Below are 248,040 nucleotides of genomic sequence, written 5' to 3'. Positions count from 1 at the left end.
ACAATAGAATGCGATAAGGCGAATCGAACAAAGTATAAAATAAGGTCGTTCGGTGTCATGGAAAGTCGTAAATTAAATGGCCCCAATGAACCAGGTCAAGCAACGCATACCACAGGTCTTCGGCTCGTCGGAATTTACTCGATCGTGCCACAGACACAAAACAGCCTACCAAGTGTAACATAATGTCGTTTAATGTCGTGGAATCTCGTAAATTAATTCTATTCACGCTCGTGACTATCTTTCGTTAAAAATAATGAGAATAATTCCAGTGGCTCCTAATTCGGTTTCCCTCAAACACGACCTCCATTGTTCAATATGCAACTTTCTAATCTCCTGAAAAATTCTGTCTCGACATTTTTCAATGCGTTAACCGTTATTATTCACTGCTCCAATTCGTATACGTAATTTGTACTTGAAACTGTTAAGATCAAAACACGAAAATATTTGACAAACGTATAGAAGTCGGTGGTCCGTTTTGACGTTCTAAATTTTAAAACAGCGCTTATAAAATTGTTAACAAACTTTAGTATGAAGTTATGTATCTATTAACATTTACTTATAAATTTGCATGACGTTGCAAACATGTATTTATCTATGCTTTCGTTAAAATGTGTTAATTATTCTATTTGTTTACTAGTCGACTTCATAGATTCTCTATTTAATTTCTAATGTTATAATATCGTGTTAGACTCGTGGTTACTGGCGAAACTATAATGATTCCACTATAACGAAAATTAATTTAAATCCATGTATCGTTTATATTTGATATTTTTTAAAAGTCGATTTTTTTTAATGTTCTAACTCCAGAGTGATCTTCATATGTGTATAATTAACGAAATTAATTCTCGTCTAGGTCCTCTTTCTGTTATTTTTAATTTTACACATCGTTTATAAATGTTTGTATTAGAGATTTAACATTTGTATTAAGATTTAAGAATTTTTAAAACATAGACCTGCGTTAGGTTTGATAAAACATAATTTTATAATTTTTGAAATGTAGACCTGGGTTAGGACTGAGTTAGGTCTGGTAAAAAATAATTTTATAATTTATAAAACGTAGATCTGGGTTAGGTCTGGGTTAGGTCTGATGGAAACTAATTTTATAATTTTTAAAACGTAGACCTGGGTTAGGACTGGGTTAGGTCTGGTAAAAAATACTTTTATAATTTATAAAACGTAGATCTGGGTTAGGTCTGATGAAAAATAATTTTATAATTTTTGAAACGTAGACTTGGGTTAGGACTGGGTTAGGTCTGGTAAAAAATAATTTTATAATTTATAAAACGTAGACCTGGGTTAGGTCTGGGTTAGACCTGATGAAAAATAATTTTTTAAATTTTTGAAACGTAGACCTGGGTTAGGTCTGGTAAAAAATAATTTTATAATTTATAAAATGTAGACCTGGGTTAGGTCTGGGTTAGACCCCATAAAAAATAATTTTATAATTTTTGAAACGTAGACCTGAGTTAGGTCTGATTTAGACCTGATGAAAACTAATTTTATAATTTTTGAGACGTAGATCTGGGTTAGGACTGGGTTAGGTCTGGTAAAAAATAATTTTATAATTTATAAAACGTAGATCTGGGTTAGGTCTGGGTTAGGTCTGATGAAAAATAATTTTATAACTTTTGAAACGTAGACCTGGGTTAGGACTGGGTTAGGTCTGGTAAAAAATAATTTTATAATTTATAAAACGTAGACCTGGGTTAGGTCTGGGTTAGACCTGATGAAAAATAATTTTTTAATTTTTGAAACGTAGACCTGGGTTAGGTCTGGTAAAAAATAATTTTATAATTTATAAAATGTAGACCTGGGTTAGGTCTGGGTTAGACCCCATAAAAAATAATTTTATAATTTTTGAAACGTAGACCTGAGTTAGGTCTGATTTAGACCTGATGAAAACTAATTTTATAATTTTTGAGACGTAGATCTGGGTTAGGACTGGGTTAGGTCTGGTAAAAAATAATTTTATAATTTATAAAACGTAGACCTGGGTTAGGTCTGATGAAAAATAATTTTATAATTTATAAAACGTAGACCTGGGTTAGGTCTGGGTTAGACCTGATGAAAAATAATTTTTTAATTTTTGAAACGTAGACCTGGGTTAGGTCTGGTAAAAAATAATTTTATAATTTATAAAATGTAGACCTGGGTTAGGTCTGGGTTAGACCCTATGAAAAATAATTTTATAATTTTTGAAACATAGACCTGAGTTAGGTCTGATTTAGAACTGATGGAAACTAATTTTATAATTTTTAAAACGTAGACCTGGGTTAGGACTGGGTTAGGTCTGGTAAAAAATAATTTTATAATTTATAAAACGTAGATCTGGGTTAGGTCTGGGTTAGGTCTGATGAAAAATAATTTTATAATTTATAAAACGTAGACCTGGGTTAGGTCTGGGTTAGGTCTGATGAAAAATAATTTTATAATTTATAAAACGTAGACCTGGGTTAGGTCTGGGTTAGACCTGATGAAAAATAATTTTTTAATTTTTGAAATGTAGACCTGGGTTAGGTCTGGTAAAAAATAATTTTATAATTTATAAAATGTAGACCTGGGTTAGGTCTGGGTTAGACCCTATGAAAAATAATTTTATAATTTTTGAAACGTAGACCTGAGTTAGGTCTGATTTAGACCTGATGAAAATTAATTTTATAATTTTTGAGACGTAGATCTGGGTTAGGACTGGGTTAGGTCTGGTAAAAAATAATTTTATATTTTATAAAACGTAGTCCTGGGTTAGGTCTGGGTTAGACCCTATGAAAAATAATTTTATAATTTTTGAAACGTAGACCTGAGTTAGGTCTGATTTAGACCTGATGAAAACTAATTTTATAATTTTTGAGACGTAGATCTGGGTTAGGACTGGGTTAGGTCTGGTAAAAAATAATTTTATATTTTATAAAACGTAGTCCTGGGTTAGGTCTGGGTTAGACCTGATGAAAAATAATTTTTTAATTTTTGAAACGTAGACATTTGTTTTATTTTTTGCCATTGCTGAGGCATGGATGAAGCGAACGAACAACGGTGTGGACGAAGCATTATAATGTACCGAGCACGGATCTGATCCGTGCGCCGTTCACCATAAATCCGGGAAAATCTGGGTTAATTATACTAATGGCGGTATAAGGCGAGCTTTTCTACCGGCGACCTTACCGGAAAAAGGCGAGACCGGGTAACTTCCCCGGCACGAACCCCGTTAAAGCGAATTTTACGGCGCGGAACAAGAACAATGTCCCTAATGGAACGATATTCCTCGATTCCCTGGTCACGACTCGACTCGAGGGGGGTTAAAAGAGGAAAATATCGAACCGAGAAAGTGTGTTTAACGAGAAGATAATAACGGGGCAATTTTTCTCCTTCTCGGCGATCTTTTCGATGATGGACGAAGAAACCGATTTTTCAACGACGATGGAAGAATCTCTAAGCGGATAAATAATTTGACGAGAGACTGTAATTGTTTCCGGTTAGAACTGCCTCGAATATAAACGTCGAGTTTTATTAGAAATTTCCCAGCGAAGCGTTTATCGTGTTACGATTCGATAAAAAATTTAATTTTTCCAACTTTTGGTTTCCCAAATTAGACGTTTATTTTCTATATTTTGTATAAACGTCGAAAGTTTTATTAGAAATTTCCCAGAGAAGCGTTTATCGTGTAACAATCCGATAGAAAATTTAATTTTTCTGGTTCCCCAAATTAGACGTTCATTTTCTATATCTTGTATAGGGGTATACTGTGTTAAAACAATTTTTTTACTAGAAACGAGTATTTAAGTTTTCACGAAAAATTCCTTTTTTAGTGAAAAGCTATAATAAAAATAAATATTTCCAAATGGAATATTGGGACACAAGGATGATACGGAAACAGAGTTTTCTCTAAATTATTTCTACGGTCGAAATTCAAAAAAAAAAATACTAATACATATCCAAACCATCACCAAATTCCATTTGTTTTTTATATATTTTATATACTCTACGTTTACAAAAATTGTATCCAAACATAGAATACAAAATCGCAGAAAAGAGTGGAGCCTCTAAAATGAAGCAACCCAAGATTCGCCATGTACGCAAACAAAATTGACAAATAATTCGTGTCACGTTCCATTGTACCAAACAATCCCCGATTCCATCAATTTTTTAAATATTTTGTATACTCTCTATGTTTACAAAAATTGTATTTATCGATACTACATACAATACAAAATCGCCCAAAAGAGTGGAACCTTTAAAATGGAGAACAAGCAATCCAAGACAAATCCAAATCGTTTTTCACATATTTTGAATAGTCTCTACGTTAACAAAAATTCATCCATATGAGTTGAATTCATTCAAAATTCATCCATATGATAAAAATTATCCATCGATACTATATACAATAAAAAATCGCTCACAAGAGAGGAGTCTTTAAAATGGGGCAACCCAAGATTCGCCATTTACAGAAACAAAATTGACAAATAATTCGTGTCACGTTCCATTGTACCGAACAATCCCCGATTCCATCAATTTTTAAAATATTTTGTATACTCTCTACGTTTACAAAAATTGTATTTATCGATACTACATACAATACAAAATCGCCCAAAAGAGTGGAACCTTTAAAATGGAGAACAAGCAATCCAAGACAAATCCAATTCGTTTTTCACATATTTTGAATAGTCTCTACGTTAACAAAAATTCATCCATATGAATTGAATTCATTCAAAATTCATCCATATGATAAAAATTATCCATCGATACTACATACAATACAAAATCGCTCACAAGAGAGGAGTCTCTAAAATGGAGCAACCCAAGATTCGCCATCTACGCAAACAAAATTGACAAATAATTCGTGTCACGTTATACCGTACCGAACAATCCCCGATTCCATCAATTTTTAAAATATTTTGTATACTCTCTACGTTTACAAAAATTGTATTTATCGATACTACATACAATACAAAATCGCCCAAAAGAGTGGAACCTTTAAAATGGAGAACAAGCAATCCAAGACAAATCCAATTCGTTTTTTACATATTTTGTATACTCTCTACGTTTACAAAAATTCATCCATATGAGTTGAATTCATTCAAAATTCATCCATATGATAAAAATTATCCATCGATACTACATACAATACAAAATCGCTCACAAGAGAGGAGTCTCTAAAATGGAGCAACCCAAGATTCGCTATCTACGCAAACAAAATTGACAAATAATTCGTGTCACGTTCTACCGTACCGAATAATCCCCGATTCAATTAATTTTTAAAATATTTACCCGTACTTTCTACGTTTACAAAAATTGTATCCATCGATACTACATAGAATACAAAATCGCCCAAAAGAGTGGAACCTTTAAAATGGAGAACAAGTAACCCCAGATAAATTCAATTCGTTTTTTACATATTTTGTATACTCTCTACGTTTACAAAAATTGTATTTATCGATACTACATACAATATAAAATCGCCCAAAAGAGTGGAACCTTTAAAATGGAGAATAAGTAACCCAAGATAAATTCAATTCGTTTTTTACATATTTTGTATACTCTCTACGTTTACAAAAATTGTATTTATCGATACTACATACAATACAAAATCACCCAAAAGAGTGGAACCTTTAAAATGGAGAACAAGTAACCCAAGACAAATTCAATTCGTTTTTTACATATTTTGTATAGTCTCTACGTTAACAAAAATTCATCCATATGAATTGAATTCATTCAAAATTTATCCATATGATAAAAATTATCCATCGATACTACATACAATACAAAATCGCCCACAAGAGAGGAGTCTCTAAAATGGAGCAACCCAAGATTCGCCATCTACGCAAACAAAATTGACAAATAATTCGTGTCACGTTCTACCGTACCGAATAATCCCCGATTCAATTAATTTTTAAAATATTTACCCATACTTTCTACGTTTACAAAAATTGTATTTATCGATACTACATACAATATAAAATCGCCCAAAAGAGTGGAACCTTTAAAATGGAGAACAAGTAACCCAAGACAAATTCAATTCGTTTTTTACATATTTTGTATAGTCTCTACGTTAACAAAAATTCATCTGTATGAATTGAATTCATTCAAAATTCATCCATATGATACAAATTATCTATCGATACTACATACAATACAAAATCGCCCACAAGAGAGGAGTCTCTAAAATGAAGCAACCCAAGACTCGTCATCTACGCAAACAAAATTGACAAATAATTCGTGTCACGTTCCATTGTACCAAACAATCCCCGATTCCATCAATTTTTTAAATATTTTGTATACTCTCTACGTTTACAAAAATTGTATTTATCGATACTACATACAATACAAAATCGCCCAAAAGAGTGAAACCTTTAAAATGGAGAACAAGCAATCCAAGACAAATCCAATTCGTTTTTCACATATTTTGTATAGTCTCTACGTTAACAAAAATTCATCTGTATGAATTGAATTCATTCAAAATTCATCCATATGATAAAAATTATGTATCGATACTACATACAATACAAAATCGCCCACAAGAGAGGAGTCTCTAAAATGGAGCAACCCAAGACTCGCCATTTACACAAACAAAATTGACAAATAATTCATGTCACATTTCACCGTACCGAACAATCCCCCATTCCATTAATTTTTCAAATATTTTGTATACTTTTTACGATTACAAAAATTATATTTATCGATACTACATACAATACAAAATCGCCCAAAAGAGTGGAACCTTTAAAATGGAGAACAAGTAACCCAAGACAAATTCGATTCGTTTTTTACATATTTTGTATAGTCTCTACGTTAACAAAAATTCATCTGTATGAATTGAATTCATTCAAAATTCATCCATACGATAAAAATTATGTATCGATACTACATACAATACAAAATCGCCCACAAGAGAGGGGTCTCTAAAATGGAGCAACCCAAGACTCGCCATTTACACAAACAAAATTGACAAATAATTCGTGTCACGTTCTACCGTACCGAACAATCCCCGATTCCATCAATTTTTAAAATATTTTGTATACTCTCTACGTTTACAAAAATTGTATTTATCGATACTACATACAATATAAAATCGCCCAAAAGAGTGGTACCTTTAAAATGGAGAATAAGTAACCCAAGATAAATTCAATTCCTTTTTTAGATATTTTGTATACTCTCTACGTTTACAAAAATTCATCCATATGAATTGAATTCATTCAAAATTTATCCATATGATAAAAATTGAAGCAACCCAAGACTCGCCATCTACACAAACAAAATTGACAAATAATTCGTGTCACGTTCTACCGTACCGAAAAATCCCCGATTCAATTAATTTTTAAAATATTTGCTCATACTTTCTACGTTTATAAAAATTGTATCCATCGATACTACATATAATACAAATTCGCCCACAAGAGAGGAGTCTCTAAAATGGAGCAACCCAAGACTCGTCATCTACACAAACAAAATTGACAAATAATTCGTGTCACGTTCCACCGTACCGAACAATCCCCCATTCCGTTAATTTTTAAAATATTTTGTATACTTTCTACGTTTACAAAAATTATATCCAAACATACAATACAAAATCGCCCACAAAAGAGGAGTCTCTAAAATGGAGCAACCCAAGATTCGCCATCTACGCAAACAAAATTGACAAATAATTCGTGTCACGTTCCACCGTACCGAACAATCCCCCATTCCATTAATTTTTCATTACTTTCCATACACGTCTACAAAAATCGTACATTTTACGGAAGTATCTTTGTTCGATGTTCTTGATGTAAAATTGAGAAAAAAAATATAGAATAAGGGGGGGTAGGAAATGTTCAATTAGGAACGTACACAGTGACGACGTGTTATCCAGTGAAGGGCCCAGTCATCCTTCGGCTCGCGCTCTCTATGCCAGGCGTCGTACTCTATGGTAGCTCACTGCGTCGTTTACAATCGGCGACGACGGCCACGTCCGTGCCGGTTGTGCACGCCGAACAAACTGATCGGTCGCGACGGCCTCGTGGTAAGCCGCGCCACGGCCGCTCGTCTCTCTTTTCTTCTTCGTCGGGGTCTTGCCCGGCGAGGCGGTCTCCTTCGTCGTCGTTGTCCTCCGCGCGACGTGTCCCCGCAGGAGGGGACACCCGGGAGAAGTGGCCCACACTCTTCTTGGCCGCTCTGACTCACGATCCTTGCGTACAGTCGTTCTTGATAACGCCGCGATCTCTTCGACTGCTCGATAACGCGAGATCCTGTTGCTGGGGAGGCAACGAGGACTCGAAACGCCGATGACCACGGGCTACGAATCCTCTTCCTGTTCTTTTCTACAGGGGTTCACGTGTTCGCAACATCGACGTACTTTGGAAATTATTTCTACGTTCCTGCGTAGCGACTGCGGTTAGTCTGAGAAATTGTAATGGTGCCAGCCGCGTTAGGGGATGATGACTCAGCCAAACTCGAGGGTTACAATCCTGGGGAAATGCAACGAGTGGGAGTCGTGATATCAACCATAACACCGTGATAAAAGTATATTATATAGCATACTTTCGTAACACGAATGTATGGAAGAGTCAAAGAGAGTCATCGTTTGAAATCGTACTGGAACTTGAGATTAAAAATTTTTAAATGTTTCAAATTTTTGTAGTTCATAGTTTATTTCCTCAATTTTGGAATAGTAAAAAAATATAATAATAGTGGTAATCATTATCGTTATCATCGTCTTCATCCGAATCGGTACTTTAATTCTTTATTTTGTCTTGAAGTTATTGGGCTGAAAAAAACTGTAATTATAAGATGAGATGCTTCCTCTAATTCCCTGAAAAATTTTATTGTAAAAATGTCATAGTACTATGAAATTATATACAAGAGTCTAAAAGATACGTCTGTGTTATTTTTATAGTTTTTTTTCTGAATATTTTTTATTTGAGAAATAGTAAATTATTTTTGAAATTTATTTTTAAACGCTTTATCGTTGGTCTTCGAAAAGAATAATTCTGCTAAATTATTTTTTCGAATACTTTTAAATGTTACAAAAATATCGATGACCTTGAAATCTGAGAAAATGCGACCTTGACCATTAGCAATGGAGATATTTATTACTAGTATCAATATTAAATATTTTAAAAATTTTAATCACTATGTAGATTCAATAATGATGACCGTACATCTGTAATTATTAATCATAAATGTCTGATATATTGCCGCAAAATGTCCGTGATCACCGTTTAAGTTATAATATCGCGTTAATAAATATTCATAACTATAATATAAATTTTAACTTTTGTTTGCAATTTGCATTCACGTTTTATTCTTTTCGAAATAATTAATATAAATCGTTGCATTCGTAGAACAATTTTTTATAATATTTGTGGATTACACGCTGCGTACAATATTAAATACATCAATCGGAAGTAATTGTACGAATTTTCTACTCTCGAGCGTGCACCGAATCTATCTCCTGCATATGCTTTGCATATACTTTGCATGTTCGCTGAATATCATAACTGCATAAACTTCCGCAGTCTACCGATTACATATATTGGCAAAAAATGTTGCTCTACATCGAGACTGCACCGGTGGTCCAGTTGCTTGGCTATTACGTTCAGTTCGTTTCCTTCATTCGTGGAGTTACAGTTCTATCATGTAGTCTCATTTGTAACTACAATCTTAAAATTAAAGAAAAATCAATACAAAAAATATCAGTAATTTTGGTACAAATTGAGAAACCTATTCAAGGTTTATTTAGAGTTCCTTATTCCTTCTGAAAGATTTGGAGTTACAACTATACTGGCAGAAAATATAAACAAACGCCTCAACTACGAAGCAGATGGAATATACATAGTCTCATTTGTAATTACGATCTTCAAATTAAGAAAAATCCTAAAAAAAGTGTTTCAGTACAAATTGAGAAACCTAATAATTTCAAGTCAGGTTTATTCAGAGTACCTTGTTCCTCTCGAAAGATGTGGAGTTCAACTATACTGGCAGAAAATATAAAGAAACCCCTCAACTACGAAGCAGATGGAATATATATAGTCTCATTTGTAATTACAATTTTCAAATTAAAGAAAAATCATAAAAAAATATCAGTAATTTTGGTACAAGTTGAGAAACTTAATAATTTCAAGTCAGGTTTACTTAGAGTACCTTGTTCCTCCCGAAAGATGTGGAGTTACAACTATACTGGCAGAAAATATAAACAAACGCCTCAACTACGAAGCAGATGGAATATACATAGTGTCACTTGGAATTACAATCTTCAAATTAAAGAAAAATCATAAAAAAATATCAGTAATTTTGGTACAAGTTGAGAAACTTAATAATTTCAAGTCAGGTTTATTTAGAGTACCTTGTTCCTCTCGAAAGATGTGGAGTTACAACTATACTGGTAGAAAATATAAACAAACGCCTCAACTACGAAGCAGATCGAATACATATAGTCTCGTTTGTAATTATAATCTTCAAATTAAAGAAAAATCATAAAAAAAATATCAGTAATTTTGGTACAAGTTGAGGAACTTAATAATTTCAAGTCAGGTTTATTTAGAGTACCTTGTTCCTCCCGAAAGATGTGGAGTTGTAACTATACTGGCAGAAAATATAAACAAACGCCTCAACTACGAAGCAGATGGAATATACATAGTGTCACTTGGAATTACAATCTTCAAATTAAAAAAAAATCATAAAAAAATATCAGTAATTTTGGTACAAGTTTAGAAACTTAATAATTTCAAATCAGGTTTATTTAGAGTTCGTTGTTCCTCCCGTTTGCAGGAATTCACGATTCCAGGGTGAGTTGGAGGTGGAACGATCGTTTGAGGAAAAGCAGAGTGATAGCAAAGCTGACTGTACCGGTGATATGAGGACATTGGCGAAGGAAGGAGAGGGCATGCTGTAGCCCATAGATCGATACGCGTACCCAACTGCGAAATCTAACCTTCGATCGGTAAAAATTCGTCCGGCGAATGGCCGGACCTTGTGCCCCGTATAATTCTTTCGCAACACGCTTGTACACGTGCGCTCGATCGCTCGTGCGAGTGCCTCAAAGATCCGTGTAAAATCGAGCCCCCTGACGATCTGTAGGGTTCGCCGTACCGGATCTGTGCGATCCCCTTTCCTCCAACGCATCTTTTCCCCCGAAAAATTTCCAAAATGGCCACCAGAACTGATCGAATTTGAAATAATTTTTTTCCAGTCACTGTTATCTGAAAATAAAAATAATAGCGATTTTAAAACGAGTTATTTCGTTACTTCTTTATTTAAAATTGACCAAAAGAAATAACCTGTAGAATGGTCACCAGACTTGGGAAAATTTCAAATAATTTTTTTCGTCACCGTTGTCTGAAAATAAAAATAATAATGATTTTAAGTAACGAGTTATTTCGTTACTTCTTTATTTAAAATTGACCGAAAGAAATAACCTGTAGAATGGTCACCAGACCTGGGAAAATTTGAAATAATTTCTTTCCAGTCACCGTTATCTGAAAATAAAAATAATAATGATTTTAAGTAACGAGTTATTTCGTTACTTCTTTATTTAAAATTGACCAAAAGAAATAACCTGTAGAATGGTCACCAGACCTGGGAGAATTTGAAATAATTTCTTTCCAGTCACCGTTGTCTGAAAATAATAATAATAGCGATTTTAAAACGAGTTATTTCGTTACTTCTTTATTTAAAATTGACCGAAAGAAATAACCCGTAGAATGGTCACCAGACTTGGGAAAATTTCAAATAATTTTTTTCGTCACCGTTGTCTGAAAATAAAAATAATAATAATTTTAAGTAACGAGTTATTTCGTTACTTCTTTATTTAAAATTGACCGAAAGAAATAACCCGTAGAATGGTCACCAAACCTCGGAAAATTTGAAATAATTTCTTTCCAGTCACCGTTGTCTGAAAATAAAAATAATAATGATTTTAAGTAACGAGTTATTTCGTTACTTCTTTATTTAAAATTGACCGAAAGAAATAACCCGTAGAATGGTCACCAGACCTGGGTAAATTTGAAATAATTTCTTTCCAGTCACCGTTGTCTGAAAATAAAAATAATAATGATTTTAAGTAACGAGTTATTTCGTTACTTTTTTATTTAAAATTGATCGAAAGAAATAATAATTGACACAAAGATTCATTTTATGAAATCCCAATGCGAATTATTCGATTACAGAATATTGTCTTTATATTAGTTGTAGATCGAGGGGATGTTTTGCTTTTCCCTGACCAAGCGCGCTCCGATTTCTTTCCTTTAAATATTCGATATTAACAAATAATATCGAGAAACGCGGTTGAAGTAATTATTATTCGATTACGGAATAATTGTCTTTATATTAGTTGTAAATCGAGACGATGTTTTTTCCTGACCGAGCATGCTCCGTTTTCCGTTGCTGCGTCGCGAGTAGCAATTAACTCCTATCACGCGCGATGTATTTATGCGAAAGAACATGTTTCTTTTTACGTTATACCTTATCATAGTAATAGTACATAAATATTGCGCTGGAATAATAAATTAAAAGTTATTGCGTCGTTAGGTATAATTTTCGTTATATAACATTTTTCCAGTAATTAAGTATGATTACTGTTGTAATTTGCGCGGAGAATAAATTGAAGATAATATTGAGAAAGCATCTGTCACTGAATGAATAAGAATTGCAATCGTTTGCTTGTAGAGGAAGCCGAATGTGCCGTTTCAGTTTTAGCGAATTTCGCGAACAAATTATTACCTATCCATCCGTTCGATCGAATTACAGTGGACGCGAAGAAACGTCGTCGAGAAGGAACCAGACGGTCCAGTTCCCTGTCGATATCTGGAGCGACAAAGTCGGGTGAATCGATCTCATTGACACCGGATTTGCCAGGAGCCTCTAGCCTCGTTCTAGAAACTGACCTACTGGTTCCCATTAACGTCTGCGGTCCTGTGTTTCAGCATCCACCGATCCAGGAGCGAAACACGCGACGTAATAACAAATTACAATGAAACGCAGAGCGTACCATGTAACACGATCCGTTTAATTCGCTCTACATTGCGACCAGCTTATTATTATCGCTTCAGGACAGACAATTTTCGATAACAGTAACCGACCGATAATGTTACAGGAAGGATAACAAACTTTTATTGTGGGAGTTCGTTCCTCCATTGTTCTTGAATCAAGTTACAAATCATTAATACATAGTATTCGTTAATATATTATTATTCTAAGTAGAGGATATTTTTGGTAACATACTATAGACTCAACCCAAGGCTCCAAGAACTAATTTTAATGAAAGCAACTGGATACTTAAATGCAACTTAGACATTTTAAAGAATACTAAAATTGCACTTTTTCAGAGAAATTTGTAAATATTTGTAATTTAAAATTTTTTTATTTTCTGTTACTACAGATAAATGTTAAATCTAGTTGCTATAGATGTCGATATTTTTGGTAACATACTCTAGACTTTACCCACAGCGCTCTAAGAACTAATTTTAATAAAAGCAACTTAGCCATTTTAAAGTATATTAAAAGTACCCTTTTTCAGAGAAATCTATAAATATTTGTAATTTAATATTTCTTCATTTTCTATTACTACAGATAAATCTCAAATCTCGTTGCGATAGATGGCGATATTTTTGATAACATAATCTAGACTTAAGCCTCTGCGCTCTAAGAACTAATTTTAATAAATGCAACTTAGCCATTTTAAAGAATACTAAAATTGCCCTTTTTCAGAGAAATTTATAAATATTTGTAATTTAAAATTTTTTCATTTTCTATTACTACAGATAAATGTTAAATTTAGTTGCGATAAATGTCGATATTTTTGGTAAGAGACTCTAGAGTTAACCCTCTGTGTTCAAAGAACTAATTTTAATAGAAGCAACTGTCTACTTAAATGCAACTTCGTGACACCATTTTAAAGAATTCTAAAATTGCCCTTTTTCAGAGAAATTTGTAAATATTCGTAATCAAAAATTTCTTCATTTTCTGTTACTACAGATAAATGTTAATTCTAGTTGCTATAGATGTCGATATTTTTGGTAACATACTCTAGACTCAATTCTATGCACTCAAAGAACTAATTTTAATAAAAGCAACTTAGCCATTTTAAAGTATACTAAAAGTACTCTTTTTCAGAGAAATCTATAAATATTCGTAATCTAAAATTTCTTTGTTTTCTATTACTACAGATAAATGTTAAATCTAGTTGCTATAGATGTCGATATTTTTGGTAACATACTCTAGACTCAACTCTATGCACTCAAAGAACTAATTTTAATAAAAGCAACTGGCTACTTAAATGCAACTTTGTAACACCATTTTAAAGAATTCTAAAATTGCCCTTTTTCAGAGATATCTATAAATATTCGTAATCTAAAATTTCTTTGTTTTCTATTACTACAGATAAATGTTAAATCTAGTTGCTATAGATGTCGATATTTTTTGTTTAACTCTCTGTGCTCAAAGAGCCAATTTTAATAGAAGTAACTAGCTAGTTAAATGCAACTTTGCGACACCATTTTAAAGAATACTAAAATTACCCTTTTTAAAGAATTCTAAAATTGCCCTTTTTCAGAGAAATCTATAAATATTCGTAATCTAAAATTTCTTTGTTTTCTATTACTACAGATAAATGTTAAATCTAGTTGCTATAGATGTCGATATTTTTGGTAATATACTCTAGACTCAACTCTATGCACTCAAAGAACTAATTTTAATAAAAGCAACTGGCTACTTAAATGCAACTTAGCCATTTTAAAGAATAGTAAAATTACCCTTTTCCAGAGAAATCTTAAGTCTAGTTGCGATAGATATTGATATTTTTGGTAACATACTCTAGACTCAACTCTATGCACTCAAAGAACTAATTTTAATAAAAGCAACTGGCTACTTAAATGCAACTTTGCGACACCATTTTAAAGAATTCTAAAATTGCCCTTTTTCAGAGAAATCTATAAATATTTGTAATCTAAAGTTTCTTCATTTTCTGTTACTACAGATAAATGTTAAATCTAGTTGCGATAGATATCGATATTTTTGGTAACATACTCGAGACACAACTCTATGCACTCGAAGAACTAATTTTAATAAAAGCAACTGGCTACTTAAATGCAACTTAGCCATTTTAAAGAATACTAAAATTACCCTTTTTCAGAGAAATCTATAAATATTTTTAATCTAAAATTTCTTCATTTTCTGTTAATACAGATAAATCTTAAATCCTAGTTGCGATAGATGTCGATATTTTTAGTAACATACTCTAGACTCAACTCTATGCACTCAAAGAACTAATTTTAATAAAAGCAACTGGCTACTTAAATGAAACTTAGCGACGCCATTTTAAAGAATTCTAAAATTGCCCTTTTTCAGAGAAATCTATAAATATTCGTAATCTAAAATTTCTTTGTTTTCTATTACTACAGATAAATGTTAAATCTAGTTGCTATAGATGTCGATATTTTTGGTAACACACTCTAGACTCAACTCTATGCACTCAAAGAACTAATTTTAATAAAAGCAACTGGCTACTTAAATGCAATTTAGCCATGTTAAAGAATACTAAAATTACCCTTTTTCAGAGAAATCTATAAATATTTTTAATCTAAAATTTCTTCATTTTCTGTTAATACAGATAAATCTTAAATCCTAGTTGCGATAGATGTCGATATTTTTAGTAACATACTCTAGACTTTACCCTCAGCGCTCTAAGAACTAATGTTAATAAAAGCAACTTGCTACTTAAATGCAACTTTGCATTTTAAAGAATTCTAAAATTGCCCTTTTTCAGAGAAATCTATAAATATTCGTAATCTAAAATTTCTTCATTTTCTATTACTACAGATAAATCTCAAATCTAGTTGCGATAGATGGCGATATTTTTGATAACATAATCTAGATTTAAGCCTCTGCGCCCTAAGAACTAATTTTAATAAAAGCAACTGGCTACTTAAATGCAACTTAGCCATTTTAAAGAATACTAAAATTACCCTTTTCCAGAGAAATCTTAAGTCTAGTTGCGATAGATATTGATATTTTTGGTAACATACTCTAGACTCAACTCTATGCACTCAAAGAACTAATTTTAATAAAAGCAACTGGCTACTTAAATGAAACTTAGCGACGCCATTTTAAAGAATTCTAAAATTGCCCTTTTTCAGAGATATCTATAAATATTCGTAATCTAAAATTTCTTTGTTTTCTATTACTACAGATAAATGTTAAATCTAGTTGTGATAGATATCGATGTTTTTGGTAACATACTCTAGACTCTACTCTATGCACTCAAAGAACTAATTCTAATAAAGGCAACTGGCTACTTAAATGCAACTTAGCCATTTTAAAGAATACTAAAATTACCCTTTTTCAGAGGAATCTATAAATATTTTTAATCTAAAATTTCTTCATTTTCTGTTACTACAGATAAATCTTAAATCCTAGTTGCGATAGATGTCGCTGTTGCGACGCCATTGGAGTGCAAAGGGTTAAATATCGTTTTCTCTGTTCCTTCGATTAAAAACAGTATGCTGATTCTCGTTTACCAATCTTCCTTATTTTTGATTCTTTTATTTTTTACCCGTCCTTCCTAAACGATGTCAGCTTCCTGATTTTCTCGATCTTCTACGTTCCCGATTGCTTCAGAGGCGGACACGCGTGACCGGCTTCTCGATCCCAGTCCTTCGAGCGTTTTCTGAGAGAAGGAGAGCAAGTATCAATCAAATTATTACGGCAATCTGGTTCTCGTGACAGGCTCCCGAGCACAATGCAACGTGTCGCAACCGTACGACGCGTGAACATGGATCCCAGATGCGTCGAGTGAGATGCATTTTTGTCAGTGGACGCGTTTATGGCTTCACGACCGACGTTATTAGCGATCGTGGTCGACTATTGAGAAACTAGGCTGTTCGTGCCTCGACGAACATCGAACGCATCGGACAAGTTGTTACTGAAAACCGATTTTTCAGCAGTTCGCCGGGAGGGAGAGAATTGTTTCGAACTATAGTCGAGAGAAGTTTGGATTTTAAGTAGGCTAACGGATGTTTCTAAACTCAATATAGACATTATCGAGAGAGTATATTACAATATTATTCGAACACTAATAATAATACATTATTGCAACAAAACTTTTCTGCCCAACGAGAATCATATTTTCTTTATCGAATTTGTTTCAACGTAAGAATATAGTTTTGTAAATTACAGTATTGTATCTTACGTTTCAAACGTAGAATTTGAAAAATAATTTTTATCCCTCGAGTGGGCTAAACAGGACTAAAGTGATTGGTGATTCCATTTTCCTAGCTTTCTTGGCTATAGACCTCGTGACTTCGTTTATCAATTTCACAATTACAGAGTTGTTAAATTAGATTAGAAGAGAAGTTATTAGATTTACGAACGAACATTTTTAATTATTATTTAAAAATGAAAATTCCTTCAATCTGGTATTTGTAAGCTTCCATTTCTTTAATCTTCTTGGGAGCCATATCGATCCCATGACTTCGTACACTGACTTACTAGAAAATTCACAATCTCTTGGATAGATTTATTCTTATCCAGTATTTGTACCCCTAACGAGTCTGACTGCTTTGAAAAACGATATTTGTCTAATTCAACGGTTTAAGGGATGATAATATTTGTTTTCCCTCAAATTATACGTTAGATACATTGTAATTAACGAAAACTGCATTTTTAGAAACAAATCCAATAAAGAAAACTGATCATTCTTGGTTAATCCGAAAAATATGAGCGTTAAGGGGTTATCACCATCATTGTGACCTTTTTGTCGTGACACGAATTACTGCTTTTACATTTACATTGAGGACTACGAACTTTTAAATAACACGAACGTGTCCACGGCGATTTGAATAAAATATATGACTGCCAAAATTTCCAAGAAAAAGTTTCAAAGTGGACGAGGCGAACGAAAGACCGAGTCGAATCGAGCGTTTCACGGTGTCCCGCTATCGGTATCGTCAGTGGGTCAGTTAACAACGGGGTCAGCCGGGGGCGAATCTGGACTGCGGGTCAACCAATCGCCTCGTGGCGGCTCCGTCCTCTTGACAATGACTATTAACTGTATATGTACCCATAAAACCGAATTTACCGGAGACTGAGGCTACGCAACCAACGGGTTTCTCACCCTCGACGAAACTCCGTTGAAACGATCGCCATTCAACAGATTGCAAATTTAATAATACCTGGACAGTTCGTTTCTTTTACATACTCCTTTACCTATGACCACGACACTTTTATTCATATTTTACTTCATCGTATCGAGTCGTGATATTTATGTCGTTCGATCGAGTTGCAATATATTGCAGTAAAATGGTTCCCTATTCCTACGTCACCTTCTGAAAAGAAATATACTTTGCTTTCATTCAAACTATATATAATCGAGAATGTTTTGCGTGTTACGATAAATTATATTAATTACGTGTAAAATGTGAATACAAAGACTTAAGAGATGACATACCCCTTTTGAGAATATTTCTTCTTTCAGGAAGCTCTACAAAAAAGTTGTAATTTCTTTAAATTGTAATAATAAAGTGAAACTACAGTCGACGTAATATTCAAACGTACGTGTACTATGTCCAACAGAATTATTGATTTTGTCACGATTAATAAATAGGATAGAGTAAAAAGCAATTTTCCGTTTAAAGGAAAATCGTCTGCAATTTTGCATCGAACGAAGTCGAGTTTCATCGGTGTAATTGGAAACGTGGTTCGATTCAACAATGAACTAGACACTGGTGTGCGTATGATACCGCACTTCCAGCTCGACTCGCATAGCGGTTTGCACTTTATCGCAAAACGATTGCGAGCGTGATTAAACCACTCGTAAGCAAATCCCTCGACCTTTTATTCTTTCTGATCTTATCTTATAGAAGGAATTAAGTTGTACAAAATGCACGTCTAAGCGAAACTGATGTCCGTTTGAATAGTTACGTGCACTTGGATCGTTTGGAAACCACAATTTCGGTCATTTCCTATTTTATATAATCGTTCATCTTTCTGGAGCAAAAATTATTTTCTACGCGTTAGAATTATACAATTTCTTTTATATTTGTTTAATGAATACGAAGCAAATAAAATTACTTTTATCATTATTAAAGAAGCAAATGTCTTCCCCTCCTGGAATGTTATTTCACTCCTACCTGTTATTTTATATTATTTCTAATGATATTTTTGTTCAAAATTTTAGAAATATCAGACACTCTGACATATTCATTTACTATCCTAGTTTATTACAGTACTAATACTATTGTCCACCCCTAAAATGCTTAAATAAAGTACACTATAAATAGAGGATGTTCGGCCACCTCTGGAAAAAATTTGAATGGAAGATTCTGGAGGACAAAATAAGACGAAAATAAAGAATACCAATTTGTTTATTGAGGCTTCGTTGGAAAGTTATTAACCTTTAAAGTTTCATACCGACTGGAAAATTTTTCGACGAACAAAAAAAAATTTCAAATTGTTCTGGAAAAAATATTGTTAGTTGCCGGGGTCAATTGCAATCATTTTTGGTGAATAGCCATACCCTCGAAATCCTAACCACTTTCGAGAAAAAAATTCAGTAAGTGGAGAAATTTTTCGACGAAATTAAAAACTTTTAAATCATTCTGAAAAAATTATTGTTAGTTGCAGGGGACAATTGCAATCATTTTTTGTGAACAGACATATCCTCGAATTCCTAACCATTTTCGAGAAAAAAAATTTCTTACCGAAAATGTAATTGGAAGCCAGAATGTCTCTCCAAAATTTCATGCGTATCTTTAAAATGCCATAACTTCTGAACGGATTGGACGATTCTAATGTATAAAAAAGCAAACAACGCGTATTTTAGTGGAGAATATGTAGAAATTGCAAAAATATTCGAAAAGGTGATCCTTGACCCCGCAAAATGAGAAAAACCCCATAAAAATGGTCCAATTTTCAAATGATCATAACTCCTACAATAGTGAATAGATTTCAATGAAACTTTTTTTTGAAGTAGAGCCCATGGGTACCTATAAAAAAGTATTACACAACTTTTCTGTAGAGTGTCAAACAAAATTACTAAAAATGAAAAACGAATTTTTAAGAAAAATCGACTGGGGAGTGGCTGCTGAAATTTTTCGATGAAATTAAACAATCTCAAATCATTCTGAAAAAATTATTTTCGGTTGCAGGGGTCAATTATAAGCATTTTTGGTGAATACATATTCCCCCGAAATCCTACTCACTGTCGAGAAAAAAAATTCGTGTACGGTGGATAAATTTTATTATTAACTTTTTAACGAAGCTTCAATCAACAAATTGGTATTCTTGATTTTCGTCTTATTTTGGCCTCTAGAATCTCTCATCAAAATTTTTCCCAAGGGTGGTCGAGCACCCTGTATATTTGAATATCGTAAATGCTAAAATATTTTTTATTTTGGGAATATCATTGTCCACCCTTGAAATGCTCAAATAAAGTACACTATGATATACTATAAATATATTTGTACATTCTAAATACTGAAATATTTTTTATTTTGGGAATACTATTGTCCACCCTTGAAATGTTCAAATAAAGTACACTATGATATACTATAAATATATTTGTACATTCTAAATACTAAAATATTTTATATTATTTTGCAAATCGCTTTAATTATATCACTGTCTGTGCTACTTAATAAATCACAGTACAGAATAAACGAATATGCCAAAAAAAAAAGATTTTCTTCAGTAGCAATAAGCATTTGCACGTTTGTACATTGTAAATGCTAAAATATTTTTTATTATTTCGTAAATCGCTTTAATTATATCACTGCCTGTGCTACTTAATAAACTACAGTACAGAATAAACGAATATACCAAAAAAAAAAGATTTTCTTCAGTAGCAATAAGCATTTGCACGTTTGTACATTGTAAATGCTAAAATATTTTTTATTATTTCGTAAATCGCTTTAATTATATCACTGCCTGTGCTACTTAATAAACCACAGTACAGAATAAACGAATATGCAAAAAAAAAAGATTTTCTTCAGTAGCAATAAGCATTTGTACGTTTGTACATTGTAAATGCTAAAATATTTTTTATTATTTCGCAAATCCCTATAATTATATCACTGTCTGTGCTACTTAATAAACTACAGTACAGAATAAACGAATATACCAAAAAAAAAAGATTTTCTTCAGTAGCAATAAGCATTTGCACGTTTGTACATTGTAAATGCTAAAATATTTTTTATTATTTCGTAAATCGCTTTAATTATATCACTGCTGTTGTTACTTAATAAACCACAGAACAGAATAAACGAATATGCCAAAAAAAAAAGATTCTCTTCAGTAGCAATAAGCATTTGTACGTTTGTACATTGTAAATGCTAAAATATTTTTTATTATTTCGCAAATCCCTATAATTATATCACTGTCTGTGCTACTTAATAAACCACAGTTCAGAATAAACGAATATACCAAAAAAAAGATTTTCTTCAGTAGCAATAAGCATTTGTACGTTTGCACATGCCGTGCCAATACTTTTCTCCGGTACGTGATCCGGTCAATGTGCGCGAATGTCAACGTTCCTGATCGAAAACTAGGAAATTGCCTGACCCACGAGAGGCACCTTTTCTCAGAGCGTGTGCCCTCGTGGTTTTTCATTACCACGGATTCTTCTCTTGGGAACTAGCCGGAAGACCCAGAGCGCACAATTACGCTGGGTGGGAGATAAATAAGGAGTAGGTGGCTCGACGAGATGAGACGAGAAACAAGTCGGAAGTGGGTCAGCGGGACTGTCGGTCGTGAGGGTCCGGGTTCGTTTCTCCTTTCCTCGAGAGCCGTTTGCCAGCTCTGACCGACGAAACAAGACCTGCAAGTACAAACCAAGGCGACGCGTACATCGATTCTCCTAAAAAGAAAAAGAAAAAACACCAGGAAAAAGGAACGCCACGTTTCGATCGCCGCGTACGTTGAAAATAATCCACTTCCGGTTTTTCGATCATTCTCATTTATATTTTATACATACATAGATTTCTTTGTATATTTACAAGTAGTTCGTTTCCTCGTCAGTTTCTTATTTATTTCTCTTCATTAGTTTTTTTCTGTTTTTTTTTTTTGGGGGGGGAGGGATAGTGGGGAGGAACATCTAGGCTTCTCGCATACTTCGTCGTGTTTTCCTCCCGCGGTAACGCTTAACTGCTAATGATTATTTTACACTCAACATCGATAGACACTCAGATAGAACTAATAAATTTGTCTAACGTTTCGTTAAATTTTTTTTTCTCCCATCATTTTTTCTCTGCTCTCGCATTCTCTCTTTCGTTCTCTCTTCTCACACACTCTCCCTGTCAGTCTCCTCTCTGATGGACATGCAGACCACGTCTGTTTTGCAAAACGCGAGGACGCATACTGATCGCACGTTCGTCACCGATCGGTACGCGCCTCGGCAAAATATAGTATAAATCTCTTACTTATCGCTCGATAAAAAAATATGTGCATCTTCGTTTAAACTTAGGTGGGCCCCTGCACAATGTTACTGTCCAATCGTTGCGTCGAATTTTGGGAGGACGGATCTTCGCGTTAACGCTAAACAAATTCTTCTCGTTAACTTCACCGTCAACGACCTGTCTCGTTTTGAAACTTTAAATTTCTTCAATTTCACATTACGGGTAACAGTTTCAGGGCTGTGAATTCACTTGAAAGCGAAGAATCCAGAAGAACAAAAGCCAATAAGAATCAGACGTACTACGTAAACTTAAACAGAGGATTCCGTTGCTAAAGAGTTATCGTATTCATCGACAATAATTTCAAGGACTCTTTGCAAACTAAATTGTACAGTGCATTCAGGGGTGTATCATGCAATCCACTCGAAACCTCCATCGTCTATGAGTCGCGGATTTTAGTCCTCGAGTGCCACGCGTCATCCTCCCTCAACAGAGAAGAATAAGGTTGGGACGAACGTACGCGATTCTCGTTCCGTAAAAATACAAATGTACAAATGCAACATTTCCAAAAAAAAAAAAAATAATAAAACAAACAACAAAAGTCGAGCCAGGAGAACGCGAAAGAGAGCGAACAATCTCGTGACAAAAATATACCCGGACTCCTCGCGTGTTAATAATGGACGCAAGAAGAACGCGCGAAGACGACCGAGAATAAAAATAATCGTAGTAATACTCTTTCGTTTACTCTACGCAACAGTCTATAAGCCTCTTTCATCTGGATCACATCTGCACGCTTTAGTTTTCTCGCTCTATTCGTCGTAGCTAGTGTCCCCTAAACACCTCGAGTGACTTTGCTTAATATTTAGAACGCTTCTCGATTTTTCGTCGACAATCTTCTAGCGGATCTCCGGTGAAAATAGGACGATCTCGACGGACTATGGAAAAGAACCGCTCGATTCCGGGATGACAATGGAGCCCCAACGAGAACGGAGACTCTTTTAGGTTGGGGTAATCCGCTTCGAGGACCGTGGCCCGTTTTTCTTTCTTTTTCTTTCCCGAGCCTGTCGACGAGACTCGACCGAGAACATCGTCACTGAATCGTTAAATCGAAACATATAAATATAAAATCTTGCTCGAGAATTCCGTTCTTGGTTCGTTCGGCGCTTCGATCCTCGTCGGTCGCGAGTTACGATCCGTAATGGAAGAAAAGGTAATGCGTAACTTAGAAGGGTTCAAGAAATCAATTGAACGCGAACGAGATCTCTGTAACTTTCGATTCACGCTCGAGCAAAAAACACTGAGATCGTTATCTAAAATATAACGGTATACCATGAGTATTATCCATTCCTTCGCTGGTCGTTCAGCAGTTGGCGGATCGAAACTCGGTTTGGAATGTACGGGTCACGTGGATGCAGTAATTCACACTCTCGTGCGACAATGTTGAGGTTGTTACGCAACCAGTGGATAATTACGTTGTTCGAATCCGGTGTGACGATTGTTGCTCGAAAGCGAGAATTACCATGTCCGTGTTCTTTGATCCTCGACGCACGGATCGTTCTTGCATACCTCTATCTAATTACGTGTAATTTACTTAGAGCCTCGACATAGAATTGAAAACTCCTCGCGTAGCTGCTGCAAGCGCTTCCTTTATGTACACGTCAACGCGTTCCGTGTCACGCTAGTGGCAGATACTGTCTATCGTTTCAACAGAAATATCTACGATCTTCCACTCGGCGTACAAACGACCGTGAATAAAGAAAATGCAGAGAACTTCGTCGAAGCTCCAATGAGAAACTCGAACGAAGCCATTGTTTTGGCTGCTATTGCCGGTTACTTACGAGACGGAGAGTTTCTTACGCATTATCGTCGGGACAGTTCCGGTTTCTTCCCCGAGATCGTTTCTACATCATCTTCTGCTTTTTTTTTCTTCTTTTTTTTTTTTTATTGTTGTTTATTTATGCTATAAATATGCGGTGTGCTTGCTGCTGTGCTCGAGAGCCGCAAGCACGTCCTGCTTCTGTCTCACGTAAAGTCTGCCCTTTTTCCAGGGATTCTGTAGCTGCAGTAGCTTGAAGTCGTCCCTGAGGCAACGTTCCCTAGCGCCGATCACGGCTACCAAACAGAAATTCGGCAGCTCGTCGGACGTGTAAATGGGACCCTCCTGGCCCTTGAGGACCATCGCCATGTTCAGCTGCTTCACAACCAGATTGACGACCTCTCTGGCCGTGGTCCTCGGCGTGACGTGTAATTTCAGACTGGTACCAGATGCCAGCCCGGTTTCATAGGCCGCGTAAACCTGCAAAGATTCGTTCGTTAGAGTCGGGTCGTCGAGGACATGTCGGACCAGACAGACAAACTTTCTGTTGTAAAATCAGCATTTGCAGCGACATTCAGCTGGCAGCGACAACGCGTTGCTCGGTGCGTCTGGCTGTTACTTGTGAACGAGAAGTGAAATTAATGGATGTTAGTTGCGAGCAAAGAAATCGATGAAAGAACCACTTATCAAGATGATCGTACAACACTCGAAGAATAACTCTCGATCTCATTGGGATTGACTTGTCGAAGTAACAGTTGAGTAATTCAGACTCTGACATGCTTTGTTAAAGTTTATACCAGGGCTGGAACTATTCGAATATTCAAATTCTAATAAATTCGATTTGCAAGTATCCAGTATTATGCACAAGATATTCGAGTACGTAAAAGTTCGACGAATAGTCCCGAACCCTGATTAATACACAAAAAGCGCGTTTCGGAAAGCGTATCTGAGCGAAATAAGCGCTGAAACGTAGCAGTTAGCGGCTTACTCGTGTGTCTGCTACATCGGTCTGCACTAGAAGACCAAGTGAGCTGTTTTTAACTACAATCGGGTTAGACTTGTGTTCCCTACAAGGAAAAATATTATTTATATTCAATGGGTCGTTCTGGAACATAACAAGCTTTGAAACGAGTGCGTTACCCTAAGAAAGCTTGCGTAATGTAGAACAATTTCCCGTTTAACATAAAGCGACCGAGACAATTTGTGTCAGAGTGAGTCTCAAGATTGGTACCACTATACTTGGTTTACTAATTAAGAACGGTTCCCAAGTTTATGTTTATACCTTTCAAACTAACCTATTAAACGCAACAGACCAATCTCGAGAGTCACGAACTTACTACATTTCTATTAATCTTTCTTCGATACGAATTACATCCTATTGAAATTGACATTTGAAGACACCACCAGAAGTTACCTGGAGAATGCCAGGCGGAGGTGCTGGCATCATCGTAGTCTCGTTCTTCTCCTCCTCCAGCTGGCTCTCCAGCGTTCCGGTCGCCATGGCCGCGACACTGGCGGTAGGCTTGGTCGATTTCCCTTTGGTGTGTACAGCTTTGATGCAGGCGGTCGAATTGGGGGTCGAGTATTCGTCGCTACTCAGAGAGTGTAAACTATCGGAATTGGTGTTACTGACGCTAAGGAGACTCGTCGCGTTCGTCATGCCCGTCGACACGCTCAAAAGCGAGCCGCCATAAATGATGGGCTTTATGCTGAGCAACGGGCTGCTACTGGCCGACGCGGACGTGATCGTTGCTGACCTATTTCGGGGACTGTGTTTGTATTTCGTTAGAATCAATGTGTCCTCGGATTTGGACGGTGGCAGCCTGGTGTTCTGTAAGGGTACCAGATGGTTGTTACTGCTGGCGCTGGTCGTGCTGCTTAGATTGCTGGTGCTGCTTATCGGTATACAGGACTTTGGAGGTTCCGAGCCGGTCGAAACGTTCGAGGTGTTGCTGCCTTTGCGTATGTACTGCCCACTGGGCAACTGTTGCTCGCTTTTGCTGAACTCTGTCGTGAGCAGATTCGAAGAGGAATTGGTCACGTTAGGTCCCGGCCAGCTGCCACGTCCTGGACTGGACTTGACGAGTTTCGGATCGCGCGGCGGCAATTGCAACAAACTCCTCTTTAGGCTGTTGCTGTTATTGTTGCTTTTGTTCCTGTCGAGACTGAGCAGGTACTTCATCGAAATTCCGAGCGCCTGCGACGTACCCTGCAATCACAAATCACAGAATCGTTTAACGTCAGAGTCAGCAATGCTTCGCTTGTACCTACTTCTACAGAAGGGATCAAACTTACGGTTTGTTGCGACGATCCGCGATCCCTCGCGAATGTGATCACATCTATGAGCCATCTGGCGCCTTTCCAGACGGTGTTCACTTGCGACTGAAGATCCTGCAATCTGGCCAGCTTGTCCTTCGCCACGCTCAACTCCAGAGAACTGAATGCTTCACGGTGGCTGTGCTGTGCTTGCGCCGTATCCAATTCCAGGATACAACTTAACCTCGAGTATCTATTAATTACGTCTTTCTGATACGTATTCAAGTGCACCATCTCGAACACTTGAATGGGTAACGATAGAAGATCGCCCCTTTGCAGAAGGATCTCTCTGGTTCCAGGTACGCAACAAGCGGTCTCCGCTGGAGGCACGGCAATCAGGAAGGACACATCGTGCGTCAGATCGATCACTTCAGCGTCGTAGAGTCGATGACACAGGGAATCTTCGGGACTGATCTCCATATAATTGAACAATCGTCTCGCGGTAGCAGCAACGAGATCCACGAATAGCTTTTGTTGCTCTGTACCTTGTGACTCGTTCGTTACGTTCTCCTTCTCTTCGGAGTCCTTGACCGAAACGTCCGAAGCGTGAATACGAGTTATCCTTTTCAGATAATCCCACTCTTCGCTATAACCAAAGTAAAGATAAAGTATTAAATAAACGAGCAGATACTTTATTTTATAACGCAGGGTAAACGATCCCGATACTTACGCGGAGACGTGCGGATTGTCGCGGATCTTGCAATGAGGTAAAACGTTAGGCGATTTTGCGGGTACCACGACCTGAATCAGATCCACGCTACTTTGCATCTTTATGTAACCAAGGTACAGCCCCTTCGATAGTTTAATACTGCTGACTTGGTGATAGGTCATCTGTTCTTGTATACTGGCTATCAAGATGTCCGCCACGTTGCTGTCTTCGTGAGTAATTACTTTTTTCGTCACTTTGCTGAGTGGCAACCATCTGCTGTTCAATACTGAGATCAACTTTGGGGATTTTATGTAATTTACCGTGGAGAATACTAGGGTGCCTTGGATGTCTCTAACAGGTTTATGGTACAGTTGCCCGAGGTCCTGTATGCACAGTGCTGCCTGCAATCGTCAACATCGTTAATATACACTTCTTGGCGATTTTATAAAATATTTCACGAGAAAATATGAAACTACGTGCCTGCATTTGCGCAGCAGCTTGTAACAGCTTTATCCTGAAGTGGTTTGTCGAGCTGCTGTGGCTCTTCTCCATGTCCTGGCGAAGAGTCTTCACGTCGTCCCAAGTGCAGGCCACTTTCATGAGCCAATGGAAATCGTTGTAAATACAGCTAGGGTATGTCTCGTCTACTTCGATCACGGGTAGGAAATCCTCGTTCGTCACGAGCACCTTGTCCTCGTGATAGAGCAGACAGGCGAGGAACACGCCTCGCCTGAGATTCTTTTGAAATTTACTCGTAGCCGTGAACAGCTGCTTTATCGTCGTTTTCTTCTTATGATTACGCCTCTGCACTGCCGGCGTTTCTTGGGTATATTCCGGCCGTCTTATATCCGTGAATAGAGTATTTAATTGTTCCAATCGACCCGCGAACCTTGGCACCCTGCCATCGATGTCCCTCCAACCTAAAACGATGATCGTCCAATCCTCAGACGCTTTAATTCTCAGAGACTCGACAGTAAATTCAACCTGACGCGACTGCTTAAGGCAAATTTAGTCGCGGTGGAAGGTGTAAGTATTGTTTCATTCGTAATTCTTCCACGATGAACAATGATCTTTGACTTCAGCCTATGTACAGTAACGCATGGTTAGCTTCTTACATTTTGGAAACTGCCCCATATTATTTGGATTTATTTTAATTGGAAGAATCCCAGAAATACATTGGTATCATTCTCAAGAATGTAGGATAAAGGATACAGAAAGTAAAAATTCTTTTTATCGTCTTTTTACAGCATCTCTGTACACTGTGTCTTCTTTTTTCTATTGGATCAAGTTTCGAGACGTTAAGGGGAAGGGATCAGAAGGGTTGAAAGTTAACCGTGCGTTACTGTAACCCTTTACAGTCCAACGTCACCAGTACCAATGGAGATACATGGTCATACAAGCGTACAAATTTATTGTCATACATCCGAACACTACTGATTTCTAAGAACTTAAAAAAATGACTTTACTGCTAGGAGTAACGTGAGCAGGCGTCGAGTTCCTGAACCTGCTGTAGCCCTTCAGATTCCCAGCGGCCGCTCGAAAATGGTACTTCTGTCCTTGGATCAGATCGTCGATTCTGCACTCCCTCTGTTTCATGTCCAGGACCTCTCTCTCGCCGCAGATCACCGAGAAGTCGTCCTTGACGCTCCACTGGACCTTGAACTTCGTGCAGATGGGCGAATCGTGAGAATCCGGCTCCTGGAATCTCACCGTCACAGAATTCGTACCCGTAACGTCCACCGCGACCAGGAACGGTATATCGGGCGGTCCTGAGAAAAATACAACGTTCCAACGTTCGCTGGTACGAGCTGCGTCGGGTCCAGGTATCTCCAGAGGACTTACTCGCTTGATCGAACCCGAGCAACATCTTCCTGAGGGCTCTGGCTCTCCTTTCCCAGAGGGCCAGCTGCTTGTCCTCCGCGCTACCGCCGCATCCCGTGAGATTGTTGTGCTGCGACGAGAAACTTGACCTATGACTGGTTGGCGGCTCCAAAAGGGTGGTACCGCCGCTACCGGAAGTACTGCCGCCCAGCTCTTGGACTCTGTGCTCCGCTTCCGACAGCAACGAGGCCAAATGGCTGCCCAGGGATTCCGGAGATTTGACTGGAATCGTTCAGACAATATTCGAAACGCGTTTCTCGTGTTTCCACGCATCCTCAGGAACAAAACTATTAAATTAATGACCGTTTTAATTGTCAAACGTTTCTGTAGGTAGTTGTACTTCCAACTATTATTTTCTTAATTTTTCTTGGTGTACGATTCGACCAAAACTCGTTTATAAAAAAGCTTTTCAAACTATTCGGGGTACGCTTTCGACGAAAGAAACGAGAGATGGGAAATTCAGAACGGAACGTTCGCGAAGAAAACATGTAATCGGCTCGATTGTGCCATAGAAATCAACGTGGTTTGTGGAGCAGAGAAAAACACACGCGACAGGGATCCTGGCTAATTGGGGCGATTCAGTCGTTCCAATGTTTATGAATGCAAAATTCTGCGGCGAATTGCATCCGGGATGGATGGTTACACACCTCAATCATTTCACCCACAATTCTGTCCATGGCAGATATCGACTCTCGCTTTCCATCGACACGCATAATCTCTGGGCGAATTATTTCGATAACTTTTCACGCATCGACGGCGATAGTCAATTCTTTTCTGTAAATTTGATTTGTCACGAAATTATCAATTGAGTTGTTTCTTTTTTTAGACGTTGCGTTTAGAATTCTAAGATGGATAAGATACTAGGAAATCAATTTGATAACGTTAGACGATTATAGATAAAAGAAAAGGAGCATTTTAAATAGTCAAAACAGACAGTCGTGAATGAATTATCAAATGAAATTTTTACCAGAGAATTTAATCGACAGATTAAATTCCAAACGCTTAATGGACCGCCATAAGCTTAAAAGCTTCATCTCGTGGCAAGGATCGTAATTCTAATCGAATTGCACGGGGAATCATCGTAGTGGCGTTTCGTTACGACACGATCACGAACATCGATGATCAATTTTGCAGTGACTCAAAATTTCCAATCGCTCGTATCGCACCGCCATTACACAAATTACTTTCGGTACGTTGCATCAATTAATTACTAGTTTCGTAAATATTTGGAGTCCCATTCACCGATGAGCAATGTACTAATTCCATGATCACTTCTTACTGGACTTAGGTCAAGAAGACTTTTAAGAAATTTCCTCTGTTAAGATCAAATATCTACAATTGGACTTCAACTTGTGAAGGAATACTTTCCAATTTTATTTGATTAATCAGTAATTCAAAATCAATTGTATGGAGAATTTAGAATAATTATATACAGGGTATTCGGCCACGCCTGGGAAAAATTTTAATAGGGGATTCTAGAGGCTAAAATAAGACGAAAATCAAGAATACCAATTTGTTGATGGAGGCTTCGTTAAAAAGTTATTAACGTTTAAAGTTTCGGCCGTACTGAATTTTTTTCTAGAAACTGGGTAGGATTTCGGGGGTATGCCTATCTACCAAAAATGATTGTAATTGACTCCCGTAACCGAAAATAATTTTTTCAGAGCGATTTGAAATTTTTTCATTTTCTCAAAAAATTTCCCACTTTTTCGAATTTTTTTCTAGAAAATGCGTAGGAATTCCGGAGTATGTCTATTTACCAAAAATGTGTGTAATTGACCCCCACAATCAAAAATAATTTTTTCAGAACGATTTGAAATTTTTTTTTTCGTCGAAAAATTTAAGCACCTAATTAGATTTTCAGTAATGAATTTTTTTCTCGAAAATGCGTAGGATTTCGGGGGTATGTCTATTCACAAAAAATGATTGTAATTAACAGCTGCAAACGAAAATAATTTTTTTAGAACGATTTGAAAAATTTTTTTTGCTTCGAAAAATTTTAATACCTACCTGATATTTTTGGCAAAAGTGGATAGAATTTTGGAGGTATGTGTATTCACCAAATATGATTGTAATTGACCCTCGCAACCGAAAATAATTTTTCCAGATCGATTTGAAATTTTTGAATTTAATTGTTAATAACTTTTTAACGAAGTCTCCATCAACAAATTGATATTCTTGATTTTCGTCTTATTTTGGTCTCTAGAATCCATCATTAAAATTTTTCCCAGGGATGGCCGAACACCCTGTATATAGTTATAATCGTTTTATATAATTTTGTAAAATGGTTCACTAATTCTATGTCCAGTTCTTACTTGACTTATCCCAAAAAGATTTTTAAGAAACTTTCTCTGTCAAAATCAAATTTTTACAATTGGACTTCAATTTGTGAAAGAATACTTTCCAATTTTATTTGATTAATCAGTAATTCAAAATCAATTGTATGGAGAATTTAGAATAATTATATACAGGGTATTCGGCCACGCCTGGGAAAAATTTTAATAGGGGATTCTAGAGGTAAAATAAGACGAAAATCAAGAATACCAATTTGTTGACGGAGGCTTTGTTAAAAAGTTATTAACGTTTAAAGTTTCGACCGTACTGAATTTTTTTCTAGAAACTGGGTAGGATTTCGGGGGTATGCCTATCTACCAAAAATGATTGTAATTGACTCCCGTAACCGAAAATAATTTTTTCAGAGCGATTTGAAATTTTCTCATTTTCTCAAAAAATTTCCCACGTTTTCGAATTTTTTTCTAGAAAATGCGTAGGAATTCCAGAGTATGTCTATTTACCAAAAATGTGTGTAATTGACCCCTACAATCGAAAATAATTTTTTCAGAACGATTTGAAATTTTTTTTTTTAGTCGAAAAATTTAAGCACCTAATTAGATTTTCAGTAATGAATTTTTTTTCGAAAATGCGTAGGATTTCGGGGGTATGCCTATTCACAAAATATGATTGTAATTAACCGCTGCAAACGAAAATAATTTTTTTAGAACGATTTGAAAAATTTTTTTTGCTTCGAAAAATTTTAATACCTACCTGATATTTTTGGCAAAAGTGGATAGAATTTTGGAGGTATGTGTATTCACCAAATATGATTGTAATTGACCCTCGCAACCGAAAATAATTTTTCCAGATCGATTTGAAATTTTTGAATTTAATTGTTAATAACTTTTTAACGAAGTCTCCATCAACAAATTGATATTCTTGATTTTCGTCTTATTTTGGTCTCTAGAATTCATCATTAAAATTTTTCCCAGGGATGGCCGAACACCCTGTATATAGTTATAATCGTTTTAAATAATTTTGTAAAATGGTTCACTAATTCTATGTCCAGTTCTTACTTGACTTATCCCAAAAAGATTTTTAAGAAACTTTCTCTGTCAAAATCAAATTTTTACAATTGTACTACAATTTGTGAAAGAATACTTTCCAATTTTATTTGACTAATCAGTAATTCAAAATCAATTGTATGGAGAATTTAGAATATTTATATTTATAATCGTTTTATATAATTTTGTAACATGGTTTACTATTCCTACGTCCATCTCTTACTTGACTTAGCTCAAGAAGATTTTTATGAAATTTTCTCTGTTAAGATCAAATATCTACAATTGGACTTCAACTTGTGAAAGAATACTTTCCAATTTTATTTGATTAATCAGTAATTCAAAATTAATTGTATGAAGAATTTAGAATATTTATATTTATAATCGTTTTATATAATTTTGTAACATGGTTTACTAATTCTATGTCCACTTCTTACTTGACTTAGCTCAAGAAGATTTTTAAGAAATTTTCTCTGTTAAGATCAAATATCTACAATTGGACTTCAACTTGTGAAAGAATACTTTCCAATTTTATTTGATTAATCAGTAATTCAAAATTAATTGTATGAAGAATTTAGAATATTTATTTTTATAATCGTTTTATATAATTTTGTAACATGGTTTACTATTCCTACGTCCACTTCTTACTTGACTTAGCTCAAAAAGATTTTTAAGAAATTTTCTCTGTTAAGATCAAATATCTACAATTGGACTTCAACTTGTGACGGAATACTTTCCAATTTTATTTGATTAATCAGTAATTCAAAATCAATTGTATGGAGAATTTAGAATATTTATATTTATAATCGTTTTATATAATTTTGTAACATGGTTTACAAATCCTACGTCCATCTCTTACTTGATTTATCCCAAAGAGATTTTTGAGAAACTTTCTCTGTTAAAATCAAATATATACAATTGGGCTTCAACTTGTGAAAGAATACTTTCCAATTTTATTTGATTAATTAGTAATTCAAAATTAATTATACGCAGATTTTAAAGTAATTATTTTTATAGTTATAATCGTTTTATAAAATTTTGGTACTGGAGGCACTAAAGGCACTGGAAAATATTAAAAAACGCAAAAGTTCGTATGGGTGACGGTGTAATTGCTATCTATAGCAATACTTTCTCGGTATTGTGTTTAATAACAGCCGTGTAAGGGATTCGTCATTAAAATGGCGGAAAAGAAGATCAGACAGGAAGTTTCGCCACGGTCGAAACGCAATAAAGTCCCGACGGCATTTTTATTATACACTGCGGAATCCTAATTGGAATCCCATCCCGTTCGACTATTCCCTTCTCTTCTTGGCCCGATCGGATCTCGTTTTTTTATCACCGATCCGAAAACCTCGTGTAATTTACTCCGAAAACGCCGCGGCGGAACGAGATCGATCGCGGAGATTGTACATCGAATTTCGACGCGACTTTTTCGCCCACGGAAATTTATTTAAATTTCTCGACCGTAACGCTATCGCTAAATTGTCGACGTTCGAACAATTCGTCTAGTGAAACGTTTTTCTCGAGCCTTTTATAGCCACTGTACAAGCGACGAATTTGCGTGGCTATTGTTTGGCAAAACGGTGGTTGCGACTAGAAAAAAAAAAAGTGGAGAAAACTACGATTTGTTTGATTTTCTGCGTGTCAAAGTTTTCCATTGGCACGCGTAACCATTGTTACGAAACGAACGTTTTCTGATCGTTACTAAAAATTCAAACGAAATACTAAAATATTCTAACGCTCTCCATTTGTAATATTCGACTGATGTTCAGTCTCGATTAATGCAACGAAGTTTTCATTAGAATATCGAACGAACTCGTGTCAAAGGTGAAATGTATAAAATGGAATTCGGGGAATACTTACACTGATTACCCTCTTGTGCACCGAACGCGACCAGCATTTTTGCAAGCGGCCTATTGTTGCTGAGAACCGCGACATCCAGAGCTGAGAGGCCGTCGCTGTTCACGCTGAAAATTTAATTCAGCAATACGTTACTCGAGATCGTGTCCTTTCTATTATTCTTTCGTATTATATGACATATTAATTTCGACAAAAGATTATCTCTTCGTCTCGTTTCTATCGAGAGTTATACAATTTTTACACTAACTTGGTCAATTTGCGACGGTTACTAGTGACTATTATTGCAATTAATGTGTTAACTTTATTATTAAGTATTGTTGGTATTAATATACCATTTAAATATGGAGAAATAAAGAGAGCGTGTTAATACTTTCTTGATCCACTGAACCTAATAACGTCCAATAATTGACGGATATTGAACTCATGTAGACGTGACAGCGGCTGATACCTGATTACTATCGAAGTCACGTATACGACAGCTCTGATCGAGTACGATGTATCGATGTTTTCTGTCGATACATCGATGCTTCTACCATAGACGAGGTATACGAGTAGACCTTACATCCAATGTACTTTTTCAGCACATTTCTCTAGTAAAGAATTTTTTTCTCGAAAGTACGTAGAATTTCAGGGATATGTCTTTTGACCAAAAATGCTTGTAATTGACCCCCGCAACTAAAAGTAATTTTTTCAGAACGATTTGAAATTTTTAAATTTTGTCGAAAAATTTGTCCACCTACTCAAATTTTTTTCTCGAAAATGTGTGAAATTACGAGGGTATGTCTATTGACCAAAAATGACTGTAATCGAGCCCTGCAACTAAAAGTAATTTTTTTAGAACGATTTGAAATCTTTTTTTGTCGAACAATTTTTTCACTTACTGAATTTTTTTCTCGAAAGTGCGTATGATTTCGGGGGTATATGTATTCACCAAAAATGCTTATAATAGACCCCCGCAACTGAAAATATTTTTTCCAGAATGATTTGAGATTTTTTAATTTCACCGAAAAATTTCAGCACCTACCCCCTGTCGATTCTTTCTAAAAATTCGTTTTTCATTTTTAGTAATTTTGTTTGATACTCTACAGAAAAGTTGTGTGATACTTTTTTGTAGGTACCCATGAGCTCTACTTCCGCAATAAATTTCATTGAGATCCATTGACTATTGCAGGAGTTATGGTCGTTTGGAAATTGGACTGTTTTTATGGGGTTTTTCTAACTTTACGGGGTCAAGGAACCACTTTTCGAATATTTTTAGAATTTCTACATAATATTCACCAAAAGACGCGTTGTTTGCTTTTTGAAACATTAAAATCCTCCAATCCGTTCAGAAGTTATGACGTTTTAAAGATATGCAAGAAATTTTAGAGTGACATTTCTGGCCTGAAAATATATTTTTGGTAAGGAATTTTTTTCTCGAAAGTACGTAGAATTTCAGGGGTATGTCTTTTGACCAAAAATGCTTGTAATTGATCCCTCCAACTCAAAATAATTTTTCCAAGACGATTCGAAATACTTTTTTTTCAACCAAAACTTTCAGCACTTACTCGAATTTTTTTCTCGAAACTGCGTAGGATTTCGGGGATATGTCTTTTGACCAAAAATGCTTGTAATTGACCCCTGCAACTGAAAATATTTTTTCCAGAACAGTTTGAAATTTTTTAATTTCACCGAAAAATTTCACCAGCCAGCCCCCTATCGATTTTTCTTAAAAATTAGTTTTTAATTTTTAGTAATTTTGTTTGACGTCCTAGAGAAAAGTTGTCTAATACTTTTTTGTAGGTACTTATGAGCTCTACTTCAGAAAAAAGTTTCATTGAAATATATTCACTATTGTAGAAGTTAGGGCTGTTTGAAAATTGGACCATTTTTATGGGGGTTTTCTCATTTTGCGGGGTCAAGGAACCACGTTTCGAATATTTTTAGAATTTCTACATTATATTCACCAAAAGACGCGTTGTTTGCTTTTTGAAACATTAAAATCGACCGATCCGTTCAGAAGTTATGACATTTTAAAGATACGCATGAAAATTCGGGCAGACATTTCTAGCCCGAAATTATATTTTCGGTGAGGAATTTTTTTCTCGAAAGTGGTTAGGATTTCGGGGGTATGTCCATTCACCAAAAATGATTGCAATTGGCCTCTGCAACTAAAAGTAATTTTTTCATAATGATTTGAAAGTTTTTAATTTCGTCGAAAAATTGCTCCACTTACTGAATTTTTTTCTCGAAAGTGGTTAGGATTTCGGGGATATGTTCATTCACCAAAAATGATCATAATCGACCCCTACAACTAAAAATAATTTTTTCAGAACGATTTGAAATTTTTTTTTTGTCGAAAAATTTTAGCACCTACCCCCTGTCGATTCTTTCTAAAAATTCGGTTTTCATTTTTAATAAATTTGTTTTACACTCTACAGAAATGTTGTCTAATACTTTTCTGTAGGTATCCGAGAGCTCTACTTCAGAAAAAATTTTTATTGAAATATATTCACTACTGTAGGAGTTATGGTCGTTTGAAAATTGGACCATTTTTATGGGGTTTTTCTTATTTTGCGTGGTCAAGGATCAACTTTTCGAATATTTTTGCAATTTCTATATATTCTCCACTAAAATACGCGTTGTTTGCCTTTTGAAACATTAGAATCGTCCAATCCGTTCAGAAGTTATGACGTTTTAAAGATACGCAAGAAATTTTGGATTGACATTTCTGGCCTGTTATATTTTTGATAAGGAATTTTTTTCTCGAAAGTGCGTAAAATTTCGGGGGTATGTCTATTCACCAAAAATGATTATAATCGACCTCTGCAACTAAAAGTAATTTTTTCAGAACGATTTGAAATTTTTTTTTTGTCGAAAAATTTCACACCTACTCGAATTTTTTTCTCGAAAGTGAGTAGAATTTCAGGGGTATGACTATTCACCAAAAATACTTATAATCGACCCCTTGCAACTAAAAATAATTTTAGAAGTGATCTACGTCCGACCAACTTCGCGAGTTACTCTGTAAGCTCGTCATTGTTTAATCCTGCACGTTCAACGTTTCTTACAATTGTCTAGTTACTTCTACAAACATTTAGCTTTTGTCTGCTCTGTTTGATTATTGACACAAGGGTTAGATCGCTGAAATCAGGGAAAACTTCGAACGACTGCGCACCTTCGGACGGAGAAACGAACAATGGCGCTCATTTCCGCGACGTAATCGCGCCAATTTCGCCCTTGGATAAACCCGTGCTTTTGCGAGCTGCCATTAGTTAACCGGGACAAAGAGAGAAGCGGATAAACGGATTATCGCGGCAGCGAATGAACGTTCAGCGACGGTTACGATGCACCGGTTGCGACGGAAACGTCGATTCAGGGATCCACATTCGAGTGGACGTTTGATGTCATCGATACGCCGTTGGACTTTGATCCCGATGTGGTCTGTGGAGACACATTCCGAACTTGTCTCCCTGGAGGCAGATTTCCAGAGATCAAAGGTCGACATTCGTCGACGAAGTTGCTTCGACTATTGGCGCCTCGACACAGTCGGGCCAGAAACTTTCAACGAACGTTTTTTCAGGGTCCACTCGGACTCGTTTTTAAACAACCACGGAACGACAAAGTCCAGGTTACGTAGGCAGGAAGGTTTAAATTTCACGCAGTTCGCGGAAAGAATATTTTTCTTGGAAAGTTATGTCGACGGTGAACGACAAAAGTTGTTCGAACTTTCCCCCTTCGATGCAGCAGGAAGTTGGAAAGAAACTTTCGACTTCAATATTTCATTCGTTTGGTTCTTTTGGAGAAGTATTATGGCAGAACGTCTATCATTGCACCGAAAGTGGTGTTGACAATTCAAGGCAATCCATTCATTGAGCGACCCTCCACTTGTCGACACTACTGTGTCATAATACTAAACAGCCATGAGCATCGAAGCATCTTTTTACTGAATCTTAACAAATTTAAGTGTACGCTTTCGGCAATGCAAAAGTAAATTTGACGCTATTCAAAATCTAAGCTCTACTGTCTACCACATATTTTAAAATTATTAATTTTTTAAGCAACATAACGTACACAGTCTTTGTGTGCATTGAATTACGAGGAACATAATTTATAATTAAATACAAAGGAAATATACAGTGGGTAGTACAGTAAAATTTTTATAGGAAGCATAAGACAAGAAATTTCTGATAGAGAAATGTGGATCAAGATGGGATATAATAATAGATATTTATTCACTCGATCTAGTTCAAGTTCAACCGAGCTTCCAAAATACATATTTAGTGTTTTGAAAAATATAGAAAACATGACACTGACTTTTGTGGAGTAAGAAAAATGTTCAAAAATCTCACCTGTTCACGTCTACGTCCGTCGACTCCAAAATGGATCTAGCTTTGTCCAGGTGGCCATGTTCCACGGCCGCGAAGAGGGCTAAAAAACAAAAAAACAGAAATACTATAGAAAGCTGTAAAGATTAAAAAGTACTTCTTGCTGGGGCATCGACTGTCGCTGAATCTGTAAGACATAAATATTCCAAGCTTCTCATTTGATAAAACGTTTTAATACGTATACAGAAAGTTATAATAATAACAATATCGTAATAGGTTGGCGAAGAGAATAAATGAGAATTCAAGAAATCATTGTAAACCTACAGCAAACATAATAGTGCCTTTTGTGCTAAGGATATACAGGGTATTCGGTCACCCCTGGAAAAAATTTTAATGGGAGATTCTAGAGGCCAAAATAAGACGAAAATCAAGAATATCAAATTCTTGATTGAGGCTTCGTTAAAAAGTTATTAACAACTAAATTAAAAAATTTCAAATCGTTCTAAAAAAATTATTTTCGGTCGCAGGGGTCAATTCCAATCATTTTTTATCATTACACATACCCCCGAAATCCTACGCACTTTCGAGAAAAAAATTCCTTGCCGAAAATCTAATTAGGTGCCTTTTTTCGACGAAAAAAAAAATTTCAAATCGTTCTGGAAAAATTATTTTCGGTTGTGGGGGTCAATTGCAATCATTTTTGGTGAATAGACATACCCCCGAAATCCTGCGCATTTTCAAGAAAAAAATTCCTTGCCGAAAATCTAATTAAATGCCTTTTTTCGACGAAAAAAAAAATTTCAAATCGTTCTGGAAAAATTATTTTCGGTCGCAGGGGTCAATTCCAATTATTTTTGGTCATTACACATAACCCCGAAATCCTACGCACTTTCGAGAAAAAAAATTTCTTACCGAAAATCTAATTAGGTGCCTAAATTTTTCGACGAAAAAAAATTTCAAATCGTTCTGGAAAAATTATTTTCGGTCGCAGGGGTCAATTCCAATTATTTTTGGTCATTACACATAACCCCGAAATCCTACGCACTTTCGAGAAAAAAAATTTCTTACCGAAAATCTAATTAGGTGCCTAAATTTTTCGACGAAAAAAAATTTCAAATCGTTCTGGAAAAATTATTTTCGGTTGCGGGGGTCAATTGCAATCATTTTTGGTGAATAGACATACCCCCGAAATCCTGCGCATTTTCAAGAAAAAAATTCCTTGCCGAAAATCTAATGTGAGGCCAGAATGCTTCCCTGAAATTTCATGCGAATCTTTAAAATGTCATAACTCCTGAACGGATTGGACGATTTCAATGTTTGAAAAAGCAAACAACGCGTATTTTAGTGAAGAATATGTAGAAATTGCAAAAATATTCGAAAAATTGATCCTTGACCCCGCAAAATGAGAAAAACCACATAAAAATGGTCCAATTTTCAAACAGCCATAACTCCTATAGTAGTGCATATATTTCAATGAAATTTTAAGGAAAAGTAGAACTCATGGTTACCTACAAAAAAGTATTAGACAACTTTTATGAGGAGCGTCAAACAAAATTACTAAAAATGAAAAACAAATTTTTAAGCAAAATCGACAAGGGGTGCCTAAATTTTTCGACGAAAAAAAAATTTTTCAAATCGTTCTAAAAAAATTATTTTCAGTTGCAGGGGTCAATTACAATAATTTTTGGTGAATAGACCTACCCCCGAAATCCTACCCACTTTCTAGAAAAAAATTCGGTACTGGCGGAACTTTAAACGTTAATAACTTTTTAACGAAGCCTCCATCAACAAATTGGTATTCTTGATTTTCGTTTTATTTTCACCTCTAGAATCCCCCATTAAAATTTTTCCAGGGGTGGCCGAACACCCTGTATAAGAAATTGTACAGGATGTTCGGCCATCTCTGGGAAAAATTTTAATGGGAGATTCTAGAGGCCAAAATAATACGAAAATCAAGAATATCAATTTCTTGACTGAGGCTTCGTTAAAAAGTTATTAAAAAATTAAATTAAAAAATTTCAAATCGTTCTAAAAAAATTATTTTCGGTTGCGAGGATCAATTACAATCATTTTTGGTGAATAGACATACCCCTGAAATCCTACCCATTTTCTAGAAAAAAATTCGAGAAGGTGTGATATTTTTCGACAAAATTAAAAAATTTCGAATCGTTCTAAAAAAATTATTTTCGATTGCGGGGATCAATTATAATCATTTTTGGTCAATACACATACCCTCGAAATCCTATTCAGTTTCGAGAAAAAAATTCCTTACCGAAAATATCATTTCTGGCCAGAAATGCTTCCTTGAAATTTCATGCGAATCTTTAAAACGTCATAACTTCTGAACGGATTGGACGATTTTAATGTTTAAAAAAGCAAACTACGCGTATTTTGATGGAGAATATGTGCAAATCGCAGAAATATTCGAAAAGTTGGTCCTTGACCCCGCAAAATGAGAAAAACCCCATAAAAATGGTCCAATTTTCAAACAGCCATAACTTCTGCAATATTGAATATATTTCAATGAAACTTTTTTCTGAAGTAGAGCTCATGGGTAGCTACAAAAAAGTATTAGACAACTTTTCTGTAGGACGTCAAACAAAATTACTAAAAATGAAAAACGAATTTTTAAGAAAAATCGACGGGGGGTAAGGTGCCTAAATTTTTCGGCGAAAAAAAATTTTTTCAAATCGTTCTGAAAAAATTATTTTCGGTTGCGGGGGTCAATTACAATTATTTTTGGTGAATAGACATACCCCCGAAATCTTACACACTTTCGAGAAAAAAATTTCGAGGTGTGAAATTTTCGACAAAATTAAAAAATTTAAAATCATTCTGGAAAAATTATTTTCGGTTTTGGGGATTAATTACAGTCATTTTTGGTGAATAGACATATCCCCGAAATCCTGCGCATTTTCGAGAAAAAAAAATTCAGTACGGGCGGAACTTTAAACGTTAATAACTTTTTAACGAAGCCTCTATCAACAAATTGGTATTCTTGATTTTCGTTCTATTTTGATCTCCAGAGTCCCCCATTAAAATTTTTCCCAGGGGTGGCCGAACACCCTGTATAATACAACAGATTGCTGAGGTAATCATTGCAACAGCGATCGATTAATAAAAAAATAAAGACGTTGAAAGTACCAGTTTAGAAACGTGAAAATAAAATGAAGTAACAATTGGAAAATGTTTAAAATACCTGCAAGAACAAATAGCAATTTTGTGGTTATTAAACACAAAGCGATCTGCATTGATCTTTATTTATACGATATCAGAACCAAACGTAGGAGGATGAGTAAAGAAAATAAATATTAAATAAATAAAATACCATGCAGATGTATGTTGAGGGACTGTGCTGACAGAGGATTTATATGCACCGACGCTATGTTGTTCGCTTGTTGATGTGGCTGCTGCTTTTTCTTCCCGAATCCTTCCAGGAACTCCATCCCTTGCAAAGAGTACAACTCTGTGCGAACATAAACAAAACGAACTGAATAACGGGTAAACAAAAGGAGTAACCCTGCGGCGAGAGTCTCGCGGAAAATAAATAAAAAGGAAGCGAAATGATTCAAGAAATACTATAGCTCTTGCCACCGATCCTGCAATATTAAATTCATTATGAAAATAGATTTCATCGAAATATATTTTTCACGATTCTCACAATCAAACGCAATTAGAAGTGTACAATGTGTGGAAACGTACATGGTACGATCGAAAAAATGGGATCTCGACATGGAAATGAATTGAAAATTTGTTCGCGCAAAGCTTCGTTTCAGAGAAAATTTTAAAAACGTTTTTATATCTTTATGATCATAGATAACACTGCTATGTTTTAAATAATTCAAATTGGTTTGATAATATCATACAGCCATAAATGTTTAGAGACTCCAACGCAATCTTTCGTTAAATTGGCACAAGTTTGACAATACGAGTCGAGAACAAACATACACTCATATTTAAATTTAATTTTCTCGAGAACGAAGCCTCCCACGCAATTTCGTTATTATTCGCTCCCGTCTCGTTTCTACCCAATTTGCACCATGAATTATAAAATACCCAGTACAACGGTTCGAAACATTTTCGAGCCTGGATAATTATTGCGGAAATGAAAATAACGTAGCAGTTGGGAAAAATTGGTTTTCGTTCGCCATATTGGAAACATGGTATCCGAACGTTTCTCGACGGACTAAAAATCCAAAATGTATTTCTCTCGCCGTACTTGAACCGGAAGTGGTCGTCACCAGGACCCTGTTCCGTCCAACGGATTCGTTGTCCCTCGAGTCCTTGATGGACTTCTTTCTTCCGACAGACGCCTTGCTTCGGAAGCTCCCACCGCGCGCGTTCGCCCACAAGCTCGCGATATTGTTCACCGTCCTGATCCTGCAGGACTTGGACGAGCAAACGGACGTTTTCCTGATCAAATCCGGGGACTTTCCTTCCTTGGACAGCTTCTCGTCCCTGCAGCTTCGACGATCGAAAACGGTCCCGTCGTCGACGATAGAGTCCAAGCTCGCCGCCCTCTCTTCGTCCTGCAGGACCACGTCGTTCACGGACAAGCTTCTCGCCTTGGTGGCGACGATCAACGAGCAAGAAGCGTTTCTGTCGCACGGGGACTCCGTTTCGAAGACCTCGCTGCTACGAACGCAACGACAGTTCCGCTCGCAGGACCCTCGAGAATCCACCACCAGAGTCAATCCAGGATCCTGGGACGATTTCTCTACGGGCGATTCGTTTCTCGCGTCCTTCGTGCCGCGATCGCAGTCCTCGAACAGGAAACTCGACATGGAAGAGTCCAGGGAGCTGTCCAGAGAGAAAGTGGGATTCTCGTAGAACAGACTAGGCGTGGGATCCTTTTTCTCGTAGGACTCCGACGCGTTGTTCCTCCAACGAAAAACGTTCGTCGACGTTGGAGGATCGTCGCTCTTCTTGGGTTTCTCCGTGTCCTTGCGGTTCTTTCTCATGATCCTGTCGGTGAGGCACAGCTTGCTCTTCAGCTCTTTGCTGATTCCTCGAGACTCCATCTCGTTCAACGACAGCATGTCCTTGTCGTCGATCGTTTCGCGTTTCTCGTCCCTTTGCAAGGGACTCGAGGACTCGTCGAGCTGCGGCAATTTCGTCGCGCGTTTCGCGACTCGTTGGTCACGAACGGACGTCGGTGACAAATCGAAACCGGCGTTCAAACGCAGGGTGGCGCGACTACGCAGCTTCGACATGAGCTTCAACGACGCCCGGAAGGATCTCGATCTCTTCAGCGTCGACATCCGGTCGCCCGACGACCGCCTCGAGAGCAATTCCATCTTTGGACTGGACCTGGACGTTTTGCGAAATTTCATCGGGAGCAGCCTTTTGGTTTCCAAGCTAACTCTGTTTCGTGTTTCGAACTTTTGACCAACGACGCGGAGAACTCAATTTAAAACGCCGATTAAATTGTCGCGGCGCGCTGCAAAGTCCAGCCCGGAATTTCGGAATTTTCGCGACGTAATTTTTTAATCAATAAAATTTATCTATATTGTACAAATATATTATCTTCTTATCTCTTTGGCAAAGACTTTAGTCCCTCGAGACCCTCCAGGCACTTCTTTGGCTCCATAAAGCTGAAAAATGACGGATCACTTTTGTAGACAAATAAGGATCAAGAACGATCCTATCGTCGAATTATCGACGGTCCTTCCTTCGGGAAAACACGACGAGCCTATTCGAGATGATCGACGGTGCTGCGAGAGGTAACGCAACGCGTTAAGTTTTATGTTGGCTCTTGGAGTCAGGGGTCGAACGATACCTTTTATAAATAAGAGTTATCTGGCTAGCTTCCAGCGTTTAAATTATTTCTCTTATGGTGTTAGTTCAGTTTGCGCGTAAACATTTTGATTCTGGTATAGAAATTCAATTTTTATGGTTATTTTATGGTCTGGAGAGGCTCTGGAATTTTCAAGTCTCTATAATCTGGTAAAAAAATAACTCTGTTAACAAAAGTCGAGGTCACTTTTAATTTGACGAGTGACTATTGTAGTTCATTGTTATTGTTATATTAAAATCTATAAGTTTCGTTCGACTTTTGGTTGGAGCATATAACGATCGAGACCTTGATAAATTCCCTTTGAGAACTGACATAACCGTCCGCTCGGATTAGAAGAAGGCATAAACGATATCCTTCGCTTGCTATCAAGGTTAATAGTCTTCTTTACGACGTAGTTAGAAAGAAGCGACACGGATAATTTTACACTTTCATAAATCCGAACGAAAAACGATCAGAAACGAGAACTCCAAAAATAAAAGAACGTGTGAAATTGCATGGACTCTTGAATATTAACTGCAATAAATCCGAATGAATCGAACCCCTAGGATCTAATATCCTTCTCTAATTCCACTTTCAGCAAAGGCAACCCTCTCGAAACGATCAATATAATTCATCAGGGGGAAAAACGACGCCATCTTTCTTATGCTTCCAATTGCAATTCATGACTTTGAAGAATGGCAGACGGGATCAACTAATTGGATTTTAATGAATGGTGTACGAGAGTTAGGACAATATGGGCATAGTTAAGTTCATTAAAAAAAAAATTACTCAGCTCGTATTAAGCAACATCTCTGATAATTAACTGAAATTCTTATAAATAATGGAGGGCTTATGTGTCGCTAAGCTACAACTTCACAAGCTTCACTTTCATTACTCTAACAGCAGCATATACAATTTTAAAGTGGCCATATAGTCATGACACGTAGTCCCACTCGAAACAGTTTATATGCAAACCTAGTTCCTGCTCTACAAACCAGCGCAAACACCGATTTGAAAGTGTACGACTCAGATTGACTGGGTTTCTCGTGTCGTTAATCTCCGAGAGTGGGAAACTCGTAAGAGTTTCGTCGATGACGAATCGAGCACCGAGCATGATCGCGTAGAAACGAAATCTTCGAATTGATAGCAGGGGGGGGGGGCTGGTAGCCCGAGTAAAACGATTTTATTATTTACTTAGGACGCACGACGCTCCGGTGATTTCAGCGCGCCAGCCACAATTACCCATTACGAAGAAGTGGTCTGAACGTCGCCTCTTCCTCCTCGAGACGAGCGTGACAATTTGTTAGCCCAATCAAATTTATTGCCGGCGTCCGTAGTCGGTTCTCGCCGGATCGCCCAAGATCGACGGCGCGCGGTATTTGCACCAAAATGGCCGCCAATGCGTCGATTTTTAAAATTTCCCGCCAACCAACGAACTTTTATCACAGACGTTTCTTTATGTATTTTTTCACTCACGAGACACGAGTGTTTCGTCCGAAGTTAACGGATTTCATTGTAATTGAGATTAGGTCTGGATTAAGAACTGTACCAGCTTTTAAAAAAGTTGATATGTGATAAATAATTGAACAATTTTCGCCACTTTTTTCTTTATATCGAGAAACATTCTATGCAACTCGGGACTTTTATTCCAAGTATTCATTTTTCCATCGAATTTGGTATGTTTCGTCCGTGCACGATAAGTAATTTTGTTTTTACTTGACGAATTATTATAAAAAAAGAAGTTTATAATGGAACTGATGGCACACTATTATGTTTGTTCTGATTTCTGAGAAACTAAAAGTTGTACAAAGCTTCTGTTTTTGGGACATCGAGTTCAATTTAGTAGATTGATAAATATTTGTGTTTTCAGTAGCAAACCTTTCGTATCCACGTTCTGGAAACCTTTCTTCGTTTAAAAAATGTCGAAGTGCTTTTAGAATACTGTACTTGAAAAGGATCAAAAGGATCAAAGGACGTATGTAGTTGCAAAGTTTGAACGCTCGAGGAAGTCTGACGGTTCCGCGGCGAATGCAATAAAGAGGGAAGAAAGCGGCGTAAAAGATTTCGTGGACGAGGAAAAGAGGCACTGAATGTTGCGGGAAAGTGACTTTTCGAAACGTTCTTACCAATACTGCGTCAGGTTTTGGAAGAAGCCAGCGAGTTCCACCGTTGGCGATCATTTAAGAAAATTCGATGTTGGCGAAGGTTGCTCTAAACGAATCGTCAATGTGTATTGCTGTACGAAAAGCTCTTTTGAGAAGTTGGGCTTTCTTGGCAATGTAAACGCTGGAGAATTTATTAATCGAACGGTATACGTTATCGCGTCAAACAAAGGTGTGAATGCGAAACGCGGGAACACATATGAGTAATTGGAACGATACGTCAATGTGTCGTATGGTTGGATAATTACAGAAACGAGTAAAAGCGAGAGCAAGTTCAACATGGCCAAGATAAATGATATTATAAATACATCAACGATTAGATAGTCGGACAGGTTCGAGGGCTGGGCAAACACGAACGTGCTAGCACAGATGGTCAAATTGCATAAAAAATATCAATATATAATTTTATTAAACGGTAGAGAATACGGAAGTGACAGCTTTATTAAAAAATACAACTACCGAGTGTCATTCTTTTTAGCTACTTAAACAATTCGTGTCTATCTATATTTTTAATATCTGCGTAATGTACATTTACATTGTTCTTTCAAAAATTAACTCGACTATTTTATGAAAGATTTTGTTTAATATTTTTGCTCGATGAATATATTTTGATTTTTGAGGTATGAACTAAAAGTTCGTTGAACGTTGGCCAGTATTGCTTTTAAAAAGGGCATCCGCCCTTTTCTCCCTACGCTCTAGTTTATTAGTCTATCAACCCTTAATAACGCGTAATCGTTTCTGAGCTACGACTAATGCGACTCCATTATTACTTAAATAGCCGGAGGACCAAGGAATCGTCTACTTCCTCCGTCTATTAATAATATTCTACCTACGGTGTTTTCATAATAAACGATCAAACTGTAGGAATGTTTTTTCTACGCGGAAATAGGAAAAAATGTTTCGTAAACACAATTTTTAAAAATCATAATGAATGTATTAAACGTTAAGAAAGTAAAAACAGGCTTGCTATGCATTACGATGTTAAAAAGAAAACTTGTGTTTACTAACTACCCCTTTTAAATTGCTGACAATTGAAAAGACACGCGAAAAAATATTTCTTTATATTTCTGTAGCATGACGAATAATTTATAAAAATAATTTGACATTCTGAAAACGTTTAAGGACTTTACAATTTTGTTTTTAGTATAAATATACAGGGTGTTCGGCTACCCCCGAGGGAAAAATTTTAATGGGAGATTCTGGAGGCCAAAATAAGACGACAATTAAGAATATCAATTTCTTGATTGAGGCTTCGTTAAAAAGTTATTAACCTTTAAAGTTCCATAACAACTGGACCATTTTTCGGTGAACAAAAAAAAATTTCAAATCGTTCTGAAAAAATTATTTTTAGTTGCAGGGGTCAATTGCAATCATTTTTAGTCGTTACACATACCTTCGAAATCTTAACCACTTTCCAGAAAAAAATTTAGTAAGTGGAAAAATTTTTCGACGAAATTAAAAAATTTCAAATCATACTAACAAAAATTATTTTCGGTTGCGAGGGTCAATTACAATCATTTTTGGTAAATATACGTACCCCCAAAATCCTACCCACTTTCGAGAAAAAAATTCCTTACCGAAAATATAATTTCTGGCCAGAAATGTCTTTCCAAAATTTCATGCGTATCTTTAAAATGCCATAACTTCTGAACGGATCGGTCGATTTTAATGTTTCAAAAAGCAAACAACGCGTATTTTGGTGAAGAATATGTAGAAATTCTAACAATATTGAAAAAGTTGTTCCTTGACCCCGTAAAATGAGAAAAACCTCATAAAAATGGTCTAATTTTCAAACAGCTATAATTCGTACGATAGTGAATATATTTCAATGAAACTTTTTTCTAAATTAGAGCTCATGGGTACATACAAAAAGGTATTACACAACTTTTCTGTAGAATGTCAAACAAATTTATTAAAAATGAAAAACGAATTTTTAATAAGAATTAACAGGGGGTAGGTGCCTAAATTTTTCGACAAAAAGAAAATTTCAAATCGTTCTGAAAAAATTATTTTTAGATGCAGGGGTCGATTATGATCATTTTTGGTGAATGAACATATCCCCGAAATCCTAACCACTTTCGAGAAAAAAATTCAGTAAGCGGAGAAATTTTTCGACGAAATTAAAAACTTTCAAATCATTATGAAAATTTACTTTTAGTTGCAGGGGCCAATTGCAATCATTTTTGGTGAACGGACATACCCCCGAAATTCTAACCATTTTCGAGAAAAAAATTCCTTACCGAAAATATATTTTCGGGCTAGAAATGTCTGCCCGAATTTTCATGCGTATCTTTAAAATGCCATAACTTCTGAACGAATCGATCGATTTTAATGTTTCAAAAAGCAAACAACGCATATTTTGGTGAAGAATATGTAGAAATTGCAAAAATATTCGAAAAGTTGTTCCTTGACCCCGTAAAATGTGAAAAACCTCATAAAAATGGTCTAATTTTCAAACAGCTATAATTCGTAGGATAGTGAATATATTTCAATGAAACTTTTTTCTAAAGTAGAGCTCATGGGTACATACAAAAAAGTGTTAGACAACTTTTCTATAGGGCGTCAAACAAAATTACTAAAAATTAAAAACTAATTTTTAAGAAAAATCGACAGGGGCTGGGCTGGTGAAATTTTTCGGTGAAATTAAAAAATTTCAAACTGTTCTGAAAAAAATATTTTCAGTTGCACGGGTCAATTACAAGCATTTTTGGTCAAAAGACATATCCCCGAAATCCTACGCAGTTTTGAGAAAAAAATTCGAGTATGAGTTGAAATTTTTTGACGAACAAAAGAAAATTTCAAATCGTTCTGGAAAAAATATTTTCAATTGCAGGTGTTAATTACAAGCATTTTTGGTGAATAGACATACCCCCGAAATTCTGCACATTTTCGAGAAAAAAATTCAGTACGGGCAGAACTTTAAACGTTAATAACTTTTTAAAGAAGCCTCCATCAACAAATTGGTATTCTTGATTTTCGTCTTATTTTGGCCTCTAGAATCTCTCATTAAAATTTTTCCCAGTGGTGGCCGAACATCCTGTATATGTGATAATTTGCAATGCACAGTTCTTATACAAAATGAGATTCGTTTGTCTTTAGCTTGCAATCTACCTGAAATATTTTAAGGATGTTCGTTTTTTAAACTTGAATAGGTATCCCAAGTTCATCTAAAGCATGATCGTTCAAACTATTACACAGAATAAAATTTAAGGCGCTCGAGATGTCTGAACATATATCGTACGGAGGTGTCACAACATAATGATTCGGTGATTCAGTAATTTACAGTAATTTCCGCTTTAAAGTGACAAAATAGGGACCGGTTCACTTGAAATCAGAGTACGTAGCGATTCTTGGAGCAAACAGCGAGCGAGTCATTTCATCGTTCTTCAAAACAGAAGCTCCTATCTGAATTTTATTAATCAAATGGTACAAATATATGTATAATCTAATTTAAAAAATATCGTATTTTAATATAACAGTCAACACGAAGGGTTTCGATAAAAATACGCGAAATAAATGTTTATGAATCTAGCGTTAACAATATTTGAATGATTTTGATGTCTCTGTAGATTTTAAAAGTATAAACGATAAATGTTTTCAGTCCGGGATATTAAAATTAATTAATCGTTGGTAGAACACGTGTGCAATGGCGTGGAAATTATTTCGATTAAATACACCATATTTCAAAAACCGCTGCGCGCGGTTAAAGTTTCATTCGCGAAACCAACATTTCATCGGAGAACAACTCGATGCTAACGCTTTTATCCTCAAACGTACAGCTTTCGATTATTAATATCATCCTTTCAAATCTTTCCCCTCTCACTTTATCGTCAGCGTTAATAACCTGCCAGCAATTTCTCGCTCGATGAAAAGAAGGCGAACGCGAGAAACAAAAGAAAAGTAAAGGATGCACGCGACCGCATCCTGCTTTAACGCCCATTGTGCTAATAACCGCTAACAAAGCTTCCGTTTCCCCATTCCCATCCGCGATTAGCGTCTCAGGATTGTTGCCCCGCTAGAGATCGTATCGACGCCGAATGCGTGGCTGGATTTTTTAACGTTATGAACAGAAACCGTACGGGTCATTATTCCTTGCACCTGCCTTTTCCAAACCGGAGTCCATTAAAACAGAAAAAAAATAACAAAAATTATACAGGGTGTTCGGCCATCCCTGGGAATTCTAGAGGCCAAAATAAGACGAAAATCAAGAATATCAATTTCTTGACTGAGGCTTCGTTAAAGAGTTATTAACAATTAAATTAAAAAATTTCAAATCATTTTGGAAAAATTATTTTCGATCGCGGGGGTCAATTACAATCATTTTTGATCATTACACATACCCCCGAAATCCTACCTATTTTCGAGAAAAAAAATTTCTTACCGAATATCTAATTAAGTGCCTAAATTTTTCAACGGAAAAAAAAATTTCAAATCGTTTTGGAAAAATTGTTTTCGGTTGCGGGGGTCAATTACAATGATTTTTGGTGAATAGACATATCTCCGAAATCCTACCCACTTTCTAGAAAAAAATTCAAAAAAGTGTGAAAGTTTTCAACGGAAGAAAAAAATTTCAAATCGTTTTGGAAAAATTATTTTCGATCGCGGGGGTCAATTACAATCATTTTTTATCATTACACATACCCCCGAAATCCTACGTACTTTCGAGAAAAAAAATTTCTTACCGAAAATCTAATTAGGTGCCTGAATTTTTCAACGGAAGAACAAAATTTCAAATCGTTTTGGAAAAATTGTTTTCGGTTGCGCGGGTAAATTACAATGATTTTTGGTGAATCGACATATCTTCGAAATCCTACCCACTTTCTAGAAAAAAATTCAAGAAAGTGTGAAATTTTTCGACGAAAAAAAAATTTTTCAAATCGTTCTAAAAAAATTATTTTCGGTCGCAGGAGTTAATTCTAATCATTTTTTATCATTACACATACCCCCGAAATCCTATCTATTTTCGAGAAAAAAAAATTTTTTACCGAAAATCTAATTAAGTGCCTAAATTTTTCAACGGAAGAAAAAAATTTCAAATCGTTTTGGAAAAATTGTTCTCGGTTGCGGGGGTCAATTACAATGATTTTTGGTGAATAGACATACCCCCGAAATCCTATCCACTTTCTAGAAAAAAATTCAAGAAAGTGTGAAATTTTTCAACGGAAGAAAAAAATTTCAAATCGTTTTGGAAAAATTATTTTCGCTCGCGGGGGTTAATTACAATCATTTTTGATCATTATATATACCCTCGAAATCCTACCCACTTTCGAGAAAAAAAATCGGGTAGGTGCTGAAATTTTTCGACGAAAAAAAAATTTGTCAAATCGTTCTAAAAAAATTATTTTCGGTCGCAGGAGTTAATTCTAATCATTTTTGATCATTACACAAACCCCCGAAATCCTACCTATTTTCGAGAAAAAAAATTTCTTACCGAAAATCTAATTAGGTGCCTGAATTTTTCAACGGAAGAAAAAAATTTCAAATCGTTTTGGAAAAATTGTTTTCGGTTGCGGGGGTCAATTACAATGATTTTTGGTGAATAGACATATCTCCGAAATCCTACCCACTTTCTAGAAAAAAATTCAAGAAAGTGTGAAATTTTTCAACGGTAGAAAAAAATTTCAAATCGTTTTGGAAAAATTATTTTCGGTTGCGGGAGTCAATTACAATGATTTGTTGGTGAATAGACATACCATCGAAATCCTACCCACTTTCGAGAAAAAAAATCGGGTAGGTGCTGAAATTTTTCGACGAAAAAAAAATTTTTCAAATCGTTCTAAAAAAATTATTTTCGGTCGCAGGAGTTAATTCTAATCATTTTGTATCATTACACATACCCCCGAAATCCTACGTACTTTCGAGAAAAAAAATTTCTTACCGAAAATCTAATTAGGTGCCTGAATTTTTCAACGGAAGAAAAAAAATTTCAAATCGTTTTGGAAAAATTGTTTTCGGTTGCGGGGATAAATGACAATGAATTTTGGTGAATAGACATATCTCCGAAATCCTACCCAATTTCTAGAAAAAAATTCAAGAAAGTGTGAAATTTTCCAACGGTAGAAAAAAATTTCAAATCGTTTTGGAAAAATTGTTTTCGGTTGCGGGGGTCAATTACAATGAATTTTGGTGAATATACATATCTCCGAAATCCTACCCACTTTCTAGAAAAAAATTCGAGAAGGTGTAAAATTTTTCGGCGGAAAAAAAAAATTTCAAATCGTTTTGGAAAAATTATTTTCGGTTGCGGGAGTTAATTACAATCATTTTTGGTGAATAGACATACCCCCGAAATCCTGTGCATTTTCGAGAAAAAAATTCAGTACGGGCGGAACTTTAAACGTTAATAACTTTTTAACGAAGCCTCCATCAACAAATTGGTATTCTTGATTTTCGTTTTATTTTGGCCTCTATAATCTCTCATTAAAATTTTTCTCACGGGTGGCCGAACACCCAGTATCTTGTAGTAATTTAATTTTAGTAAGCCTACCTTTCAACCCATAACACCGAAATATCGACGCAAATTACAAACTAATAATTTCACTTGATCCTGTTTTGCTCTATTAATTTCATATTTCAAAGATCCTTTAACGATTCCTATTTTTAATTTAATTACTTTCAATTACTAATTTTGTAGTTCCGCAGAGTTCCTGGAGCCCATTATACGTCAATTAAAGTAATCGTATCGATTTATTTGCAACGATTAACCCATTACCGACGGGAAACGAGTATTCTCGTTTTACGACAAATGTGTTTTTCTAGTAATTCCTCCGATAACACAAGAAAAAAATTCTATTATCCACTTATCATATTTTTAGTATACACATGTTGGAGGAATTCTATGTTATTAAAATCATCCTATAGTAAAGTTTTAATAAAAATGCCCCGTCGTTAATGCGTTAACAAATACAACAAACGCGTGTAAACACGTTGAAACGCGTAATTGAAGTCCAATAAAGCTCGATAAATGTAACAGAATGAAATTGCAACTCTGTTCCGTTGATCGATTATAAACGGCGCGCAGATTTTTAACGAAGAAAGTTGAAGCGTAAGTTGGAACATGCCACGGGCAAATAGCAATTACAGTGTCCCTGCCTTCTGTCGTCGATCGTTATTTGTTTCCTTTTTATGACGTTGGCGCCGTTATCTCTTCGACAAACAAAAATCCGTTTTCTACTGTCCGACGATACCGTTCTCCGGTATTGTTAATGTATCATTGTTCCGTGACGAGCGCGTCTCTGCCGCGATCCGTGAGTTAATAAATTGCCGAGGGAAAATAGTGGAACGCGCACGAAGTGGAAAACTATTTGATCGCTGCAAGATTTCCCATTACGAAACTGTTGGAAAAATGTAGCAATTTACGGTCACGGAAAGGGAATTCTTTAACAAACAAAATCGCTGCGCGTTGAATATTAATTCGATTGAAAAAATGTAGATATTGTACATACTAGATTTTCATTGCATCTAAAATTGGTAAAAAAAAATTATGACTCGTGATGACAGACAACAAGCGAGGATGCTCGAATAACGGAGGAATTATTTACGCGCCTGTAAATACTGAATACTATTAAAAATGGCACATTGGATTTAAAAACAATATATAAACAAGGATGATACAGAACTTCCTCGAAGAGGTATTATTACAGCACAGACAATTATTCCATGAATATAAACACTGGATATTACTCCACATAAAAATGGCACGTTAGATTTAAAAGTAATAAGTAAATATGATGCACAACTTCCTTGACCGGCGGAGGCATTATTACGGCACAGAGAATTATTCCGCGACTGTAAATACTGAACGCTAAATAAAAATGGCATATTAGATGTACGTTGGATAAAAATATGGTAAATAAATGTAACGCGTAACAGAGGCAATAAATAAGGACGATGAAGAGTACCCCAATTAACAGAAGCGTTATTTAATACAGAAAATACACGACGACGAATACTTAATATTAATCCAACTGAGAATGGTACTTTAGATTTTCATTAGATTTTAAAATTGTACATAAATGTTAACACGTAATAGAGGCAATAAATTAGGATGGTGGAGAACTTCCTCGACCAATGGAGGCATTATTTAACACAGAAGATTGTTACACAACTCTGAATACTAAATATTAATTTAATTGCAAAATCGCGTATTCGTTTTTCATCGAGTTTTGAATCGACGAAAGAAATTGGTAACTCGCGATGGAGACGATAAGTTAAGACGACGAAGAACTTCCTCAACTACTGGCTAATGCAATTACACGATCTGTTAAAGTGATATAACCAATAGTTCGAAGCTTATGGTATACACTTTACGCAGGGCGACCTGTTCGAAATAAATCACCCAGTTATCTCCTCCATTTTTGATAAATCGAATAAATGTTTCGGCACACCTGAAGGAAGTAATTATCTAACTAAATTTAAAACCACGGAGCGACAAAAATCTTATATTTATTCATAGAATTCAATTATATGTATAATTTAAAACGAGTGCTCCAAACGAAAGAGTTCACTTAATTGTCTGTTTTAGTTACGACGATACAAACAACTGTTTCTTTTCAATTAATTAATTACGCATTAATTACATGGATGCTCAAATGGTACTCTCAAATTAAACGTACATATGTTTATATTAGGTATCGATTATACAGGGTGCTCCACGTAATACTTTTCACGATTTTTCAAGTACTTAAAAATTCGTTTTTTACTTTTAATAAATTTGTTTTACACTGTACGGAAATGTTGTCTAATACTATTTTGTAGGTACTCATGAGCTCTACACCAGGAATAAATTTCAATTAAATCCATTCACTATTGTAGGAGTTATGGCTCTTTGAAAATTGAACCATTTTTATTGGAGTTTTCTCATTTTGCGGAGTAAAGGAATAACTTTTTGAATACTTTTGGAATTTCCACATATTCTTCGCTGGAATATGCGTTGTTTGCATCTTGAAACATTAAAATCGGCCAATCCGTTCAGGAGTTATGACGTTTCAAAGATTTGCATGAAATTTCGGGGAACCATTTCAAGTCTCAGATTATATTTTGGGTAAGGAATTTTTTTTCTCGAAAGTGGGTAGGATTTCGGGGGTATGTCTAACGACCAAAAATGATTATAAATGACCCCCGCAACCGAAAATAATTTTTCCAAAATGACTTGAAGTTTTTTAATTATGTCGAAAAATTTCACACCTATTCGAATTTTTTTCTCGAAAGTGGGTACGACTTCGAGAGTATGTCTAACGACCAAAAATGATTGTAATTGACCCCCGCAACCGAAAATAATTTTTCCAGAATGATTTGAAATTTTTTTTTTTCAACCAAATTTTTCAGCACTTACTCGAATTTTTTTCTCGAAACTACGTAGGATTTCGGAGGTATGTCTTTTGACCAAAAATGCTTGTAATTGATCCCTGCAACTAAAAATAATTTTTTCGGAATGATTTGAAATTTTTTTGTTTCAACCAAAACTTTCAGCACTTACTCGAATTTTTTTCTCGAAACTGCGCAGGATTTCGGGGATACGTCTAACGACCAAAAATGATTGTAATTGACCCCCGAAACCGAAAATAATTTTACCAAAACGATTTCAAATTCCTTTTTTTTCGCCGAAAAAAGGTACCTAATTAGATTTTCGGTAAGGAATTTTTTTCTCGAAAGTGCGTAGGATTTCAAGGGTATGTATAATGACCAAAAATGATAGTAATTGACCCCTGCAATCGAAAATAATTTTGTTAGTATGATTTGAAATTTCTTAATTTCGTCTAAAAGTTACAGTACTTTCTCAAATTTTTTTCTCGAAAGTGGATAGGATTTTGGGGGTATGTCTATTCACCAAAAATGATTGTAATTGAGCCCCACATTCTTTTACCGAGAATAATTCGCACTAAAAGACGTTATAATAAATAATAAATGACTAGTGGCTTACAAGCACGTATCTTTAAACAATCATGTGGCCTATTACTATGAAAACGTCCTGCACGTTCTTTTTGATAGACGTGGGATTCTGCAATTGTATTTTGCAGTATCTCCATCGACTATTTTCGTAATTACCTTAAAATGCTCACTGGGATAGCTTCATTACCAGAGACTATAATGGGGTAATTAGGGTCTGAGGGAGCCTGGAGCCGACTATAATGTACGCCTTTGAGGTATTGTCCTTATCAGCGCTCTGTCAACGATAAACTACAATCTACTTCCATCCCGGGTCTCTGACACTGCCTAACGCCTTCTTCCGCTGCGAAGTGCTTCGAACCTGCTCAAAAACCATACTAAACGAAGATCGTTTGCAAGGAAAATTACTTCCAGTCAACGATTCCGAGCGAAGACTTTGTGAAATCAGACTAAAGACCTGGAATGAAGGGGGAAGTACCAAAAGACTATTATTTGTTTCAGAGAAATGAAAATATATCATACTAATTTACTCTTGAAACATTTAACTATTTTTATTTACGAACCAGTACATTATCGTACGGTTGTATTTGTTGCATTTTGTTCCTTCGAGACAAAGAAAAAAGAAACGAGACAGCACCGTACAAGGGAGGTGCAAAGGAGGAAGAAGCGTTGTTCTCGATAGAACGAAATGCCGATATTCTTGGCGAAAGAAAATGACTGCAACTCGCAAGGAAAGCGTCCATGAACGATCTACTTATGGTTATGCAACCTTCCATGCATGGAGGTTTACCTCGCAAGGACGCACGTGCGTCCGTTCACTACCGTTCGAATACCATCGAGAGCAAGTCGACCGTTGGAAGTCGAGATAGTGCTCATCGTGTTTTCCTAGAAGGAGAAGGAGCTGTTCATGTCTGGAAACAGCCATATCTGCCATAACGCGATTGCGAAGTCTGAACAAGCTTGCAAAACTAGCTTTGCAACAATTGAGTTCCAAGAGAAATTGCCTGAGACGCTATTAGCATGAAGAACACGACAAAATGGTATTACGTCGAATCTAACTTTTCCAATGTTTAAAATTCCAGTTGAATTTCAATTAAATTAATATCGCTATAAATATAAAATTTACAATATACAAAAATTCGAGTCGAATTCGAATAACTTTAAATTTGTTTAATTTTAGAACCTACGTTGTTATTCAATTTTTAAGTTTTTAACAGTTGTCTTTGACTGAAAATTGGTAAATGTGATGAATATTGTGATAAATATGAAATTTCCAATATCAAAATACTCGAGTCGAATTTGAATAACTTTACGTTTGCTTCCTTTTAGAATCCACGTTGATATCCAATTTTTAAGTTTTTAATAGTTGTCTTTGACTGTTTGACAATTGGCAAAAATGTGATTAATGTTGTGATAAGTATCCAATTTTCAATATACAAAAATTCGAATCAAATTCGAATAACTTTAAATTTGTTTAATTTTAGAACCTACGTTGTTATTCAATTTTTAAGTTTTTAACAGTTGTCTTTGACTGAAAATTGGTAAATGTGATTAATGTTGTGATAAGTATCACATTTTCAATATACAAAAATTCGAATCAAATTCGAATAACTTTAAATTTGTTTAATGTTAGAACCTACGTTGTTATTCAATTTTTAAGTTTTTAACAGTTGTCTTTGATTGAAAATTGGTAAATGTGATTAATATTGTGATAAATATGAAATTTCCAATATCAAAATACTCGAGTCGAATTGGAATAACTTTACGTTTGCTTCCTTTTAGAACCCACGTTGGTATCCAATTTTTAAGTTTTTAATAGTTGTCTTTGACTGTTTGACAATTGGCAAAAATGTGATTGATGTTGTGATAAGTATCCAATTTTCAATATACAAAAATTCGAATCAAATTCGAATAACTTTAAATTTGTTTAATGTTAGAACCTACGTTGTTATTCAATTTTTAAGCTTTTAACAGTTGTCTTTGACTGAAAATTGGTAAATGTGATTAATGTTGTGATAAGTATCACATTTTCAATATACAAAAATTCGAATCAAATTCGAATAACTTTAAATTTGTTTAATTTTAGAACCTACGTTGTTATTCAATTTTTAAGTTTTTAACAGTTGTCTTTGACTGAAAATTGGTAAATGTGATTAATGTTGTGATAAGTATCACATTTTCAATATACAAAAATTCGAATCAAATTCGAATAACTTTAAATTTGTTTAATTTTAGAACCTACGTTGTTATTCAATTTTTAAGTTTTTAACAGTTGTCTTTGACTGAAAATTGGTAAATGTGATTAATGTTGTGATAAGTATCACATTTTCAATATACAAAAATTCGAATCAAATTCGAATAACTTTAAATTTGTTTAATTTTAGAACCTACGTTGTTATTCAATTTTTAAGCTTTTAACAGTTGTCTTTGACTGAAAATTGATAAATGTGATTAATATTGTGATAAGTATCAAATTTCCAATATCCAAAAACTCGAGTTTAATTTGAATAATTTTAAATTTACTTCCTTTTAGAATCCACGTTGTTATCCAATTTTTAAGTTTTTAACAGTTGTCTTTGACTGTTTGAAAATTGGCAAAAATATGATTAATATTGTGATAAGTATCAAATTTCCAATATCCAAAAACTCGAGTTTAATTTGAATAATTTTAAATTTACTTCCTTTTAGAATCCACGTTGTTATCCAATTTTTAAGTTTTTAACAGTTGTCTTTGACTGTTTGAAAATTGGCAAAAATATGATTAATATTGTGATAAGTATCAAATTTCCAATATCCAAAAACTCGAGTTTAATTTGAATAATTTTAAATTTACTTCCTTTTAGAATCCACGTTGTTATCCAATTTTTAAGTTTTTAACAGTTGTCTTTGACTGTTTGAAAATTGGCAAAAATATGATTAATATTGTGATAAGTATCAAATTTCCAATATCCAAAAACTCGAGTTTAATTTGAATAATTTTAAATTTACTTCCTTTTAGAATCCACGTTGTTATCCAATTTTTAAGTTTTTAACAGTTGACTGTGACTGTTTGAAAATTGGTAAATGTGATTAATATTCTAATAAATATCAAATTTCAAATATCAAAATACTCGAGTCGAATTTAAATAACTTTAAATTTACTTCCTTTTAAAATTCACGTTGGTATCCAATTTTTAAGTTTTTAACAGTTGTTTTTGACTGTTTGAAAATTGGCAAAAATGTGATAAATATAAAATTTCCAATATCCAAAAATTCGAATAACTTAAAATTTGCTTCCTTTTAGAATCCACGTTGTTATCCAATTTTTAAGTTTTTAACAGTTGTCTTTGATTGTTTGAAAATTGGCAAAAATGTGATAAATATAAAATTTCCAATATCCAAAAATTCGAATAACTTAAAATTTGCTTCCTTTTAGAATCCACGTTGTTATCCAATTTTTAAGTTTTTAACAGTTGTCCTTGCCTGTTTGAAATATACCGAGCATTCTAGAAATTAAGAATATACAGATGTATACAGTTGAAATATTTCTGACTAGACTAAAAGCGTTACGGACGAAATGGAATTGAAGTCGATCGTTGTTGCAAATTTTGAAATAAAAATAAGTATAATGGCAGAAATGGCTGTTCCAGGGTGAGAAATACCTAGGATCGAAGATTACCTGTATGTCGAATGTTCCATTTACGACTCTCGACGTTTATCGACTTTCTGACAAAACGACGATTCCCCCCATCTATATTTACATCGACGTTATTCATTTCCTTGGCTTCGTTAATGCATTTCAACTCCCTCATAATCTTTAACCGATATCAGTTCGTGATATTTATATTGTATCGATGATTCTTGAATTACCTTCGGAGTTCGAACTTTTCCCAACGAATATTAAAAAGCGTATCATTCGTTGAACTTGGTCAAATACATTTCGACGAACGTATGATCACAGTTTGCTCGGTGGGAAACAGTTCACCGTTTCTTGTTGTTCTCATTAGTTAAAAAGATTCTTTTAAATCACACGGTCGACGAGTCGAAAAAAAACCCGCGAAACTCGCGCCCTTTGCAAACGATCGATTTCCCGCGCGTTATCGACCGAGGAGTGTTGTTTGGAGGCAAGCGTCCCCTGTTCGAAACTTAACCTGTCACTTTCGTCGCACATTTCTCGCACTCGCGACTTTACGATCCCTCGCCGTTCAACGAGATCCTTTTTACGACCTGTCGACGAGCGTGTCTTGTACACACGATCGATTCTCGCAACGCGAGTCGACACTCTTTTGCTCGAACCTCTCCATGCCTCTCTGTTTCCTTGCAGTTTGCGTCGACCGATTTTCGTTCTTTCCACCGCCACGTTTCTCCTCCGCGCCGTTTCTCACAGTGTCCGGTCACGGAACAACGTACTCTCATGACACACGAACGTCACGTAATTTTTCACAGGCGTCAGCGACGAAGATTTGTCGGTGGAAACGCGATTTCGTGCGGAGAGCGACAACAGCGATGTGGCATTGCTGGCGGATACACATGGAACGCGACCCTCGGCGGTGCGTCCGAACAAACAGCTGCCGTCTATCCCCTCCATCTGGACGCCCCCATCGTTCCAGCTAGCGATAGGTTCGATCGCGTTGCGAGTAAACAAACGAGAAACTCATTGTTTGCCACAGGGTTTCACAAATTTCGTTTTCTCACGTATTCTGAGTAAATAACAATCTTTGGAACACCCCTTATATAAATTAATGTAATTGCTGTCTCTTATTTTACAATTGTACAATGTTAATTTTTGTAAACCACAATTGCAGGAATTATTTAGTTTGATCTGTTTTATAATTGTTTAATAAGACTGACCATGACAATTATAATTTATTATCGTTCAATGATAGATTATATTTTATTTTACTGAAAATTATAATATTTGAATTGGTTAACAGGTAATTGTAAACGATAGGACGTTTATATTATACAGGGAGTTCGGCCACCACGAGGGAAAATTTTAATGGGTGATTCTGGAGGCCAAAATAAACCGCAAATCAAGAATATCAATTTGTTGATTGAGGCTTCATTGAAAAGTTATTAACGTTTAAAGTTTCATCCGTACTGAATTTTTTTCTGGAAAATGCGCAAGATTTCGGGAATATGTCTATTGACCAAATATGATTGTAATTGACCCCCACATCCGAAAATAATTTTTCCAAAACGATTTCAAATTCCTTTTTTTTCGCCGAAAAAGGTACCTAATTAGATTTTCGGTAAGGAATTTTTTTCTCGAAAGTGCGTAGGATTTCAAGGGTATGTATAATGACCAAAAATGATAGTAATTGACCCCTGCAATCGAAAATAATTTTGTTAGTATGATTTGAAATTTCTTAATTTCGTCTAAAAGTTTCAGTACTTTCTCAAATTTTTTTCTCGAAAGTGGATAGGATTTTGGGGGTATGTCTATTCACCAAAAATGATTGTAATTGAGCCCCATAACCAAAAATAATATTTCCAGAACGATTTAAAATTTTAAAATTTAATTTTTAGTAACTTTTTAACGAAGCCTCCATCAACAAATTGGTGTTCTTGATTTTCGTCTTATTTTGGCCACTAGAATCCCCCATTAAAATTTTTCCCAAGGGTGTTCGAACCCCCTGTATAATGTTAATTTTTGTAAACTACAATTTTAGGAATTATTTAGTTTGATCTGTTTTTATAATTCTTTAACAAAAGTAATCATGTCAATTATAATTTATAATGGTTCATTGATATATTATGTTTTATTTTACTGAAAATTATAATATTTGAACTGGTTAACAGCTAATTGTAATCGATAGGACGTTTATATTATACAATGTTAATTTTTGTAAACCACAATTTGATGAATTATTTAATTTGATCTGTTTTTATAATTGTTTAATAAAAGTGATCATGGGAATTATAATTTATAATCGTTCATTGATAGATTATATTTTATTTTACTGAAAATTATAATATTTGAACTGGTTAACAGCTAATTGTAATCGATAGGACGTTTATATTATACAATGTTAATTTTTGTAAACCACAATTTGAGGAATTATTTAATTTAATCTGTTTTTATAATTGTTTAATAAAAGTGATCATGGGAATTATAATTTATAATCGTTCATTGATAGATTATATTTTATTTTACTGAAATTTATAATATTTGAACTGGCTAATAGCTAATTGTAATCGATAGGACGTTTATATTATCCAATGTTAATTTTTGTAAACCACAATTTGAGAAATTATTTAGTTTGATCTATTTTTTATAATTGTTAACAAAAGTAATCATGACAATTATAATTTATAATCGTTCATTGATAGATTATATTTTATTTTACTGAAAATTATAATATTTGAACTGGTTAACAGCTAATTGTAATCGATAGGACGTTTATATTATACAATGTTAATTTTTGTAAACCACAATTTGAGGAATTATTTAATTTAATCTGTTTTTATAATTGTTTAATAAAAGTGATCATGGCAATTATAATTTATAATCGTTCAATGATTATATTTTATTTTACTGAAAATTATAATATTTGAACTGGTTAACAGGTAATTGTACCCTAATCGATAGGACGTTTTTCTAACCCAGATAACATAAAGAGATATCGACTGTTATCACTCTAATTAAATATTATCAATGATCTAGAATTAAATCTAACCCCCTTGTTCCGAAGATAACGTCGAATGTAAAATCGAAAGTTACTAAATGAATAATTGATTTCAAACGACGAGGGAAAAAATAATTTATACAAAATTTTGTAAACGTTTACGATAATTTCAAATTTTTTAATTGGTCGATATTTCTGAGCTTGTATTCGGCTCGACGCCATCACTAGTTCCGGTATTCGCGGTTTGAAGGTAGCTAACCTTCTCCAGGACTACTTTTTATCAATGAATGGAGTTCCGATTGATAATCGAACGATTTTTACTCGGCGAAATGTAAATTTTGAAATTTTACAACGAGCACGAAAATGTTAAAATTTTCGTAAGACCACATCGTTCGATTTGTATTCATGAAAGTTATAAATAGAGCTTTCGAAGTGGCACTTTATCAAATCGTGATTACTGTATTTGCATTGTTATCTACAGATTTGTTTACCGCTAGAAAATTGGAAATCCAAATGGCGAGTCGCGGAAACTAAACTATTACATCATACGATTTTCTTTTACTCGTGTTTTCATATATATAACGCGAGCGAAAGGTCTTGTTGCTATTTCCATCGTATTAAATAATCAAAGATTTCAATGTTCGATTATTTGCTAGAGTTTAGTATTTCCTATCGTTACATTAAATATTATTTCTTTTACTTTAAACTACTAACTACGATATGAAAACATTTCTCCCACCTCGTATGCTCAATCATAATTAATATTTACATAAATGGCCAGGTATCGATATTTTCAAAGCGTGAATATATTTCTAACATTTCAGTATTTTCGATATCACCGAACGTAAACAATCATCTACATAATACTGTTTAACATGCGCCAACTACTTATTGGCGAGTTATTTTGAAAGATCGACATCTATGAAAATTAATTTTATGCATAGAAATTAAACGTTTCGTATTTCCATGCAAATAAAACCTGTTTTGCACGCGTTGTTTCCGTCGATGTTTTCTTTACGTTTTTCCAATACTTTTAATAGACTCGATTGCCGTTAAAACATTTTTCACTCGGCAATACTCGCTCGGTGCAATCATCTTTCCAGCAAGATTCTGCCTACGACAAGTACTGTTACTTTTGCTTGCGCAATAACGACACCCAGCAGTTTTCACGAGTGCATCCATTAACGTCCTACGAGTCACGCCAAGAAGGTAACTTTTCCTACGGACGGAAAATGAGGGTTCGAAAGGCCAGCAACCATGATTTCTGCACGCCTCGCGAAGTATACCTGATCGTGGGCAGGTATCCTCCGATGCACAAAGCTGAGCCTCGAGAGGCACGTTTCCGGTGACTCGAGGAACATGTGGCGCGACCGTTCGCAGACTTTTTAAAGAAGCCACTCCACATGTCAATAGTTGTCCATTGTATCCAAGCAACCTCGCGCGGAATGTTGACACCGGTTTTCAAAGAAAGCGCGAACTCTGAAAAGTCCACCTGAACGAATTACGTCGTAAATACGATCGTGTTACACCGTTGTCTGAACATTCCGGTCGACCAAACACGAAACAACGACACGGAATGGTATTTTTATTTTTATTTTGTGACAAAAATGTAATACGAATTCCCTCGAATAAATGGAGTTTAAAACATTCCGAGTTTTAAGGGAGAAATACAATTATTCGATTTATTTTTTATTCGTTAAATGTTTTTAAGGTTATTTGAAGGTCAACTTTGTTTCCCTAAAATGGTAACGTATATTTTTGTTAGTAGATTTGTTATACAGGGTGTTCGACCGACCCTGGGAAAAATTTAAAGGTCAAAATAAGACAAAAATCAAGGATACTAATTTGTTGATTGAGGCTTTGTCAGAAAGTTATTAAAAAATTTCAATCATTCTGAAAAAATTACTTTTGGTTACGGAGGTCAATTACAGTAATTTTTGGTCATTATAAATACCCCTGAAATCCTACGCATTTTCGGGGAAAAAATTCCTAACCGAAAATCTAATGTGAGGTCAGAAAAGCTTCCTTGAAATTTCATGCGAATCTTTAAAACGTCATAACTTCTGAACGGATTGGTCGATTTTAATGTTTAAAAAAGCAAACAACGCGTATTTTGATGGAGAATATGTGGAAATTCCAAAAAGATTCGAAAAGTTGTTCCTTGCCCCGCAAAATGAGAAAAACCCTATAAAAATGGTCCAATTTCCACGATCATAACTCCTCCCATAGTGAACATATTCCAATGAAACTTTTTTCTAAAGTAGAGCTCACGGGTACATACAAAAAAGTATTAGACAACTTTTCTGTAGAGCGTCAAACATAATTACTAAAAATTAAAAACTAATTTTTAAGAAAAATCGACAGGGGCTGGGCTGGTGAAATTTTTCGGTGAAATTAAAAAGTTTCAAATCATTCTGAAAAAAATACTTTAAGTTGCAGGGGTCAATTACAAGCATTTTTGGTCAAAAGATATACCCTCGAAATCTTACCCACTTTCGAGAAAAAAATTCGAGTAAGTGCTGAAAGTTTTGGGTGAAAAAAAAGAATTTCGAATCGTCTTGGAAAAATTATTTTTAGTTGCAGGAGTCAATTGCAAGCATTTTTGGTCAACAGACATAACACCGAAATCCTACTCAGTTTCGAGAAAAAAATTCTTTACCGAAAATATAATTTCTGGCCAGAAATTTTCATGCGTATCTTTAAAATACCATAACTTCTGAACGGATTGGTCGATTTTAATGTTTAAAACAGCAAACTACGCGTATTTTGGTGGAGAATATGTATAAATCGTAAAAATATTCGAAAAGTTGGTCCTTGACCCTGAAAAATGAGAAAAACCCCATAAAAATGGTCCAATTTTCAAACAGCCATAACTCCTCCCATAGTGAACATATTCCAATGAAACTTTTTTCTAAAGTAGAGCTCATGGGTACATACAAAAAAGTATTAGACAACTTTTCTATAGAGCGTCAAACATAACTACTAAAAATTAAAAACTAATTTTTAAGAAAAATCGACAGGGGCTGGCTGGTGAAATTTTTCGGTGAAATTAAAAAATTTAAAATCATTCTGAAAAAAATATTTTCAGTTGCAGTGGTCAATTACAAGCAATTTTGGTCAAAAGACATACCCCCGAAATCCTACCCACTTTCGAGAAAAAAATTCGAGTAGATGTGAAGTTTTTCGACAAAATTGAAACATATCAAATCGTTTTAAAAAAATAATTTTTTTTGCAGGGGTCAATTTTAATCATTTTTGGTCAAAAGACATACCCTCAAAATCCTGCGCACTTTCGAGAAAAAAATTCGAGTAGATGTGAAACTTTTCGACAAAATTGAAACATATCAAATCGTTCTAAAAAAATTATTTTTGTTTGCAGGGGTCAATTTTAATCATTTTTGGTCAAAAGACATACCCCTGAAATCCTACGCAGTTTCGAGAAAAAAATTCCTCACCGAAAATATAATTTCTGGCCAGAAGTATCTGCCTGAATTTTCATCCGAATTTTTATTTTCAATTAGAAACAATTCTAAGAAAACTAATATTTTATTGTGTATATCTGTATGTAAAATTTTGCTTTTCGAAAATCTCGATTTACGAAGGAATGAATATGATTTGTAAAAAGTTGAGTTTCTGTAAATATTCCGACGCGATAAACGAGGAGACCAGAATCAGGGAAAGTTGCTCGCCTCGTTAGGTGAAACTTCGCGAGAAAAGCTGTTCATTGTTCGATGAGGATTTCATTTCCACTCTTTTGGATGCATAAAGAACAATGCACGGTTCTGTTCTCGTGTGAGAGAATGCGTCCCTGTGAATCAATTTCCACGATGATTCTAATCGAAAAGTAAACTTCCACTCGTTGCAAACCTTTACTCGCGTTTGAATAACAGAATTTTGAAAAAATGCAAAACCCTCGGCAGAACTTGTCATCTATTCGTTAAACGTTGAATAAAAATTAAAATTTATAAATAATATTGGTGTCGATCGATCACCAACGAGTTTTTAATTAAACTTTTCATTTTACTTATATAACTTCTGCATGGTTGTGTAAAAATCGATATCGTGTATTGGATGTCGCGTTCCTCGTCTCTGTTGGTTAATTGTGAGAAAATGCTGCAATTACGGTCCTTCGAACGAAAGATTCCAAAAGTATGGCGGAACGCGAGACAATATGGGAGCACACAGGCGCGATTTACGAAATATATTTCCCAGTGGTGCGCTGGAAAATGCACACCGCTGCCAGGAAATTGCAAGTTCGTCGACGTGGACATCCTGTAACGTATTTACGCGATAAAGGCGGCCACGCCCGTGGATCTAAATCTTCACAATAAAAAAAAAAAAAACTCGCGTTACGTAACCGTCCATGCGACCAATAACCAGCCACACACGTGATTTTATCGAAAATCTTTAGAAATTTTTCGTTTCTCTGCGAACCTGAGACCTAGATACTTTTGAAACTATTTTCGACACGAATAATATTATAATTTAATTTTAAAAAAATAAGGTTACCCTTCGAGTAACTTTAAAAGCGTTCAACAAATAAAAAATAAATACGAAACTAAGAATCTTTTATATTTGATGTGTTGTCCTCGAGATACTTGGGTTTAAAGTTTTCAAATGGACACGATTTATCAAGCATTTTCCAGATATTTGACGAACTACGAATTTTCGTTTGAAATCCGGTTTTAATATTTAAAAAGCTCGTTTAACAATTCGAGGTCCGTTGTAGCGAAGGGCCGAAACGTAATATTTGATATTACAAAGACTACGATAATTGAAAACGGTACACGGTAAATTCGAAATAATTCACGTCGGTTGTTTCTCATCGGCAAATTTAATTAAAATTTCTTATTCCGCGTTCGTGATGTTTTCTGCAGTTCGCCGAGCAACCTGATCGCGTTATCGCGGAAGAAGACGTAACCCGCGCGCCTCGGCATATTAATTGCCGTGAGATCTAATTATGTTAAGTATTGTTCATTAAACGAGAGATTTAAGCGTGAAAATTTTAACTTCAACGAGAATTTTTTTTCCGCCTCTTTACGGACAGTAATTAATTTCCCGATAGAAAGTAAACTTTCCAAGCGGGGAAGTTTACGTTGAATCTATAAGATAACAAAATATATTATCTCCTAAGTAAACCTACTAGCTGCCGTGAGCTTAATATTACATCGAGCCAGTTGTTCGAGCAAAATTTTATTTAATTCGCGAAAGTGATGAAAAAAATGTTAAACGGACGAAAAGTTTCCTGGTCTCCGACTCGTCTCGTCCGCCATTTCGTATCCGCGAGGAATTCCGTCGGACATTATGCAGTCACCGGATAAATATGGAATCGCGGACGATTCTGGAAAAATCAAGGCGTAGAAATAAGTGGAAGGTGGTCGATGAAAGGGAAAGAGAGAGGGATGGAGAGTGCAAGGGAGGATAATGCGTTTTCCTCAACTAGAAAGGTAACTTATGCGCGAGTAGCTCGTGTCTGCATTATGCGCTTCCATTCAACACTTCTTGGAAGCGTTAATACTTCCAGCGTGAAATATGCATAGACATTGTTCAAGTACGAACAAAATATAATGTATAATTAATCAAATAGTAGCTTCTGATATGCTCGAATATATAAAATATATTAAAAAGTGTTAAAAATGTGACGACCACTGACTTAGATCAATAGCTATAACACGGAATAATTTGTAAATTTTATTTCCCCAGATTCTTTAATAAAGTAGGCTTCATTGAAATATTACACGATAAAAAAACTAATAACGTTTCTCCCAACGCGTGACATTTAATAAATGACTAATTTTATATTAATTCAAAACCTTCTATTAAAATTAAATCAGTCTTTTAAAGGGCACTCAGGCATATTTTCGAAGTACAATAATGACTGTGCTTTCATTCTGCAAAATTGCCTAAATTATATATGGGCGAAATTGAACGATATTGCAAAACTGTCTACTTTTCAAATCACGCGAGTGGACAGATGGATCCGTTCGTGGAACGGGAATAATTTGGTCTCCATACGTTGTAAAATATAATTCCCTTTGTCCGCGGAACGTTGGCCAATATTTTTGCCTACCGTTTCGAGTGGCAAAATATCGCGAATAATCGCCTCTCGGACGTATTTCACGATTTTTGTAACAAAAATGGTAACGAAGGTTCGATTATAGCGAGTCGAGAACACGCTCGACGAGGCAAACTTTCAAGGAGCAACGGTACTAAAAAAAAAAACTTCAGACATGGAATTTGCATTAGTTGGTAAACATATTTCCATTCGTTTCGTGGATTGTCGCGAAAACAAAAAGTACCGCAGCTCGAATAATTTCCCGTCGAATGAAATTGGGACGCAACTTGTCCGTAATAATATTATTACGGTTTGCAATTTACAGGGTTTATACGTGTTTGTAATTGCTTTCGAAACAATGAGAAACTATGGGGATTCGTACGACGAAAACTTTTGGCATTGTTAAAGTTGTTCTGTTACAAACAAATTATAGTAATACCTCTGTGCCATTTCGAATGATCGAATACGTGTTTCATAGGAAACTTGTAGTTCAGAATGATACAAATGTCAAGACTCTTATATTATGTAGACGTTCTTTAATAAATTTATTAACCAGTTTTTTGTTTAAAGAAAATTAAAACAACTGAAAGTTATCTAGAAATATTCAGAATATAAGAAATTAATATGCAAAGTCAAAAGTAATCCTCACAAGACTGAAGGGAATCGACTACATGCTTATTTCAAACTTGCTCAAGATAGAAGATGTGCACTAATTATAATACTAATTAATTATAATGGACCATCACATCAATACCAACGAGAACGGAACTAAAGATCCTTAAGAATGGAGCGAACATGACTTGTTCTAATACAATAAATTTGTTGAACCATATTATATTATATATCTACTAGATTATATTTGGTAAAGTGATTTATATTACAGTTACTCGTATTCGTACACTATAATGGTGATCCACTATAGATTGAAAGAAACTTGTGTGTGTGTTTTTTCTTATGAATTCTTCGAATTTATGTTTACCGAATGTTGTTTATTAGCACTGTGTTATTTCTACTTACGGAATAGTTTTTTTTAAACATTAACCAGTGTACAATTTATTATTATTTTTAATGATATTAACAGTATGAAATTTATTATTATTTTAAATAATATAAACACAGTATAGAGATCAATAATACGTGTTTTTTTTTCCGCAAACGGTAACCCCCATCCTGTACTGCACGCAGCCCAATGATGCTGCACTTCGATGATCGGACGAGAGTTGGTATTTTCAACATGTTACCATCGTTGACAAGTATTGTTGTTAATATTAACCCTTAAATATCTCAATGTATGAAAATTTATACCAGTTTCGGAAGCTCAATTCATAAGAAACAAGCTTTCTTTCATTTCTAGTAAATTATCGTTATAAAGCACGAATACCATTGGGAGGATACTTAATAAAAATCAAAGAAAACAAAATGGCGACAGTTTCTTTACTAGAATCGGAATGTTCACCACTGGTCGTTTTAAATCGTGCTTTTTTCGTCCTGTGTTAGATGAAATCGACTGGCAGGATAATTTCCACGCTCCTAGGTGATCCTAAACTCGAGGCTGTCCGGATCGTCCGCATGACAAGCTTGATCTTAAAATACGCGTGGCACGTATATTTTCGCGATCTCGCGTCGAGTCGTTCGTTGCTCCTGACAGTTGAACCGACGTCAATTCGTACGTGGAATCTAATGGACGATGTTTCGATAAACGAACGTTGCGATGACGTACGAAATCGATTGGACCGAAATCAAGCTGCAAAGGCTCGTCAAACGCGCATTTCTTAGAAACCTAATGCACGATTCAACAATCATTTCGTAGAATCTTTCATATTTCCAGAGAACGTTAACCCTGAAGCTGCCACTGAAATCTTTCAAATTTGGCGCCATTCGCGCTCACCCGGTAACCGAATAATAAAAAAAAAACTTTCGACGTGTACAAAATTCTACGAATATAAATATTTATGTAACCAACGTACGTGCCAACAAATTACTTTTTTACAGGAAAAGAGCTGTCCAAAAGAGAGAAATAGATTATAAGTTGGAATGGAAAACTCATTATTATACCGGGTGTTCGGCCACCACTGGGGAAATTTTTAATAGGAGATTTTAGAGGACAAAATAAGACGAAAATTATGAATACCAATTGGTTGATGAAGGCTTCGTTAAACAGTTACTAACGTTTAAAGTTCCGATTGTACTGAATTTTTTTCTCGAAAATGCGCAAGATTTCAGGGTTACGTTTATTCACCGAAAATTATTGTAATTGACCCCCGCAACCGAAAATAATTTTTCCAAAACGATTTGAAATTTTTTTTTCCGTTGAAAAATTTCACACCTTCTCGAATTTTTTTCTAAAAAGTGGGTCAGATTTTAGGGGTATGTCTGTTGACTAAAAATGATTGTAATCGACCTCTGCGAACAAAAATAATTTTTCTAGATCAATTTGAAATTTTTTTTTTCGCCGAATAATTTAGGCAGCTATCCCCTGTCGATTTTTTTTTAAAATTCCTTTTTCATTTTTAGCAATTTTGTTTGACGCCCTATAGAAAAGTTGTCTAATACTTTTGTGTATGTACCCATGAGCTCTACTGTAGAAAAAAGTTTCATTGAAATATATTCTCTATTGTAGGAGTTATGATCGTTTGAAAATTGGACCATTTTTATTGGGTTTTTCTCATATTTCGGAGTCAAGGATCAACTTTTCGAATATTTTTATGATTTGCACATATTCTCCACCAAAATACGCGTAGTTTGCTTTTTTAAACATTAAAATCGTCCAATTTGTTCACAAGTTATGACGTTTTAAAGATTCGCATGAAAATTCGAGCAGACATTTCTGGCTAGAAATTATATTTTCGGTAAGGAATTTTTTTCTCGAAAGTGAGTAGGATTTCGGTGTTATGTCTGTTGACCATAAATGCTTGCAATTGACCCCTGCAACTAAAAATAATTTTTTCAAGACGATTCGAAAGTCTTTTTTTCACCCAAAACTTTTACCTGCCTCTGTCGATTTTTCTTAAAAATTAGTTTTTAATTTTTAGCAATTTTGTTTGACGCCCTATAGAAAAGTTGTCTAATACTTTTTCGTATGTACCCATGAGCTCTACTTTAGAAAAAAGTTTCATTGAAATATATTCTCTATTGTAGGAGTTATGATCGTTTGAAAATTGGACCATTTTTATTGGGTTTTTCTCATTTTTCGGGGTCAAGGATCAACTTTTCGAATATTTTTACGATTTGCACATATTCTCCACCAAAATACGCGTAGTTTGCTTTTTTAAACATTAAAATCGTCCAATCTGTTCAGAAGTTATGACGTTTTAAAGATTCGCATGAAAATTCGGGCTGACATTTCTGGCCAGAAATTACATTTTCGGTAAGGAATTTTTTTCTCGAAACTGAGTAGGATTTCGGTGTTATGTCTGTTGACCAAAAATGCTTGCAATTGACCCCTGCAACTAAAAATAATTTTTCCAAGACGATTCGAAAGTCTTTTTTTCACCCAAAACTTTTACCTGCCCCTGTCGATTTTTCTTAAAAATTAGTTTTTAATTTTTAGCAATTTTGTTTGACGCCCTATAGAAAAGTTGTCTAATACTTTTTTGTATGTACCCATGAGCTCTACTTTAGAAAAAAGTTTCATTGAAATATATTCTCTATTGTAGGAGTTATGATCGTTTGAAAATTGGACCATTTTTATAGGGTTTTTCTCATTTTGCTGGGTCAAAGAACAATTTTTGAACTTGAAGAACAAGGATTTGAAATTTTTTAATTTTATCGTAAAATTTCGCACCTTCTCGAATTTTTTTCTCGAAAATGGGTAGGATTTCAAGGATATGTCTATTCACCAAAAATGCTTATAATTGACCCCTGCAACCAAAAATAATTTTTCCAGAACGATTTGAAATTTTTGAATTTAATTGGTAATAACTTTTTAACGGAGCCTCCATCAACAAATTGGTATCCTTGATTTTAGTCTTATTTTGGCCTCTAGAATCCCCCATTAAAATTTTTCCCAGGGGTGGCCGAACACCCTGTATAGATACTTTCCACAATAAAAAATTATTTTCCATTTGAACGTTAAGAGCCGCAGGTAACTTTTTGGCCAATCTAGCATTTATAGAGAGACTTTTGTTACGTTTCAAAACGACGTGATTCCGTTACCAGTGTTATGCTTTGTAATTTGTCCGTTTCGCGTGATATCGTCAATTTTTTTTACGATGTCGATCTTTCGACGGTAATGGTTTTTCCAGCTTTTACACTGATGTGTACTCGTCATTAAACGTAGGTGTGTCCACGACATACGGCCTGGTCGATAAAGCTTCCACGCGGCTATTCGTTTCCGCGTTGTCGATTATAAAATGCACTGTACATCAGACGAATTTAGCGCATGCGAACTTGTAGGCGCAATTGTTACGCGATATTTTCTGTTAAAAGCTACCGCGATCTATTACGATATTCCGTGACAACGAGTCCATCGATATTATACAATTTCTACGCAAATACGTGGATAATAACTGTTTATTCTCGTTAGTTAATCAAGCTAATATTTACCTTTTAATTGCAATCGAAGGCTTCCCCTCGCCGCGTCGACGTTTCGAATCCTCGATATTACGAACTATAACGTCACAATGCTTCTCACATAGTCCAACATAATCGCTGATGCATTCACTTGTTCGTGGAATCAACCGATTTGAAACCGTATCGCGAACAACGACTAATAGTCTTTAAAATAAATATTAATCTTCAAGTCTAAACTCTGCTGGAATACTAATCACCGGTTCATCAGTTCCACGAAGGTATCACGCTCGTGATGACGCAGCGAACAGCCACGTACATAATGCATTTTTTATGCGACTGCTGTCTTGATTCACTCTCGTTATGCAGTAATTATCATGCCTCTGCTATGCCAATCACAATTGTCTTCTGCGTGAACAAAATGGAGTTTCTTTATCGTTTAGCCGATCGTTGATGTTCCTTAATCAACTGAAAAGGCGCTAAATATTGTTAAGATAATCTCAAAAGTTTGTATCAATTATATTCCTGCTTATACAATTTATAAGTATAGCTTATACACGAATAAGTTTCTTTTTATATTTTAATTATTACATTTATGTATGTTTTATTTCAAATATGTATTTAATAAAATTGTTAAACGAAATATATCTTATATGAATATACGTTTATGTAATTGTTTCTTTCCTTCTATTTTCGCAGCTAAATTACGATTCACTTATTACTATTTTTATAGTACTTTCATACCTACTTAAGATAAATATTTATTCTTTCATGGCACTTTTATTTATACGTTAAACAAAAATGGCGACAGTTACTAAGCTCAGAATCGGTAATTTAAGAGATTTAAATATTATACCGTGACAAAAATGATGCAAAGAGTATGCTATACAGGGTGTTCGGCCACCCCTGGGAAAAATTTTAATAGGTGATTTTAGAGGCCAAAATAAGACAAAAATCAAGAATACCAATTTCTTGATTGAGGCTTCGTTAAAAAGTTATTAACCTTTAAAGTTCCATACTAACTGGAACATTTTTCGGCGACCAAAAAAGAACTTCAAATCGTTCTGAAAAAAATATTTTCAATTGCAGAGGTGAATTACAAGCATTTTTGGTCAAAAGACATACCCCCGAAATCCTAACTATTTTCGAGAAAAAAATTCAGTAAGTGGAGCAATTTTTCGACGAAATGAAAAACTTTCAAATCATTCTGAAAAAATTATTTTTAGTTGCAGGGGTCAATTGCAATCATTTTTGGTGAAAGGACATACCCTCGAAATCCTAACCATTCTCTAGAAAGAAATTCCTTAACGAAAAAATAATTACGAGCTAGAAATGTCTCCCAAAAATTTCATGCGTATCTTTAAAATGCCATAACTTCTGAACGGATCGATCGATTTTAATGTTTCAAAAAGCAGACAACGCGTATTTTGATGGAGAATATGTAGAAATTCTAACATTATTGAAAAAGTTGATCCCTGACCCCAAAAAATAAGAAAAACCACATAAAAATGGTCCAATTTTCAAACAGCCATAACTCCAACAATAGTGAATATATTTAAATGAAACTTTTTTCTGAAGTAGAGCCCATGGGTACCTACAAAAAAGTATTACACAACTTTTCTGTAGCGTGTCAAACAAAATTACTAAAAATGAAAAACGAATTTTTAAGAAAAATCGACGGGGAGTGGCTGCTGAAATTTTTCGGTGAAATTAAATAATTTCGGATCGTCTTGAAAAAATTATTTTTAGTTGTAGGGATCAATTACAAGCAGTTTTGGTCAAAAGACATACCCCCGAAATCCTATGCAGTTTTGAGAAAAAAATTCGTGTAAGAGCTGAAATTTTTGGTTGGAAAAAAAGAATTTCGAATCATCTTGGAAAAATTATTTTTAGTTGCAGGGTTCAATTGCAATCATTTTTGGTCATTACACATATATTCGAAATCCTAACTACTTTCGAGAAAAAAATTCAGTAATTGGAGCAATTTTTCGACGAAATGAAAAACTTTCAAATCATTCTGAAAAAATTATTTTTAGTTGCAGGGGCCAATTGCAATCATTTTTGGTGAAAGGACATACCCTCGAAATCCTAACTATTCTCGAGACAGAAATTTCTTAACGAAAAAATAATTACGAGCCAGAAATATCTCCCAAAAATTTCATGTGTATCTTTAAAATGCCATAACTTCTGAACAGATCGATCGATTTTAATGTTTCAAAAAGCAAACAACATGTATTTTGATGGAGAAAATGTAAAAATTGCAAAAATATTTGAAAAGTTGATCCCTGACCCCGCAAAATGAGAAAAACCACATAAAAATGGTCCAATTTTCAAACAGCCATAACTCCTACAATTGTGAATATATTTCAATGAAACTTTTTTCTGAAGTAGAGCTCATGTGTACCTACAAAAAAGTATTACACAACTTTTCTGTACAATGTCAAACAAAATTACTAAAAGTGAAAAACGAATTTTTAAGAAAAATCGACGGGGAGTGGTGGCTGCTGAAATTTTTCGGTGAAATTAAAAAATTTCAAATCTTTTTGGAAAAATTATTTTTAGTTGCAGGGATCAATTACAAGCATTTTTGGTCAAAAGACATAACCCCGAAATCCTACGCAGTTTTGAGAAAAAAATTCGTGTAAGAGCTGATATTTTTCGACGAACAAAAAAAAATTTCAGATCGTTCTGAAAAAATTATTTTTAATTGCAGGGGCCAATTGCAATCATTTTTGGTGAAAAGACATACCGTCGAAATCCTAACCATTCTCGAGAAAAAAATTCCTTAACGAAAAAATAATTACGAGCCAGAAATGTCTCCCAAAAATTTCATGCGTATCTTTAAAATGCCATAACTTCTGAACGGATCGATCGATTTTAATGTTTAAAAAAGCAAACAACGCGTATTTTGGTGAAGAATATGTAGAAATTCTAACAATATTGAAAAAGATGTTCCTTAACCCTGCAAAATGAGAAAAGCCCCATAAAAATGGTCCAATTTTCAAACAGCCATAACTCCAACAATAGTGAATATATTTAAATGAAACTTTTTTCTGAAGTAGAGCTCATGGGTACCTACAAAAAAGTATTAGACAACTTTTCTGTATGGCGTCAAACAAACTTACTAAAAATTAAAAACGAATTTTCAAGATAAATCGACGGGGAGTGGCTGCTGAAAGTTTTGGTTGGAAAAAAAGAATTTCGAATCGTCTTGGAAAAATTATTTTTAGTTGCAGGGATCAATTACAAGCAGTTTTGGTCAAAAGACATACCCTCGAAATCCTACGCAGTTTCGAGAAAAAAATTCGTGTAAGAACTGAAATTTTTCGACGAACAAAAAAAAATTTTTAATCGTTCTGAAAAAAATATTTTCAATTGCAGAGGTGAATTACAAGCATTTTTGGTCAAAAGACATACCCCCGAAATTCTGCGCATTTTCGAGAAAAAAATTCAGTACGGTCGAAACTTTAATTGTTAATAACTTTTTAAGGAAACCTCAAACGAAAAATTTATATTCTTGATTTTCGTCTTATGTTGGCCTCTAGAATCCTCCATTAAAATTTTTCCCAGGGGTGGCCGAACACCCTGTATAGATTAAAATTCTGAAAATTTGACAATTTTCCCTAACATCGACATGTTTGAACGCGCAGTGCTTACGGTTTGAAATTATCTTAATTACATTTTAACGGTTTCGCCTGGTCGATGAAAAAATTACCACGTTCGACCAAACAGTTTTAAATGGTTGACGTAACGATTATCATTTTCCCAACCTTAAAATACATTTCTGTAGGCTGTTATTGAAAAACAGTTCCCAGAACGTATCCTTCGACGTTCGCACGTGTTTGGGCCGCGAGGTTTTGGCGCGCCGCGAAATTTTCGGACACAGCTTCTATTATTTGGCCGATCTATCAACGTCAATTCCGGGCGCAGCATTTATTAGCGATGTTATTTCGAACAATCGCGCGTTCCCACGAAAACGAACCGATCGATCGATGAAAGTCACTGCGCGTGGGATTACTTCCGCGAATGAAAATTCAACAAACTCTGGCCGATGGAGCGACGACGACCAATATTATCGCGGGAAATCCATCGAAAGATCAATCTGCCGTGTACCAAGGATCAATCCTATCAACGAAATTCAGCCGTCGTAATTCGTGTTCGATTTTTAATTGGCACCGATATCGTTCGATTTCATTAAAATTTTCGCCTCTCGTTGACGGTTAATCCCAATTATCTTGTTTAACGTTTTTTTTTTCTAAAATTTTTCGTCTCTCCTCGATTCAACCTTATTCGATTTCGAACATGAACTCTCAACTTTGGATTGTTATTAAAACGTTAGTTGGAATATCAACTTTTTTATTTATTGCTTGATCCTTTGTATCTTTTGATATTTTTCCATATACGTGTCATCGTTATATTTTTTGTTTCGTTTTGCGTTTGTCGCGTAGCTTTAAAATTAATTCCTCTTGTATACGGGGTCGAAGATCACCGGTGACAGTTCGACATATTCACTTGATCGCGAAGAGAGCAACGCGAGAGCTTCGAATGGGTCCTTACGACAGCGAGGAAGGACACCGACTGAAAGGAAGGCTTGCAACAGATGCATAGTACTGTTGGGCATCGGGCCATGACATCGGGGCAGGTGAGTTCGAATTTCGCTAAGCTCAGGGCCGTACGATGCCTTCGAAGGACAAAGGGCGACTAAGGACAACCGTACAACGAACGCGTAATTCTGTAAAAATTAAATCCTCAAATGGGAATAGAATGAAAACAACAATGGCAAATCTATCGAAGAATGTGCTATACAAATTAGACATTAAAATGGAAACTGTGACGTTAAAGTGGAAACATAAATGGTAAACGAATCGAAAAATTCGTTTGAAGATAAAGTGCAAATTAAACGTTAAAATAGAAAATCCATAGAAAAGTCTAATTAATATGGAAACCATGTTAACAGATTTTTAGTTAAAATTTTAATTTTCTCCAGTGTGATATATTTCTGATCAATAGGATTGCCATTAACAGCTGTAATTTAATATAATTTTGTTTAATTTCCTCGCGATTAATTATTTATCACTAAAAAGGAGGAATTCGTTAATAAGTGAGCGAAATTGCATCCTCGATGCGTTCAATTCAATTTAATACTCGAATGTAAATTTAATTTATTCTACAAATTATCATTTCTATTAATTTAAATTGTTAATTGTAGAGAACTTATGTATTTATTCAGTTATAATTGATAACATCAATTTGTAGTAATTAGTAATTTACAAGTGGCTAATTATATATGTATTTTATTATATTCAAAACAATAGTATGATTTCACGATCACTGAATATAAACTATAAGTAATTTTACGAAGTGTTTTTTATTCCATCGTATAATTTGATCTCTAAGGAGTCATTATAGTTTGAGAAATACTCTTGCAAATTATGCTTCTGTTAACCAATTGTAAGAACAATTCGTTTGCGTTTGTTATTACATCGAAGAAGATTTAAACCAAAAGGTCGACATAAAAATTACCTGCCGAAGACCGTGTTTCTTTTAAAACTCACTGACAGTAAAATTTGCACAGTAGGCGACGTTCGACAAAAGATTAACAAAAATTGGCACAAATTTGTATGGCACGTTGTTACCACGACAAAATGGATTATCGAAAAGCGGATAAAAGAATCGTGAAGGCCACCTGCTTCTTACTTTACTACGTACCGGGTGACCAAAACGAACTTCTCAACTGTTGAACCAACTTATCGTACTCCAATTTATTTCGATTACTACGTATCTCCGGATAACAGCGGTCGAAGTTTGTTAAAAAGTTCCTGTCCCCTCCCTTGAGTGCCATATAATCGACGCTGGGAAGATTTACAAGCGATCGAGGACTGCGAAGAAACGAGAAAATAAAGTTCCCATCGCGTGTGCCAATTCTCTACGTGTTTTGCCAACCTAGTTTACAGCTATCGAAAGGTAAAACGTTGGAAATTTTTCAATGCGGACAATTTTTGTCATCAGAGCTAACCACATACTGATTTTACACAGAAAATACCGAATTAGAATATCAATGATCCAAACAGATTATAAATTAAAAACGTGAAACGTAAACTGTCTTATTTTAATTCTTTTTCGAGTTAAGTGTTTCGTAAATGCACGCGTATCGTCATCACGAATTTTGGAGTTCCTCCGGGACACCCGGTACATCGATACCTGTAGTACAGGTGCCGCCCTTTTCCGGACTGTTTTTCTCCTAGTCTGTCACAGGAAGAAGGGTGGACAAGACCCTCGTAACGGAAAGTTTCAGGCTGCTCGCGTAATTGAATGCAGAATTTGAAAAGAACGGAAGTCGAAAGATTATGGGAATGTCCAGTCGGATCACCGTGATTTACAAACATATTTGAGACACTTATAGCTACGATATCCCGCGAATGGTGAAAACAGTGAAATTTTGAAAAAATCGAAATTTTTGTCTGTTTAACCCCTTCGAAAAGTATATTCAGATTTTCATATAATATTATCATTTTCTATAAAATATAATTATAGTGAAACATAGCTTTTTAGAGTATTTGAATACCTAGTTACGAAACGGAGGATGAATTTCAATATTTGTCACAGTAAAGAAAGGAAAAAAACAAGCTTGGATATTAGGGATTTAGTGATTACTTACAGGAAGGATGGAAAACCTTATAAAGAGATTGGAAAGATTATTCTATAGAAGGTTGGAAATATTATTAAAAGATATGAAGATGGAGGAGGAATAAAAAATAAATTGGGTCGCTGTAAGAAGAAGTTATTAATCTCGCCGGAAGAGCGTTTTATAGTTCGTAAAGTTAAGGAAAATTCTGAAAAAGGTCTTCCAGAACGAATGGACTTTTTAAAAATTCATGTTTGAAACTACCTTTTTAAACTATCTCTAATTTTTATGTTCGTATACAGTGTGTTAAGCCATCCCCTGGGAAAAATTTTAATAGGGGATTCTAGAGGCCAAAATAAGACGAAAATCAAGAATACCAATTTGTTGATGGAGGCTTCGTTAAAAGGTTATTAACAATTAAATTCAAAAATTTCAAATCGATCTGGAAAAATTATTTTCGGTTGCTGGGGTCAATTATAATCACTTTTGGTGAATAGACATACCCCCAAAATCCTACCCACTTTCTAGAAAAAAATTCGAGAAGGTGTGAAATTTTTCGACGAAAAAAAAAAATTTCAAATCGTTCTGGAAAAATTATTTTCGTTTGCGGAGGTCAATTATAATCATTTTTGGTGAATAGAGATACCCCGAAATCTTGCGCATTTTCGAGAAAAAAATTCCTTATCGAAAATCTAATTAGGTGCCTAAATTTTTCGACGACAAAACAAAATTTCAAAACTGTTGAATTTAGCGGTAATTAGCGAGTCCGGGTATTGACTGCAAACGTTTTGTTTTATTGATTGCCTGTGGTGTGGGTTGTTTAATTCTGTTCAGCTGACGGGCATCCATGTTTTTCTGTTACAAACTATTATTAACTATTTTTCTATTTCGTCCACAATAAATAAATTCTAACAAAAACGTACTAAAAAAAATTATTTTTGGTTGCGGGGGTCAATTATAATCACTTTTGGTGAATAGACATACCCACGAAATCCTACCCACTTTCTAGAAAACAATTCGAGAAGGTGTGAAATTTTTCGACGGAAAAAAAAATTTCAAATCATTCTGGAAAAATTATTTTCGATTGTCGGGGTCAATTTCAATAATTTTTGGTGAATAGACATACCCCCGAAATCTTGCGCATTTTCGAGAAAAAAATTCCTTACCGAAAATCTAATTAGGTGCCCAAATTTTTCGACGACAAAACAAAATTTCAAAACCTACTAAAAAAAATTATTTTCGGTTGCGGGGGTCAATTATAATCACTTTTGGTGAATAGACATACCCCCGAAATCCCACCCACTTTCTAGAAAAAAATTCGAGAAGGTGCCTAAATTTTTCGACGACAAAAAAAATTTCAAAACGTACTAAAAAAAATTATTTTCGGTTGCGGGGGTCAATTATAATCACTTTTGGTGAATAGACATACCCATGAAATCCCACCCACTTTCTAGAAAAAAATTCGAAAAGGTGTGAAATTTTTCGACGAAAAAAAAAACATTTCAAATCGTTCTGGAAAAATTATTTTCGTTTGCGGGGGTCAATTATAATCATTTTTGGTGAATAGACAAACCCCCGAAATCTTGTACATTTTCGAGAAAAAAATTCCTTACCGAAAATCTAATTAGGTGCCTAAATTTTTCGACGACAAAAAAAATTTCAAAACGTACTAAAAAAAATTATTTTTGGTTGCGGGGGTCAATTATAATCATTTTTGGTGAATAGACATACCCCCAAAATCCTACCCACTTTCTAGAAGAAAATTCGAGAAGGTGTGAAATTTTTCGACGAAAAAAAAAAAATTTCAAATTGTTCTGGAAAAATTATTTTCGTTTGCGGGGGTCAATTATAATCATTTTTGGTGAATAGACATACCCCCGAAATCTTGCGCATTTTCGAGAAAAAAATTCCTTACCGAAAATCTAATTAGGTGCCTAAATTTTTCGACGACAAAAAAAATTTCAAAACGTACTAAAAAAAATTATTTTCGGTTGCGGGGGTCAATTATAATCACTTATGGTGAATAGACATACCCCCGAAATCCCACCCACTTTCCAGAAAAAAATTCGAGGTGTGAAATTTTTCGACGAAAAAAAAAAAATTTCAAATCGTTCTGGAAAAATTATTTTCGTTTGCGAGGGTCAATTATAATCATTTTTGGTGAATAGACAAACCCCCGAAATCTTGTGCATTTTCGAGAAAAAAATTCCTTACCGAAAATCTAATTAGGTGCCTAAATTTTTCGACGACAAAAAAAATTTCAAAACGTTCTAAAAAAAATTACGTTCAGTTGCGAGGGTCGGTTACAATCATTTTTTATGAATAAACATACCCCCGAAATTTTGCGCATTTTTGAGAAAAAAATTCATTTAACAGAGCGTCTATCAACAAATTGATATTCTTGATTTTCGTCTTATTTTGGCCTCTAGAATCCCCCATTAAAATTTTTCCCAGGGGTGGTTGGACACCCTGTATATTTTAATATTTTTCCGATGAAATATTATTTTAAAACGCTTCGATGCGGCTAGTTTCAAACAGAAACTTTAACGTACGAAAGTTAACAGTCTAGAAAGAAAATTCGAAAGTCATCGCGTTCGTTTTATCGTGCAGATAAGCCTTTAACGATGATAATTTGGACCACGATCTTAGAAGTATACCTATATTTTTATAGAGTTTTTAACAGATCCTACGACCCATAAAAACACCAATTTACATAAATCTCGGTTTCAATGGCCGAACGTAACGTTTCTTTATACTTTAGACTCTTGACGTAGAAATATCGCACTTCGTATAATTCCGCAGGATAACATCGATTTCTTGTTGCATGCAACCAAACGCAACGATGAGACCATAAATTATAATTTAATAAAGGATCGGTACACGGGGTATATTTATAAAGAAAATTTGCTAAGTTTACGGGCACCGTTGTTAGTTAACAACGTCTTCAAAATGCAATTTGAAACGTTCGCGCGTTAATTTTTCGACGATGCAGCTAGCTGAGATATAACTCTGCCTCCAGTAGCGTAGTTTATATATTCTCCGTTGTTTATAGCGCGTTAAAACGTCGCAATTCGTTTCGGAATGAACAACCATTTTCCATTTCATAATATCTCGCGAAAAGAATTACGAGGAAAAGCAGCCGTAAACAGCAATCGTAAAGCGCAGTTACGCCGTGCTATTTCACGGGTAACGATTAAAAATTGAACAAAAACATATTTTCATATCGTCGATGCGAACTATGTCTTCAAACGGTTTGATAAACTTTGGAATGTTTCCATGTTTCACGCTACGATGCGAACAAATCTCGAGGACGTTAAACTATTTCAAATAATGTCTTCAAACAACTTCAAACTCGTCGAAATGTACAATTATAAGAAACTAATAAGGAATAAAATAAGAGATGATAGTACAATCGATCTAAGAGTGAAGAATATAAATGGTAAAATAATTTTGTACGATTTTATTCCGGGTCTTCAAACACTTTCAAACTTATTGAGACACGAGATTTGTCCTTTAGTATAGTTACCGTGATTTCTAAATTATTGAGTATTTTTGTATGGAAAAAATTGTGGATGTTCCTCGAATATGGATCTAAAGATACGCGTTGATATTTGATACGAAGATATTATACCGTTTCTCCCAAAAAATTCCAAAGAACCGCTGAAAACATTGCACTCGAAATGTACCGTGTTTAAAATAAATGTAAAAGATACAAGCGAAAAAATAACTTTACCGAACGAACGAAGATGACTATGATGTTTCCTTCGCTTCTCGCGATTCGCTAGCGAGAATATGTTCCCACAGACTATCGCGTGCGTTAGAGAATAAGATTGTGCTCCTCGGGACAGCGTGGCTGCTTCCGGCGCAGATAATACCGTGTGTAGGAAGATATAAACACTTTTCACGATAACAGTCTACATTCTACGCGTTCTTTTCACCTCTTCAGGCCTACTCTACATTTTAATGCGGATAAAAAATTAACCCTAAAACGACTCCATACTATTTTTCAATGTAATCAAGGGGTTGCAGGCGACTTAAGGGAGTATTGCTGTCTAGGCTGTCATTTATTCGGTCTTATTTTGTGATTTTTTTTTTAACGACAGGTAGATTGTTTTGTAGTGACATTTTGCAGATATACAAGGTGTTCGGCCACTCCTGGGAAAAATTTTAATGGGAGATTCTAGAGGCCAAAATAAGATGAAAATCAAGAATACTAATTTCTTGATGGAGGCTTCGTTAAAAAGTTATTAATATTTAAAGTTCCGCCAGTACTGAATTTTTTTCTAGAAACTGGGTAGGATTTCGGGGGTATGTCTATTCACAAAAAATGATTGTAATTGACCCCCGCAACAGAAAATAATTTTTTCAGAATTAATTAAAAATTTTTTTTTCGTCGAAAAACCTACCCCAGTCGATTTTTCTTAAAAATTCTTCTTTCATTTTTAGTAATTTTGTTTGACGCCCTACAGAAAAGTTGTCTAATACTTTTCTGTAGGTACACATGAGCTCTACTTCAGAAAAAAGTTTCATTGAAATATATTCACAATTGTAGGAGTTATGGCTGTTTGAAAATTGGACCATTTTTATGGGGTTTTTCTCATTTTGCGGGGTCAATGATCAACTTTTCGAATATTTTTATAATTGCTACATATTCTACACTAAAATACGCGGCGTTTGGCTTTTTGAACATTAAAATCGTCCAATCCGTTCAGAAGTTATGGCATTTTAAAGATACGCATGAAATTTTTGGGAGACATTTCTGGCTCGTAATTATTTTTTCGTTAAGGAATTTCTTTCTCGAGAATGGTTAGGATTTCGAGGGTATGTCCTTTCACTAAAAATGATTGCAATTGGCCCCTGCAACTAAAAATAATTTTTCCAGAATGATTTGAAAGTTTTTCATTTCGTCGAAAAATTGCTCCACTTACTGAAATTTTTTCTCGAAAGTAGTTAGGATTTCGAATGTATGTGTAATGACCAAAAATGATTGCAATTGACCCCTGCAAACGAAAATAATTTTTCTAAAACGATTTGAAATTTTTAAATTTAATTGTTAATAACTTTTTAACGAAGCTTCAATCAACAAATTAGTATTCTTGATTTTCGTCTTATTTTGACTTCTAGAATCCCCCATTAAAATTTTTCCCAGGGGTGGCCGAACATCCTGTATTTATTCGTCTTATAGGTATGTACAGTATTTTTTTCATCAAAAAATATTAAAAATTGCAAGAGTTATAGCTTCTTGTTTAAAAAAACGCATTTAAAATGGCTTACATGATATTTCAAGATCTAGTAGACCGATTGACTTCAAATTTGGAGAGAATATTCAGCAGACACGCCTTTATAGCTGGAACTAGAGATTTAAAAAGATATTGAGTTTTACTATTTTTTTTTTTGATGCGCTAAAGACAATTGAACGATTAACAAATAGAAATTCGAAACTTGAAGCGTCGCCATTTCTTTATTTATCAGTGTTTTGACTTCTCTTTAGTTCCTACTATAACTACAACCTTCCTTTTGAAGATACTTTAACCCCCTCTGTTTCAAATTATCTGAAATCCTGGAAGCCATTGGAGCACCTTTTCCAAAAGAGCCATTAAATAAGAAGTTATAATTCCCACGATTTTTAATATTTTTCCATGAAAAAAATATTGTACGTGCTTATAAGATGAATAAATATATCTACAAAGTCTCAGTACAAAACAGCCTACCTATCGTTAGAAAAAAAATTACAAAAAGGGCCGTGAAATTGACAGTCTAGACAGCAATACATCCTTAAAACGTTATTTGCTACTCTCGAAACAATCTTTTTCTATTCTTCTTTGGATAAATATCATCGATAACTTTAAAATTTTATTATACTTATCGAATCTCAAACGACTCGAGATACGCCAAGAATATTTATTTTAATCAAAAGGAAAGATCCAGATCAAAGGGGGTTAAATTTCAATGGAACGAATGAAATGCATGTAACGAGGTACTTCTCGATGGTGTTTTCGCATGCTTTGACGTTCGTACAATTTACATGTTTTCCAACTAAATCTTTTCAAATCCTGCTTTAATGGCTGTCGATATCTCTATCAACTTCGTTTGACATCTCATTTCATTCGACTCTCTTTGTAACGCAACTTTTTCACAAGACTCTCCAAGCTCGATTATTATTCTTCATTTCCAACAAGTAAGACTTATAATAATTTAAATGGTACTCGTGCGATCAAATTTTATTTTCTGCCCCCTTCTAAATAACGAAACATCAAATTAATTTTTAATTCGTTCGATTATTATGTGTTTCATGTAAAATTGCAGATCAGGCTCTCGAATGTAAAACGTAATCATTGACAAAAATGGCCCCTGTTAAATACTACTTTTAATCTCTGTATCAGAGAAAATAGAACAAATATTTAATTTTCTTTCTAAACTAGAATCGATTACTTCGATGAACAATAGATATTTGCTGTTGATAAGACGTATCAGATTGCTTGCTAGGAAAATGTTCTACGACTAGGATTTTCAAACCTTGGAGCGAAGAGCGAAACGAGACTCGAGCTGAGTAATTACGGAGGAGCTGGAAAGTGGAGAGCTTAATTGAACGCGTGTGATTTCGAGGGACTGCAAACGGGTAATAAAGATAGAGAGAAAGAAAAGAAACGAGGGTAAAGAAACCAGCGCTGAATCCTCCGAAAATTTTCCTTTAATCTCAATTTGATCTTTAATCGACGCGGTGAGAGACGTCGGTGCCTTAAATCTAGTGTGTATTTTTACTCAAGAGAGGATGAAACCTAATTTTCTGGAAAATCTGAGCAAAATTTCACCGCCCTTCTTCGCGATCGATCGACACACGCTGCATAACTCAGGCGCGTAGAAAAATATCAATTTTAAGAGAAAAATGTTTCGTGTTCTCTTTAAGTAACGAAATAATTGTTATATTAGAACTAATAGAAAATTTTAATAGCTTCGTTTGAGCCCTGATTACGGCTAATGTGGAACAAATTTAATTACATTCGTCACGATAAACTACTTTGAAATTCATATTATACTTCGAATTCTTTTATTTCTTACTCAGTTTGCATTTGTAGCGAAATTGGAAGAATACACGCGATGAATTTAATCACTGTTGTAATCATGATTTGTATTCAATCTCGAATACACTTTCACTGGACGCTCAGCGATTCAACGACTAACGACACTGTAAAACCGCATCGCGAATCACTTTCTTCGGGTCTATGTACAGTTCATAGAATTTCTTTTGCCTTTAAACGTGCCAAGATAGCGAAACATCAATTTACAGATGCCATAAAATTGTTGCAAAGACTTTTTGCTATTGCGTTCCTGCGTATAATAGTTCCGGGATTTTATGCACGCTTCTTGGACGAAAATCGGTGGATCCGGTCGATATTTAAACGGTGGTTTATGAAAGTATTTTACAAAATCTTCCATATATTATACTTCCGATATTTGAAGCAAGGATAATACGAAATCGTCGTTATTTCTTAAAAGTCATTTTAAAGCTTGTAATTTAAGAATTGTTATGAAAAACATTTTCGATGCTAAATTTTGCAATTTTTTTGTTTTAACGATTCGAACTATAAATATTTGTAAAAATTGAATGGAAACGTGATGAATCTTGTAGAATTATCCACGAAAGCTAAAACTTTTACGCAGCTGTTGAAAGGTTAAACACGAGGTCGATTATTCGAAATATTAATTGTAAGGAATGTATTATGTATTAGTATTTATTATTCGATTATCGGAAGAAATTTATTAATCGTATGTAATATAATGAGTTTCGAATCACACACTTGCGCGTGTATTATGAATAATGTATCGTCAATAACGTGTACTATATGTTTCAAGATAAAACTATGCTCACTCTACTGACGATCGAGCCAGAGTTAAACCGCGAAACGAATGAAATTTTTATTTGATCGTTCCAATAAAGATCTACGCGAATTAAAATTAAAGTAAAATAAATTTTATTCGCCTGAACTTTCCAAGATATTGAATAAACTGGATATCACTCTTAAATATCATTCTGGGCATACCTTTCAACAAAGTTTTTACATTCCTTAACATAATTCAATTCTTTTTCCACATGTTACTAGAAACGTTAACTTTCATTCGTTTTTACAAGAAATTGTACTAGAATGATTCTGTGTGAGAAGTAGAATATTTCTGTATATAACGATTTCATGTTTATACAAAATATCCAATAAACAAAACTAGGAAAAAGACTGTGCTAGACGATTTTCACTATATATAAAATTTGTCAAAATTGAAAGTAAAAATATGTAAAAGATACTATTAAAATTCTTGCGAGCATTACAAAGTGTTGGGTTTTCCAAAACGAGCGATAGAACTTTTAATTCAAATAAAATAAAATCTACAAAATATAATTTGAAATACGATATTATTTAAATTACAATCACGATTGTGTTTAGTGGAGTAAATATAATAATTAATCAATTTTCGATGATTGACATATACAGGGTGTTCGGCACCCCTGGGAAAAATTTTAATGGGAGATTCTAGAGGCCAAAATAAGACGAAAATCAAGAATACAAATTTGTTGACTGAGACCTCGTTAAAAAGTTATTAACAATTAAATTCAAAAATTTCAAATCGTTCTGGAAAAATTATTTTCGGTTGTGGGGGTCAATTACAATAATTTTTTGTCATTACACATACCCCCGAAATCCTACGCACTTTCGAGAAAAAAATTCCTTACCAAAAATCTAATTAGGTGCCTTTTTTCGACGAAAAAAAAAAATTTCGAATCGTTCTGGAAAAAATATTTTCGATTGCTGGGGTCAATTACAATAATTTTTGGTGAATAGACATATCCCCGAAATTCTACCCGCTTTCTAGAAAAAAATTCGAGAAGGTGTGAAATTTTATGACGAAAAAAAAAATTTCAAATCGTTCTGGAAAAATTATTTTCGATTGCCGGGGTCAATTACAATAATTTTTGGTAAATAGACGTACCTCCGAAATCCTACCCGCTTTCTAGAAAAAAATTCGAGAAGGTGTGAAACTTTAACTAATAACACGAATGATGTTTGTTTCGAAATCGTCGACAGTTTGTGGTTTGCTAGAACAAACAAGACTCAACATGGTCCCACAAGAAAAAGTCTAGTGATGCCAAATTGCAAGATCTTGAGGATCAGTTGGCCTATAAATACTATAAACCCAATTTTTGTATCCCACCTGAATGTTTGTTTTAAGATTTTGACAGTTTATGGTTCGTTGGAACAAAGTTCAACATGATCCCACAAGAAAAATTCTTGGGAGCATTGTACAATCGACCAATTTGGAATCTCTGTAACAGTTTTTCTTACAATAGCAATATTCTTTAATTCTCTTGCACTGGATTGACACGTTGAAGCGTGTTTGTCGACTAAACCAAAGAAAGGCCAGAATCGTGAGTTCTGTTTCTTCTAATAACTTTGCTAATAAATTTGAATAATTTCAACGCGTTGAGCGACCGCGTATCTTTCCATAATGATTTGAAACGATCCAGCGAGCAACAAGTATGGCAGCCATGACAATTGAAAGTTCTAGCGCTCTTGTTGGAAAACTCGATAGAAAATGATGCAAAGTACACGATGTATAAGTCGAAGTGAGAGAAAGAGAGAGAAGAAGAAGAAGAAGATGAAGGATAATAAAAAGAAAATAAACGTACCCTCTACAAATACATCCAGGCTGGACTAAAGCGCCCAAGGGCGTTTCCATGAAGAGCGAAAGCCGATCTTGCACGCTTTCCGACGGGCGAATTAGAGGAAGTAACGGAGCCTTGGCGCGTGAAAATTTCTTCCTGAAAACACGCCGGTAAAACGCAGAAGGCGCGTCGTTGCACCAAATGTAGAAACCGGTTTACCACTCTCTCTCTTTCTCTTTCTTTGAGATGCACCAAGGTCCTCTACCTTTGCACCGTGTGTCCCTCAAACCTCTCCGTCCATTTTCGTCGTGTCTCGTCCTTCCACTGGCCGCTCTCGATATCTCGCGAAACGATACTGTTTTTTTTTCTCGACCGCATCCCTGCGGCGCACCGGCTTTTTCACGGCTGAAAACTTCACCCTCCGCTGTCAGGCATCCTCGCGCGTCGCCGAAGCTCGCGATTCACGCGATTTCATTCTTAAAGGCGATCGTTTTACGCGACGATATCTCTGTAATCGATCGATCACGGTAGAATTTCATTCCCCATCGAAACATATCGCAAGTTCCGTTTAAAAAATTGAAATAAGCCAATATAGCTATGGGAGGATTTGGAACGATTCGAATCTGTAAAACGGCTTAAAGTTTCGAAGGATTAACAATGCTTTATTCCACGTGAATATTAGTGAGCGATCTATAGCCTATATGTTCATTTTTTTTATTACAATTGAAATACAATTGTTACTTGCCATTACAATTTGCAACGATGCAAAATTGAGTCACAAATAAAATAATGTGAATAGAATGATATAAAGAATTTGCAAATTATTATTTTCTAGGAAAGTATTACTACGTAAATTTCTTTGTGCTTTTGTTTTTAAGAAACATCACGAACACCCTGTTATTATCGCCTCAAATATGCTCGACACTCGTTTGACGATTTCTTATCACTTATTTCCGAAGGGATCGCCAAAATGGCGAATCGAAATGGTTAAAACTCGCGTGGAGGATCTATTCTGTCATTAAATAGGGAACTACGTTTTTTATTCGTGAGTTTTACGCCCGAGGGAATGTACTCGATGTCGCTAGAGCGACACCTGTTTCCTATGAATGTATCTCTTTGTGACGCAAAGTTATGGCAACGGTTAGGTCGTAACGTCCTACGCGGTTCCGGTGACCGAGCTGACTGAACAATTTCCGTAACGTCCCTGAAGTGATTCTCGAAGTGACTGCACTCTTTGCGACTCTTTTCGCCATTTAAACTTTCCGGTGGTCCCTCGAGTGGTGGAATAGCTCGCGTTATACGCGGTGAATATTTTACGCGAACGTCGAACAAATGACTACGTTTAGTCGATGGTTGACTAATAAACCCAGTTATCGTTGCGACTCTACAATTTCTATTTCATCGATGGTTTCTGAGGCATAAATTACAGGAAATTGCATAATTAATGATTATCGATTTGAATTCGAGACCCACCGAACTGTTAACACTGCTATACTCTAGATAGTAAGACACGAAGGACCAAGGTTCAGAATTAAGTAGTTTACACAAGATATAATGTTTATTTCTCACGAATACACAACATGATTAGTGAAAAGCCGTGTGTATGTTATTACGAAAATTATTCGCGCCGCGTGCTTGCACTTTCACTCGTCACTGTTTATCGTTACTCAATTTCGAGTAATCCCGTTTCATAAACAAATGTCACGAACAACGAATACAAATTTTATCTACGTTATTTAATTTATTAGTAAATTCGTTTGTAAATTAACTTACTGGTAGTTTACAAACGCATCCAAAGTTCTAATTCGATATTCGTGAATAAAATTTGCCCAACCTTTTTACCCTTTTTCAAACATATATTTACGTTTATCGCTTCTAAATATTCTATGCGCTATCCTGACTCCCCAACGTAGTTAAAATTCCTCAAAGTCGTAAAAGATTCCAAGGAACACGAAACACCGCCCTTCGTTATTTTGAAATATTAGAATACTTAATAACAGTGACAAATATTCGAATGATTTCATCTCTGGAAGATGGAAACTGTCCACCTAGCCACAATTCCGATCGTTCCAAGATTATCAGGGTTCTAAACGCTGCGTCTAGGAGATGGTAAAGCGATTAACCTGCGAAATCCTGGGACAAGGAACGCGTCGATCGATCGAGAAGCCAACGCACTCTCGAGGATTCGCGACGATCCACGCGGTCCTGTTATCGCATTTACGATGATTCGATTCGTCGATCGAGTTAACAATGTACCACCGAGTTACCAGAAATCCTGGCCAGCGGAGGGCGATGGTTCAATCGTGCACCGTTGTCGATCGATTCGACCGGCGTTTCAATTTTTCCGCCAATCTTCCCGAACGCTCCGACGCCATGACGTTCTCGCGATCCGCACGGAAAAAACGTCGTTCAAGGATCTGTTTATCCCAACGTTCATCGAGACCACGACGACGCGCACCATTTGACACCTTAACCACGCGTAACCGATAAGTAAACGCACAAATCCTCCGACGATTCACCTGCGTGCACCGATCCACGCTCGCCGGGCACTGTCGATGGATCGCGATCTTCGACGAGAGCGAAGATCCTCGCGGCGGAGAAACAACCGAACACGCGAACGATCGTGGACTGAAAGGCTCCTTAGACAAGCGACTCGGTGTAGCCAACCGCGTGATCGGACACGAGGACGTAAACAAAGCGTGGAAGACGATTGGCTGAGACCCTACCTGACCATTCAGGTATGTCAGATTCACCGCGAAGGCACCGTGACTATCGTTCGAATCCCGGGAACCTTCGTGGCTTGTTATTATTGACGGTTCGAATCTCAACGATCAAGTTTTTTTTTCTGAGGTCCACGAAGAACCACTTTGAACACGATTCGCAGAACGAAACCTTTGAAATTTTGATGTATTTTGTGACTATTGAAAATCTTGGATATCTTGAAAAGTAGTCTTAACTTCCCATTCTGTTTTTTAAAATTTTGTATACTTGTTTCAAAGAAAGTACGATTGATACATCCTAGGATTTATCAGTATGAATTTTGTACGACTACTAATTATAAAATTGTTACATTTCTTCTAATGAAATGAAGTCATCCAAGCAAACTTTAAATAGAATATTGATAGTAAAGTGATGAAACACCTTGAATGAAGGATAATGGTACAAAAAAATTTGCATGGCAGATTCTACAGGCCAAAATAAGACGAGAATCAAGAATAACAATTTGTTGATTGAGGCTTCGTTAAAAAGTTATTCACACTTAAAATTCCATACCGATCGGAAGATTTTTCGACGAAATTAAAAAACTTCAGATCGTTCTGGAAAAATTATTTTTGGTTGCAAGGGTAAATTTCAATAATTTTTGGTCAATAGACATAACTCCGAATTCCTGCGCACTTTTGAGAAAAAAATTCGAGTAGGTGTGAAATTTTTCAACAAAATTAAAAGATTTCAAACCGTTCTAAAAAAATTATCTTTGTTTGCAGGTGTCAATTTCAATCATTTTTGGTCAATAGACATAACCCCGAATTCCTGCGCACTTTTGAGAAAAAAATTCGAGTAGGTGTGAAATTTTTCGACAAAATTAAAAGATTTCAAACCGTTCTAAAAAAATTATCTTTGTTTGCAGGGGTCAATTTCAATCATTTTTGGTCAATCGACATAACTTCGAATTCCTGCGCATTTTTGAGAAAAAAATTCGAGTAGGTGTGAAATTTATCGACAAAATTAAAAGATTTCAAATCGTCCTAAAAAAATTATTTTCAGTTGCAGGGGTCAATTGCAATCATTTTTGGTGAATAGACGTATCCTCGAAATCCTACTCACTTTCTAGAAAAAAATTCGAGAAGTGAAATTTTTCTACAAAATTAAAAGATTTCAAAACGTTCTAAAAAAATTATCTTTGGTTGGAGGAGTCAATTTCAATTACTTTTGGTCAATCGACATAACTCCGAATTCCTGCGCATTTTTGAGAAAAAAATTCGAGTAGGTGTGAAATTTTTCGACAAAATTAAAAGATTTCAAATCGTTCTAAAAAAATTATTTTCAGTTGCAAGGGTCAATTACAATCATTTTTGGTGAATAGACATATCCTCGAAATCCTACTCACTTTCTACAAAAAAATTCGAGAAGGTGTGAAATTTTTCGACAAAATTAAAAGACTTCAAATCGTCCTAAAAAAATTATTTTCAGTTGCAAGGGTCAATTTCAATCATTTTCGGTCAATAGACATAACCCCGATATCCTCCGCACTTTTGAGAAAAAAAATTGCGTTACGAAAATTTAATTTCGGGCCAGAATGTTTGCCAGAAATTTCATGCGAATCTTTAAAACGTCATAACTTTTGAACGAATCGGACGATTTTAATTTTTCAAAATGCAAACTACGCGTATTTTGGTGAAGAATATGTGGAAATCGCAAAAATATTCGAAAAGTTGTTCCTGAACCCGGTAAAATGAGAAAAACCCCATAAAAATGGTTCAATTTTCAAACAGCCATAACTCCTAAAATAGTGAATAAATTTCAATGAAACTTTTTTTTTGAAGTAGAGCTCATGGGTACCTACAAAAAAGTATTAGACAACATTTCCGTACAGTGTGAAATAAATTTAGTAAAAATAAAATACGAATATTTAAGCAAAATCGTCAGGAGGTAGGTGCCTAAATTCGACAAAAATAAAAAATTTCAAACCGTTCTAAAAAAATTATTTTCAATTGCAGGGGTCAATTATAATATTTTTTGGTGAATAGACATATCCCCGAAATCTTACTCACTTTCTAGAAAAAAATTCGCGAAAATGTGAAATTTTTCGACAAAATTAAAAAATTTTAAATCGTTCTAAAAAAATTATTTTCAATTGCAGGGGTCAATTACAATCATTTTTGGTGAATAGACATACCCTCGAAATCCTATGCACTTTCGAAAAAAAAAATCCTTATCGAAAATATCATTTCTGGCCAGAAATATCTGCCTCTCGTGTAGGTGGACAAATATTAATCATTTTTAACAACAATTTTGTTAATAACTTTTTAACGAAACCTCAATCAACAAATTGGTATTCTTGATATCTGTCTTATTTCAAAACCAAGTTCCGACAATAATGTTTCAACATGCAAAACAATTGCCTTGCTAAACTCGAGGATACACAATGTATAATTCTCAGAACAGTAACAAATGCACGTTTGAAACGAAGAAATCCGGAAGAATCTCAAAGTTAACTCAGTCCTCGATGAAATCACTAGTTGTTGCAACAGTTATAAGAGAATGGACAATCGCGTCAAAGACTTGGCAAAAAAACAACTTGTGTATGAAACCAGTCTGTCTCGAAGATTGCACAGGAAGCATCCCAAGGACTTTCTATCTTAACGAGACACCAAGTTTCAACGGATCTCCACGGGTAAATATCTTTTTCGTACCCTAACAAATGTGGATCGATACCTTCTGTTCTATTACAGTGACAAACAACTTTCATCGGAACATGGAAGAAGAAACATCATGCTAGAAAGCAGGTGCAATTATCGCAGAACAGTAGGAAATTGTGTCGTTAAGTTTCTTCGGAACTTGGAGTACCCAGAGTTGCTTGTTTCCAAACCATGAAATATACCGAACTGATACTCGTAAAGTTAAACAACTAACAACAGACGTGAGAACTCAGTGGATGCCAGCAGCAGAGTGATTTAGTATCATCGTGTTTGGATAAAACAGTAATCGAACAAGTTTGTAACGGTACGTTTGAATATGATCTCCAGTTCCGATACTTTCGTAGTCAACTGCCTATCTAAAACGATCCAATATCAAACATTCGTACACTTATTCCTACGATAATGTTTCTCTGAACCAAATCGTGTTTGGATAAAATAACAATCGATCGAACAAGTTTGTTTCGGTATGTTTGAATATGATCTGCAATTCCAATACTATATTTTCCCCCACGATAATGATTCTCTGAACTGAATCGCGTTTGGATAAAATAATAAGCGATCCAACAAGTTTGTATCGGTATGTTTGAATACGGCCTCCATTTCCAATACAATATTTCTTCCCAACGATGTTTCTCAGAACCGAATCGTGAACACGTGTACACAGGTACGTGAACGATGTAAATCGGATTTTAAGCGTTTGACAGTCGGAGCTTCCGCGTCGACTGACAACGATTCACGCGTCGAATCGCGATGACCGTCGATCCGTCCAAGAGAGGAAGCTTATATAGCTTCTGTTACTTTCACCTCATTGTTCGAGAGCTGGATATCCAGTCACGTACTCGGAACACGTCGCGAAGACGGGCCCCACGGGACTTACTCCTTCATAGTCTCTGCGGTGTCACGTGCTCGGCGGAAAATTCGCGGTTTCGACGCCACGATCGGCGAAGGTACGGCGATTCGAGCACCGTCGGGTAGTCGTGGACGCGCGGGGGACGTCGCGATCTCGCGTTTTACGCGCACACAATAGCCGGGACCACGTGAAAGGCCCCGAACGTCACGAAATTCACGAGGCCCCGCGTACCTTTCTTCGCCGGAGCGTTGCTCCGTTCTTGCCGCGAAAGCGGGCCCAACCGGTTTACCTGTCCACGAACCTCGACTCGTGTCTAAACGAGCCACGCGATTGGCCGACACCTGGCCGGGGTCAGGACCGTGTCTACGACCGTCGAGCTTCGTCCAACTACACGGTGATCCGCGTCGAATTTAATTACATTTTGCTAAAACGCTTATTTTCTATATAATTTATACTAATCATATTGCCAGTAGTCTTGGCGTAAATGGTCAAGTAGATGTTAATACAGGGTGTTCGGCCAACCCTGGGAAAATTTTTAATGGGGGATTCTCGAAGCTAAAATAAGACGAAAATCAAGAATACTAATTCGTTGATGGAGGCTTTGTTAAAAAGTTATTGAAAAATTAAATTAAAAAATTTCAAATTATTCTGAAAAAATTATTTTTTGTTGCGGGCCTGAATTACAATCATTTTTGGTGAATACTTATACCCCTGAAATCCTACCCACTTTCGAGAAAAAAATTCGTGCAGGTACTGAAATTTTTAGACGAAATTAAAAAATTTCAAATCATATTACAAAAATTATATTTAGTACAGGGGTCAAATACAATCATTTTTGGTCAATACACATACACTTGAAATTCTACTCACTTTCGAGAAAAAAATTCGTGTAGGTACTGAAATTTTGAGACGAAATTAAAAAATTTCAAATCATATTACAAAAATTATATTTAGTACAGGGGTCAAATACAATCATTTTTGGTCAATACACATACACTTGAAATTCTACTCACTTTCGAGAAAAAAATTCGTGTAGGTACTGAAATTTTTAGACGAAATTATAAAATTTCAAATCATATTACAAAAATTATATTTAGTTACAGGGGTCAAATACAATCATTTTTGGTCATTATACATACCCCCGAAATCCTACGCATTTTCGCGAAAAAAATTCCTTACCGAAAATATAATGTCTGACCATAACTGTCTGGTTACCCTGACAAAAAAAAATTTCAAATCCTTCTGGAAAAATTATCTTCGATTGCAGGGGTCAATTGCAATCATTTTTGGTCAATAGACATACCTTCGAATTCCTACGCACTTTTGAGAAAAAAATTCCTCACCGAAAATATAATTTCTGGCCAGGTATGCTTCCCCGAAATTTCATGCAGATCTTTAAAACATCATAACTTCTGAAAGAATTGGACGATTTCAATGTTTAAAAAAGCAAACTACGCGTATTTTAGTGTAGAATATGTAGAAATTCTAAAAATATTCGAAAAGTTGTTCCTTGACCGCCTAACATGCGAAAAACCCCATAAAGATAGTCCAATTTTCAAACAACCATAACTTCTACATTAGTGGATATATTTTCATGAAACTTCTTTCTGAAGTAGTGCTCATGGGTACCTACAAAAAAGTAGTAGACAACTTTTCTGTAAGGCATCAGACAAAATTATTAAAAATGAAAAACGAATCTTTAAGAAAAACCGACAAGGGGTTGGTGCCTAAAGTCAGCGAAAAAAAAGAATTTCAAATCGTTCTGGAAAAATTATATTCGGTTGCGGGGGTCAATTAGTATCATTTTTGGTTATTAGACATACCGTCGAAATCCTACCTACTTTCGAGAAAAAAATTCGAGTAAGTACTGAAATTTTTAGCCGAAATTAAAAAATTTCAAATCATATTACAAAAATTATATTTAGTACAGGGGTCAAATACAATCATTTTTGGTCAAAACACATATACTTGAAATCCTACTTACTTTCGAGAAAAAAATTCGAGTAGGTACTGAAATTTTTAGACGAAATTAAAAAATTTCAAATCATATTACAAAAATTATATTTAGTTACAGGGGTCAAATACAATCATTTTTGGTCATTATACATACCCCCGAATTCCTACGCATTTTCGCGAACAAAATTCCTTACCGAAAATATAATGTCTGACTATAACTGTCTGGTTACCCTGACAAAAAAAAATTTCAAATCCTTCTGGAAAAATTATCTTCGATTGCAGGGGTCAATTGCAATCATTTTTGGTCAATAGATATACCTTCGAATTCCTACGTACTTTTTGAGAAAAAAATTCCTCACCGAAAATATAATTTCTGGCCAGGTATGCTTCCCCGAAATTTCATGCAGATATTTAAAACATCATAACTCCTGAACGGATTGGTCGATTTCAATGTTTAAAAAAGCAAACTACGCGTATTTTAGTGTAGAATATGTAGAAATTCTAAAAATATTTGAAAAGTTGTTCCTTGACCGCCTAACATGCGAAAAACCCCATAAAGATGGTCCAATTTTCAAACAACCATAACTTCTACATTGGTGGATATATTTTCATGAAACTTCTTTCTGAAGTAGTGCTCATGGGTACTGTTAAGATTCCACATCGGGGGGCGACCCGAATCGAGTCATACGCCCCTGTCGTTGCCTCGTCAGGACCGACGCGCGACTGTTTGGCGACGACGAGTTTGCAGTTGTTTCTTCTACGTTATAACGACATGTTTTACCTTTCCGCGACTACGACGTTTATTCATGTTATGTATAATTAATAAATCTTGTTTGTGAGTTAACACCATTTCATTTCCGAGTCTTCTAACCGGGAGCTGCCCTCCAAACAGGTTATGGGCCTAGATAGGAAATCGAAAGAAGTGTAACATCGGCAAATAACGTGTGTCGTGATTGTGTGTCTCCTGAGTTCGTGCGACATTTTTTTTCCAAGATGACGACGACGTCGGTTAAAATCGAGTCTTTGACGAAAGATAATTACGATACTTGGAAGATCCATATGGAATCGTTATTAATAAAGAACGAAATGTGGGATTATGTCAACGGCGAAACGAAAAAGCCGGAACTTGTAGAGGGGAACGCGGCATCAATCGAAGCGGTAAAGAAATGGGAGAAGGAAGATCGCAAGGCAAAGTCCGACATCATCCTTGGAATCAGCCCGAGAGAATTAAAGCAGGTGAAGGAATGCGTCACTTCCCAAGATGTTTGGCTACGTTTACAAAAGACGTATCAATCAAAAGGTCCGGCTCGGAAAGCCACGCTGCTGAAACGTCTTATGCTGCATCGCATGGAGGAAAATGATGACATTCGAGATCACCTCAGGGATTTTTTCGACACGTTGGATAAATTGACCGATATGGGGGTAATCCTGGATCAAGACCAACTGTCGATAATGTTGCTCTATAGTTTACCAATGAGCTTCGAAAATTTCCGATGCGCAATTGAATCGAGAGACAACTTACCGCCACCAGAGGACCTTCGAGTAAAAATCGTGGAAGAGAGCGACGCTCGAAAAAAGGACGAGCGCAGTGTCGAAACGAACGCACTCTTTGCGAAAAGGACAAATAGATATACAGGCGCGAACGCAAGAGGAAACAGTGAATCGAAAAGCGATCATAAGAGAAAAGTTAAGTGCTTTCGATGTCACAAATTCGGACACAAAGTGAGCGAGTGTAAACAGCTACCGAAGAACGTCGAACAGGCGAAAACCGGCTTCTTTGTCTCATTGAAGACCCAAGAGGCGTACAGTGTGGAAGAAAATAGAAGTGATACTTGGTGCCTGGACAGTGGGTGCACGGCACACATGTGCAAAAATCGAGAGAAATTCGCGAATGGGGTTAAAATGTTTCCCGGAAAACTAAATCTCGCGAATAGTGCATCGACGGAAGTTGCAGCGCGCGGAACTGTTTCTATGAACACAGTGGTAAATGGAAAAACAGACTTAGTTACTTTGAATGATACGCTACATGTCCCGGACTTACGTAGCAATTTATTATCAGTAAGTAAAATTACGGATAAAGGTTACAGTGTCGTGTTTGAAAAACACGTGGCGACGGTGGTAGACGGCAACCGAAAAACTGTTCTACGGGCACCTCGCGTAAACGGTCTTTACATTGTAAGGGAATCGGCACCTCAGTGTCGTACGGCCACTCGCACCAGCCCGATTTATCGATCGTTCGTGGCATCAGCTGAGGTATGGCATCGGAAGATGGGACATTTAAACTTTAAAGATCTTGAAAAGTGTGCTAGAGACGGTAAAGTACACGGAATAGACATTAAAAGATCTGGTAATTTAAAGTGCGATATATGCATTCGCGGAAAAATGTCTCGGTTACCTTTTACAAAGTCATCAGAACGGAGTTCTAGTTTATTAGAGATCGTTCATTCTGACGTATGCGGCCCTTTTCGCGTGAGATCGAATGGCGGTGCCGCGTATTTTGTGACTTTTATTGACGACTTTTCTCGATGGTGTGAGATCCGTATGATCAAGTCGAAAGATCAAGTTTTCGATAGTTTTAAAGATTTTAAAACGTATGCCGAGAATGTAACCGGAAAAAGGATTAAGTATTTGCAATCCGATAATGGACGCGAATACGTGAATACCGCGTTTGACAAGTTCTTGAACGAAGCCGGTATTAAGCGACGACTCAGCGTCACTTACACCCCCGAACAGAATGGGCTAGCCGAAAGGAAGAATAGGACGATTTTGGACATGACGCGATGTCTGTTGTTGCAATCGTCGTTACCAGATGGTTTTTGGGGGGAAGCCGCAAACACGGCAAATTATATACGCAACCGATGCCCGTCTGCCAGCCTCGGAGGTACAACACCATTTGAAAAGTGGACAGGGCGAGTTCCAGACGTACGTCATCTACGGATTTTTGGTTGCGACGTGTATTCTCGTGACAGGACACCGAACCAGGGGAAGCTCAGACCCCGTTCAAGAAGAGGAATATTCGTCGGATATTCGGAGACCTCAAAAGCTTATCGTGTGTGGGTTCCAGAAGAAAGAAGAATCGACATCACACGTGATGTTATTTTCATGGACGAAAACTCCATTGTAGAGAGGAAAGTCGATATACAAGAGAAGTCGACAACATCCGGAGAAGTAGGAAAATCTGAACCTACTGGACTTCTCGAGGTAGTATTATTCCCGAATGACGATTCAAACGAGGAAAGAGGACAGATTCGTCAGCAAGAACCAGACGAGATCGTCGACGTTGAATCGGGGGAAGTGAGTGCTAGCGATTCAGGCGACGACGTAGCTGACGAGCAAGAGGAAACACCTAGACGAGCGCGTGGACGTCCGCGGATCATAAGGACGGGTTTGAGGGGAAGACCCCGAAAATTGTTCCATACGGCTACCAAAGCCGAGGTATGTGATACCGAAGAAGTTTTTCTGATGGAAGTACCATTGAAGAAAGCGCTAAACGGACCCGATATGAGCGAATGGATTCGTGCTATGGCTTCGGAACTCATCTCCATGTTGAAGAACGACACCTGGAAGCTCGTACAACGACCTAAGGATCGGAAAGTGATTGGCAGCCGCACCGTCCTGACGAACAAGTATCATCCGGACGGCACTCTGGCCAGGAGGAAGGCCCGAATCGTTGCTCGTGGTTTTTCACAAAGACCCGGCATCGATTTCTCGGAAACCTTTGCCCCAGTCGCGCGCGTGGGCTCCATTCGACTAATAACATCTCTCGCTGCTCAGTATGATTTGGACATTTTTCAGTTCGACGTAGAGACTGCCTACCTGAATGGCGAATTGGAAGAAGATGTCCTGATGGAGGTTCCAGACTTCACAGAAGACGTCTTGGAAGAAATAATCCGAACCAACAGCGGAAACAGAGACATCCTGAGGAAAGCGAAGCAGATGTTGAGCGATCTGGCGAGCGGAGACAAGGTGTGCTTGCTTAAGAAGTCCATCTATGGCTTGAAACAAGCGGGACGTCGATGGCACATAAAGCTGAGCGAAAAATTAAAGCATTATGGGCTTTCTCAGTCATCAGCAGATTCCTGCGTGTTTTACTCAGGAAAAGGAGAGGACATTTTTATCGTTGTCGTTTATGTGGACGATATTTTAGTCGTTACACGAAATCAAAAGAAGGTAAACGACCTTGAAACTTATCTGTCAAAGTGTTTTCAGATGAAGAAACTAGGGAAAGTCAAGTATTTCCTAGGGATGGAATTCAGCAAGGACCAGGATGGGATAAGTATCAATCAGAAGGGATACGTCAACGACTTGTTATCCAGATTTGGTATGGTTGACTGCAATCCTGTAAAAACTCCCATCGACCTGGGCACCAAATTGAAGAAGATCAAGGGGGAACTTTCACCTGTACCGTCAAAACACCCATATCGAGAGCTAGTGGGCTCGTTGATGTATCTGGCCGTTTGTTCAAGGCCCGACATCGCTTATGCTGCGAGTTATCTCAGCCAGTTTAATTCTGGACACGACGAGAGTCATTGGAACGCCGGAAAACGCGTGCTGCGGTACCTGAAGGGTACGTCCGACGTGGGACTTCGATATTATAGGAAGCTCGAACCTTTGACTGGTTTCGTCGATGCAGATTGGGCCAACGACTCACAGGATAGGAGATCTTACTCCGGATTTGCTTTTGTATTAGGCGGATCACCAATATCCTGGGAATCGAAGAAACAGAGGACGGTGGCTCTTTCGACAACTGAGGCAGAGTACATGGCGTTAGCTGAGGCAACCAAGGAGGCCATCCACCTTCGACGTTTCATGTTCGAGTTGGGGTTCGACGAACTTGCATCTGTGCAAATGTTTGATGATAATTGTGGGACCATCAAATTGGCAGAAAATCCTGTGTTTCACAACAGGAGCAAGCACATAGATGTCAAACATCATTTTGTGCGAGAAGTCCTGGCAGAAGGATGGATGAAACTTCAGCATCTGCCATCTCAAGACATGGCCGCTGACGTATTCACTAAAGGGATCTCAGGATCAAAACATTGGGCTTGTTTGAAAAAGCTCGGATTAAATTTTTGTTGTCCATAGGAGCACGGCCGACGAATGTTCCGGGGAAGCATGGGATTCTATTTCAAAGGAGCCCGCGCTTTGGACATCATACGACTATGCACTTATGCCTAGTGCACGTCGAGGGGAAGTGTTAAGATTCCACATCGGGGGGCGACCCGAATCGAGTCATACGCCCCTGTCGTTGCCTCGTCAGGACCGACGCGCGACTGTTTGGCGACGACGAGTTTGCAGTTGTTTCTTCTACGTTATAACGACATGTTTTACCTTTCCGCGACTACGACGTTTATTCATGTTATGTATAATTAATAAATCTTGTTTGTGAGTTAACACCATTTCATTTCCGAGTCTTCTAACCGGGAGCTGCCCTCCAAACAGGTACCTACAAAAAAGTAGTAGACAACTTTTCTGTAAGGCATCAGACAAAATTATTAAAAATGAAAAACGAATCTTTAAGAAAGATTGACAAGGGGTTGGTGCCTAAAGTCAGCGAAAAAAAAGAATTTCAAATCGTTCTGGAAAAATTATATTCGGTTGCGGGGGTCAATTAGTATCATTTTTGGTCATTAGACATACCGTCGAAATCCTACCTACTTTCGAGAAAAAAATTCGAGTAAGTACTGAAATTTTTAGACGAAATTAAAAAACCTCAAATTGTTCTAAAAAAATTAGTTTTAGTTGCAGAGATCAATTACAAGCATTTTTGGTGAATAGACATACCCTCGAAATCTTAACCATTTAAAAAAAAAATTTCTTACCGAAAATATAATTTCTAGCCAGAAATGCTACCCTGAAATTTCATGCGAATTTTTAAAATGTCATACCTCCTGAACGGATTGGACGATTTTGATGTTTAAAAAAGTAAACTACGCGTATTTTGATGGAGAATATGTAAAAATTGCAAAAATATTTGAAAAGTTGATCTCTGACCCCGAAAAATGAGAAAAACCACATAAAAATGGTCCAATTTTCAAACAATCATAATTCCTACAATAGCGAATATATTTTAATGAAACTTTTTCTTGAAGTAGAACTCGTGGGTACCTACAAAAAAGTATTAGACAACTTTTTTGTAGGGCGTCAAACAAAATTATTAAAAATCAAAAACGAATTTTAAGAAAAATCAACAGAGGGTAGCTGCCTAAATTTTTCGACGAAATTGAAAAATTTTAAATCGTTCTGGAAAAATTATTTTCGGTTGTATTGGTCTATTACAATCATTTTTTATCATTAAATATACTCCCGAAATTTTACCCACTTTCGAGAAAAAAATTCGAGGTGTGAAATTTTTCGTCGGGGAAAAAAAATTTCAAATCGTTTTGGAAAAATTATTTTCGGTTGCGGGAGTCAATTACAATCATTTTTGGTGAATAGTCATACCACCGAAATCTTGCGTATTTTCGAGAAAAAAATTCAGTACGGACGGAACTTGAAACGTTAATAACTTTTTAACGAATCCACCATTAACAAATTGGTATTCTTGATTTTCGTTTTTTTTTTGGTCTGTAGAATCCCCCATTAAAATTTTTCCCAGTGATAGCCGAATACCCTGTGTAGTGTTTCAGTCTGTAAAAGCAAATCTACAAGGTGTTCCACAGAAAATGGGTTTTACATTGTTAGTTTGTCAGTTTCACGAAATGAAAAATAGCCAAACCTATCCTAATATCTCGAAAACTATTGAATTCCCTTCCCTCCATCCCCCATAAATTTCTGAGAGGTGTTTCTTTTCTAAGTACGGCCAAAAACCCAAAACTTCGCGACTCTGAAAGAAATAACTCGCATGGGTCTAAATAGAGTTCGCTGGCCGAGAGTTAATAATATTGTTTGAGATATTAATTTATTAATTCTTGCATTTCTAACATTTACCCGTAAATGTTTGATTAAATACGGACAGTTCTTCGAGCTAACCATCGTGTTACTATGTTCCGTGGAAAAAGAACCCTCGGTGTGTAGTAGGAGTAAGGAAATATTACTTCGAAGCCGCCTGAGGGTCGAATTCCGACAGTGCAAACACAGCCATTCGCTGGCTCGACTCGTATAATGCCTGTGTACTCTCGTTCGTTTAATTTTTAAAGAAAAATAACACAAAACACAGAAATTAATAATCTCTTCTCGCCGTAAGGAATTAAAGTATGCATTTCTATTTTATCACCTACGACCCTTAAATTTGGGGAACCGTGTTTATGTACTCGAGGGAGTTGCAAGGAAACAATTCGCTACCCCTGTTACGTATTACCATTTTTTAACAATTCAAATTTCGTAATGCGTAAAGCAAGAAAACACCTCCGACAGAAATATCTTCTCCGCAGTGTTTAACAGCTGGTAATAAAATGTTTCACGTTGGAAAAATATTTCTGTACTTTATTTGCCCCATCCGAACGAAAGATATTAAATTTATATTCATCTGTGAAAACAACGTTGTTCTAGCATTATATCCCTTCCCACAAATAAAATTCTTTAGAAAAGAAATTCCTAAATACAAAGAGCTCGATTAAAATGTTATTTCAAGCCGCTATCTACGTGCATTCGTTTTATGTTTCTCGACGCATTTCGAAATGTCAATATAAAAAAAAAAAATATATGAAAGGTTACATTTTGACTGACAGAAACGCACTCCGTTCTGTTTAATCACCGTCGACGTTCAAGTTTCTTTTGCAAAACCATCGCACGGGAGTTTTTCCGTCAAAGGTGTCCCGGCAACTTGAACTTCCACTTTCGTCACGATAAATAGATTCATTAATGCGCGTAAAATGATTACGTCGCGGCACAGAATCCTCGAATATACCTCTGTCCCAGAGCGCAATAATAGCGTTGCGTTTCTGCAATTTAACTTCGAGCTACCGGCGTTCCCATTGGCTGGAAACTTCTCATCGTGAAATTGCTCCTCGAGGACACGCGAGAATCAGATTGAACTGGCGCGAAATAAACCAATGTCGATTCACCGCGTTCCATCGATTAAAAAGCCCCCGAAAATGCCAATATTTAATTCCTTCTTTCCGTATAATACGATCTTTGTCAATTGAAATCTGGGACGGTATTTCGCCCCGGCGTTGCTCCGTTCCTCGAGACCGCGGGAACGTTCCGTGTAGCCTGAGGGATAAATCTTCAAAGAGCATAAGTCAAACTAGAATTTCAATCGTTTCCATTGCGGAGGTATGATCGATTGGCACCCGAGGTGGATCTATTTCGGTGGAAAACCCGTTGGATTCGCGCCAAGGAAGAAAGGGAACTGCTCTTACCGAGAACTGCTCTGTGCCCCTTCACCCTTCTGCCGATGTTGGGCGAGACCAGGCTCAGTCTGTCGCTTCTGGCGCCTAACAGAGGGCTGGGGCTCCTTCTTGGCGGTGGCTGATCGACGAAAATCCCGTAGCTGCTGCCGGCGTGCACGTTATTGCTGCCACCGACGGTTCCTACGCCTCCTGCGATACCCCATTCCGCCACGCTGTCGATCGAGCTGCTCCTTGGCAGACAGGAGCTGGTCGTGCTGCACTCTCGTCTGTCAATCAGTAACATCGTCTCACAGATATTTGGTCCAAGACTGGCGCGCGACTGCTTGCGTAAATTTCGTGGACGTCGTAACTGTCGCGAGATCTCAGGGGAAATGAGGGGAAGTTATCGTCATACGTTTCGTAATGGAGGGTGAATCATTTGGCTCTTTCACCCTAATTGTTCTTGCAAACTACGTGTTGCATAAGAACATGTTTCGAACGAAAATTGTTTGGCAGAAATTTTTTCCTATTTTCCTTTATCATCAAATTCCTCTGAATACGAACGTTTCGCTCTGACAGAGTTTTCCTCGGAGGCACCGTAAGCGAGGATCGTATCCTTTTAATATTATTAAATAACGACGATATACGTATTATAATGAATGCCAATTTAACCCCTTGACGTCCATGCCCGAGTCTGACTACTTTGAAAAACGATATTTGTTTAATCCAACGGTTTAAGGGATGATAATATTTGTTTTCCTTCAAATTATACGTCAGATGCAACATTGTAATTAACAAAAACTGCATTTTTAGGAACAAATCCAATAAAGAAAACTGATCATTCTTGGTTAACCCGAAAAATATGAGCGTTAAGGGGTTAATAAATTTTAATTTTTAGAAATTTGAATCATACTTGATTCCTGGGGGAAAATGATAATATAATAGTTTACATGTTTACTTCTTCTACTTTTATCAATTTCTAATTGGCAATGATTTATTAATCTTTATTACTAATCATTATTTATTGTATATTCTGTAATCTAGTAACTTTATGAATCACATTTGGCTGCTGGAGCAAAATGATAATATAGTAGTTTACATGTTTACTTTTTCTATTTTTATCAATTTCTATTTATATCTAGTAACTTTATGAATCACATTTGGCTGCTGGAGCAAAATGATAATATAGAAGTTTACATGTTTACTTTTTCTATTTTTATCAATTTCTATTTATATCTAGTAACTTTATGAATCACATTTAGCTGCTGGAGCAAAATGATAATATAGTAGTTTAGATGCTTACTTTTTCTATTTTTATCAATTTCTAATTGGCAATGATTTGTTAACCCTAACCATTATTTATCGTATATTCTATAATCTAGCAACTTTATGAATCACATTTTGGCTGCTGGGACAAAATGATAATATAGAAGTTTACATGTTTACTTTATCTATTTTTATCAATTTCTAATTGGCAATGATTTGTTAACCCTAACCATTATTTATCGTATATTCTATAATCTAGTAACTTTATGAATCACATTTGGCTGCTGGGACAAAATGATAATATAGTAGTTTACATGTTTACTTTTTCTATTTTTATCAATTTCTAATTGGCAATGATTTGTTAACACTAATCATTATTTATTGTATATTCTATAATCTAGTTAACATTAATTATATATTCATATATAGATTAAATATTTATTAATCTATAGATATTAAATCAATTGTTATTAAATTGTGGATTATATTTTAATATATAAATTGTATATTCGATAAACCCATAGATAATTGTATATAATTAGACTCTTAGTATATATAAATAGATGTATTATAGAATATACGATAAATAATGGTTAGGGTTAACAAATCATTGCCAATTAGTTAATTAACTTTATGAATCACATTTGGCTGCTGGGGCAAAATGATAATATAGTAGTTTACATGTTTACTTTTTCTATTTTTAGCAATTTCTAATTGGCAATGATTTGTTAACCCTAACCATTATTTATTGTATATTCTATAATCTAGTAAATTTATGGTTTTGTTAAAAATTTGTATTACTTGTTTGGTATAAAAAGGAAATGGAACATGTCTATTAAATTTTAATTTTTATAAATTTCTACAATGTCAGAATCAATGATACTTTTAGTAGAAAGGGTTCAGCCTTATAATTTGAATTATATTTGGTTGGTGGTGAAAAATGATAACCTAGTAAACTGTAATTTATATTGTTGTCTCTATTCAGGGGAAACAATTCTTCTATTTCTTGTATTTGTCACGTTCGCGTCCGCTGATGAATTATTACTGCGGAATTAGAAGATTCTACATGTTTGTGAACATTGGAACCGAAGCAAGCGTTAATAATTTGTTATTCTATAATCAATAGACTTTCAAATAGCGCGATTAAATGTTGTACATTATAGTTAATAAACTCAAGGTGTTCTTCATGTTTTAATAAAAAAGAAAAACAGCAAATAATGAATTGTTGCCGTGTATGCTCCTCTTTGTACCACTTAATAATTTTTTATTCTATATTCAATAGACTTTCGAATAGCACGATTAAATGTTGTACATTATAGTTAATAAACTCACGGTGTTCTTCATGTTTTGATAAAAAAGAAAAACAGCAAATAATTAATTGTTGCCGTGTATGCTTCTCTTTGTGCCACTTAATGATTTTTTATTCTATATTCAATAGACTCTTGAATAGCATGATTGAATGTTATACATTATAGTTAATAAACTCAAGGTGTTCTTCATGTTTTAATAAAAAAGAAAAACAGTAAATAATTAATTGTTGCCGTGTATGGTTCTCATTGTGCCATTTAATGATTTTTTATTCTATATTCAATAGACTCTCGAATAACACGATTAAATGTTGTACATTATAGTTAATAAACTCAAGGTGTTCTTCATGTTTTAATAAAAAAGAAAAACAGCAAATAATTAATTGTTGCCGTGTATGGTTCTCATTGTGCCACTCAATAATTTTTTATTCTATATTCAATAGACTCTCGAATAGCATGATTGAACGTTGTACATTATAGTTAATAAACTCAACGTGTTCTTCATGTTTTAATAAAAAAGAAAAACAACAAATAATTAATTGTTGCCGTGTATGCTTCTTTTTCTACCACTTAATAATTTTTTATTCTATATTCAATAGACTCTCGAATACCATGATTGAACGTTGTACATTATAGTCAATAAACTCAAGGTGTTCTTCATGTTTTGATAAAAAAGAAAAACAGCAAATAATTAATTGTTGCCGCGTATGCTTCTTTTTCTACCACTTAATAATTTTTTATTCTATATTCAATAGACTCTCGAATACCATGATTGAATGTTGTACATTATACTCATAAACTCAAGGTGTTCTTCATGTTTTGATAAAAAAGAAAAACAGCAAATAATTAATTGTTGCTGTGTATGCTTCTCTTTGTACCACTTAATAATTTTTTATTCTATATTCAATAGACTCTTGAATACCATGATTGAATGTTGTACTTTATAGTTAATAAACTCAACGTGTTCTTCATGTTTTGATAGAAAAGAAAAACAGCAAATAATTAATTGTTGCCGCGTATGCTTCTTTTTCTACCACCTAATAATTTTTTATTCTATATTCAATAGACTCTCGAATAGCATGATTGAATGTTGTACATTATAGTCAATAAACTCAAGGTGTTCTTCATGTTTTGATAAAAAAGAAAAACAGCAAATAATTAATTGTTGCTGTGTATGCTTCTCTTTGAACCACTTAATAATTTTTTATTCTATATTCAATAGACTCTCGAATAGCATGATTGAATGTTGTACATTATAGTCAATAAACTCAAGGTGTTCTTCATGTTTTGATAAAAAAGAAAAACAGCAAATAATTAATTGTTGCCGTGTATGGTTCTCATTGTGCCACTCAATAATTTTTTATTCTATATTCAATAGACTCTCGAATAGCATGATTGAACGTTGTACATTATAGTCAATAAACTCGAGGTGTTCTTCATGTTTTGATAAAAAAGAAAAACAGCAAATAATTAATTGTTGCCGCGTATGCTTCTTTTTCTACCACCTAATAATTTTTTATTCTATATTCAATAGACTCTCGAATAGCATGATTGAATGTTGTACATTATAGTCAATAAACTCAAGGTGTTCTTCATGTTTTAATAAAAAAGAAAAACAGCAAATAATTAATTGTTGCCGCGTATGCTTCTTTTTCTACCACCTAATAATTTTTTATTCTATATTCAATAGACTCTCGAATAACACGATTAAATGTTGTACATTATAGTTAATAAACTCAACGTGTTCTTCATGTTTTGATAAAAATGGAAAACAGCAAATAATTAATCGTATGTTCTTCTTTATACCAAACAACTTTCGTTCGGAAATATTTTTTTATACAACATGTAGTTTACAAGAAAAATTAAGGTAAAATTGTTAAATGGCTCACTCTGTATACACGGATCATTATTTTGTCTCAAACAGGTAACCTGGAACAGAAACGTGACCGAAATTAATACTTCTGTTATTGATACGTATTTCGTCACAGATTGATTTTGGGGGTACAGAATCTGTATCTGACATTATCCTCCTTTCACTGAACCGAATTTTCGAATCTCTATTACGTATAAAATATACATTCTCGTTTGTTTAATATAGAAAATTCAAAGTAAAATGTGTACTGTAGCGAACGTCGGAAAACTTTTTCTATATTTTGCTCGATCAGTCATGGAACGTGAGAGGAACATGAAATGTTACTCGTAGCGTCGAACCGGTGATTTCCGGTCGCTATTTCCGTACCGACAAAAGAATATTAACTGGCGTTTAATACCGCGTACGGGAGGAACCTCGTAGGCAAACGATACTATTAACAACGCAAACGGGACATTTTACGCGCTACAATTGTGATTCTTTCCCATTTCGAGGACGCTCGTTTCATGCAAATATATACCTGTTTCTTATTCTACGACTGAACAACTTTCGTTTCGCTCTTTTATTCGTCCCCGGCGCAACGGCGAAACGAGGAACGGTGAGTAATGTTAATAATTTAAAGAAACTGATTTGAATCCCCGGCGCCAGCAAATTACCCCTCAACAGCGTCACCGTTGCTTCTGCTCGCGTTTTTGTTCCCTCGAGGGATCTTTCTCGGAGCAGGGAACCTTTAGTGCCAGGTCATCCCGTAAGTTCCTGTCATTCGACATTTTCAGATTGACGAGGGTGACGCTCGTAACGCATAGTGAAAACAAAATTTCTCTGTTCGGAAGATTTCTGAAATTTTAAACACGCCGATATAAAAAATTCATAGACTTTCATAGGTTTGCAGAAACTGTCTCGATCGTATGGCTGAATGAATATTTTCCTAAAGCGTCTGATAACTGCAGATGAGAAATGAATTTTATACAACCTGTCGTATAAATAAAAATTACTAGAAAAATTCACAGATTTTCATAGGTTTGCAGAAACATTCTCGATCGTATGGCTGCGTAAATATTTTCCTAAGGCATCGAATAACTGGAGGTGAGAAATGAATTTTATACAACCTGCCATATAAAAAAAAATTACTGCACTACTCCGTGTGTTAGAAAAATATATTGTTGACAAAGAGAACCAAATATCTGCCTTGCTGTCACGCACACATACAGGGTGTTCGGCCAGCCCTGGGAAAGATTTTAATGGGAGATTCTAGAGGTTAAAATAAGATGAAAATCGAGAATATGAATTTCTTGACTTAGGCTTTGTTAAAAAGTTATTAACCTTTAAAGTTCCATAACAACTGGACCATTTTTCGGTGAACAAAACAAAATTTCAAATCGTTCTGAAAAAATTATTTTTAGTTGCAGGGGTCGATTATGATCATTTTTGGTGAATAAACATATCCCCGAAATCCTAACCACTTTCGAGAAAAAAATTCAGTAAGTGGAGAAATTTTTCGACGAAATTAAAAACTTTCAAATCATTATGAAAAAATTACTTTTAGTTGCAGGGGCCAATTGCAATCGCTCAGCGATTCAACGACTAACGACACTGTAAAACCGCATCGCGAATCACTTTCTTCGGGTCTACGTACAGTTCATAGAATTTCTTTTGCCTTTAAACGTGCCAAGATAGCAAAACATGAATTTACGAATGCCATAAAATTGTTGCAAAGACTTTTTGCTATTGCGTTCCTGCATATAATAGTTCCGGGATTTTATGCACGGTTCTTGGACGAAAATCGGTGGATCGGGTCGATATTTAAACGGTGGTTTATGAAAGTATTTTATAAAATCTTCCATATATTATACTTCCGATATTTGAAGCAAGGATAATACAAAATCGTCGTTGTTTCTTAAAAGTCATTTTAAAGTTTGTAATTTAAGAATTGTTATGAAAAACATTTTCGATGCTAAATTTCGCAATTTTTTTGTTTTAACGATTCGAACTATAAATATTTGTAAAAATTGAATGGAATCGTGATGAATCTTGTAGAATTATCCACGAAAGCTAAAACTTTTACGCAGCTGTTGAAAGGTTAAACACGAGGTCGATTATTCGAAATATTAATTGTAAGGAATGTATTATGTATTAGTATTTATTATTCGATTATCGGAAGAAATTTATTAATCGTATGTAATATAATGAGTTTCGAATCACACACTTGCGCGTGTATTATGAATAATGTATCGTCAATAACGTGTACTATATGTTTCAAGATAAAACTATGCTCACTCTACTGACGATCGAGCCAGAGTTAAACCGCGAAACGAATGAATTTTTTATTTGATCGTTCCAATAAAGATCTACGCGAATTAAAATTAAAGTAAAATAAATTTTATTCGCCTGAACTTTCCAAGATATTGAATAAACTGGATATCACTCTTAAATATCATTCTGGACATAACTTTCAACAAAGTTTTTACATTCCTTAACATAATTCAATTCTTCTTCCACATGTTACTAGAAACGTTAACTTTCATTCGTTTTTACAAGAAATTGTACTAGAATGATTCTATGTGAGAAGTAGAATATTTCTGTATATAACGATTTCATGTTTATACAAAATATCCAATAAACAAAACTAGGGAAAAGACGGTGCAGGACGATTTTCACTGTATATAAAATTTGTCAAAATTGAAAGTAAAAATATGTAAAAGATACTATTAAAATTCTTGCGACCATTACAAAGTGTTGGGTTTTCCAAAAAGAGCGATAGAACTTTTAATTCAAATAAAATAAAATCTACAAAATATAATTTGAAATACGATATTATTTAAATTACAATCACGATTGTGTTTAGTGGAGTAAATATAATAATTAATCAATTTTCGATGACTGACATATACAGGGTGTTCGGCACCCCTGGGAAAAATTTTAATGGGAGATTCTAGAGGCCAAAATAAGACGAAAATCAAGAATACAAATTTATTGACTGAGACCTCGTTAAAAAGTTATTAACAATTAAATTCAAAAATTTCAAATCATTCTGAAAAAATTATGTTTGGTTGCAGGGCACAATTACAATCATTTTTTATCATTACACATACCTTCGAAATCCTACCCACTTTCGAGAAAAAAATTCGAGTTCATCTCAACTAAAGTGTGAAGTTGAAATTAAAAAATATCAAAACGTTCTAAAAAAATTATTTTTAGTTGTAGGGGTCTATTACAATCATTTTTGGCCAATAAATATACCCTCGAAATTCCACGCATTTTCGAAAAAAAAATTTAATAAATGGATAAATTTTTCGACAGAATTAAAAGATTTCAAATCATACTAAAAAAATTATATTTAGTTGCAGTGATCAATTATAAGCATTTTTGGTCAATAGACATATACCCGAAATCTTGCGCACTTTTGAGAAAAGAATTCCTTACCGAAAATATAATGTCTGGCCATAACTGTCTAGTTACTCTGAGAAAAAAAAATTTCAAATCTTTCTGGAAAAATTATTTTCGATTGCAGGTGTCAATTGCAATCATTTTTGGTTATTACACATACCCCCGAAATCCTACTGAGTTTCGAGAAAAAAATTAATTACTGAAAACATAATGTGAGGCCTGAAATGGTTCCCCGAAATTTCATGCAAATCTTTAAAACATCATAACTCCTGAATGGATTGGACGATTTTAATGTTTGGACAGACAAACAACGCGTATTTTGGTATAGACTATGTATAAATTCTAAAAATATTTGAAAAGTTATTCCTTGATTCCGCAAAATGAGAAAAACCCCATAAAAATTGTCCAATTTTTAAATATCCATAACTCCTACAATAGTGAATATATTTCATTGAAATTTTTTTCTGAAGTAGAGCCCATGGGTACCTACATAAAAGTATTAAACAACTTTTCTGTAGAGCGTCAAACAAATTTATGAAAATTCAGAAACGAATTTTTAAGAAAAATCGACAGGGGGCATTTTTCGGCGAAATTGAAAATCTTCAAGTCGTTCTGGAAAAATTATTTTTGGCTGCAGGTGTCAATTACAATAATTTTTGATGAATAGACGTACCCTCGAAATCCTACCCACTTTCTAGAAAAAAATTCAGTACAGGCGGAACTTTAAACGTTAATAACTTCTTAACGAAGCCTTCATCAACAATTTAGTATTCTTGATTTTCGTCTTATTTTGGCCTCTAGAATCTCCCATTAAATTTTCCCCCAGGTGTGGCCGAACGCCCTAAAATATAACGTAAAAGAAATAAACGTATAATGCTTTTTCACAGCACAATAATTATTCAAACTATTTAAATAGAATGAAGTATATTTAAAATTTCGTGCTTCGAATCCTTCCTCTTATTTTTCTGTTTATTATATCTCGAATGTTAATTTTGTTTGTCCAGTAAATTTGGCATTAACTTGTATTTGACTCTGTCTCCATGAGGAATTTCTGTCCGAAAGAAAGAAATACACCGAACGGAAGTCGAGGCACGTTAGCGTTCCCGACATTCAAATCGGTCCACAAAAGCCCAGGAACTTTTAATACTCTCCCCCTCCCCAACCCTCGCGATGAATGAGAGAAAGATTAAAAGGAAGCTTTGAGCTGCTCGCGACAACTAGTATGTACTAATTAATTCGGATGCTTTTGACTCTGGGAAGGCACAGATGAACACTCTATTTCCAATCTTGGCCCTTTCAGAATAAAAAACGACCACCTTTGCATACGATAGACGACCAGATTGGGCTTCCAGATTACATGATTCTGCTCCCTCTCACCCTCTGCGCGCGTTCATTTTGATTTTTCGGATGTCAAAGTCACCGGAAGGAACTAACCGCGAAGGCTGACGCGTTGTTTCTTTGTGGACTTCGGAGCTTTCATTTCACGTTGTCGAGTTGCTATTTTTCGCGAACGCGAACGAGACAAAGCCCTCACGTTCGATCGAATTATTTATTTACACGAGAATGTCACAATAACGTAAATATGTATTCGCGAATGTAATTACACGATTCAACCAACAATAACAAGCTTTGTAGAGCCCTTTTTTGTAAGGAGTATATAGAACTGTTAATATTTTAGAACATTTAGAAACTTTACCTCTTCGTTTCTACAGTTTAATGCTAAAATTAATTTTGCAATTTTTATTTTTTCGTTTATAGGTCGTTCTAAAGGTGATTCGAAATAGATGAGATTGCATAATTGTCTTTCTTAATTGATCTGTTTGCCAATGGAAACTCTTAAAGACAAAGGGTAGAGAAAATTGATGCAGTAAATACTGTTACAACACTATTCCTTGGAATTTAATTAAAACTGAGAAATTTACTAAAAGCGAAGTTAATCGATATGGCCCCAATGTTACTAATCTCTTGGTCTTCGTCAGAAGAGATTATTTACGTCAATAGAATTACTTATCAATAAAATTACTTTGTTATATTATATTCATATAAAAAGGGGGCTAAATACACTGTGCAGAATGCCAAGAAAGAAATAAACAAAGTTTCTAATTCCGTAAACAAAATTAAAAAGAAATTACATGTATCGCCAGCATTTCAACCATATCTCATCTATGATCATGATCTATACCAGGAAGTTATTTTTCACCGGTGTGTGTGGTAGTAATATATGTTTTGACACAGCTTCGACGCGGTTCGTTGCGCATCGTTGTACCAGGAAAACGCGTGAACTATAAATAATTTTTAACGCCAGCCAAGGGGAGATAATTGCTTCTCCTCTTGGCAGGGGGATAAGGTTTCAGAGTTGATGGCCAAGGAAAGGTCAGACACACGAGAAGATAACGGTAACTACGATAAAAAAAAAAAAACCACCTACTCAGCCAAGCTAAATTCGACTATACATTTCCTTCGCGCTGCTCGATGTTACCATGAGATTGAATCAGCTGTTTTTTTGCTAATCGAACAGAAGTTCTATGTCAGGAATAATAATTAGAAAGCACTGTGTCTCGAAAATGTCTAATTGTTTCTCTGTTCACCATAAAACCACTTCAAAAAAAAGAAAAAGAAACTGATTTGGGTATTCATAAAATTGTTATTTAAATTATTTGTTGAAAATATTATAAAATTAACAATGGACAAAGTCTTCTCTGAAGATGACTTTTAATGTTCGGTTTCGAAAATCAGATGCATTTTAACGATGTTAGAAATTTGTTAAGACAAAAAAAGCTTATATTTGTAATATTTATTAAGGAATATTCGATATTTAACTGAATACTTCTTTTTAGTATTGCTTTAAAATATAGTACAGAGAAGCGAACCTTAAAGAGCACACGAAGAGAGAAAGACGAAGTGGAAGTAGTATAGGTCGTATATTGGTCAGACGCGATTACAAGAGTAATTCCAAACAACAGTACTATTTCTTTTAAATTAGTATTTTTATATTGGAATTCTGGCTCACGCGTCCTTCAGTAAATATCAGTATTGCAATTTACTGTTCATAATGTTAGATTATTTTCTACTTTGAAATGAATTTATTTCTCTTTGGTCAAAAACTTAAAATCCTGCCACGCTCAGAAGTAATAATAAAATCTTGCTTAGGATGATTATACTCTCACTATATTATTCTTTTTTCGTAACAAAATATGAACAATTTATGATACTATCATAATGCCTAAGAAACAGAAATCCTTGGTATATAGAGTTTCAAGTAGAAAGAGTAAATAAGAGTCAGACGCGGCGAGGTAATCTAAAATAAATAAATTTTCAAATTTAATTTGATCTCAAACACGTAGCATTTATACAAACAAATATTATTCTTCGGGTTTGACTTGTTTTCCACGTAGAATCACCCTCGTTCCACCCTGCTTTATATAATTGGGAAAAGTATTATTATGTTTATTCAGTTACTTTTATATTACAATATTTAAAATAACTTAAACACTCGACCAAATAAATCTGTATATTTTTCTACGTAAGTACTATTAATCATCCTGACAAAATCGAGCCAAAGGAAGCTGAAAGTTTCGTGAAATACGACGAAACTTCGAGCCGAGATCGCGTATTACTAACTCATACCATTCATGCTGGACAAAGTACCATTGCATTTGTTGAATCGTTACTCGGTATCAGAGAACCAGGTAAACTTGGTAACAAATGTTTGCAGCAATAAAACTTCTCACAATTACCTCTGCATTCTTGCATTTTTCCTTTTTACCAGTTAACATTCATTTACGCTCTTCAAGCGCAGTAGTAAAATTGAAATTAGCAATTTAGGCAGAAGTTTTCTTACTCTTATATAGAGTAATTAATACATTCGAGAAATTTCTCATTAACTGCATTCAACGTTGCAATTTCATAGATAAAAATTTTGTCAAGTATATAGCCATCAATATATATAGGCTGGGAAAAATTTTAATACAGGATTCTAGAGGCCAAAATAAGACGAAAATCAAGAATACCAATTTCTTGATGGAAGCTTTATTGAAAAGTTATTAACGTTTAAAGTTTCACCCAGAACAATGTGAAATATTTTAATTTTGTCGAAAAATTTCACACCTTCTCGAATTTTTTTCTAGAAAGTGGGTAGAATTTCGGGGGTATGTCTATTCACCAAAAATGATTCTAATTTACCCCCACAACTAACAATATTTTTTTCTGAACGAAGTGAAATATTTTAATTTCGTCGAAAAATTTCACACCTTCTCGAATTTTTTTCTAGAAAGTGGGTAGAATTTCGAGGGTATGTCTATTCACCAAAAATGATTGTAATTGACCCCCGCAACTGAAAATAATTTTTTCAGAACTATTTGAAATTCTTTTTTTTCGTCGAATTTAAGCACCTAATTAGATTTTCGGTGAGGAATTTTTTTCTCGAAAATGCGTAGGATTTCGGGGGTATGTATATTCACAAAAAATGATTGTAATTAACCCCTGCAAACGAAAATAATTTTTTTAGAATGATTTGAAATTTTTCAATTCAATTTTTTAATAACTTTTTAACGAAGCCTCAATCAACAAATTAGTATCCTTGATTTTCGTCTTATTTTGGCCTCCAGAATCCCTCACAAAAATTTTTTCCAGGGGTGGCCGAACACCCTGTATACAGGGTGGGGCAGTAACTATTAGCACCTCAGATATCTTGGAAACTATAAGTTTCACAGAAATATTTGTTAAAGTAAATTGCACAGTACGAAGGGCGCTATTGGCTGGCGATAATAGTTTTTTTGCAGGTGGAGGTACTTCGGACATTTCAAGGTCACATCCATTTTTTTAAATGGATCGGTATGTTTTTGCTTCCGTATCACGATAGAGGATCTTAAAACGAGTTCAACGACCTATTACACAAGGTCATTGAAGGTCATAGAAAGTAGAGAAAGGCGATAATACTTACGGTTTTGGTAGTAAATGAAACATGTTTATAGTAGGTGTTCGAAATGATGACCATCACTGTCAATGCACCGTTGGATTCTTTTTACGATTGATTGACTTGCAAGTCTTACAGCGTCAGAACTTATTGATGCACAGGCTGCAATAATTCGCTGTTGCATATCGTGAGATGTAGTTGGTACTTCTTTGTACACTTTCTCTTTCAGTGTTCCCCACAGAAAGAAATCTAAAGGTGTTATGTCTGGTGAACGAGCTGCCCACGATATTGGACCGCCGCGTCCAATCCAACGATTTCGAAATTTTTCATCAAGTTCCCCTCGCGCAATCGATGAATAATGTGCTGGGCATCCATCATGTTGATACCACATGGTTTGTCGTGTAAATAAAGGTAACTCTTCTAGCAAAAGATCCAATGTTTCCTTAATAAAATTAGCATAGACGTTGCCATTCAAATTTCCATTGATAAAATAAGGTCCAATAATTTGATCACCTATGATACCGCACCATACATTCACAGACCATTGTTTTTGATGTTCAACCTGTCGCAGCCAATGTGGATTTTCCGCTGCCCATAAATGCATGTTATGCAAATTAACATTCCCGTGATTTGTGAATGTTGCTTCATCAGTAAATAAGACGGTATTAAAAAAAAGCTCATTGTTTTGAATCTGACGTATAGCCCATCGACAAAACTCAACGCGATTCGTGAAGTCGTTCCCATGCAATTCTTGGTGAAGACTAACATGATACGGATGAAATTTGTGACGGTGCAAAATGCGAAGTACGCTCCTCCTACTAATGCCAGATTCGCGTTCAATTTGTCGCGAACTAATATGAGAATTTCTAGACACACTAGCGAGCACACCGATTTCCATTTCTTCGTTAATTACTCGTTTCTGGCGTTCACTTTTACGAACACTTAAACTACCGGTTTGCCTAAGTTTATCATACACATTTTTAAATGTTTGACGCGAAGGCTGAGACCGATGTGGATATCGTTCAGCATACAAGTTTTTCGCCCTTACAGAATTTTGTTGGCATTCGCCATAAATAAGAAGCATATCAACCTGCTCTTCAAACGGATACATCGTGCCGGATTGACCGATTTATCGATACTAATTTTATGATGTTTATCTTACTCTGCAAACTATTAAAGTGTCCTTCAAGCAGTGTTTATTCTCAGTGAAGTAAACGGTAAGCATTACGCACTCCTCTACTGTTGACAATACGTATGTTTCATTTACTACCAAAACCGTAAGTATTATCGCCTTTCTCTACTTTCTATGACCTTCAATGACCTTGTGTAATAGGTCGTCGAACTCGTTTTAAGATCCTCTATCGTGATACGGAAGCAAAATCATACCGATCCATTTAAAAAAATGGATGTGACCTTCAAATGTCCGAAGTACCTCCACCTGCAAAAAGCTATTATCGCCAGCCAATAGCGCCCTTCGTACTGTGCAATTTACTTTAGCAAACATTTCTGTGAAACTTATAGTTTCCAAGATATTTGAGGTGCTAATAGTTACTGCCCCACCCTGTATATAAATAAAAGAAACTCAAGGCAAAGGTATCTCGTTTAGAAAGCGCAATTTAGTTCTCCAAATGTTAGCTGGAATTTAGTTAACGTTACGAAAATGAATCTTGTTCCAGGAACTCTTTTGCTGGGCTACCATGATGGCTGGTGGCTATGTGTTCGTAGAACTAACGGGACAACAAACCTAACAAAGAGTTTACTAGTGGCACCATCGGGGTAAATATGTACATCCTGGTCTAGAAAACGGCAATATTTTCGGGCCTCCCTGTAATATCCGGCGGCTCGGTCTTCGCTGGAGCCTGCCATCTCCGTTCATCGAAACCGGGTCGTATCCATTTGCAAATTGAACTTCTACGTCCGACGAATCGTTTCGCGCGAATAAAGCACACACACGACGTTCGCTGGCCTCCCCCTCCTTGTTCCTATATATATCCGGCTCGCAACCTCTATGTTTTCCCGCCGTCTGTCACGCAATAGATCTTTGTTCCCGTTTCAACGGCGCGCGCTGACGGGATGGATGTACGGATTTTAAAATAATGCCTATCGATCCATCGCAGACGGGCGTATTTCTTGTTTCTTGACGATATAATACCAATTTTCAACGGGGAACCAGCGTCGATAGTCGGCTTAAAATTTGTAAAACGGAAGCCTCAATTTGTCTTTCGAACGACTGCGCTGTGCACGGCGACCTCTCGATTTAAATAATTTCTAGAACCTCCGGAGCCCCAATAATACTATACTAGGCAAGAAAATAAATATTGGATTCGTATCTGTCGCTTCTTGACTAGAGTATTTCAATAGTTTGATATCAATAGGGGGGAACCACGAATTTAGTGTCCAGCGCCATCTGGTGTACGCCATCTTGTGGACCAAGATGGCGCCTCTTAGGTTAGACTTATTTTTCGTTTCCGAGAAAATCTCGTTTGAACTTTTCAGCCATTTTGGATGGATCTTCTCTCGAATCAATTACTTTAAAAGTATCAGAGATGTCTGCACGACTGCTTTGAGTCAACTTCTCGTGTTCTCATTGTGGTGCTCATCTCTGTTTCTGTTCACTTTCAAGTTGTCGGAAACACTTCAATTTGTCTTTTTTTTTCTTTTATATTGTAATATTTTCCAGCAACTTGAAAGCCAGTTGCATGAAAATCCACACCCTCGAATGAGATATAGAAGTGCAAGAAATCGAGAAAGAGAAGTTGATTACTTAGTGTGAGAGTTACACTTCGTAACGAAAGTGTTAATCTCTTAACGTCTTTACTGGATTAAAATTGTAATCGTCGATTACCCAAAATGGCTAAGGGAGGGCCCAACATTTCGTATCCCCGTGAAAAGGCGCGTGTTTTACGGGGGAGACGGTAACCGTGACATACCTTTCCCATGAGAGCCTTCGTGGTATCTCGTCGCTCGGCGTGAAGCTCGGCCTCTGGTTCAAAAGTCTCGCCAGTCTGGTCAAAGGTTGAGAACCACCGATGCTAGAGGTACTCAGTCTACCGCTTCTCGTCGAATGTTCCTTCGAGGATTCTCTGTTTGCCGGCCCGGAGTCCGAGACGCGACGTTCTAGAAGGGTAAAAGAAGAAATAAACCAGGAAAAACGAGAATCAACGCGCGAACGGATTTCTCCTCCAATTTCACAGTCACGCATTTCGGTCTGAAGCCACAAAAACGTGGCAAAAAGCAAAGGATACACTGAAACTTACAAATTACAAAATATAAAAATGATAGATGGATTAAAAAATATTACCAAGCCAATATAAATCGACTGATAAATAACAAAACAAAATTCGTAGACTTTTTGTTTGAAATCTTCGACCAAAGTTTGAATTTTAACCGATGTACTTTCTTTTTACTACAATGTTCAAAGTGATATATTTCTGTCAGGAGATGGATTACAAAATATAACCAGGCTGGTCTCTCGGCTAATAAATAATAAAATAAATAATTACTGCTATAAGAAATGGAATTTGTATATATGTTAAGATATAAACATTCTTAGACTCTTTTGATATCGTCAGTTTTGTTTCACAACACGAACCACCGTCTTTTTCTTTTCCAGACCGGATGTTTAACGAAGATCCATGTTTATACAGAGAATACAGACTCCGAGAATCGAAGACGTATGACTTCGAAACGAATGTTACCGGATAAACCTCTGTCTTACCTATCGTGTCATCGGTGAAGGATATCCTTGGTGCGAGTAGCTTGGTGCAATGGGAAGCTGTACTCCCACGCTTTCCGGAACCTGCACTTTCTGCGGGCGATGGAACGGATAGACCGGTTGACACTGCTGAAACCATCCAAAGAATATCCTGTGGCTTTAGAAAAACATTACAGTCGAACGAAAATTAACCCATGAACTTTCCACCATTCGATTGCACACTTGGTCGTTGGTGAAATATGTTTGGGACTCATAAAAATTATAATTATAAATAATAATAATCCAGACAGTTGTAACTACTTGCAATGTTATTAATGACTCAGAAACAATCTTTGAATAAGTATGTAAATAAAGGTAGAACACTATGTTTATGTTTTGCATATAAAATGAATAATTTCTTTTTTTTTCGTTACTCTTAGTCTTGAGAGTCTACTCTTAACATCTGAAAATAGTTTATAGATGGTACTAATGTTGTAATAATTTCTTCAGTATGTAAGTACTTATTATAATATTTATTGTATCGTACGCATGACTGATATTTTAAAATAATAGCTTACTTTATCGTATAACTTTTGTGTTGTAGTTGCTGAATTAATAAAGACACAATTTAATCACATCAGAACAAGTATAGAGTACTGTGTTTGCCAAACAAGCATAGTTCATTCATTTAATAAATGTATTTGACTTTTGAATTAAGTTTGCTTCGATATAAATTTAGCAACAAGAACGACATGTTATCAAATAAATATATAAATTTAAGATACTTGCAATACGATAAACTATTTATTTACTTTCATAGTGTTATCGTTGCGGGGGGATACATAGTATGTATCCATCATAACTCGATTCAAAGGTTAATATACGGTAATAAAAACTAAATTAACGGAACCAATGAATAAATGATAAATTATTCTCACTATTACGATAAAGAAAGACACATAAGATATAGGTTATACAGGGTGTTCGGCCACCCAAGGAAAGAATTTTAATGGCAGATTCTAGAGGCCAAAATAAGATGAAAATCAAGAATACTAATTTGTTGATGGAGAATTCGTTAAAAAGTTATTAACGTTTAAAGTTCCGCCCATACTGAATTTTTTTTCTCGAAAGTGGTTAGGATTTCGAGGGTATGTCTATTCACCAAAAATGATTGTAATTGACCCCTGCGACTGAAAATAATTTTTTTAGAACGATTTGAAATTTTTGAATTTTGTCGAAAAATTTAGGCATCTGCCCCCCTGTCGATTTTGCTTAAAAATTTGTTTTTGTAATTTTTAGTAATTTTGATAGACGCGCTACAGAAAAGTTGTCTAATACTTTTTTGTAGGTACCCATGAGCTCTACTTCAGAAAAAAGTTTCATTGAAATATATTCACTATTGTAGGAGTTATGGTTGTTTGAAAATTGGACCATTTTTATTGGGTTTTTCTCAATGTGCGGAATCAAGACACACTTCTCAAATATTTTTAGAATTTATACATAGTCTATACCAAAATACGCGTTGTTTGTCTGTCCAAACATTAAAATCGTCCAATCCGTTCAGGAGTTATGATGTTTTAAAGATTTGCATGAAATTTCGGGGAACCATTTCAGGCCTCACATTATGTTTTCAGTAATTAATTTTTTTCTCGAAAATGCGTAGGATTTCGGGGGTATGTGTAATGACCAAAAATGGTTGTAATCGACTCCTGCAACCAAAAATAATTTTTCCAGAACGACTTGAAAATTTTTAATTTTGTCGAAAAAATTCACACCTTCTTGAATTTTTTTCTGGAAAGTGGATACGATTTCGGGGGCATGTCTATTGACAAAAAATGATTGTAATTGATCCCTGCAACCAAAACTGATTTTTTTAGAACGGTTTGAAATTTTTTTTGTTGAAAAATTTAGACACCTACCCCCTTCTCGATTTTTCTTAAAAATTCATTTTTCCTTTTTCGTAATTTTGCTTGACGCCCTACGGAAAAATTGTCTAATACTTTTGTATAGGTACCAATGAGCTTTACTTCAAAAAAAAGTTTCATTGAAATATATTCACTATTGTAGGAGTTATGGTTGTTTGAAAATTGGACCATTGTTATTGGGTTTTTCTCAGTTTACGGGGTCAAGGATCAACTTTTCGAATATTTTTGCAATTTCTACATATTCTTTAGAAAAATATGCGTTGTTTGCTTTTTTAAACATTGAAATCGTCCAAACCGTTCAGGAGTTATGACGTTTTAAAGATTCGCATGAAAATTCGGGCAGACATTTTTGGCCAGAAATTATATTTTCGGTAAGGTATTTTTTTCTCGAAACTGAGTAGGATTTTGGAGTTATGTTTGTTGACAAAAAATGATTGTTATCAACCTGTGAAATCGAAAATAATTTTTTTAGAACGATTTGAAATTTTTCAATTTCATCTAAAAATTTCAATACCTTCTCGAATTTTTTTCTCGAAAGTAGGTAGGATTTTAGGAGTATGTCTAATGATAAAAAATGATTGTAATAGACCAATACAACCGAAAATAATTTTCCACAAGGATTTGAAATTTTTGAATTTCGTCGAAAAATTTAGACAGCAACCCGCTGTCGATTTTTCTTAAAAATTCGTGTTTGATTTTTAGTAATTTTGATAGACACCCTACAGAAAAGTTGTCTAATACTTTTGTATAGGTACCAATGAGCTTTACTTCAGAAAAAAGTTTCATTGAAATATATTCACTATTGTAGGAGTTATGGTTGTTTGAAAATTGGACCATTGTTATTGGGTTTTTCTCAGTTTACGGGGTCAAGGATCAACTTTTCGAATATTTTTGAAATTTCTACATATTCTTTAGTAAAATATGCGTTGTTTGCTTTTTTAAACATTGAAATCGTCCAATCCGTTCAGGAGTTATGACGTTTTAAAGATTTGCATAAAATTTCAGTGAAACATGTCAATGGTATGGTCGGACATGAAATTTTCGATGATGATTTTTTTTCTCGAAAATGCGTAGGATTTCGGGGGTATGTGTAATGACCAAAAATGGTTGTAATTGACTCCTGCAACTAAAAATATTTTTTTCAAAATGATTTGAAATTTTTCAATTCAATTTTTTAATAACTTTTTAACGAAGCCTCAATCAACAAATTAGTATCCTTGATTTTCGTCTTATTTTGGCCTGTAAAATCTCCCATTAAAATTTTTCCCAGGGGTGGTCGAACACCCTGTATATAAAATTGCAAAAAACAGCAAATAAAATTTCCTCGTTTAAAAACCAGACCTACAAGTTATAATTAAATTATTTACATCTCAACTGAAGAAATATCTTTTATATCGTATACGAATATTTACTTTTTCCTCTGTATAATAACAAATGAGGGCATAGATTAAAATAAAAGATTATGTTTAATTTAACAAAGAGTTTAAGTAACTGACCATTGTAGCGAGCATCGATCTGTGCCTGAAGGATGCTCAAACCAGGTGCAACGATGGCTGGCAGAGTCCTGGAACGTAAGAGAGGCGCAGGACGTCCGCCAGGACCTCGCGCTGATCTCGTTTCCGGTTTGCATTCTACCGCGGGGATACTGAAACACACGTAAAATTTATTATTACGAGTTTTTCAAACGCATCGCCAGTCGTTTGGACATTTAAAATCAACTTGTTCACGAATATTTTCTGGCAGAAAAATTGCTCGGGGAAGAAAAATCAATGTCAACGACCCAAAGTAACCCATCGTACGAACGAACCACTGACACGAGATCGGAATTACGGGATCCCGTCTATCAGCAGGAAGTTCATCTATTCCTCGAGCACTTTGTCTCCGTAGCAAAAGCAACTACTTCCTTTTATCCACCTTCGATAATTACAACGGCGCGCAGAGAAGCAACGAACGACGCCATGACACGCCGAATTCCTCGTGCTTCTCGATCGAATAAAGCTCCATCGAGGATTTGTCCAGCCATAAAGTCAAATAGAAGTATTCGTATTTTCTGAGATTTTTCTAGCATTAAATACATATTTTTCACTGCCATTTATTTTATTTGACGTCTAATTAAAATTTCCAGAATACAAATAAAAGTATTGGACTACAATTAGGAGTTGTTCAATATTTAAAAACTAAATGTCTAATTATAAAGCCACGTTTTCTCTTTGTTTTAAATTTGTTTTCCAGAAAAAAAGTGAATTTGCACGCATAAACAGAACCTCAAAGAAAAAGCTGTATTCCAGGGAACATTTAAACTCTTGAATATTCCTTCGCTTTTACAGTCTGTTCTTGAATGTAAATGCAAGACAGACAAGAGAATAGTGTCTGATATAATTCTCTCGCTCGCTGAAAAGACGCTTCTTTGCGTGTTTTAGAGTACGTTCCTTCGATCAAAAGTTAGTTACTTTCGCGACATTTTATTCGTTCGTTCATGGAATCAACCGGTAGCTGGATGGGATCGTTCTTTTTATATTCTTATCGATTTTAACGAGATCGATACTTTGTATAAATTTTCGACGAGAGAACGTACCTCGTTCGGGAAAAACTTTTCCTCGGCTATCGAGTTTCCCCACAGCGTCGGTGAGAACTAGAAGATTTACGCAAAGTCCGTGACACGTGTAGAATCCTTTCGCATAATTCATCATTCCGACCATGGAAATCAAGTTTTGCATGAAATATTCATTTTCGTATATCGCAAATGCAGGGAAGCCAGTGGGATATAAAAATATGTATAAATCACGAATGAATTATGTAGGGCGTGGCGAAAGTTCTTGGTACCACCCGATACATGGGGGAAAGTGTGGATTACAATTTTTTGCGTACGAGCATTTGTTTCTGCGAAAATCGATATAACGATCACCGCCAGTATAGTTATCAGTTATGATCTAGTAGAGTTTACATGCGACAACGCAAGTAGAAGACACGAATAATGGTCGGACACGTTGTGCAACAGGACAACGGCGTTTAATTTGATCAAATATTTGCATGAACCATTGATTTTTAAACACTTGAACAACATAAACGCTTTGGTGATTAACCATTAGATCCAGAATATTAACGCCTATGTTAGGAATCATTGACATAAATGTTTGGAAATAATAACACAAGTAGAAAATACGAGAAATGGTCAGACACGTTGAGTGACAGGACAGCAGTGTTTAAAAATTAATTCGTGCAAATATTTGATCAAATTAAACTTAAACGCTCAGATGATTAACCATTCGATCTAGAATATTAACGCCTATGTTAGGAATCATTGATATAAACGTTTGGAAATAATAACGCAAGTAGAAAATACGAGGAATGTCAGACACGTTGAGTGACAGGACAACAGTGTTTAAAAATTAATTCGTGCAAATATTTGATCAAATTAAACTTAAACGCTCCGATGATTAACCATTCGATCCAGAATATTAACGCCTACGTTAGGAATCATTGACATAAACGTTTGGAAATAATAACGCAAGTAGAAAATACGAGGAATGTCAGACACGTTGAGTGACAGGACAACAGTGTTTAAACATTAATTCGTGCAAATATTTGATCAAATTAAACTTAAACGCTCCGATGATTAACCATTCGATCCAGAATATTAACGCCTACATTAGGAATCATTGACATAAACGTTTGGAAATAATAACGCAAGTAGAAAATACGAGGAATGTCAGACACGTTGAGTGACAGGACAATAGTGTTTAAACATTAATTCGTGTAAATATTTGATCAAATTAAACTTAAACGCTCCGATGATTAACCATTCGATCCAGAATATTAACGCCTACGTTAGGAATGATTGACATAAACGTTTGGAAATAATAACGCAAGTAGAAAATACGAGGAATGTCAGACACGTTGAGTGACAGGACAATAGTGTTTAAACATTAATTCGTGTAAATATTTGATCAAATTAAACTTAAACGCTCCGATGATTAACCATTCGATCCAGAATATTAACGCCTACGTTAGGAATGATTGACATAAACGTTTGGAAATAATAACGTAAGTAGAAAACACGAGTAATGGTCAGACGCTTGAATAAAATCACAGTGATTCATACATGTACTCGAATAAATCAATTTTTTTGTAAATGAAGGCTCGTATCAAAGATTGTTTCACATTTTTTATTTATTTTTACACGAAAAATCACACTTTTCAACACGTGTTACGAATCTTCTCGTACTTTGTACGTTAATGTAGATTTTCAGAAACTCATTCTGATATTAACTATCTTTGATGTTTCAGTTGTATTTTATAGAATATTGTATCGTATTGTTTAACACGTATTTCACATACTTTACTGTAACAATAATAACAATATCGTCTCTATATGAGACTTGCCTTATGCAATTGTCTTCACTTTATGCAATTAGTTACAAAAAATAATAGAGGACGATAATTAAATTTTTTACAAATTCTATCGTACAACCCCGCTTTATTTAATCCATCGATGACCCATTTAAGTCGAATCCTGGGTCTGCAACTGTTACGTTCACCTCTATCTCGTACAGGGTGTCTCGAGAAAAAAATTTGAAACGTCTGTCCCACGAAACGAAAATAGAATCGTATCGACTAAAATGTCGCTTCGGCGAACATGAGAAATTGACATGAAAGAGATGTATACACTCCGGTTCGGCTCGGAAATTTCCACAGTAGTGGAAACGGTCGCAAAAGAAGCGTACGGTACCTTTGAAAATTGACGAAGCGACAGACAAGTATTGTTCGAGACTCTGTTTGTTGTTTTTTCGAGGTACGACGCAAGCAGCTGGAAACCATCTTGAGGAAGACATACGAGCATCTCAGGAGTTGTATCGATCCGTGGAACTTGCTGAAGGATTAAAACTGCACCCGGTACGACGATCATCCGTCTCGTGTAAGAAACAGAATCTCCTTCGGACGTGTTCCAACGTAATAACTCCTGATCGAATTTTCCGCGGGTCTGCGACACCCGCAGCTAACTTGGAATTGTTTAATGGACAGAAAACCTGTCCCGCGAGGCTCTGCCCTTCGAACTTCGCTAACTCTTCACCGAAGGAAGTTGGATCCTCCTCCTCCTCCGGGGGGGAACGTGTTTTCGACCGTTACGCCGAAAAAATCCACTTCTAGTCTTCGATGTTGTAAAATGTATTTGAAACTTCTTGGAACTCCCGTGCGCTTTAAATCCTATTAAACGCTACGGGTCCTCTATATTAGGTCCCTCGCTCGAGCACAATGGGAATCAAGCGCCGAGAACCGCAGTTCCGAAACGCACGTTTCCGTTCAGAATGAAATTCTGATCCAATATCGAGTATTCCTCGACCCAAAATGCTGATGAAAGTAATTCAGTATTCGAACCGGTTCTTCGTCGTTGCAATTTATCGGGCACCATGTGGTGGAAATTTTATTCCGAGCGATCGGTTCGGCTTGCGTCACGAACGAAGCGTGGTAACTTTGTTACATGACACTCGTTAATTTCGAATTGAATTGCAAGCCTTCCAAGCCACGTTGTATTAAATATTTTCTCACGTTGAAATTACCTTCGAATTGAAAATGTTGGACGCGAATCTCGAAAAGCGTGTCTGGTCACGTAGTTCGTGAAAGTGCGAGATTCGTTTGTTCGAGGCGTATCAGCCCCCCACAGTAATCTGGCCAAATTGAAACAGTCAAACGTTAGGAAGAACGTCGAAGGACTAGAGGAGCGAAAAAAAGTCGTGGAACAACGAGAGCCGTGTATCCCGTTTCGCGTTTGTTTCGTCGAACGAGTCTTCCGCATCGACGCGTTTCGATTCAGCCCCCATTTTACCGCTTCGAGTCTCGTCGCTTTAACGTCGACGTTGGAAACTGGACGTGGGACCGACGCTACTCGCAATCATAATTGTTCCTTAAACCACGTTTACAGCGAAACAACATCAAGCGCCATTTGGCCCGCCAAAACGTTTTCAGTATGGCGTCTCATACGACATTCTGTCCACACTAAAGCAATATTATTCGAACATTTTAGGTATCGTTTTAATTTCGTGAGTACATTTGTTACTGCTAATGAGTCGTCTACATTCGAGTCACTTTGAAATGAGTGAGGAAAACTTGCTCCTCGCAGCTGCAATTGCAATTAACTTGATCAATTTGTCTCAGGTGTCTCGCTTACTGGTTATTCCAGTCTTGCTACAACACGATGCTTGATATTTCCTATATGTATCGATGATTATGTTACTTGCTTGGTCCCATCGACGATCCCAAAAGCTCGTTCAGAAAAGCTGCGTCTACACTGAAGCAACATTTTCAATATGGCGTCTCATACGAATATTCTGTCCACACTAAAGCAATATCATTCGAACATTTTAGGTATCGTTTTAATTTCGTGAATACATTTGTTACTGCTAATGAGTCGTCCACTCTCGAGTCACTTTGAAATGCGGGAGGATAACTTGCTCCTCGCAGCTGCAATTGTAATTAATTTGATCAATTTGTCTCAGGTGTCTTGCTTACTGGTTATTCCAGTCTTGCTACAACACGATGCTTGATATTTCCTGTATGTATCGATGCTTATGTAACTTTCTTGGTCCCATCAACGATCCCAAAATCTCGTTCAGAAAAACTACGTCTACACTGAAGCAACATTTTCAATATGGTGTCTCATACGAATATTCTGTCCACACTAAAGCAATATAATTCGAACATTTTAGGTATCGTTTTAATTTCGTGAATACATTTGTTACTGCTAATAAATCGTCCACATTCGAGTCACTTTGAAATGCGTGAGGAAAACTTGCTCCTCGCAGCTGCAGTTGCAATTAACTTGATCAATTTGTCTCAGGTGTCTTGCTTATTGGTTATTCCAGTCTTGCTACAACACGATGCTTGATATTTCCTATATGTGTCGATGATTACGTTACTTTCTTGGTCCCATCGACGATCCCAAAATCTCGTTCAGAAAAGCTACGTCTACACTGAAGCAACATTTTCAATATGGCGTCTCATACGAACATTCTGTCCACGCTAAAGCAATATAATTCGAACATTTTAGGTATCGTTTTAATTTCGTGAGTACATTTGTTACTGCTAATGACTCGTCCACACTCAAGTCACCTTGAAATGCGTGAGGAAAACTTGCTCCTCGCAGCTGCAATTGCAATTAACTTGATCAATTTGTTTCAGGTGTCTTGCTTATTGGTTATTCCAGTCTTGCTACAACACGATGCTTGATATTTCCTATATGTGTCGATGCTTATGTAACTTTGTTGGTCCCATAGTGGTTTCGAATATCTCGTTCAGAAAAACTACGTCTACACTGAAGCAACATTTTCAATATGGCGTCTCATACGAACATTCTGTCCACGCTAAAGCAATATAATTCGAACATTTTAGGTATCGTTTTAATTTCGTGAGTACATTTGTTACTGCTAATGAGTCGTCCACACTCGAGTCACTTTAAAATAAGTGAGAAAAACTTGCTCCTCGCAGCTGCAATTGCAATTAACTTGATCAATTTGTCTCAGGTGTCTCGCTTATTGGTTATTCCAGTCTTGCTACAACACGATGCTTGATATTTCCTATATGTGTCGATGATTATGTAACTTTCTTGGTCCCATCAACGATCCCAAAATCTCGTTTAGAAAAACTACGTCTACACTGAAGCAACATTTTCAATATGGCGTCTCATACGAACATTCTGTTCACGTTAAAGCAATATAATTCGAACATTTTAGGTATCGTTTTAATTTCGTGAGTACATTTGTTACTGCTAATGAGTCGTCCACACTCAAGTCACTTTAAAATAAGTGAGAAAAACTTGCTCCTCGCAGCTGCAATTGCAATTAACTTGATCAATTTGTCTCAGGTGTCTCGCTTATTGGTTATTCCAGTCTTGCTACAACACGATGCTTGATATTTCCTATATGTGTCGATGATTACGTTACTTTCTTGGTCCCATCGACGATCCCAAAATCTCGTTCAGAAAAGCTACGTCTACACTGAAGCAACATTTTCAATATGGCGTCTCATACGACATTCTGTCCACACTAAAGCAATATCATTCGAACATTTTAGGTATCGTTTTAATTTCGTGAATACATTTGTTACTGCTAATGAGTCGTCCACTCTCGAGTCACTTTGAAATGCGGGAGGATAACTTGCTCCTCGCAGCTGCAATTGTAATTAATTTGATCAATTTGTCTCAGGTGTCTTGCTTACTGGTTATTCCAGTCTTGCTACAACACGATGCTTGATATTTCCTGTATGTATCGATGCTTATGTAACTTTCTTGGTCCCATCAACGATCCCAAAATCTCGTTCAGAAAAACTACGTCTACACTGAAGCAACATTTTCAATATGGTGTCTCATACGAATATTCTGTCCACACTAAAGCAATATAATTCGAACATTTTAGGTATCGTTTTAATTTCGTGAATACATTTGTTACTGCTAATAAATCGTCCACATTCGAGTCACTTTGAAATGCGTGAGGAAAACTTGCTCCTCGCAGCTGCAGTTGCAATTAACTTGATCAATTTGTCTCAGGTGTCTTGCTTATTGGTTATTCCAGTCTTGCTACAACACGATGCTTGATATTTCCTATATGTGTCGATGATTACGTTACTTTCTTGGTCCCATCGACGATCCCAAAATCTCGTTCAGAAAAGCTACGTCTACACTGAAGCAACATTTTCAATATGGCGTCTCATACGAACATTCTGTCCACGCTAAAGCAATATAATTCGAACATTTTAGGTATCGTTTTAATTTCGTGAGTACATTTGTTACTGCTAATGACTCGTCCACACTCAAGTCACCTTGAAATGCGTGAGGAAAACTTGCTCCTCGCAGCTGCAATTGCAATTAACTTGATCAATTTGTTTCAGGTGTCTTGCTTATTGGTTATTCCAGTCTTGCTACAACACGATGCTTGATATTTCCTATATGTGTCGATGCTTATGTAACTTTGTTGGTCCCATAGTGGTTTCGAATATCTCGTTAGCAGCGAAAACTGAGGAGAAGAGAATTCTTCCGCTTCGTTCTCAGCTTCTCCGCGTGGTGCGTCGTTCCAGGAAATTGTTGGACGCGTAAATTTTCACGCCACGGAGATGATCCAGCTCGTATTTCATCGCACACATGATTTCCCGGCGAGAAAAATCTCCGTTCTACGTGCTCCGGGGCCGAGCCTCGCCGGTAACAAAACTGATCGCCGCTGACGAAGGATTCGATTTGTACAGTTTCGTGTTCGATTCCGAATTCAAAACCTCGTTCGGATATATCGGATGGATTTATGAGTATCTTTCGCCGCCAGAACACTCGTTCGATCGTTGAAAGGCAGAGACGTGTGAAAAGGTCGGAGCGGCAATGCACTGGAGAAACACGAAAACTCTATTTCCTCGAAATAACGGGACGTTTCTTCAACGTCACTATGGTCTCTTTATTTCGACCTTTTGAACACGTGGGCAGCATAAGGAAACGTAAAGAAGCTATGAAATTTGATTTCCACGAAGCTCGTGGCAAAAATAACATTTATTGGAAAATGGAAAAGGTTAATTCGATGATTAACATTCTCAATTCGGAGGTAAAGTATCGAAATATTTTATTCACAAAATGACTCTAAGGAGATGTCAATGTAATTTGTATCGTCAAATATGGAATATATAACTGTAGAAAATACAGCAACTTTTGAGTTTCATATTTGAGAAATAAAAAACTTAATTCGACTTATAATAAATTTCATAGTTTTTCGCGATCGTAACCAGAATTTATCAGGATCCATAAAATTGCAAGAATATAAGAATGAATTTATGGTAGAAGGCTTTGCAGGTTTTCAGTAAAAAGGGACGAAGGATAAATTATTCCCTCCCTTCGAGAATTTCTGAACAGTTTCAAGTATCTTTTAAAATTATATTATTAATACCGGTCAAAGGGAAATTAGCTTCTTAAATGGATAGATCGTATAATAAAAGTTATTTTAATTCCTCAAGATGAGTTGAGAATATTAATTTCGTAATCAGGGACGTATTTTAACCCCACTATACCCCAAAGAGTTTAACGCTTATTTTCTGCTATTTAATCTCGACGATTGCGTAAGTAAACATTTCTTTAACCGCCTCCAAAACAGACCACGCGGTGTAATCCGTTTGATTTGGGTCACGCGAATAGAATGGCGACACTTCGTTGTTGATGAACTGTGGGAAACTAATCCGACACCATTGCTGGATCGAATCCACCTTACGGGCAGAGTCCTGTTGGATTGTTCAATCCTGCTTTCTAGGATGTTGTTCAAAGCAAAGGACAACAGCTTGCCAAACATCGCGTAGGTTCGTGTTTTGGTTGATCCTTCTTGATCAATGTAAAGTAGAGTAGTTTCCCCACTGACAAAGGATCCTAATTATGGGATCAGAGATCCTCAACCCACACAGAAGGAATCGCTAACATCGTCGAAAACAACGACCAAGTTTGCGTAGAAATTGTAGAACTTGTTAATTATTAAGTGATTCGCGTTTCTATCGGGGCATCTGTGGGTTTTGTTCATTTAATAACAGTTAAAAGACAATCGAACGTGTCGAGATATAAGCATTTACTCGGTATTGCACGCTCGCGAATCAAAGGAAACCTGGTCTCCTTTGACTAATTAAGTAAAGAGAAACACTCGAGCAGCGTGTGCCCGAAAGTTCATGTCTTTTTCCGCTGTCTGATGTAATTAACACGAATTTCGTAGTCTAATTGCGTCATTAGTAGTCGTTATACGAGTAACCCGCGCCACATTTTAATGAGAACAAGCAAGAAACAAACGTTCCAACAGCGTTCGCAAGTACCCTTCGTTTTCGGTGCTCGCGGGTTTTGGTAAAAATTCATTTCACCAATCCCGAAAGAAGCATTTCCGTGTACGAGACACGCCATTTTGACGATCAACGAATGGAACGATTGGTCAACGAGCTAAATAATAGTTCTCTAGCTATTTAATTTATATCGAAGGTATTAATCTTTGAGTTGCATTACATTTAGAAGTGTGAAATAAATACGACTTATGTTTGCTACGTTAAAATGTCCTATCCCACATTTTTATTAAGTTAAATTATTCTTTAAAGTGTTTGATTATTTGCTAGGTTAATAATGAATTGGAGTAAACGAAGAAAAATAGAATGGCAGTCCGGTTGATACTTCTGAAACCATCCAAAGAATATCCTGTAGCTTTAGAAAAGCATTATATTTTCGAACGAAAATTAACCCATGAACATTCCACCATTTTACTGCACATTTAGTTCTTAATGAAATTTGTTTGGGACTCTTATAAAAATTATAATTATAAATAATAATAATCCAGAGAGTTATAACTACTTACAATGTTAATAATGACCCAGAAACAATCTTTGAATAACTATGTAAACAAAGGCAGAATACTATACAGTGTTACTTGGCACCAATCCCGAAAGAAGCATTTCCGCGTACGAGACGCGCCATTTTGACGATCAGCGAATGGAACGATTGGTCAACGAGCTAAATAATAGTTCTCTAGCTATTTAATTTATATCGAAGGTATTAATCTTTGAGTTGCATTACATTTAGAAGTGTGAAATAAATACGACTTATGTTTGCTACGTTAAAATGTCCTATCCCACATTTTTATTAAATTAAAATATTCTTTAAAGTGTTTGATATATTTACCAGGTTAATAATGATTTAGATTGACCTAAGAAAGATAAAATGGCAGACCAGTTGGTACTGCTAAAACCATCCAAAGAATATGTGGCTTTAGAAAAGCATTATAGTCGAACGAAAATTAACCCATGAACTTTCCACCATTTTACTGCACATTTAGTTCTTCATGAAATTTGTTTGGGACTCTTATAAAAATTATAATTATAAATAATAATAATCCAGAGAGTTATAACTACTTACAATGTTAATAATGACCCAGAAACAATTTTTGAATAACTATGTAAACAAAGGCAGAATACTATACAGTGTTACTTGGCACCAATCCTGAAAGAAGCATTTCCGCGTACAAGACGCGCCATTTTGACGATCAGCGAATGGAACGATTGGTCAACGAGCTAAGTAATAGTACTCTAGCTATTTAATTTATATCGAAGGTATTAATCTTTGAGTTGCATTACATTTAGAAGTGTGAAATAAATACGACTTATGTTTGCTACGTTAAAATGTCCTATCCCACATTTTTATTAAATTAAAATATTCTTTAAAGTGTTTGATTATTTGCTAGGTTAATAATGATTTGGAGTAAACGAAGAAAAATAGAATGGCAGACCAGTTGGTACTGCTGAAACCATCCAAAGAATATGTGGCTTTAGAAAAGCATTATAGTCGAACGAAAATTAACCCATGAACTTTCCACCATTTTACTGCACACTTAGTTCTTAATGAAATTTATTTGGGACTGTTATAAATATTATAATTATAAATAATAATAATTCAGAGAGTTATAACTACTTACAACGTTAATAAAGACCCAGAAACAATCTTTGAATAACTATGTAAACAAAGGCAGAATACTATACAGTGTTACTTGGCACCAATCCTGAAAGAAGCATTTCCGCGTACGAGACACGCCATTTTGACGATCAGCAAATGGAACGATTGGTCAACGAGCTAAGTAATAGTACTCTAGCTATTTAGTTTATATCGAAGGTATTAATCTTTGAGTTGCATTACATTTAGAAGTGTGAAATAAATACGACTTATGTTTGCTACGTTAAAATGTCCTATCCCACATTTTTATTAAGTTAAATTATTCTTTAAAGTGTTTGATTATTTGCTAGGTTAATAATGATTTGGAGTAAACGAAGAAAAATAGAATGGCAGACCAGTTGGTACTGCTGAAACCATCCAAAGAATATGTGGCTTTAGAAAAGCATTATAGTCGAACGAAAATTAACCCATGAACTTTCCTCCATTTTACTGCACATTTAGTTCTTAATGAAATTTGTTTGGAACTCTTATAAAAATTATAATTATAAATAATAATAATCCAGAGAGTTATAACTACTTACAATGTTAATAATAACCCAGAAACAATCTTTGAATAAGTATGTAAATAAAGGCAGAACACTATGTTTATATTTTGCATATAAAATAAATAATTTCTTTTTTTTTTCGTTGCTCTTAGCCTTAAGATTTTGTCTACCTTTAACATCTGAAAACAGTTTACAGATGGTACTAATGTCGTAATAATTTCTTCAGTATGTAAGTACTTATTGTAATATTTATTGTATCGTACGCATGACTGATATTTTAAAACAATAGCTTACTTTATCGTATTACTTTTGTGTTGTAGTTGCTGAATTAATAAAGACACAATTTAATCACATCAGAACAAGTATAGAGTACTGTGTTTGCCAAACAAGCATAGTTCATTCATTTAATAAATGTATTTGACTTTTGAATTAAGTTTGCTTCGATATAAATTTAGCAACAAGAACGACATGTTATCAAATAAATATACAAGTTTAAGATACTTGCAATACGATAAACTATTTATTTACTTTCATAGTGTTATCGTTGCGGGGGGATACATAGTATGTATCCATCATAACTCGATTCAAAGGTTAATATACGGTAATAAAAACTAAATTAACGGAACCAATGAATAAATGATAAATTATTCTCACTATTACGATAAAGAAAGACACATAAGATATAGGTTATACAGGGTGTTTGGCCACCCATGGGAAAAATTTTAATGGGAGATTCTAGAGGCCAAAATAAGATGAAAATCAAGAATACTAATTTGTTGATGGAGATTTCGTTAAAAAGTTATTAACGTTTAAAGTTCCGCCCGTACTGAATTTTTTTCTAGAAAGTGGGTAAAATTTCGGGGATAGGTCTATACATCAAAAATTATTGAAATTGACCCTCGCAACCGAAAATAATTTTTCCAGAACGATTTGAAATTTTTGAATTTTGTCGAAAAATTCGACACCTTCTCGAATTTTTTTCTAGGAAATGAGTAGGATTTCGGGGATATGACTCTTCACCAAAAATAATTGTAATTGACCCCTGCAGCCTAAAATATTTTTTTTAGAATGATTTGAAATTTTTCAATTTCGTCGAAAAATTTAGGCACCTACCCCCTCTCGATTTTTCTTAAAAATTCGTTTTTGATTTTTAGTAATTTTATTTGACGCTCTACAGAAAAGTTGTCTAATACTTATCTGTAGATATCCATGAGCTCTACTTCAGAAAAAAGTTTCATTGAAATATATTCACTCTTGTAGCAGTTATGGTTGTTTGAAAATTGGAACGTTTTTATTGGGTTTTTCTCAGTTTACGAGGTCAAGGATCAACTTTTCGAATATTTTTGCAATTTCTACATATTCTTTAGTAAAATACGCGTTGTTTACTTTTTTAAACATTGAAATCGTCCAATCCGTTCAAGAGTTATGACATTTTAAAGATTCGCATGAAATTTCAGGGTAGCATTTTTGGCCTCACATTAAACGAGCTAAATAATAGTTCTCTAGCTATTTAGTTCATATCGAAGGTATTAATCTTTGAGTTGCATTACATTTAGAAGTGTGAAATAAATACAACTTATGTTTGCTACATTAAAATGTCCTATCCCACGTTTTTATTAAGTTAAATTATTCTTTACGGTGTTTGATTATTTGCTAGGTTAATAATGATTTAAATTGAACGAAGAAAAATAGAATGGCACGAACGAAAGAATAAAATCTTAGTTTTTTTTTGGATCGATCAGATTAGCTAGAATATTTTAGCCGAGGAGAGTCGTTGAAATGGAAACAGATTCTAAAGCAAGATACTATGGAATTGTCGATCGCAAGAAGAATTACTATGGAATTGTCAATCGACTTTCCTTCCCGTGAATCGTTTCGAGGATAAGAAACTTGGATTACATAAGAAAAGTTTGGAAATGAGCCAATTAAGGAACTCCGATAAATGTAGAAAACTTGGAAAATCTGGGAAATATTCTGAGATTTGTGTCAACTTATCGATCAAAATAATAAAGGCATTCGGGGCGATATATATTTCTTTAGAATTTTCAAAATTTTCAGCGTTCAAAATTATCGTGCTTTCTAATTAAAAACACATTCTTGGAACCCTCTAATAACGGAAAGAAATTCTAATCTATGCCCCACTTTTATATCTATTTTCTGCAAAAATATGCATTTGCACGAACATCGGCAGTTCACACGCTACATCGTCGTGTTGACGCCAGGGTGTCAATATTTGCATGTAACCGGCAGTGGTTGAAAGTTATATTCCTTGTTTTTTATTTTGTATAAACTTTTTAAAAGATCTATAATTTCGTTTACGTAAGTATACATAAATAGACTGATAAATTGTTTTATAGGGAAAACACGTTTTCAATATAAAAGAGAAAGATAAGATTAGATTATTTTCTTTAATTAAATTAGTATCGAATAGTATTAGTATCTCTGTTAATTTCATCAGATATTCTTTGGTGAAAAAATTCGATCTTGGTGTTTCCCTCGAATTAAAGCAAAAAAAGAATACGCTCAAGAACGCCATGGAAATATTAAAGGAATTTAAATAGAAGGGATGGAAGTACAAGAGGGCATAGGCCCTGTTCTCTTCCCGCAACAGAGTGCACCGTCAATCGAATCTTTTTTCCTCTACAGAGGATCCTTCGAGGAATCGCCCTCGTCAAAGAGCAACCATAGCGTCTCTGAAGTTTCGCTTCGTTCATTACTTCCTCGTTAGAGTGGGCTTGATCTAATTCCAACAATTTCTCGAGTATAGCTTCCCTCTTCCACGTTGGTCTGCTTGACGGAAGGTCACCGGTGTCGAATCAAGAGAAGCGAGATGCCACCGTCTGGCGACGTCGCGACGTCGAAACTGCAATAGCCTCCGTCCGAATGTGGTTTAAGGGCGTCGTACGACGTTCCAAGGCGTCGAAAAGCTGGCCAAAATTGCATTTATCGAAGCAACCAATATGGTTCGAACGAGTTACATCGTTAAATAACCTTTCGAAATATAGGAAGCAATAAAAATGGACAAAAAAAAAAAGCTTTCAAATGGACACTTCCGTCTGAACGATTTTTTATTGATTTTTTTAGAAATTCTTGTCAAAGGAGGATATTTTTTTTTTTCGTTCACTTTGAATCCATACTAGTATTTACAATTTTTTTCGTAGAAAAATATTAAAAATTGTAGTAACTTAAATATTTAAGTGCAACGTACATAATTCTCCGAGTAAAAGTCTCTTTGTGAAATGATTAAATTCTTTTAAAATATTAGATAAGTAAATGTCGCGTTAAAGGCGCTTCAGATTGGATGTTTCTGGGAGCTAGGTCGGTGACAATTTTTTGCCTCGAATCTATGACCGTCAAAGGCGAAATTTAGTGATATTGCGACATGTTACACGCTTCGTAGCCCACCCTATAACAGGCGCAGAGTTCAAACTCGTTCAGGTGCCGCAAGAGTACTTGGCAATGAACCTGACCTCGAGAACAAGATCAATCGAAGCAATCTTGTCTCACTCTTGTCGCAAGCTTATTGCCAGTGTCCTTTCTTTCCTCCTAATTTTATCACGTGACGTAAAACCGATAAAATACTCGATTAATTTAACATTGGAATATTCAAGCATTAAAATATCGTGATTCTTATTTTTCCTTACTAACAAGCATTTTAAATGTAAATCCTCATTGGTTTAATGAGATTAATGGAAATTTATTTATTCCCATTCTTCGTCATAATATTTTACACATTTAAAACTGTCCATATACAGGGTGGGGCAGTAACTATTAGCACCTCAGATATCTTGGAAACTATAAGTATCACAGAAATATTTGTTAAAGTAAATTGCACAGTACGAAGGGCGCTATTGGCTGGCGATAATAGCTTTTTGCAGGTGGAGGTACTTCGGACATTTGAAGGTCACATCCATTTTTTTAAATGGATCGGTATGATTTTGCTTCCGTATCACGATAGAGGATCTTAAAACGAGTTCGACGACCTATTACACAAGGTCATTGAAGGTCATAGAAAGTAGAGAAAGGCGATAATACTTACGGTTTTGGTAGTAAATGAAACATACGTATTGTCAACAGTAGAGGAATGCGTAATGCTTACCGTTTATTTCACTGAGAATAAACACTGCTTGAAGGACACTTTAATAGTTTGCAGAGTAAGATAAACATCATAAGATTAGTATCGATAAATCGGTCAATCCGGCACGATGTATCCGTTTGAAGAGCAGGTTGATATGCTTCTTATTTATGGCGAATGCCAACAAAATTCTGTAAGGGCGAAAAACTTGTATGCTGAACGATATCCACATCGGTCTCAGCCTTCGCGTCAAACATTTAAAAATGTGTATGATAAACTTAGGCAAACTGGTAGTTTAAGTGTTCGTAAAAGTGAACGCCAGAAACGAGTAATTAACGAAGAAATGGAAATCGGTGTGCTCGCTAGTGTGTCTAGAAATTCTCATATTAGTTCGCGACAAATTGAACGCGAATCTGGCATTAGTAGGAGGAGCGTACTTCGCATTTTGCACCGTCACAAATTTCATCCGTATCACGTTAGTCTTCACCAAGAATTGCATGGGAACGACTTCATGAATCGCGTTGAGTTTTGTCGATGGGCTATACGTCAGATTCAAAACAATGAGCTTTTTTTTAATACCGTCTTATTTACTGATGAAGCAACATTCACAAATCACGGGAATGTTAATTTGCATAACATGCATTTATGGGCAGCGGAAAATCCACATTGGCTGCGACAGGTTGAACATCAAAAACAATGGTCGGTGAATGTATGGTGCGGTATCATAGGTGATCAAATTATTGGACCTTATTTTATCAATGGAAATTTGAATGGCAACGTCTATGCTAATTTTATTAAGGATACATTGGGTCTTCTGCTAGAAGAGTTACCTTTATTTACACGACAAACCATGTGGTATCAACATGATGGATGCCCAGCACATTATTCATCGATTGCGCGAAGGGAACTCGATGAAAAATTTCGAAATCGTTGGATTGGACGCGGCGGTCCAATATCGTGGGCAGCTCGTTCACCAGACATAACACCTTTAGATTTCTTTCTGTGGGGAACACTGAAAGAGAAAGTGTACAAAGAAGTACCAACTACATCTCACGATATGCAACAGCGAATTATTGCGGCCTGTGCATCAATAAGTTCTGACACTGTAAGACTTGCAAGTCAATCAATCGTAAAAAGAATCCAACGGTGCATTGACAGTGATGGTCATCATTTCGAACATCTACTATAAACATGTTTCATTTACTACCAAAACCGTAAGTATTATCGCCTTTCTCTACTTTCTATGACCTTCAATGACCTTGTGTAATAGGTCGTTGAACTCGTTTTAAGATCCTCTATCGTGATACGGAAGCAAAATCATAACGATCCATTTAAAAAAATGGATGTGACCTTCAAATGTCCGAAGTACCTCCACCTGCAAAAAAACTATTATCGCCACCCAATAGCGCCCTTCGTACTGTGCAATTCACTTTGGCAACCATTTCTGTGAAACTTATAGTTTCCAAGATATCTGTGGTGCTAATAGTTACTGCCCCACCCTGTATACAGGGTGTTCGGCCACCCCTGGAAAAAATTTTTGTGAGGGATTCTGGAGGCCAAAATAAAACGAAAATCAAGAATACCAATTCGTTGATGGAGGCTTCATTAAAAAGTTATTAACGTTTAAAGTTCCGCCCGTACTGAATTTTTTTCTCGAAAATGCGCAAGATTTCGGGGGTATGTCTATTCACCAAAAATGATTGTAATTGACCCCCGCAACCGAAAATAATTTTTCCAAAACGATTTGAAATTTTTTTTTTTCCGTAGAAAAATTTCACACCTTCTCGAATTTTTTTCTAGAAAGTGGGTAGGATTTCGGGGGTATGTCTATTCACCAAAAATGATTGTAATTGACCCCCGCAACCGAAAATAATTTTTTCAGAACGATTTGAAATTTTTTCTTTTTCGTCGAAAAATTTAGGCACCTACCCCCTCTCGATTTTTCTTAAAAATTCGTTTTTCATTTTTAGTAATTTTGGTTGACGCCCTACAGAAAAGTTGTCTAATACTTTTTTGTAGGTATCCATGAGCTCTATTTCAGAAAAAAGTTTCATTGAAATATATTCAAAATTGTAGGAGTTATGGCTGTTTGAAAATTGGACCATTTTTATGGGGTTTTTCCCAATTTACGGAGTCAAGGACCAACTTTTCGAACATTTTTGCGATTTATACATATTCTCTATCAAAATACGCGTAGTTTGCTTTTTTAAACATTAAAATCGTCCAATCCGTTCAGAAGTTATGACGTTTTAAAGATTCGCATGAAAATTCGAGCAGACATTTCTGGCCAGAAATTATATTTTCGGTAAGGAATTTTTTTCTCGAAACTGAGTAGGATTTGGGGGTTATGTCTGTTGACAAGAAATGATTGTTATCGACCTGTGAAACTGAAAATAATTTTTTTAGAACGATTTGAAATTTTTGAATTTAATGGTTATTAACTTTTTAACGGAGCCTCCATCAACAAATTGGTATTCTTGATTTTCGTGTTATTTTGGCCTCTAGAATTCTGTATTAAAATTTTCCCCATGGGTGGCCGAACATCCTGTATATTGCATATCCTCCATTGTTCGTACATTACTATAAATATTCAAGCATTTTAATGGAATTCTTATTACAATCTCCGAATATATGAATATTGAAAAACATAGACTCATTCGACTACTAATTACCAACCCTCGATTCGAAAAGATGACGAAGAACAGTTTTACGAGCCATAATTTATACTATGCGCGATCAGAGACTGTATTATTATGCTTATCGTCCGCCGACAGGTTAATTTATGGAATAGATTAACAAACGCGTTGAATTATTTCTACGTTTCGCGCCACCAGAAACAGCGTTCGTACTGCAATATTCTGCACTAAAACACGATTTCTGCTCCCGTCGATTATCGTCAAAGTCTCTGGTTAATAGCGTTCGACAGTTGATCGGATTTAGTGGCATAATTGAGAAGTCAAGCGGGGACCGTGGCTCGGTCACCGTTATTGCTAAAATTATATAGCAGAAATTGATAGAGCAGCGAGACGTCGACAAAATCCAAGAAACTTTCATGAAATATTTCCCATGTACACGTGTGTTTCGTGGCAGGTTTAATTCCCTTAAATGTTTGGAAAATATGCGCGGTGTGATTTTCGTAACTGATACATAATAAAAGATATAACTATTTTTCTTCTGACGCCATTATATTCCTATTTTCAAAGGACGTTAGGAAAAGAAGAGAAAATTACGGTCGAATACTATATTAGAAATCATAATGTAAATAAATATACACTGTGTTCGGCCAATCAAGGATACTAATTTGTTGATTGAGGCTTCGTTAAAAAGTTATTAAAAAATTGAATTGAAAGATTTCAAATCATTCTGAAAAAAATATTTTCGCCTCCAGGGATCAATTACAATCATTTGTTGTGAATAGACATACCCCCGAAATCCTACGCACTTTCGAGAAAAAAAATCATTATCGAAAATTTCATGTCCGACCATACCATTAACATGTTACACTGACATTTGATGCAAATTTTTAAAACGTCATAACTCTTGAACGGATTGACGGATTTTAATGTTTAAAAAAGCAAACGACGCGTATTTTGCTAGAGAATATATAGAAATTGCAAAAATATTCGAAAAGTTGATTCTTGACTCCGAAAAATGAGAAAAACCCCATAAACATGGTCCAATTTTCAAACAATCATAACTCCTAAAATAGCGAATATATTTCAATGAAACTTTTTCTTGAAGTAGAACTCATGGGTACCTACAAAAAAGTATTAGGCGACTTTTCTGTAGGGCGTCAAACAAAATTATTAAAAATCAAAATCAAATTTTTAAACAAAATCGACAGCGGGTGGGTGCCTAAATTTTTCGACGAAATTGAAAAATTTCAAATCGTCTGGAAAAATTATTTTCGGTTGTATTGGTCTATTACAATCATTTTTTATCATTAGACATACTCCCAAAATCCTACCTACTTCCGAGAAAAAAATTCGAGAAGGTATTGAAATTTTTAGATGAAATTGGAAAATTTTAAATTGTTCTAAAAAAATTATTTTCGGTTTCAGAGGTCAATAACAATCATTTTTTGTCAACAGACATAACCCCGAAATCCTACTTAATTTCGAGCAAAAAATTCCTTACCGAAAATGTAATTTCTGGCCAGAAATGTCTGCCCGAATTTTCATGCGAATCTTTAAAATGTCATAACTCCAGAACGGATTGACGGATTTTAATGTTTAAAAAAGCAAACGACGCGTATTTTACTGAAGAATATGTAGATATTGCAAAAATATTGGAGAAGTTGGTTCTTGACTCCAAAAAATGAGAAGACCCCCATAAAAATGGTCCAGTTTTCACACAGCCATAACTCTTACAATAGCGAATATATTTCAATGAAACTTTTTCCTGAAGTAGAGCCTATGGGTATCTACAAAAAAGTATTAGACAACTTTTCTGTATGGCGTCAAACAAACTTACTAAAAATCAAAAACAAATTTTTAAGCAAAATCGACAGGGAGCAGGTGCCTAAATTTTTCGACAAAAATAAAAAGTTTCAAATCGTTCTAAAAAAATTATTTTCAGTCGCAGAGGTCAATTACAATCATTTTTGGTGAGTAGACATACCCTCGAAATCCTACGCACTTTCGAGAAAAAAATTCGAGAAGATGTGAAATTTGTCGACAAAATAAAAAAATTTCAAATCGATCTGGAAAAATTATTTTTGGTTGCGGGGGTCAATTACAATAATTTTTGGTGAATAGACCTACCCCCGATATCCTACCCACTTTCGAGAAAAAAAATCAGTACGGGCGGAACTTTAAACGTTAATAACTTTTTAACGAAGCTTCAAAGAACAAATTGGTATTCGTGATTTTCGTCTTATTTTGGCCTGTATAATCTCCTATTAAAATTTTCCCCTATGTATATGTATACTTATAGTTCAGAAACTATCGATGTTTCGACTCATGTTTATTGAAACCTTTTTGCTTGTTTTGGTGGACAATATATCCCCGTCACTGAAGTTTTACAACTATTCGAAATACAAAACCTGGTGCCAAATTCGTATGTATACAGAGTGACCCATTTAAATCGACCTACTTGAATAACTTCGGAACTGTTGGCGATACCGAAAAATCTTTCAAAGAATAGTTGGACGGTTTTAGGGGACACGTGATCTGAAACGAGATAGATTTTTCTATATATTGTTTATATTTTTTGATACGTCATTTGCAAGCATCTAAAATATCTCGCTTTCTTACGACCGAAAAAACTGATTAAAAATAATATTTATCAAAGTGCAGAAATATGAAACTTAAAAATACTTGAAAAGAACACCACAGACCCCCGATACAAATATTACTGAAGAAATATAGAACTACTTAAAATCATAATAAAATCAAAAGGAAATCTCACAAAATATTAAGATACTTACAAATTCAATATTTTAATATATTTTATACATCAAATGGAAGTTCCAGGAAGTTGGAATATTCTGACTAATTTCTGAATATTAACAATTTCCTGTTCATGAAAATTATTCTGGAGATATCTAAGACTCGATATCTAGGCTGTACGCGTGCTTAATTGCGAAATAATAGGCATTATTCCGTCCGTGTCTATAACAAGGATCGATTCAATGGGGAGGAGAGTAGAATTACTCGAAAGTTTAACGAGCGAAAATTATCGTCTATGTACGCGTCGAACAATACGTAGCCGCGGAGATAGGAAATGAAATACTCGTCCGGACGCGGAGGAAATTTATGAACGGTGGCCGAACGCCATCCGCGTCAGCGTTTTTCGTGGATGAAAAAATCCCCGTCGGTACTTGGGCGTTGTCGCGTTTTCAACATGGCATTATTTTTCTCCCGATACAGCAGCCTTCTCAATTACGATCCGCTCGAATTGCCGAATAAAGAGGCCACCGGAAACGCGAGAGCTTTTCGCCTCCGGGGAATTTTTCACGCGTGGAATCGCATTGTTATCGATCACGGTTTGGCTCGCGATTCCACGCCACCGACGCGACGCCGGCATTTCGAGCTCGTTCGAGCTTATGAAACACGCCGAATTACCGAATCACGTTGCGACGACGGGGGCTACCTGCTGCCCGACGAGTTTCCATCGTTTTCGTCTCGTCGCGCCGGAAAATGCGCGTTTACAGCGCCCCGATTCTCTCTCCTCACGATGCCCGGACTGGGTCACGGTTCTTTTTACTTTGTTCTTGTATCGATCACGTTGTCTCGTTAAAGGGGTTACAAGGATCCGTAATTATTAATGAAAAGAAACTTGTTTCTTATTAATTCCTTCCATTTATATTCTCTCAAATTGTTGTTTATTATTTATTACTCCGATTCAACGAAATAGTTTTGTTTTTTCTGATTTTCATTTATTTTTTATTTAATGCTGTTTAATTACACTGGTGTTTGTTCTAACTAATTAACTTGTTTCTTATTAATTCCTTCCATTTCATTTATATTCTTATCAAATTGTTGTTTATTATTTTTTACTCCTATTCAACGAAATAGTTTTGTTTTTTCTGATTTTCATTTACTTTTTATTTAATGTTGTTTAATTACACTTGTGTTTGTTCTAATTAATTAACTTGTTTCTTATTAATTCCTTCCGTTTATATTCTTATTAAATAGTTGTTTATTATTTTTTACTCCTATTCAACGAAATAGTTTTGTTTTTTCTGATTTTCATTTACTTTTTATTTTATGCTGTTTAATTACACTGGTGTTTGTTGTAATTAATTAACTTGTTCCTTCTTAATTCCTTCCATTTCATTTATATTCTTATCAAATTGTTGTTTATTATTTTTTACTCTTATTCAACGAAATAGTTTTGTTTTTTCTGATTTTCATTTACTTTTTATTTAATGTTGTTTAATTACACTGGTGTTCGCTCTAATTGTTTAAGTAGTGTTCAAGAGTCGATAGAGAGTGATAAATAATATAAACAGTATGAAAATCAACACAATACGTGTTTTTTCCCCCCAAGAGGTAACCCATCCTGTACTGCACGCGGCCTAACGATGCTGCACTTCGATGACCACACGAAGATCAACGTTTTCAACGTGGTACGACCGTCCACAAGTTTTACTATTAATTTAAATCCTTAAGTATCTCGACATATGAAAAAATGATATACGGTTTCAATTTATAAGAAACAAGCTTCTCCTCTTTTATAGTGAATCATCGCTATAGCGTACTAATACGAGTGGGAGTAACTAATTAATGCTCGGCCATTCCTAAGAAAAATTTTAATGAGAGATTTTAAAGGCTAAAATAAGACGAAAATCAAGGATACCAATTTATTGATTGAGGCTTCGTTAAAAAGTTATTAAAAAATTGAATTGAAAGATTTCAAATCATTCTGAAAAAAATATTTTCGCCTCCAGGGGTCAATTACAATCATTTGTTGTGAATAGACATACCTCCGAAATCCTACGCACTTTCGAGAAAAAAAATCATTATCGAAAATTTCATGTCCGACCATACCATTGACATGTTTCACTGAAATTTGATGCAAATTTTTAAAACGTCATAACTCCTGAACGGATTGACGGATTTTAATGTTTAAAAAAGCAAACAACGCGTATTTTACTAAAGAATATGTAGAAATTGCAAAAATATTCGAAAAGTTGATTCTTGTCTCCGAAAAATGAGAAAAACCCCATAAACATGGTCCAATTTTCAAACAATCATAACTCCTACAATAGCGAATATATTTCAATGAAACTTTTTCTTGAAGTAGAACTCATGGGTACCTACAAAAAAATATTACACAACTTTTCTGTAGGGCGTCAAACAAAATTACTAAAAATCAAAAACAAATGTTTAAGCAAAATCGACAAGGAGTGCCTAAATTTCTCGACAAAAAAAATTTCAAATCGTTCCAAAAAATTTATTTTTAGCTAAGGAGGTCAATTACAATAATTTTTGGTTAATAGACATACCCCCGAAATCCTTCTCATTTTCGAGAAAAAAATTCTTTACCGTAAATATACTGTAATAGTTTCGATTGGACTCGTTTACCCATAATATCCTTGATTTTGAGAAATTATGGAAAACTTTTACGAATTTTATAGAGAAATACTCAAATTTTACATTTAACTAACAATTGAAATTGATCGATCTAAATAACATACAAACAAAAACTTTCTTTTGTAACAACATGAATTCTACGAATTAATTTACACAAAATGTAATCCATATTAATGTTCAGCCTACTTGAAATTTCGTAGTTGAAGGTTTAAATTGCTGTTTTTTAATCGCCTCGTAGATCGAGCTTCGCGAAAGAGGGGTCTGACTTATCAGTGGAATTAGTAGTTCGCGTAAGTAGTGGTAGCGCGTCTGTGATCAGCCACAACGATCCCAGATAAGGGATGGATCGTTTGGTTGTCTTACAACCACGATCAATAATCTTAACGGCTGTATAAATAGCGACTATTGATTTCCCAGCCTGCAGACGAAGTCTTCTCTGATGGTATTCTGTCATGATGTCAATATTTCAGAATCTCGCGAAAATAACTATGTCTCGGAACACTAGATTTGCAGAATTCGTCAATTCGACAGGTTTCACATTCCATATTCATGCTTAGAGAACTCGTAAATATTACGTCCTAATAATTTATGTAAAATTTGATCGATGCAATAATATAAATTCATAATAGTGACCCACGAAATTGATCTCAATTTAATATCGTTACATTCTTACGAATAGTGTGTTTCTTGTACTACGTATGTCTCTCTTTGTAATTAATTTGCATATAGACATATTGTACGTAATAAAGATATTAAATGAAGTAAAAAGTTAGCATTAGGTTGTAAACAAACCACCATAGCAAAGTAAGTCTGTTATTTACTTGTTCCTTTTTTCCATTTTTATGTAACACGTTACGTTACGATAAAGTAAAGGCATTAAATAAATAAATTCAATATTTATGGTCACTCGACAAATATTCTCGATGATTTGTTAATCAACAACTCACGTGAAAACCAAAAGTAATGCTTGATTTTTTTCCACCGTTATCGGATTTTCGAAATTGCCAATCAGAAATCGGATTTAATAATTTAACGTCCGTTCTCGAAGCAGACACATCGATCCACTGAAAATAGTGAAAAAATTCACTGTAATTTCAAACAATTCTGCAAAGATTTTTTGAAATCCGGCGAACATGAATTAACTGCAAAATGGTGTCTGGCTAATTAGCAAACACAATGGCGGATTAACTTTTAAAGAGAAATTCAGACAATAATATTTCTCGTTTCGACATTATTTTTATATAAAATCTTGTATTTGGATTTGTAAAAATTTTTAAAATTAAAAATATAAATACAGCAAATCCTCGATTATCCAACTATTGGATTTTCTTTTCTTAAATTCTTTTAAAAAATCTTCGAAATGGTTCATAATGCCAATGTTCAAAACAAAAGTTGAACGGTTTCGAACATTTTATTTCACAGCACGAACAAACGTAGCTTTTATTTTCCTTTTTAAACTTTTCATTCGTTGCGAAATAATCGATCATCCTGAACAATCAACCGCAGGACACGAGACTAGCCAGATACTGAAACTCGTTTGAAACTGTACAATTTTCGAGCAGAAGGATTTTCTGATTGGCAAAATTCGTGTTTCGAATTTCCACAATGGGCTAGGATACAGAATGGCAAAAAAGTCTCGAACGAACAGATCAATTCGAGCTCCCTTGATGCTATCCGCAGCGTGTCAGCAATCGATTCGATCATTTTCTTCTTTTTCTCCTTTTCCTCGCTTGCTAACGATACCCTGTATACTTTTCCCAAAGACGATTTTCCGTTTCTCTTCTATTTTCTCCCACAGGCTCGCTTTTCTCCTCGTTTCTTCGTTATTTACGATCCCCTGCGCTCGCCATTTTATTTTCATCCCCAATTGAAACAGTAAAACACTAGAAATTGGTGAACACACTATTTTTTCATTTCGTTGTCACACACATGTTTTCTGATTTCTGACGATGTATTGGATAAGAAATTATCTTCGACTACTGATATAATATCGCTGGAATTAAACTATTTTCCGACGCCACTTTCAGAAAATTATTCATGCGATTGTTTGGCAATTGCTTTAAAATCCAACGTTGATATTAGCAATTTTAAATTTAGAATCGAAACGATCCAAACAAGCGTAACAAATGTGATTATACAGGTGATTATTATTCGGCCACCTATGGGAAAAATTTTAATGGGGGAATTCTAGAGGCAAAAATAAGACGAAAATCAAAAATATCAATTTCTTGACTGAGGCTTCATTAAAAAGTTATTAAAAAATTTCAAATCATTCTGAAAAAATTATTTTCGGTTCCGGGGCTCAAGTACAATAATTTTTGGTGAATACACGTACCCCTGAATTCTTACGCAATTTGGAGAAAAAAATTCGACTAGGTACTGAAATTTTTAGATGAAATTAAAAAATTTCAAATCATACTAAAAAAATTATATTTAATTACAGGGGTCAATTACAAGCATTTTTGGTGAATAGACATACCATCGAATTCCTACGCACTTTCGAGAAAAAAATTCCTTACCGAAAATATGTCTGACCATAACTGTCTGTAACCCTGAAAATTGATAAGTTTCAAATCATTCTGGAAAAATTATTTTCTGTTGCAGGGGTGAATTATAATCATTTTTGGTCATTAGACATATCCTCGAAATTCTACCCACTTTCGAGAAAAAAATTTGAGAACGTGTGAAATTTTTAAACGAAATTAAAAAATTTCAAATCATACTAGAAAAATTATATTTAGTTACAGGGGTCAATTACAAGCATTTTTGGTGAATAGACATACCATCGAATTCCTACGCACTTTCGAGAAAAAAATTCCTTACCGAAAATATAATGTCTGACCATAACTGTTTGTAACCCTGAAAATTGATAAGTTTCAAATCATTCTGGAAAAATTATTTTCTGTTGCAGGGGTGAATTATAATCATTTTTGGTCATTAGACATATCCTCGAAATTCTACCCACTTTCGAGAAAAAAATTTGAGAACGTGTGAAATTTTTAGACGAAATTAAAAAATTTAAAATCATACTAGAAAAATTATATTTAGTTACAGGGGTCAATTACAAGCATTTTTGGTGAATAGACCTACCCCCGAAATCCTACCCACTTTCTAGAAATAATTCAGTACTCCATCAATAAATTAGTATTTTTGATTTTCGTCTTATTCTGGCCTCTAGAATCTCCCATTAAAATTTTTCCCAGGGGTGGCCGAACACACTGTATACCTTATTTGGTAAAAAATAATAAAATAATAATTTTATGATTTACTTAAATCAAACTCCAATAAAATTATAGATTAAGGAATTGTATTAACTTCAATCGGGTCATATGCTCCAACATGATAGGAAGATTGATCTGGATTATCTCAGGATAACCAAATATTCCCATTAATCGATGTTTGGATAATCGATCGTTAGGTTCTCAGTGTTCCGATAATCGAGATTTTCGCATACAACGAAAATGTGTCGTTTCTAAAGCCCAAGAGAGTATTTTTTATAGAATTCTAGAGCCTTCGTAAAACCTTTCTATTTTTTCCTTCGCTTTGAAAGCTGATCTCGTTCGTGCGCTTCTGAAAGCTTATCCAGCATCTGTTTGCCTCTTGATTTTCGACGTCCTTCGAGGATGCTCAGCGAAATGGCAGAATCGATAACGCGGATTATCTGATAAGGATGCTACATCCATATACTAGAGGCTTTAGGATTCGTCGTGTAACCGTTACTTTCCACAATATTGGTACAAATGGTTCCTCGAGGCAACATATTACGAAAAATACCCTTTGTGCGGTTTAATGATTCAATAATTTGCGAAAAATTGAACACCGAACGTATCGACTTGTCCCAGTTTGCAAATTATCAGGATCCGAGATCACGAAAGATTGAGTTTCAGGATCCTCTGAAAATTGCTCGTAGAAATAAACTTGGCAAAGGCTCTATCGTCTAACGAATGCACCATTCGTATTTGAATTCCCACAAAGATCGTTCGCGCGATATGCAAATCACCTGGAGGCACGAAATGTAAAACCTTGTAGGTCGGATGAGCTCCGACTACGTTTTTAAGGTGTTACATCGGTGCACTTTCCTCGTTTTATAAGCTACTGCGGATCATAGTACTCGAGCTATTCTAGCTGTAACGAGTGTATTGACGAAAGTTCCTCCTCATGAGACGCGCACCTTGCTCTATTTTCCATGATCTCGTACGAGGCACGCGAAGAGTGAACACGACTTAGTTTCCTTCTTTGGCGGTAGGAACGATGTTTTCGTTTTACGCGTCGACTATAAAACCTGTGCAAGGTTTATGGTTTCGAGTGCTCGAGACACTGTGTTCTATACTAGATAAAAACACACACTGATAACGGAAGTTAGGAAATCCATAAATTTCGAGTAAAAAAGCTTGCTTGCAAAGCAAAATCGTCCTTCGTTGGTGTTTACACTTTAAGGAAGATGAAGTCACTCCTCGATCAAATTTAAGGGAGCGTTCTCACCCTCAAAATTGATTTATCGCCAGAACAAAAGATTGCTTCCGTAACTGGGTCGTTTAAGCTACGTTTGCGCGTAATTAAAAATCTTTTCTGCAATTTTTTCGTAGACAATCGTCACGATTTCGCGTGGGTGCCGTAATGAAAGTGACCGACTCGTTTATGCTTGGACGATGAGCGTGAAAAGAAAAAGTTCTTTCCGACGCAATTTATTTTTATTACTGGAGGAGTCGTGTACCCCGTCCACGGCACGTTCCAAGCCCCGCAACGTGACGCGGAAACTTTTCAAAGGAATTTTCCCGCGCCACGAAAAACTCACTTCTCATTACTCCCCGCGGTGGTTGATTTCCGTTTTCATTCATCTTTTTAAGCGACTTCCGGCCTCGTTCCCACGCTCTTTGTCCTAATTTCTATGGATTTTCTTTCGCCAATTTTCTGCTGCCCCCCCCCCCCTAATACTAGGTCAGTGAAATCGCTTCTTAAGAGGCCCGTAAACGTCGGCGAGACGCTTTAACGTTATTCCCATTGAACGCGCACATCGCTTACCATGCAATTTTCCGACGAAATAAAATTTACAGACTCACAGTGGCGAGAAAACAATAGGGACAATAAAAAAAAATATTCCTTTATTACGATTATAACGCTCCCCGCAGAATGTAGCGCATACTAACAGACGGGGTTTTATTCTTCGCGAAAAAATGCATTGAAAGTGTGGAATAAAATTTTTTTATATTCACCTTCGTTCTCGAGAAAATCGACTTTGAACATTTTTGGGGCACGTCGTCGTTTGCTCTACCTATTCGATATTTGCAAACGCTGATGGCTGTATAATATTATCTACTTTCTGTTTACATTACTACATGGTAATTCATTAAACTTAGTTAAACGAGACTACCGCCAATGTTTATCAAAATCATCCTTGAATGGAATTACAAATTTCATTCTTTGCAAAAAAATGTATTGAAAGTGTGGAATAAAATTTTTCGATATTCACCTTCGTTCTCGAGAAAATCGACTTTGAACATTTTTGGGGCACGTCGTCGTTTGCTCTACCTATTCGATATTTGCAAACGCTGATGGCTGTATAATATTATCTACTTTCTGTTTACATTACTACATGGTAATTCATTAAACTTAGTTAAACGAGACTACCGCCAATGTTTATCAAAATCATCCTTGAATGGAATTACAAATTTCATTCTTTGCAAAAAAATGTATTGAAAGTGTGGAATAAAATTTTTCGATATTCACCTTCGTTCTCGAGAAAATCGACTTTGAACATTTTTGGGGCACGTCGTCATTTGCTCTACCTATTCGATATTTGCAAACGCTGATGGCTGTATAATATTATCTACTTTCTGTTTACGTTACTATATGGTAATTCATTAAATCTAATTAAACGAAACTATCGCCAATGTTTATCGAAATCATCCTTGAATAGAATTACAAATTTCATTCTTTGCGAAAAAATGTATTGAAAGTGTGGCATAAAATTTTTCGATATTCACCTTCGTTCTCGAGAAAATCGACTTTGAACATTTTTGGGGCACGTCGTCATTTGCTCTACCTATTCGATATTTGCAAACGCTGATGGCTGTATAATATTATCTACTTTCTGTTTACATTACTACATGGTAATACATTAAAATTAGTTAAACGAGACTACCGCCAATGTTTATCAAAATCATCCTTGAATAGAATTACAAATTTCATTCTTTGCGAAAAAATGTATTGAAAGTGTGGAATAAAATTTTTTTATATCAACCTTCGTTCTCGAGAAAATCGACTTTGAACATTTTTGGGGCACTTCGTCATTTGCTCTACCTATTCGATATTTGCAAACGCTGATGGCTGTATAATATTATCTACTTTCTGTTTACATTACTACATGGTAATTCATTAAACTTAGTTAAACGAGACTATCGCCAATGTTTATCAAAATCATCCTTGAATAGAATTACAAATTTCATTCTTCGCGAAAAAATGTATTGAAAGTGTGGAATGAAATTTTTCGATATTCACCTTCGTTCTCGAGAAAATCGACTTTGAATATTTTTGGGGCACGTCGTCATTTCCTCTACCAGTCGATATTTGCAAACGCTGATGGCTGTATAATATTATCTACTTTCTGTTTACATTACTACATGGTAATTCATTAAACTTAGTTAAACGAGACTATCGCCAATGTTTATCAAAATCAAGCTTGAATATGGCTATACATTTTTATTCTTCACGAAAAAATGTACTGAAAGTGTGGAATGAAATTTTTTGATATTCACCTTCGTTCTCGAGAAAATCGACTTTGAACATTTTTGGGGCACGTCGTCATTTGCTCTACCTATTCGATATTTGCAAACGCTGATGGCTGTATAATATTATCTACTTTCTTTTTTCATTACTACATGGTAATTCATTAAACTTAGTTAAACGAGACTATCGCCAATGTTTATCAAAATCAAGCTTGAATATGGCTATACATTTTTATTCTTCACGAAAAAATGTATTGAAAGTGTGGAAAGAAATTTTTTGATATTCACCTTCGTTCTCGAGAAAATTAACTTTAAAAATTTTTGGGGGCACGTCGTCACTTGATCTACTTTCTTTTTACATTACTATATGGTAATTCATTAAATTTAGTTAAACGAGACTATCATCAATGTTTATCAAAATCATCCTTGAATGGAATTACAAATTGCAAATTATTTTTGTCATAACTAACTAGCCATCTGAAAGATGTAATTAAAATCAGCTAAGCTCGAGTCTGAAATTTTTCTTGCAATGGGCGAACTCCGAAGAATAACGTGACTGTATCTCGAAGGACTATTTTTCGTACCACCGTAAATAACGAAGGATTTCGGTGATCCCCGCCTTGTATAATCGCAAGATCGTCTAGCCAGCCCGAAGGATCAAACTTACGATGGCTTTTTGAGTCCCAGAAATGCTCCGGGCTGGGTCGCGTGAACTTTGACCGGCTCGGTCGACGACCATAATTGCAACCCCTGTCGCGATCACGCCACGAAGTTGCTCCTAATTTCAAGGATGCTAATAATTTCGTCCGCGAGTTGCCGCCTCGACCAAGTTTCTCGCGGAATTTCGGAGATAAGGGTGTTAAAGGGAATTAACGCCCCGTTGAGAAATGTTGCTACGGACTATAGAATTTGCTGGACAGACGGAGAATTCTGTAGCCACGATTCGAAAGGATCCACAATCGTCGACGACGGTTATGTTAATTACGATACAACGGAAATTCGGAACAGCTGTTAATCAGGAAACGGTGGAACCTACGTCGTGTAAACTAATTGGGGGGACAAAGAACTAAGATTTAAGAAAATATAATTCGGTTCGAAATTTACTTAATTTTTAGAATTATATTTTCTTTCGTTTGGGAAAACAGCGCGATCTCGAGCCCCGTTGTTGCTAATATTTTACAACACGGCTAACGATCGATCCCGGAACTAATCCTCCCTTGGAAGAAAAAATCCCCGGATTTCGCGAGGATTTACGGTCACCCTTTGCTCAGAAAAACTCGTTTCCGTTATTTTCGCGTTTTACTCTGCGCTTTTCCGCGGTCGAATTAAATTTGTCGGCGAAAGAGAAATTTCGAAAGATTGAAAGGGGACGTAGGAATGGAGGAAAGCAAAAGGAGAGAAAAAAAAAATGGAAACCCAAAGTCGTCGACGGTGGTTGATGGAAACTCATGCGAGCGTGCTTTTTTAACGTAGCTGCGCTCGATGGGAGTTAATCAAAAACAGCCAGACTCCGAATTAAATTCTACTCTATCGATCGACCTATCTAATTCGCGTTGCCATAGGTTCTATGCGCTTAAGAGGAGGTAAAAATATTTTTTCGTTACATTTGTCACGGGGAAATTTACAACAGAGTTAGGGAGACTAAAATGTTTTCACGATCAGAGAGATTAAATGGCGTAAAATACGTTAGTTGCACCGGTAATGAGGCAATGTTAAATTTATATCTCTATGCAAATGCGGTGGCCGCAAGAAGTTATTCAAATGCCCTAATATACGATGCTTCTTTTATGGAGATTAACCAGCACGATACGGGAAGCTGACATAAAGGAACAAAAACGCGTCGTTTGCATATGGAAACGGCCATTTTAAACGATAAAAATTTTTTGCATACTTCGTCGAAGTTCATGAATCTCCGATAAATACGCTTTATTATATGGATTAATTTTTTTTTTTTTTTTTTAGCTCAGTATCAAAAAGCTATATCGCCAGCATACGAGTGACGTGCAGCTATTGTGTTAACGACGTCCCACGCTCGGCCATAACTTTATTATTAAAACGGTTATCGCCAACACGAATCGTTAAAAGCATAATTGCCCCTCTTTAGAAGGACCCCTTTGCGCAAAGAGGGGCGTACCAAGTTGCGTGGAAAAGAGAGGGACGCATCGAATCATCGTTCCCTGCCTGATAAAAAAAAAAAAAAAAAAGAAAGAAAAAAACGGAAGAATCTCGCGACGTACATACAATTAACACGTCTCTTAAGAACAATCCGTCCCCTCCGTTCGTACTCGAGCCTGCTTCGTGTCAACTAGTTCCTTAATTGATCCTTCGATTCCCATCTCCGATTCCGACCTGTTCTCCAGACAATAGGGTCGCGTCGACTTGCTGAAGCGAGAGACTTTATTAACGACGGCAAGCCGAGGCGCGTGGATAAACTTTTACAAAAGCGAGGCCGGAACCGGGTCACCAGTTGGATATACAGAGGGTGGATGAAGACAGGTGGAGTGTAGGGAGTCTATTCGTGCAAGTAGAAAAGCTATATAGTTTTCTGGAGCAGTGGCGCGAGAGGGGAATACACCAGGCTCGAGAATCATCCAAAATAAATTATTTAAAAACTAATGGCGAAGTAATATTAGACATCCTCTAATTCGTGGGACCTACTTCAGAGGTTCTATGAACAATAACAAAAGTTATGATAAATTTTCACATAGTCAATTTAAAATTGCTTGAGAATGTAAAAACAGCACTGTTCTCTCATTTTTCTACTCCAAATTGTTTTCCGTGCGCCTAGGTATTTTAAAATCGTTAAAGAGAATGTTTTTTTAAACTGTGGCGAGTAGAAACTTGGAAGAATTCGTAGGAAGACAGAAAAGGAAAGGAGGATCTACTAGTGGGCTCATCAGTAAGGCTTTCTAGCAGGCCCTGCCTTAGACGACTGAGATATTGGGAAGTCGGTCGAGGAATGTATATACAGGGTGTTCGGCCACCCTTGGGAAAAATTTTAATGGAAGATTCTAGAGGCCAAAATAAGTCGAAAATCAAGAATATCAATTTCTTGACTGACGCTTCATTATAAAGTTATTAACGTTTGAAGTTCCGCCCGTACTGAATTTTTTTCTAGGAAGTGGGTAGGATTTCGGGGGTAGGTCTGTTCATTAAAAATTATTGTAATTGACCCCCGCAACCAAAAATAATTTTTCCAGAACGATTTGAAATTTTTTAAATTTATTGAAAAATTTCACACGTTTTCGAATTTTTTTCTAGAAAGTGGATAGGATTTCGGAGGTATGTCTATTGAGCAAAAATGATTGTAATTGACCCCTCTAGGTAAAAATAATTTCTCTAGAACGATTTGAAATTTTTATCTTTGTCGAAAAATTTAGGCACCTACCCCCTATCGATTTTTCTTAAAAATTCGTTTTTGATTTTTAGTAATTTTATTTGACGCCCTACAGAAAAGTTGTGTAATACTTTTTTGTAGGTACTCATGAGCTCTACTTCAGAAAAAAGTTTCATTGAAATATATTCACTATTGTAGGAATTATGGCTGTTTGAAAATTGGACCATTTTTATGAGGTTTTTCACATTTTACGGGGTCAAGGAACAACTTTTTCAATATTGTTAGAATTTCTACATATTCTTCACCAAAATACGCGTAGTTTGCTTTTTCAAACATTAAAATCGTCCAATCCGTTCAGAAGTTATGACGTTTTAAAGATTCGCATGAAATTTCGAGGAACAATTTCTGGCCTGAAATTAGATTTTCGGTAAGAAATTTTTTTCTCGAAAATGCGTAGGATTTCGGGTGTATGTGTAATGATCAAAAATGATTGCGATCGACTCTTGCAACCGAAAATAATTTTTTTTAAACGATTTGAAATATTTTTTTTTGTGCTAAAAAATTTCAACACCTACCTGATTTTTTTGCTCGAAAGTGGGTAGGATTTCAGGGATATGTCTATTCACCAAAAATGCTTATAATTGACCCCCGCAACCAAAAATAATTTTTCCAGAACGATTAGAAATTTTTGAATTTAATTGTTAATGACTTGTTAACGGAGCCTCCATCAACAAATTGGTATCCTTGATTTTCGTCTTATTTTGGCCTCTAGAATCCCCCATTAAAATTTTTCCCAGGGGTGGCCGAACACCCTGTATAGCAACCGAGGGGCCGGTCGAGCGCTTGTGAGAACACGAGCCCTCTGGTGGCGAGCATGGGAGGCAACGCCAAAAAACTGAAATCATTTGCATTTGGTACTTCTATGTTTGCACTGTAAGCACCGCAGAAGCTTTCTCATCGACAATTATAATTTATCGAAGAAACAAAGTTAGTACTATGTTTCAAGTATCTTTGAGATTAACAATTTTTTAAATTGTTTAAAAATTCTTAGAGATATGTTTAAACAACGGACTAGCATTTGTCCATGTTTTGATCTAATTCCAAGCGTTGCTTCAAAACGTGTCCGATTTCGTGCGGAATGACCTTATTCGAAACAACTCGACAAACATTTTCGAAACACGTACCAACGTGGTTAAGGACACGCTCGAATAATTCTGGAACGTGGTTAGATACACGTTCAAATGGTGTTCCAATGCGCTGAAAATTTGATTTATTCGGAAAGTGTACACCTAACGATGTTGGAACATCTGTCGATATGTTTACAAAACCACACGAATATCTTTTAACGCTTTGACTGCCGTGTTGGTCGCTGGTGACCAACGTACAGTGGTACAAATTGGCCAAATCAGCGTTAAGAAGTTCTTGATTAAGTTCTCTAGTTCAATTTCTTCTAGTCGATATCGTTGAATTTCTATTTTAATTTCTTCATTGGTGATTTTCTCTCTAGAAAAACTTGTGTTCATTAATGTTGGGTTTATTGTGTTTTCGGTTGCTGTCGTTACGTTAAAGTGTGTAGAAGGTTCAATAAACACAATTCATTAAGTTCAATCCACTTCTGGATTTGTCTGTTTCTTGTTAGATCTAGATGATCCCCACATATGATTGCGACCATTGAAATCCTCTAAGATGACATGTAATCAGGGTAACTGGCCAAATCATGTAATTCTTGAGTGGAAACATGTTTAGAATTTAGAATTTAACTACTGTTTCTAAATCAGTGCTGAGATAGATTTATTCCATTTTCAACAAATGTGAAACTCTGAACACTTTTAGCTTTGAGAATGTTGGTTTTTAAAATTGGTTTCTTGCAAACATATAATATTTGATGATTCTTCTACAACGAGGATGTCAAGATTTTATCTATGAGAATAAATTCCATTTATTTCCATAAATAAATTTTCATTGTATGGTATCTGTTGTGTATTCACCAAGGTATTTGGTAATATATAAAACTTTATTGTAGTATTAAGCTACTTAAAACTAATTTTGCCCAATGACGTTCCATTACACGGTTGCACATCTACAATTTTTTTGCACACACACACACAGTACATTTGGTTAACAAACTCCCTGATACATTGCATCCCTCCATTTTAATTCACACGAATAAACCTTGTTACCTTCGTAACTTAAAATTAAAGTGTCTAAATACTTCAGGGAATTCTTCAGAAACTTCAACTATTTCTGGGTCTAATTTAAAAACTGACTCTGTATGGACTTTACCTAAATTCAATCTTTTATCCAGTCATGCCTGACTAGTTCCATTTGCATTTATCGCTAGCAAGTCACGCATCTCACTTTACCATACCTAACAGCTACTTCAAATGTGCCTAAATGTACCATTCTTTTGCCAGAATAGCTCTTCGAAACAACTTTGCTATCAAAGTTCTAGAATTAGAATAGTCTAATTCCTATTCTACATTTTTACTTTCAACTAACTTAATGGTACTTGGCTCCATGCTCCTATCGCTTAGACAATTTTCTATTACCAAACTCGTCGGCTTCTCGAACAAAATGGCGAGACTGATTCTTTGTGAAAATCTTGGCTAAATGCTTTAACTTGTTACAATTTTTATATTTATATTGCTTATACTTACAAGCTTTAAAATCATCAGCAAAACCAGCACATGCAGACCATTTCTTAGAGTCTCTACCGATGCCTGCATCCACTGCTTTTGCTGCTTTTGGTACAATACTGGAACGCCAATTTAGCCATTGTCCTCTTAAAATTCAATCTTTATTGTGCTCGAACCTTGACAATTCGACTTGCAAAGCCATTCTCGACACTCTACTTGCACAAAATTACGCGCAATATGAAACACCGCCACGTGATCACATAACCTCAACCGAACGCTTTCTAAAAATCACGTTTCTATTCGTCGTCAATTTCTGTCGTTTGTTACGTCGTCGTAATTTATGTCAATTATATTCACCAATAGATTCGGTAGTATAAAAAAACTTTATTATAGTATTAAAATACTTAAAAATTAACTTTCTACGATAACGATCTGCTACGCAGTTGCTGTACATCCCTACGGTCAACGGTCTATCTGCGCACGCACCCACGCACGGTATAATCGATCGATAAACGTATCGATACATCGCAGTGTCGTAAATTCAAATTGAATTCTATACTTTTAAATATCAGTACGTTCCTTTTAAGAAGATAGTCTTTGGAAAATAAAGGAAATGATGTGTCAATATGTCCAAACTTTGAAGTTTGGCATAGAATTGTATGATTAAGAATTCCATGGATCACATTCTTTCTATTGTTCCCTTATTCTATAACATGTTAGTTTTGATTTAAACAAAAGATTGTCTCTTTATGTGTCGAATGTGATATTATGTTATTCCTTAGTAAAAAATTTTACGCCCCAAAAATGTCCCTAAAATCGTGTTATTCATAACGATTAAAACATAGTTGAATTCCAGATTTTCGATTTACTTTCGTACAGTAAATTACTCTCTGCTCACTCGTAATACCCAATCCCATTCACACTGTGTATAACACAGTTACGAGTTCTGCGTATATATACATACATACTTCAATGTGACAACACTCGCGAGGCGTAGAAACGGAATGAAACGAGCGCTGACACGGATTTCCCGATTTTCATTATACCACGAACCGATTGGTTCAAGCGTGATCCGGTTTCGTGTTTGCAAGACAGCTGCGTGTATCAGTCCACTGATAGCCACCATTCTGTCGGTTCGGTGATTTTTATTCACGCTTCACGAATATATTCAAACAATTCGATTGTTTGTCCGTTAAATCGTTCAAGGCTACCGTTTACGTTTCGCCAATCGTTTTTTCGTTAAATACGAATATTTTAAGTTCGATTACAAAACAAACGAAGCGTTTAATCACATCGTCTCGTTGGATGTACAGTAGCGGACAAAAATATAAGACACTTTGCATATTTCGGTACGACGTATTCAAATGAAACGAAAATTGAAATCAATTCGTAGAATAGTTTTTCTCGAATAATTTTTTGAAACAGCGATCGAGGTATATATGTAGGTCCCTTAAAATTGCGTGGCTTCGATCACCACAATCCGGATAAGGGTTGAAAGAGCAAAAGCCAACGCAGGAGGGGGAAGGGGGAGAAATAAGGGTCTATCGAGCCAAATTGCCCGGAATTGCATATTTAAAACGACCATCTCTCCTAACGACGTCGTGTTTTAATTCTAACGATAACTTTCGAATAATACGAGGCGTCGCGACGTCGCCGTGGAACGTTGACAAAATGGCTTCATAATCGCGCCGTGGAACAGCGTCGCAATTAATCGAGACGTTATCTGGATCTTGCACAAACAGTGCTACTTCTTCCAAGCTTCGAAGGATTATTTTAGAGGCCGTTCGGTTTTTATCTTCTACGTTTTAGCGTGGTTCTCGAGGCTCTTTAGTCCTGGAGCGACCCACAGACCACGACAAAAAAATATTATGGACGATAAAAAAGGAAAGTAATGGCTGTGCTGTGTCTATCAACGGATCGACTCCAAATTCGTGGTGAAAAATTAACTTGTTAATGGGTGTTATAAACCACGGCGAGAATGCGTCGTTAAATCCGCAGAAATCACGTTTCACGGTCTTTTCGGTCGCGTAAAACGACAGAATCTTGATTTTCGGAGGCGCGCTGCTGGCGCCTCAAGAATAGCACCAAGGTAATCTCCGATCAGATTCGTAATGGTTTCCAAGTGCACTCCGAAAAACCTGTGATCGCCTTAAAAATGTGAATGAGTCGAATGTAGGCCAGCTGAATCACAGGACCAGAGAGGGATTGGCTCGGTGCTTCCTTTATTCGCGAAGGAAGTCTTCGAATGAACCGAACGTGGGCCTTCTTATCTCTATCTGTGTCTCGACATTAAAGTAAAAGTTGTTTAGTTTCGTTTTTCATCTAAAATCGACAGCCTCGTCGAGTCTTTCGTTAATTCGGACGAGCAGTTTGTTATATGAAATTCACAATTTTGACACTCGTTCGCGCCACGCTGTCATGGTTTTTCGACACGCAATCCTTCAACCTTTGAACGATGGAATTAAATTGTCCAAGGTTTCTCGCGTTCCGTCGCGACTCATCTGCTCGTTATTTACCTACATTACGTAATAATTTCATCTGTTTGTAACGAGCGGTCTTCAGCGTGGCGTAACAATAATTCACCATTAATAAAATCAAGGTTGTTTGCATACTTCGCCATGTGTAATTTTCGTAATTGCAGCGTTGCGCGATTGTAACGATCAGCATTTCAATTCGTCGTTGATTCTACGCGAAATCGTTAAATTAATATTGCGCGCCGGCGCTCATTGTTCGCGCGCGGAGAAAAGAAAAAAGAAAAAACATATTTTTATCGTGCATCGGGAATTTAATTTTAATTCGAAACGTTCGAAAGCTCGGTTATTTCACTGTTAACGAGTTCCACCTAGGTTTAAGGCTGTAAGAACCGTGTTTCTTATTTTTTAAAGTTGCGGTACACAATTTTCGAAATAGAATCCAGGATAATTATAAATAATAGCAAGATTAAGAGATTCGAGATGTTTTTCCTTGCAGAAATGAAAATCTCTGACGTTCATTAATATCGTATACGCGTGTTACGGTTCAGAAATACTCTCTTATTCTTACTTGTCACGTTTCCGTTGAAACTTCCCTTCTTAATAAGAAAAGTCGAACATCGCTCGTTTCGTTTTTATCCGCGATGAGAAATTACTTTGTATTCGTTTCTGTGTTCACTTCCGCGCGGATATTTTCATTAGCTAACTAAATTTGCAGCCGCCTCGGAACCATTCGTCGTTCCCCTGCTAATTGCGATAATAACATTTCATAAAAATATACTTTGTTACAAATCCTACTTTGCAATACAGTCGAATCAGAGAACGATCGACACTAGAACTTAAATAAACCAAAGTGCTCAAAATGACGTAATTGCTGATGAAAATAGTAAAAAATGTACTCGACTGAATTTTGTCAAGTGTCTATCGTTTTAATTACTTTGGTAGAAATAAATACACCATAATTGGATGGCAAACTGCAAATGCGAATGAATGAATAAGGAATAGAAATAATAAGGTCACAGACGAAGGAAGCTTAGAATTTGGTAGTACGACAGAATAAAATTTAAATAAAGGCTCACAGGTCTTTGTAAAATGCATAGAAAGTGGATTACGTAAATAAGAGTCTCGGAGCAGAGGTAACGAAAGAGCAACTAGAATATTGAAACGGTATTACACGATCAGACCGACGAAAAGTATAGGAAAAGCCAAGACTTGAATTGTAGTTAAGAATATCTTTGATCATTCAAAAGAAGCCTGTCCATCGGGTGTGTAATATTCAAACGCATTAAATGTCGCGAGGCAGAGTATCAGCTTGTCCATTCAGTCGGCAGGGTAAATGGAACTGTCATTTTCTCCATTTCCTGGTGTCGTCCGACATTCTTTAATCTGCTCGAAAAGGGAGAACGCATTTAAGGGAGACGACAAGATGAATCATTTCTTTCTCGCGTGGAAATTACACGAACGTCCCTTTTGGTCCCCCGGGTATAATACTATCCTCCAGAATTTCTTCGATAACAGTATGTTTCGCAATATTCAATTCCAAATTCTGACAATTTTTATTTCGCTCGAAACGATACTTTCAACCCCAATCGTCTGTATGAAAACACATATTTCAATTATCTCTTTCAATAATTTTATCGTAATCAAGTAACCTATATTTGAATGAAAACGGTAGAAGACACCGTATGTAAATCACAAACACACAGATTCCGAATGTTATATTAATTACTCCAAATATGGACGATAAATCAATGATCGAAAATATGATACAGCTAATATCGTGTAATTATAACTTAACTCATACAAAAGAGGCAATTAAATATTATCGTACACACTTTGGAAGCGAAGAATATCTGATCTGTTTATTTTCCGTGTCAAACTATTAATTATAAGAAAACGACGATCGATGGTGTTCGCCAAAGGGGAATAATGGAAACGTCGGCCGTCTTTAATTCTTACTACTTTCGCGAAGTCACTGCTTAAAGCGAGATAAATTCTTTTTCTTCGTCCGGGAGGAAATCCGCTCGGGAGGAAAGAATTCAATCGAGTCGTTCCGAGCGGGTTTACTTAACTGAAAGCGCGATTAGATTCGAGATCAATGGTGACTCGAATGATGGTTCCTTCTCCTTGAAGAAAATGGCGTGAAGGTCTTCGAGAATGTTTATCCTAACGATACGCCATCTTCGAACGGCTTACGAGTGCCAGATTAAACAGGGTGTTCGGCGACACCTGGCAAAAATTTGAATGGGAGATTCTAGATGGCAAAATAAAACGAAAATCAAGAACATCAATTTCTTGACTGAGACTTCGTTAAAAAGTTATTAAAAAATTAAATTAAAAACTTCCAAATCATTCTAGAAAAATTATTTTTGGTTGCGGGGGTCAATTATAATCATTTTTTGTGAATAGAGATACCCCTGAAATCCTAACCATTTTCGAGAAAAAAATTCATTATTGGAAATATAATGTCTGACCATAACTGTCTGTTACCCTGAAAATTAAAAAGTTTCAAATCCTTCTGGAAAAAATATTTTCGGTTGTAGGGGCAAATTACAATCAGTTTTGGTGAAGAGACATACCCCAAAAATACTACGCATTTTCGAGAAAAAAATTCAGAAATGTGGACAAATTTTTCAACGAAAATGAAAAGTTTTAAATCGTTCTGGAAAAATTATTTTCGGTTGCAGGGGTCAATTACAATCGTTTCTGGTGAATAGACATACCTCCGAAATCCTGCGCATTTTCGAGAAAAAAATTTAGTACAGGCGAAATTTTAAACGTTAATAACTTTTTAACGAGGCCTCCATCGACAAATTGGTATTCTTGACTTTCGTCCTATTTTGGCCTTTAGAATCTCCCATTAGAATTTTTCCCAGGGATGGCCGAACACTCTGGATACTTGAAACAACAAAAGAAAGAAAAATAGCCATTTGAGACCGTTGATGACTCGAAACCAAGGCCACAAAACGTTAAAAAGAACGTTTATTCATTCTCAAAACAACGAGAATACCATGTCGAGTATTCTCTATAAATCAAGTTTTAGTCCACCGTTTTTGTCTCTTCGTAGACAACATTTTGACTACCCTAGGACCCGCTTGGAAATCAACGACCTCACAGTGTCGTTCCGTGATTTTACAGACCGGATATTTCCCTGGGCAGAGAAGCGAAACGGACAGCTTTTCGAATATCAAAGAAAATTAACAGGACGAAGTTTGTCAGGGACCCGGTTGGGTCTTTCTCTCTGAAATATTTACGTTCCGCGAGAAAACACGCGAAATATAGGATATTTCAAGCGGATGTCAGTCATTGTACACGTTTCGCCAGATTTACGAACGCTTCTACGCGACCCTACGAGCTCAACTCGACCGTGACAAGATCTTTACCGACGTAGCAAATTCGACTTTCGCGTAGCAAACTTACGCGTACGACGCCATGTTAGCGTGGCGACCTTATAAATAAAAGATTCGAAAAACAAATCGCCCCGTGGGCAAATTTTCGCTAAGCGTCGACGGGCGCGTTTAAAGAGTCGAACTCGCCGCTATAGCGATTCCCAAGGCCTCCTTGATCCGTGACTGTACTCAATCTTCTTCCCAAGGTGGCTCCCTTCAGGGTCGAAACGTACAATCGTAACTACTTCCACGAAGTCTGAGAATAACCCCTGGTCGTCGGGAATAATCGATTAACGGGAAGGGAAGTTTCAAGTTCAATATTACGGGAACTTAAAGTTCCACGTTATTTATAGACCCTCGTGATCAGATTAATCTGTCCGCGAGGTAGGGCGAAAAAAAAAAAAAATAAAATTGCTTTGACCACCATGTGCACACATACGTATCGTACGCGCCGACAAACTTTTTGCCACTTTCGAACACAATGGCGAATAATGTGCTCCTTTCTCCGCGGAACAAAGAGATTTGATTTTCTAGAGGCTATTCGGGCGCTTGGCCGCGTGTCCATTTTTCATAAATACGTTGTTTTGATACCCTTTCGACGACCAACTACGACGACGGTAATCTCGTGAATGCAGTCGCGGTGATTCTCGTGTCTCCGTCGAATGGAAATTTCGCTCCAGGAAAGAAAATACTATCCCGTTGCTCAAGAACTCGATTACTATGCACCATCGAACGGGGAAAATTTGTTTTCTGTCACGAACGAAAATTGCTTCTTAGGAATAATTCGATTATTAATTCATGATCTTCGTCACTTACGACACGAAAGAAGAGAATTTCGATTTTCTGGCAGGGTAGATCTCTTTTACGTTCTTTTTGCTGTTGATCCTGATGGGGATGGTTTGAGAATTGATTACTATCGTTCACCAGAGTTTACAAAGTGTTTCATAAGGACAGAAATCTCAGGAAACATTTTTAATTTTTAATTTCATTTTTTGAATGAATTCTTCGGGAAAGAGATTATTAATCAAATTAATTAGTGGTTATTAAAATGTAAATAATAAACAAAATTCGTATAAATACAATTTGACTTGATATTTAGAAATATAGTTGCAAAGAAGCGTCATCGTTCGCGAGCATCAACGAATCAAGTAGTAATAACGAATAATAGTCAGACGTCGAATAAATCGTCTACAATTTTGAAATTTTACTTTATCAGATACCTAGCTTTGTATGAAAATATAGTGTTCCACATTTTATACTCGTCTTTGATCAAAGAAGATTGCAATAGAACACATTGTGCATAAGCATCAACGAACCAAGTAGTAATGACGAATAATGGTCAGCCGCCGAACAAATCGTCTACAATTTTCAAATGTCACTTTCTCAAGTACGTAGCTTTGTATGAAAATATAGTAATCTACATTTCATACCTGTTTTTGATCGAAGAAAGTTGCAAAAGAACAGCATTGTGCATAAGCATCGAGAAATCAAGTAGTAATGACGAATCATGGTCAGACGTCGAACAAATTGTCTACAATTTTAAAATCATACTTTCTCAAGTACGTAGCTTTGTATGAAAATATAGTAATCTACATTTTATACTCGTCTTTAATCCAAGAAAGTTGCAATAGAACACATTGTGCATAAACATCAACGAACCAAGTAGTAATGACGAATAATGGTCAGTCGTCGAACAAATCGTCTACAATTTTGAAATTTTACTTTATCAGATACCTAGCTTTGTATGAAAATATAGTGTTCCACATTTTATACTCGTCTTTGATCAAAGAAGATTGCAATAGAACACATTGTGCATAAACATCAACGAACCAAGTAGTAATGACGAATAATGGTCAGACGTCGAACAAATCGTCTACAATTTTCAAATGTCACTTTCTCAAGTACGTAGCTTTGTATGAAAATATAGTAATCTACATTTCATACCTGTTTTTGATCGAAGAAAGTTGCAAAAGAACAGCATTGTGCATAAGCATCGAGAAATCAAGTAGTAATGACGAATCATGGTCAGACGTCGAACAAATTGTCTACAATTTTAAAATCATACTTTCTCAAGTACGTAGCTTTGTATGAAAATATAGTAATCTACATTTTATACTCGTCTTTAATCCAAGAAAGTTGCAATAGAACACATTGTGCATAAACATCAACGAACCAAGTAGTAATGACGAATAATGGTCAGTCGTCGAACAAATCGTCTACAATTTTGAAATTTTACTTTATCAGATACCTAGCTTTGTATGAAAATATAGTGTTCCACATTTTATACTCGTCTTTGATCAAAGAAGATTGCAATAGAACACATTGTGCATAAACATCAACGAACCAAGTAGTAATGACGAATAATGGTCAGACGTCGAACAAATCGTCTACAATTTTCAAATGTCACTTTCTCAAGTACGTAGCTTTGTATGAAAATATAGTAATCTACATTTCATACCTGTTTTTGATCGAAGAAAGTTGCAAAAGAACAGCATTGTGCATAAGCATCGAGAAATCAAGTAGTAATGACGAATCATGGTCAGACGTCGAACAAATTGTCTACAATTTTAAAATCATACTTTCTCAAGTACGTAGCTTTGTATGAAAATATAGTAATCTACATTTTATACTCGTCTTTAATCCAAGAAAGTTGCAATAGAACACATTGTGCATAAACATCAACGAACCAAGTAGTAATGACGAATAATGGTCAGTCGTCGAACAAATCGTCTACAATTTTGAAATTTTACTTTATCAGATACCTAGCTTTGTATGAAAATATAGTGTTCCACATTTTATACTCGTCTTTGATCAAAGAAGATTGCAATAGAACACATTGTGCATAAACATCAACGAACCAAGTAGTAATGACGAATAATGGTCAGAAGTCGAACAAATCGTCTACAATTTTCAAATGTCACTTTCTCAAGTACGTAGCTTTGTATGAAAATATAGTAATCTACATTTTATACTCGTCTTTAATCCAAGAAAGTTGCAAAAGAACAGCATTGTGCATAAGCATCGAGGAATCAAGTAGTAATGACGAATAATGGTCAGTCGTCGAACAAATCGTCTACAATTTTGAAATTTTACTTTATCAGATACCTAGCTTTGTATGAAAATATAGTGTTCCACATTTTATACTCGTCTTTGATTAAAGAAGATTGCAATAGAACACATTGTGCATAAGCATCAACGAACGAAGTAGTAATGACGAATAATGGTCAGAAGTCGAACAAATCGTCTACAATTTTCAAATGTCACTTTCTCAAGTACGTAGCTTTGTATGAAAATATAATAATCTACATTTTATACTCGTCTTTAATCCAAGAAAGTTGCAATAGAACAGCATTGTATATAAGCACCAAAGAATCAACTGGAAATAATGAATAATGGTTAGACGTCGAACAAATTGTCTACAATTTTAAAATCATACTTTCTCAAGTACGTAGCTTTGTATGAAAATATAGTAATCTACATTTTATACTCGTCTTTGATCAAAGAAGATTGCAATAGAACACATTGTGCATAAGCATCAACGAACCAAGTAGTAATGACGAATAATGGTCAGTCGTCGAACAAATCGTCTACAATTTTGAAATTTTACTTTATCATATACCTAGCTTTGTATGAAAATATAGTGTTCCACATTTTATACTCGTCTTTGATCAAAGAAGATTGCAATAGAACACATTGTGCATAAGCATCAACGAACCAAGTAGTAATGACGAATAATGGTCAGACGTCGAACAAATCGTCTACAATTTTCAAATGTCACTTTCTCAAGTACGTAGCTTTGTATGAAAATATAGTAATCTACATTTTATACTCGTCTTTAATCCAAGAAAGTTGCAAAAGAACAGCATTGTGCATAAGCATCGAGGAATCAAGTAGTAATGACGAATAATGGTCAGATGTCGAACAAATCGTCTACAATTTTCACATATCACTTTCTCAAACACGAAGCTTTGTATGAAAATATAGTAATCTACATTTTATACTCGTCTTTGATCAAAGAAGATTGCAATAGAACACATTGTGCATAAGCATCAACGAACCAAGTAGTAATGACGAATAATGGTCGGACGTCGAACAAATCGTCTACAATTTTGAAATTTTACTTTCTCAGATACCTAGCTCTATATGAAAACATAGTATTCTACATTTTATACTTGTTTTTAATCGAAGAATAATCCTATATTAAACGAGTGTTTAAAAAAAACACATTTAATGGTTCATATATTTGTCAAGACTCTTTGTAATAAGTAATTCAGGAAGTAATGGAGGATCTTTAAATTAAATTTGAGGAGCTCATAACATACTAACTAATTCTATAATGGAGGATACATTTTCTATACGGAAACGTTTGGAAATTGTAAAAACATCGCCCTTTAATTGATATAAATTTTCAGTTATAGTTGCAGTTATTCGAAACAAAGTATATTCTGACCATTCGATGAATTTTGACTCGTCCACTAGTATATTTTTAAATGTACATTGAAATTTCCATAAAAAGGCCGGAAAACGAATTTATAAGCCTAATGTAACAGTTTGTACATAGCAGAGTCGATTAGGGAAACGGCGAACGTGACTGTGTAATCATCGTTGTTCGTGGAAAGGGCCAGAGGTGTTTGCAGCTAAATTACGCGAGTCCTTGGGTGGACAGAAAAGACTGGGAAAACGGATTTAACGACACGTCGGGTAGCGACAATTTCAAGGGAGGGGGCTCAACCGAGCGTGACAGTTTGCAGGTTTACGTACATCGACGGGTGACAAAACGGAGCACGGACGGTCACGCAGACGTGTGGACGCGTAATGTTTGCCTGTTTAGAGGGACGTGTACACACCGACAACGATTTCACTGTGTAAAATAGCCTCGGGCTGTGTTTCGCAAAACGGATGGCGTTCATTAAACGACGCACCTCGCCCCGATGTCTTGTATCCGATCTCTACGTGTTCTCGCAAATGAACCCAAGACAAACAACGCTCCTTCGAAACGTTTTTGCCGGCTGTTGATTCATTTCCTCGCGACGGAACGTTCGTTATCCGAGTCCCTAATCTCCGAACACAATGGAACGCGAATGGATTCACGGCACGGAAACAAGACAGGGGAATTATTCGTTAATTACACGGGGAGAATCCTGACCGTAGCATTTCGATTTCAACGATCTTTCGCGATACAAACTATAAATAATACAGTATGCACACGTTCCTCCCAAACCACGGATACCACTAATTTATTCAATAAATAATCCCCGGCGCTCTCGTTAATGACATACGCCTTCGCATATTCGCATAATTAATTCACAAAACGAGGACGCCACGTGTAAACGTTACGCGATAACGTTCACCTCCATTGCGCTCCCCTTATTCTTCGTTCCTCGCCTGTATTTGTTTGCTATTCTCGCTACGTTCCGGTAAACCATGAAAATCTACCAAGGAACATGGATGTACGATAACCGTAAAAGATAAAAATAAATAGAAACCGTAATACCAATAATGGTTTTTTTAACTTTATTATAGATATTAACCTTCAACTGGTATCGTTGGGTACTCGAAATATTTATTTGTAACCAGTATTATGAATTTTATTCCGTGTAACGATTTACGTAAAGTAAGAACAATTGTGCATGGAAGTTAACTGCTTTTTATTTTTTAAAGAAACAATAAAGTCGAAGTTTAGAAAATGGCCGTTCTGCTCCACATATTTCTAACGATACTATAAATTGCCTATTTTTATTTACGACGATACTCGAATGAATCGTTTTCTTAAACATAAGAGTTGTTTATTAAATTCAAATTACTTTAATTACTGATTTGATATACCGTATATTTTGAGGATGTACGAGTATAATAAAATTTAAGTTTCAATCAATAGCACTGTATCGATTGGGCTTGAAAAATCGAAGTTTAGAAAATGGCCGTTCTGTTCCACATACTCCTAACGATGTTATAAATTGCATATTCTTATTTACGACGATATTTACATTAATCACTGATTTGATGTATTGTATATTTTGAGGATATACGAGTATAATAAATTTTAAGTTTCAACAAATAGCATTGTATCGATTGTGTTTGAAAAATCGAAGTTTAGAAAATGGCCGTTCTGCTCCATATATTCCTAACGATACTATAAATTGCATATTTCTATTTACGACGATACTCGAATGAATTGTTTTCGTAAATGTAAGAGTTGTTTATTAAATTCAATTTACATTAATCACTGATTTGATATACCGTATATTTTGAGGATGTACAAGTATAATAAATTTTAAGTTACAACCAATAGCACTGTATCGATTGGGCTTGAAAAGTTGAAGTTTAGAAAATGGCCGTTCTGCTCCATATATTCCTAACGATACTATAAATTGCATATTTTTATTTACGACGACACTCGAATGAATTGTTTTCTTAAATGTAAGAGTTGTTTATTAAATTCAATTTACTTTAATCACTGATTTGATGTACCGTATATTTTGAGGATATACGAGTATAATAAAATTTAAGTAACAACCAATAGCACTGTATCAATTGTGCTTGAAAAATCGAAGTTTAGAAAATGGCCGTTCTGCTCCATATATTCCGAACGATACTATAAATTGCATATTTCTATTTACGACGATACTCGAATGAATTGTTTTCGTAAATGTAAGAGTTGTTTATTAAATTCAATTTACATTAATCACTAATTTGATATACCGTATATTTTGAGGATATACGAGTATAATAAAATTTAAGTAACAACCAATAGCACTGTATCAATTGTGCTTGAAAAATCAAAGTTTAAAAAATGGCCGTTCTGCTCCATATATTCCGAACGATACTATAAATTGCATATTTTTATTTACGACGATACTCGAATGAATTGTTTCCGTAAATGTAAGAGTTGTTTATTAAATTCAATTTACATTAATCATAAATTTGATATACCGTATATTTTGAGGATGTACGCGTATAATAAATTTTAAGTTTCAACAAATAGCACTGTATCGATTGGGCTTGAAAAGTAACCATTTCCACCCCGTGTCCACTCAACTTCGTCCCAACTATACTTGCATCGTTTGTAAATTATAGTCTCAAGAGCCGTTTGCTTCATTTAATTAAAATTGTACATTGGGTATTCTTAGAAAGTTCTCCTCGATCCATTGTTTTATTTTATTCTTTTGTTGGCGTGGAAACAGAACGTGAGAGGAAAAAGCGTAAACTACCGGTCGTTCATGAATTTCTAAGAAGATTATGACAAAACGAACTATACAAGAATGGTTTACATTCTCTTAACCTCTTTTCTACTATTTTTAGAATTATTTCTAGAATATTTTCTCAAAAATTAGCGACCTCATTGAAAATTGTTCCAATTAATCTAATTAATTGCATACGTGACCCAAGAGCCGACGGAACCTGTCCAAATTCGTTTGACTCTATAATTCTACTAATTAATAATTACTTTAATTGAAAACATCTAGCGGCGTACTCTTTTCTTTTTTTATCTTATTCTCTATTTAGAAAACAAATCTCTTCGACGAGGGAAAAGATTTCTTTGTTCGTCGCGTGTTTTTATCGCCCCCTAGAAGAGACATAAAACGCCGTGACATAATTCAGCCTGATGACGTAATTTATTATGTCGAAACGATAAATATTCATCGAAATTACAATCGACCCAGTCTTTCTTTATTATTTACGCTGTCATCGTGATCGCCATTACAAGCCAACCGGAAAATAGATTACGTCAAATAATTTAAATCTTTCGAATCGAACGCGCTCCTTTGCGACTTAGGCGAACGAATGGGCGCAAAAACCACGCTTCGCAGCCAGCGACGAAAAGTTTCATTATCGTCGTAAAATGTCGCGCGTTGATTTATCATCGACCAAACGACGTATTTTCAATTTTTTCCTATTGCTCGCTCTGCGAGTCGTTTCTTGCATTTCAGCTGGAACGAAGGAAAAGAGGAACGAAATTAAAGTAACAATCAGCGAAATTTAATTTATGCGTTACCCTTTGATCCATTCACGGAATTAACGAAGACAACGTGAATTACACAGAATGCAAATAAAAATTTAATAAAACAATTTCACCATAAATTTAAGTACCACGAAGATAACGACAATAGACATTTTTGTAATTCGCCCATATTTACGAACAATTTCAAAACCATGGTATCGTATTTAAGAGCGAAAATTAACGAAATGTATTTCTGAAAGTAAAAATTAATGAAGAGTTTTATGAGTCTATTTTAATCTGTAATTATTCCTTTATATATGATGTTTGAGTCTCATTAAAAGTTTCAAGATCCGCGAAGACGTCAAGAGTAATTAAGACTTTCAAGACCAATCGAAACTTGAAAATCAATCAGGACTGTTAGGTCAAATAAGATCTACCAATATCTGCATCGACTTATCGAGACTTTCAACAACTTCTGCTTGAAGCGATTCGAATCTACACTCCAAAGTTCTCAATCTGTTTCAAGGAACAAATACGAACGTACATTACTAGCACTCGACACTTGAAATCAATTAATGCCAACAGAACATCTAAGAGCACTTTTATCACAATGTTCTCCATAAAATGCAGAATATTTCAGCAATGGGTTCTACGCAAGAAAACAATAAGAAAAACAGTTCGTGGAAATAGTCTGTTTGACTTCATCTTCGAGTTATAGCAAGTTTTAAGTTTACTGTAAATATACAGACTATTTACGAATTTATCTCGCGGATTCTGGCACGGTTAAGGCAGATTCAACGGTGAATAGAATATACGACTGAGACGACGGAATTTCTCACAAAATATGCATAATCTTGCTGGGCAGAAACCTTCCTGATTGCTTATTTCTTGAGTAAATAGCTGGCCAATTTGCATAACACGCCGGGAGCCAGCGGCAGCAAAGTTGACGTAACTTCTCGGGCCTCATAATTACGTGCGCCAGATTATGTGTAATCGAACCTGCAAACTTCAGTTCGAAGTATACACGCCGCCAAACTTCGCTTGAATTCATTCCACCGAGACTGAAGTTAAGAAGAGAACGAACACGAATTCAATTCGAACCATCGCACAGGTGAATCAAAAACATGGGAAAAATAATCAAAAGTTTTTCGCTAGAGTTTTTTTAGAATATTTAAAACATACTCTAATGGATATAATAATGGAATACTCTAATCCATTTCTCGTTCGATAACTGCCAATCGTTTTTCCAAGCCATTGTACCGTCTTTCGTTTTCTAATAAAACGTTATTTGATACTGTTTCCACTACATTGACATTTTCCAATTCGTTACCCGCTAAAAAAAGTTATTGCAATATACGTAACAAATGATAATATAATTTATAAAAATAACTATTAAATTTTTCTTATTTTTATAACGTTTCTTAATTTTAAGTTTGTTTCAAATGTGTCTAGTTAGAAATGGTAACTATGGTCGCTGATGGAATGGAAAACACGATTACATGGCTTGTAATATGAATAAACTCTTGTTTGCTGTTAACTGTTAAGCACAGCGTGTTATTTGCAAAGCCCCATAAATCCTACAGGTGATAATGCATAAATTTTTAGTTAACCTTCTAACCAACTGCATTTTCAGAACAGTATTTTCTACTGTTTTAGTACGTCACAATATGGCGGCACTTTACTGCTCGCCATGGTAATTAACAAAGCGAAGCGTACATGTTTAACACTAGATTTACGAAAGCCGCCAATTTAACGGATGTCAGATTCCATATTTAAAATTGCAGAACACGTAAATATTATTTTTTAACAACTTACGTTGAATTTGATTCATGCAATGACATGAATACATATTCTAATTAAAAGAAAAATCGTATTTTAAGGTAATCGTCAACATGAGAGGTATCAATAAATATACGTGCTATCAATGCCCGAATAATCTTTCTATATTATCGTAATCTCTAATTGGCATTATCTCAAAATGGATATTAACACGTTCCCTGCCAGACCGTTTTTTGAAGACTTCCCGTTCAGGCCGCGTGGGGCGTATGCGCCCCACGCTTTACAAGTGTATTATTTTGTTTCTGGCGTATGCCTTACAATAATTAAAATAGTGCAAAAATCATAATTATCAAGGAAAGGTTGTATAGTTTAACATGCATAACACAACAAACCAATAAATTTATTTTTCTAGGTATTAGTTCAACAAATACCTGGCTGAACATTACTATGCCAAGCGAGTTGCATTCTCATATATAATTTTTTTTATCATGCCTATATCAGTTTAAAATATAACATTTTAGTTGAATTCAAGTTTGTATGCAATTACAAAGGGATGTTACGATGAACTTTGTTAAAACATGGCAAACATAAGTGTGGTTTACCCACACAACTATCGCAGAATGTTGCAACTTTTACAGTACAGTTTCTTGCCGATTGGGAACCTAAATTTTTAACATTTCTTTCGTAACAAATTTTGCAGCGCCTTCTTATCGAATTAAAGTGGCCTTCCTTCTTTTTAATTTCGTGTCGATTACTTCTTGGTACAATTCGTGAATTATTATTATTATTATTGTTATTATTATTGTTATTATTGTTATTGTTACACGACATCAGATTCATTGCTAATTTTGTTCGGAATTCGATGCTTGTTATTTTTCGGTTTGTAAGACTGTTATATATAATCCATGAATTCACTACAGCTGTGTTCAGACAAAGTTCAAATACAATTTTTTTATACCACTTTACTGTTTTTCGTAGAGGACTGCAATATGAAGCCATTTGATCGGAGATATCTACATAAGACTTCCCTTCATTATAATCCACAATAACCTTCGGTTTTATAACAATATTCCCCCTTTTCTGCATTGCCACAGTTTCGTTAGAGTGTTTCGTTGATAATAGAAGGACATCACGCTTGTCCTTCCATTTCAGTATTGTCAAACCATCATTGCTTTCCTTAGCGATATATTCATATCGCTGTAATTTTTTTGAAAGTAGGTCTTTTGGAATTCCACGGCGATTTGATCGTATTGTTCCAACCAGATGTGTCTTTTGAGCAACTAACTTTTTGGCTAATTCGATACTTGTGTACCAATTATCGGTACATATTGTATGACCTTTACCCAATATACTTTTGCACAATGATAGAACAACATTGGTAGGCGTTGTTTTCTCTATATCCGTTTTTTTTCCACAATAAATTTTGAAGGCGAGCGTGTATCCCGGTGCTGAACATAATTTGAATATTTTGATACCGTACTTATGTCTTTTTTGTTTTATATATTGTTTGAAGACAATGCGACCTCGAAAAGGAATCAGAGATTCGTCTACACAAACAATTTCGCCTGGGTCAAAATACTTTTCAAAATTTTCATTCAACATATCTATGACTGTTTTAATTTTATACAAGCGGTCGTTTACACTTTCCTTGTCATTGTCGTTAAAATGCAACATTCGTAACAAAATTTCAAACCGATTTCTTGACATTATTGAAGATGGAAGAGTCAACGAATATGCCGGATCTTTAGACCAATACAAACTTATTTCTGGAAGCTTTACAATTCCCATCCACATAATAAGTCCAAAAAAACGTTTTATCTCGTTTTTGTCTGTTGCTTTCCATTCATCTAATCGAGATGATGTTTGTTTAGATAGACATTGCTGCGCATACCGATTCGTTTCTATAACGACCAGATCGAAGAATTCATCACTCATAAACAAAAAATAAATATCTTCCGGTTTTTCATAAGTTTGATTAAATATTTTGAAACCCGGTGTACCAACGAAAGGCGTAAGGCGCGGTTGGTTTCCGATGGGATCAGCCCAATCTATATGCGAAGTAGTTATATTGTTTGTTCAGTATCTTCGACTTCACTACTGGATAAAATGCGAGTGCCGCGTGTGGAAAGGCGATGAAAAGGTATGATTTCCTCTGAACTGTCTGAAGAATCTTCAAAAAGGTTTCCTCGTGTAATCCTACGGCGTTTTGTTAGAACTTCTGCGAGTGGCACGTCAGAATCATCATTAGAAAAACTGTTGCTGCGTGATGCCATATCTGCTTATAAGGAGTAATTATTGTAAAATTTGGAAAAAGACTGAGAAAGAAAAGGCGGGAAAAATTGCAAACATTTTTAAATGCAAAATATTCGAATTTATAACACTGAAATAATATGTACGTACCGTATTTCCTTTGTTTAACACACTGAACTATAACAATCCCAGCTTCAGTGAAGCAGTAAGTATTGTTACAACGACACGCGAATAAATGACTGATCGAAATACAAGAAATGCAGTAAAAACAAGTTATGGTGAAAAAAATTGCCCATCACGCCGCGTGGGGCGTATACGCCCCACGATTAAATGAAGGCGTCAACAATAGTATTAAGATGCCCATAATTGACTGCATAATGAATTTTTAAAAAATTCTTCATTTTACAGTGATAATACCGAATGGCTTGAACGGAAAGTTCAGCGTGGGGCGCATACGCCCCACGCGGCAGGGAACGTGTTAACGAGTCACTGTATCTTACTCACCAGAAAGAGCCATGTTTACGTTTTAAATAATGCACGTAAGATAAATTAGATTACAATCTGCAGTTTTTTAGAACGACTGTATCGATTTTTGTACAAACGGACAGTAAAATACAAGGAATATAGAAAACGTAGAAATATGCTAAGTTTCTTGTCCAGCATTAGTCTCGTGGAAAATTCCTCGACGCGGTTTGGTCGTCGCGAAGTAATGTTTACGAGCCACGTGGGAGCCAACCTACTGTCGAGAAATGAAACGCTTTCGAATCGTTTCTAACAGAGTGTCATCTTCGTTTCATTCCCACGATTATCCCCAGGGTACCGGGAAACGAAAGAGTTGTCGTTTCTGTTTAGAATTTATCGCCTCTCGAAGGCTACGTGGCGGACCTCTTTCGTCCAAGCACGATCGCGTATTCGCCGCGATAATATTTCCAGCGAAAATGCACGTGCTCCGTTACATTTTTCGAGAACTCCTTGATATCGGGGCACGGAAAGGAAGGAAATAATCTGCGGAAACGGAACGTTCAGCTTCGTGGATCCGGGCTCTCTGTATTTCCGTAGCTCGTTTATATCGACGTCACTCAACGCGAAAATATTTTCAACGCGCTGGCAATTCGAGGGCTGAAAATAACCCGGGTGAAAATAAATTTAACGCCTGCTGGCGTCCTGGGAGAGAGGAGGGGGAGGGGGGAAAAAAGTGCCAGTTCGAGCGAGACACTCGGACTACCGAAATCATCAATCAGAGTCTTTATCTCGATAGGTAACAGCTGTTGTGTTGCTCCGAGAAGAAAGGAACCGCTAAAGAATTTTTCGACGAGGGTTGCATATCAAACCTGTCGTCCATCAACTATATTGTTTATTACGTCCAGCTTGGACGAAGTTGGATCTTTAAAACGTGAAGCTTCATCGAAGGGTTAACTTTACTTCGGTGACAATTCCTTCATCGATAATCGGTTTACCATTTAACTTGAAAAAAATAATTAAACGAATATGAAACCATTTAATTTATCTATATAAATAAATTGGGTCGAAGGATAAAATATACAGGGTGTTCGGCCACCCCTGGGAAAAATTTTAATGGGGGATTCTAGAAGCCAAAATAACACGAAAATCGAGCATATCAATTTTTCGATTGAGGCTTCGTTAAAAAATTATTAAAATATTAAATTAAAAAATTTCAAACCATTCCGAAAAAAATTATTTTTGGTTGCAGGGGTCGATTACAATTATTTTTGGTGAATAAACATACCCCCGAAATCCTACGCATTTCCGAGAAAAAATATTTAATACTGAAAATATAATGTCTGACCATAACTGTCTGTTACACTGAAAATTGAATATTGGGTACAGTATTATCAAATGTAAACTATTCTAACACCTCGAAGTTTTATATTTTCATACAATTAAATATAATATATTATTTTCCTTGTGATATCCTTCATTTTTTAAGTAGCTCTAATAATTCGAAAATGTATACAGGGTGTTCGGCCACCCATGGGAAAAATTATAACGGGGGATTCTAGAGCCCAAAATAAGACGAAAATCAAGAATACCAATTTGTTGATGAAGGCTTCGTTAAAAAGTTATTAACAATTGAATTCAAAAATTTCAAATCGTTCTGGAAAAATTATTTCCGGTTGCGGGGCGAAATTACAATTATTTTTGGTCGATAGACATACCCCTGAAATCCTACCTATTTTCGAGAAAAAAATTCGAGTAGGTACTCAAATTTTTAGACAAAATTAAAAAATTTCAAATGGTATTAAAAAAATTATATTTAGTTACAGGAGTCAATTACAAGCTTTTTTTGTGAATAGGCATACCCTCGAAATCCTACGCACTTTCGAGAAAAAAAATTCTTTACCGAAAATCTAATATGAGGCCAGAAAATACTTCCCTGAAATTTCATGCGTATCTTTAAAATGTCATAACTTCTAAACGGATTGGACGATTTTAATGTTTAAGAAAGCAAACGCCGCGTGTTTTAGTGTAGAATATGCAGAAATTCTAAAAATATTCGAAAAGTTGTTCCCTGACCGCCTAAAATGAGAAAAACCCGATAAAAATGGTCCAATTTTCAAACAACCATAACTCCTACATTAGTCGATATATTTTAATGAAACTTTTTTCTGGAGTAGTGCTCATGGGTACCTACAAAAAAGTATTAGACAACATTTGCGTACAGTGTAAGACAAATTTATTAAAAATAAAAAACGAATTTTTAAGAAAAATCGACAGGTGGTGCCTAAATTTTTCAGCGAAAAAAAAAAATTTCAAATCGTTCTCGAAAAATTATATTCGGTTGCGGGGGTCAATTAGAATCATTTTTGGTCATTAGACATACCATCGAAATCCTACCTACTTTCGAGAAAAAAATTCGAGTAAGTACTGAAATTTTTAGACGAAATTAAAAAATTTCAAATTGTTCTAAAAAAATTATTTTTAGTTGCAGAGATCAATTACAAGCATTTTTGGTCAATAGACATTCGCTCGAAATCTTAACCATTTTCAAAAAAAAAATTCCTTACCGAAAATATAATTTCTGGCTAGAAATGCTACCCTGAAATTTCATGCGAATCTTTAAAATGTCATAATTCCTGAACGGATTGGACGATTTTAATGTTTAAAAAAGCAAACGCCGCCTGTTTTAGTGTAGAATATGCAGAAATTCTAAAAATATTCGAAAAGTTGTTCCCTGACCGCCTAAAATGAGAAAAACCCGATAAAAATGGTCCAATTTTCAAACAACCATAACTCCTACATTAGTCGATATATTTTAATGAAACTTTTTTCTGGAGTAGTGCTCATGGGTACCTACAAAAAAGTATTAGACAATTTTTCTGTAGGATGTCAGACAAAATTATTAAAAATCAAAAATTAATTTTTAAGAAAAATCGACAGGGGGTGCCTAAATTTTTCAGCGAAAAAAAAAAATTTCAAATCGTACTAAAAAAATTATATTCGGTTGCGGGGGTCAATTAGAATCATTTTTGGTCATTAGACATACCGTCGAAATCCTACCTATTTTCGAGAAAAAAGTTCGAGAAAGTGTGAAATTTTTCGACAAAATTCAAAAATTCCAAATCATTGTGGGAAAATTATTTTCAGTTGCGGGGGTCAATTACAATAAATTTTGGTGAATAGACCTACCCTTGAAATCCTACTCCCTTTCTAGAAAAAAATTCAGTACGGGCGGAACTTTAAACGTTAATAACTTTTTAACGAAGCCTCCATCAACAAGTTAGTATTCTTGATTTCCGTCTTATTTTGACCTCTAGAATCTCCCATTAAAAGTTTTCCCTGGAACACCCTGTATTTTTACAAGTCGATTTCCCGAGTCATTTTTGCAATAATAAATTTTCCACATTTCCAAGTGGACATTGCAATTTCGACGATAGCAGGCCTTTGAAAAGATCCATATCTGTGTACTGTTCTTGTGATCGTGACATTACTGCGACAATGGCAATCACGGTTAACCGGCTTTGACGATAATCTTGAGAAAAAGCGTGGAAGTCAAAGAGCAGCAATTCATCTCTCGGAACGCCAGAGGCGTACTACGTTTCTCAAAGAAAGAAACTTCTAGAATTACGGAACGTCAAGAATAATTGGGTTAACTATATACATTAGAAGACGTGCCATTGTGAAATAAAATACTATAGAAGGAATAGGAGAACCTCGGAGGAGTCTCCAATTACTCTAGTTAGTCGATAGAAAACTCAACATACAGAATATTGGTTATCTTTTGCAGTTATAATATATTCGGTATTTATGAACATTCTAAAAAATATTTTACACAGATCTCAGAAATAAATTTTACACGACAAAATTAAATAAATATTTCCTCTATCTTGTCTAACGAAAATAAAAATTGCATACTTAATAGCAAATACTAATTATGAAAATACTGTTTCGTTTACGTAATGACTATCCTCGATGGAAATAATATATTCGGTATTTGTGAACATTTTAAAAAATATTTTACACAGATCTCAGAAATAAATTTTACACGACAAAATTAAATAAATATTTCCTCTATCTTGTCTAACGAAAATAAAAATTGCATACTTAATAGCAAATACTAATTATGAAAATACTGTTTCGTTTACGTAATGATTATCCTCGATGGAAATAATATATTCGGGATTTGTGAACATTTTAAAAAATGTTTTACACGGATCTCAGAAGTAAATTTTACACGACAAAATTAAATAAATATTTTCTCTATCTTGTCTAACGAAAATAAAAATTGCATACTTAATAGCAAATACTAATTATGAAAATACTGTTTCGTTTACGTAATGATTATCCTGGATGGAAATAATATATTCGGTATTTATGAACATTCTAAAAAATGTTTTACACGGATCTCAGAAATAAATTTTACACGACAAAATTAAATAAATATTTTCTCTATCTTCTCTAACGAAAATAAAAATTGCATACTTAATAGCAAATACTAATTATGAAAATACTGCTTCGTTTACGTAATGATTATCCTCGATGGAAATAATATATTCGGTATTTGTGAACATTTTAAAAAATGTTTTACACAGATCTCAGAAATAAATTTTACACGACAAAATTAAATAAATATTTTCTCTATCTTCTCTAACGAAAATAAAAATTGCATACTTAATAGCAAATACTAATTATGAAAATACTGCTTCGTTTACGTAATGATTATCCTCGATGGAAATAATATATTCGGTATTTGTGAACATTCTAAAAAATGTTTTATACGGATTTCAGAAGTAAATTTTACACGACAAAATTAAATAAATATTTTCTCTATCTTGTCTAACGAAAATAAAAATTGCATACTTAATAGCAAATACTAATTATGAAAATACTTTTTCGTTTACGTAATGATTATCCTCGATGGAAATAGAATTGAGGTGAATTTTAGAAACCGCAGTTCCCATAAATCATCGTGGATTTACGAATTGCTGGATTTAACGATAAAAAGACGCTAACTTGATCGTCGAATCTTGGAAGAAATTATTTCATCGATTCCCTTCCTCGAAGTTCGCTGTATTCATAGAATCGTTACAAGAAACTGCGTTATTTCCTTCGAGAATTGAATCGTTCGCGTATTATCTCTGGCGTCTGCCGCAGTTTTACCCTTTCGAGAAATATGGCGAAGCTCTGATAGAAGCAAAAGGGCACGAACCAATTCAACGAACTATTTGTTCTTGCCACATTCACTCCCTGCGAGTACAGGGTACGACAAAATTTGTACCACGACCGAAAAGACAGTGATTTCTCTCGTAAAAGTGATTTAAAAATCGTGAAATGAAATTCCTTTCCGCGACGCGTCGCTTTTAAATAAATCGACCGCGAAAACCCATGGGATAAACGTGCAATGGAATACAATTTGGTTAGAATGAATGATTATTCTACTCGTTATTTCTATTCGCGTAAAAATTCGCAGACATTAAGAGCGATTAGCGCAATAATCAACCAAGTTCTGAAAAAGTATAATACTAGGGAAAAGTATAATACACCCATGGGAAAAATTATAATGGGAGCTTCTAGAAGCCAAAATAAGACGAAAATCAAGAATATCAATTTTTCGATTGAGGCTTCGTTAAAATTTTATTAAAACATTAAATTAAAAAATTTTAAATCATTCTGAAAAAAATTATTTTTGGTTGCAGGGGTCGATTACAATTATTTTTAGTGAATAGACATACCCCCGAAATCCTAAGCATTTCCGAGAAAAAAATTCATTACTGAAAATATTATGTCTGACCATAACTCTATTACCCTGAAAATTGAAAAGTTTCAAATCCTTCTGGAAAAATTATTTTCGGTTGCAGGGGCCAATTACAATCAGTTTTGGTGAATAGACATACCCCCAAAATTCTACGCATTTTCGAGAAAAAAATTCGAGAATGTGTGAAATTTGTTGTCAAAATTAAAAAATTTCAAATTGTTCTGGAAAAATTATTTTCGATTACAGGGGTTGATTACAAACGTTTTTAGTGAATAGACATACCCCCGAAATCCTACGCATTTCCGAGAAAAAAATTCATTAGTGAAAATATAATGTCTGACCATAACTGTCTGTTACCCTGAAAATTGAAAAGTTTCAAATCATTTTGGAAAAATTATATTCGTCTGCGAAAGTCAATTACAATAATTTTTGGTGAATAGACATACCCTCAAAATCCTACGCACTTTCGAGAAAAAAATTCGAGAAGGTGTGAAATTTGTCGACAAAATTAAAAAATTTCAAATCGTTCTGGAAAAATTATTTTTGGTTGCAGGGGTCGATTACAATCGTTTTTGGTGAATAGACATGCCCTCGAAATCCTGCGCATTTTCGAGAAAAAAATTCAGTACAGGCGGAATTTTAAACATTAATAACTTTTTAACGAAGCCTCTATCAACAAATTAGTATTCTTAATTTTCGTCTTATTTTGGCCTCTAGAATCTCCCATTAAAATTTTTCCCATGGATGGTCGAACACCCTGTATACATTTTCGAATTATTAGAGCTACTTAAAAAATGAAGGATATTAGAAGGAAAATAATATATTATATTTAAATGTATGAAAATATAAAACTTCGAGGTGTTAGAACTGTTTACATTAGATAATACTGTACCTAATATTCATAAATTCTGTAACAAGTAGAAATGTCGAGAAATGGTCAGCCATCCTCTAAAAAAATTCTATTCCACGTTTTCGATTTATACGGGGTATCAATTCCACCCTGGTTGTGCCACGAATTTCACTTCGCCCCGGGCAACGTCAAAAATAAAACATTAGATTGGAAAGCAAATCGTTCGCTGCAATTCTATCGACACTTTGTCAACTGCACAATATTCGTCGAACGCAATAGAAGGATTAATGTTGATACTGCTTGTAAATTAAATTCTATTCCCTCGCTTTTATTTGGCAAAGGGAAATTTGCAGTCAAAATTTTGCTAGCTCGAACAAGAAGCACTTTGCATTTAATTTATTTAAATCGTTGAAATTGAATAATCGCGCAGTGGAACAATTGGAAAATTTACCGTTTTCGTTCCGAGCGAATAAAGAAATAAATTAAATTAACCAGCTTTCGAACGATCCATTTACGCGTTCAAATAATATAAAAATTATAATATTATAAAATTTTTTAGTCCAACTTTCCACTTATCGTTTAATTATTTTATCAATAAATATTCTTTTCAGCGTGTTCTTTATTTTCTTTAATGTAACGATTCGTGCCAGCAATTAAAGTTTGATCAAACGAAAAATATAGTAAAGGAGAATATTTGATCAATACCGTGAGTTTGTATGCGATCGTATACAACGTATTTTCAAGCGTTACGTAAAATTTTCTGGTAAGAATTCCAGATTATCTGATTACGATATGTGGGACTTTGTGGTATCTGTCTTGTAACAGTCAGCTTGGAATGGCCCGAAAGGAACGTAAGTTTTCGTTTCCATGCATGGCTGCGAAAAAGCACCGCATTTCCGTGCCCTCTATATGCAACGAGCATTTCCTGCATGCAACAGTCTTCTAGAAACGGTTATTTTCTTCTCGGTTTCTCTTTTTCGATTACCGCGTCCGAGTTTCAGTACGAAACATATGAAACATTATGTGAATTCAGAATCGAGTACGGAAGTGGTGTTCTCAAAAGTTATTAAATCTTTAAAAAGTTTAGTATTTATTTTACGATTTGAAATTTGCTAATTTCTTTGCTGTCGACTTTTCTTTAAAATTTGTTTTTCATTTTTATTAAAATGCCTCCTTTGTAATATTGCAACTGCTGATTCCTTTTACGATAAAATCTAATTTCAAATAGTTTGATGCGATATTAAAACCACGTATGTAGATTATAAATTTATACTCTAAAGGTAATATATTATAGTTATTCATATAATAGGTTCACAACGTAAAAGGTAATATAATTTAGTATTTTATATAAAAGACTTCCAATCTAAAGGTAATATAGGGCTTTACACATTTATAGCATAATATGGTAATTTTCTAACATAATGACGAAAAAATCTTCGAGTTTTATACAAAGATGACTCGTGCACACACGTGATGAATATTAGAGAACGCTCAAATTACTTTATTTTAACTCTTTCGCTACTAATAATGTTCTCGCGAAATTGCAATATGCATTTGGTACAGGAATTATTATACTGGACATTTTTTACACAGACCTAGATGAAATTCATTTGAAATAGTAATTTAAAAATAATCATTTCATAATTGGTATTTCATGAATAATGTATTTCAGTTGATCTTAGGCTCTTTATTTGATAAATTAATATTATAAAAAATTGAATTGCTGTTTTTTTTAGAAAATAACATTTATTTCTCAATAAAATAATTCTAATCGTAACAAGTGTGAAATAGTATTATTATTATTAATATTCATTACTCTAATATTCACTTTCTAAGTAAATTGGCATATTTTTCGAATTTTTTGGTCCATTTCACCCCAATTTGGTTTCGATAGAAATCAGGTCGAGAAATTATGGAAATATACGTATATATATATATGTACACAAAATTTGAGATAATGAAATAATGATATTGGATAAATGAAGCACTGCTGGTTTCAATAATGAAATACACGCTGGAACGAAATAGAAGCTTCGCGTTAAATTAAATTCCAATTGGTTGTTCAAATTACACTTATTCGATACAAACGTTACTTCACGTTTCGATTTCAATGCGATTGTGCGTTTTATACGTTACAAATGCGAAAGAAAACATTTAAAAACAAAGAATTAATGCTATTAATTGACCAAACATTGTTCGAAATAAATTTCGTTCGGTATAAATTTTAACTCCATCAGTTATAATTGCGATCAGGTGGCACGATCGACCAAAGCTTAATCGGAGATTCATTTCGTTCTCTGGCGATACTTCTAAAATTAGATCGGTATTCCGATCTTCGAACAGTTGTTTAGAATCCAATACCAAGTTTCCTTTTCTTCGTCGATTAAGCGCGTTAGTAACAGTCGTCGAATCGCGTGGAAGTTACTGCGAAGACGACCCATACATTAACTCACTTAACACCCTCTTTTTCCCAGAACGAAGTGCTCGTAGAAGGCGATCGCTATTCGGGTTAATTAATAATCGGGGTCATGACATCGTTTACAAGGGATGGAAATAAAGTAGCGGCGTAGGATATACAAGGTATTCGGCCAAACCTGGGAAAAATTTTAATGGGAGATTCTAGAAGCCAAAATAAGACGACAATCAAGAATATCAATTTCCTGACTGAGGCTTCATTAAAAAGTTATTAAAAAATTAAATTGAAAAATTTCAAATCGTTCTGGAAAAATTATTTTCGGTTTCAGAGGTTGATAACAATTATTTTTGGTCATTAGACATACCCTCAATATCCTACCCACTTTCTAGAAAAAAACTCGAGAAGGTACTGAAATTTTTAGACGAGATTAAAAAATTTCAAATCATACTAAAAAAATTATATTTAGTTACAGGGGTTAATTACAAGCATTTTTGGTGAATAAACATACCTTGAAATACTACGCACTTTCGAGAAAAAAATTCTTCACCGAAAATCTAATGTGAAGCCAGAATGTTTCCCTGAAATTTCATGCGAATCTTTAAAAGATCATAACTCCTGAACGGATTGGAGGATTTTCATTTTCAAAAATGCAAACAACGCGTATTTTAGTGGAGAAAATGTAGAAATTCTAATAATACTGAAAAAATTGTTCTGTGATACCGTAAAGTGAGAAAAACCACATAAAAATGGTCCAATTTTCAAACGGCCATAACTTCTACAATAGCGAATATATTTCAATGAAAATTTTTTCTAGAGTAGTGCTCATGGGTACCTACAAAAAAGTATTAGATAACTTTTCTATAGGGTGTCAAACAAAATGACTAAAAATCAAACACGAATTTTTAAGCAAAATCGACAGGGGGTAGGTGCTAAAATTTTTCGGCGAAAAAAAGAAATTTCAAATCGTTTTGGATAAATTATTTTCGATTGCAGGGGTTAATTACAATTATTTTTGGTCATCAGACATACCCCCGAATTCCTACCCACTTTCTAGAAAAAAATTCGAATAGGTGCCTAAATTTTTCGACGAAAAAAAGAAATTTGAAATCGTTCTGGAAAAATTAGTTTCGATTACAGGGGTTAATTACAATTATTTTTGGTCATCAAACATACCCCCGAATTCCTACCCACTTTCTAGAAAAAAACTCGAGAAGGTACTGAAATTTTTAGACAAAATTAAAAAATTTCAAATCATACTAAAAAAATTATATTTAGTTACAGGGGTTAATTACAAGCATTTTTGGTGAATAAACATACCTTGAAATCTTACGCACTTTCGAGAAAAAAATTCTTCACCGAAAATCTAATGTGAAGCCAGAATGCTTCCCTGAAATTTCATGCAAATCTTTAAAAGATCATAACTCCTGAAGGGATTGGAGGATTCTCATTTTCAAAAATGCAAACAACGCGTATTTTAGTGGAGAAAATGTAGACATTCTAATAATACTGAAAAAATTGTTCCGTGATACCGTAAAGTAAGAAAAACCACGTAAAAATGGTCCAATTTTCAAACGGCCATAACTTCTACAATAGTGAATATATTTCAATGAAAATTTTTTCTGGAGTAGTGCTCATGGGTATCTACAAAAAAGTATTAGATAACTTTTCTATAGGGTGTCAAACAAAATTACTAAAAATCAAACACGAATTTTTAAGCAAAATCGACAGGGGGCAGGTGCTAAAATTTTTCGGCGAAAAAAAGAAATTTCAAATCGTTTTGGAAAAATTATTTTCGATTGCAGAGGTTAATTACAATTATTTTTGGTCATCAGACATACCCCCGAAATCCTACCCACTTTCTAGAAAAAAATTCGAATAGGTGCCTAAATTTTTCGACGAAAAAAAGAAATTTGAAATCGTTCTGGAAAAATTAGTTTCGATTACAGGGGTTAATTACAATTATTTTTGGTCATCAAACATTCCCCCGAAATCCTACCCACTTTCTAGAAAAAAATTCGAATAGATACTGAAACTTTTAAACAAAAAAAAAATTTCAAATCGTTTTGGAAAAATTATTTTCGGTTGTGGGGGTCAATTACAATCATTTTTGGTGAACAGACATACCCCCGAAATCCTGCGCATTTTCAAGAAAAAAATTGTTTACCGAAAATCTAATGTGAAGCCAGAAATGGTTCCCTGAAATTTCATGCGAATCTTTAAAATGTCATAACTCCTGAACGGATTGGACGATTTCAATGTTTAAAAAAGCAAACAACGCGTATTTTAGTGAAGAATATGTGGAAATTGCAAAAATATTCGAAAAGTTGATCCTTGACCCCGCAAAATGAGAAAAACCACATAAAAATGGTCCAATTTTCAAACAGCCATAACTCCTATAGTAGTGCATATATCTCAATGAAATTTTGGGGAAAAGTAGAACTCATGGTTACCTACAAAAAAGTATTAGACAACTTTTATGAGGAGCGTCAAAAAAAAATACTAAAAATGAAAAACAAATTTTTAAGCAAAATCGGCAAGGGGTAGGTGCCTAAATTTTTCGACGAAAAAAAAATTTTTCAAATCGTTCTAAAAAAATTATTTTCAGTTGCAGGGGTCAATTACAATAATTGTTGGTGAATAGACCTACCCCCGAAATCCTACCCACTTGCTAGAAAAAAATTCAGTACGGGCGGAACTTTAAACGTTAATAAGTTTTTAACGAAGCCTCCATCAACAAATTAATATTCTTGATTTTGGTCTTATTTTGGCCTCTAGAATCTCCCATTAAAATTTTTCCCATGGGTGGCCGAACGCCCTGTATACGCGTCACGGAATTTCCGTGTTTCCTTTCGCGACGCGACGGTCTAATCTGCCAGATATCCGACCATTCTGAACAAAACCAACGTGATCTAAAGCTTCTATTACAGAGAATTATATTACAGTCACACACGCATGGAACGTCGAATGTCGCGCGTGCAGCCACATGGTCTGAGTTTCCAATCTGCCACGGTAATTTCCCCCTAAACTGGTCTTCCATTTTGTTCATTCAAAAATACAAAGCCGTCTCCGTTAGTTTCCGAACGTAGTTCGAATGGAAATAAACGAGATCGATCGTTAACTTTCGTCCATCGCGTGTATAAACACTTTAATCCGAGCGTTTACATCGCGTTTACCCCAAAATTAATAATTCATTACGGTTATGCCGAATGAACGCACTCGAGCGTCGCGTTTGTAAATATACCGTCGTGTTTAACGTTTTTGGGCCAAAATGTGAACAAACGTGCCTGTATATTTATGTAAATATAGTGGTTCTTAGGGACAATATACGATTCTGCCCGGTTATCTGAACTGTTTGTCACCCGTTCGATTCGTACAGAGTTCCGGTATCGATCTAAATATTCTTCCGATCGACTGTATGTCTGCTTCGATTTTTATTCAAGTTCCTTGACAAGGAAAATTCGCGACCCGGTTCATAAAAATTCGTGACAGACGCCCGCGGGAAAAGCGAACGTCTGTCAACGAGTTTTCGGATCGACTTGGGAAAGCAACGCTTTTCAGGAGTCGGCTAGAAATCGTTCGCCCGTTTCCCAGCGTTGATTAGATTTTCAAGTTTAGATTAACGTGTGTGCGTGCGCCCCGTTGACGTACGTTTCGCGCAACAGAAATTTCCATGTTTGATCGAGAGAAACGCGTAGTGCGAGCGACACTTCCGCGCTACTCCAATTACAGAACGAAGCTCGCCCGCTTGATTAGTGGAATGAAAATTCTCGCTCGACGATTACGCAATTCATCCGCGATGGATAATTAATGCAACTGATTAATAATATTCGTAATGGTATAATGCCAGTGTCGTGCGCCGGGCTGACGGTATTTGCAAAAGCTTATTAACGTCTAAATTGCTTGACATATTTATGGAGGGGTTGTTTTACTTCGATCGTCGCGTCGCACAGTGTTTTGCGTGCGTATGTTTGAATTCGAAACAGAAATCATTTAAACTAATCAATTTTTTAAAGGGAATACAAACAACTAATACGACGTAGTTGAACTAATAATACGTAGTTGAACAAAAAGAAATAAGTTTACTAATTCCTGACAAAAATTGTGTTTTAAACGATTACTGTTCTTCTCTGAGAAAAATTTAATTCTCTAACAAATTAGTATATTATTATCTTTTCTTTTTACAAATTATAATACTTATAAATATACCACTTTACGAGTCTTACTCCATATTGCAATTTTGAATTTCCCGCGATGCATTGTGGAGTCCCGTGGGAAAAATTTTAATGGGAGATTCTAGAGTCCAAAATAAGACAAAAATTAAGGATACTAATTTGTTGATTGAGGGTTCGTTAAAGAGTTATAGAAACATTTCTGGCCACACAGTATATTTTCGGTAAAGAATTTTTTTCTCGAAAGTATGTAGGATTTCGGGGGTATGTGTATTCAACAAAAATTATTGTAATTGACCCCCGCAATTGAAAATAATTTTTCCAGAACGATTTGAAATTTTTAAATTTTATCGACAAAGTCCACCTACTCGAATTTTTTTCTCAAAAGTACGTAGGATTTCGGAGGTATGTCTATTCACCAAAAATGATTGTAATTGACCCCCGCAACCGAAAATAATTTTTCCAAAATGATTTGAAACTTTTCAGTCTTTAGAGTAACAGACAGTTATGATCAGACATTATATTTTCAGTAAAGAATTTTTTTCTCGAAAATGCGTAGGATTTCGAGGATATGAGTATTCAACAAAAATTATTGTAATTGATCCCCACAACTGAAAATAATTTTTCCAGAACGATTTGAAATTTTTTAATTTTGTCAACTTTCACACCTTCTCGAATTTTTTTCTTGAAAGTACGTAGGATTTCGGGGGTATGTCTATTCATCAAAAATAATTATAATTATCCCCCGCAGCCGAAAATAATTTTCCCAGAATGATTTGAAACTTTTCAGTTTTTAGAGTAACAGACAGTTCTGATCAGACATTATATTTTCAGTAAAGAATTTTTTTCTCGAAAATGCGTAGGATTTCGAGGGTATGTGTATTCAACAAAAATTATTGTAATTGACCCCTGCAATCGAAAATAATTTTTCCAGAACGATTTGAAATTTTTTAATTTTGTCGACAAAGTCCACCTACTCGAATTTTTTTCTCAAAAGTACGTAAGATTTCGGAGGTATGTCTATTCACCAAAAATGATTGTAATTGACCCCCGCAGCCGAAAATAATTTTTCCAAAATGATTTGAAACTTTTCAATTTTCAGGGTAACAGACAGTTATGGTCAGACATTACATTTTCAGTAATGAATTTTTTTCTCGAAAATGCGTAGGATTTCGAGGGTATGTCTATTCATCAAAAATAATTATAATTACCCCCCGCAGCCGAAAATAATTTTCCCAGAATGATTTGAAACTTTTCAATTTTTAGGGTAACAGACAGTTATGATCAGACATTATATTTTCAGTAATGAATTTTTTTCTCGAAAATGCGTCGGATTTCGGGGGTATGTCTATTCACCAAAAATGATTGTAATCGACCCCTGCAACCAAAAATAATTTTTTTCAGAATAATTTGAAATTTTTTAATCTAATGTTTCAATAACTTTTTAACGATGCCTCAATCGAAAAATTGATATTTTTGTTTTTAGTCTTATTTTGGCCTCCAGAATCTCTCATTAACATTTTTCCCAGGGCTGGCCAAACACCCTGTCTATCGAAAGTGGTATAATTTAGTAAATATTTTTTTAAAATTGCAATAAAACAAATTAATGATTACAGTGTGTTTTTGTGTTCACTTTACGAATGGTATTCATTTGTGGCAGCCATCGATAATAGCCAATTCTTCTATATCGAAAGCGGTACAATTTAGTAAATATTTTTTCAAAGCTTGCGGCGAAACGAAAGAAGGGTGTGTTTCTGTTTCTTCCCGTCTGTTTTCAGGCGAATTCATTTCATTAAGCTCCGCTGCGGCCGTCGAATTAGAGAATGTACGTGGAAGTTAGTCGAGCCCTTCCGCGTACGAGTTCATGAATAATTCAAGATGCTCGTGTCAGAAATTATTAATATTACCAGTGAACGACAAATATCGGCCAGCAGCGTTGTTTGTTACGTTTACAATAATGAATGCATGGTAGACGGGTATCTGGATCCTTTGTCGAAAGATAATTCTCCATTTTCTTTATGGATTTCACCCTCTACGAGCGAATCGTGGACGAAAAATGGTTGCGCAAAATGCTTGTATACGAAGTTTCAGGATGTTTGGAATTTCCGGATTCCCAAGCTTCCCTTACAAGTTTCTATTCACCGAATGTACCCGAGCAACAGGGTAAACATAACATCTTGGCTTTTCCAGATGTCTCCATGGAGTCGGGCAACACAGAGCCATAAATGCAAACAAGCAAGGACGCGCGTATATAGTAATACTCAGACATTGCATACGAGAAATTCTACGCCCACGCACTCGTTGTCGCCCACGCGCGTATCGCACGAAACCATAACCGCGTACGGCGTCGAAACTGGCGTTTGTCAGGAATTTTCCGGCATCCGTGAATTTCAGCGCCATTTTCAACGCCCCACGGCGCTACGTTTGTATATCGAGATTCAGAAAATGAAACACCAGTTAGAAACAGTTCGGTAGAACCGAGCCAGGAGTTTACAGTCTCGTTAGGGTTTCAGAGCGAACTCCGAAGTTGGTTTACGACTCAAGAAACAAGATGGCTGAAACGTACGTTAGTCGTCGTCGTTGGTACACTACAATGACCCCAATAATAATGGTAAACCGAAAACGATCGAAACTTACGCTACACGAAAAGTAAATACAAACGTAATCCCAAAGTTCCACACAATTTTCAAACTGTTAAAATAATTTCTATAGTACGCACACAAAGCAACAGAATTATTCGTGAGCTTTCTACGAGATGGATATAAAGAAAAAGGCTAGAAACAATTTTTAGTAAAGTAAAAAAATAACTGTTAAAACAGAAGTAATTGAAACTTTTTAACTATTTTATTATTTGTAACCTGCTTAAAGTAGCTTTCGCGGATGTTTCCATCGAAAAATTGCCACTTTCACGAGAGAATCCAGAGAAACTATTTTCGAGAATCATTTCCCCGTTCCATCGAACAGAATTTTCTTACAAAAGGGCACCGTGTTAAATTTCCACCGGCTACTTCTTCAACGAGACGCTAGTTTGCCGCGAAAGTTTCTTTGTTGGAAAGAAAGCGACTTTGTTTTCTACTCTTCCACGACCTGATAGCTTCGCCGAATGGACTTGATTGAGCTCCCCTAACTTCTCCGACGAGCTCGAGTCAAAGCAACGCTGCGACGTGGAAATCAGTCGTCTCGTAAATAATTTCCAAAGAAACGTTCTCCGGAAAGGACCTCGCGGTTGGACGAAATTTTCATTTCGCGGGGAAAATTTCTCGACGATGCGGAGCACATTAATACGACAACGTGTTAACTTTCGTCCTCCAGCAGAAGAGGAAAGAAAAAATAATTTTTTGTTTTACCGTTTTAAAAATAATATCGATTTGCGGGATTCTTCCGATTCAAACAAGTCGAAACGCCACGCAAATCAGAAGATTGTTCTTGTTTGTACCAACGTGGAGCGAACTTACGAAGATTTCGTGTTAAGTAAAATCTTTCTGTTTATTTTAGTATCGTTGAATATTAGTAAAATAATATTTGACACCTCGTTATTTTTACTTTGAAACGAATCCATCGTTCGTCGTCCAAGTTGTACAGATCCATTGTTTCCTGTAGTGTACGTCGCTAAACGGTGGAAAGGAGAACACAGAAATTAGTGGGAGGTACTCACTTTTTCTCTTTTCGTTGTTGCTTCTTTTTCTTAAAGGCTTTCTTCACCCTCAGAAGCAAAAAAGCGGCGCGATCGATGGTAAGGCTAGGTGAAGCCTTGTCGCCGCTCGACATCCTGCGACCTAGTACTCCCAACACCTGCAACAAACAAGGAAAAACCTTTTATTGACCCTTTTGGCTCCATTACAAGATTTCGTTCTTTTGAAAAACCATGAAAACGAAAAAGAAAGCTATTATTTAGAGAGTTCAGTTGTACAGAGTGTCCGGCCACCTCTGGGAAAAATTTTAATGGGAGATTCTAGGGACCAAAATAACACGAAAATCAAGAATAATTTGTTGATGGAGGCCTCGTTAAAAAGTTATTAACATTTAAATTTCCGCCCGTACTGAATTCTTTTCTAGAAAGTGGGTGGGATTTCGGGGATAGGTCTAATCACCAAAAATGATTGTAATTGACCCCTGCAACCGAAAATAATTTTTCCAGAACGATTTGAAATTTTTTAATTTTGTCGATAAATTTCACATTTTCTCGAATTTTTTTCTCGAAAGTGGATAAGATTTTGGGGGTATGTCTATTCACCAAAAATGATTGTAATTGACCCCTGCAACTGAAAATATTTTTTCCAGAACAGTTTGAAATTTTTTAATTTCACCGAAAAATTTCACCAGCCAGCCCCTGTCGATTTTTCTTAAAAATTCATTTTTGATTTTTAATAATTTTGTCTGATGCCCTAAAGAAAAATTGTCTAATACTTTTTTGTAGGTACCCTTGAGCTCTACTTCAGAAAAAAGTTTCAATAAAATACACTCACTATTATTGCAGTTATGGTCGTTTGAATATTGGACCATTTTTATGTGGTTTTTCTAATTTTTCGAGGTCAGGGATCAACTTTTCAAATATTTTTGCGATTTCTACATATTCTCCATCAAAATACGCGTAGTTTACTTTTTTAAACATCAAAATCGTCCAATCCGTTCAGGAGTTATGACATTTTAAAGATTCACATGAAATTTCTGGGTAGCATTTCTAGCCAGAAATTATATTTTCGGTAAGGAATTTTTTTTTTGAAAATGGTTAAGATTTCGAGGGTATGTCTATTCACCAAAAATGCTTGTAATTAATTTCTGCAACTAAAAATAATTTTTTTAGAACATTTTGAAATTTTTTAATTTCGTCTAAAAATTTCAGTACCTACTCGAATTTTTTTCTCGAAAGTAGGTAGGATTTCGATGGTATGTCTAATGACCAAAAATGATTCTAATTGACCCCTGCAGCCGAAAATAATTTTTCCAGAACGATTTGAAACTTTTCAATTTTCAGGGTAACAGAAAGTTATGGTCAGACATAATATTTTCAGTAAAGAATTTTTTTTCTCGAAAATGCGTAAGATTTCGGGGGTATGTTTATTCACCGAAAATGCTTGTAATTAACCCCTGTAACTAAATATAAGTTTTTTAGTATGATTTGAAATTTTTTAATTTCGTCTAAAAATTTCAATACCTTCTCGAATTTTTTTCTCGGAAGTGGGTAGGATTTCAGAAGTATGTGTATTCACCAAAAATGCTTGTAATTTACCCCTGTAACTAAATATAATTTTTTCAGAATGATTTGAAGTTTTTTAATAACTTTTGAATGAAGCCTCAATCATGAAATTGATATTTTTGGTTTTCGTCTTATTTTGACTTCTAAAATCTCCCATTAAAATTTTTAACGCTCTGTATATTTCACGAAACCAGAATTTCACCGAAAGACATCGACATAAAGTTGAACCGAAAGTTTTCGATGAAATTTATTTGTGTATTGATGAGACTAGAGGATTCTCTTTTACATAAGATTAATACATCAAAATGGCTGCCTCGAGCGGTAACTTTCCACTAATTTCTTTGTAACGTCTTGATGCAATTTTCATTAGAAACTACGGAGAGCTTTCAAAGTGTAACAACTTTTGTCAAACGCGGAGATCTAAAACCAGCGAGAGGATGCTAGGTTTACAGCGAAGATTAGTTCGGAATTATCAACGTGAAAGGCAAAGGGGGCTGTAATAAAGCCTCCTATCTCGATGAAAGGAAACTTTTTCTGGATTAAAACGAATACAAAGTAAACGTAGTCATGAAATTCATTTTGTTAATTATGTTGCCCTTAAACAACTCGTCGCGAAACGGCGATTGTGTTTTCATTCCAGTCATGCCCCCGTAGCTACCAACTTCCTGCCACCTAGAATTTTGTTCGGTTAAATTTGCCTCGGGCTATGCGACGATTCGCCATTCGTGCACAACCATAATCTCGTTATTCCGTAGAATTCGACGAATTTTCGAAAGCAGGAACACCTTTTGTAAACGAAACTCACATTTATTTCTATACAAAATTTTATTTAATAGTCTTCATCAAGTAAAAACTACAACCTCGCTCACTCTCGTGAAAATTAATTTTATCTCAACCTAAATTCTATGCAATTACTTATACGCAAGGAGAACTGTTTCTACTTTCAAAAATAATTACCACCGGATACCAAACGTTTTTCGAGACCGAAAAATAAATGAAATAAATAAAACGATCGTTTAACGTTTGCTCCGAAGGGCTTGTTTAGCGAGTCGATTAATAGAATTTCTTTTAATTACTTGGTTCTGAAGAGATCGAGCTTATTTGAAACGAAACCTAGCGTATTTATTAAAACTTCCAACGAATTAAAACGTCGTAGAATAAACGGTAAAACTGAAGGGTGGCCGAATAAATAAATTGAAAAGAGCCGTTTCCGGTGGCGGATGTAACCGTTTGCGGAGGAGAAAAATAATAACGCGACCTCGACCGAGGGGATCATTGTTGTTATTTCCAATTCGTTACGTCGTTAATGCGTTTTCTCAGCCTCGTTTTCGTCACGATTTACACGTTCGACGTCAAGTGGATCGCATGCTTGGCAATGTTCATGGCATTTTCGCGAAACGCTGAATCCTGGAACAATTTCCACGTTCGCTGGCGTTTACTGACGTTTCATCAGTCTGTCTGTTAATTAGCGTGGATTTACCAGGAAGCGAAATATATTGTTAGCACGCCAGCACGGGGATTATTGTCAGTCACAGGTTAAAGTAATCTCGTTTCTGCGCTTCGAATTCCGACTGGCACTTTAAACCGTCCCCAGACGCAATCATTAATTTCACCGTCAACGCGTGCACTGACAATATTTGCAAATCTGAACGTTTCCTGCAAGGACGAAGAATCGAGTCACGCGTGACAAAGCACCGCCGTTAATTCGTGAAATTTGCATCCATAGTTCATTAGTTCCTGTTAAAATTAACCATCCGTATGGAGGCGAATTCAATTCCGACAAAGAACCACCGAATTACAGGAATTTCCACACGGACACAATATTGAAAGTCTTTTGCAGGGAAAAGGAAGAAGTTACTGTAACATTTACCATAGTTTTTTTTATGTTCTTGTTTTTTATTTGGACGAGATTATATAGGGTGTTCGGCCACCCCAAGGAAAAATTGTAATGGGAGATTCTAGGGGGCAAAATAAGGCGAAAATCAAGAAAACTAATTTGTTGATGGAGGCTTCGTTAAAAAATTATTAACGTTTAAAGTCCCGTCCGTACTGAATTTTTTTCTAAAAAGTGGGTAGGATTTCGGGGATAGGTCTATTCACCATAAATTATTGTAATAGACCACCGTAACTAAATATAATTTTTTTAGTATGATTTCAAATTTTTTAATTTTGTCGAAAAATGTCACACGTTCTCGAATTTTTTTCTCGAAAGTGTGCAGGAATTCGGGATTATGTCTATTCACCAAAAATGATTGTAATTGATCCCTATAACGAAATATAATTTTTTTAGTATGATTTGAAATTTTTTAACTTTGTCGAAAAATTTTACACATTCTCGAATTTTTTTCTCGAAAATGGGTAGGATTTCGGAGGTAAGTCTATTCACCAAAAATTAATGTAATAGACCACTGTAACTAAATATAATTTTTTTAGTATAATTTCAAATTTTTTAATTTTGTCGAAAAATTTCACACCTCGAATTTTTTTCTTGAAAATGGGTAGGATTTCGGGGGTAAGTCTATTCACCAAAAATTATTGTAATAGACCACCGTAACTAAATATAATTTTTTTAGTATGATTTGAAATTTTTTAATTTTGTCGAAAAATTTCACATCTACTCGAATTTTTTTCTCGAAAGTGCGCAGGAATTCGGGATTATGTCTACTCACCAAAAATGATTGTAATTGATCCCTATAACTAAATACAATTTTTGTAGTATAATTTGAAATTTTTTAATTTTGTCGAAAAATTTCACACCATCTCGAATTTTTTTCTCGAAAATGGGTAGGATTTCGGGGGTAAGTCTATTCGCCAAAAATTATTGTAATAGACCACCGTAACTAAATATAATTTTTTCAGAATTATTTGGAACTTTTCAATTTTCAAGGTAACAAACAGTTACGGTCAGACATTATATATTCAGTAATGAATTTTTTACTCGAAAATGCATCAGATTTCGGGGGTATGTCTATTCATAAAAAATAATTATAATTACCCCCCGCAGCCGAAAATAATTTTTCCAGAATGATTTGAAACTTTTTAATTTAATTTTTTAATAACTTTTTAATGAAGCCTAAGTCAAGAAATTGATATTCTTGATTTTCGTCTTATTTTGGCCTCTAGAATCTCTCATTAAAATTTTTCTCAGTGGTGGCCGAACACCCTGTACTTCTTTTCCTTTTACTTTATGTGTTTAATTGGAACTAAACTCGTTTATTACGCCTAAGGGAATAACTAGGAATAAGACTGAGCGATAAAAGCGACACAGACTCGTATTTCAATATGTCTCAAACGTCTTTCTCTAACAGAACTTGTACATTTACAGAGTGTAACGTTCCATGATGATTTGTTTAGTCCTAGCAACGATATGTGTTAAATTTCAATATAACGAAGAGTTAAATTGATTAAAATATGCGACACTGGACCTAGACAATGCTTTAAAAACCTGAATAAAAACGTAAGATCAACTACTACTTTACGACCTCGAAATTGATCGATCTAGTGTACGTTGATCATCCAGTCGATCAAACCTGACGCACTGTCTCCATGATTCGCGTCTGTTTGATGGAATTAATGCGCTTGTCTATGCCAAGCTTCGTTCCATTAACGTAGAACGAAGAGATTCTACGAAATTTTCAGCCAGATTGCAACACCGTCGCTGATGCGATTAAGGAAATCCTCCGCTGTCAGAACAGGGTGAACATTACCTGTGTAAACTGACCAATCGATTCGAAATTAATCCGATTACACCAAGCAGAATGGTACGGAGTGATCACGTCTTTCGTTTCGCTGTAAGCCTCTTGCGACGCATCTTGCCTGCTATAATTCAAAGATAAGAATTTGAATGCCTCGTTTTGTAAATTAAAACTCTCGTCACGCAATCGAAACTACCATAAATTTAAAAATCGAAACCGCTCTTTTACAAAGACTCCCTTAAATCTCTTTGTAAGTAAACAGATTGCAAACTGAAATATTATTTATCGTAGCGTAGAAAGACGTCTCGAAAACTTTTATATTTTTTTTTTCTGTTCGTTATATCGTATTCATCGAACAACGATCGCGGATTAAACTATTCGTGGCATTATTTAAGGCTGTATCCTTGATAACGTATGTCAACGTTAAATTGGAAGGTGGTCTGTCATCCCACGCAATTACCTTAATTTTGTGTGTTCGATAACCAGATTGACCTTCCAAACTAATTGCCACGAAGGGTAGAAAAACCTCGATGTAAACATGTCGCGAGAGCCCCACCGTTCGTCGCGGGATGCAAGCAACGAAGAAGCCCCATTTTCTCGTAATGGAAATTGTACTCGAGTTATTTCTGTTTACCTTGGCCCGTTTGAATTATCCGGCACGCGACCGGCCGCGTCGACGAGGCGACTTGGCTTATTCCTAAGAAATCCTATTTGTAAACACGACGAGGTTAACAATTCATTTTCTTAAAAGGACAATGCGCTCGATCCTTCGTTCGCCGGTTCTATTCGCAAGAGACATCGCGCTAAGTGCGCGCCATTTTCCCTTCTACCTGGCGACCTTGAACAGACCTTGCCGCGCACGCTTTCTTCCACGAATTAATTAGGAACGATCTCGTTGACCTCAGTTCGTGGAAAACATTTTCAACGGAAACGTTTAAAATCAATTTTCTTAAATTTGTTTCCCCTTATACCGTAACTATAAACACCGACAACGTAAACATTTTATACAGGGTGTTCGACCAACCCTGGCAAAAGTTTTAATGGAAGATTCTGGAGGCCAAAATAAGACGAAAATCAAGAATACCAATTTGTTGATTGAGGCTTCGTTAAAAAGTTATTAATAAAATTTGCCCACCTAGACGAAGTACGTAGGATTTTGGGGGTATGTCTACTTACCAAGAATGCTTGTAATTGACCCCTGCAACTAAAAATAATTTTTCCAAGACGATTCGAAATTCTTTTTTTTTCACCCAAAATCTTCAGCATTTACTCGAATTTTTTTCTCGAAACTGCGTAGGATTTCGGGGGTATGTCTATTCACCAAAAATGATCGTAATTATCCCCCGCAGCTGAAAATAATTTTTCCAGAATGATTAGAAACTTTTCAATTTTCAGGGTAACAGACAGTTACGGTCAGACATTATATTTTCAGTTATGAATATTTTTCTCAAAAATGCATAGGATTTCGGAGGTATGTGTAATGACCAAAAATGGTTGTAATTGACTCCTGCAACTAAAACTAATTTTTTCAGAATGATTTGAAATTTTTTAATTTAATTTTTTAATAACTTTTTAATGAAGCCTCAGTCAAGAAATTGATATTCTTGATTTGGTCTTATTTTGGCCTCTCATTCAAATTTTTCCCAGGGGTGGCCGAACACTCTATACAGGGTGGGGCAGTAACTATTAGCACCTCAGATATCTTGGAAACTATAAGTTTCACAGAAATGTTTGCTAAAGTAAATTGCACAGTACGAAAGGCGCTATTGGGTGGCGATAATAGTTTTTTTGCAGGTGGAGGTACTTCGGACATTTGAAGGTCACATCCATTTTTTTAAATGGATCGGTATGATTTTACTCCCGTATCACGATAGAGGATCTGAAAACGAGTTCAACGACCTATTACACAAGGTCATTGAAGGTCATAGAAAGTAGAGAAAGGCGATAATACTTACGGTTTTGGTAGTAAATGAAACATACGTATTGTCAACAGTAGAGGAATGCGTAATGCTTACCGTTTACTTCACTCAGAATAAACACTGCTTGAAGGACACTTTAATAGTTTGCAGAGTAAGATAAACATCATAAGATTAGTATCGATAAATCGGTGTATCCGGCGCGATGTATCCGTTTGAAGAGCAGGTTGATATGCTTCTTATTTATGGCGAATGCCAACAAAATTCTGCAAGGGCGAAAAACTTGTATGCTGAACGATATCCACATCGGTCTCAACCTTCGCGTCAAACATTTAAAAATGTGTATGATAAACTTAGGCAAACCGGTAGTTTAAGTGTTCGTAAAAGTGAACGCCAGAAACGAGTAATTAACGAAGAAATGGAAATCGGTGTGCTCGCTAGTGTGTCTAGAAATTCTCATATTAGTTCGCGACAAATTGAACGCGAATCTGGCATTAGTAGGAGGAGCGTACTTCGCATTTTGCACCGTCACAAATTTCATCCGTATCACGTTAGTCTTCACCAAGAATTGCATGGGAACGACTTCATGAATCGCGTTGAGTTTCGTCGATGGGCTATACGTCAGATTCAAAACAATGAGCTTTTTTTTAATACCGTCTTATTTACTGATGAAGCAACATTCACAAATCACGGGAATGTTAATTTGCATAACATGCATTTATGGGCAGCGGAAAATCCACATTGGCTGCGACAGGTTGGACATCAAAAACAATGGTCTGTGAATGTATGGTGCGGTATCATAGGTGATCAAATTATTGGACCTTATTTTATCAATGGAAATTTGAATGGCAACGTCTATGCTAATTTTATTAAGGATACATTGGGTCTTTTGCTAGAAGAGTTACCTTTATTTACACGACAAACCATGTGGTATCAACATGATGGATGCCCAGCACATTATTCATCGATTGCGCGAAGGGAACTCGATGAAAAATTTCGAAATCGTTGGATTGGACGCGGCGGTCCAATATCGTGGGCAGCTCGTTCACCAGACATAACACCTTTAGATTTCTTTCTGTGGGGAACACTGAAAGAGAAAGTGTACAAAGAAGTACCAACTACATCTCACGATATGCAACAGCGAATTATTGCAGCCTGTGCATCAATAAGTTCTGACGCTGTAAGACTTGCAAGCCAATTAATCGTAAAAAGAATCCAACGGTGCATTGACAGTGATGGTCATCATTTCGAACACCTACTATAAACATGTTTCATTTACTACCAAAACCGTAAGTATTATCGCCTTTCTCTACTTTCTATGACCTTCAATGACCTTGTGTAATAGGTCGTTGAACTCGTTTTAAGATCCTCTATCGTGATACGGAAGCAAAATCATAACGATCCATTTAAAAAAATGGATGTGACCTTGAAATGTCCGAAGTACCTCCACCTGCAAAAAAACTATTATCGCCACCCAATAGCGCCCTTCGTACTGTGCAATTTACTTTAGCAAACATTTCTGTGAAACTTATAGTTTCCAAGATATCTGAGGTGCTAATAGTTACTGCCCCACCCTGTATACAGGTGCAATATTTTTATGCAAACTTTTCTAAAATAAAGTTTATGTTCAAAATTGTATCAAAGTGGACGTTTAGTTATAGAATAAACAATACTCGTTTGTTTGGCTTCGAAACAATTTGACTACCGTGAATTTCCATATAACAGACCGGAGCATGGACTTTGTTTGATTAGTATAGCCTCGTAAATAAGTTACTTGCTCTCCGGTTAATTCCATTAGGGCGATTGCCCCAAAATACTGCTGCGTTGTTCCACGCAGAATCGAAGAGCTCGAATTACACGTGCGTATGCATGTTCGACGGATTTTCAAAATTGCTTTCCTTCGACAACGGAAGGTCGTGAAAAATATTTTATTCCACGTTTTTCCGTTTTCGATTCTCCAACGAAGACTCATCCCCGTTTGCAGTTGTATCATGATTGCGGTATCGTTACGTACATATCCATACATATGTATAGAGCGATATCATGCACTGGGGGTTTCCACAGCACAAACTCAAATTGAAAATCAGCACTCCAATCATGTTATTGCGTAATTTGAATTCGTTCCGTTCGCGATACCGGGTTACAGATCAAGGTAATGCGCGACATAGTTAAAATCACCACCAGAAAACCTAACCCCGAAACCGACGTTGAGCGAAATGTAATTTGATTAGACTTGCAACAATTGCTTCTGAAAAGTAATTACAGGGTAATTAAGTTGCAATTACACGATTAAACCGTATTATTAGAATATAATTACACCGTAATTGCAACCTATTTGCATTGTAGAAATAATCGTGGCAAATGTAATCAAATTTGCCCGACGCTGGCGAATAAGCATGTTTATACAGGGTGTTCAAAAATACCAATCAATATTTATATGGTATACAGGGTGTTCGGTCACCCCTGGGAAAAACTTTAATGGGGGATTCCAAACGCCAAAATAAGACGAAAATCAAGAATACCAATATGTTGATGGTCGCTTCGTTAAAAAGTTATTAACAATTAAATTTAAAAATGTCAAATCGTTCTGGAAAAATTATTTTTGGTTGCAGGGGTCAATTACAATCATTTTTGGTAAGTAGACATACCCCCAAAATCTTACCCACTTTCGAGAAAAAAAATCGGGTAGGATGCTGAAATTTTTCGGCAAAAAACAATTTTTTCAAATCGTTCTAAAAAAATTATTTTCGGTTGCGACGGTCAATTATAATCATTTTTGGTCAATAGACACACACCTGAAATCCTACGCACTTTCGAGAAAAAAATTCCTTACCGAAAATGTTATGTCTGACCATACTATTGATATGTTTCCCTGAAATTTTTCGGAAATTTTTTCAAATCGTTCTAAAAAAATATTTTTAGCTGCAGGGGTCAATTACAATCATTTTTGGTGAAGAGTCATATTCCCGAAAACCTACTCATTTCCTAGAAAAAAATTCGAGAAGGTGTGAAATTTTTCGACAAAACTAAAAAATTTCAAATCGTTCTGGAAAAATTATTTTCGGTTGCGGGGACCAATTACAATAATTTTTGGTGAATAGACCTACCCCCGAAATCCTACCCACTTTCGAGAAAAAAATTCAGTACGGGCGGAATTTTAAACGTTAATAACTTTTTAACGAAATCTCCATCAACAAATTAGTATTCTTGATTTCCGTCTTATTTTAGCCGCCAGAATCTCCCATTAAAATTTTTCCCAGGGGTGGCCGAACACCCTGTATAAGATACACTATACTGAGTAAAAAAAGCGTTAGTAAAGATAGGCCGAAAGATTGACCGTTTCTAAGATATAAACACTTTTATTTGCTAGTATCATGATTCACTTAGTTGCTTGTTTCAACTTCTTGGTGAATACATTATCTCAGTACTTGGATGATATGCCTTTGGCAGAAAGATTATCGATGTGGTACGTGCATGATGGGGCACCACCTCATTTCGTGCGTAATCTGAGAGACCATTTAAACATGGTTAGAACATAAGTTAAACAGACCTATGTTTACTAAAGCTTTTTTACTCAGTACAATGTATCCTATGTATACAGGGTATTCGATCACTCCTCGAAAAAATTTTAATGGGATATACTAGAGACCAAAATAAGACGAAAATCAAGAATATCAATTTTTTGATTGAGGCTTCGTTAAAAAGTTATTAACAATTAAATTCAAAAATTTCAAATCGCTCTGGAAAAATTATTTTCGTTTGCGGGAATCGATTACAATCATTTTTGGTAAATAGACATACTTCCGAAATCCTACCCATTTTTTAGAAAAAAATTCGAGTAGCTGCTGAAATTTTTAGGCGAAAAAAAAAATTTCAAATAATTCTAAAAAAATTATTATCGGTTGCGTGGGTCAATTACAATCATTTTTTATCATTACACATACCCCCAAAATCCTACGCACTTTCGAAAAAAAAATTCCTTACCCAAAATCTAAATAGGTACCCAAATTTTTCGACGAAAAAAAAAAAAATTTCAAATCGTTTTGGAAAAATTATTTTCGTTTGTGGAAGTCGATTACAATCATTTTTGGTAAATAGACATACTTCCGAAATCCTACCCCTTTTTTAGAAAAAAATTCGAGTAACTGCTGAAATTTTTAGGCGAAAAAAAAAATTTCAAATAATTCTAAAAAAATTATTATCGGTTGCGTGAGTCAATTACAATCATTTTTTATCATTACACATACCCCCGAAATCCTACGCACTTTCGAGAAAATATTCCTTACCCAAAATCTAAATAGGTGCCTAAATTTTTCGACGATAAAAAAAAAATTTCAAATCGTTCTGGAAAAATTATTTTCGTTTGCGGGGGTCAATTACAATCATTTTTGGTAAATAGACATACCTCCGAAATCCTACTCATTTTTTAAACAAAAATTCGAGTAGCTGCTGAAATTTTTAGGCGAAAAAAAAAATTTCAAATAATTCTAAAAAAATTATTTTCGGTTGCGTGGGTCAATTACAATCATTTTTTATCAGTACACATACCCCCAAAATCCTACGCACTTTCGAGAAAAAAATTCCTTACCCAAAATCTAAATAGGTGACTAAATTTTTCGACGAAAAAAAAAAAAATTTTAAATCGTTCTGGAAAAATTATTTTCATTTGCGGGGGTCAATTACAATCATTTTTGGTGAATAGGCATACCTCCGAAATCTTACTCATTTTTTAGAAAAAAATTCGAGTAGCTGCTGAAATTTTTAGGCGAAAAAAAAAATTTCAAATAATTCTAAAAAAATTATTTTCGGTTGCGTGGGTCAATTACAATCATTTTTTATCAGTACACATACCCCCAAAATCCTACGCACTTTCGAGAAAAAAATTCCTTACCCAAAATCTAAATAGGTACCCAAATTTTTCGACGAAAAAAAAAAAAATTTCAAATCGTTCTGGAAAAATTATTTTCGTTTGTGGAAGTCGATTACAATCATTTTTGGTAAATAGACATATCTCCGAAATCCTACCCATTTTTTAGAAAAAAATTCGAGTAGCTGCTGAAATTTTTAGGCGAAAAAAAAAATTTCAAATAATTCTAAAAAAATTATTTTCGGTTGCGTAGGTCAATTACAATCATTTTTTATCAGTACACATACCCCCAAAATCCTACGCACTTTCGAGAAAAAAATTCCTTACCCAAAATCTAAATAGGTGCCTAAATTTTTCAACGAAAAAAAAAAAAATTTCAAATCGTTCTGGAAAAATTATTTTCGTTTGCGGAAGTCGATTACAATCATTTTTGGTGAATAGGCATACCTCCGAAATCTTACTCATTTTTTAGAAAAAAATTCGAATAGCTGCTGAAATTTTTAGGCGAAAAAAAAAAATTTCAAATAATTCTAAAAAAATTATTTTCGGTTGCGTGGGTCAATTACAATCATTTTTTATCAGTACACATACCTCCAAAATTCTACGCACTTTCGAAAAAAAAATTCCTTACCCAAAATCTAAATAGGTACCCAAATTTTTCGACGAAAAAAAAAAAATTTCAAATCGTTCTGGAAAAATTATTTTCGTTTGTGGAAGTCGATTACAATCATTTTTGGTAAATAGACATACCTCCGAAATCCTACCCATTTTTTAGAAAAAAATTCGAGAAGGTGTGAAATTTCTCAACGGGGGAAAAAAATTTCAAATTGTTTCAGAAAAATTGTTTCCGGTTGCGGGAGCCGATTACAATCATTTTTGGTGGATAGACCTAACCCCGAAATCTTGCACATTTTCGAGAAAAAAATTCAGTACGGGCGGAACTTTAAACGTTAATAACTTTTTAATGAAGCCTACATCAACAAGTTAGTATTCTTGATTTTCGTCTTATTTTGTCCTCTAGAATCCCCCATTAAAATTTTTCCCAGGGATGGCCGAACACCCTGTATACCTTACAAATATTGAATGGTTTTTTTTGAACACCCTGTATATTCATACTAGTAGTGTCATTGAATAAACTATTACACAGATTATTGGGATAATCGTGTGCGATCAATGTCTGTAAATATTACACGAAACGTAGATGGATATTCACGAGGGTAAAAATGGCGGCCAATTTATTGGGATAATTTCTTAAATAACTTCATTTTTCTGTCGCTCTGGTGTTAAAATCTCGAAGAAAATAGGGTAAAAATTGAATTCGTTAGACACGGAGCAACTCCCACGACAAGCAATCAAGATAGGAAAATACCGAAACGAGCTCTTGTCGCGATTCGAGCCTGAATGAAACTGGCGGTTAATTGTGGCGAACTTTCTAGAGGGGCGGATACGAAACCGAAGGAAACACGCGCTAACAGCAGTTTCTACACACCGTATCTCACCGAACCGTCTATTAGCATACGTGTTCCTGTATTAAATTACCAAATATTATCTTTAAGTACAGTCGATGGTTTCCGTTTTCCCGTGCTCGCCAAGGAGTTCATCCTGGCGGTCGCTGGGTGGACTCGCGCTTCAGATCGATAAGAGATAATGATTAATGCCGCCCGATATTGTACGCCGTGGCGTTTAATTAACCTCGCTATCAAAGCTGTCGCTATATAACATTAACCGATCGACTGAGAGACACCACGTTTGTAAAAGCCTGACGGGGCGACTGTAACGCGACTCCGATAAAGCCTAATTGCACCGATATTTTGACCCATGGAAATTTGGACATTGACAGCCTTTACCTGTAAGCGCTGTTAACAGAGTGCTCGTGAAAATGGAAGCATTCGTCGCGGAATCGAAAAGGGTTTGATCTTTAAAAACAACCGATCTTACGGCAACTCGACGAATTGCAGAGTCAAATTGCAGTCAGAGAAAATTGATACCTGGAAACAATCTCGGTTAACCATAGTCAACATTTAAATATAATATGTACATCGAGAGTTACCGTTAATCGAAAGTACGGATTTTCAAAGTTCCAAATTACACAACTAACATCTGTCTCGAATTCTACGACTGTAACAGTAAATCCTCGATCCTCTTCAATGATCCCATTTGTCGTGATCGGTCGATACTTCGAATGGAGAAATACGTCCACGGTATGCAACTTGAATCTCGAGCATCCTCAAACCTCTTTAAACGAATGGAATGACGCACGACGGATGATAATATTAAAAATTATGAAGGAGACTAAAGATATTTCCAGAACATCAGAAGTAATAATAATGAATAAGACATTGTTAGAACAACTTCTTCGCGTTGCTTCTACAGAAAATTTCGCAACTATAATGTTGTTTTCTTTGTAGGGGAGTTCATTGAATTAAACAACTTGTCCCCCTGGGCGAACACGAAAACCGCAGAAGTGAAAATCCAATACCGGTCGTCTGTAATACAATTTTCCACGCGTATTGTTCTCGCCCTAGAAATACGACAGTAAATAACGAATTATTAACGCGACAAAAAAATTCCATATTTAAACGTTTAAACGTGGATCGTTTCGTTCAACAATTTTACCAGCTCGTAATCCTCAATTTTCATCGCGACGATTAAACCCCCCTGCAATTTTGTAATATTTTTCCTACGCGGTTAATCGAATTAAACCGAGCCTGAAAATTAACTTTGAAGACTTAAACTATCGTCGTAGTTGTTGTCGAACAGAGAATATTGTAAAAAATTTCCAAACTCGGGCAATTTTTGTTAATCGACGTAGAACCGTAATAAAATTCTGCCAGGAATTTCATTTTGGTTACACGTAACCATTATCGATGGCGAAAACAAAATTATAGAACTTTTGCATGCATTTTAATAACTAAAAAAAAATGTATGAAAATAAAATAAATATCTACTCTTTAATTACAGATGCTAATCTTTATATTATAATTTTTCAAATATATTTTCCACGAGTTATGATGTCTGTGCATTTTACTTCCAAACGACTCCCGTTGCACGGTGCCGTAATCATACGAATGGCTCATTAAACGAAACAGAACGTAACGTACAAAAGAAACGGAAAATATTAATTAAAATATTCTTTTCTAGGAATTAATATTTCGCTGAATATACATTTCCCGGGGTTCAAGCGTCGTGTGCAGTTTTACGAGCCGCGCGAAATTGATATCCAGCCAAAATGAATAAATAATATTCCATTTTCTATTGAATTTGTGCACGCGGTGCCTCTGAAAGTCACTGGAAGAAAGTGGTTCTCGTTGGATTGCAGCTTTCAAAGGGAACTTCTTTTTAAGCTCTTATTAATCCACCGTCTTCGAAGTTATGAAGCGAGTCCCGGCATAGTTTCATTTTCCGCGAGGGACTTTACGCTCGGCCCTTCTCGCTAATTCGTTTAGCAGCGAGCAGGAAAACTCGCGCGAAGGTAGGCGCAAAAAAGCACGGCGACGCCAAAGGAAATTGCAGCTCGAGCGATAAAGCACCGACTGAAATTTCTATTTCTACCCTGGGACTCCCGGATTCGATACGAATTTAGTGTTAAAGAAATGAAGCAAATGAAACACTTTTCAATAACGATTCAGACATTTAAAATTCTGTGTGAAATTTAATATGATATAAATGAAACAAATGAAGCAAATGAAACACCGTTCAATAACGAATCAGACATTTAAAATTCTGTGTAAAATTTCGTATGACACAAATGAAACAAATGAAGCTAATGAAGCAAATGAAACACCGTTCAATAACGATTCAGACCTTTAAGATTCTGTGTGAAATTTAGTATGACATAAATGAAAGAAATGAAGCAAATGAAGCAAATAAAACACCATTCAATAACGATTCAGACATTTAAAATTCTGTGTGAAATTTAGTATGACATAAATGAAAGAAATGAAGCAAATGAAGCTAATGAAACACCGTTCAATAACGATTCAGACCTTTAAGATTCTGTGTGAAATTTAGTATGACATAAATGAAGCAAATGAAGCAAATGATACACCATTCAATAACGATTCAGACATTTAAAATTCTGTGTAAAATTTCGTATGACACAAATGAAACAAATGAAGCTAATGAAACACCGTTCAATAACGATTCAGACATTTAAAATTCTGTATAAAATTTCGTATGACATAAATGAAGCAAGTGAAGCAAAGGAAACACGGTTCAATAACGATTCAGACATTTAAAATTCTGTGTAAAATTTCGTATGACACAAATGAAACATATGAAACAAACGAAGCAAATGAAACACCTTTCAATAACGATTCAGACATTTAAAATTCTGTGTGAAATTTAGTATGACATAAATGAAAGAAATGAAGCAAATGAAGCAAATAAAACACCATTCAATAACGATTCAGACATTTAAAATTCTGTGTGAAATTTAGTATGACATAAATGAAAGAAATGAAGCAAATGAAGCTAATGAAACACCGTTCAATAACGATTCAGACCTTTAAGATTCTGTGTGAAATTTAGTATGACATAAATGAAGCAAATGAAGCAAATGATACACCATTCAATAACGATTCAGACATTTAAAATTCTGTGTAAAATTTCGTATGACACAAATGAAACAAATGAAGCTAATGAAACACCGTTCAATAACGATTCAGACATTTAAAATTCTGTATAAAATTTCGTATGACATAAATGAAGCAAGTGAAGCAAAGGAAACACGGTTCAATAACGATTCAGACATTTAAAATTCTGTGTAAAATTTCGTATGACACAAATGAAAAATATGAAACAAACGAAGCAAATGAAACACCTTTCAATAACGATTCAGACATTTAAAATTCTGTATGAAATTTAGTATGACACAAATGAAACAAATGAAGCAAATGAAACACCGTTCAATAACGATTCAGACATTTAAAATTCTATGTGAAATTTAGTATGACATAAATGAAAGAAATGAAGCAAATGAAGCAAATGAAACACCGTTCAATAACGATTCAGACATTTAAAATTCTGTATGAAATTTAGTATGACACAAATGAAACAAATGAAGCAAATGAAACACCGTTCAATAACGATTCAGACATTTAAAATTCTATGTGAAATTTAGTATGACATAAATGAAACAAATGAAGCTAATAAAGCAAATGAAACACCGTTCAATAACGATTCAGACATTTAAAATTCTGTGTGAAATTTAGTATGACATAAATGAAAGAAATGAAGCAAATGAAGCAAATGAAACACTATTCAATAACGATTCAGACATTTAAAATTCTGTGTAAAATTTCGTATGACACAAATGAAACATATGAAACAAACGAAGCAAATGAAACACCATTCAATAACGATTTAGTATGACATAAATGAAAGAATTGAAGCAAATGAAGCAAATGAAACACCGTTCAATAACGATTCAGACATTTAAAATTCTGTGTGAAATTTAGTATGACATAAATGAAAGAAATGAAGCTAATGAAACACCGTTCAATAACGATTCAGACATTTAAAATTCTGTGTAAAATTTCGTATGACACAAATGAAACATATGAAACAAACGAAGCAAATGAAACACCATTCAATAACGATTCAGACATTTAAAATTCTGTGTAAAATTTCGTATGACACAAATGAAACATATGAAACAAACGAAGCAAATGAAACACCATTCAATAACGATTCAGACATTTAAAATTCTGTGTAAAATTTCGTATGACACAAATGAAACAAATGAAGCTAATGAAACACCGTTCAATAACGATTCAGACATTTAAAATTCTATGTGAAATTTAGTATGACATAAATGAAACAAATGAAGCTAATAAAGCAAATGAAACACCGTTCAATAACGATTCAGACATTTAAAATTCTGTGTGAAATTTAGTATGACATAAATGAAAGAAATGAAGCAAATGAAGCAAATGAAACACCATTCAATAACGATTCAGACATTTAAAATTCTGTGTAAAATTTCGTATGACACAAATGAAACATATGAAACAAACGAAGCAAATGAAACACCATTCAATAACGATTCAGACATTTAAAATTCTGTGTAAAATTTCGTATGACACAAATGAAACAAATGAAGCTAATGAAACACCGTTCAATAACGATTCAGACATTTAAAATTCTGTGTAAAATTTCGTATGACACAAATGAAACAAATGAAGCTAATGAAACACCGTTCAATAACGATTCAGACATTTAAAATTCTGTGTAAAATTTCGTATGACACAAATGAAGCAAGTGAAGCAAATGAAACACCGTTCAATAACGATTCAGATATTTAAAATTCTGTGTAAAATTTAGTACGACACAAATGAAGCAAACGAAGCAAATGAAACACCTTCCAATAACGATTCTGACATTTAAAATTCTGTGTGAAATTTCGTATGACACAAATGAAGCAAATGAAGCAAATGAAACACCGTTCAATAACGATTCAGACAATTAAAATTCTGTGTGAAATTTCATATGACACAAATGAAGCAAATGAAGCAAATGAAACCGTTCAATAACGATTCAGACAATTAAAATTCTATGTGAAATTTAGTATGAAACAAGTGACAAATGCATCATTTCCATGACATTGAGCGTGGAATTTGAAACTCATGACACTTGATTAATGGTTTAAGTAAAAGTTGAGTAAGTTTTTAATTGTGATCGCATTAAAAGGCGTTAGTTTTAATTGTGTGAATCTTATAAAGGATGGATCGTTTAGAAAAATTTTTCCTTAAAACGATCGCCATTTTGCCTATCTGCTCTTCCACCGGGGGAACAATTAAATTACACCCGGTTGACTTAAACTCTTTTCGGGCCGTGAACCGATGCAGCAAAGTGCATCCATTATTGAAAAGTGATCCTGGCTGAATACAATGATTGCAAGAACACCGTCAAGTTTACCCTGATTCAGGGATCAATAGGTACCACGCCTATTCTGCGGGTACACAATAGCAAAGGTCACGGTTTATCTCGGCCATGCTAATTAACGAATCGAACTTCTGCGCCCGATGTAGCCACGCTGATCGTTCAAAAAGATAATTCTTTCGCGAACTTTCCAACTACCGCCGGGAACTTCTCCGTTCGTTTCGTCACGAGATCCCCGAATAAATCGGAGAAAACGAAACTTCGTAGCCATTCGTAATCCTGCTCAAACGGCCATACTTTGATATAACGCTAATTCAGGAAAATAGAAATCGGATTACTTTAGGGACATACATTAGGGACACCTGTCCTTTCAATAGAAGGCTTCCTTCGGTCTTCGATTATTCCGATCGAATATTTAGTTCCGTTCGACGCGAAGAATCGAGGACGACGTGAATTTCTTATCGCAAGAATAGAGTCTTATCCTCGGGAGGATTTATTTTTCAGAGAAAACTTCTTTGTCAGAAGACATCTTTATTCCTATGAAACGTTTCAGTTCTTGTTAGGCGCGGGGAAAAATGTTACGCATAAAAATTCCATAATTAACAAAAGTTTCTAAACGATTTCGACCATTAACAGTTTTTAAAAACACTATGATTTAGATAAACATTTTCTCTGTCGTTTCTAATAAAGAAAAAATTAAAACTTTTATTGATTTTTATCATCACGATTCCAATTTTCCAAACATTTTATTTTGATTGTTTTCGTTTAAAAAAATTTGTAAATAATTACTTTCTTCGATTTAAATATTATTAAAGCGTATTGTGAGGTGGCCGTCTACATTTTAAGTGCTTTATCTTTAGTGTGATAGTCGCCATTTTACCAAACTAAAATAGAAGTTTGCTCAAGGTTACGGTAGGTCATAGAAAATAATAGAGTAACATTTCCTACGTTATAGCAGATGCTTGAAACGACGACCATAATCACCAATGGAATATTGCAATCTATTATATAATCCACTGCGTCACGTGCACGTCTTATAATTTCTAGATTTATTTCAGCACATGATGCAACGATCCTCTGCCTCGTATTATCCGATGTTATTGGTCCTTCTTTGGAAACGAAAGAATCGACCGATCTAAAATCCGTTAAAGGAGCACCATATTGGCCACCCACGTCCTATTCATCGACTCGAAACAGTATTGTCAAATACAGTTCTTGCACTCGATGCATAATGCACAAGACATCCTCCATATTGACGACAGGACAATCCAGATATATCGACGATCTGGACCACTCGGAAACCACAAATTATTCATTATGGAAAACCACAAAACGTCTCGAAAGGCCAATCATTCATTTGCACTTGAAAAGACACTGAAATTACTGCAGAGTAACAATCATCATCCAACGACAACAAAAGAGTAGAAAAAGAAGAAATCGTTAAAGGACTTAATAAAGCAACGAGGTACGACAAACGCCATTGTAATATTTCCCTCGAGCTTGCAAAACCCCCAAAAAATTCAAATCAACCTAGAACATATAATCTAATGGAAGAAATAAATAAATTCAGGAAAAGTCACAAACACAGAACCATAAAAAGCATAATTTACTCCATGGAGGAAGACAAATCTGTCCGAGTTTGAACTTTAACATATAAATTATTCGAATTCCTTTTCCGTAATAAATGGAACTAATCTGTAATCACACATACTCCGTGACATTAACAGAACGATGCACATTTATTTACGCGCGAGACGTGAACTTTTCAAATATATCGAACGTCGCGCCATTCATAAAATGAATGTTAAAATGGCGGGGAATTTGAATCGCGATGAATATAATGTAGATCTGGAACAACTTAATATTTCTTATCGTTTCATTGTCGGGGAAGTTGCCAGACGAAATCGAATCGAAAACGAACAGCTTTCGAAGCACCGTATAAGTCGAGTTCCGTTTTATCGCCGCAAAGCAGCCGACATTTGATCATTCCTTTAAACCCGGAGTAGGCGAATCTGTTGGCTCGCACATTGTCGCGGTTCCTTTGAAGCGAAACAAACGTTCTTTCGGACGCAACGCGCTCGTCCCGAAGCCACGGATATTCGTCGAGAAAAACGGAGACTCAAATTTTCATTTTCTGATAAAAAGACCGTAACTTTCTAACGTAGCTTATTCGTTTTAAAATGTCTCTTTGAAGTTACTATTATCTAGATAATAATTGCTACATCTACATTACTACGAACAATAAAGCTCCTTGATCTTAAGCGTTCTCGATAAGTATTAACACGACACTCAGCGGACGAAGAGGATTTTCATCGCTGCCGGACATCACTTCGCTAATTGGATATCGTAAAAGGTAGACCTGTAAAACGATCGTTCCGCAAAGAACGTGGACATCGCAAGAATATGAGTACTAAAGAAAAGCTTATATACGCCATCAATTAGGAATTGCAAATACAGGGTGGGGCAGTAACTATTAGCACCTCAGATATCTTCGAAACTATAAGTTTCACAGAAATATTTGCTAAAGTAAATTGCACAGTGCGAAGGGCGCTATTGGCTGGCGATAATAGTTTTTTTGCAGGTGGAGGTACTTCGGACATTTCAAGGTCACATCCATTTTTTTTAATGGATCGGTATGTTTTTGCTTCCGTATCACGATAGAGGATCTTAAAACGAGTTCAACGACCTATTACACAAGGTCATTGAAGGTCATAGAAAGTAGAGAAAGGCGATAATACTTACGGTTTTGGTAGTAAATGAAACATGTTTATAGTAGGTGTTCGAAATAATGACCATCACTGTCAATGCACCGTTGGATTCTTTTTACGATTGATTGACTTGCAAGTCTTACAGCGTCAGAACTTATTGATGCAAAGGCTGCAATAATTCGCTGTTGCATATCGTGAGATGTAGTTGGTACTTCTTTGTACACTTTCTCTTTCAGTGTTCCCCACAGAAAGAAATCTAAAGGTGTTATGTCTGGTGAACGAGCTGCCCACGATATTGGACCGCCGCGTCCAATCCAACGATTTCGAAATTTTTCATCGAGTTCCCTTCGCGCAATCGATGAATAATGTGCTGGGCATCCATCATGTTGATACCACATGGTTTGTCGTGTAAATAAAGGTAACTCTTCTAGCAAAAGACCCAATGTATCCTTAATAAAATTAGCATAGACGTTGCCATTCAAATTTCCATTGATAAAATAAGGTCCAATAATTTGATCACCTATGATACCGCACCATACATTCACAGACCATTGTTTTTGATGTTCAACCTGTCGCAGCCAATGTGGATTTTCCGCTGCCCATAAATGCATGTTATGCAAATTAACATTCCCGTGATTTGTGAATGTTGCTTCATCAGTAAATAAGACGGTATTAAAAAAAAGCTCATTGTTTTGAATATTGACGTATAGCCCATCGACAAAACTCAACGCGATTCATGAAGTCGTTCCCATGCAATTCTTGATGAAGACTAACGTGATACGGATGAAATTTGTGACGGTGCAAAATGCGAAGTACGCTCCTCCTACTAATGCCAGATTCGCGTTCAATTTGTCGCGAACTAATATGAGAATTTCTAGACACACTAGCGAGCACACCGATTTCCATTTCTTCGTTAATTACTCGTTTCTGGCGTTCACTTTTACGAACACTTAAACTACCGGTTTGCCTAAGTTTATCATACACATTTTTAAATGTTTGACGCGAAGGCTGAGACCGATGTGGATATCGTTCAGCATACAAGTTTTTCGCCCTTACAGAATTTTGTTGGCATTCGCCATAAATAAGAAGCATATCAACCTGCTCTTCAAACGGATACATCGTGCCGGATTGACCGATTTATCGATACTAATCTTATGATGTTTATCTTACTCTGCAAACTATTAAAGTGTCCTTCAAGCGGTGTTTATTCTCAGTCAAGTAAACGGTAAGCATTACGCATTCCTCTACTGTTGACAATACGTATGTTTCATTTACTACCAAAACCGTAAGTATTATCGCCTTTCTCTACTTTCTATGACCTTCAATGACCTTGTATAATAGGTCGTTGAACTCGTTTTAAGATCCTCTATCGTGATACGGTAGCAAAAACATACCGATCCATTTAAAAAAATGGATGTGACCTTGAAATGTCCGAAGTACCTCCACCTGCAAAAAAACTATTATCGCCACCCAATAGCGCCCTTCGTACTGTGCAATTTACTTTAACAAATATTTATGTGAAACTTATAGTTTCCAAGATTTCTGAGGTGCTAATAGTTACTGCCCCACCCTGTATGTGACTCGTACGAAGAAAGTGCCATAGGCGACGTATTTCCATACATGTTTGGTCGATAGACGACCAAGGCACAAGAAATGTTCTCTGGCGTTTAAACAAGGGGAACACGTACAAACTATCGTACTCGTACTAAGAATGTACTTACAAACTGAAGTCACTGTCCTTTGCGTTATTCTCGCCTTCCAAAATGCAATTCTATTCACGATCTTCAATTTCCAAATCCACCTTTTATTTGCCTCGAATTCGGATTGGTCAACCTTATCCTCCGCCTCCGAGGACCAAACCTTACATTTATGTCATGAATAATAGATCTTCTGTCGCGAACTTCTTCAAACTTTCGCAGTGTATGCTCGCCGATAAACGTATATTTTATCCGCATCTGTTACACCTTTTTTTACGATCGTTTCCCACCTGCACGGGACCGCTACACGCGCCATTTTTCGTTTCTCCAATACGAAATTGTCTTTCTTGTAACCTCGACTTCTCCATCTCTGTTTTTAACGATGCATTCTGCAGGTTCTATGTTTTCTCCTTCTTTTGAATATTTGTTACAACAAATAGGCTTTACTACCCAGGACATTTCAAGTATTTTCTTCGAACGATAGGCAATGTTGTTCGTTAACGTCCATCGTTTCGAAAGAAAATGTCAGGGCGCTGACACGGGACTAAAAACGGAACCAGAGAAGCTCGACCCCTTGGATCGCCATTTCCAAGCGGTGAGCTTTCATCGATCCAACGATATACCGTCCCCTTCATATTTAATAGTTTATTGCGTGCTCGTTCGACATTTCCAGCAACAGTTTACGGGGGAGACATTAATATTTCAACAACGGGGAACAATAAAGGCCTTGATGCCTCGGTTAATGGGCTTTCAAAACGAGACACTTAGGTCGTCCGGCTACAAACGGGACACCGTAATGTCTTCTCTGTTTTAAATAATAGGAGTGTTGTTTATGAAAGCCGTATGACTTCCGGACAGACGCAATATGGCGGTCATTATTCATCATGGCGGAAGGCGTAAAGAGATCTGTAATCGAAGTTCGATAGTCGTTTCTGGCCTTCGTAAATGAAACACAAGTTAGTTTAGAAGTTAATTAGAAACTTTTATTCGTTATTCGTGAATAAAATTTCCCCAGCTCCGAGTGTAAATACAGGATGTTCGGCCACCCCTGGGAAAAATTTTAATGGAAGATTCTGGGGGCCAAAATAAGACGAAAATCAAGAATAGCAATTTGTTGATCGAGGCTTCGTTAAAAAATTATTAAAGTTTAAAATTCCGCCTGTAGAACAGCAATCTGCGTACAGCTGCGCACGCGCGACAGTGGCTCTCACTCAGCATGAGAAACTCTATTTACTGACGTATCGACAGCCATACAGTTTTCTGAGTGAGAGCCACTATCGCGCGTGCGCAGCTGTTCGCAGATAGCCGTTCTACAAACGGAATTTTAAACGTTAATAACTTTTTAACGAAGCCTCGATCAACAAATTGGTATTCTTGATTTTCGTCTTATTTTAGCTCCTAAAATCTCCCATTAAAATTTTTCCCAGGACTGGTCAAACACTCTGTATATTAATTCTTTAAAATACATATTCGCCATATTGGTCTCAATTTCGTACGCAGCGACCACGAATAAAAATCTTTTGTTCAAACAAATCCATATCGATGCTGTCGTATTTGTCTCCGATTGTGTCAATCTTAAACCACCAAGGCTGTAATTTAGCCAGGAATATTGAAACCTCGATGCAGAGAAACTGCAGTTTTCTATACGATTGCTGCAACGTACTAGTAAATACATTGAACCGTGTCGTTAAAAGGCTCTCGAGTAGGAAAATCCGGGTCGAGTTGAATTTTTATAAAAGCTGCGTCAGGACTACATCCGACAGTCGTGAAATTATCGCGAGTTAACGCTTTCGCAAAGCTCGTTGTATTGCTTAACAAAGTAACCCGCAACATTTTTTTACAGAGAAATTATATCGAACGCGACTGGCTCAAAAACGGATTTCCTCCGCAAATATCGAAGTCGGTCTTTCCCCTTGTCGGGGTAAATTATAGTGCAACATGGCGGTCGAAGGTGTTAAAATTTGTCCTTCGTTAACGAGATTTCGAACCGGCAACCGCTAAATAATAAGCTCCGTTACGGTGTATTAAATAGAGAAACTCGCGCGACAATCGATCGATCCAAATCAAAAGTCAGTAACAAGAAAATAAATTAAATGAAAATTATTGTAGTACGGATAATACTCTGATGATTCAATTTTTCCCAGAAGCCAAAATATAATCTGGGTTGGGTCTGGGTTATGGTAACAAGAATATGGCGTACGATGAAGTTGGTTATTCTAATATCGAAAGTCAGCAAGAAAAAAATAAATTAAATGAAAATTATTTTAGTACGGATAACGTTCTGATTAAATTTTTTCCAAAAGCCAAAATATAATCTGAGTTGGATCTAGGTTATGGTAACAAGACTATGGCGTACGATGAAGTTGGTTATTCTAATATCGAAAGTCAGCAAGAAGAAAATAAATTAAATAAAAATTATTTTAGTACGGATAACGCCCTGATTAAATTTTTTCCAAAAGCCAAAATATAATCTGAGATGGATCTAGGTTATGGTAACAAGAATATGGCGTACGATGAAGTTGGTTATTCCAGTATCGAAAGTCAGTAACAAGAAAATAAATTAAATGAAAATTATTGTAGTACGGATAATACTCTGATGATTCAATTTTTCCCAGAAGCCAAAATATAATCTGGGTTGGGTCTGAGTTATGGTAACAAGAATATGGCGTACGATGAAGTTGGTTATTCTAATATCGAAAGTCAGCAAGAAAAAAATAAATTAAATGAAAATTATTTTAGTACGGATAACGCTCTGATTAAATTTTTTCCAAAAGCCAAAATATAATCTGAGATGGATCTAGGTTATGGTAACAAGAATATGGCGTACGATGAAGTTAGTTATTCTAGTATCGAAAATCAGTAACAAGAAAATAAATTAAATGAAAATTATTGTAGTACGGATAATACTCTGATGATTAAATTTCTCCCAGAAACCAAAATATAATCTGAGTAGGATCTGGGTTATGGTAAGAATATGGCGTACGATGAAGTTGGTTATTCTAGTATCAAAAGTCGGTAACAAGAAAATAAATTAAATGAAAATTATTTTAGTACGGATAACGCTCTAATTAAATTTTTTTCAGAAGCCAAAATATAATCTGGGTTAGGTTATGGGTTAGGTCTGCGTTATGGTAAAAATATGGTGTATGATGAAGTTGGTTATTCCAGTATCGAAAGTCAGCTAAAAGAAAATAAATTAAATGAAAATTATTTTAGTACGGATAATACTCTGATGATTAACACTAGATTTATGGTCATTGATAGCACGTATATTTATTGATACCTCTCATGTTGACGATTACCTTAAAATACGATTTTTCTTTTAATTAGAATATGTATTCATGCCATTGCATCAATCAAATTCAACATAAGTTGTTAAAAAATAATATTTACGTGTTCTGCAATTTTAAATATGGAATCTGACATTCGTCAAATTGATGGCTTCCGTAAATCTAGTGTTAAATTTTTCCCAGAGGCCAAAATATAATCTGGGTTGGGTCTGGATTATGGTAACAAGAATATGGCGTATGTTGAAGTTAGTTATTCTAGTATGGAAGCGTCTTAAGTGTCAGTTCACGACGGAATCCATGAATCGAGAGCCCGGAGAAGGTCCTTGGAGTAGTTTGGTCAACATTCATCATGGCGACCTTACCTCGACTTGGTTTCCGACGAAGTGAGGATTAAGGGTGAGCGACTGGCGTAAACAGAGGCTGATTTACGAGGATTTGCTAGCCACGACGCTGCGAATCTTACTCGCGCGGCTTTCCGCCTTCGTGGAACAGCCATCTTGCGAGTAAACAATTAGAAGGATGGACGTGCCGGATCGTCGGAAGAATGTGGATTATTCCGAAGGAGAAACTCGATGAGATTCTTCTCACCCACCCGTACAATTTCTTTATAACCTTATAAAAAAAAAAAAAAAAATTGAACCTGAATCCCTGCGTCTCGATTCGAAGTCTAGAAACCGTGCCGGAGATCATTATTTATACATTAGAGAGGAAGATTCGAGAAGAGACGTATTTTACTCGGTAAAGTTCCAACGATTATTGAGGCATTTATGAACAGGATCCGTGGCAAATGGAAATGGGGAATTCAACGTTAAGAGACCTTCGAATTGATCGAGCCGGTTCCGGCAGATCACGGAAATTACCCGACTCTGATCGTTCTTCCCGCGCAGAGTAAACCTCGCCCGGCGATGTAACAAATGGCCAACAATCGTTCGAGATAAAGTGGACTCTCGCGCGCTCCACGGATCGGTAAGAAACAAAACGATGTTACGATCCTTCTCGAAAAAGCGTTAAACGCGTCGGGAACAACGATCGTGAATTTTTCAACGAAGAACGAATTTTTAAAAGGTAACAAGTACTCCGTTGCAGTATCGATTTGTCGATCTTACGACAGAACAATGTTCCTTAACGCATTTACTGCCACTTGTGGCAAAAAAAAATGGATTCTGAAGATTAGATGTTAAAATAAATCTAGAAGGGACTAACGGTTTGTTCAAAGCAAAGTTTCGTTTTCCGCGGACGATTCGAGGTGTGTGGTACACCAGTGGACGCGTTAAGTGTAATTTGACGAGATTGTCGATATAATTATGAGAGAATCGAGGACGCGCAGGAACAATATCGAGTAACGTTAATCTACGGTTGCTTAAATGGCGCGAGGCTCGTCCGACGGTTTCGCAATCCGATTAATAAGTGCTCGCGGATTGGCCAAAATCACGACGGCGGGGATGGAAGTGGACGCGAAGCTCGAATTACTTAAATAATCGAATTGTTTCACGGGAAGCCGTTTAATCGGCGGCGAATCATTCAGGGAATTTCGCGTTCCGGTCGAAGCCCTGCCGCGTCCTCGAACATTGTGGACCGCGGAAACTATTCAGGACGAGTTTCGCCGGCAACCATATCGAACCACGATGGAAATTAACGGAATACTTGCCAGGACAGAGCACCCAGACGCAAGGAGCTGACATACGCGAAGACATTCCTTCTTGGATCGCAAACATCAACTTATTCCGAAAGGAACGAACTCGATCAACGAATAAATGAATCCGAAAAAAAAAATATCGATCTTTTCGTGATAAACAACGGTAATAATAGTGTATCTTTATTTTACTAAACTTCTAAACGTTAAGAAACTATTAAAAAAGGTATATATTTGGGTACAAAGTTCCATCTAGAGTGGCTTCAAAATGACTCTGTCTGCCATTTCGAAAGGAACAAACTCGATCAACGGATAAACGAATCCGAAAAAAAAAATATCGATCTTTTCGTGATAAACAACGGTAATAATAGTGTATCTTTATTGTACTAAACTTCTGAACGTTAAGAAACTATTAAAAAAAGTATATATTTGGGTACAAAGTTGCATCTAGAGTGGCTTCAAAATGACTCCGTCTGCCATTTCGAAAGGAACAAACTCGATCAACGGATAAACGAATCCGAAAAAAAAAATATCGATCTTTTCGTGATAAACAACGGTAATAATAGTGTATCTTTATTTTACTAAACTTCTAAACGTTAAGAAACTATTAAAAAAGGTATATATTTGGGTACAAAGTTCCATCTAGAGTGGCTTCAAAATGACTCTGTCTGCCATTTCGAAAGGAACAAACTCGATCAACGGATAAACGAATCCGAAAAAAAAAATATCGATCTTTTCGTGATAAACAACGGTAATAATAGTGTATCTTTATTTTACTAAACTTCTAAACGTTAAGAAACTATTAAAAAAAGTATATATTTGGGTACAAAGTTGCATCTAGAGTGGCTTCAAAATGACTCCGTCTGCCATTTCGAAAGGAACAAACTCGATCAACGGATAAACAAATACGAAAAAAAAAATATCGATCTTTTCGTGATAATCAACGATAATAATAGTGTATCTTTATTTTACTAAACTTCTAAACGTTAAGAAACTATTAAAAAAGGTATATATTTGAGTACAAAGTTTCATCTAGAGTGGCTTCAAAATGGCTCCGTCTGCCATTTCAAAAGGAACGAACTTGATCAACGGATAAACGAATCCGAAAAAAAAAATATCGATCTTTTCGTGATAAACAACGATAATAATAGTGTATCTTTATTTTACTAAACTTCTAAACGTTAAGAAACTATTAAAACAGGTATATATTTGAGTACAAAGCTAGATCTAGAGTGGCTTCAAAATGGCTCCGTCTGCCATATTTACTTCTTCTTCTCACAATCAGTCTCTTTCGTCGCTGTTATTCTAATAATTAATGCTAGGTTTTACTATTGTGTTTGTCAGACTGAATATCGCTCGAGTTGTTCGTGTTTTAATATAATTTCACAGAAATAATTCAATTTTGTCAAACGTGCTTTCTATGAAAATTAATTACGCAAAAGGTGAAAAAAATAAAATAAAGCATCGCGAAATAAAGTTCAGAGAGAACAATTCCAAAAAGGGAACAGAAGTAGCAAACACAATAGCGAGGAATTGTCATTGGTAATGCTCAGCGACGAAAGCGGTAGCGTTTGAAGAAGTTGAAAGTTGATAAGAAGCGAATTCCAAAGAAGGGGGAGAATGAATTATAGCAGTGAGAAGAGGCTGTAGGAGAAAGAACCATGATATTTGAATGTATGATAAATGAGACAAGATAAATCATTGTCGTGTCTGGTGGAAAAGAATTCATCGCCACGATGATCGCGGTTTGTAAGAAGAAGCGTAAATAAAAAGGCGTCGTTGTAGAGAGAATTTTATACAAATTAAAATGTTTCAGACGAAAGATAAATGATTTCGTGGATCACGTGATTTAATGCAAGTTTTTCCTATCGATGATTATTGCAAATTACTTGAAATAAAAATTGGATTATTAAGCTCCTAGATAGAAATTATAGGTTTCGATTGTTGGTCCTTTAATAAATTATTTTTATTCGCCTATCCGTCAGAGGACGTGACTAACGAAGGTTTCTGTAATAGGTTACTCTATAATCCGCGATCACGCTATAACGATGCATATTTCATGAGTTAAATTCGCTCACCGACAGAACGAAAATAGATTTCAATATTCCGAGTTAAGCACTTTCAACGAGTCCGTTAATAAGAACCTTAGTTAAAAGAGGCTCGAGCACCGAAGCACGTGCTAATTAATTATTAATCAATCGACGTTGCTGAAACGATGACCTACACATGCTTCACCTGTAATTTGGTGCTGATAATTAACGTAATGCGTCACACGTCTGTAAATAGCAACATAAAATAGTTTTGCTTTAAAAATTTTACTAAAACAGTAATTATTCTTGAATAACTTTTCCATAATTTCAACAATTCGCTACTAATTCTTTGGATCTGCTATTCCTGTATCCTGTTATACATCTGCCTATATTTATAATCGATACATTACGAGTTTCATCGACGACCAACTGCAACGTCCAACATGGCGTCCCTTCCCCTAAATGAAATTTTCTATAATTTAAATTTATTCTATAATTCCAGTAATCCACTATTAATTCTTTGGATCTGCTATTCGTATATCCTGTCATCCATACGTCTTCTCATATTTATAATCGACACATTACGAGTTTCGTCGACGACCAACTGCAACGTCCAACATGGCGTCCCTTCCCATAAATGAAATTTTCTATAATTTAAATTTATTCTATAATTCCAGTAATCCACTATTAATTCTTTGGATCTGCTATTCGTATATCCTGTCGTCCATACGTCTTCTCATATTTATAATCGACACATTACGAGTTTCGTCGACGACCAACTGCAACGTCCAACATGGCGTCCACTCCCATAAATGAAATTTTCTATAATTTAAATTGATTCTATAATTCCAGTAATCCACTATTAATTATTTGGATCTGCTATTCGTATATCCTGTCATCTATACGTCCGCTTATATTTAGAACCGAAACATTACGAATTTCGTCAACGACCAACTGCAACGTCCAACATAGCGTCCCTTCCCATAAATGAAATTTTCTATAATTTAAATTTATTCTATAATTCCAGTAATCCACTATTAATTATTTGGATCTGCTATTCGTATATCCTGTCATCTATACGTCCGCTTATATTTAGAACCGAAACATTACGAATTTCGTCAACGACCAACTGCAACGTCCAACATAGCGTCCCTTCCCATAAATGAAATTTTCTATAATTTAAATTTATTCTATAATTCCAGTAATCCACTATTAATTCTTTGGATCTGCTATTCGTATATCCTGTCATCCATACGTCTTCTCATATTTATAATCGACACATTACGAGTTTCGTCGACGACCAACTGCAACGTCCAACATGGCGTCCCTTCCCATAAATGAAATTTTCTATAATTTAAATTTATTCTATAATTCCAGTAATCCACTATTAATTCTTTGGATCTGCTATTCGTATATCCTGTCGTCCATACGTCTTCTCATATTTATAATCGACACATTACGAGTTTCATCGACGACCAACTGCAACGTCCAACATGGCGTCCCTTCCCATAAATGAAATTTTCTATAATTTAAATTTATTCTATAATTCCAGTAATCCACTATTAATTCTTTGGATCTGCTATTCTTATATCCTGTCATCTATACGTTCGCTTATATATAGAGCCATTACGAGACACATTACGAGTTTCGTCAACGACCAACTGCAACGCCCAACATGGCGTCCCTTTCCATAAATGAATAAATCAAATCACGATACGCGACAGGTGCAAAATAAAGTTTCCGATCTACCAGAGCCTGTAATTTCCCATGCTTTGTGTGTAATTTCAGCCAACGTGGCTCGTCGGTCGTCAGACGGTGGTTATTACACCCAAACTTCGTCGAATAAAGTTCTTGGGCGAAAATATGGTTCTTTCCTTCAGCCATCGTCTCTAACGTCGGAGCAGCTGTTAGCGAGCAAAGCAGAGGCTCGTTCGGCGTATTTAACTCCCGAGTACGTGTTCAAGCGTTCGCAGCCGGCCAAGCAATCTCAGAAATTTCACTTTTCGCTCTTCCCTCTTCTCTCCGGCGGCCGTTAACAATCCGTGGAATCAAAATTACACGCGGTCCGCCTTTCGAAAGCACTCCGACGTTTGAGAGACGACGGCGCGGGGGATCAAAGGCAGCTGTCGATGCTAAAAATTGCAGAAGCAGACCTGTCCGAATCGTTGACCGAGAATTCTTTATTTGTTGTCTATTTTTGGCAGAGCAATCTCTTCGCCGGGACGTAAATATGACGCGTATCAACCCTTGGACGACGGATCCAGTTAACCCCTCGAGTCAACGAGCTCGTATTTCTAACAGAAATCTCGATTACGCGTTTGAATTCGTGTAATTTGATTCAATTTATTGTTGTTCGGCAATCGGTCATTGGCATTCCGTAACTGGATAATTATTTTCCTTTTTGAAAGTCATGCAAAATAATAATGAATGCAAATGCCATTGTAACACGTTCCTGAGCATCGTAAATGTTTTCTTTTAAATTAAATGGTGTAAAGGGACCAATCTTTTGGTAACTGTTGAAGAGAAAAGGGGTCTCCAATATTTTTTTAAACGAACATTTTAGCTCTCCTCAAACTGAATAACATTTGCTCGAATCATGTTTTTTCTTATTCTGCATAGTAGCTGCAGCGAATAATTGTAATTTACGTTTCAGATATGTGATTTTAAACTTTGTTTATATCTAGGCGGATGCCTGTGGAATGCAAAAGGTTTCCTCGAACATTTCGTCGACAATGTTACCACTATTTACACTTTCAAACGAGACGAAGAGATTATTTCAGCAGTTGCCAGCCTTCGTTGTGAATGTGACGTTTAAAACGTCTAACTTTAGCGAGAACTTCGATATATATTTCTAATCTTAGGCTAATGCCATGGCAGTTATCGAAGGTCTTTAAAAGATACTTGAAAATTAATCACAATAAATTTTCTAATTGTCTATGAAATATTCAAAGTTACCCCTCCGATGTCTATGAAGTAAACAATAATATTCATTTTTCTGAAAAAAGCTCGTTATATATTTCCCCAAAAGTTCTCCATCTTTTCCTTCCACGTTTATTCAAAACTTTCTCATTCGTTTAAGACTTTTTCGTAATTGATCGATTCTGCTCAACTACCATTGCGAACAGTTATAACTTCTACGCAATAAAAGTCTCTTCAAAACGGGGCAAGTTTCTCGAAGAGGAAAGATCGTTTAATGTTTCTAATTTCATCGATGCTCGTTAAATTTCCAAGACCGCCGGAGGATCAACCAATCGGAAAAGCAACGCGGACAATTCCATTTTCCATGGTTAACTACTTTTCTCTATTCTTAGACGAGCCATAAAGTTTCACGAGTCGAACGTACATACACGATTCGCGTACGAAGACGGAACCAGGAGACATTCGCTAAGTCGATTGCTTTTCTTAGAAAGAATAATGTTTGGCCGTTGCCTTCGTTCCTTGATCGAAACACTGTTCTCACGAAAAGAAGACATACACAGAAGAACCTCTCGATAGGACAAATTCTCAAAAAGCTAAATCTATAACTGTTGATAAATTAATATTCGAAGAGGAAGATGATAAACCGTGTTGTGTTGTAATTTAAAATGAGTCCACACTGTGGCTCAACACGAGATTAACTTTAATAGAAACTATGTGCATAACAAGACTATTCGAGTGTTCTGGATGAATATTTTCACTGGGTTCTTAAAATCCTTCGATCCGTTCAGATGTTATGTTCTAAAGTTTTGCAAAAAATTTCGGGCAAACATTTCTGGTCAGAAATTATACATATTTTCGATATGGAATTTTTTTACCAAAAACGCGTAGGAATTCGGGGGTGTGTCTATTCACAAAAAATGATTGTAATAGCCCCCCGCAACTAAAAATAATTTTTTTAGAACGATTTGAAATTTTTTAATTTTGACGAAAAATTTATCCATTTATTGAATTTTTTTCTCGAAAATGCGTGAAATTTCGAGGGTATGTTTATTGACCAAAAATGATTGTAATAGACCCCTGCAAATAAAAATAATTTTTTTAGAACGATTTGAAATGTTTTAATATTGTCGAAAAATTAAACCATTTATTGAATTTTTTTCTCGAAAATGGTTAGGAATTCGAGGGTGTGTCTATTGACCAAAAATGATTGTAATAGACCCCCGCAACTAAAAATAATTTTTCCAAAACGATTTGAAATTTGTTAATTTTGTCGACAAATTCGTCCACCTACTCGAATTTTTTTCTCGAACATGCGTGGAATTTCGAGGTTATGTTTATTGACCAAAAATAATTGTAATCGACACCTGCACCTAAAAATAATTTTGTTAGAACGATTTGAAATGTTTTAATTTTGTCGAAAAATGTATCCATTTAATGAATTTTTTTTCAAAAATGCGTGGAATTTCGAGGGTATGTTTATTGACCAAAAATAATTATAATCAACTCCTGCAACTAAAAATAATTTTTTTAGAACGATTTGAAATGTTTTAATTTTGTTGAAAAATGTATCCATTTAATGAATTTCTTTCTCGAAAATGCGTGGAATTTCGAGAGTATGTTTATTGACCAAAAATAATTGTAATCAACTCCTGCAACTAAAAATAATTTTTTTAGAACGATTTGAAATGTTTTAATTTTGTCGAAAAATGTATCCATTTAATGAATTTTTTTCTCGCAAGTGGGTAGGATTTCGAGATTATGTCTATTGACAAAAAATAATTGTAATCGACTCCTGCAACTAAAAATAATTTTTTTAGAACGATTTGAAATGTTTTAATTTTGTCGAAAAATGTATCCATTTAATGAATTTTTTTCTCGCAAGTGAGTAGGATTTCGAGGGTATGTTTATTGACCAAAAATAATTGTAATCAACTTCTGCAACTAAAAATAATTTTTTTAGAACGATTTGAAATGTTTTAATTTTGTCGAAAAATGTATCCATTTAATGAATTTTTTTTTCAAAAATGCGTGGAATTTCGAGGGTATGTTTATTGACCAAAAATAATTATAATCAACTCCTGCAACTAAAAATAATTTTTTTAGAACGATTTGAAATGTTTTAATTTTGTTGAAAAATGTATCCATTTAATGAATTTTTTTCTCGCAAGTGGGTAGGATTTCGAGGTTATGTCTATTGACAAAAAATAATTGTAATCGACTCCTGCAACTAAAAATAATTTTTTTAGAACGATTTGAAATGTTTTAATTTTGTCGAAAAATTAAACCATTTATTGAATTTTTTTCTCGAAAATGCGTGGAATTTCGAGGGTATGTTTATTGACCAAAAATAATTGTAATCAACTTCTGCAACTAAAAATAATTTTTTTAGAACGATTTGAAATGTTTTAATTTTGTCGAAAAATTTATCCATTTAATGAATTTTTTTTTCGAAAATGCGTGGAATTTCGAGGGTATGTTTATTGACCAAAAATGATTATAATAGACCCCTACAACTAAAAATAATTTTTTTAGAACGATTTGATATTTTTTAATTTCAACTTCACACTTTAGCAGAGATGAAAAATTTCAGACAATTGTGTAATTAATATATTACCAGCATTTCCATTATATGCCAATTATACGGAACTTTTATAACAAATAATAATAATATTGAGTTATTGAATTTTACGACAAGTATAAAAACTTGTAACAAATATAAGAATTTTAATATTCGATCAATGAAATTGAATCTTTTGAAATTTGAGCAATTATAATCAATGGCACGACTGGATTTTCTCGATAAGGATTTAGGATATTCGCGTCGACCCGAATCAGTTTCGATCCACGCACACCGGGTATTTGGAAAGCACACCGATCTCCCTGGTATTCCATTGGGAAAGAGCAAAGCGGTTTGTCCTCCGCTTTTAAAGCTATCCGAACGAGTTTCGGAACGCCTTTGATCGGCGTTAAAATTTCAAGTGGACTTAGCCCGCAGTCGTCTTTATCGTCAGTATTTGATCCTCCGTTGTTTCCTCGATAGAGAAATAGAAACTTTCGTCGAAAAATATTAAGGAATCGCGAACTCGACGCTTTCGACCTTTCGCTCGGAAATTCATTGCGATTGTTCGACAATCCCCCTCCGGAAATGCAAGTTTCTAGTTTATAGAGAAAAAATTGTGCTTATTCGACAGATTTGTTTCACGGAGAGACTCTCTTTGTCCCTGTCTCAATGACTGTTTTCGCGTTCGAAGTTGCAGACAAAGTGGAACATGCTAAATTCGATGGTCGTTTGGCTCAATCAACGCGGAATTCTTGGCAATCTGGGTTAGCTTAAAAAGCTCCACAGTTTCACTTTGAAATAAAGTGGACGCTGTTCGAACGCGGGTCCGAAAATCGCGAGAATAGCGCTTTGAAGCGACATTAAATAAACGTCTGATACTCTCCCGGTGAGAGTAACTCGGCGAACACGAAAGGATTCGAACGAAGGATTGCAAAAATATTCCGTGAAATCCACGACGCATTCTAATTTCGTACGCGAGAGTGGCGGTGGTCGTTGAATCGATGCTGTTCGAGAATTTACAATTTCAATTCGTTGTCTTTCCATCAAACGCGTCGTAGAACTCACTTTCCAACGTTTGGAAAGAAGATAACAGCGATCGATTTAGTAAAAGGAGAAACGTAAAATCCTCTAAATCCGAGTGACGTTCGGATTTCTTCGACAATCGTTTGCAATTCTTTTGTGAAAACTCTTTAAAATACTTTTTTGCAGTGTCTAGCGTTAAGAGAAATGTTACTTTTTCAAACTACTGTAAAAAAATTAAAAAGAAATTAATTAGGAGAATTAATTACCAGTGAAACAGACTAGTGTCAAGTAAATTTTGGCCCAGATTGCAGTGCACGAAACCGGAAGGAAACTGAAATTTCCATTGCCCGAGGGTGCTCGAGAAAATCTTGGTAACCTTCGCGACTCTCTTTTCCAGAGAATTTTTACGCCGATGGCAATGAAAGCGGATGCGTTTTCCGTCCGTCCTCGCTTCATTTTCCCAGACGCAAAAGCGTGCAAGCGAGGGCAAGGAAACTAGCTTTCCAGCGAGCTGCTGGCGCGTTGCCAAACGAAGGGGACGATGTTCTTTGTTTGACAGACGGTTTCATTTTCCGCTGACAGGTGGCTATTGAAGAATTCACGGCAACAGACCGTGACATAGAAAGAACAAAGACTCGGGGGAGGGAACCTTGAACATAATGACATAACGCGTTGCACTTCTGCATAATTGAAAATCACGGGGGACCGGAAACTCGGTACGCTCGTGACATTCGATCGTTTGGATACTTTACAACGGTGGTATCTGGAGATCCACGAACCGATAGAAAATTTAATTTTATTTATTTTTGTAGCACACGACGCACAATGCTCGGAAATCGGAATCTAGCGGTTCATTTGCTAAAAAATCACTATCCTCATATCGATGTTTAATGAATATACAGGCTGTTCGGCCATCCCTGGGAAAAATTTTAATGGGAGATTCTAGAGGCCAAAATAAGATGAAAATCTAAAATATCAATTTCTTGATTGAGGCTTCATTCAAAAGTTATTAAAAAATGTCAAATCATTCTGAAAAAATTATATTTAGTTACAGGGGTCAATTACAAGCATTTTTGGTGAATACACATACTCCTGAAATCCTACCCACTTTCGAGAAAAAAATTCGAGTAGATATTGAAATTTTTAGACGAAATTAAAAAATTTCAAATCATCCTGAAATATTATATATAATTACAGGAGTCAATTACAAGCATTTTTGGTGAACACACATACTCCTGAAACCCTACCCACTTTCGAGAAAAAAATTTGAGTAGATATTGAAATTAATAGCCAAAAAGTAGTATCCAAAATATGTAAAATCCATGATGGAGACCTAACTACATGAAAAATTACAAGCTCTAAATCAGCTAAATTATTGATAGAATTTACATTCCTAAAATGGGAATGAAAACACCTATGAACACTACATAAGTTTTGTAATTATTTTCATCTCGATAACGTTAAAATTAAACGTGGATCCAAAATATGCCAAATCTATGATGGAGACTTAATTACATGAAAAATTACAATCTTTAAATTAACTAAATTATTGATAGAATTTACATTCCTAAAATGGGGATGAAAACACCTATGAACGCTATAGAAGTTTTGTAATTATTTTCACCTCGATGACGTTAAAATTAAACGTGGATCCAAAATATGTAAAATCCATGATGGAGACCTAACTACATGAAAAATTACAAGCTCTAAATCAGCTAAATTATTGATAGAATTTACATTCCTAAAATGGGGATGAAAACACCTATGAACACTACATAAGTTTTGTAATTATTTTCATCTCGATAACGTTAAAATTAAACGTGGTTCCAAAATATGTAAAATCCATGATGGAGACTTAACTACGTGAAAAATTACAAGTTTTAAATTAACTAAATTATTGATACAATTTACATTCCTAAAATGGGGATGAAAACACCTATGAACGCTATAGAAGTTTTGTAATTATTTTCATATCGATAACGTTAAAATTAAACGTGGTTCCAAAATATGTAAAATCCATGATGGAGACTTAACTACATGAAAAATTACAAGCTTTAAATTAACTAAATTATTGATAGAATTTACATTCCTAAAATGGGGATGAAAACACCTATGAACGCTATAGAAGTTTTGTAATTATTTTCACCTCGATAACGTTAAAATTAAACGTGGATCCAAAATATGTAAAATCCATGATGGAGACTTAACTACGTGAAAAATTGCAAGCTTTAAATTAGCTAAATTATTGATAGAATTTACATTCCTAAAATGGGGATGAAAACAACTATGAACGCTATAGAAGTTTTGTAATTATTTTCACCTCGATAACGTTAAAATTAAACGTGGATCCTAAATATGCCAAATCTATGATGGAGACTTAATTACGTGAAAAATTACAAGTTTTAAATTAACTAAATTATTGATAGAATTTACATTCCTAAAATGGGGATGAAAACACCTATGAACGCTATAGAAGTTTTGTAATTATTTTCACCTCGATAACGTTAAAATTAAACGTGGATCAAGACACATTTCCCAATTTAAAGAGTTTGGCGTTTGAATATTATCTCGAAAAGTTAGGAAATACTGTTGACTCGATCATTGAATCATTTTCGCCAATCTCTCAGTTACAATCGGTGGTGTTCGTTTCCTTGTAACGTAAGGAAATAAATTTTCCTAAAGTGCGTCAGAGAAATAAAGTTTCACCAGAACCTTCTGCATTCTTCGTCGGTCCACCCAACGAAATTGTCACCGCTGAGGAGCTTTGAAGCCCGCTCGTGCGAGGCTCCAATTAATCGCGAGAGTAGAACCCTTAATCGATCCTACTTTGCATTATCCGTCCCTCTCTTGCGAAACATTCACCCCCCGAGCGTTTCATCGCGAAACCGCTGATACGAATAAAATTTCCTTGGACGCGAGAAAAGCCTCGCTCCAGGGTTTTAAACAGGGGGTTGAAAACAGTCGTAACATCGATCTCATCGATTCGAGAAAGTTTCTGTAATTAAACACTTCCTCGATGGTGTCGCTACGATTCTATAGCGTTATTTCGCTTCATTCGCGGGATAAATAAGAAATGTCGTAACGAAATGATCGTTTCCAACCCCTCTAAACGTTATGGACTTCCAAGGCTCCTCCTGGCATTATCTGTAACGAGGATGGGGGGAATTTCTTTTCCGCCTGGAGAAAACAGCCGTCACAGTTAATAAAAAAATTACTTAGTTCCGAACTTTCTTACGATTCTTGTCAATGGTTTCGTCGAAACAATAACAAACGAATAAAGTAAAGTGGAAGGCACGGAGGGGACCGTTCTCCGTGTCTGGGCGAGATATGACGTTAGGAATATCAACCCTCCGTTTATGACGTTAGTACAGACGATTTATTTTACAATCTGAATTCGTTCTGGAATAAGATTTCTAATAAAAACGAGGCACTCTTTAAGGACGATTCTCGAACTTGGAAAGGTTTTGTACCTTAGAACTGAGTCACTTCTAAAGGAATACGTGTCCAACGGTGTATTAAAAGGAGAAAAATATCGGCGCCATGGATCTTGATGGGCATCCCTTGTGAGCAAATTAGAGTGATCTCAAGCTATCCGTAACCGAAACGTTTTCCGCAAGATCGAAGACGTCTTCGGGGACGGAACGGAAGTCAAGAGACGCGGCAGAACGATAAATTACGAGCGATTGTTGCAACGTCTCGACCTTGGACCAAGATTATTACTCCCACGGAAGAAAACCCCTCCGGTTCGGCTGTTGTGACGAAATTCGCGTCGCGGCGGAAACCAGAGGCTCGATATCGAACGATATTTTCCACTCGAGCGTCTCGGGGAAACGAACATTTTTCCGGAGGACTCGAGAGCAATCCTGGGAACGATTCCAACGAATTCGCGACCGCGTTCGTCGCAAGAAAATGTACGTCAAATACCAGGCGAAATTGCGAAATAAAATAATGCGCGGTTAACTTTTCACTAGTCGTTCTAAAAAGAAATAAGAAAATGCACGTCGAATCCTATGCAAAATTATGGAATAAAATAATGCACGGTTAACTTTTCACTAGGTGTTCTAAAAAGAAATGATAGCTGGTTTGCGTCAACTTGAATAGCGCGCGATAGAAGTTTCGCGAGCATTCTAGAAGAATGCAACTTCCTGCGTTTATCTTATTGTTTCGGCGACAATACGTTCGACCATGCTCTTACCTCGTGGCCGCCTTACGAGACGGACGCATCGCGCGAGTACAATGTTAATCTTGTTATATGTATATTATATCTATATGTATATTTATATGTGATTATACTATATTAAAGTAAGTTTTCGCTCACAAGAAATAAGAAAATGTACGTCGAATCCTATACAAAATTGTCGAATAAAATAATACAGGGTTAACTTTTCACTAGGCGTTCTAAAAAGAAATAAGAAAATGTACGTCGAATCCTATACAAAATTATCGAATAAAATAATGCACGGTTAACTTTTCACTAGGCGTTCTAAAAAGAAATAAGAAAATGCACGTCGAATTCTATGCAAAATTATGGAATAAAATAATACACAGTTAACTTTCCACGAGTCGTTCTAAAAAGAAATAAGAAAATATACGTCGCATTCTATGCCAAATTATGGAATAAAATAATACACGATTAACTTTTCACTAGGCGTTCTAAAAAGAAATAAGAAAATGCACGTCGAATTCTATGCAAAATTATCGAATAAAATAATGCACGATTAACATTTCACTAGGCGTTCTAAAAAGAAATAAGAAAATGCACGTCGAATCGTAGGCAAAATTATGAAATAAAATAATACAGGGTCAACTTTTCACTAGGCGTCCTAAAAAGAAATAAGAAAATGCACGTCGACTCCTAGGCAAAATTATGGAATAAAATAATACACGATTAACATTTCACTAGGCGTTCTAAAAAGAAATAAGAAAATGCACGTCGAATCCTATGCAAAATTATGGAATAAAATAATGCACGGTTAACTTTCCACGAGTCGTTCTAAAAAGAAATAAGAAAATATACGTCGAATTCTATGCAAAATTATCGAATAAAATAATGCACGGTTAACTTTCCACGAGTCGTTCTAAAAAGAAATAAGAAAATGTACGTCGACTCCTAGGCAAAATTATGGAATAAAATAATACACGATTAATATTTCACTAGGCGTTCTAAAAAGAAATAAGAAAATGCACGTCGAATTCTATGCAAAATTATGGAATAAAATAATACACAGTTAACTTTCCACGAGTCGTTCTAAAAAGAAATAAGAAAATGCACGTCGAATTCTAGGCAAAATTATGGAATAAAATAATGCACGGTTAACTTTTCACTAGGCGTTCTAAAAAGAAATAAGAAAATGCACGTCGAATCCTATGCAAAATTATGGAATAAAATAATGCACGGTTAACTTTCCACGAGTCGTTCTAAAAAGAAATAAGAAAATATACGTCTAATTCTATGCAAAATTATCGAATAAAATAATGCACGGTTAACTTTCCACGAGTCGTTCTAAAAAGAAATAAGAAAATGTACGTCGAATCCTATACAAAATTATGGAATAAAATAATGCACGGTTAACTTTTCACTAGGCGTTCTGAAAAGGAATAAGAAAATGTACGTCAAATACCAGGCGAAATTGCGAAATAAAATAATGCGCGGTTAACTTTTCACTGGGCGTTCTAAAAAGAAATAAGAAAATGTACGTCGAATCCTATGCAAATTTATCGAATAAAATAATGCACGGTTAACTTTGCACGAGTCGTTCTCGAGCTCAAGGAAACCTCATCGAAAACGAAAGAAAGCGAGACAAATAAATGATTTCTTTTGTTTAAATGAAACCTAACACGTTGTAGAATAAATTAGAATGAATATCCATCTTTAATCTTTTAAAAAATTATTTTCATTGATCTCGATCGGAAGCACTGTTCTACGTAACGATCTTACGTCACTGTCGAAATCTGATCGTTAACATCGGACCCGAACAACCGTATTTGCCTCGTTATCAGCGGTAAGATGGGGAAATCAATTAACGGTGCAATTAAGACGATGAGCAGAGCCGGAGTTACATTAGACGCGACGTAAGTCGCGAATTTCGTAATTCGACCAAGAGATATAAAGTCGTTCTGCCATCGGGAAGATCAAATGCGACGATAACGGCACCAGTTATACGCGCACCGTTTCAAATAGTGCACGTTGTTCGATAACAGTGTCGTTTCATCACGATAACAGTCCATTACCTTTAATCAGATCGTCAATTATCGCGTATAGTGTTTGCATAACGTGCATTAACGATACTAATCGGGGCTCCGTCGAACGTACTGTTAAATTTCTTTACTCTTTTTCGCCCATTGGCGACGCTATTACGCGGAGTGGTAACAAAAAAAAGGAGTGTTAAAGAGAGGAAGCGTTGTCCTTTTTATCTGCATATTTGCAGCGATTACGGATCACTTCGAAAGAAGAACGACGGTTTTTGCACTAACGACTGGATCATTCATCTTCGTTCGAAATATTTGCATTTTGTCCAGAGAAAGAACATGTCGATAAATACTTGCGAATATTTTTCTACTTTTCTCTACTTTTGAATTTGTGCAAAAAGAAACGACTTGGATCATTTAATGACGAGGTATTTGTGCTTCACGGGAACAGTGATCTACGGAAAGTAACGTTTTAATGAGAAAAGAGCGAAGAAAAAAGCTATACGTCAGAATGAAAATAGAGTCGCGGTTTGAGTAAAAAGAAAACTTGGTAAAAAGTTTCCCCAAGGCGAACAAGCAACCGCCTTTCCTGCTCTGGCACTTTCACATTTTTAAGAATTTATTTCTCGAAAACAGAGGAGTAGCGTTCCTTGCTACATTTTAAATCAGCTACGTTTCGCTTTGATACTATTTTGAATCGAAACTAATCTTTTTGCGATTACGTAAACACTGGCCAAACTTTATTTTAAAGCAGAAATTTAATAAAACTTGTAGAACTGTAAATAAAAATCGTCGAATTTCTAAGCGAGATTAATTGTTCGATTAACCGCGGGTAGCTACGGTCCAAATTGCACAACTTTTCATCAAGATTCGCCACTTTGCGAATCGGTACGTCGAAACTCGTGGAATCTCGACGAAACAAGCGTTCCAATTTGCTTCGTAATTTACATGTCGCCCAATTTTTCGCACGAAGGAGCTCGTCGAAGGATCCTCGCGAGCTCGAGCCCTCGAAGAAACGAGGTCACACGTTCGGTTTCGAGGACTCCATTAGCTCCAGAATACGATTCCTGGTTATATCGAGAGCAATAAAATCGACGGTTCCGCAGATTATCGCAGAGGCGTGGCCAGAAGAAGCTCGAGTGGATAATAAGGTGCACCCAACGAACCGTCGATTCTCACAATTTAAGCACTCGAGACTTGGATGCATCGAGGATCGTTCCAACGATGAAACAGAAACACACACAATGATACACGCCGATAACTCGACTGATTGGTTTCATCGAACTGGGCTAGACAAATCGAGAATATCAACCTTTCGTTTGCAAAGCAAATATCTAAAATTTATTGCAAATTAAACGGTCGAATGTTTACTGGAAAATTCCGACGGCTGCAGTCCGACATATTTCGAGATAAATACAGTTACTGCCACTTCGTATTGGGTATAAATCAAAAGAAATATTTTTAGCCCCTCCTACTGTTTTTTCTAACGAAACTGTAAAACTTTTAAATTAGTCACTCTTCAATATAATGTCATCTGCACTCGTGCACTATCATGGTAATTCACTATAAATGGAAAGAAACTTGTTTTTTATGGGAATCTTTTCAAACCATTTCTACAAAATATTGTTTTTATTACACCGTGTGTTACTTCTATTTTCGAAGTAATTTTTTTTTTTAATATTTTCATTAATGTTCAGTTACAAAATCGACAGAAAGTTAAACAGTTCAACAAGAAATAATGCCAACAATACGCGATGGTCGTACACTATAATGATGGTTCACTATAAATGGAAAGAAACTTGTCTTTTATGAGAATCTTTTCAAACCATTTCAACCAAATATTGTTTTTATTATACCGTGTGTTACTTCTATTTACGAACTAATTTTTTTTTTTAATATTCTCATTAATGTTCAGTTACAAAATCGACAGAAAGTTAAACAGTTCAACAAGAAATAATGCCAACAATACGCCGTGGTCGTACACTATAATGGTGATTCACTATAAATGGAAAGAAACTTGTCTTTTATGAGAATCTTTTCAAACCATTTCAACCAAATATTGTTTTTATTATACCGCGTGTTACTTCTATTTACGAACTAATTTTTTTTTTTAATATTCTCATTAATGTTCAGTTACAAAATCGACAGAGAGTTAAACAGTTCAACAAGAAATAATGCCAACAATACGCGGTGGTCGTACACTATAATGGTGATTCACTATAAATGGATAGAAACTTGTTTTTTATGGGAATCTTTTCAAATCATTTCTACCAAATATTATGTTTATTACACCGTGTGTTACTTCTATTTACGAAGTAATTTTCTTTCTTAATATTCTCATTAATGCCCGGTTACAAAATCAACGAAGAGTTAAACAGTTCAACAAGAAATAATGCCAACAATACGCGATGGTCGTACACTATAATGATGGTTCACTATAAATGGAAAGAAACTTGTCTTTTATGAGAATCTTTTCAAACCATTTCAACCAAATATTGTTTTTATTATACCGTGTGTTACTTCTATTTATGAACTAATTTTTTTTTTTAATATTTTCATTAATGTTCAGTTACAAAATCGACAGAAAGTTAAACAGTTCAACAAGAAATAATGCCAACAATAGGCCGTGGTCGTACACTATAATGGTGATTCACTATAAATGGATAGAAACTTGTTTTTTATGGGAATCTTTTCAAATCATTTCTACCAAATATTATGTTTATTACACCGTGTGTTACTTCTATTTACGAAGTAATTTTCTTTCTTAATATTCTCATTAATGCCCGGTTACAAAATCAACGAAGAGTTAAACAGTTCAACAAGAAATAATGCCAACAATACGCGATGGTCGTACACTATAATGGTGATTCACTATAAATGGAAAGAAACTTGTTTTTTATGAGAATCTTTCCAAATCATTTCTACCAAATATTATTTTTATTATATCGTGTGTTACTTCTATTTTCGAAGTAATTTTCTTTCTTAATATTCTCATTAATGCCCGGTTACAAAATCAACGAAGAGTTAAACAGTTCAACAAGAAATAATGCCAACAATACGCGATGGTCGTACACTATAATGGTGATTCACTATAAATGGAAAGAAACTTGTTTTTTATGGGAATCTTTTCAAATCATTTCTACCAAATATTATTTTTATTACACCGTGTGTTACTTCCATTTACGAAGTAATTTTTTTTTTTTAATTTCTCATTAATGTCCAGTTACAAAATCGACAGAAAGTTATACAGTTGAACAAGAAATAATGCCAACAATACGCCGTGGTCGTACACTATAATGGTGATTCACTATAAATGGAAAGAAACTTGTCTTTTATGGGAATCTTTTCAAATCATTTCTACCAAATATTATTTTTATTACACCGTGTGTTACTTCCATTTACGAAGTAATTTTTTTTTTTAATATTCTCATTAATGTTCAGTTACAAAATCGACAGAAAGTTATACAGTTCAACAAGAAATAATGCCAACAATACGCGGTGGTTCCAAGCGGTCGTCCATCTTGGTACCAACCGCGCCCAACGTTGCTTAACTTCGGTGATCGGACGAGAACCGGTGCTTTCAACGTGGCTGCATCGTTGGCAAATTTTCTATTTAATTTATTACGTACCAGTTTGAGAAACATCAACTCGATTCATGAAAAAACAAGTTTTTTTATTCCAGTGTACGAGTAGAAGCGACTGTAGATGTTTACCAATAAGATAGAGGGATGTGAAAAGAATAAATTGGAATTAAAGAGATTTGTACAATTACTGGGGGACACAGAGAGGACACGCTTTGATGATTGAAAGGAATCGAAGAACCCGGATAAAAAGAATGGATGAAAATAGCGTGAGTCAGCGTGAAGTTTAAACGAAACCGATAAGAGTCGTCGTTGAGCAATTCGCTCGAAACGAATGCATTAAAAAGATCTGAAGAACACTCGCGAATAAAACGGGACCCGTTCTCGAGTTGGCTACCGACGGAAATATAAAACAAAATGCAGTTGGTCACGCTAAAAGACCAATTGAAAGAAAATTGAATTCTAAGATAAATCATGCCTTGATTCGACGAGAAAGATAAGTCTCGGAAAGGGGACTCGTTCGAGAAAAATACTGTCCTGCACGATCTAGAGGGTGCACGTTAAAATAATCGATGAATTTTATACGAACGCTAGCGTAAAAATGTTGGGGAACTCAAACAAAATTCACTGCAGTTATTTTTGGTTCTATGGCGTCCTTTAGATAGTGTGTAAATAGAAAAAAACTGTTTACATTATGTCTCATCGTCAAAAAATGCCCAAGCGACAGTCAGAGCTAGAAAAAAATATTAAATACTATTGTGTTCAAATATTAAAAACGAGAATTTCACCGAATAAAATGAGATATTTTTATTTGATGACTTAAAGTATGACACGAAATGCTTTAATCTTTCAACCTTAAGTATACACGTAATAGACACGACTAAATAAAAAGCGGGAAATAACAGTGTCCAGAATGATACGAGAAAAATAACTCGAAGACCAGAGGAAACGATTAGAAACGACCGGAAAGATTCGACTGGGCTTGGCTCGAGTAACGAGGTAAAAGCCGATGAAACGGAAACAGAGAAAGGAGATAAAAACGGGGTTGCGGCCGACAAATCTTGAGAAATGGCGCCGACTATAAAGATACGAATAGTTGCGCGAAGGGGCAAAGAGCACGCGTAACGAAACGCGACAAGACAAATCGACTTAAACGAGAAAGGTATCCGGGGAAACCTGAAAAGCCTCGAGATACGAATTTATCGTTCCCGAGTAGCAATCGAGAGCTTGCATCTGCTTATTTTTAATATCGGGGAAAAAAACAAACGACGAGAACGCGGCTGAATAATTCATGGGTAAAAACTTGTCTCTGATTTGTCGAAGTGAAACTACTCTTCGAAGGAGCCTCGAAATAAGAGGAAGCACGACTGAAACGAAGTAGCAGAACTGGATGACTTCCGGTTACCGTCGGAGCACCGGGCATTCGCTGGAAATTATTCAACGAACTGGCAAGAATTAAACAAAGAAAAAAAACACGCCACGGTTAAAATCGTAATATTATCGTTGCTGTTATACAACTATGATATTACTAAAAGAGCGAGTAAAATATGATCTTCCAAGCCAGGATCGCGTTAAATGCTAAATATTATTCAGAATAGTCAGTTCGTTTACCACATTTTATTTATATAAAAATAAAAATACACGCTATATTAAATAGAATCGCTACAAGTAACTAACTGAATGATCGAACGCGTAAAAAACCACATCCTTTTGATGGATCTCTTTCGGGAATAGTTGTTAAAAAAATATGGAATATCATAAATTAGAAAAATTACAATATAATGAAAGTATATGTGCAAACGTTTTCCAAATTTTTTGATATCTATTCTTGTACGTATTAATTAGAAAGAATAAATATACGATTCGTGATATTTTAATATAAAACGTCAGAAAATCCTTTAAAAATATTAATTTATAATTGATGTGAATAACGATTAAAAATTCTGTTATCGTATGAATAATTAATCACTGTCGTTACTTTTTAAGCACACAATGTTACTTCCTTGGTAAGACGATTATATTTTACGAACACCCACGATACATTTTTGTCACTTTATCACCCATTTACGTTATTAGTTGGCTGCTAAATACTAAATCTTTTGTGTAAGTTGTCCAAGTTACCATCATACGACTCTAGACATTTTATCAGCTTGCGCAATAAGTCTTTACTATAAACTTTTACTGATTAATAGCGAACTGGATAAATAAAAATCGACCATACGGAAGAAACATTCATCACTCGTTCTCAGAGAAAAAGTTGTTTTCCTATCGCGATAATGCCACGACAGTTAATTGTTTAACAACAGGACAAAAATAATTGGTTGTTTTGCCTCAATCATTATATTCGCTAAGTCTCGTCCAATTTCTACTGAAAAATCGCTTAAAAACAATATATAGTTACGAACGTATCTGAATTGTTTAAATAAATAAAGCGACGAGCTTCGTTGTAAAGGAATAAAATGGCACATTATCGATCAACTAAGTTCTATTGCAATTAGCAATATTTAATCGTACGAAGAAACGCGACTTATTACACAAACACTGCAATCAAATAATCCATACGACAAAATGTACTTTCCGAGCTATCATCTTCCTTGACGGAATCTTCAGTTTTTTTATTATACGATCGAAGGGTGAACTGACAAGAAAATCTTCCCCGGAACTCCGCGGCTGGATAAAACGCGAGAACTTCCGGCAACGAGGCGAAGAAATTTATCATCGACCAACGTCGGATCGACAGGGATTTACAGTCTCGAGGACGATGGAACAGAAGTGCCTCGAAAACGACTGAATCTGTGAAACGTCAGAAACGTCCGACGATGTTACTGCAACGTATGCAACATCGAAACCTACGATAACATACCGTTTCCTCGAGCTTAGGATGATCGAGACGAATGCAGAGAGCAACCCTAGATCAAAGACGCGGTCTAACGTATGTTGCCTCTAAAGACGAATCGTTTACAGATATCAAAGCAATTTTGTGACGTGAAGTAATTTCGTCCGCGACCTGGAAACATCGACGGAAGTGATGCGCGGCCCCTTAAATCATCTTTTTCCGGAAACTACTCGACCCCCGACGCCGCTACATTTCAACTCTGTTTACTCGAAACGATTCGACGCAGTCACGGACCACTCTGGATCGAATTTAAAAAGAAGAAATCAGTAACTTTCGAGAACAGAGCAATTTCATTAAGACAAACGTTTCCATCGAGTTTGTGTCTGTTAATAACAGGGAACAGTTAGAGATTCAGCGTATCCTCTACTGTTATTTTAACTGATGTACCTCTGGATGGGGGTATGGAAAAATTTTAATCGGTCTTAATAAATTCGAATCGATTCTCGCGTGTTTTCGATACAGACCATCAGTGTCGTCCGCGTGAAAAACAGCAGCTCTTGTGCATTTTCCGCGGCTTCGACGAACGGTTAAGTGTTCAGTGTCCCTTCGTCCACGGTAGAGTTCACGGTCGGTTACGGTCGGTGTTGCGAATAAACGAATAAACGTGACTGGAACGCGATGGCGTCGTCACGAAACTTAGCGTTTTCTTTCGACGAGCATCCCTTATCGTGCAAAGGAGATACGACCGTCGCGTGTTTGGTAATCAAAGGTATAACCCGCGTGGCGCGCGCGTATACGATGCGCGCGTCGCGATGCTCGGCCACCGACTGTCGACTGCGTCGCGACGACCGAACGTCGCGACGCCCGAACACGACCGAGGACGACCGAGGTCGCCGAAACGACGCCCGGTGTCGTCGACGAAGACACGTAAACGCGACCAACCATTCTTGCGGTTCACCCTTACCGAATTTATTTATTTTTATGCAAGATTACCCTTTCATGAACAAACGAAGAATGTCGTGAAATTAGACGCGATAAAGAACGAGAAAAAAATTATATCGAATGGGATAGTGAACCCAAATTGGTGTGACTGGCT

General features: G+C 35.5%; 1 protein-coding gene and 1 pseudogene across 8 annotated transcripts; both read right to left on the bottom strand.

Annotated features, from left to right (window-relative positions):
- Positions 1-21,896: 21,896 nt before the first annotated feature.
- Positions 21,897-247,758, bottom strand: Wake (ankyrin repeat and fibronectin type III domain containing protein wide awake). 8 transcript variants are annotated; one of them, XM_076769202.1, is made up of 16 exons: positions 247,469-247,758; positions 197,577-197,713; positions 126,151-126,299; positions 122,754-122,879; positions 121,966-122,152; positions 106,321-106,577; positions 41,842-41,979; positions 38,538-38,616; positions 34,210-34,313; positions 28,973-29,233; positions 28,597-28,899; positions 27,607-28,050; positions 27,152-27,527; positions 26,461-27,067; positions 25,580-26,374; positions 21,897-24,645 (listed from the first exon to the last, which is right to left on the bottom strand). In XM_076769202.1, exons 1-16 carry the CDS (start codon positions 247,469-247,471, stop codon positions 24,310-24,312), a joined length of 4,302 nt encoding a protein of 1,433 aa, XP_076625317.1. In that variant the 5' UTR covers positions 247,472-247,758; the 3' UTR covers positions 21,897-24,309. The 8 variants fall into 8 exon arrangements, 7 of the variants coding, with proteins under 7 accessions (XP_076625317.1, XP_076625318.1, XP_076625320.1 ...); XM_076769203.1 differs by having other exon boundaries at positions 122,754-122,876; XM_076769205.1 differs by lacking the exon at positions 41,842-41,979.
- LOC143344225 (5S ribosomal RNA) lies at positions 244,011-244,129 on the bottom strand (annotated as a pseudogene).
- Positions 247,759-248,040: the final 282 nt, after the last annotated feature.

The sequence above is a fragment of the Colletes latitarsis genome, chromosome 7 (genome assembly GCF_051014445.1).
Source record: "Colletes latitarsis isolate SP2378_abdomen chromosome 7, iyColLati1, whole genome shotgun sequence".
Taxonomy (NCBI): Eukaryota; Metazoa; Arthropoda; class Insecta; order Hymenoptera; family Colletidae; genus Colletes; species Colletes latitarsis.
This window is presented reverse-complemented; position numbering and strand designations above follow the sequence as displayed.

Excerpts from the sequence above, each read along its gene's own strand:
- Wake (XM_076769201.1), bottom strand. The coding sequence starts at position 43,846 with ATGAAATTTCGCAAAACGTCCAGGTCCAGTCCAAAGATGGAATTGCTC. Across the intron at positions 41,980-42,732 it reads GACGACCACTTCCGGTTCAA|AGTTGTACTCTTTGCAAGGG; the intron begins GTACGGCGAGAG and ends ATGTTCGCACAG. Across the intron at positions 29,234-34,209 it reads TGCACAAGAGGGTAATCAGT|TCAAATCTCCGGAATCCCTG; the intron begins GTAAGTATTCCC and ends GAACGATTCCAG.